The sequence below is a fragment of the Polyodon spathula genome, chromosome 4 (assembly GCF_017654505.1).
Source record: "Polyodon spathula isolate WHYD16114869_AA chromosome 4, ASM1765450v1, whole genome shotgun sequence".
Lineage (NCBI taxonomy): Eukaryota > Metazoa > Chordata > Actinopteri > Acipenseriformes > Polyodontidae > Polyodon > Polyodon spathula.
This window is the reverse complement of record NC_054537.1, coordinates 23,644,452-23,919,567: the sequence shown is the minus strand read 5'-3', so window position 1 is coordinate 23,919,567 and position 275,116 is coordinate 23,644,452. Positions and strand designations below refer to the sequence as shown.

Below are 275,116 nucleotides of genomic sequence, written 5' to 3'. Positions count from 1 at the left end.
CTGTAAGGGGAAAGCTGAGTCAGCTGAAAGGCAAATTACAAATGGCCTTTTGTGTTTTTCAATTTACTGCTTTATTTTAGCATTCATTAAGATGCATGATAGCAGTGCAGAAAGCACAGGAGAACTGAATTATGTTAAGGTCAGGTATAGCAAAAGCATTGTAGCTACATTACCATTCTCAAAGGGCACCCACTTAGTCGTACTCTTCCTATGTTTCTCTTTTTAGCTTAACATCTTAATTGTGTTCAACAATTGTGATCATTTTAGAGTGAGATAATTAAGGTTATGTAGTTTTTATTTTGAAATAAATGTTTTTTTAAGAATTATTTCAAATTGGGCATTTAAATTGAATTAGTTTTGTTAGCAAGTATATATTTTTGGTTCCTGTTCTTGAACACAGTAACTTACATACATGTCTCTTAAGAAACACAGTAAATCTTTCTAAATCTATAGGATGGGAAATAACTAAGAGTGGATTCAGCACTAGGATAGGTTTTAGTTACCAATACTTCAGCCTCAAAGAGAATCAGTATGATTATTTCCATAATAACTAACATAACATACTGTCTTCTATTCTGCAGGTCTTGTGGATGGTAAGCATTGCACTTTACCCCACATTCCTGGTAAGACCTTTGTATTTAATGCAGCGGAAGACCAGTTAGAATTATGTGTGGATGCTGCAGGACATTTTCCAGTAGGTCCTGATGTTGAAGACCTGGTGAACGAGGCCTTAAATCAGCTCCAATCAGAGGTTGTCTCAAGAAGCAGAGAGGGTAGTCCCTCGCATGGTGTGCTTAAACTTGGGAGTGGAGGCGTGGTGAGGAAGAAATCTGAGCAGCCACACAGTGTGATGGCTTTCCAGGGAAAAGGCCATTCCTTAGGAACTGCATCCGGCAGCTCTCCTCCAGACCAGAAGTCGAGAGAAAAGCAAATCTCTAGAAAGCACAGCAGCGGGGTAGATTTGAGCGCTAGTGTTTCTAAGCAAGGGGCTTCCCTGACTGAAATTTCTGATGACGCCAAAGAGCTTATCCGTATGGCTCCGGGGTTTGTGACTCTGAAAGATGGAAGGAACCTGGACCCAAACGTGATTGAGGCCCAACGGAAAAAGCTGCAAGAAATGGTTTCTTCCATTCAGGCCTCAATGGAAAAACATTTGCGGGATCAAAACATAGGGGATTCCCTACTTGCTGACCCTGCTCCAAGGAAAGCAGATGCTGGAAACTCAGCAAGTAGGACAGAAAATGCCACAGTGAGTGTGACAGAGTCTGTTCCAGAGACCAGTGGTCCAGGCCTTTCAGGCATAGCAGATCTTGTGGAAATGACACCCCCCTCTACTTCTGCGAGTAGAGCTCAGGAGAGAAGTGTCGTCAGTGAGGAACTGGAAGACATGGATAGCCAGGACACAGAGCTGACAAGTGCTACTGAGCCAATGGATCACTCTTGATTAGAAAGGTGGTCTACAAACCTTTATGGTGCAGAAAGAGAAATCGGACAAAGAGAATGATACTTGCATAGGCTAGGCGGCATTAAGGAGGCTTGTTGTAGTAAGTTTATCAGGTTGTATTAAAATATAGGGATTCCTTATTTTATCTCTGTTTAGTGCATGACAGCAAGTATAAGATTGGCAGTGCATATGACAGCTTCTGACTTTCTGCTACCACAGGCTAATTCTAAAATTCCTGTAAATAGGACATACAGCTATGGCCAAAAGTTTTGCATCACCTAGAATTTTAGGATTGAGACAAAATTAAAAAAAAAAAAAAAAAACCCTTGCAAAAGTCTACCAGAAACCGTAATAGTAGTAAAGTATTTGTTAGATTTTGAAATGTCACATTTTTCAATCTGCCAGTTTCTCGCTACGCATATGTAAAACTGCAAAATGATATGTAATTCAATATGTTAACGTACCATTATTCAACAGGTTTCATTCGACATTATGAAGCTAAATTACTTAATTCTATAGGGTGATGCAAAACTGTTGGCCAGAGCTGAACACTGTGAAAAACCTATTCTATGGGTATGGTTCATAATCTGGAACTCGGGTGTCTGAGTCTTAATTCCTTAAAAAAAAAAAAAAAAAGTTGAGGGTACTAGGGCCACATACCAACATTGGTTATAGAATTCAACTAAAAGAGGAAATGCTTGTTAAATACTTTTGGGGGTTTTTAATCCTGGAGCCGACAAACATTCAGGTGTATAGAGATAACCTCTACTTCATTTAATACACATTTAAAATGACAGAAAAAAACACGTAGAATCTGCCTTTTTTTTTTTTTTTTTTAACCTTACTGTGAACAGCACAGAACTTAGCTTTTAAAGAAATCATTTTCTTTTAAACCATATACATGCATGGCTTGTATCTACTTATTAATAGTTGCTGTTTTGTGCTTAGTGTAAAGACCATTGAAGAAAACACATAACCGTGACAAAAGAACATAAATTGTTTTCTACACACTGCATTAGGGAATGACCTTAATGCAGATCAGTTTGCTGGTCAGAAATCTTACTGGGGAGAAAAGCAGACGGTAAACTGTAGAATGTCTTATAGCGCTATCTTGAAAAACTTATAACAAGATTAAGTTTGATTGTTTTACATAGACTTGTTTACATTTCAGTACCAGTGTTGTTCATTGAGAATTGAAGGAAACCCAGACCTACTTATTTGTAGATTACTGTGGATAGAATATTAATTTTGCCAACATCTTCACAAAGCAGTTTATGTTCAGTTTAAAAAAAAACAAAAAAAACTGTTGTTTCAAACAGGGTTAAACACATGATTAAACAATAATCTGTGATAAAACAAAATATTTCCCATTCCTGGTTTTACATGATAAGTTTGCAAGGTGTTTAAATTGTATCGAGGTTATACGCGATCATTGATTATGGTGTCTTATTACTTCAAGAAAATCAGGGAAGGAAATCGGCTGAAATATCACTGTTCCTCATGAAACATCACCACCAGGCACCGACTATAAACTCTATCAAAGTCAGATCATGCCATCTTGCCCATGGAGTTAGAAACTAACTTACAACAGGGAGATACAGCTTTCAAATATTAGTCTAGGTTTGTTTTACATAATAAATTAAATCTGACCTGTGATGAACAGTCTGAACAAAATAGTAGTCAATACATATTGCTCAAAAAAAAAAAAAAATCACTTATTAGTAAACTGTTATGTGCTGGCTGAGCAGAGCATGAACAGGTTAACTGACAAAATATATAGTTTTAATATTCATGATACATACATACATACTCACCCAATCCCATCAAAATGTAAAACAATTTTACAGTGAGCAATTAGTACTTTCTATTTGATTTCCACTGAAATATTGTAAAAAACACCTTTTAGTCATAAACCAGCTCACCACAATCTTCGAGCAAAATTACCACTTTGTTTTAAAAATATATTTTTAATTTGGTACCAAATACCTTAGATTTTGTGCTTTTGCTGCCATTTCACTGTCTGGCTTTAGCTCTGATTTGAATTCAATTCACAGTGCAAATTAACAGTACAACTAGTTATTCAAGGGGATTTTGTCATGCTTGTTATTTTTTTCCCCAAAATTCATTTTTCTCAAAACATGATGTGCACTTAAACACCGGAAAGTTTTACAGTATATGTTTTGTTGTTATTATTATTATTATTATTATTATTATTATTATTTTAGACAGTAGCTCGGGTTTACAAACAGGAAATTAAATTCTGGTGTAATGAAAGTTAAAATACTTCTCTGATAAAGAAACATGTTTTTTCTGAGATTTAAAATGGATGACAAGGTTTATAATTAAAAATAGTACTCTAACACCTCCTTCCTCTCAAAAGAGGAAGGCTATCCTGAAATGTACATTTATTTATATGTATTCTGGCAGAACATTTCATGACATTAAGATCATATGCTACGCGTTGTACTTTTAAATAATTCTTAGTGGATTCATTTTTCTTTTGCCGTCTTAAGATGTTGTCAGTTGGATATAAAGCACTAAATTGATGTACTACATGTGATGCACTTAGTACCGTGTTTCAAAATGTTATGTTCCTTTTACTGTAACTTAAAATTTACTTAAAGAACACATAAGGTAAAGCTGCCAAAAATCACATAAATGTAAAATGGGACCCTCTTAAAATCAGACTTGTTTGTTTTAAAACATGGTGCTTCTAAGTATAACGCATCTAAATCTTCAAGGATAGTATGAATATCATAATGGGCTCAATTAGCATGAAAATGCTGGTTAGCATTGAGCAGGCTTTACATCCTTTTACAGCATGCCTAATATAAGCCACTCCAGTAACTGTGCCATTTCCTTTACATATATAATGTAGAAACTCTTGTTACTGTGTATCTGCAGAGTGCAGTTGCAGTCCAATTTTAAACACTGTAGGAAAGTTGTGCATATGATCTTTACAACTTGGAATTCCCACTGAACATTTAGGGTGGTTGCTGAGCAATAATGGAAAAGCTGCAGATAATTAAAATTATTGATTCATTTCGTTCAGTTTAATTCGAAGTTTATTGTATAGTGGTTTTGTCCAAAAGGTATAGCGATTGAGAGCACTTTCTTTCTGAGAGAGAATGCTGTTAGATTATGTATACATAGACTATGATAGTGTGTATATATATAGTTCAGCTCTAGAATGTAGTATATTGTCAGTTCAAAGAAGAAAAAAAGATGCTAGTATACTTGCATAGTCTGGACAACACTGGTTATTTTCAACAAACTAAAAGTTGGTTTCGCTTTGTGACTGCTGTACTAATTATCTGTAATGTAAAACCAGTGTATTATAATAGTATATATTGTACTATACTTTGATTTGTACAGAAACTGAAGTTGGTGTGATTTTTTTCTTTCTTTGTTTGCTAATAAAATAATTGAAGTTACCAAGGCATTGCTGTCAGCATGTGTGATGAATTTTCAACTTTAGTGAAATAAAGTAAAATGCTTCGCACACAGGTTGCATTGTGTTTTATTACACTGCGTATTTGTTACTGAATATATTAATTATCATAAAGCATGTTGTGTATTGAAGAGCACTTATTAAAACATTAAAGGATGTGGGGAAAAAAGCCTTGCTTTCACATCTTGAAGCCTGCAGTGGTTTTATGTTTTTGGTTGTGTCACTCATTTTTATCTCAGTTTTACACCACGATGAGTCTTTTCACAAATAAAATGCATACTTACTGTGTTTATGAACATCTGATAAAATAATCTAGTGGCACACTTATATTGAAAGTCATTGTTGCAAGCTGACTTGTAAAGGTTGATTGCAACCTGTATTTAAATATAATCTTTTTTTTTTATTAATTTCCCAGACTTTGTTTTTCAGATAAGAAGAGACACATTTTTGTATTTTGCACCATAGCAACGTGCTTTTAGCTGACCCTGATTTATGCTTGATTTTACATTTTAAATGTGTATATCCATATCTGGTGATAGGCAATATATAAAAAAAAAAAATCTAGCAAGATTTAGCTTAAGCTAACACAGACGGAATCAAGTGGGGGGCTAGGTGGTACAGAAAAACAACTGCAATGTCTCAAGTTTACTCCACTCGACAAGCCCAACAAGGGGAATAAGTGAGTGTGATCCACTTGCTCAGACTAACATTGGTGACATTGATGATACCAACTGCAACATTGCAAAAGTTGATTAGCTGATGGGGTTGGTGGTTCCCTCGATCAGATCGGGTAAACTAATTCGCTGGATCTTCTGTTCAGTTAATTGGGATTTCCTAGTCTCAAAGTTATTTTTATTAAATTAATTTTATGAAACAGTTACATAACTTGTATATTTTAGAATCAGACCCAATTTCTTATGTGTAATAATACATTAAAACTAGTGTTTATAATATTTGTTTCACAACATATAGGTACAAAAATTAAATAGTAATGGATGTGTAACAAGGATGATTTTTGTTTTTTTGGGTGATTTTGTGGTGAACAAATTAAAAAAAGTCAATTAAAAAAAAAGTTTTCTCCATGTCTCAGCTAATTCTACATACGGTCAGTAAAAACGTGTTTATTCTTTCATGTTGTGTATAATATCAAATTGCCCACAAGGAGGCAGCACAAGCCCACTACATAACCATGCAACTTCAGCCCAGTAATAACGTAACTCATAACCTTTATGAATCATTGCTCTGTATGTTGAAAGCCTATAAATATTGTTTCTTCTACAGTACATGCATTATTTCAAATAATATGTATGGGAAGAATTGGTTTCCCAGATTTATTGACAACCATAAAACGCACATTTTATCACATATTCCATCACCTTTAGATTTGTGAAAATATTAGAAAATAAACTGAGCAGTCTAGTTTAAAAAATAAAAAAGGTATATCTTATTTGCGCATAGAAACAAGTTTAATGTATACTTTATTATTTGTTTATTTAGAAGTCTCACTTAATTAACCAAGGCGACTTACATTGGATGTGTGAATTATGCACCGGCTACAGCCACTTGCAACGTCTCACCCCGAAGACGGCGCACAAAGAGGTTAAGTGACTTGCTTGCTCAAGGTCACAATGAGTAAGTCGGGATTTGAAGAATACCTCCCGATTACAAAGCCGTTTCCTTAACCACTGGACTACACAGCCTTCTCGCTATACTTTACTGTCTCAACTAACACGCACTTGTTTACTCGTGTATAAAGTGCCCTTGCTCTAGTTGGTACAGTGTAATAAAAACGACTTTAGTTATCTAAAATATAATTTAAAAAAGAAAATAATTAAACGCTAAAGAATGTATGCAAAATCTGGAATCCACACGTGAACGAGAACCCAAATGACAGAATTGGTTGATAAAAAAAATAAAATAAAATAGTCATGTACATAATGGTATATTGTAACATACTTTTCTACCAACGTGATGCAGTATGTCTTTTGGTCAGGGGATGCCATTTTCCTGTTTTGTTGTTTCAAGTAACTTGAGTTGGGCAACTTACACGTACTTAAGAACAATACATTCAACCACTTTTCTTCCAACAGCTATCAGAAAAACGTTCCATGAATGTGCATCTTGTTTCACTGCTTTATCCTCGGGTCGATTGCCTGAGGTTAGGTATTTATTTTAATGAAAACATAATGTTTCTCGTATTTTCTTCAGCTAACAGACCTCATGCCAGTATACACTACAACTCCCAGAGTGTCCTGTCAATCCCTTTCAACCCAACCACTCTTCACCCGGCGTCACGAGCCCTTCCCCCAGACGCCCCACCACTGTCCAATCAGCAGCGAAACCGCGTGCGCAGATTCAAACGCAGTTCTAGAAGGAGGCTGGGCGCGAGAATCGGCGGGATGGACAAAAAAAAAAAAAAAATACGAAATCAAAAGAGGGCAGATGACAGTAGGGGGGATGAATAGTGATCAAGACAGCCTAAAATAGCGGAAAATATGCGTAACATCACTAATCGGGACTCACAGCCACGGCGCGGACACTGACAAAACCTGGAAAAACTCCACAACTTAATTTGATTGATTCTGAGAGAAGGTCGCATTATAGAACCTCATCGGATTACTGTCCCGGTAAAGATGTAATTGACATCTCCCGATCAGAGCGAAGAAGCACAAACTGCAATTATAGGGCTGACAGCTCCTGGATGATACAGTTTACATGTGGATTTGAGCCAGAGTGTTCTGTATATGTATTCATAAAAGTGGAACTAAGATCAAATATCCGATCGTGCAGTTTGTGCGGCTGTTATTATTTTGCCAGAAAGAAAGGTCGTCACCATGGCCAGCATGAGGTCTCGCAGGTGAGTCTGCTGTTTACTGTACGTGCTGCATTTTTTGTGCATTGTGTGATCATCAGAAATATTCTTAAAACCCCTCATGTCTTTCTGATTTATACTTAACCATATAAAGTAACATAGAAAAGGTGATGGATATAATAATAATAATAATAATAATAATAATAATAATAATAATAATAATAATAATAGTAATAATAATAATGTGTATTTTAATTTATATACCTAGATGTTATTTACCAATATTTTTGCCAGTAGCGTACCGACGATGATATTCTATTATAAAGATAGTTTAAGTTACCTTAAACAATTTGTTTTCTACGTAAAATCCTTATTGTGCTTAAATGCATGTGTGGTGTATGTATTGCAATCGCTGTCTATTAAGTCGGGTGATGTAGACGCAGTTGTAGTAATACCAATACTACTACGACTAATACTAATAAAAATATTGCCACATCAGCACCTGCTAGTTTGACAAGACAGCCGATTCATGCCAGGACCTTGTCTGCCACCAGACATCCAATTAAGAGCACAATTGGATACTACTACTGCATTTATAAGCTTGAGATATTTATTTTTCCAGTACAGTAATACAGCTAACTTAGTAGAAGTAAATAGTAGTAGTAATAATAATAATAATATTATTATTATTATTATTATTATTATTATTATTATTATTATTATTATTATAGATTACTGACAGTTCCGTTGTGCTGCTTGTTTCTGGGAGCAAAATCGAGACTAACTACATTCTCAATACACACTACGAGTGAGCTGTGAGAACATAATTCAGTGGGAGTAAAGCAAATACTGTAATAGTGCGTCTTAATCAGAGACACAGCCGTTTTAATAAGTACACTATTCCAAATGTGTAATGGACTGTACAGTATATTTTATTGAATGTTCTTTTTTTTCTGGGAAATCACCTACATTTCCATAACACTAACTATACTTTATGTTTTGGAGGCAAAGCTGCTAATTTACTTTGTATTAATATTTTTTAAAGGGCAATTTTTTTCTCAAAGTTTTTATACATTTTTCTCTTGTAATAACTTTTTTTTTTGTCAGTCTGTAAAGCCTTTGAATAATAATAATAATAATAATAATAATAATAATAATAATAATAATAATAATAATAATTATTATTTTACTTAGCATATCTTCAATTTTCAGTTATTCTAAAAGGATATGCCATATCCCTTTTAAGCAAGTTTTACTTGAAAATGCACAAAAGACCCAAATTAAAATGCAGTCTAAAGTTTTGGTGCTTTTATGCAAATCCACAGAAATGGGAGGGTAAGTTCCATTTATTGAACATTCAGTTTGTGTTGCACTAGGTTCATTTGTGAAGTAACTGGTGAAACAATCTTTTTTGAACAATGAACCTACCAAATCAATCCCCCTTATAATCCGGTTTCTCACTTCAGTGTGAGTTCACCATCTTGTCTGTTCCCTATTGAGAAACTATGGTTGCTCAGCAGGACTATCTGTAAACCTGTTAAGACTTTACAAAATCTGGCATGTCATTATTACTAGTTTGCCATAGTGGCCATCCTCAATCTTTATGGCTTGTTCTACAAGCACAAAGGAGACATTCTAATTGATCCACAAAATAACCCCTTGGATATGATATGCAAGGCATGGAATTTATTGCAAATTACTTTGCAGATTTGATCTTTTTCAGATTTTTGCATTGCTTTGAACAAGCGTTCGTCCTATAAGGGTTAGGCACAGGGTGTCAAAAATGATGTTAAAGCCTCAAGAGAGGAGAGAATGTCCTGACAGAGAAGTCTTACGCATGACGTTTGATTCATCAGCCTGCCTGTAACCATTGATCCTTCTTGTGGCATTTCAGAGTTCACTGCTAAGTGGGATGATGACTATGTAAGAAATGCAGGCCAGATCAATGGAAGACTTTATTTTATTGTGAATCATGTCGTGCATGTGGTACTTTTCATAGTTGTGGTGGGATGCTCTCTTTTGTTATAGGAAAATTGTGCTGTGTGTTTTGGGTATTTAGAGTTTGTCAATTAGGTGTAGTGTTTTGAACCTCATTTTCTATGGTAAAAGAATACAGGAGCAAAGTGTAATAAAGCATAGGTAAGCATTGTAAAGACCAGAGCAGTATTGTAAAGCATAATAAAACATTGGAAACCCAGGTGGTTTTGCAAGCTTTCAGCTGGCCTTGCTGCTTCAAGAATTAAAAGGCTTGGACAAGAGCTTGTTATACATGCTCAGGGTTGTTAAAAAAAAAAAAAACCCAAATAGAAACAGACTGGTAACCAGCAAGAATACAACAAATGTGTGTTTCCACTCTGCTTGGTAAACCAACAACTTCTGGTATTTAGACTTTAGTATGTCCTGATGTTACTTCAGTTATAATGCACAAGAAAATGTTGTTATTACATTCTGTAATTTTAGGAGGGAAAGTTAAGTTGTTAGGGATTTTTTTTTTTTTACTGAAATAATTATTACACATTTCGTCTTGATTATTGTACTGAAAAATGACTTGTCTTGTATTTCTGATAGTCTTCTAAGGCTACAAAGTATAAGCTAATGTGACTGAAATTATTTATTTCTCTCCTCCATCCAGCTTGTCACAAAAAAACAGTAGAAGGAATGTCATGATTAACTACTATTGTGTCTACTTATTCTTATAGTTGTTTACATTGCGGCTTAAAACGTGTCATGAAAATGGTAATATATACTGGTAATATTAATTCGAATGAAACTATGAGTTTAGTTGGTCAGACTGTTAAAAAATACTGCAGAAAAAAACTAAAACTGTTCATTGAAAGGTCTAATTTAAGGTTAAGGCTCGTTTGAGCCCCAAACCCCATTTACATTTTAACAAAATGTAGGTTTGCTATGTCTTTTTCCTGAAGATATCCCTGTTTTTGTCTCGCAGCCTAATTTATGGTTGTAATTGGTTTTTGGTTGGTTTATCCCAGTCACTCATTGCTAACCTGGTTCAAAAAGCAAACAGCATGTCTGATAGTTGTACAGTACAGTAACCCTGCTCAATCTGTTCAATAAGCTGTATCACGGGTCATGGATTGACTGCCTGCACATGCAGGTTTCCTGCTCCAAAAACAAACTCATTTCTATTAAAAGATATTCAAATTGGTGGTAAATGTTTTTGTTAATCACCACCATTAAGACACAGGGATAGAAATAAGACTCTCAGTGCATAGCAGATTGATCCATTCTTTGTTTTACTAGGAGTTTAATAAGACATGCCTGAGCTTGTTGTCTATGCACTGCCTAATCAAACTCAAATTAAAACCAGGAATTGTGAAATTGCTAAGCAATAAGAGTCTTATTTCAATCCTGGTACTTATGTTTTTAAAGTAAGAAGCTGCAAAGACACTTCCAACATCTCACCCGGAAGACAGAGCACAAGGAGGTACTCAGGGTTACACAACATCAGTCAGTGAGTGAGCTGGGATTTGAACCGGTTACAAGCCCTTTTCTTTAACCACTGGACCACACAGCCTCCTGCGTTCTGTGTGTTTGAGAAATATTCCAAACCCTCTTGGAAAGTAGTGGTGCTGTATCTAACCTAATTCTAACCAGCTAACCACAGCTTGAAGCCTAGGAGCATGCACGTTTTGATATTCTGTGCTTCCGTGTTGAAGAGATTTGAATGCCTTAAACCACCTTAGGATCTGCTTTAGCCATTTAATAGTGCTTTTCACACTGATAGCTTTTCCTCTATAAACAGAATTACTTTAGCCTTCAGCAAATGTTCAGGTTCTGTCAAAGTAATCTAATACAAGCAAAACCTTCAGCAAAACTGGAAAGCTGTTTTTATAATGTTTAAACTTTTTACACCCTGTACTGTAGGAAGTGGTCCAAAAAAAAGAATCTAATTTTAGTAACTGCAGTTATCCTGAACAGCTACAGTATAGGAACATGATAGAACTTCAATATCAGAGGAACAGAAAAATAGCAAACAGAAGCATGTAAGGGAAAAATGCTTTTAAAAAGCTAATCCTTCAATGTAAAACCCTTATGGAACAGTACAACATCTGCTTCCCAGGTTCATCCTATCAGTAACAGTGGCAGGTTTCTCTGTTCAATACCATACTGCTTGTGATTATTTAAAAACAAACCGTTGATGCTGCTTAAATTCGGAACCTAAATTCAAACATTCATTTGAAACACATTAGCCTGTAATTCTAACAGCCTGTTACAGTTTTGTGGTTGTCCTTTAATCAGAGGCCAGCTTTGTTATACAACGGAAAGATGCCTTTCTCACTGTTTCCCAACTACTTGGCATATACAGAAGTGGAGAATGCCAGCATTTGTTCAGTTAGGCACCTGTATAATCTGGCTAGGGATTGGCAGCATTTATAGGATATCCAAACACATTTTGATGTTTCTGAATTTTGTCATATATTTAAGCAAAAACCACAGGGAGAGCCCAGGATGTACAGTCTTCCGAGTGGTCATACGAGAAAGGAAGACTGTTGTCTCCAAGGGCACTGTATGTGCCTTGAAGTTATATGAGAAGCAGTTTGGTCTTTCACAGTTTTTAAGGTCCAGGTTTTATTCCTTCAGTTTAGTGCTGCTTTTTCTGAGTTGAACGAAATCAGTCATTCAGTTGGATGCTAGCTGCTGTTGCTGTCAGTTGAATTACTGTATTTGTTTCAACTATAAATTAATGTTTTATCACAAGATTTTGGAATCTTGATTTTTTGGAATCCAAATGAAAGTGAATAGCAGAGATATTCCACTTGGGAGAACAATTATTATTATTATTGGTTTTAAGAGCCTTCAGTAGTCAGTGGATCTGTCCACACTGAACTCTGGTTTGGTCTCTGGTTAAGCAGTGTTTGCGAATGTTGGTACAGCTACAGTATTACAGCTTAACTGCGGTTTAATTCCAGTCCTGGAAATTTACTTTGGTGTCACGTACGTCACTGGTTGTGGTTGGATCTGGCTTGTAATAAGAGAAAATCTGTAATGAGAGTTAAGGGTGTGGCTTGCAAACAGGCCACAATACACTAGCAGCTACAACGTAGAGTGCTATAGCCAAATCTAGCAATTTCAGTACTTTTCAAGGCAATTGTTTAGTGTCATTTTTACCCTTTTAACTCTTTACTCTTTTAGCTTGTGGGTCGTTCGGTCAACCTATCTCACCACAAATAGTGCCCTCTCCCCCAAGGCTGAAGTAGTGGAGGAAAACAGATCCCCTCAACAGATTAAGGACGTACAATTTTAAACAGTCAGTTGTGCTGTATTGGTTCACTGCTGCCACATGTAACAGTACTGGATTTGTACATTTGGTAATTTATCTAGAGGACAATGATTAGATTGGGTTTGAGTGGTAGATCTTTTGGGAATACTGTTGCTGTTTGGGTGCAGTATTACAAAGATGTGAACTAGAAAGAGATTTTAAATAATCTGCAGTAATTGTTGCTCAAGATGGTCAGTGATGACTGTTAGAATCTTGCTGTATGCAGTCAGCTTTCTGGTATGCAGGGTCTGGAATAGAGAGCTTGATAGAAAGGTCTATGTAATTCAGTCACAACTGAGTAAAACAAATGGCTATACATGGTAAAAGATTTAGCATTTAGTACATTGGCATAGCTGTTGTGATCGTGTTATGTTAGTGCTTTATTAGTACCAGTACCGTGTCTTGTGTTTTGTTGTTCTTTATTAGACATAATGATAGTACTGTATGTGTTGCTCTCATAAAGTGAGGCAGACATTAGGACTAACACTCCCAGAGTCCTTGATATCCAACTTGTAGTTACAGTGACTCTTATTATCCACTAGTGATTCATTGAGAGTATCATAATCTGTGGCTGTAAGGAGATGTTTGTCTTTCCAACACTATCCAAAAAAGTTACAGTACTAGTTAGTGTTACAATTATTTTTTTTTGTTTCTGTATCACAAAAACAAAAATTATAATACAGTACTGTATTACATGCAAATTCATGTAATTATGTGACGTGACTAGACCTACAGTATACACTGGATGAGAGTTGGCGATCTCTGACAAGGGAATTGATAGTGTGTGCTTGTTGCTGCAAACATAGTAGAATGTGTTTTTATAAATATTTTATTTGATACTTTTGATGAGCAAAACCTGGTTGTTTTCAAATATTTGGCTCGGCTCTTATACATATGCCTCTCCTGTTGACAGTGAGGATGAAGATGATGAAGGAATCCTTCAGGATCAAGACTGTAAGTCTGCTGAGCTGAGGAATTCTAAGAAATTGTTGAGCAAAGTGAAGTGGTCCAGAGAAGAGGTAAGCGTGTGTTCCCTGGTTTGTAATTTGCAGATAAAGATCACATGATTTGAAAACCTAGTATCAAATATCATTTTGGAGATATGGCTGTTTTTTGATCGACATATAAAGGTCTAAATTCTATTGATTAATAAAATGGCAGGTTGAGTAAGTTTGTTTCTGGCAGAAAGTAAAACCAAACTTTTTCCTCCATTTATGTTGAAAGGACGAGAAGCTAAAAAGGTTGGTAGACCAACATGGACCAGAAGCCTGGGATTTAATTTCAAATTACCTTCCAGTAAGTAACTAGATATTATGTCCTAGGCATTATGTTTGGTTGCCTTTAACTATTACAACTCAAAATCTAGCTGGCTGGCCTATTGGATTTCTGAAATAAGATTGTAGACTCACATGTTCAAGAAATAATTAACAGGCTTAAAAACAACAACAAAAAATGGCTCGAATTGCAGTTGGTCCCAGAATTCAACATTAATCTTGCTTTGTAGTTTATAAATGGAGCATTGATAGCTTTTTAGTATCTGGAATGTGGTGTGCAATATAAAGGTCTTGACATCCAGTTTTCAATACACCTGAAGACGAGGGAATGCAGAGTTGTCCACCCTTTTTGGCTTGAAGGGCCATGCTGAAAACCAGTGTGTTCTTAAAGAGACAGAAAACTCAAATTGAATAATAGGTAAACACTTTGACTGTAATCTTCGAAACTAAAGCTGAATTAATAGTACTGCATGAAAGAAATAGAAAAACTCATGAACTGCCTTAAACGGGATCTTTTACATTTCAATCAGAAGAGTTCAATGAGCTGTGTATTTAAAGTGTACATATTTTGTACTGAATGTTTTGGAACAGACTGGTGCGATTTCATATCTAGAAGAAAGAGAGACTTGTATGGAATTTAATTTGTTTGAGTGCTTGAGACACCTAAGTTTGAAATCTGTTTTAATTATATTACAATAGAAACGGACCGATGCGCAGTGTCAGCATCGGTGGCAGAAGGTACTCAACCCAGAGCTGGTTAAAGGACCCTGGACCAAAGAGGAGGATCAAAGGGTGAGTAAGCTTTCCTTTATATCTGAGGAAACAGGATCAGTGCACACTGGGTTATTCCATTGTTAAAAACATGTTTTCTTTTGGAATACTGTTAGAAAACCAGAATTTTACTATTTATATCAGCTGGGTTACTTAGGTGAAACAGGAACCCACTTTTGGTCCCTGTGCTGTTTTTTGTTTGCTACATGTGTGCTCTTGCACTATTCCTCAGATGTTGTTCTGAAATATAAACCACCCTGTGATCAGCAGAATCTCTGTTGGCAGGGAGAACAATGCATTGTGTCGGTGTGATTGTATTACATGTGTTAATGGTATTCAGAGTTACATCATATACTTGAGTGACAGCACAGTTTGGCCTGAACTATTTTCATATTTTTGTATAAAAAAATGGGGTTGAATTCAGATTATGGTGTCGCTTACCTTACAGTGGTAAATGTTATTTAGTATTTAGTTGTACTTTAGAATTTCAACAGCAGTAGCAGAAATAAAGGATTACCAAATTTGAATGTCATGGAAGTAACAATATCTTGCCTGCTGCATTTTATAATATGAAATGTTTCCTAAACTGAAAAATTAAATACAAATCTTCTTTAAATCAAAGTTTATTTTGCCAAATATGCTCAAAATATAGGAGGCTGTGTGGTCCAGTGGTTAAAGAAACAGGCTTATAAGCAGGAGGTCACCATTTCAAATCCCAGCTCACTCACTGTGTGACCCTGAGCAAGTCACTTAACCTTCTTGTGCTCTGTCTTTGGGGTGAGACGTCGTTGTAAGTGACTCTGCACTTGATGCATGGTTCACACATCCTAGTCTCTGTAAATCATCTTGGATTAAGATGCCTGCTAAATAAACAAATAATAATATTTCAAAATGAAAAAACTCTCAAAAACTGCAAGTGGAGTGCATAAAAAAAAAAGAATTCATATTTGGTGCAAAATTTAGTTTTTATCTGTATTTATACATTTCATTTTAAATTGTGTTCCGCAGTATAGTTTAAAGTAAGCGACACCATAATCTGGTTGTTTTTTTAACGGTATCTTAGAAAGCGTTTAGATTCTGAGTAATACCTTTATAGTTCTTCAGATAAATCAGCAGTATTTGCACTAAGCAGTAATCAGGATTTGAAGTGTAGCCCATTTGGCTCCATCCCAAAAGTCAGATCTGGCTGTGTTGCAATTAAAGTTTGTGTGAGAACCACTTTGTTTCACATGTACAGATCTCAGCAGGTGTAGAACAATTATTTAATAATGATAGTGGTCTGAGTGAGAGTGAATTAAGGTTGGTGGTTTCGGTTTGAGTTCAGTTCCTGCTACACCAAACACTTTCCCAGAAAACCACAATTTGCCACATATGGCAGTCTTTGTTGAGCAGAAGCCCTGGATTAAATAAGCATGGAGAGGTAATTACTGTATACTCTGCTTATTCAGAGGTCACAAAAAAACACCATATTATAATTCATTCTCCAGCGGAGTACATGAATGGATACATTGTTATTGTAATTGCTGCCTGATCAGCTCTTGCAGCCCATACTTTTTTTTATATATATTTTTAATTTCCCCTTTCATTGTTGATTCGGTTTTCAATCTCTACTTGTGCTGGTCAATCAACAGGTCATTGAGCTTGTGCACAAGTACGGCCCGAAGCGCTGGTCTGTGATTGCCAAGCACCTCCATGGCAGAATTGGCAAACAGTGCCGGGAAAGATGGCACAACCACCTGAACCCTGAGGTGAAGAAGTCATTGTGGACTGAGGAAGAGGACCGCGTCATTTATGAAGCCCACAAACGCCTAGGAAACAGATGGGCAGAAATTGCTAAATTGCTCCCTGGAAGGCATGCCACATTTCCTTCTAAAAGTCTTATTGTCTGAAGTACAGTTGTTGAATTTGAAAATGCTTGAAATTGTGGACATTCAATAAGACATAGCATTGACATTTTCATAGATCTATTCTTTTTTGCTTAAGCGGAGAGGGTGTAGATAATCAATTCCCGTACTGCTGGTAAATTAGATTTTTTTCATGGGATATTTCATTTTTTATATGTTTCTTAGACTGGCACATTTTTTTAATCTTTACAGAATATATGTCAATGTGAACATTAACTGTTTTTATTTATAATTTCAAATTTTAGGACAGATAATTCAATCAAGAACCACTGGAACTCCACAATGCGGAGGAAGGTGGAACATGAAGGGTACTTGCAAGCTGAGTCGAACTCCCTTTGTAGATCCAAACATGCATCCAAACGACGCTCCAAAGCATACTCCCACCTGGATGCCTTACAAACACAGAATCAGTTTGTCATGGCATTTCCAACTCAGGTGAATCCTACTTTTTTTTTTAATGGCTATTAAAGGAAGACTATAGTTGTGTTTGTTTTTAGCTTTATATTTGAACGTTGCCTTTTCTTATTTCTCTACCCAAGGACACGCTGTTCATTGTCTCAAAAGGACATGTACAGTAAATAAAGATTTAAAAATCTACTTCAGTTGCTGTTAATCTTTTTGTTTCCAGTCTTTATTTTCATGTTGTTGTGAAGCCTGTTTATACAACTACACTGGTAGTAATCCTCTTACCCTTACTGTTTTAAAGTAACAGGACCCCACCTTTCACCACATAGTTTTCTATGTTCAGCATAAACTTTAATTTATGGCTGAGGTGGGGTTCTTTTACCAGTAACACATTCAATTAACATTTGTTATGAAACATAAATCAAAGTGAAAATAAAGTCTGGAAATTTTCATGAGAGAGAGTTTCTAGCACTTTTTAATGTAGAATGGGGTGAGCAGATGCAATTTCAAGCTTCAGCCTGTTGACGTGGTGTTTTGTTTTGTTTTTTGTTTAAGATTACTGGGTACTCCTTTAGTTCAGCAGATGGAAACTGCATGGAGGGTATTCAAGACACTTCAGTGTGTGTTCCAGTAAGTGTACCACAGTATTTGATATTCCAAATAATGTTGCTTAAGCTTCTGTCGCTGAATTCAGTCTGGGTGTCTATTAATGGCTTTTCATAAGCATAATCCCTACTTTCCACTGATTTTATTATTATTTCTTTCCTTCTTTCTTTTTTTTGTAACTTTTTTTTCACGATTTACAAAACCTCATTAGTTTTTTCTTGTGTGTTTTAACAATCTATATTGTACTTTTTATCTTTAAAGTTCTACTTTGGCCTATATCCGAGTTATCAGTGATGCATCATCATCTGTTCAGTTTACAGTTTCTTCTTTGTTTTGCCAAAGAAATAACCAAGCCATAATAACAGATTTCGGTGAACACTGTGTTCTTTGTGGTTTCTTTGAAGGCAAATTATCGTGCTTGCATCCCATGATTTACAGCCGTTGCTGATTTAGTACTGCTAACACAATAGCTCTTCAAAAATCTTAAAAAAAAAAAAAAAGATAACTAGTAGGGCGAAAAAAGACATACCTCAGTGCCACAGCATGCTAAATCTGTGTTGTGGTTGTGAAGATTATATTAAAGGCTGTTTAAAGCTAGAGGATATAACACAACTCCAAGCATGATATGTACAATACAGGAAAGGCTGTCTTATCAAATGCTTATGAATAGTTTCATAAAAAATGGTTAGTTTCATAAATCAGGTATCAGTAAAGTGAAAAGGAAAGTCACTGATCTGCAATAACAGTATGTGGAATAACCACTTTTGGAACTCTTTGACAAATTTCACATATATACACACAGGTTCACACCACCTGCAACAGTGGTTTCTACTTTGTAGTCTCCCATTGAGGTCCACATCTTTGAAAACTCTGCTATAGCCAACTTGCTACATTATACCCCAAATAACATACCAATAAACCAACTGTTTCCCTGTCTCTCCTTTCCCTGTTCCTTTTCCTTTTCTTTCTTTTCTTACGTATTTATTACAGCATCCGTTTGATGATGATCCTGATAAGGAACAAAGAATTAAGGAACTTGAGCTGCTTCTTATGTCAGCTGAGAACGAAGTTGGAAGAAAGCGAGTCTCATGTGTAAGGACATTGTGTGTGTGTGTGTGCACCCACAACTCTAGATTGCATAGTCTACTCATTTCCATCTCACCTACTCATTCAGCTCTGTTTAGCTTTGCTTCTTAGTCCTGCTAACAGCTTCCTTGTGTCTTGTAGTGAACGGTTTATTAACCCCTAATTTTGCACAGAAAGAGTATGCACGGTTTGTTTGTAGTATAACAGCAGCATTATTAAAGAGGATATTTTAATTCAAGATCATCTGAATATATGCACTTGAATCAAATATGAAAAAAAGAGTGTATATATATTTTTCCAGTTTCCAGAAATGTTTCTAGCTACAAGCAACTACAGCAAGTTGATACCAGATTTGAGGTGGATCCTCCCATCTGAAGAAGTTGGCCATTTGCATGGTTTTCTAAGCGAATATGTGGAAAGTTTTCTGGAGAAGTTGCAGCAGTGTGTGCCAGGCTTAAAAATTAAGTTTTCATCCAAAAATGACAGTTTCAATTGTCTGCCAAATTCACTGGGGGCTCTGGCCCAGTCAGCCAACAAGCCTGCTTCTAAGAGACGTACACCACCTCCTAAGGCAGAGGCTGGTGCTTTTAAGTCTCCTATACGATACAGATTATACCTCAATTCTGACGGAGAGTGCTGAGGATTACTGCGTGTGAAATTTCAACATCATATAATCTGTTACACAGGACTGGGTATTTTGTATGCCTCAGAATGTGATAAGCTTTATAGGTTGGCATGAAATCCTGGTCTCCAGCCAGAATTGTATGCACATTTTACTATCATGCCAATAAAGCAGGCTGTAAAGTATGCAATGGCTGCACTTCTACTCATTCCCCAGTGGTCCCACTGCTCCCCAATTGAAAACTAGTCATATTTTTGACTCTCCCTTCTGGTGTTTCCTGTTTGCAGCAGAGTGAAAGATTTTCTAGCTGGTCCAGTAGTGGCTGCATGACAAATACTACAGTGAGCAGCCTGGAGGACCAAAGCGTGGAATACTGCCGAGCCGAGCAGCCCCCGAGCACAGCTGTCCCCCAGCAGCCGTCTCCCAGCAAGTTCCTGGCAGTGGAAGCGAGTGCCGTGCTGTCATCCTTGCAGACAATCCCAGAGTTTGCAGAAACACTGGAGCTTATAGATTCTGTGAGTATTCACACAGTTTGCCCATGTTTGAGAGAAAATTGTCCAAAAATGGCATGTATTAGTTTTGTATGCAGAAATAGTCCAAATTATACTTTAAATTTTCATTTTATGTTTAACTACTACTTTTTGATAATTCAAAATAAATATAGTGTCTTCAAGTGGAATATATATATATATATATATATATATATATATATATATATATATATATATATATATATATATATATAAAATATATAAAACACATGGAATAAAGGAAAGGGTTTCACACCTACGTTATCTTCTTGTAGAATCAGAACGGAAGTCTTTCACTCTTCCACAGACTTCGAACGTGTTTTTACTTGGTTAAACTTACTGAATGACCTTGATTACAATGAGACTCTGCCTTATCAAAGTTTTTTGAACCTAAAAAGATTTTTTATTCTTACTTAACAACACTCAGTGAGTCACTTGATCCCTAGGGATTGGGGGGGGGGGGTGGGAAAACCAGGGGTCCCCCTGGAGCTCGAATGACTCAGTAGTGGATATTTGTGATTGAACAGGATCCTGTTGCGTGGAGCGATGTCACCAGCTTCAGCCTCTCTGAAGTGGCCTCTCCGATGAAGCAGACTGCAGCTCCCTTTCCACACAACCAGGAGTGTATGATTCTAGGCTACCAGTTTGATGGCAGCGCAATATCAGACATGAGCAGGAACTGTAGCAGGAGCAATGGGCAAATGCAACTGATTCCTTTAACATCGCCTGTTGTGGCCAAGTTCAGCACACCCCCGTCCATCCTGAGGAGGAAGAAAAAGGAGAGGACAAACCATTCCTCATCGAGCGAGGGAAACAGCACTTCCTTCATGGACACCAGTGAGGTGTCACCAAGAAACACTCCTGTCAAGTCACTGCCCTTTTCCCCTTCACAGGTAAACCTCTTTTCAGTTCTGCATTTCCTTGTTTCTTTTCCATGACTTTCCTCAGTGCTTCCACTAGGGTTTAGTATTTTGTATATTTTATCCAAAGCTATTGTAAAACAAATAAAAGTTGTAATTCATATGTTATACGTTGAAAAAGAAAAAAAAAAAAACACTCATCAAAGCCTAATACACTAAAGTTTGTTTTGTTTACTTTTCTTCAATGGTCTTTGTGCTAATTCTGGTTCAGATTCCAAAAGTTTAGTACAGCAGTGATGAAGCAGTGTATCTCGGTAAAAAATTTAAGAGCAAACATCTGAATACATTTTTTTTAACTTGAACTTTTATTTTTCATTGTCTTACTAAATGGAAAAATGTATTTCAGTGGTGTCTTGGATAGAAGGTACAGTGTTATAACAACCACAAAGACAATACATTTATATACATTATTATTATTATTAAAAGTCATGTTATTTTTTTGTGTTATGCAATTACACATGTACAGTGTCTATACATTAAATAATACATTGAATTTTCCCTTGTATATTTTCTTTGGTTTTCTGGTACACATCTTAGTAAAATGTGGTCCTACATAATGGTCCTATCAAACTTAACAACTGAACGACTTAACATAGTTGAAAAAAAATAATGATACCTAAAAAAAAATAAGTTTCTTGGAAGTAATTCCTAAAACCTGCTGTATTTAGTGTGATTTTTAAAATGTGTTTTAACCTAGTTTGCTGTAACCAGTTATGCTTTTGGTTATCGATAGTTTTAAACTGTACTTTGTTTAAGGTGTTTTTGTACTTTTTCCTGTGGCATGCTGTTCTTTTCAAGTTCTTCAACATTTCGGGGAATGAAAATTTCAATCTGGACAACCCAGCCCTTACCTCGACTCCAGTTTGTGGTCAGAAATATCTTGTCACAACTCCCCTGCAGAAAGAAATGACGCCCAAAGGCCAGAAGGAAAATGCTGGGTAAGACAAAATACCTCTTTTCTTTTAACTCTTTTCTTTTGCAAGTTTCCTTAAACAGTTACAAAATTAAATAAGCTGAAAATGTAGGTGTTACAAAGTTTCCCTTTAATATGGCTTGAAATGTATCCATAAGTAGTAATGACAATAATACTGCATAGAGCAATACTCATTGCACACAGTGTTTTTAAAATAAAATATTTCTAGGTCTTCCTATTAACAATTTATTTTCCTTACAGGTTCAGAACACCTAAAATCCGAAAGTCTATTTTAGCCCCCACACCTCGGACTCCAACACCTTTTAAGAATGCACTTGCTGCCCAAGAGAAGAAGTATGGACCCTTAAAAATGATGGTAAGTAATTTAATTCAACCACTCTTCTTCAACATCCCTGTTTTGGGCATGCCATTAGTGTCTGTTTTTATTAGTATCTGTACCAGAAATATTCCCATTGTTTGAGTAAGGAGTGTATCAGATTCTAAAATCAGTCTAAAACGTTCTCACGGCATCTTTTGATATTAGCAAATACACAGCTTACTTGTCAATATGACATTAATGTTCAAGACTGGATATAATATATAATTCATGCTGCAGATTTGTTCTAGATTGTCCCTCTTTGACACACCATTGTCACGTGTATATAAAATTAGGCTTTGGTACTGCTTTGTTTTTAAGGTTGTTAAAGGTTTGGCACCTCCTTATCTGACTGTTCTGGTGGAGAGGATTAACACAAACTATAGTTTACGCTGTCAGGATTCGGTTAGTTTGGCAGTGCCAAGGATTTGTTTAGGAGAACTACTTTCACCTATCAGCTCCCAAAAACATGGAACTCTTTGACTTATAGTGTGAGATTGAATTTGACAATCTCTCCTCTGGCTATAAAGATCATATTTGAACTTGCTTGGACCCTCTTGCCGTTGTTTTTCCTTTAGGTGTTTAGTCCGATGTGTCTTATTTAAATTGTTCATTTTTCTAGGCTGCTGACTAAGTTTGCTGATATGTGTTTATTCTGTTTCTTGTATTGTAATTGCTTTATTATCTAACATGACCCCCTTGTAAATGAGACCTTAGTCTCAATGGGAAAAACTTCAGTAAAAATAAATACATTTAAAAAACAATGCTACATTCACATTGAATAATAAGTGCTTTACACAAAATGTTCATTTCATAGATATTATTTAATGGTAACTGTTGATTTTTTGTGCAGATCCAGCACAAAAAATTACATTACATTACATTACAAATAGATTTTACAGTGAAGTGAAGTAAAGTCAAAGGGTAGTCTAGTTACTGTTTTGTGATAAATAATACCTTAGTACTAGAACTTATTTCAGCAAATGTACCATCTGCTTTCAACATGCAAGGAAGGTCTCTTTGAATCATTTAAGTATTGTTTAGAACCAGTAGTGAGTAAAAAAAATAAATAAATAGTGGTGCACAATGCAGTTCCATATTAAATCCCTGGAACAAATATTTTAGTTTCTGTATTATATACCCTGAATGCTGCTTTCTTTGAAATGCACAGGGAAACTGTTAAAATGTGATAACAGTGTGAAAAAATGTATACATTTAGAACCCTCTTTGGTTCTCTCTATTATTATTATTATTATTATTATTATTTGACCAGCATCAGCCACTGGCTTATCTGGAAGAGGACATTCGCGAGGTGTTGAAGGAGGAGACAGGAATGGATATATTTCTCAGAGAGGAACTCGAACCAGCCTTCAGGGCCTGGAAACAAGAGGTATGATAAATTCCAACAAGACACGATGTGCTCTTGATAATAAGACTGTGTTGTTTGAGTCCCTCACTTTTGTTTCTCTATCACAGCATGATGCTCCTGCAAGAAAAGTCAGGAAGTCCCTTGTCTTGGATGCCTGGGAGAAAGAAGGCCTCGATGTCCACTTATTCCCACAAGACCAGCTCTCTAATGAACAGGTGAGGTGATCAAACTGAAGTGACACACTATTAAGTTTGACTAATTACTTTAAATTAATGTTGTACATCCAGTGTTTGGATTGACCAATTCTGATTTTATTATTAACTAGTTAGTTGCAGTTTAACACAGTTAAGATTTATTTAACAGTTGAGAGAAACTGGCCTGAGATTTACTCCAACAACAATTAAACTCTTATAGCATCAAGTCACTTTACAAAAGGACTACTGTGTCCCAGGATTTGAATAGTTTCAGTGTCATATATGTAAACGTTGGATAAATATTGTATGAACATGTTGATAGTTAGGAATAAGGAAGCTTGTTGAATTTTGAGTGGCCAAGACATGAAAAGTAGTTCAATCCAATATTACTTCAACATTTTCTGTGTAGTATGAAATGTGAGACACAGTCGGAAGTATTGCTATGAACATTTAAGGACTATGGTAATCAGTGAAACCTAGTTAGTAAAGGGACTGAGTACATTATGCCAATCAGCCTGGTTAATTAATATCTGGAGCTGTGCTGTGTGCTGCAGCTGTATTGGAGCCTGTGCCAGGAAAGGGAAAGTATTGTGTTTTGTTTCTTAGTCAATGAAATGGACTGGGGAAACAGCCTTTAGTTTTGGATCTCTCAGATAGTATTAGTCTGTTGATTCTCACTTTTCTTTCTACTCCAGCCCCCATCTGGAAACCTGCTCACCTGCTCCTTATTCATGACACCGTTGTTAGATAAAGTGGAAGGCAGGTGTTCACCAGTGCCTGTGAAAGAGGAGCCCAGTATAACCCACCAGCACAGTGCACCTGTAAAAGAGAATCCCTGTATGTTAAGGAGTACAAGATTTGAAACACCCATTCAGGTAATTACCTCAGAACCTATGTTGGATGCTTTTTAAAGCAGTTTGGTTCTGCTACAGTGCAGCATATTCAAGTAACACATAACTGCTGATTGGACACCTGCATGCGTCATTCTTTTTGTTCTAAGCTCAGTTTAGAATGCCATTTATTTAGACGTTCTGTGCATTTACTGGCCAGCTAATGACTTAGCTTAATTTTTAAATGTCTGTTGGGAAAGAATTATATTAACCAGCAGCCTTTTGCTAAACTGGCATTGATTTGAATCCCGTCCTTTTTCTTTACAGATGAACAGTGAATGGGAAACAGTTGTATATGGAAAGACAGAAGACCAGCTGATAATGACAGAACAAGCCCGGAAATATCTGAATGCATTTAATACTGGTAGTACATCAAGAGCACTTGTTCTTTGAATCCTCAATGTGTCACGTGCCAGACTGCTGGCATACATTAGCACTACAGATAGTTAAATAACCTGAACAGTGTACTCGACATATAGGCCCTGGTTTATATGTAAACACATTTACTAGATATTTTTGTTTTTATGTAAGTGGTATAAAAGCTATTATTTCTTAATTTTCTGGTGGCCTCAACACAATGTATGGGGTTTTAATGTTGTGTACCCTTAAGTACACTGTGGTGAAATAGGCCTTTAATTGGTGGCCTGATTGCATTTTTTTTTAGGAGTGAAGTCCATCTCAACTTGGACTTTTTGTTTTTACCAATTTTCTACAAGTTCTCTTACATTCATTCTATAGCATTTGTGTAGGAAGCTTAACATAAAACATCTGCTTGGCCTAACAAAAAAAAAAAAATTGGGCAATTAAGTATTTTACAGTCTAATTCCCCACCCCCATCTCAATTTCTTGTTTTCTTGGGAAATTTCTTACGCAAAAATCCTGTCCCTGATAAGTATACGAACCCCCAGCGCCCACCATAACTGCCAACCATTTACCATAGGCCGAGTTGGTGTTGTTTACTCATGTCGTGGATTGCACAAGACTCTTCAAAGAAGAATTGATTTACTTTATATCAACAAAAATACCAATGTCAACAATTTAAGAAATCCAGTTAAGGGTACATAAAAAGTACAAGTAACTGGTTTTACAGACTTTTAAAATGTAGGCATTTTTCAGCACTATATATTTTACAGCCAAATTTAAGCAGCTTGCAAATTTGGTTATTGAACACATGATTCATATAAAGCTACCAGGAGTTGCTTTTCTAACAATTGTATTTTTCCTGCTTTTAAATATGTATATGAAAATGATAGCTAAAGAAGGCTTGCGGAAAGGAAAAGCACTGTTCACATTGCACTACTGGTCTTGGTATGCTGCAGAACGAAGAGGAGCAACTACAATGTTTAGAAGTAACAGGATAGCACTTGAAATACGAATGCGTTTCAGCTTGACAGAATGAAGTTTAATCAACTTCTTCACAGTATTTCTTTTAGGAGTCTCGTATTTGAGACATTTATTGAATGTATTGTACAGCGTGTAACTGCAGGGAAAAGTTGTAAATTGGGAAGAAAAGGTACTTTTTTATTTATTTTCTGCTCTAAAGCTTAATGTAGATATTTATGTATGTTGGGCATCTAGAAGCATTTTGTTGTTTCCTGTACATGTCCTGTTTTGACAACTTATTTCTGTTTCACTGTCACCACTCTTGTGTGGCGTAGAAGTTGTAATCTTCTATCTAAATTAATCATGTTCTATACTGTAATTATTTATTTTCCTAAATTGGAGACCAATGCCAGTCTCTCTCCTTTTAATATATTAAGAATGTAGGCATAAACATAAGTTGGACTATATTTTTTTGTAATGTTAGGGAATAGGTACCTGTTGAATGTTCTTTAGAATTATTTATTACCGAATAAATTCAGATTTAGCAATTGATAGATTTTTTTTTTTTAATGCTTGATTTTTGTTTTCTTTCTTTTTGTTTTGTTTATAACTGTCTTGCCACAAATTTCCTATAAAATGATTGATATCAGACGTCCACTGCCTGTTCGGTACAGTCTCAAGCCCAATACAGCAATCTTTATTTTTGAAATCAGTTATATAGCCATATTCTGGGGACTATTTATTTCGAAGACATATGTAGGAAATTTAATTTTAAATGTTTTATTCTAATTTACCCATCTAGAAATGTGTTTTATTCTGTACAGGTAGCAACACTTTGCTTCAGTTGCTGTAATGTAGGTAATTTGCACTTTTATTGTTTGAAGAAATGTCTGTTTTTCCTTTTTTTTTTTTTTTTAGTTGGTAATGTTAGCTGAATATAATTGTGTGCATGACAAATTGAACACTGACATTTAAGGGAAAAAAGTAGAACTATAATACTGTTGTGTGTATTTGAGCTATTTAATATTTAGACACTCTTCCTCTCCACTTCTGAGATGTGCTGCTATCAATAATGGCAGGATATGCTTGCTGCTACTGAGAGATGGACAGAGAGAGCTTCTGATGCACTGCATATACAATCTAAGAAAATGGCACCAAGGTTCTCAAGTTAGCCCATGGGGTCAAACAATACATATAATAATTGACAATTAAAAAAAACAACAACAAAAAATAACACTGGGTTCACTTTGTGTGATTGACAGCATTATTTTAGGAAGGAAAAAAAAATAATACAACACCCTGCTGTGGATACAGTTAAGATATCCTAGTGTTTGTTTGGTTTCTTTTGATGCATCACAAAGAATTCTAAAAACAGAAATAATGTACGTTAGGTAATGACAAGGGGGCCTGATGTTTAGTCCATATGAGTATATTTAAAACATTTTTAAAGTACCTATACTCCAAGTGGAGGCTCCTAAGGCCCTAAGGGGTGTGTTTTTTCATGGTGAGATCCACCCTACTTTTCTTGCTTTAATACATTAAAACATGTTGCTTCAAACACTGGAGCCCCAGGACATTCCTCAGCATTGCTCTCCTTACCAACCTACCAAATTTTATACAGCTAAAATTGCATTTAAATAACCTATATGGAAGAAATGAGCTGATATAAAGATATTTCTAGCCCTATTCTGAGACAGTTCACTAGTCTGCAAATGTTTTGAAGATGTACGACCAAGCCAGAGAAAAACCCAAACACTTAATCCTTTAACATCCCAGTTTGTAATACATTTAGTACCCCATGGTTTGGATATTGGTTGACTCTTGGGCAACCGCTATATGTATTATTTTCCTCTTGTGTGAAGATTTTTTTGTAATATTCTTTTATATATATATTATATATATATATATATATATATATATATATATATATATATATATATATATATATATATATATATATATGTGTGTGTGTGTGTGTGTGTGTGTGTATGTATATGTATGTATATATATATATATATATATATATATATATATATATATATGTGTGTGTGTGTGTGTGTGTGTGTGTGTGTGTATGTATATATATATATATATATATATATATATATGTGTGTGTGTGTGTGTTTTGTGTTGGAATGTCTTCTCTCTGCTTGAGGGTTGGAGAGAAAGAAGTAGAACGTACATGTAGCAGTTATAATTTGCATGAATGAGAAATCTGACTTTATTATTATTTACTACATTTTCAGATAGAACATACCTTTTTATTCCAAGTACTACAAAATTGCAATTATTCTGTACTGCCGAACATTTAAGTGGATCATCACCTGCCTTATATACAACTGTGCCATAGAATTTAGGACTGCCATTGTAATGCATGTACTCATTAAATAATAAAATGCTTTATGCAACAAAATGTGGAATTATCTTTTTCTTTTTTAAATTTCTTTTTTAATAAGCATTGGATAAAGTGGCAATTTGTGTAGAACAGTATATTGTTATTTTAATTATATAAGTGTATTTTATTAGATGTATAGATATTGGGTGAACTTTGTGGGTGCTATAGACACACTATCTTTTTTCCCAAAAATACTGCATCAACATACCTAAACCGAAGGCTATATTTTTCAACTGGTTGTCTCCATAGAAAATCTAGACACCTATGTTCTACACATTTTCATCCCTTTCAGTAGCTTTTGTAAGTCATATGCATTTACTGGCCTTGGTGCTAGCTGGAAAGTTAAATGATTCCTGTTAGACTGGCACTTTTAATGTGGGCAACTAATACAAGGAAAACAAATAATAATAAAAAAAAAAAGAAACCATAGTACTATAGTTTCCAGATTATGGGACTGAAGATAGGAGTATTTTTCCTTGTGATGTCTTGCTTATTAAACATTATTTTCAGCAGCACGTTCTGGTAAAGAAAGGGTTAGTTCAATCTGCGGTGGTGTTCCAGTTTCATGTGATGAATGAGCTGCGGCCACATTCAGCCTTCAGCAGGGGAAAGGGATCCTCCTCCTGAATAGGGGACACACTGCAGGTCAGCTGTCGAGTGTAAAGGTGATCAGTGTAGCATGAAATAATGCATTTTCACCCTATTGTTCAACAAGTCTGTTAGTTTTACAGGCAGATCCGGTCAATTGCCTTTGCATAAAAGGGGCACATTGCACAATCAACATGCCTTCTGTTTTGGGAGACGTATTTTTAAATCAACAAATTAGTGTGTACTAAATTATTCCGTCCATATCTACCAAAAATTCTCGTTTGTCTTAATAGGATCTGAGTCTCTCCATATTGTTAACTAGGCTCTAGGCTTGGCTTAATGCAAATTAATTTAATTTATCTCATTGTTTCCATGAGAAGTCTTAGTCAATATTTTGTAAAACAAAAGCCATTGAAAAAGTTACTGTTATTTGTTTATTTAGCAGATGCTTATCCAAGGCTATTTACAGTGACTATGCATCAGCTGCAGTTACTTAGAACATCATCTCACTTGAAAGCTGGAGCACAAGGTAGTTAAGCAACTTGCTCAGCCACAGTGAGTCAGTGAAGGAGCTGGGATTTGATCCAGGGCCCTCCTGGTTACAAGCCATTTTTATTAACCACTGGGCCATGCAGCCTCCTATTATTCCTACTGCTAATGTTAGAATGGTAGCACATTTGTGTGTTTTTATTAGTACGCTACGTATGTCCAACTGACATTTAAATGAAAATATAATGAAAAAAATCAAAACCATAAATAACCTCACAGTTTCACATTTATTTTATTTTATTTACAGCAAAGACATTTTCATAATTGCCCAGGGTGACAGTTTTGTGGGAACACCTGCACAGCATTTGAACAGCTATATGATAAATTGGCTTTGGGAGCTGATGTTTTCCCCCGTCTGTGAAGGGAAGGTTAAGGAGCTGTCAGATGAAACAGTAGATAAGTTACTGTAATTGCACTGTTCAGTTTTGCTTTGCAGAATTGAAGGCCTAGTTATAGTAACGAATGTCAAACAATAAACTGTACTGAAAACTAATATATGCGGCGTTGGGGAGTAACACAGTACATGTAACATTACATTAATCAAATTACATGTTTCAGTAACTTGTAACTAATGGTTCCTTTTTCAGCTAGGTAATGAAAGGTGGTAATGCATTACATTTTATGTGCGAAAATAACATAGTTACAATAAAAAAAAAAAATGATATCTGTTGCGTAATAACAGATATGAGAAGCTGTCAAACCTTAAATTTCACATGAACATGCTTTTCATATCATCTTGCTAGAAAATAGCATCAGAGGAAGTTTCAAATACTATTTAGAGCTGCAGCCTGACCAAAGAGAAAACATATCTTTGTAAAATGCAACTACATTATTTGTAACTGGAACTGAAAATGGAAGGATTTATACATTTTAGGGGTGATTTTTATTTTGATTTACTGTTTGATTGTTTAATCTGTATATGTGAGCAATTCATTATTTGATGAATCAAGTGCTATTATCACATGTATAGTGTTAAAATCACTATGTTTTACATTCAGCCTTAGCTAATATTAGAATCATTTAATTTGCAAGTACAGTACAATCATTTACTTATTCAACAAAATTCTTCCAAGCCCTATTTGTGAAATTGTACATTTTAGGAATGTTTTGTTCAGCTAAAGATCATTTTTTATTAATTAAATCATTCAAGTCTTCTATCAATTATTTGAGAAAGGGTTTGAAGTTCATTTTTGCTTTGCAAAGCACTGTTTAATCTAAGAGAATGTTTATTAACCCTCTTTAGTTAAAAAGCATTGTAAATAAATATGACCCTATACTAGTCGACTGAGTGAATATAGCTACAAGCCTGCAGTGATTGTTGGCCTGGCGCATCAAGCAAAGCCATCTCAGATGATCTCATGCCTCTTCAGCCTTTCAGAAAAAGACGTTCCTGAAAGCTCTTTCCCATCTGTTTTTGTCAAAAATGCTGTCGACAAACCGTGGCCTTAAGGGTTCACAAGGCTAAGATTTACAAATGTATGTAGTGCTGCTCTGCAAGATAAAGACAATACGATGTCAACATGTGGCTGTGGATATTGCTCAGACCTGCCTGTCTGCCCCTCGGCCCTGTCACACTGCCAGCCTTTGTATGGGCCAGACAGCAGATGGGAGTCAATTATGGCTGTGACAGGAGAGTCATCTGGCAGGCACTCTCCAAACCCAGTGCTGTATAATTTCTGGCGGGAAATTGAAAAATCCAGAGAGCTTTTATGAATGCTTTAATAGGTCAGATTTAATCCGCCAGGATTTCTTACAGCTATATGAGTACTGTTTACAAAACTGCTGACACTGATTCTCTGCATGCAATCAGAATCACATGCACTGTATGTGTGGAGTGCCACTCTGACTCTGGGAGAAAAAAAACAAAACAAAAAAACATTGATTGCTATTTTATAACTATTGCTTGCCAAATACAGAGGCCAGTTTCTACAGTATAGTATAATCTGTATCATCCAAAATGTCAAACACTCAATCTTAAAAACTATTAGAAAAATGTTCTCATCTCATATTTGTAAAGGTCTATTTTTACAGTTTTTTGTAGCAGCGGAAAACATGTCATTGACATCTGCCAGATAAAAAATTAAAAACAATACTTGGATAGTTCAGTTTTCAGACTACACACAAAAGACATCTGTGAAGGCAGCAATTCAGGAGTCTTTATGTAAAACAGAACAATGGAATTCTGTAAAGGCCATTATTACCTTGTCAATGGCCAGTGTACAATCACTGTGCTGTCTGTTGCATTGGCTTAGCAGCTGTTCAATAGGTAAAAGCAATGTGTGGCAGCTGCAATGTAGGTGTGTTGAGAACCGGTGGACAGTTACCTTACCTTAATGAGACAGAGCGGTGTATTGATTTGTTCTAGTTCATTTTTGTACACTAACAGTGTTAAAACAACCAATACAAACTGATTCCAACATATATATATATATATATATATATATATATATATATATATATATATATATATATATATATATATATAAAATTCATGAAGTCTTAAAAAATAACATGTTTACTGTTCTTTCTACACAGCTGAAGAAAGGCTTTTATCTGAAACATCATGAAATTATTTTTTTAATCATTTAACCATTTGTGTGCATTAAAAAAATTAAAAAAAATTAAAAAAAACTTCACATTTTTCATATGGCTCACTATCGTTGGGGTGCTATTTTTTCAGGTGTAGCAAAAGACACAGTTATTTGCCAATAACTTTGTAATAAGCAAAACTACATTTTGTCAATTTTTTTTTGACAGAATGTTATAACGGTGCCTCACTGTCCTACCAAGCTGTAAAGATCAGGAAGCAGGACTCCACTGAAAAAGAGAGATGCTACAGAGAGATATATCAGTGGAAATGTACAATATTTATTCCAAATCTATAGATTTAATTTATTTTGGATTTGGGGGTATTATAACTGTAAGCATCGCAATGAATTGACATCAAAATGTTGACAGAATTGACAGAAATGTGTATCTGTAAAATTGCTTGCAGTCTATTTCAAATAGGTAATTTTCCAGTTTTTGTTGCAATTTTCTATTTGTCAATTCAGTAATGTATGTTATTTAAAGGGGATTGCATACAATACATTCTTTTATTTTTCTTGTACAGTATTCTAACACTGAATCAGTCTTGTTTTTTTTATTGCTTTTCTACATTTCCTGGTTTTTCTGTGGAGGTAATATGAGAATGAAAAGAACATTCAGAAGGACAGACCTGGAGGGCGGTATTTCAAACTTTGTGGAACTAATGACGCTTGTTTTTGTGTTGCCAGAGCAACTTTCATAACAATGATGTTATGTTTTGCTGTAAAACATTTAACTCTGTATTGCAAATTTACACTGCACAAATCTTTTCACACAGGGTTCATTCATACAAACAGTATATGTGTTAGAGTAAAAGTCAAAATATTGGCAAACCTTAAGATGTGCTGGTAAATGTCAACATTTAACAAGTAAAGTGGTAAATGTCCAAAATAAACATAACACTTTACTGCTAAGTCTCAAGAATAACCAAGTGCCTTTACCAGTAAGCTTCGGTAAATGTCCGAAAAGCAATACATTTCTTCATAATTCCAGACATTTACCAACTTAATTGATAAATGGCGACAGTTACCGGTAAAATTTAAGATTGACCAGATTCAGACTTTGTGTACCAGTAAATTACTCACTGGTACACACGCAATACACTTTTTGTTTATGAGCAAATATCTTGGTGTATTAACCCACTGTGCCCCAATATATGTACAAACTTATTTATCAGATTATTTTCTGAAAAATAATTTTTCCTTTAGTGTTTATATAAGACTATGAGACAAACCACCTTAACCACACTGTCAACACCTCATTACTAACAGCAAACGTTTACTTGTATCGTGCAATATCCATGTGACAGAGCAGAGGCGCTGCACAGGTGTGTGTGTGTGTGTGTGTGAGTTTGGTGGCTGGTGACCATCTTGGTGAAGGAGGCTGGAACCAAGATGACCAACCTTTGAACAGCCACACGGCATTGTATAATTGTTTTATTGTTGGATTGAATGACTGTGTAATTGATTGTGTGAGTGGAGAAGTGTGGAATGTGGCCAGGTGGTGGTTGGATGATTGATTGAATCAACCCCTGGCCACATGGTATGAAAGGGAATAATGTAGTAGTGTTTTTGTTTAAAACCTGTTGTTTGTTTTGTTTTGTGTTATTATTAAATGTGTGCCAAGGCACTTTAAACTGAAGTTCTGTGTCTGGGTACCATTTCTGCCGCTGACCAGCCTTGACCATCACTAAGCAGCCCTCCATAATACTTGAAGTTATTATAAATGACATGACAAACATTAGATTAGAGTTAATGGACATCAGAACATTTTGTTAAAAATGTTTTTCATTATGAGATTTATTTTATTATTGGAAAATTCTTGCCAATTTTTCACTTGTTATGAATGGTTACACATTACATCACAAAGAAAAGTTCAGACAAATGGGAAAAATAACATTGTAAAAGGCATAGGAACAGTTGGCAATTTCAAAAGAAAAAAATAAATAACTGAGACAACATTACAGTTACTTATACTCAGAAAGGCCTAATCTGGATTATTTCAGCAAAAAACAACAGTATATAAAACTAGTCAGAACTAATTTTGTTGCTATTCAGAGCAATTCAATAGATACTACATATAACTTAAATGAGTAACTCTTATATTAATGTTAGCAGAGCTTAAAAAGGTCCCTTTCTTGTAGCATTAGATCAATCTTCAGAAACTCTCCTGGGCAGTAGGAATGTATAACAGTTAAGTATGAGCAAAACACTGCTTCTGTGCCAGAGAGAAAGTCCATTGCATGGCCTTGCTTTGAGTCATTGCTTAATATAACTACTACTTCACTTCCTTCCTTCCTCACGCTCCCCTATAATTACAGACATGCTTCCAGCACACTTCTCTCAGTCGGATTCGAAAGCGCTGTTTGTGGCTCCCACATACTCTCCACTCCATTTGTTCTTCATCAGGATCTTGCGTAGAATGCTGGGTGAGTTCTGAGACACACTCCCTGTCAGGGGCAGAGTGGCTTCGGGGCCCAAAGCAAGGACAAGATCTCCCTTCACATTCTTCTGGGTCTTCAAGCAATGTCTGCTGTGGATCAAAACAAGGGAACCGTTAATCACAATGACACAAATAGAACAGCTTCAGTGAGAAATAAAAAAAATGGTGCTAGAAAGGGCTCCTGATAACAATGTGTAACAAAACTTTTTTTTTTTTTTTTTTTTTTGTTCCAGGGTAGTAAGTGTTATTTCCTAATTGCTTATGCCTCAAAAGTATAGGAAATGGCTATTATTCCCCACAAACTTTGCTTTTGTGACCAGGACAGTGATATTTCAAAATATCGCTATTTCCAATGGGAAAATGGGCAAATGTGTGTCTTTTCGTTCACACAAAGTCAGAAAAAAATAACATATGAATCCAAATTAACATGTATTTATACTAAAGTAATACAAAAATGGCTACAAAAGATTTAGAAGTGAGTAGTTTTTCGAGATTTACAATTATACTGTAAATAATATCACTGTCCTGGTCACAAAAGCAAAGTTTGTGGGGAATAATAGTCATTTTCTATACTTTTGAGGCATAAGCAATTAGGAAATAACACTTACTACCCAGGAACAAAAATTGTGTTACATAGTGTAACCCAGCTAATAACAACAACCTTAAAGACTCCTGACTAAACTAGTATAAAATGTGAATCAACTGTTTCACTTTTAGACAATTTACAACTCCTAAAATGTGTTTTGCCTCATTCTAAGTAAAAGTTAGGCATGTAGATGATCCTTGATTAAGCCAAATTGATTGTTGTAAAAGTCTGGGCAGCATGACAGTGGCCTGGAATACATTTTCTGTATAAATTACAGTGCAGGCACCAGCAAATTATAAAAATATTTCTTGACTTCAAATAAAATGCACCAGTTTTGGTTTTACAAAATTAGCAAGAAGCTTTGGACCCCTAGACCTTTGTTTGTCATAACCAAGACTGATTGGTAAGGCCTGCTATCAATGGGTGATAAATTAATTTACATTTTATTTTATGCCAGAAGCTTTTGTCAGTTCTATGATAAATATGCATTTAACCTATTATGTATGTAAAATTGACTTTTGCTTTTACAATTGAATTGTAAAAGCAAAAAAACTTCCTCGAAATGGAAGAAAAATACAGATTTCTCTCTGGTAACAAAAAAAAAAAAAAAAAAAAAAAGAACAAAGCATTTGTTTTGGAAATGAATTGTGATTTAAATGTTTAGAATAAAAAATGAATTGCACTCAGTGTGTAATTTGTAGATGACACGACTGTATAGTAAACTAATGAAGTATGAAGGAGGCCACCTGCTAGCTGTTTAATCCCTGTGGAGTGGGAGGCAGACATGCCTCTCTTACAGACAGAGCCTTGTAAGAAAGGGGCAGCTACACCAGAGCAGAGCAGCCCAGGCGAGAGGGACCTACCCTTCAGTGACATCTGTATTTGGCTTGTGGATAAAACTCCTTTTTAATGAGCTGATGATGATAGGTGAAGGCTCAGATTTCTGTAAAGGAAATAGAATTTTAAAATAAATATACTTTTCACACGTACCTTATAACATTTTAGAGTTGACAGGTTATGAGCTAAATAAATAACTTTTACAGTTATGGCCAAAAGTTTTGCATCACCTATAATTTTAGGATTGAGACATAATTAACATAATTTAGATCTTTTATTTATCATGTATCAAACAAACTACAAAATGATGTCGCAAAAGTCTGCCGGAAGCCATAATAGTAGTACAGTATTTCAAGTTAGAATTTGAAATGTCACATTTTAAGTTTTTGACATTTTTTCGTTAAGTATATGTAAAACTACAAAGCGATATGTAATTCAATATGTTAACGTAACATTATTCATCAGGTTTCCATCGACTTTATGAAACAAAATTAGTTAATTATATAGGGTGATGCAAATCTTTTGACCATAGCTGTAAAATATGCCTTTTTTTACCTTTACAAATCAAATATTTAAACTCTCGAAACTTACAATGAATATTTCAGTTCATTTGTTACTATTGTTTTTGAGTGAACACTCTGTGATAAAAATTGACTTTTTAAAAACATATTATTGAATAATGATTAAATGAGCACAACAGTCAATAATCTTTACTACATATCCTCTCAGGGTTTTTTTTTTTTTTGTTTTTTTGTTTTTTTAAGTTATCAGTGTTTAAAGTGTGTAAATTAAAGGAAACTTTTTTTTTGTTTTACAGAGCACATAAACATCTGAGTTAATCATTTCTGGGCAGCAGCACCAGCACAAAAGCTTGCTCGGCTCTTACATCAAAAATAGAAGGTTTTCTTTTGACTGTTCTGAATCCATGTGCGTCAGACACAGACAGTCTCTCTGACTGCCTGCTGGGGGACTGCAAACTTGGACATTTCTCTTCATTAATTTTGTCTGTAAACACAAACATAATTACAATATCTGTCTGCTTGTGCTGTAAAATTCTGGGCAGCGCTACAGTGGCCTGGAATACTTTTCCTCAGGATTAATATATACACATAGACTACTGTGCAAAAGTCTTAGACATGTTGCATTTTCCTACTCTGATGCATTATAAGCATCAACAGTTTACTCAAAGCCTCCACTAGTGTTTTGTACTATTATAACAACCTTGACTTGCTTAAAGAAGGAAAAACATTGAGTGAAATAGCTCACTTCACTTCATTTTCAAGGTGTGGTATCAGAAGCATAACTCAACAAAGTACAAAGAAGCATCATCTGTAATTGAGAAACCCAGGACTGGAAGACCCAAAGAGCTGTCTAACAAGGATGAGCAATACTTCAAGATAATAGCCATAAGGAACAGAAAGAAGACAAGTGTGGAATTAACAACAGAACTGGCAGAAGGTGCAGGTGTCGTTGTCCATCAATCAACAGTCCAAAGCACCTTTGACCTTTGTTCCATAGTCTAATTTCTGTGTTCTTGTGCATATTTTAGCCTTTAAGGTCTTGTTCCTCTTTCTTAACAGAGGTATACTTACTGCAACACATCCTTTAAGTCCTAATTTTGTAATTTTTTTTTTTTTTTTTTTAATGAATTACAGACAATGACAGGCACCATTGTGTCTATTAATCAGCTTTACAGGAGATTCTTTGCTATATTTAGATACCAATATAAAACACCTGCATGTGTGACCATGCTTTTGCTAATATAATAAAATAACCCTTTCAGCGTGGCACATTCCTGTAATAATCAACAGGAACTGGGGATGGGTGGTGCTTTACCCACCAAATATTTGAGCAGGTGAACAGGTTACAACTTTCTTCTTTTACCCACAGAGTTTAAAATCTTAATGACACCCCAGATCATGAAATAATTGTTACACTATTACAGTTATGGAAAGTTTTAATTGACCAAAGTTAATTTACCAGGGCTCAAATTCACCCCAGGGAATGTACTGTATGCATTTTCTAATGGCTCTGCTTGCGCACAAAGCATGTTTTGTGAAAGCTAAACAGCTTGAACTTACTCTGTGTTACGACGTAAGCAGATGGGAAGTATCCCTGCTGCCCATTCTTCAGGCGTCCAAACCACCACACTTCATTATCTTTGTAGAGGACATGGATGACATCACCCTGGCACAGGACTAACTCATCTGACCAGTGGGGCTTGTAGTCAACCACTGCTACCACCTAGTGGACAAACAAGGGAAGTGTCACTCAAAGAAGTGAAACAAACAGAACTGGACAACTACATAAGGGTCCCAATGTTCCACCACGTGCAAATGACCTATTTCATACATTTATTATGGAGGAGCAAAATTTCTCATGGATTTTTCCATAGGGTACAGATAGTAAAAAATGCCATATCACTCTGGGTTCAAGACAATAGGAAACGTTTTTGGAGGTACAGTTTATACGGACTGGGAAAAGGGAATATTGTATTTTTCAAGCACAATGAAAAACTGGTTAATGGGAAATGGTACATATTCTCTTTCTAGATATGCAGTTTACATGGCAAACCTAAACATGTATTAAAAATCTCAATGAGCTAATTAAACCAATTATGTTTGTGGAATTTCTGTCAGTTATTCAAGGAGAGTTTCACGTGTGTGTATTAGCAATGGACAAGACAAAACTAGTATGGTGCAGCAAGAAGGCAATGTGGTACCCATAAAGGCTGAAGACTTCTGCCTCGGACAGGGAAACATGTTTTTACATAACTGAGCTTTAATATATTATACTTTGCACTTTAAAATGTAGGCTCTAAATAATGTTTCGAATTCTCAGCATCAAGTGATAGGCACCTTAAAATAGGATCTCTCAGATTGTGAGTAGCAGGGCAGATTTACTATTCAAAGTGGCCCTGGCAGTGCTATGAATCTACTATTATTAGCATGCAATATGATTAAATGTTTAAATGTGTACAGATTACCAGGATATGCTGCTAAGACGGCCCAGATTTGTGAAGAACATACTGTTCTGAATTTGTGAATAAAACATCAATTAAAATGTGATTCCTTCATATGCATTCATAAAGATCAGGTTGTATTTATCAGGTCTGACCCCTGATCTCTGTGTGTGTGTCATGTATATATATATATATATATATATATATATATATATATATATATATATATATATATATATATATATATATATATATATATAGACATACACACACACACTTTCAGACATTACACACAATACATGCATACAAAACTGTGAATAAGAAAGCAAAACACATGGCATTAAAATCATCAACTTACCCTCTCGCTTTTTACTTGCTGTGGGTCATGTTTCATTCTTGTGTGACTGCATGCTGGAACAGAGCACCGTTTAGGGTTTTTAAGTTGCACTGCCTTTCGCTGTAGCCCTGTATTCAGCTCGCATATTATATTCAACAGCAATCATCAATCAGAAGCACATTAGAAGCATGATCACATTAGCATTCCTAAGAATTAACAACATTTACAAATTGATTAAACTCAAACGATAGGAAAAGTGAGAAGCACGAGTTCCTCCAAGTATAGAGCCACAGTGCATTTACCTTTGGAGGAGAAGACAGTGGTGAAGACCTCCAAGTGCTCATCAGTGCTGCTGTAAATCTGGGCCATTATCCAGTTGCCTGTGGTGATGGGACTGCCAGCCTGATGCTGAGGCTCTGGGTTTGAAATAAATAGGTTTCACTAATCCAACCCTCTCTTTGATCAGTGTCCATGTTCGTTCAGGACACATACACACATACACACAGACCTATGTTGTCACCTCATTTATATTCTTGTTTGCAACTGGTTGGCAGCAGTCCCATCTGGTAGTGACAATTTAATGGCAGTTGGTCATTTAAGTCTACTAAGTGATTCATTTAAAACAATGATATTTAAACCCCTATTCATTATACAAATAAGGTATTCCACAGTAGAACATATATCCAATTGAAATGCATATACAGTACCTGGTTGTTTAACTGCATAATAAAATTGAGATTCTTTCTAATGAGAACTGATTTATTACTTACTACAATGGTACATTTCTTGTAAATAAAATAACATTTTAGGCAAATTAGATAATATAATCATATAATCAGTCATAAATGATGCATAATATACATTGTTATTATGATAAAATACATTACAGTTATGAAAGACAACTTAAAAAGTCATGAAAGAAATATTTTGGGTATTCCTTTTAGTTTTGGCACATTGTTCTTTGGTTTGCTAAAAGGAATATATCTACATTTTGAGCAGAGCTTTTCTGTTATACTCTTTTAGATACAAGCAATACCAAAACAAATGTACCAGGAAAACATGAAACAGGTGGAAATACAGATAGTCTGAGTCTATCACTTGTGAATCTTCCTAAAATCATTTGTTTGGAAGGGTATCTAACAAAAGTCACAACTGGATGATTTTAGAACTTGGCACTGCACAATAAGACCCAGACTAACTTGGTCAAAAAAAATCATAAAGGGGCATCAGGACTCATTGTCACAAGCGTGATTCATTTCAGTCCGCCCAGTCAGTCCTCAGGTTAATGTTTTCCACTCAAAGGAGCAAATTGCTTCTTGATATATTTTGTCACACATTTCAACCTGACGTCTTTTGTCTTGAAGATCAGGCTTGGGCTGATGATACATCTGTGTAAACCAGACCCTCCCCTAGTATTGGAAGAATCAACAGATGGGGATTTTCATTATTGGAAAAGGACATTTCCATCCCTCTATTGTGCTCATGTCAAGCAGTCAAACAGCATCCGTCAAAAAAACAGAAGGAAGATTAGGGACAGCCATTTGTGTTGCATGTGGACATTAACATGAAATGCAAAATCATTATAAAAAAAATGTGAAAATTAAAAATGCAAATCATAGTAGCAAACTAAAAAAATATATAAGGCAAAAAATATGGCAACATAAAACTAAATGTATTTCTGATTTAATTCCAATGACAAATTGCAACATTTTTTGTATTTTGTATTTTTTTTTTTTTTTTTTTTAATGAATTTACCCATTTTTTTCTATACAATTTGAAATGCTCAATTCAATTGCTGTCTCCCTGCTAAAATCCACTTTCCTATCAGAAAGACTGAAGCTTAGTGGGCAACCTCCCATGGTAAAGCCAATCGCCTCTTTACTCAAAAAAACCTACGCAATGGATTCTACTGCTACAGTAGTGGCTGCTGAAGCCTGTTGACGCAAACACACGTTAACTTTTATCACTAACACAGAGGATCCCAAGTCCGCATCAGCAAACTGGCACAAGAATGCATGACTCACCCCGAGCTCAAAGCTGATATCACACATTGGTCCCTATTTGTTACTGGACAACGACAGTATGTCAAAGCCTATACAGTCTCTTTTGTTTATATGACCAGACATGAAAACAAATATCCAGCAACATTAGGTCAGAGGTGTTTATTACATTTTGAATAAGGCACAAACCAAAAAGTCTGAATCTTACACAAGCTGTTGAAAAGAAGCACCTGTTGATAACAAAGAATGTAAAACATTGCTTCAAATGTTTATGCCAATCAGTCTTAATCTGAAATTAAATTATTGTCTCAGCAACTCAGGAACATGAATTGCAGGGAAACAGTTTTGGACACTGCTGCATTTAAATTTCCCTTAATCCATCACAGATACAGCACTAATTCCACATGAAAGTACTACTGCTGTGTCAGCAATCGCAGTTCACTGCAAAGTATCAGTGATAAAAGGCAGTACTTTCTATAAGGCATAACATATTGTAATCTACTACATTCACATTTATGAAGGGGTCTACAGAACTGATCTAAACCAATCTAAATACCTTCATGAAAACTCTCTTTAGGGAATTTAGAGACTATTTGGTTTGCTTTGACTTTAAGCAAAGAGGATATACCGGTGGAGATATTTAGACAGGCCTCCATTTAGACTCAGAATCCACAGAGTATCACCACTACATGCTTAGAATCCTTGTATTCTTTTTACAGTACCCTCATCTGTCTATTGATAGGCCAAGATACATTTGATCCTGTGTAGTAAAACTGTATAATGCAGCTTATTCTGGGCTGTATAAAAGAAAGCCACAGCAGACTTTGCAACATTACTGCAATGTTCAATATAATTAAAGTACTCTGCTGACACCCTTTATGCTGGCATCTTTAGTTCTAATATTGTGCAATCCATGAGTCTGCAGGTACATCATCATCTAGTGCCTATCTTAAGACAATTAGTTTGTACATCAATGTAAACAACCCAACCAGACAGGATTCAAAAGATGGCAGCAGCAGATAATACCCTCCAAACAAATGAATCTGCTGTCAAACAAAAACCTGCAACCATGTCAACGCAAAACACTGGAAAGCTTATCAGATACACTACACAGAAGTTATGAGTCCTCGAAACAGAATTCATGACGATACAGCCTATACTGTGACGCTGTTGTCGGTAGTCAAGATCGCCCTTCCTGGATTCACTATAATGTAGATTCACTCTAGAGCCTTTTCTTTCTAGACTCTTCTGATAGAGTTACATGAACTTCAATGTAAAACGATTTAAAAGGAGTGCAAGTTCTTGGAAGTCGAAAGAACCAAAGATGCCTCTTGCATAACAGACTTAACTAAATCCTAGCCAAGCAGCTAAATACAACGTTTAAATCATCAGTATTCTTGGAGTAGTCTCTAAGGACACATTTAAATCTATTAACTACTTAATAATCAACAAAACCAACTTGAAAAATAACCCAACATGGATATGATAGCAAGCTTTTTGTTGCTGAAGCTATAGCCTGTTTAATTAACCTAGTTAAGATAGTTTATATTATATAATGCAATACAGTTTAAGTAAATGATACCAGGTGAAGTAACTGTTGAAAAAAAAGAATCTACATAATTCATTTAAAATACTCAGAAACACTGCGGTTGCTGGAACAATCATAAAACTACTGAATGGTGGGAATGGCAGTCAGGAGGTCGCAATTCCAAGTGCTTGCTGCATTAATAGCAAAGCAAACAATACAGCTGAACAAAAATACAAACATAAATCAACACCCAAGCAAAGGCTATCTCTGTGCACATACAGGGAGCACAGGTTTTTAGCAGAGAGGGGATTCCAACCCCAGCTATGCCACATTTAGCACACTTAAAAATACAACAACAACAATAATAATAATAATAATAATAATAATAATAATAATAATAATAATAATAATATCAGTGTCGTGTGAGTTTAAACATGTTCTCCATTGTAATTCCACCTCTAAAAATCGTCCTGCATAAAACAAATCCACATGTGTATAAAGCAGTATAAAATACGGCACTGACATTTTTTCACAGGATGCATTTGCAATAAAAAACCCATGACACACTGCTTTTTGCACATGACAACACATAATGAATGGATACTCCCTGAATGTTCACTCCATTCCGTGAATGAGGATGGTGGAATAACAACACCAACAAAAGAGGTAGAGAGTTGTTTACAACTGTCCTGATTGGAAGCTGCATCTACTTGGCAACTAGCCGTAACTATGAACAACGTGATGTATAGAATATATCTTAATGACTCATGGTGGCAGTTTAATCTATATCCATATATGTTAATTCATTTTTTGAGTTAGAAATATATTTATACCCATCATAATTGCAGAAACAGGTTAATTGTATCACTCTTTATTTCTTCACAACTGTGTTCTCATATAGTATGGTAATATTCTTGGGATGGTGGATATTTTTTTATAACATACATATTTATTACATTTACTTTATTAGAATTGAAATTAAAATAATAAAATGGTATAACTGTGCACAGTACTTTGCACATACAGCATAATTCATATCAAAGCCTGAATTTCCGACATACAGATTTTTGACATTCTACTGCATTTCTTTTTAAATATAACATAATCTATAATCTAACAGATTAAAGGGCAACACATCTTAAAATAATTATTCACACAGTATCCTTGTTTGTGATTCACTGTGATGTCAGCCTGTATTTCACTGTGTTAGTAAAGTTTCATGGAAGCTTCAAACAGGCTCGACAGGTCCTCTTCTGTTTGAGGTCTTGGTGCCAGTTTGGTTACTCTTTCCTGTAAAATGTGCAATATAAAATATAAGGAATTCTGATTTTGCAGTCTTTATGCAAAAGCTGGATAAGCCTCTGAAATCAGCGAGGTGATTTAATCAGTTTTCTGAAATGATTAAATACTGCACAGCTGACAATGAGCTTTAGCCTCACTACGCCTGGAAACAAGACTCAGATTGCATAGCAGTCTGAGCCATTCCTGGTTTTACTATGAGTTTACTAAGACCCACACTGTGGCTAAATCAGGCTCATTTTAAAACCTGGAATGTGAAACTGCTATGCACTAGGAGTCTTATTTCCATCTCTGTAATCAAAGTAATGTTTTAAACTAGTGAACTACTTGCATACTTTTATTTCACCTTTCTAAATTATATAAATAAATATTCGCTTCATGAAAAATACACTTTTCACTGACAGTAGATTCATTACAATGTTCTCCTATGATATGTACTGTATTGTATTTACAATGGCAGGATTTACTATACTATACTGTGAACATGAGAGTATACTACTGTCCATTACATTCCCAGAGCAGTCTATACGTTATTTTCTGTACAGTGCACAGCGATTGTTCCTAGATAAAGCTCATTTGAATAAAGAACCCCTCTATTTTACCTGAGGTATGGTGCCTTTGACTAAGTCAGGAATATCTTCTTTAGTATAACCAATGGCGCTCAGGCCATCATCAACATTCAAATCAAACAAGAATTTCCGGAGAGTGTCTGCCAAAATCAGCCCAGCATCCTCCCGCTTTGCGTTGCGGACGTTGGTCCCTGCAAATGAAACAGAGGCCTGTCTGTGTAACATGGCAAGAAGGAAGTCAGCCCTGGACTTAATAACCACTGCCCCTCACACACTGCAGAAAAACAACTCTCCTCTCAAACACAGACTTAGCAAACAGCACTGCACATAGAAGCTGTAGAAAAAAGCAGCAATTAAAAATAAAGAACACACCTGCATTTACATTTAGTCATTGTTGTTCCTGTTAGAACAGAGCACTGCTTGATAAAGAACACCAGAAGTGCATGCGTGCGTGCATTAGATGACCTGCCAGGGGAAAAGAAGGCTACTTCATTTTAAACTGTGTAAACATAGACAGTCTACTTTCAAATAATATCACTCTCCTCTTTTTTTCCCTAGTATTTCACATAATTAATCTTTTAACATAAGATTCAATTAGCCTTGCTATCCTTATATGCGACCTAAAAAGTACTAAATGCCACCTGCGGTAAAGATAACCGATTAATTGTTGCATTTTATGCTGTGTTATCATTAAATAACCGCACATGGTTACAATAGTATTTGTTATTTGGTACTTTTTCAAATCTGCTATATGGACAATAACACTATACTAAACATTTTTTCACAGGGTTCAAACTTTTTTTTATTGTATTCATTTTTTAAATTGAAAAATAATGATTGTGTGTGCCATTGTGAATAATCTAATTATTGCTAGTACATCTGCCAACATTCTCAAACTTATGTTATCCTTAAAAGTCCTTCAAAAGAACTTGCCTAGTATTTCAGCTGCTTCAAGGTGACGTTCAGGACACATGGATCCTGTGAAAGTGAACACTGCCGGAGCAGTGAGAACTACTGATAGGCCATGAGGCTGCAGGGGAAACACAGGGGGGAAAGGTTCAAGTGATTGTACTGTATTTAACAAAATAGTTCCAGAAAATGTGTCCGCCACGTACATCTATTCATTATATAGGTCTCAAATGTGCAGTTTTAAAAGAAACACATGCTATACAGTAGCAGTACTGTATTTCTATTTCGAAACATAATATGTGGTACTACACTTAAAGTTAAAGAAAACTCTGTTTGGAAGCCAGGATTTTAGACTGTCCTGTACATCCTGTCTTGTACTTACTGTACTTCATTCCAACTGGAGAGTTTTCCCCACCCCCTCACTGGCTTCTTGCCTGTCAGTAACCAATCAGCTGCTTCTAACTGAGAGCATGCAGTCAGTAACATGCTTTGACCCAGAAGACACTGCCGAGGTGAAATGACCCAGGAAGTACAAGTGCAAACAGATAACTCAAGAAAAAAGGTAACAGATCAAAATGTATGTAGCTAACGAAAGTGGAAAATGGCCAACATTTTTGGAAATTATTTTGTTGGCAACAATACTTTACCAACTACAAACTGTAAGAAATGATATATTTACAGAAGAATTAAAAAACTGTAACACCAGCCCATATATACTACATTATATAAAAAATGCAAAAAAAACAAACAGAACACACATACATACCACCAAAGGATGATTCACATTATAGTCCTGAGCTCTGTAGGTCTTAACAAGTCCAGCTATAGGGTATGACATTCCATGGCTAAATAAAATAAAAATAAAAAAGTTTTAACTCTATTTCTTATTATAGCAACAAAACATAGAAAAGGTATATTTTTGGATAGAAATGTCCCTTGGGAGTTATTATGGCTTTAAGATGAACTGAAACTATTCTCTTAGTTACCCAGAAGCACAGTGTTATAACAGGGTTACATTAATAAAAATAAAATAAAAAAAATAAGTGGAAAAAACACTTAATTCGGTACCTTCCTCGGTGTGGTATATTTAGGGTGTGCTCGAGAGAACAGTCTACCAAGGGGATAAAATCTAAAGCATGGTCAAGACTTTTAAACTAGTGACTGTCTCCAAGCAGAGTTGATGCCTCCTGTAATTACAGTAATTGTATGAGTGCTTTTATATTTACTTTAAGGTCCTGATGGCCACGTGCCACTTCAGCACTTTAACTGAATCAGTCACATGGTGACAGTCGTTACGCTGTAAATGGGAGCCTTTTATGACTTCCCTCTATATCAAATGTAATGAAAGTAAATCAGCAAAGACATCCCACTTGTCATATAATATATATATATATATATATATATATATATATATATATATATATATAAAACACACACACACAGTGCCTATAGAAAGTCTACACCCCCTTTCAAAATGTTCACCTTTTGTTGCCTTATAGCCTGGAATTAAAAAGCATACATTTTTTTTTTTCATTTATCTACACATCCTACCCCACAACTTCCAAGTGAAAAAAATATTCTAGAAATTTGTAGAAAATTAATTAAAAATAAAAACTGAAATAGATTGGTTGGATAAGTGTCCACACCCCTTGTAATAGCAATCCTAAATTAGCTCAGGTGTAACCAAGCACCTTCAAAATCACATGCCAAGTCAAGTGGCCTCCAACTGTGTTAAATTGTAGTGATTCACATGATTTCAGTATACATTCAGCAGTTCCTGTAGGTTCCCTCTTCTGAGCAGTACATTTCAAAGCAAAGCAAAGACTCAACAGTGAGCACCAATGTGGTTTCAAAAGAACTCCGGGACAAAGTTGTTGAAAGGCACAGATCAGGGGATGGGTATAAAAAAAATATCAAAGGCGCTGAATAGCCCTTGAAGCACGGTCAAGACGATTATTAAGAAGTGGAAGGTGTATGGCACCACCAAGACCATGCGTAGATCAGACTGTCCCGCCAAACAAAATGACCGAGCAAGGAGACTGATCAGAGAGGTTACCAAGAGGCCAATGGCAACTTTGCAAGAGCTACAGGCTTTTATGGCCAAGACTGGTCAAAGTGTGCATGTGACAACAATATCCCAAGCACTCTACAAAAACTGCATGTATGGTAGGGTGGCAAGAAGGAAGCCATTACTCAAGAAAGCCCACCATACTTCCCATTTGAAGTATGTTAAAAAACACTTTTTCTGTAGCCATGTGGCAAAAAGTTTTGTGGTCTGACGAAACTAAAAGGGAACTTTTTGGCCTAAATGCAAAGCGTTATGTTTGCCGCAAACCCAACACAGCGCATCACCCAAGGAACACCATCCCTGATGTGAAGCATGGTGGAAGCAGCATCATGTTATGAGGATGTTTCTCATCACTTGTCAGGATAGAAGGGAAAATGAATGGAGCAAAGTACAGAGAAGTCCTTTAGGAAAACCTGCTGTCCTCTGCAAGAAAGCTGAAACTGGGACGGAAGTTCACCTTCCAGCATGACAATGACCCAAAGCACACAGCCAAAGTTACACAGGATTGGTTAACGAACAAAAAAGGTAAAATGTCCTTGAGTGACCCAGTCAGAGTCCCGACCTAAATCCAAATAAAAAAATGAGTGACTTGAAGATTTCTGTCCATCAACGCTCCCCAAGGAACTTGACACAGCTTGAACAGTTTTGTAAAGAATGGTCAAATATTGCCAAATCTAGGTGTGCAAAGTTAGTAGAGACCTATCCCAACAGACTCACAGCTGTAATTGATGCCAAAGGTGCTTCCACCAAGTATTAACTCAGGGGCGTGCAGACTTATCCAATTATGAGCTTTCAGTTTTGTATTTTTAATATATAATTTTTTTTCACAATAAAAACTTTTTTCCCCCCTTACCAGTGTGAAGTACGGTGTGTAGATAAGTAGAAAAAATCCTCATTTAAATGCATGAAACTCTGAAGCACTGACACAACAAATTGTGAAAAAGTTAAAGGGGGTGTAAACTTTCTATAGGCATTATATATATTATATATATCCTTAAAAATAAGTTAAAGATGATTTACCAGAGGTGAACTCCAGCGTTTCCAAATCCGATTCCTGCAAACACACTTGCCAAGTGCATGCTAGACCTGGCCTCCAGATCATCAGCATTCCTCACAGCTCTGCAAATAATTTAGCAACCGGAAACGAGAGGTTCAGTGGCAACTTTAAAGACTGTAGGCAGCTTTTACACATCGAAGATGGTAGCTATCTTCAGAACAAAGTGTTTACATTAACAGCATAACAAACACACTATACGTTGCTTTCTATGCTGCAACACAGCAAGGGGATGTCACTTATAACCCCCCAGTGTATTAGCAGGAGTATGCCTACCTGTAGTGCGGGTAGCAGCTTTCAAGAGGGGGCTTGACTCACTCAGTAATATTAGAGGTGGGTGGCAGGCACACGAAAGGTCAAATATAGAACACGTTGTTGAACACATACCGTTTCATATATCTTGCCACAATATTGAGTGCATGCTTGGACCAGACATCGCTAATAGGATTGCTTCCCTGATACGCAGGCCGGTAGATTGGGTTTGAAGGACAAGGACTGCGCATGTTGTATGGAAGAGCAGTGTAGGATTCCAAAGCATGGCTGAGGGGGGGGGGAGAGAAAGGAGAATTCTGAGACATAGCAATCTGGAAAGTTACAAACTAACTTCATTCAGGCACCTTAAAAACCTCCCTGTCACCCGCAGGAAATCGTTTTCTAAATTGTGTTTACAAAACTTCCAACAGAAAGCTTAACTGAAGAAACATAAACAATTCTGGCAGGCACAATTGCAGTAACTCATTCTGTGAGGTAATATGAAGAACAAATGTCCCACCCATTCTGCATTGGTACTAAATGGGTAGCATTTGGGATACTACTAAATTTTTGGATTAATCATTCACATTTTTTGCATGTTTCTGAAGATGGGATTGTTATCTATTCAGGGATAGTAATATGGTTAGGAACACATTTATTGTATTTACACCAAAGTGCAATTTGAACCAATATTTATTTATATATATATTTTTAAAGGAAAATAAAACTGTTAATGTCAAAAAAAAAAAAAAAAAAAAAAAAAAAAAAAAAAAAAAAAAAAAAAAAACAGCAACACCCGCTTGAGTTCTAAAATGACCATTCTGGGTTTAGTTTTATTTTCAGTTCCCAATAATTGGCGCAAATTTTACATTTAAAGATTGTGATACATTGAACCCTGAGCAGAGGGGGGGTCTGAGTGGGGTTACTGGGCAATAAAGTACTCTACCCGGTCAGTTTACATTCCTAGAAAACCGATTTTGGGGAAACGGCTTGCTCATTCAAAGGAGATGATATCTATTCATGGAATACAAATTTTGCTAAAAAGTAATGCATTTTTCATCTGATTGAGTACCTATTGGAGGGCAGTGTACTCTATGTTCTAGTTTATTCATAAGTATAAAAAAAAAGTTATGTTTAATTCCAACCAAGACATTATATATTTTCTGTATTTGCATTAACACTGGGACAAGAACAAATTCTTGTCCTAGTGATGATCCCACCTCCTGGATACAGGTTTGAGTCAGTTCCTTGTGCACATGCTCAACATAATAAAAAGTGGTTTCGCATTTTATGCTTGGTCTCTTTTTCCATCTGGCATAATTTGCATCAGGTCAAATGGCAACTTAATGCATATTAAAAGATCCACAATTGCACAATGTGACCTTAACAAGCAGGCAAACTGAACAAAAGCACATTACCAGGCACCTGTGAACCTCTTTATTGATTGGTTCATTAAAAACAAACCAAAAACATATTCATACAGGTCAAAAAGGTGGATTTAATTTCAACTGGCTTGCATGCTGCAAAATAATAATATTCTAACACGAATAAATGAATGCCCAACAAAAGTCTATGCAGACGGACTTAACAAATCACTACATATAGAAACAAAAGAATTAAGACAAATACTATAGAACATTTCCCATAAAAAATGCAAAGCTTTAGTTTAATCAAAATATGAATATGGTACATACCACAAGACATCAAATCCACTGTTAGCAGCGACTCTCTGTGGCATGTGCAGGGAATGCAAAGGATCTACCATGCCTAGTGTTGGCTTGATAGCTCTGCTGGCAATTCCTATATATTAGAAAAGTTGTCAATTATCACAGAGGCATTAGTTTAGTTTCAGCTGGGGGTGGGGGGGTCATGGCAGGAGTGGTGGCTTTTTACTTTTTTTTTTTTTTTATTTCGGGGGGAGGTTGAGGTGGGGTCGGGGCGCAAGGGTGGGGAGGGGGGGGTATGGCAGGAGTGGTGGCTGAATTTGTGGCACTGGGTTTTATGTGTAATGCTTTTGGTACCCTACATGTTTTTTTGAAAGTATAAAATGTGATGTTAATGTTACAGAAATCTAGAAACAATCAACTTGAGAGTGCCTGAGTAGTTAGTTCAAATTACCAAGTGTAGAATCATATCTGCACATTATTATTAATAACCTAAAGTGTTCCAGGAGAATAAGACAGCACCTCCAACCAACAGAGTGCTGCATGCTTTTGTACAGGTCCACATTGTGTTTTCTAACACGAATAGCAACCAAGTGGCAGGGGGGCCTACAGTACTGCAATACCTTGGGATAGGATTAATACAAAAACATTCTGAGGGCTCCGTTTCAGGGTTACTAGATTGTTTTTAGGAATGGTGGCAACTGACATACATACCTGTTTTTGCTTTCAGACTTTCAAAATCAAATATTGCCACCCCTGTTGTTTCACTTCCAGTACCAGCTGTAGTAGGCACTAGATAAAAAATACACAGAAAATCAATGTCTGGTTTCATAGTTTGGAAGGTTAAATTAAAGAAGAATCAAATACAGTAAACAGATAACTTGTGTAATGTAAAGAAGAGAGAGAGAGCGATAGAGAGCGAGAGCAAGAGAGAGAGAGAGAATGCTTTCATGTACCTGCAATGAAAGGTTTGAGCACACCAGTAACTGGCTTTCCTTTCCCAATGGGAGCGTTAACATAATCAAGGAAATCTGCTTTAGGATTGCAAGCATAGAGGTTGGCTGCTTTACAAGTGTCAATCACAGAGCCCCCTCCTACAGCCACGTAGGCATCAAACTGCCCCCTCTTAGCAAAATCTATAGCTTCCTTAAAACTGGAAACGGAAATAAACAGAACAATGGGTTAGGGGAATTGACAACAAATACAACCCAATAGCATATACAACGGCATAAAGGTAGTGTAACTATCAAATCGAATTCTGTATTCAGCCATGGTAGAACAGACTGAATAATAGCTTATCAATTAAAATAAGAACAGGGGACCTGCTGACTTGAATGCGAGTTGGGGGAATTTAGCCAGGCTAGTGTTTCATTGACCTGTATTGAGATTTAGCTGAGACCTAAGATTTTCACACATTTTCAGGCAACTGCTGAAGCAACTAATAGATTGTGACATTTTCACCATTTTGCTTGTATCAAGAACGTTGGGACGTTGTTGCTTTAACTCTTCACATGGTGAAAATTGTGTGAACATGTTCCCTAAAATCAGGCTGGGGGAGCGGCCTGATAACGCTGCCTGATGTTTCATGTGCTCTTCTTCAAAGAATGTCTGCATTGAAGCTCATTTTATTTTCTCATGCTTCTAAAATCTTACAGCTGTTACTGATGATAAAACACAAAGGACATTCTGCGGTTCTACAAATTGAAATTTAAACATAAAATTACCTGGCGTCAGTAGGTTCTACCCGCACTTTATCATAGAACTTAAAGTTAACGCCATGTTTTGCTAAAGAGTTGAAAACTGCTTTCACAGGAGGAAGTCGAGCAAGGTTCTTATCAGTCATCAGACAGACATTTCTGGCACCCAGATTCTGAAGATCCTTTAGGGGGAAAAAAAAACTGAACAGTCTACTATCAATGCAACTGGTTAAATCTGTTTTTAAATAAAGCTAGGCAAGGGTAGGTGCAATCTTCTGGCCTTACAGTACCTTTGAACTACACCTGCACAATAAATACATACAGTAACATACAGCTATGGCCAAAAGTTTTGCATCACATTAGAATGAACTAATTTTGCTTCATAAAGGTGAATGAAACCTGATGAATAATGTTACATTAACATGTTGAATTACATACAGCTTTGCAGTTTTCCCATATACTTTATGACAAACTAAAAAATAAAAAATGTGACATTTCAAAATCTAACCTGAAACACTATACCACTTTTACGGCTTCTGGTAGACTTCTGCGACATAATATGTCAGCAACATACATCCCCTGCCATGACTGTATTTAAAATTCTAGCTATCTGTATCAACAGTACAGAATAGTAGAGAATAAGCATTAGCAATGACATGTTTAATCACAATTGGATTATTTCCAAATTAATGCAAAATTGATTTTTTTAATAACATAAGATAAATAATTGTACTACTATACTATGTCTCCTGACAATTGGATAAGCGGATCGCCAAACATATGCAAAAACGTGACGTGTGAAATACGGACAGACAGACAGATATACCACCGCGTCCACCATACCCTCTTGTGTATGTATGTTACTGATATACAAAAAAGGAGTGTGAGGATAATAAAGGGAAAAGCATTAGAAACGGAAACACCCCATTGCATTTAAAATGGAAAAATTACCATGCCCACTTCCTTTGTAACTCCTTCTCCATATCTAATATTTGAACAGGCCATCTGAAAATACAAAAATGCCATGTAAATAACATTTTGTGACTGACAGCGAAACTTGAAATGTTTACATATCCATGATTTTTTGTAGTTACAATTTTCTTGTGGCCTGACTCTACAGGTGGTCTTAGTACTTAAACATAAAGACTTCAAGTATATCTTAAACTGTGTTGAGCAAATGAGTTCAGCTGAACTATGGAACTTTCAACTGCTTTTATATCTGACATATCAGGAAAATCATGGATCTGAATTTGAACACGTACACTGAAAGAAAAAACTAACTCTTAATGTTACTTATAATAAATAAGCAGAAAGTTTTAGGAAAATACGTTTTCTTTTTTACAAAACTTAATTTCAGTCAACCCCCGGTTCTTATTTTGATTTATCAGTTGGAACTTGGAATGAAACTCTATACCTCAAATGCGTAGTCAGTTGTTTTGCCACAGGAAATACCCTCTGGAGCTAAAACAGAAATCAGTCCATCATTATCAACTGCTACTTTTAATGCAGGTGGAATGTAAACTACACAAAACTACACAATGTTATGAATCATTTACTCAGAAGGACCAACTGAGTGTAACGAAGGCTCAAATCAAGTATTTCCTTTTCTTTTCTAGCATTAGTTATTACTAGTGCCCCTTATCGTTGCACTGAAAATATTCTGGTTCTGTGCTTGTTATTGTATCCTTAAATATCAAGCACAACACTATGTACATTTGTGGTACCTAACTACGTCACTTCCATGGCGTGGCAGCAATCAGGCTTGCTGGCACAGGTAAAACATACTGCTAAAGACCTGTTGTAGATAACAAGTTCTTTACGAACATTGCATTCATTTTAAACTTGCTTTAGAATGGCAATTCTTTCACCCTCTATCCACGAGCAGCTGTCTTGGACAGGTTTTTAAATGTAACTGCTTAACTTCTCTCTCACACACACACACACTTATTTTATATTTCTCTACTTTTTTTTTTTTTATATATTTCTGGATATTTTATACAAACAGCAATAATCTCACCTTTTCGACATCAAAAACATACAAAGGAAAAAAAAAAAAAAAACTACCTCGAGAAATGCCATGAGAATGTGCAGGGCATCTGCATCTGAAATGTATTAGGAAATTAACAAATATTCAACGTGTTTTGCCTTTTTTCGGTAGAGTCGATCACACATTCATACTGAGTGTCATTGACATCTAGCGTATATGGCATATGAATATGTAAAAATTTAAAACGTTATATATATATATATATATATATATATATATATATATATATATATATATATATATATATATATATATAGCGAATACATTGACACTGCTGTTTAATGTTGCAATGTTATTCATAAGCATAATTGTATTTATTTATATAGGTAGTAACCAAAAAACGAACTTGCATCAAATGGAAGGTAAATACAGTAATCTGGGTACTAAAATTAACACAGTATGTATGAGTAACAAAAACGTCTTTATGTTATAGTTTAACACTTTTTTATGTTTTTGTTGCTAAAACCATGTTAAATTTAATATAATTTATTCTAAACAGGTCAGCTTTTCAATATTACTCGGGACCGTACTGTATCTTGACATGTTTTTGAACAGTAACGTCTATGCTGACACCTGCTGGTTTGTGCTTGCATCGCGTTTATTTTTCCTGAATTCCAAAAACAAATGAAGGACTTTCGACTTTCAAAGCAAGGTGGGAACTTATTTTTGTTTTTGAATACCTACCATTGCCGATTGCTATATTAAACAAACCCTTCCCCAGTAAACATTCATGTTACCACTATTATATTCTTCACAAAACACTAACTAGGCTATTGTGTCTACATACAATATGTGCTGCAGACGTGGCATTATTTGCACAATACGTTTTATTTTTCAAGTTTTTATTACATTATTTACCTCGGGTGCAACAGTTTTAAGTGTAAACTTACGATGCTCTTTGCAGTTGCCTGAGTAAATGTACTGCTCTCTCCTGTCCAGCCATAGCTAATCAAACACAGTACTCACTAAACTTTGTATTTATGCTGATGCCAATCCGGGCATTGTGGGATACTGGAGGAGCAACATGATACAGAGCCCACGGCGCAGTTTATGAAACACGTAAAACATTGTATACCAACGCCAAATTGCTCAAAATCCTGATAGAATACACGTGACTTAGTTTCACTAGTATCTTGTTATTTTTTAATACTGCGCTGACCTAAGTACGCATTGTTTGTCCATTTTGGAGTTTACCATGCTTTACTTGTTAGAAATGTGTGCCTGTACCTTTAACACATCTTGTGACATGCTGCTTTACTGAACCTGGGCTAGGTGAATGAGGCAGTTTAAACACAACTACTAAATCAATGCGAAATTTGAATGCAAATTACAATGATTTATTCATGAACATTTCATTTTAAAAAACGACTTGTAATGGTTAACATGGCTGTGTACAAAACGATCAACATACACTTTGCTCTGACATGACACAGCACAGCATATTGTGAAACATCAAATCCTGCAGTACACTCAGAAGCACACTGACTGAAAGTCTTACATTTATACCATAAACACAATGTGATTGCATCTTTTACTTCTATAACAAGTACAGCTAGCAACATGGAAAGATTATGTACTGTTAAATTATTCAGCATGACCGAGAAAGGTACAAGGATTGACCAAGACTATGTATTTCATAATATTACAATGTCTGACAAGCTTATTACTGTCTCGCGTCAGTATGCATACACTCTGTAACAAGTCCAAAGTGACAATATTTTTTGGAAAACCGCTAAATAATGCAACTAGTTATCACATGTAGTGATACAGTCCTTGGCACATGTAAACGGCTGGTATCGGGGATTTTTTTACTCGTTATCGTTTTCCTTGCTTCATGCGTGGTTTTCTATTCTTGCCTCCCCCTGGTCCGCCTTTACTGTTGCCGCCGCCACTGCCTCCCCCTGGTCCTCCTTTTTTACCCTTCCCCTTGGCCTTCCCTTTCCCAGAGAAGTTACCCTTACGACCCTTTTTACCGGGCGACTTTCTCTTCTGAAACCCGGACTGACGATCCTCTTCTCTCATCTGCTTGTTCACTGCTTTGGTGATGTCAATTCTGGGCTTCTTGCTGTCCATAATGTTTAACAGATCCAGCTGCTTCTGTTTCTCGGCAGAGAAATCGCCTATAAGCGGCTCAAACTTTCTCTTTTTGCCCATGTTCTTGGGCGTTTTCTCCTTGGGAAGGTTGCCTTGAAATTTACCCACGGAGGCCGTGGAGTGTTTAGCAACATGAATAGCTTTGCCCAGCTCTGTTTTTGACTGCTGTTCAGTAGGTGCAAGTCCCACACCGGGAACTTTAATCTTTTGTCCCCTGGCGATGTTCCGTAGTCGGTTCAGTTCGTTCTTTGCCACCCTTTCCTTCTTGGCTTTGATGCGTTTGCTGAACTGGTCCTCATTCGGGTCGGCAGTCTCCGGCACCTCGATCAGCCACTCTTTGGTATCATCATTGGCTCGCTTGTAGCCCCATCGCCTTTTCCACTCCTTGTGCACGTCGTCCCACACCAAGTTGGTTTTCTTTTTCTTCTGAATCCCTTTTAGTTTGGCGAATTCCTCCCACTTAGTAGAAGGCCTGGGTTTAGGGACAGGTTTCTCTCTCGGCAGGCGGGTAGTGGGCTCGGGTAGTTTAGCCACAATCACCTCCTCGACCCTCTCCGTCGGCAGTTTCCAGAGCTCGTTGATGAGCAGCTGCGTGTTGTCCCGGGCCAGAGAGCGCAGGAACTCATCTTTATTCAGTTTTCTGAACTCTCGGATGTTCGGAGGGTTTTTATCGAAAGCGAACAAGTTCCCTGGATCAAATTCGAGCTCCTGTTCTTTGTGGACAGAAATACTTTTGAGTTTTTCAACCTCCTCTCTCTCCGCTTTGGCGAGCACGTCTTCAATACTGCATGCTGCCATCTTGGACTCTCAGTGAAAGGAAGCACGTTGAAAAGTGAAGGGGGTTAAGATAATTATTTCCGGGGCGATTGATCACCCACCCATCCACGCCATTCTTGAGGTCGCCGCCAGGTGGTGACATGTAGTTAGATTTAAAAGTTTGAAAGCTCTCCGTAATAATAAAAACGTAATATTTTACAATAGACCATGCTTGACATCATGGTATTAAGGTTTCCGGTCAGTATAATTGTTCCATGTTAAGTTGCCATACTTTTATAATGCTTGCTTTTTTTCTTCTTCAGAGTCTTACATAAACAGTTTTATCGTTATACAAATTAAAAGGGGATAAACCTTTTTTTTTTGATGGATTCAGTAATTTATGATTTGTGGATTAGCATTTTATCTGTGAGAATTAAAAGTAATTATGCACAAACCCATACTTAGGAAGGAACATTATGTGTTGTGTAGATAGTGAGAAGTGGAAACAGTGCAATATGACCTCCTGTGATATCTGAGTTTATGTATGTTATAATAGCTGAGTTATAGAATTGACTTTTTCTGTTCTCTGCACTTAGCAACATAATGCAGCAGACGCTTCACTAACTTATCCCAACCAGACTCCCCAAATGTATTATTTAAATAAAACATTCTAATTAAATAAAAAATGTAATTTGAAAATAATCTAATGCAATTAATGAATTCATGAGTGTACTGTAGGCTTTGCTATAAAGGTATCACACTGTAACACGAATGCTGGTGATTTATGGCTGTCTTCACAGCAGTCTGTGTGAACTGGGGTACACATAACAACATCTATACCTGCAACTGGCAGTGATCCTGAGGTACTCTGGCAGATTGACAAGGAAGGTGAAGCTGCCCTTGAGTCAAGTAACCTATGTACTTTTCAGATCTCCAGGATACAGCATTACCTGTGCCACATTAATCATTACAATTGCTAATGATTACATGACAAGACACCTATACTTCCCCCCAAAACCACTGAATTTACCATCTGCAGTTTTTAATTTTCTTTAAACATAATATTATAGTTTAGAAAAGGAGATTTTACTTTATTGTTTTTCTTCTACTTAGTTTCTTTTTTTTGCCGTTTTGTTCATAAATAATAATAATAAATAATAATAATAAATAATAATAATAATAATAAAATAAATATAATTTAAGTACGGGTAATTTAACATAAGGAAGCTCAGCTTAACATATAGATTTACTTTGGCATCACGAATCAGTCGTATTAGTGGGGATTTCTGAGAAAACAGTGTTATGAAATCTATAGACTAGAGAACACCTTTTATTCAGATAGCCAGGAATTAAACTTTTTTTTTTTTACATTTAAACAAACAAAAAAATATTCTCTGTACTGCTGTGCAGGTAATTGCTCGTAAACTAAAAATTTGCAGTATTTAGCTAATAGTCATATTTGCCAAGGCAAGCCCTGTACATGCCAACGTTGCTTTTTCATGTGGCACCTACAATAATTCATATTTGTAATGTATTGGACAGAAAACCATGTGTGACGGGGTAACCCTGCCCCGTGGTGTATTTGGTTTATTTGTATAGTGTGGGTTATGTAGCACAGGTGATTTAAAATGTATGATTGGTATGTGGGCACAGGGAAGTCACAATTGCTTCATGTGCAGACTGTGCCGAGGCCAGACTGAATGATTAGCAATCAAGTCCCGGCACAACTGTCAGCATTGCTGCTGCCAGCATTGCCAGTGGCAGCATTTCAGGTGCTGGGATAAACCATTTGTTTTATTTTATAAATCTGTGCAGCAGAGGCTTTCAATAACCACACTGTCCGGCGTTTTCCTGGTCTGACGTCACCGCACAAACTATCTGTGACACCATGTTACAAACCTGGCCAATGACAGTTATGTAAAGTGATAAAATAAACACCTGTGGCATATAGTGTAGAAGCCAGTCAGACTGATTAATGATTGTAATCATTGAGGAATGGCCACATAACCCTCCCTCCCACAAACTCCTGACACCCTTCCCATGTTGAATCAATGTGATGTATGCCTGTTAAACTTACATACACTTCTCCATAAAACGACTTGACACAATGTATCTAAATCAAGCAGTACTGGTACTGTACATATAGATTCAACTTTTATATTCTTCATACACAGTCACAGACAAAAGCAATAGTGCCCTACACAGTATAAGACCATTCAAGAAAGCATATTAAATACGAGTATTTAGTGAAAATTAGCTACTCATTAATATGACAAAGACCAAAATACACAATTTCTGGTAGTTTAACAAGTAATCTTTTTGATGAAGATTATTTGTAAAATTATTAGAACTTGTTCATCTTGCTTTTTGGTTTTATTAAAAGGTGGTTAAAATTTATTAAATGCTTGTCCGTGATCTGTTACCTTGAATTATGGTATAATAAGTGTAGGGTGCCAGTCCTTTCTTTTTTATTGCATTTTTCTTGTCAATTACATTTCTAATTGGTTTTCAGTAAATACAAAATGAACCCTTTATAAATAAAATGTTAATAAAAAGAAACAGTAAAGTTAACAAATTGCCTTCAGTTTCTTCAAAACAATATGAGTTCATTATATAGACAGTAAACACATTGATACAATACTAATATATTTATAAAAGCATTTGGGAAAATGAAGAATAGGTTAATAATAGAAATTATGTTTTTTTTTTTTTTTTTTTTTTTCCTTCTTGAAACTAGGAGACCAACCAGTTTACAAGGCATTCACAGCACTAATGTCAGGGAGAAAAAATTGCTTTCATTACATTCCAAGTGTTATATTGGAAATGACGTCAGGACTCCCTTCGCAGCGCCTCGCTAGTTTGAGCTCTGTTGGTTGAGCGAGTATTAGACGTGCTTTGCAGAGGGGTTTCTAATGCCTCTCACAGCAAGCAGAAATTCAGAAAATAGAATAACAGCCCAAACAATTTCAACCACAGCTATCAGTGCTGTGTGCAGGCAAGATTCACTCACTCCCCTTGTTTTATACACTGAAAGCCATTCCTTTCTTCAACAGAACATCTGGGTCTGAAATACCTATTTACAATTGGTGCAATTTTATAGTTTTACAGAGAGAGAAAGAGAAAAGATGAAACTCAATGATGACTCAAAAGCATGTGAAAAAAAAGCCCCATTGAAAATATACTTGCCCATCTTTTCTCTTATATCATTGTAAAGTTATTTTCATACAGTGCTGTATGTCGCAGTAGCACTTTTAAGGTAATGCCACATGGAATGCAAGTTGAGTCATACATACAAATGTTTGCTGATTTAAATCCTGGTCAGGGCTCACACAGCGCTGCTCCTCAGCGTTGGGGAAGTTAATAAGGGGGCTCAGTAAGTCTACCGTGGAAAAAATATTAAGTTAAAAAGTACCAGTATTTTTTTCTTGTAAAAAGTTAAAATATCTGTTCTTAACAAAATGCTGTTTTCTTGTGTTACTGTAATTACAGGACCCCACTTGAACCTTATACTTGTGCTCCAAATAGCACATAGAAAACGGTCTAATCATGTGTAACCCAAAAACTAAATGGGGAGCATGCTTGAAGCATTGTTGCAGGCTAACAACTGGGCTTTACCCACTGGGAGTCAGAGAACAAAGGGGCTTGTGAGAATGTTATTATGTTACTGATGGCTGACATGTAAAATAATTTACCACGGAAATAACAACTTTATTTAACCCTGTAGGACAAACTAACATGTTTAACAGGCAGCCATGGGCTCAAGCCTGTCATTCACTATCACTTCGAAAATAACTAAATGGAATAAAGCCCCAAGCCACCAGAAAACGCACTCAATGTCTGATGATCTTTTGTGACAGGTTTCATTTGGGTTCAAGGATTTTATGATGAGAAATGTTCACGAAACTTTGAGTATCAAGAATACTGGATATGCTCACTGAAGTAAGCGATAATCAAAAAACTTGATCTACTCCGCGAAGATTCTTATAGTTTTGTGATTGAATTTAGAAATGAGGCTTGATATTTGTACTAAGATGTGCAATTAGGCCAGGGATATCAGTGAATTTATGGCACTAAGGGTTTTAGTTGAAAAACAAGATGTATGCATATATTATTTCTGTGATGTGAGTGCTGTTATTGCTCATTTTATTTTGATACATTGGGCTCAATTTTGATAAATGCGAAATCAAGAGAGCTTGCATTGCAATTCAGCAAGCGCTGGATTAGCACCAGCCAATCCATGGAAAGTAGGAGGCAGAAAGGGTTAGAAAATAAGGAGCAAATGACTTTCTCTATTACTGTGCATGCATTTGATGTGATTTTCTTATAGACACTGCTGTGCAAAAGTCTTAGACATCTTGCTTTTTTCTACTCTGATGCATTATGAGCATCAACAAGTTACTCAAAGCCTCCACTAGTGTTTTCTACTATTATAACAACCTTGACTTGCATAAAGAAGGAAACACATTGAGTAGAATAGCTCGCATCACTTGATTTTCAAGGTGTGGTATCTGACACATAATTAACAAGCACAGAGAAACATCACCTGAAACATCACCTTGTTATATATCTTTTTGGGTCTTCCAGTCCTGGATTTGTCAATTACAGATGATGTAAGTTGGGTTTGCTTGTTTTGGGCTTGTTTTGAAAGGCAGTGTCGCTTTCTTTTTCCGTCAGACTTGGCAACACTGGTAACCTGCCCCGTCTGTCTCACAGGAAGCCACTGATTCCTGAACACCTAATTTTGCTGTTGACAGGAGTTTGTGAAGGATACAGACCCTCACAATTCTCTTTGTTAAAAAAATGCCTCCTCTGAATGCCCATTTGTCTAATCTCCATTTGTGACCCCCTGGTCCTTGTTTCTTTTTTCAGGTCGAAAAAAGTCCCTAGGTTGACATTGTCAACACCTTTTAGAATTTTGAATGCTTGAATCAGGTCGCCGCGTAGTCTTCTTTGTTCAAGACTGAACACATTCAATTATTTTAACCTGTCTGCATATGACATGCCTTTTAAACCCAGAATAATTCTGCATATGACATGCCTTTTAAACCCGGAATAATTCTGGTCACTCTTTTTGCACTCTTTCTAGAACAGCAATATCATTTTTGTAGTGAGGTGACCAGAACTGAACACAATATTCTAGATGAGGTCTTACTAATGCACTGTACAATTTTAATAATTACTTCCCTTGATTTAAATTCAACACTTTTCACACTATAGCCAAACATGTTCTTCACAATGCTTTACCTATCTGCTATACTATACTGTTACTTGTACTTGTATTCTACAACACTTCAGAACATGAAAAGCACAAAAGTATGATGCAAAAGTAAAGTTTTATGTGAGAGTAGGTTCTCAAAAGGGATTTTCTCCATATTGTGATTTACACAACTATTTCTGAAAGGTAAAAACACCAGTAACAATTCTAAAACAAATAATATACAACTCCTTAAAAGCCCCTAATTAAATCTATATTCTCTCTATACATTTGTCCATTCATGTTTCTACTGTATCTAGGTACTTGTGTGTCCATGGCTCTGTTCCATTGTTACAAGCACACAATTTTCCATCTGTATCAATCCAAAAAAAGAGACACTTTGTATTTTCTGGAAGCACAGTATATATGTGCATTGATCTGACATAGCCTATTAGTAGGTTTTACGAACCATTATTCAGCGTTGACCATTCCAGTCGTCGATAACCATTACATTTAATCCATTGAACAGAATAGAACATCTGGTGTTCAGTAAGGCGCTGACTCTGTGAACAATGTCATTGCATTTTGAAAGTATAATACATACAATGCAAAACAAAAGCAGAATTAAAATAAACAGCCCACATAATTTGAGTGGTCATTTCATGCCATCAATACTGAACAGTGGCCCCACAAATCAGAATAAAATAACTCATCTGCTACATGTTGTTTGGGCTCTCCAAGTGCACAGACATGTAGGTGACTAATGTCTTGGTGGTTGGAACAACCACTTTTTATCAACATGTTTTGTTTGTTGCTTACATCACTCAACCACTGTTTAATGTTAACATATTCACCAAAATGTTCTGCTTATTGCATGCTGAACCACTGAAAATGTTCTTATATTAAGTGATATAATGTAATTAAAAAAAAAAAAAATGTTTGGAGCGTGATAGGATAGGAAGTCAACCATGCAACAGAAACAAACGGGAATCAGATGTAAAGGGTGTATGAAGGAATCCAAAGGATAACTCAACTCTTCTGCACCTCATTGAGTTCATGTCTGAGAGGATTGAGGAAGTCTTAAAACACAATGGAATGTACTGCAAATACTACATACTATTATTATGGCTTCTTGTAGACAATTGAAATATAATTTCATCGTTTCTTTCATTACATGATGTTAAATAAAAGGGCTAAATTATGTTCACATAATTTTTTATTTTATTTTATAATTGTCTCAACTATAAAATTCTATGGTAATGCAAAACTTTTGGCCATAGAAAAAGAAAAACATATAATTATAGTTGAATTAAACAATCAGAAACAAAATTAATACTGAAGAGTTATTGTATCTGTTATTGGATTTATAATTGTTTTATATAACACGGTGCCACCTGCAAACATAATAATACTGGTATTTTCTGAAAAACAAATAGTTGCCAAATCATTAATATACAAAATATCGTAAATAGTAAAGGGACCAAGATAATTTATTGTATTCAGCTGCTGAATTACAGCCCTACTAGAGTAATTAACTTTGGCATTCATTAACATTAAAAGGATATTAGACTTGCAGATTGACAAGACATTCTGCTCATGTTATTAACTTTAAATCATCTGATCATCTTTTGTCTTTGTCACACTGTCTGGGTTCTCTATATACCTGCAGCAAGGGAGTTCCAACTGCAGAACCTTTATGACATTGAGAAACATATGCAAGACTATGAGTCCTGAATATTGTATGATTGGGATCCCTGTCCTTCACGCAGGAGAGAGATGGTCCTGTTAGATATGTAGAACGAATATGCTGCAGAACTCGGATCTTCAGTACAAAAAATGCAAACTACCTGTATGATGAAGCTGCTTGCGAATAACTAGACAGCTGTGCAGATCTATGGCATTGTAACAGAGCACCTCACTCTAAGGTTTTTGTCTATCTTGTTTGACTATGTTGTATAACAATTCTTCCTAGTTCTCATTTCCCAAAGACCACACAGTAACTTAAACAGCAGCAGTAAATCACACAGGTTACACTTAAAGCAGGGATGGCCATAAATCATTACCATCCAACAATTATTGAGACTGATGAGTAAATGTTGAACAACTGCCAGTTGTTTACCATTTTATGTCCCCTGAATAGATAAGCATAAAATGTCTTACCTGTCTTGGCAGTCATCATTGCAGAACCCCACTTGGTGGTAAAACAAAAAAGAAATGCCCCATCCAGTCCCTATAGTTCCAAATAACAATATTCAAATTTCTAGATACCTGTAACCTGTTACAAGTTAATTGGTAAGCCATGTGGAGCATAATGGTTAACCATGATATATTAGGGTTGACCATGGTAAGTTCAATAGTACATTTAATGAAAATACATTTGAGGATATGTGGGATTTATATACAATACATTGTACATGAAAGGAACTTTTTAAACACAGATAGGCATACTCCCCTTCAGCACTTCTGATAAGCTGATTATTGTGTGTTCTATGCATTGAAAAAATATAAATTATGTGTAAAGAATATGCATCGCATTTTGCTGCATAGCTTGAGTTCGCATGTTTAAATCAAGCTTCTTGTACTACCTTGGTTGACCAATAAGACCAATATGACCAATAAGACCAATAAGTATGAGTTTTCAGTTAAAAAAAAAAGAAACAAAAAACCTACAGTTGAATCCACAGACTTGCAATGCTTGTTTGTGACTGGTGGATAAACCACTCAACTGATTTCTCGGTGCCATCTAACCTATTAAAGTTTTGGAAGGTTATCTATGTAATACTGTAAATACAATATTCTGTTTTTGGAGACTCAGGGTGCTTTACATTGCTATGACAAGAAGATCAATAAGGAGTAAATATTATCATTTCATTTTTCATTAATGAAGTATTGGTACAGTTAAAAGTGTTACAGTGTTTTTAAATTTGTAGGGAGCATGTTGATCTGGAAAGGATGAGCACAAGAAACTAAGAAAGGAAGATTTACAGGAGACTCGGTGAACACAGTAGTTAACTATATTGAGAGTAGCAACTTCTCTGACTATAATATTGTAACAATTTCGGTTAACGCAGGCAGGCACATCACACAGGGCGAGGCAATCCACACGCATATGGAGGGCGGGCGCAAACCTGGGACCTCTCGCACTAAAGCATAGTGCCTTTGCAAGGAGCGTATATCAGTCTTATGTCTTCGTCTGTGATTACGTCACCTACCAGCCCTGCTGCTGCCTTCCTCCGTGAACACAACACACTCCCCTGCCAGCGTGAAGTCCGCCCCAGACTTGCTCACCAGACTACAGTCCGATGGGTGAGTGCCAGACTACCTGCATCCCACCCCTCACACCAATGTAGTGACCTCGGTTAACGCAGGCAGGTGCATCACACCGGGCGAGGAACACAGGCGGAGGGCGGGCGTGAACCAGGGACCTGCTCCTTTGCACCGAACCGGCTCCTTTGCAAGGAGCATATATCAGGCTTATGCCTTTGTATGTGATTACATCACCTACCAGCCCTGCTGCTGCCTTCCCCCGTGCACGCTACAATATATTTAAGGCACGACTAAATGGCTGCAAAAAAGACTTTTTTCAGGTGGAAAAGAAGGAAAGCCATATGTATAGGGTTTATTGAAAGTACTCATAACTTCATGGTAATGTTGCATTTTACTCACCCAAAATACATCTTACTCACATAGTGTATAGATTGGAGAGTAAATTACTTAATGACTCAAAACCTTATCTGGAGCACTGCTCCCCTTATTTAGTGAAGTTTGTACTGTTGTACCATTTGTTTAAAGCATGATAGCAGATATAGACACCTGTTAAATAATTTAACCCTATTCATACTGTAAAGACTTTGTAAAAGTCAAACTATCATATGTGTCTACTGGGCAGAAATGTCTCCCAGACACCTTTTCTTTAACACCTTTTGACTTGTGATGCCTCCAATGAGCAAGTAAAACTGTGATCTATGAATCATTTAATGGTAGATGTCAGATAAATAGATGGTACTATATTTGGCAGTCAGCTGCCCTGTACTCTGGCGAACATGTTTTTGATGACCTATCATAACCTGGAGAAAATAATATTTACTGCTACAAAGCACAGTTATAATACAACACTGTGCTGTCAGTAGAAAACACTGACAGCTGTTTATCACGTTGATGTTAGTTGTTTTCTTCTTGAACAAATACAAATAAAACTGCCCACATTGCTATGAAATAAAAGTTGTATCAGTCCCATTTAAGATGCGATCATGATTACATTATTTTAGCACACTGTTCATGAATCCTTTGCAAGGAAGTAACACACACACACACAATGTAAAAGTCTAGAAAATCAAGAGATGACATAGCAAATGACATCACTGTGAGGAACGTTTTTTTTTTTTTTTCCATATTATGGCATTTTTAGACCAGCCGCTGTTTAAATCAGTTGAGCAGCCTCTTTGTGAAGCAGGTCTGACCTTTTTGTACAGTGGTAACTATCAATAACTGTCAATAAGCATGTGTTCACAGTTCAAACCTTTGTGGTAACAAGACTGACGGTCAAGGCAGACCACGGCAGGACACGGCAGCTACTGTAAAAAGTTTATGAATTAAGGTAACCATGGAATTGACTATGAGACAAGACCATGTTTCAAATTTCAACACTGCTTACCATTTATTAGTTCCAAATCCCCACATTACATTCTACATTGAACGATATTGTTTAGGTACAATAAGTGCCACTAGTATTAACAATTGAGTATTTTCTTTCTACTTGCAGTTGTATTTCTTATTTTCAATGGTAAGTTCATTGTCACTACATAGAACACAGACAAAAGACAAAACAAAACAGATTTTTTTTTTACCACCTTTATATCTTTGTGTTGACATGCAACTAGACATTGCGTAAACAGTGTCATTTTGGGTAATCTATTTGCATATTTTGCTTCAAAATACAATAGTTATTTTTAAATGTGGGTCATGGATGACAAAGTAGAGCTAATTTGGAGACACAAAATCAAAGTGTGCAACATCCCACATTTAACTGAGAACACGTCAGAAAAGGTTACAACACTGCATAAATTGTATAAATTGCTGGAATAAATTAAATACCTATTTTTCATGCGCAATTTAGCTGTGAAAGCAGCCCTGTCAACCTAATGTCAGAAACCCCAAAATGTATAAGCAATTTAGTTAATTTAGCATTTTACTTTTATACAGTAAGTACATTTACAGAAAGAAAGGCATCACTTTGCAAAAATGACTATATGATTTAAATTAATAATTTATCTTAGAAACTAGGAATGCATTCACCAAGAGAGCTGGCTTGGTCCTAGTATTTTAGAGCTTGAATTGTGTTGTCGAAGTTCATATAAAATGAATGTTTTAATGTAGCTGATGATTACCCGCTTTGACAATTAATGATGCACAGTCATGATGTGCTGAACATTTTATTGACTGAATTGAATGGCAATCACATGGTTTAAATGTATGTTGATTGATATTTGGGTAGTTCTAATATATTATTACTGGACTTAATTAGTTAATTAACCAATGCTTTTCCACATGCTGTTATTTACCAATTAAAAAAGTCAAGATTAAACCCACCAAAATAAACTGCATGGGTAGGAAATGGAAGCAAATGAATTAAAAAAAATCCCCATTTGCTGTTTATACAGTTCTGTATATGGCTGTAACGGGATGATTACCATGTTATTTGAACATTATTTCTAGGACATGGTGAATCCATTAAAATGAGGTAAGCTAAGAAATGTTGTACTATTGGTAATTTGAATCATTGAACATGGGGTGTTATCTACAGAAGACCAGGATTAAAAGTAGGATACCAGATCTAAATAGAGATAACCCATTCTGAAGGCCAGGGAACGAAAAAAAAATGCCATCTCAGACAATTCAAACAATGCTCATAGCTTTGACGTCTCAGTTGGTAATAACAATATTAAATCTACCCCACTCCAGCAAAGGAAGTGGCAGATGGTTATTCTGGATGTAACTGTTTCAAAGCTTTTATCCTTCTATATCATTAACACTGAAGAGTTCAGAAGTAGTTTTTTTTCAGGCTGTCATTTTGCATAGAGAGTTTCTTTAATAATCCAAATGATTAGGCTGTTTTTTTTGGTTCTGTTTTTTTTTTTTTTTTGTTTAATTTAAATTTAGTTATCGCCGATAGTTTTTCACCCTGGTTTTCTCCCCAATTTGGAATGCCCAATTATTCTTTTTATCCCAGTTCACTGCTGCAACCCCCTGGTTACTCGGGAAATGGAGGCTGAGACATGCCTCCTCCAAAATGTGTTCCTGCCAGTCCATCATTTTTCGCATTGCGGATCTACAGTGAAGCCAGAGGACAATACAGATCTGAATGGCTCCATTGCAGACCTGCAGATGCCCTGTCAGCCATAGGTGTTGCTGGTGTGTGGTGAACCATGGATTGCCCTGCTGACCTAAGCCCTCCCTAACGGGTGGTGCGCTGCCAATTGTGCGCCGCCCCCTAGGAACCCCCGATCACGGTCAGCAATAACAGCATGGATTCAAACCTGTGCTCTCCAGGCTATAGGGCTCTTCCTGCACCCCATGTGGAACGCTTTTACTGTATGCATCACCTGGAGGCTGTTCAGGCTGTTAAGTTTTAGTGAAACTGACAACCACATTTAATTTGTCACAGCTATGAATTTCTACCAATTGGCACTGCAACACCTGTCACTGTTGGTAAATCATTGCATGACATTCATATACATGGGTCAGTGGAGTAAAATGTGGCATTCTGTGCATGTTATTCTCTTACCTTTATCAGATTTTTTAGCCTTGTCATTACAATTTAAACATAATTTTCTGCAACTTGTCTGCTGGCACATATTGTTGCATATTACAAAGTAAAGTATGATCTTCACATCAGTTCAGGGAAGGGATGCAATTCTCTCTCTTTCCCGATCTACCTATCCCACTGTACTTTAAAGTTTATATCAAGAGTGGGCAAAATTGGACCTGCCATTCCTGTTCTATGTTTAAAATTGGGCACCACTGGTTTATACAGTATTAGGAAACTCGAAGCTTGAACCTGCCAGAACAAGGTAATACCTGTTTCTCGTAAAAGTGTTCTTAGTAAGTTGGAGACTCTACATTCTTAAAGACATCTCTCAGGGGTGTATTATTCTCTGTATATTCTCTACCTATGTAAATGGTGTTTGCACCACCAAAGGGACCAAAAGTCTGCTATGCATATGTTCATGACAATATACATACAGTAATGTTAACACACCTACTGTTCAGTGGCAGACATATGGGTGACAGAAATGGTAGTCAATTGAATTGATAAAGTAGGACTTCTTTGGCTGGAGGGTTTTAGGGAAAAAAAATGATGCATTCTTATATATTTTGACACAGAAATAAGGCAGCCAGCCTTCAGTCACTGTGCTACAGTCATTGTATAAAGATTATTAACTCCACGTGAGATACAAGGACTTGAAGGATACAGATCTGAGGTATGGATACACTTTTTATTAACATTTGTTTACAAGCCTAGTTTATTTTGGTACTGCTTATTTTTAGAATCCCACCACCAAACCAAGAAAACCACAAAGAGAAATAAAAGTACAAAGAAAAGTTGTACACTAGTTTCCTCATCAGATCAACATATGATGTTGTCCCATCACCACAGAACCTTAATCTATGGGTAGGAAAGGATCTGTGGTGTCTTCTGTGTTCATTGCCAGCTACATTAAGACACATTTTGCCAGGATGTAAGGTGGGTCTTAGCCAAGGATGGTTTACTTGGCGTCGTGAGCAGGAGCTACGATGGTTGGCATAAGCACTGGAAGACAAGCGCAGCATGATCAACAGGTTGCCACCAATTCCAGCAATATTTGACACACGAAGAACAACATTCCTCCTTCCAGGGAAGCAACCACCAAGAAAAGGTATTAAAACCAAAACTAATCTAGGGCAACTGGAAGCTACTAGAAACTGGAAAATGCTGGCAGATGCTGGACAATGACTTACTTTCCCACCTGAGATTGCATTAACTAACCTTCGACATGATACTGTTTTGTGGTCTGGATCAGCACACCTTGTTCACCTGGTAGAGTTAACAGTTACATGGGAGGATGCTGTGGATGAGGTGTAAGAAAGGAAGAAACTTAGATACGCTCAACTAGCTGCTGAAGCAGAACAGCAAGGATGGAGAGTCCAGGTTTACCCAGTGGAGATGAGCTGTTGAGGATTTGTGACATACTCTGCAACCCGGTTTCTCAGAGACATTGGATTCATTGGTCAAGAGTTGCAACGCATAGTGAAGAACTTATCTGAAGCAGCAGAGAGGAGCAGCAACTGTCTCTGGTTGAGATGAAAAGATTCTGGTTGGTGACCTCGAGCATTGTAGAAAGAAAGCAACGTTGATGTAAAGGAAGGTAAGTATGTTGGGCTTAGCTGAGTAGGGGATGGTGTGGGTTGATGCTGGGACGCCAGAATCACCTTCGAGCCCTCTTAAGGTGTCGAGGGCTAGTCGACCAAACTCCAAGGATGGAAAGTGCCCACTTGAAGACCCCAGAGAAGTACCCTACTCAGCTCAGTCCAGATGGTTGTCATGCTGATGCGCTGGGGAGGCCGCAATGTGGTTTATCCCTGGAGCCAGCATTGTAGCCATTGTGTGTGCTGATGTCTCAGGGAGGCAAAATAAGCTGATCCCTGGAGCCAGCATTGCACTTCAGCCATCAACACCAGGCACAAGAAAATATACATCATCAGATGGAAGGGAATGCAGATGGATCACATTAGTTTACAGTAAAATAAGTTATGTCTTAGTTGGTGCTTATCTTGGCGAGAGCCGTATCCAATATCAGCGTGAAGTTTTAACACCTACTGTCATGTAATGGAAATCACTAATGTGGTCAACTGCAAGATGATAATACTCTCCAATTAGAGTTAATTTACTTACAAAAATTAGAATGAAAAAAGCTTTTGTACTTCTACCAACCTGTACTTCTGAATGGTTGTGTAGAATCAATTGACATATGTATTAAATCTTAGCAGTTTCAGAGTTTCAGATGTTTTCTGCCAAAGGCAAACAAACAAATTAAAGGGCAAATGCTTGCAGGACTAGTGACAGCTACAGCTGTTTTCTGTGACCATCATCATATGACCTATCACACCATTGCAAGATTTTATCATCAAATTGCTCCTTAACATATTTTTATGACATGACCAGAATGTGACCCGGAGGGTCTTTAGGAACAACAAAACAAATAGTTTCTTGCCGTGACAAGTAACTAAATGGCCTTTTGAGGAAATTACATGCATAGTTCAGACAATATCAGCATGAAGCAATTAGATTCAAACTGCTTTATAGAGGTGTGTGTGAGCTATTCCTCCCCACCTGTGTACAGTATGAAAGTGCTGCTCAATGCAGGGTGCCTAGCAACCAGCAATGACAACTATTCCCAGAAATGTAATTATTCAAATTTTAGCCAAGGACTTAGCCATTTAAAAAAATAATAATTTTGATCACTGTGACAGGATAGCTGAAGGGTGACGTCAGACCAGGAAATGAATGGACTCTCACACAATACTACAGGTATGATGAGTTGGTGCGCACATTTTAATAACAAATACAAGTTTTAAACAAAACAAACAAAACAACACAGTGGCCAAAATAAACAGAAAAAAACCAGACACAGAACAAACAATTATCATGCTTGTGTAAAACCAGCACGAGTACCACTTGTTTTATGCATTATTTTCTTTATCTCACATCTCACATCTCTTTTTCTGCCTCTGAACACACTAACCCTGAGTGAGAAAACCGTGCCTCTTTATATACAGCTGTGCTGGGACTCAAATGCTAATCATTCAATCTGGCCCTGGAACAGTCTGCACGTGAACTAATTGTAACATCCCTGTGCCCACATACAAGCATACATTTTAACTCACCCATGCTACATAACCCACACTATACAAAATAACCCAAAATACTCTCAGGGGCAGGGGTTACCCTGTTACAATCACACACTGCTTTTTGGCTACCAAGGCTGCACTTTTCTCTCCGTCAGCTTCAAGAACACTTTTCTTTTTCACTCTGATGTTGGCTTTAACTTCTTCGAGTGAATGTTACCTTAATGAACTACTGTGGCAAAGTGGTGAGTGGGCACAGGTGAGCGTGGTGCAGTGCAGGTAAGAATCGCACAGACAAGTACTAATAGGTGCAAGGGTGTTTACTGAAATTAAATGCAATGTCCAGAGCCTTAAGGCAAACACCTGTGAATACAGCGGCGTGTATCACTTTGTTTGTAAAATCCCATGGGTTTGACCTGCAGCCAAAAAGTCCAGTTTAATACACCAACACTAAACACAAACACAGTTCTTAGTGACAGTGAATAAGTGCACATGGTGTATTACAGTTCTCCGTGAAAATGCAGGGGTGAAAGTGATATTCGGGTTTATGCTGGCTTTTGCTACAGCTGCGAATCGTGCTACTGGTAGTCTGTTAAAAAATAGACAATAGTTAACTAACACTTAAAAGACACAAGACAAAACTCACGGTTCACAATACGGCAGCACAGACTCCTTGTAGGTTAAAACACTAACCATTTACCAAGGAACAGATCACTTACACTACGCCACCTATTTATACCCTCGCTCATGACCCCTAGGTTAATAAGCACATCCGCTCCTCCAATCCTCGGATGTCACGCCGTCTCCCGTCTGAGTCATTGAGTTTGGGTGCTGTAGCTCAGCCCCCTTCCTAAATGACCGACTTCCACCTACACTAAGGAATAAACTGTCATGCCATTTGATTAAGGGTACTCTGTTCCTTTTATGTAGTGCCCTCACTGGTCGGGAGGGATGGCTGTAGGGGTGATGTCAGACCAGGGAAATTAAACTAAAACAAAGAATGGCAGGGCAGACTGAGACGCTACTGCGCTCAGCGTTTTAGTAAATAATGTTTAAACAAAAACACAAAACAAAAGGGCACGCTGGCAAAACAAACAAATAATAATACTAACAAATATAGTTTTCTTTTACTTTTTATTTGACCTCTCCCATACTTCAGTTCACTACTCCCTGAACACTCTCAACTTTGTGCAGCCCAGCTGCAGGTCTTTTATATTCTGGCCGAGGGGTTAACTAGCTAGTAATGATCTTATTACCCCTCGGCCATAGTCTGCACGAGTTTAATAAGGATGCGTGACTGTCAGCTAGTTAAATACTCAGTAGCTGGTCAGTCACGCATCTTCACAAGGTATCTAAAACAACAGAAAACAAAAACAATACAGGCTTTTTCGTTGTAATAATAATAATAATAATAATAATAATAATAATAATAATAATAATACACAGAGGGCAGACACCCTGACACAGGTATGCATTAATTTGCTATTACAAACAGCCAAAAATGTTTCTATAGTAACTATCTTCACAGACTCATTGTAATGAGGCCTTTTTTTAAATGGAGAAAATAACCGGTTAAAGTTACAACAGTCAATATAAGGAGAGCAGGCTATTTTTTTTTTATAGAAAACGGTTTAACCTATTTTTCATTTTGTAACTTGACAGGTTTTGAAAAATTGACTCATTGGAATAAAAGACATATCCCCAATATGATATAGCAAAAGTCCAAAATTAGACAAATCTGCCTATTAGCTAGATAAAGGCCTTTGCAAATGTACCTTTTAAGCCAATTTAATTGCAATTAACTCAAGAGTAGAGCATGTAGTCTACAAAAGGTTTGTATGTTTTTTTTTTTTTTTTTTTTTGTATTCAGTGTTTTACAGTAGTTAAAATAGTCTGGTTTAATATCTTGCAGAAATATGTTTTGTGGGCTGTCCTGCTGATTGAGTTGTGCATCTTTCATACAGGAGCAAGAGAGAATTATGTAATAAGTGGTGATTAACTGAATTAATTTATTGTTTTGAAAGATGTCCAAATGGATGCAATCAGATTTTAGAATAATTTAATTAATTAACAGGAATGTAACACAACACTTATGGAGAAAATAAATGATCTATTGAATTTAAACAACTGTTTGGAACTATGTAAAAGAGATTTATAATACAGATCTACACTGCTGAAGCCAATCTAAATGTAATGTATGGGTAGGATTGTATTTACACCAAGAATAGACAGTAATGCAATTTAATGCACAGGTGATTGCTTATTGATAGCTTTTTATCTTATGGTAATATAGGTAATGCAGCTCTGAGAATATGAGAAATGACAAACTCACATCTTAAAGTGATACTAAACAGTGGGCCACATTTTCAAAGCATGTAATCAAGTCCGGTCTTTAAGCCTAGTACACACTGCCTGATGCGATCAATAGTGACGTGATTTTTCAGGTTGCATCGGGCAGTGTGTTATGCTTTGCGATGAGTCTTTGCAGGATTGGCCAATCGATCGATCAGCTCGCAAAGTTTAAGCATGTCTAAGCAAAGTTTAAGCATGTCTAAGCAAAGTTTAAGCATCAGGCAGACAGACAGAGTTGATTCCACAGAGTTGATTGACTTCCTCACACCTACTACTGCCAGTCACTAAGAGAGATGTCATGCAAATAAATAATGAGCATGTGCTGTGAGTTTAAGTTAGAGTGGATAGAGGTGCAACGGTAGAAAATTGCAGACATAGAAACACCTGTCTAAATAAATTAAAGATCATTTTAAAAAACGCTTTGTGGAAATAGCTTCAAAAAAGAGAAAGATCAAAGATGAACATCAAGGTTTTAAAGATGAATGGACTGAATATCCAGTTATAGGGAGTTCGGCCGGCCTCCTGCAATGCCTAACTTGCAATGGAAAACAGCAAGAAATCAAATGTTGAAAGATGTTGTTCAACAAAACACGCCGAAAAGTATCCAGCTGGGAAAACAAGGAAAAAGGCTGACGAGGAGTTCCAGCACAAAGCAGAGCACACAAAGTGTACATTTGCTCAATAGGTATCATCAAGCAACACGACTACTGATAGCTTTCTCGTAGCTCAGGAAAGCGTAAAATGGGGAGAGCCATTCACATATGGGCAATATATAAAAATGTTTTATCTCTTCAGTAATTTTAAAAAGAAAAACAAAATCATAAAAAAATCAGATATGCCACTACCTATGAAGACTATAAGAGACAGAACTGTAAAGATGGCCACAGAGATTACAAGTCAACAAATTAGAGACATTAACTCAGCACCGTTTTTTTCTATTGCTTGCGATGAGTCATGCGATGCGGATGATATCACACAGATTGCCCTTCTCTGTAGATATGTGAACTCACAAGGATCACAAGAAGAACTCATCGGATTATTGCCACTCAACAGACAACATTGCGGAGAAGATATCGCATCTGCTCTACCGAATGCTTGAAAGAAAAAGAAATCAACATCAGCAACATTGTTTCTATAAGTACAGATGGGGCTGCGAGCATGAGGGGGCCACACAAAGGTTTCATTTATCCATATCAAAAACGTATGGAGCATGATGGAATAATAGTTCACTGCATAATCCATCAAGAGGCACTGTGCACAAAGTTTTCCAGATGAGAAGACTGAAGTAGTGGATTTAGTTGTACATATTGTCAACAAAATAATGGCAAGGTCTTAATCCTTGGCAGTTTTGAAAGCTTCTTCAGGAAGTCAGTAGCCAATATTCAGATCTTTTGATGCATAACAAAGTGTGATTGCTTTCAAGAGGTAAAGTGCTTTTCAGTTTTGCTTTATAATACAACAACTAATTATTACATAACATGCATAAAATGAAAATAGCATGCAAAAAACTAATTTCATACTTTGACAAAAGTATTTGGGCAATCAACATATTTCTTATGAAACCCATTCATTGCTAATTATTGACAATTGTCATGATTGAAACCAATTATATAATAAATAAATAATAACCATCAAGTGCTGAAAAATAAATGGGAAATTTGTGATTCAAAAAAGCAACAAAAATGGTTACAACTAAAGAGTACATGTGACCAGGATGACTCTAGTGGTGATGTCAGACCCGGAAGGACGCAGAAACCAAAACAGGTAATGGAGGTGAACCTGAGACGCTACGGCGTCCAGTGTTTTATTAAATAATAAACATACAAAAGATTTAAACAAAACAGCACACGGCACTTGATGCAAAATAAAATAGACAAATAAAACGACAAAACAGTAAACAAACAGTGGACGAACAGACAAACACGGTGAGTGAAATCAATTAATTACTTTTCCTTCTCTTTGTTTTTACTTTCTCCTCTCCACACTCGTTCTCCACTCACCAAACACACAACCCCGAGTGAGTGAAAACATGCTGCTTTTATGCAGCTGTACAGAGACTTGATTGCTAATCAATCATTCAATTGGAGTCTCGGTACAACTGCACGTGAATTAATTAAGTGTAATTCCCCGTGCTCACATATTACATTTCAAGTGCACGTGAAGTGCTGTGCAATCCTCGTGCCTAAATACAAATATACATTTTAAACACTTGTGCTCATAACCCATATTTATATCCCGTGTATTTTATACATAAACACACTACATACAACATAAAACACTAATAGACATAAAGGGGCGGGACACTCCGCCACAGTACAGCAACAATCTCAAAATGGCAGTGCTACAACTAAACGAAAAAGGAGAAACTACCAGAAAAATAGCAGTATGTGGATGATTATTGACATAGCAAAAGAGGAACTACTGCAACTATCTCCAGGTATGGAAGACCAAGAAAGCTGCAAAATCTGGAAGAAATATCTTTCAAGCAGTCCAGCAAAATCCTTGGATTACTGCAAAAGATTTGGCACAAGAATTGAGAGAAGATGGTCAAGAAATTCATGAACTGACAATTCAACGATACCTTAACAAGATGAATGTCCATGGGCAAAAACCAAGATGCAAATCTTTGTTAAAAACAATACACACAAAAAAAAAAACATTTTGAGTTTTCCTCTGAATACTTGAAGAAGCCTGATGATTACTTCAACCAAATTTTATGGTCAGACAAATCCAAAATACAGCTTTTTTCACAAAGAAAACAACAATATGTTTGGAGGAAGAGAGAAAGAATTTTTGTTGTTTCTCCTTTTTTTATTTAGTTGTATTGCAGTCATTGATGGTATGGGTTTGTTTTTCTTCCTTATTGTAGAAGGATCAAAGAATGCTGCAAAATATAAATACATTTTGCACCTTCATTTGTTACCCAGTGGTAGAAGGCTTATTGGACAGAAGTTTGTATTCGAGCAGCATAGTATACAAAGGAATTTCTGAAAAAAAAGGAAGATTACAGTTATGGATTAGGCATCTCAGTCCCCATCAATGGATTGACTTGAAGTCTGCTTTTGCAAAAAGGAAACCAATGTCGATTGCAGAACTCAGAGCTGTATCTGTTGAAGAATGGGCTAAAATATCTCCAGAAAGATGCCGGGGAATGATTTCAAAATACAAACAGACTACAAGCTACAAGAGAAGCAAAGGGTGGGAAAACAAAACACTAATGAAAGGATGTCCAAATATTTTTGTCAAAGTATGAAATCAGTTTTTGCATGCTATTTTTCATTGTATGCATGTTATGTTATAATTTGTTGTTTTATTATAAAGCTGAACATCTACTTTAATTTATATCTTTCAATAGAACAATTAGAAATGATAGAAATCACTTTGTGTTTTTTCTCTCTCTCTTTTTTTTTTAAACTGAACAAATACTTTTGTCTGCGAATGTAATTAATTGGAAGAAATGCAGGAATCAGAATGTATCATATACGCTGTATATCTGGTCTTCTATTTCTTTATTAACCAAATGTGGACGAGCTGCTGAAATGTATGCTATTGTGGATATATTGTACATTTTTTTGTATGCATTTTTGTTTGAACTTATTTACTTTGGTTCCAATTTGTAATACCAGCTCGATTTAACCAACTTTATTATCTTAGAGTTAATGTTTTCGTCCCGTTCAGTAGAATAATACGAAATGTGTTGATTTCTAGATAATTTTTTCTCTTTTTTTCCCCTAGGAATCGAGTCTGTGATTGGACTTCACTTGCAATCCTCCTGATTCAGTTGTGGTATTTCCCTCTTGCTGACAGAAGAGAAGTTATTGGGATCTTGGTTGAGTAATGTCAGTGGTACTGTGACAGGGTAGATGGAATCCCTGCACTGAAATGTTCATCTCCCACCAGCAGGCGGAGCAGGGGGAACCTGTCCATCCAACGGGCTCTCGCAACTATGGTCTTAACATTCCGTAGGAGTTGGCCTGCTAGGAGGTTGGTGGAGGGGAACAAGGTACACTTGGTTCCAAGCCCAGGTAACTGGATAATGGGCAGAGGCAGGGTGTACAAAAGGGGCAGCCTCTCCACTGGGCAGTGTTCCTGGGACTGGGGAAGCGCAGCTACATATGTCTTTGATGGTACAGTAAACTCTATTGTTTTTATCTCCTGCAGAGTAACAAGGTAACGATTTCTTCAGAAGATAGCAGAGCATTAACTTTGGTGCAGCAGGGATCCCGCACCCTGCAAACCAACAGAAATCTATTCAAGTGCACTTTTCTGCTTATGTACGCTTCCTCCTGGGACCTGTGTAAATAGTCTTTTTAAAGACACAGTACGCATTTATTTTGTGACCAGTTTTTTTTTTTTTTTTTTGTAAATAAACGTTTATGCACCATTTCACAACCTGTGCTCTCTGTGTGTCATTTCAAGGCCTTCCTGTTACTTTTAGTGAAACGTACACAGTGGTTTGTAGTGTTAATATTGCTAATTGTTTCAGTTGCTGTGTGTAATATTACCTTTGCTAATTTAAAATAGTCTATATATTGTGATGCCTGTATTGATTATTTGAATTGCACAATATATTTCCCTTTTGACCAGTAACTGTATCCCTTACTGTTTTCCCCAGGTTTGTTTTGCCTTTATCACCTTGTAGAAATGCACTGCAGTCTCTGTATTGGCATTTTCTGCTGATTGTTGTAACCATGGCTTGTATTTTACTTGTCCTTGTATCTTTGAATAAAGTTTAATTATTGCATTTGTTTAGTTATGTGTTGGAGTAGTCATCCAAACCAAACAAATGGGACTTGGTCTTCAGTTCTGGTTGCCATGGCATCTCGTTTGGTGTCATGGCAACAAGAGTTGGGTGCTCAAGTCCCATTTGTTTTGTTTGGCTGGGTCCTTTACAGTTGAAATTAACAATTAAGTAGAACGCATACAAGAGAACAAGTCAAGTTTAGAAACTACGTTGCTGCTATTAAAAAAAAAAAAGAAACAAAAAAAAACCGTAGAATCTAACTTAGCACTTAGAAATTAACTGGCTAATAACAAAACTTATTAACAAAAAAATTGGCAAGCCGTGGCCATGCAAGCCGTAGGCCTGATCTTGCCTCGGGCAGGCCGTGGCATAGCTGTGTCACAATATAAACACTTGTGCTTGTTGACACAGTCACTGTATAATCACCTGTACTTGTTTACACAGAGGCTGAGTTGAGTTGAGCTAAAACACACCGGGCTTTGACTTAAGAATGAACTTAAGAATTTTATTGATTTGTTATGAAAATGCTTATATGGTGCCTGACCACTCTAATTTCGATACCTGGGCACTGATTAATTGATCTCTTTTCTGTGGGGAACCAAATTAGTCCTTCTGTGCCTTGCCACTGAATAGGCACAAGAACAAAAAATCAGTGTCAGATTCCCTACGTGCCACTTTTGATGGTACACTCTGAATCTGCACACATTTTAATTGTTTCCAGAGTCAAGAGTCACAGTCCTCTCCCGCACAGTTGTCTGATTCGGTTAGCCGTCCTTGTGATGCAATGAAGAGAAGGAGATGGAGAAGGAGAAGGCACTTCCTCTATTACAAAATATAGTACTACTTTAAGAAGCTGCTTTGTACATCGATCAGTGCAGAGACCCTGTGTGGCAGAGCAAAGCTCTGCCCTTTTTAAATTGGCAGGGATGGGGTTAATTTCCCCTACCTGCCTGGGTTTATTAAGGTCAGGTGGCTGGGGTTGATTAGTTGATTAGGTTAATTAACGATCAATCAGCGCCCAGCCACCTGACATAAAAGGAGGCCTCTGCGTCTCATTTGGGAGGAGGGAGTTAAGGAAGCAGATTGGTAGTTTTTGGTTTGTGTGTATTTTTGAGATTTGTGAATCCAGTGAAGGCATTGCCCAGCCTGGAAACCTTTATTTTGTACATTTTGCTTTTTGTGTTTAAATCCCTTTATTTTGCCCTTGTGCACTTTTATTTTGTGTTATTTATAATAAAATTAGTATTGAACAACTTGCAACTGGCTTAGTATGGCACTTTGTTACCTGGAGGTAACATTGTACATTTATAGGAAAAAAGTGTATTTTTAGCTATGATTTGTTGGGGGAGAATTGAGGTACTGGTCGCCTGGGATAGGAAGAATGTGGGAGGCTAATCATGGGCAGTGTTGCCATATTTTGTTTGCAATGCCCCACCACGTTTTGGAAGTAACCAGACAAAAAGTAGCCAAAGTGGGGCTGTAAACAGATATTATTTTAAATGCAACAAATAACAAGGAAATATAGTAAGCAAGTAAGAATGGTGTTGACGCGTATTTGTTTTAAAGAAAACTCTTGGGCATTGTAACAGGGCAAAGTTACGTATGTGGGTCGTCGCTGAATAATACTGAGGGGCAGACACAGAGCAGTGGGTGTTGACATGCCGTGCAGGTGCTGCCACTAGGGTACCAGCAATGGTAGCCCTAGTGTTAGATTTAATAAAGAAATCAAAACACACAAGGCGAGCGCTAGTCCTGTTCAATTAGTTGCTTAGCAACATGAATCCTGTTACGCATCCCAGCTGCTTCCATAAAGTCACACATGCACTCAAGAGCCAGTAACAAGGCTCTCCCTGTCACAGGTATTTTTTACAAACACACGTGTTGCAACAAGACAGTACAAAGGTTTCGTATGCTTTGATTGAATTGTTTACGATTACTTTGCTGTTGTGCAGTCACTGTGTGTGTGTATATCCTTATAAGTTTTCCACAGATTTTGCAGTTTCTCCCCATGCTTATATTATGCATTTACCATAGTTTTTTTTTTTTGTTGTTGTTATTTTTTTTTTTTAATGCTTTACCATACCTCTCCGTGGAATTCAAACTAGGCCACATATTGAAATCCAAGACATTTCCATTGATGAGCCCTATTTATAAATCTTTAAAGAATGTTACCTTAGGTACTCTTACTATAAAGCCCATTTTGATTAATTTAATCAAGTTTGCTGACTATGCAACCTTTGTCATTTATTTTCAGAGAAGGCTTCAAGTTAATTCTAAGGAATTCTCATTCAAGAGTTAAAAAAAATATTGGTTTCTTTTATTTTTATATATTTATATATATATATATATATATATATATATATATATATATATATACTTATATATATATATATATATTATAGTATGATATATCATATCAATATATTTTGATCTTGAATCAGACTTGTAGTTGAGTCCTCAAACCGAGTCATCAGGGTCCGAATCCGAGTCACTATCATTCGAGTCTGAGTCTCGAGTCCTTGACTTTGAGTCTCGAGTCCGAGTCCAAGCCTATGAAACAAACTCTAAATTTCACTCAACTAGTGGTAGATGTTCAGAGAACAGTTTCCCTAACAGCTGTTGCCTGATATCCCTCAGGAAAAATGCACAAATAATACAAAATAAAAAAGCCGAATGAAGACAGGTGAAGTGGGAGGGTTCAGGCGCTGAGCAGAGCCTAGCCGCACAGCCCTGGGGAAAGACAGCCTGTGAGATTTAGCCTGCGTGAGAGAGTGTGAGAGAACAGAGCCCAGGGAGAGATTTAGAGCGATATAGAGGGTGGGGATTCAAATGTGGAACGGAGTCTAGCCGTGGAGTCCTGGGGAAAGACGACCTGTGAGATGGGGCCTGTGGGAGTCTGGAAGAGGAACGGGCGAGAGAGTAAAGGAAGGAGTTATGGTTTTATTGTTTTTGTGGTGTGGTCTTGGCCCGAACAAGGAACGTGTCAATTTCACCAATAAATTGGTTATTCTTTGCACCGCTTCTGTCTTCTGCTTTCTCCTCTGAAGGCACTGGTCATTACATTGCTGTTTCAGAAGTGGGATTATGGAATCTATGCCCTAGAGGGGAAAGCGGACGGGGCGCGATGGAGCTGGAGGGAGCATCTCCAGAGAGTGGTAGTGGAATCGAGTCGCCTCACTGGATGGAGAAGGGGAGCGGTGGTGGAGGGAGCGCGGTGCCCCAAGGCAGAACAGTAGGGCTCACCCAGGCAGGGCAGAGGAACCGGAGGGAGAGCAGCACATGGTGCAGAATGACAGGGCTCGTCCAGCCAGCGTGAGACAACAAAGATGCACCGCACACCTCACCCTGAAAGGCGGTACCAGCACGAGGGTCATTTAGAGTAAAATGGCGGCCACCATGTGGAACAAAGTGTGGAAGGAACATCTTCGGGAAGAAGAAGGTGATATCACCGCTTACCATGCCAGCGAGAGCGCCAGAGCACAAACCGGAGGAAGCGACGTCACTCCAAGATGGCCGGCGGGACAACAACAAAGCAACTCTGCCGCTGAAAAATGCAGTTGCACGTCATCGTCAACTCCTGCAGAGACAGCATGGCCTCCCGGGTTGCTTTCGGAATGTAATCTTTCCCTCAAGGATGAAGGACAAAGAGGGGGGCTGTGTAGCGACCCAGGCACCGCTCTGTGTCTACTGGACTTTTATGTTGTCCCGTTAGTTTGTATGGTCTGTCTTGTCCTGTGTATGTGTTACACAACTGGATGAAGTGGGCAGGAGCATCAGGGTATAAGTACCGCCTGCGCGGCCGAGTGAGGGGAGAGAATGTGAACCTGATGAAGACACATTAGTGTCGAACAGCGTTGTTTGTTTGTTTTTGTATGTTTTTAAAGAAGTAGAGATTTTTGTTGAAGAATACAAATGAGCAGAAGTACTTGAAGCAAAATAACAAGAGTGCAACCATAAATGTCCCTACGGACAACTTTTTCGGTATTAATTTCATTTTCCTTCTCGGTGTATGAATACTTTTAAATTAGCATTTTTGGAATTTTGCAAAAAAATTGCTGAAATAAATAATCTATTTCTTGTAACTTTTTTCCTCATCCACAAAAGCAAAACTTTTGCTACAAAAATGTTTTTCTATAATTTAGTTTTTGAGAGGTTTCTAGAAATTATAGATTTCCATTGGGGCATGTAAACTTTTGACTACAACTGATGAAGACACAAGAGTGTCGAAATGTGTTGTGGTGCACAGCTATCTGTTTATAAGCTGCTTTTGTTTTTAACAATACAATGCAATACATCTTAATAAGTAATTTGCAGTGGTCATGTTCTTACAAATAGAAGTTATATAATGTGTGTGCAACCAAGACATCTCTTGAAGATCTACCATCAAGCCACTAGCCTTTGCCAACAGGATAAAAGTATTTATATCTTTATTGAGACTTTGTTCAATATATATATACACACAAAAAAGATGTTGTAGTCACCCAGGTTCATTTGCCCTTTTAAAAAACGGGACCCAGGCACAAGATTTGAATATTTAGCACATTTGCGCACAGGATACCACAGGAGTGCTAACTTTCGGGGTACAGCATTTTGTCATTTGTTAAAAAGAAGTGCCAATTCAAGGAAAGCATGCAACTGCAAACATTAGAATTGTCACACCTAGTCGATCGCGCCGACTACGCACCAAGTTGTAACACCTAGTCAGTTACAGAAATGGGAGATTAATTTCTAGAACATTGTAGACTGACTACGCCACTGGGGAATTGCACCCCAGAAAAAAAAAAAAAAATTATATATATATATATATATATATATATATATATATATATATATATATATATATATATATTATATGATTGATGTTAGTTCCAGGTTCTTTTATTTGGGCCAGAGGAGACTACAATGCCAGGGATGCAAAATAATCACCCATTTATTTAAAACACAATTTTTTTCACTTCTCATATATTGTACATTTCCAGGCAGCAGTTTACTTTAAAACTAGAACATGTGTGATCAAGGTTCTCTAAAACTAGTGCTGTTCATGTTGTCCTTAGTTACAGTTCTTTTTCAGTCAAATACTGTTACATTGTTTCAAGTGTTCCATTATTCTTTCTCAGGTATCAAAATGGTTTCATAGTTTCAGTAACAGCAACTTGTTTAAAATAAAGATTACAAAGTATTCAAACAGATATAGCCACTGTCATAAAGACAGCTGGAGTGGGGGACATCAGACCAGAAACAGGAACCAGGAAATAAACAAAGAGAGGTGGAGCTGAGCGAATGGTCTCGCTCAGCATTTAATAGTGCACAGACTGACAGAAAATAAAAGGTTGCAAGACAAACAAAACACAGGACACGGCACTGGTAGCCAAAACAAAGAGATGAAACAAAATGGACTAACACTAAACAAACACGGTGAGCTTCTATTTGAACCATTACTATTATTACAATTATTATTACCTCCGTCTCCAATCTCCGTTCTCCACTCACCGAACACACAACCCCGAGTGAGTGAAAACATGCAGCTTTTATGCAGCTGTACCGAGACTCGATTGCTAATCAATCATTCAATTGGAGTTGCGGTACAACTGCATGTGAATTAATAAAGTGCAATTCCCCGTGCTCACATGTTATTACGTTTTACTTGCACGTGAAGTGCTGTGCAATCCTCGTGCCTAAATACAAATATACATTTTAAACACTTGTGTTACACAGACCCGTTTATATCCCGTGTACCAATGACTATACACCAACATTAACACACAACATACAACACAAAATATACACAGGGGCGGGCACTGAGCCATACCACACACACAGCATTAACACAGACCGGAGGTTTCCAAATTAAACACGGACAAAAACAAACAAAACAAACAGAGCTCAACATGAAAATGAAGACAAAAAGACAGGCTTGCCCTTGGAGTCAGTGATGGTAGCGGAGCTTTCTTCCAAAACCGAGTTTCTCAGAAAAAGGGGCTGTCTGCTACAGACATCTCACCGCTATGGATACCCAAAATGCACAACATCTCCCAAAAAGGTGCTTTCTAACTCAATGCGTACATTGCCTCTTAATCGCTCGGTTGCTTCTCTGCAGCCACCCGCTCCAACCATGACTCCCAGGGTGAGTCTAAAACACAAAGGGCCAGCTTTTTAAAAGAAAGAATAAAGGAAGTTACGACACACATTGCTAAAATCACCCAATCACTGAGGACTACCACACAGTCTGGAGAACAGGCTTTTTCCCACAACACACCCACTGCTGATTCGTCTTAAAAGGATATATATAATTTCAACAAATATGCAGAGGGAGGAAGGACATACATACACAGAAATAAGGTGCTAAATTATAAATCATAAAATGTGAATAATGCAAATAATAAACTAAAGTTTAAACTGCAAAGTAGTTAAATATTTATAACTGAAAATTCAAATCAAACGTGCTTACAATCCACCCTATTACATAATAACCCTGTATATATATATATATTATATATTATATATATATATATATATATAAAGATACAATCAGATACAATCTTTATATAATATATGATTTCTTTCTATTTAAAAATTATAATATTGGGAATGGCGATTTAAAAGTAAATATACAAGGGAAATTGTTCTGAATTGGCTACCGCAAGTTTTTGCATTCTTTAAAATATCAGAATTGATCCAGTTGATCTAGATTGATACAGATTGATACATTCTGATACTGTGACCCTGATTTAAATGAAAGCTGACTTTTCCACTCAACCCCCCCCCCCCCCATGTAGGGCTGTCAACCATACTAGATTTTAAGGGAGATTTCAGTTTAAAATTGACATGACATTTACACTTCCCATTATGAAATATGATACATACAAAAAATAAATTGAGTGGCTTATACAAACCTGCAGAGCTCTAGTTGACTTTACAATGAACAAATATTGCTCTATTTGTATGAACTAAACCTCTGGGTTAGTTTTTTTTTTTTTAAATTGAAAATGTATCAGGTATTGTATTCCTCCAATGCTTCCGTAGACAATCTGCAGGAAAAGAATGGAATAGCTCACTGCCAAAAAAGAACGTGTTCCTCCGTCTCCAGCCTAGCATGTATTGTTTCTCATTAGTTTAGCTGAGGAATCGATAACTTAATGGTGTGTATAGACTTGTAGGAATTTAACATTGTAATACTGTCAACTTAATATTGCATGAAGGCTAGACTGAAAAAATATTCAGTTCCCGAATACAGCAATTATTTCAGGTTTTTTTAAAATGAACTAATTTTTTTTTTTTAAGTGTCTATTAAGCAGAAGAAGCAGTGAAGGTTTGTACAATGAGTGTTAATTTTTGCATTAAAACAAAAATGTGGTTTAACAGACAGAACTTTCCTGATCAATTCCTTTAAGCTCATCTGTCTTCCTGTTACATTTACTAATTGCACGCACCAGTCACCAAAATGTCAGTTCATTAAAACATGGCAAATACTGAACTGAATAAGAATCAGGCCCACTTAACACTGCTATAAATAACTGAACTGACATAAATAACTACTATTCAAAAAGTTAGGCACAAGATCCATTCTGTGCTTGTAGTCCTGTGGATTAGACCGATTTATGAGTGTTGAACTGACTAATGATAGACTAATTAGAACAGGTTTATGTGGTGGCTGTGGGTGATGTCTCTATAGTCATATCAAGTTAGCTGTGAGTTTCTGGATAATGGTCAAACTGAGGGGGATATTATCTTGTGATAGGAATTTTAATACTAGAAATACAAGCTGGAAAAGAAAACTAAAAATGATTATTAAACTGTTCCTGTGAAATTAAATTAAAATAAGGCAATGCCAGTAGGGAAATTCATTTTGAAACTGGGGTTTCAATTTCTGTGCTGAATTACATAGCTACAGAAATATTCCCTTTTGATCAGGAGGGTTCTGGTGTAGCTTGTACACTTCCAGGGGAGACTCATTCATGAGATTATTTAGTATTGATTTTTGAAAAATCTTTGCATAATGACGCGAAAAAAATTGGTTTGGCTGTGTAAATTTTGATACAAAGCGTTTCTAGTCATGATGCTTTCTATTTTTTTTCATGTTGTATGTCAGTACAACGCGTTTGAATGACATGTTAATGTAAAATCATTAAACATAACATTGTGTCGGACTAAAAAAAAAAAGGTATTTAATTTTCACTCCTACTGCTGTATTGGATCCACATTTATCTATCTATCTTATCTTTACGATTATATTTTGGTGTTTTAGTTTTTTCTTTGAGTCTCTCAACTTCAGCTGAATTTGGCAGCAATTTAATAATCCATATAGTTTTATAGGATTGAAAATAGGCGAGATAGTAAAAGGGAAGATGGTCTTATTTATACTCAATGGAGCACTGCATGCTTTCTTTATAAGGGGGAAAAGGTCAGCTTTGAAAATGATCTAATTCTCCAAGGTACACTAATTGATGTCTTATGAAATGGGAGCAATTTTAACAAGTTATAAATTCCTCAGGGTAATGAAGTATCACAATACGCTGGTTTAATTAAGTTAATGTAACTAGGTGGATCGAAGAACAATGTTTCTGTACTTTAATTACCTATCAAATAGCCTATAAAAACTACAGCTTGATTACCAAAATATTCTCTATCACTGCTAAGGAATGAAAGTGACATTAAAAGCTAGTTTTGTAGACAATGCTGCCAATGAGCAAATATATAAAAATAAATTGTGCTATTTTACTGACCAGTAAAAACAAAGGGGTAGATTACATTTAAATTCTGTGGGCTGCCTTCACTAAGTTGGGATAGAACAAAAATTCACAATGCCACCCAGTCGCTTGGTATAAAAACAAAAATTCAAGGCGTTGCCCAACGGGGATTTTGCTGCTTCTGTAACACAGCAGGGATTTAAAAATATAATTCATTCAAGCATTGCAGAGCCCTTTTTTAATAGACATATTTGAAGTTGCTGTTATACAACATATTGCACAACATATAAAATAAATATAACATGGGTATTATATCAGACCAAAGGGCACCAAATACAACTTTAGACTTTACAAGTGTAATGTTTTCATTATTTAAAGAGGCAGTAACCAAATGCACAGTGAATCCTAATCCTGTATACTCCTGCCTCTACATACCAGCTTTCTCTATCTCTAAATACTGTTGACCTCCAGTAGGTCACAGTTACACATGTAAGTAAATTAAATAAAAGTAAGTTTATTTTACTACAATGGGGATTTAGGGGAACTGTGGGATACATACTGACATGTCGCCATTATATAAAGACTGTCATCCCAATTGATTTTTTGTATTTGTAAGAATGAACACTTAAAGTTGAATGATTTATACAGGTGTGTGCATTTACAATGCTTAATGCTGGAATTTTCAACATTAAATGATTGTTTTAAGGCACCCCAAATCCTTTATTCCACCACTTATTTCTCTATGAACAGGTAAGGAAATGTCATCTGCCATAATCTTTACTTTTTGCAGACCTTGAAAAGTAACATTGAACATCTAACCTCACACATGACATACTGTTTTACTATTAGTTCAAACCACTGAAAGCTGCGGGGCAGGAGGGGGGTGCTATGTTTGTTTTGGTGTGTTACCCAAGTGTGGAAAGTTTAAAATAAAAAAGCACAGCAAATAAATCTAGTTCTATTATTTATGGTCTCGAAATATGTTGGTCAAATTACATATACCGATATACATATGAAATTAAGAATCTATGGAGTCAACTAAAGGTTTTTTTTTGGAAATGAGAAGAACAAATTAAAGTGCTGTGGATGCCATAAACAACACAACCACAGAAAATGACTTTTTTAACTTCAAGAAGCCATGGAAAGTGCAGAATTACCTTGGAAGAAACTAACTGGGATTACAGCAGAGGGTGCCCCATATGTGACTGGACAAAAGAGTGGACTGGCTAGCAGAGTGACAAAAAATTAAAGAAAGAAATGCAGAAGTACCAATTTTCTTGGGCATTATGTGGAAAAGTTGCAGAATTAGAACACATAATGAGCACTGTTATCAAGTGTGCAAGAAAAGAAGAGCCAAGTGTCTGGACAGAAGGTTCATTTCATTGTGGTACTCTTTACTAATTAGCACTTTCACAGCTTGTCAGTATCTTTTTTTTTCAGTTCTGTTAAAAACATTACATTTTGGAATTAAGTTCAATATTGAGACTTAGCATTATATACTGTGACACCTTTTTGTTTGTTTGTTTTACTGTTTGAGATTTATATTGAAAGTAAAATACTCTTCTATTTCCCATTATATTACATTTGTGATATTGAGTTTTTTTGTCAGTGTTCTACGAAAACTGCTTCTAGTTATATCTGCCTATTTTTATACTATACAATACATTAAATAATATGTTGATTTATTAATTGAAGCCATGCCTGCATACTTATTATGACTAGGAATCGTGCAGTGGGGGTAATGGGTAATGTGTTTTCTGTAAAGTAATATATTTGAGTATGTTATATCTCTTGCTCGGTGGATAAAATCTGATCTGTTCATATTGTCTGTGAAACAGCTGTTGTGTCCTGGAAATTCAACTTGGTTGTTGTGAACTGAATTTAACTTAGATTGACCCAAATTATTTTTGACCAAATTGATTTTCCATAGTGTTATTGGTTGGGTATATATCATTATGTCTGTGGGCAATGTGAAGAGGGGGGCTTTTAACTATTTGGAATAGTAGTGGCTAAAAAATCTTAGAAAACTATGGTATTGGTCATTGATTAGATATTGATTTACACTGTGCTAATTTTGTAGCATGCTTGCTTTTGGTGAAGCAGCCAATTTATCAAAGCTTTTGCTCATTTACACCCATTTCCAATTATCAACACCTATTTTGTTAAATCAATTTGATTGTGCCACCAATCCCGAGACCCTGCTTTTACCCAGAAGCCCGGACAAGGACATCAGATAGGTCTTGCCTGTATAACAGGGGTGGAGTGATGCCTCTGCCATTGCTGATTCTAATGAAGATTTTGCAAGAGTTACAAATGAGAAATGAGGGAATGGATCTGGTGTCCAACAGCCTACATTCAGAATAAAACAGTAGATTCTTTTTTCAAAGGGGATCCTTAACAGCACAGCTGTAATGGTCCTTTCACAATGTTTTTCCTGAAATTCCATTCTCAAGCCAACCTTCAGTACAAAAAATCAATTTCTTCTACCTTTCCTCCCTAGTATGCAGTAAAGCAGATCTCGCAGTTATTCACTCCTCACTCTCTACGCACAGTGACAACAACATCGGCAACTTAAGCCCACATCAACCCACATCTCAGCAAGAAAATGGGTCACTGGTCTTCTACAGCTGTTTCCTTACGATTATTGCTGGCTTACCCAGTGTAGGGTTTACCTCCCAGCCCACCCTGGACCATCCGAGGTTTTATCCCAGGAGTGGTTGTTCCATATCTTATTCCATACAATAATAACAACAACAACAACAACAACAACAATAATAATAATAGGTGGTATGCTCTTTTTGGGGGCAGATGAAGGCTTGGCAACCACTCTCCTCAGTCATTGCTTCTGTACAGCGAGGCATTACTAAGAACAGCAATGTCATTTCTTATACTAACAAGGGGTGTTAATAGTTTAGCATTTGAAAAGTTAGCCAAATGTACACGTTTTAAAATGTTGCCAAATCGTTTCACCGTATAGTTGTTTGTGTATATTGGAGGTCATTTTATTTCATATCCAATAGCCCTTCACAGTCTTTTCGATATAAAATTAAAAGCTGGCTTATAAACAAATGCAGGTTGCAGTAATTTTTAAAAAGTAATGAAAGACTTATTATGATGGCTTTTCTGATTTGTTACAAAACCTCCCAATTTGTTTACTCTTAAAGTGTAAACGTCTATGAAATTAAACGAAAGCTAATCCCCCTAATTCCAACACCTATGTGGCTTCTTCAAAGTTTTACATAGTTACAGTCATTCCTCTCGGAGGTAGACCATTCATAAGACTTACATTAAACCTGGCAATGGAAAAGTAAAAATCAAACACTATAAAGCACGGTCATTTGAAATAAAAAAAAAATAAAATGATAATATAGCCAAAATATTAATATTTCATTCATAATTCAAGTAAATTTTTTTTTTTTTAAACATTTGTATACATTATGCCCTATTCACAAAGCTTTGACTCAAACTATCCAAATAATGTTGTTTTATTTGTTTTTGTTTTTTTAAATACTGTTTTTATTAAATACAGCTTGATATTGATTCAACTGTTTCAGACTAGTGATGAACAACCTTAGCCTTGGGGACAGTTGTATTGTCTAAAATTGCAAATTTATTAGCAAATTCCAAGAATTTAACTTCTCATAATCGAGCCATGTTACCTCATGTTGCTCACCCTAGTTATTAGTGAGATTAGTCTCGGACAGTTTATGTACACAAATATTTATGGGTTATAGATTTGAGAATAGGGCCTAATATTAGTTGGAAATATGGATCTAGTTTTTCAAGATTAGTAATCTTTCAAAGTATTCTTTGCTTTAAAGGTTTTTAATCACCAAGCTTACTGATGTCAGCTTAATAAAGCTGATCAATCGATTAGATGCTGTCAACTTTATAAAGGTTGGGCTTTAGCTAATGACATACTTGAATAATAGATTTCTTTTTAAATGCCAAGTAGTCATAACAAGATGCTCTAATATGGACTTGAGAGAATACACAGAAAACAAACTTAGACCATCTCTATGTGCTTCCACAATAAACAAAGAAACATCAGCATTAAACTGTGCATGCATTATAAATGGCTTCCGGCTAACTTTAACCCTCATAAAAAAGGACACCTAATTGTTAAGCTCAGCATTGTAAAAAGGCCAGACACTTCAACATGGCTTGACCTTTCTAATTATTTAAAATACTGTGGCAAAGAAGAAGTTACGTGGATTCAAGTAAAATTTGAGGCAACTTGGCAATATCTGGACACTCATTCGGTTAATTCTTTCTTTGGTAACCAACCACAAATAAACAATGTGACAAGAGCACCCACATTAGCCTTAAAAGCATCCATTTTCCAAAATCCATCCAAAATGTACTTTTATTTTCCTGGTTTCAGAAATTCCACCTGGAGAAAACTGGAGACAATCTTTAAAGAACAAGTAGGCGGGGGATCAAAATTATAGTGTTACATTTTGGGTTTCAATAGGTTTATTCTGACAACCTTTTGATTGAAAGAGATAGACCCATGTAACCACCCATATTTAAACAGGGATGCTTATTCTGATCAGATTTTACACCGGTGAGAAATAATGAACACACTTTGAATTAAGAGGCCAGGTATTAGACTACTGTAGAAATCGATGTAACAGCCATCATAAAATAGATACAGGCATGTGTTTTTCAGGTTGAGAATTCATTAACTGGGGAGCAAGCCACTTTTCAGTGATCCCAGGAATGAGCATTATAGCAAAACCACTGTATTTAAAGTATAAAAGTAGACAGTAGATGTGCAGCTTGTATTGATCCCACCTGAAACTTTAAATTCACTTTTCTGCACACTGTAGAAGACCCTAATGCCTTCTGGAGAGAGTAAATGGATGTCAATGTGATAGAAAAAGCCCAGAAAACTAAAGTTACTTTAAAAAGTTGTGTTTGAATTTCTAAAAATCACAGCCAAGGTTTAAATTAAATTGCTCTAACGACTGAGATTCTGATCTGGATTCAATAAAATGATGTCAGGTTTATTCTAATTAAGATATTCTGATTTAGAGGGCAGAGATAGGCATCAATCAAACCAATAGACATTAGGAAGGTAATCAATCAAAAAACCCCAATATCCCTATAAAGTTGAAAAACGCTACAATGCACAAAATGCTTTTTTATTTTTCGATTACATTAGCTCAGTCACTACAGCAATTCAAACAAGGGAAAGGACGAGTCTTTAATCAAATTAAGTGTTTATTTTTCATTCATTTCATGAAGTTTGTGTAAGTGATTGCAATTGGGAACACAGCGTCCCGAGCAGGATGTCATCGTTCCCGATGCTAAGTATACATTTTGGTTTTTGCCATTGACAAAGACACAAAATAAAAGGTATTTTTTCTTTTGCATAAAAAAAAAATGACAATTTTCTTTTCAGGATTTTATTTTGTTTAGAGGTTGTATAAATAATTATAATAATATACAAAACCAGGTAATAAAGCATTTTCCCAAAACCAAAAAATGAATGTCATACTGATAATGCAATCTAGCCAACAACAAATAAACAGTGGACAGTACAGTGGTCACCTTGACAGAGTTCTTTTTTTTTTTTTTTTAATTACCAATGCACAATTCCTAATTTTCTCAAGGTATTTTCTTGTTTCTGATTTGGAATTCCATTACTTCCTTCCCTTTTATAGTATATGCTGCAGTTTGTTTTAAATTAGTTGTTCTTTTCTATATTGATTTGTTCAAAATACGGTCTGCTCAGTTTACCTCCTCTAACATCCATCCTGTCCAGGGCTGTATATATTAATGCATTATACTTGTCGTTTCACCTGCAGAGTTACATTCTCTTTACCCTTTAAGTGCCTTCTGTCATTAACCAATTAGCTGCATCCCCTGTTGACTATCAGCTTTTCAGCCAGGGACATGCTTTTGACCCCTGAGACACTGCAAGGACATACAACTGTAACAGACTAAAATATAAAATATGCAAACTTTCAATTAGGTGGAAGGGGCCATATAAATATATGTTTAATGAAGCACATGTTGGGTTTCTTAAAAAGTATACATGAGACTAACATGCCAAGAGACATGCACAACCATCAAGTTTATTATAATTATTTAATTATCTATAACCATTTTAACTGTCTCTATTTATGCTAATGATCAAATGACAAATTATCAGTAATAATACCAGAACAGTGGCTGTACCATGACTAAAGATAAGCTAAAGGCCATCAGGGGGACTTAAATGATCCAAGGACCCATGAATGGAGAAATCATGTCTGTTGTGTCCACAAGCCTGTTAAGGGGAAATGAAGGCACTAACAACCACAAAGACATTTAATGTTATATGTTTCATATCAACATGCCCTGTCTACAGCACAATCAACCATACAAAGCAGAACAGTGAATACAGATATTACACAGATTGTCTTTGGCCAGCCTTATACTGTATCTTGTGCTTGTAAAAAAAAAAAAAAAAAAAAAAAAAAAGAGACTTTTACAGTATGTGCTATCTGTTTATATGTTGGGGTATTTATACATGTATGCAGTAATTCAATGTAACTGTACCTGAAAATGTAACTGAAAATACTTTAGAGAAGGGGATGCTTTTTTCCAAATAATCTTGGTATGCTTTAAGTAGCAACTAACAAATAAAATAAAGAAATTAAACACCCATTGTATGTTCAGCACCAGTACCAAAATCTAGAACACTGCATTGCCTAGGTAAGCTCCAATATGTGTGGATATACCCCAAGCATGCAAGTTTATGTACGTTAGAAACAAACTCTAAACCCTCTTTAAAAAATAGTTCAGAGAAGTGTATGATACCATTTTTTTTTCTTATTTTTTAAGAAGCGGACAAATTAGAGGGTTACATAAATTGTGTATTAAATTAGGACCCATTGATGCAAATTCACATGGGATACATACAAGAGCACAATGATTTAATAGGATCCAAATCCATTTACCATCTTTTTAAACTCAGTTAACTGGTTAATAATTCATGCCCTCATCTGTTAAATCAATCTGTCTGAAATAGGTCTAGTAGAAGTGAGCACATTGCTCTTCTTGCAGAGTTCAGATAAATGTCTCGTCAGCAATTGTCATTTTATTAGCATCAATCTTAGATAATAGTTCTAAATGATGTCATGGTGTACGACACAAGTGATGCTGAAGCATGGAACAGATCAATTAAATTTAAGTGTTGTAAGATCGATATCAGGATATACTTCATCAAAATTATCCAGGGATTAGAATTATACACAAGTTATATTATAAGTTATATTAGAAGGTTCTTCCCTGCTTGTGAAGATGTTTATTATACATTGCTGTGATGAGTCAAAGGGATTTCGGTCTGTGATTCAGCCTCCCGACAGTAGATGGCATCAAACCAACTCGGGACTTCCCAAGATCTCGTGACCATGGCAAAAGTCACCTTTTGAGGGGTGGCACCTTGGTGAGGGGCAGAAGTACGAGTATGTAAATTCCAGCCACTGGAGTCAAGTGAAGGATAAGGACACTTGTCAGTTGGGGATTGGTGTTCAACTGACTACAGAGGCGGGACATTACATACTAAAGAGAACGTACTACTGTGTTCGGGGTTGGTCCGAAAGTAAAATAGGAGGAGTAACGGGTGGAGGGAGAGACTGGTTTGGTGCAGCGGAATTTTTAAAACAAACAAAAAAAAAACACTAACATTTCTTTTGTCTTTTTTTGTTTATGTATGGTTCGCCACGAAGACGATTAAAGACGAGTCATCACGGTTTGTTTTGGATTTCACCCCTGCACTCCTTCCCTCACACCATTTTGTTTTCTTTTGTTATTTAATTATTTTGTTGTGTATAGATAATAAAAATAAATTATTTTATTTCTGTACACATAAATTACTGTCTGGACATTCCATTTAATACACTCTCGCCTCACACGTGGTGTCAGAAGTGAAAATGGATCCAGCTACAGTTTTGGCAATGTTTAGGGAGCAGGAGGAGAAGCGAGAGGAGAGAGAGACACGGCACCAGGAACAGCTCGCCCAGTTCTTTGGACAGCTGGTGGAAAAACTATCAATATCAACATCAGAGAGAGCGGTTGCCCGGATGTTTGCAGCTCAGCCTAAACTTCAGAAGATGACCTCGGAAGATGATCCCGAGGCTTTCTTGATTACTTTTGAGAGAGTGGCAGAGGCTGCAGAGTGGCCTAGGGAACACTGGGCCATGAAATTGGCACCCTGCCTGACAGGGGAAGCTCAGGCAGCGTATCGAGCCCTGACGGCCACGAATGCAGGGGACTATATTAAAGTAAAAGAAGCCATTCTCTCACGCCTCGGGATCACGGAGGAAACATACCGGCGCCGTTTTCGGGAATACCAGCTGTCCAAGGGGATGCGGCCCCGGGTTGCGGGACAATATCTTTTAGATCAGTGCACCCGGTGGCTGCGGCCAGAAGAACATACACCCCAAGAACTGGTGCAGAAAATAGTTATAGAACAGTTCACGTCTATACTACCGCCAGGGAATCGAGAGTGGATTAAGAGGAATCGACCTACCACTCTCGAGGATGCCATCCTCCTGGCAGAGGCCTACGAAGACGCAAACGAAGGCGCCAGGTCAGACCCCACTCCTGCCCCTAAACTAACTCGGACCAACCAAGAGGGGGTAACCAGACCTTGAGACCATGGAGGTCGAGGTTAGCCCCATCCTGGGCGAGAGAGAATCCCTCTAACCTGCCGGTCGCGGACTCGCAGGACAGATTAACTCTGTTGATGCTTCCTAACCAAGTGTGCTACCAATGTAATGAGCCTGGACACATTGCCAGGAATTGTCCAGTAATAAAGGTGGACCTGGCGACAAGATCCTGGTCAGCAGTAACAGGTAAGAACACTGGGGAATGTCGGGAGGGCCCTTATCAGTTAAGAGTACAGGTCGGGGGAAAGAGTACTTACGCAATTCAAACATTGATTCGGCAAGCTCTCTTGGATGGGGTAGCCTGGGAGCCACAGGGTAAAGTGGCTATCTCCTGTATTCATGGAGAAACTCGGGTTTATCCCACCACTAAAGTTAGACTTATTGTAGGTGATTATTCAGCTTACATTAAAGTGGCTGTAGCGCAATGTTTACCATACCTTGTTCTCCTGGGAAGAGACTGGCCGTTTTTTGATCGTATTTTAGGTCGGGAAATGGTCTTAGTTTCTACCAGGGGACAATTAAAGCAACAGGAGAAAACAATTGGCGAGATTTTTCCGTTGCAATCCGACCTGTTTAACCCTAAAATCCGCCCAAGAAAAACAAAAAGAGAGCGTCGGGTGGAAAAATATGAGGGAACTCTGAGACGACAAGGGGAGCGGTCTGACACAAAAGTAAACCAATCGCTTAAACGGCAAGGAAAGGGAGTAGGTATTCAGTGTAACCGGGGCTGCGAGGTTACTGAGGTGGAAGGTCATGTAATAAAAGACACTCCTCTCCGTGTACCTAACCATTGGGACCGAGATATTGACATGGGATATGAACAACAAAATGATCCCACGTTACGGTATGCTTGGAAACGGGTTAGATATATCGAGGGGAAGGATATGCAGGAAGGACAACCGGTGGTATTTCCGCATTTTTCTGTATCTGGGCACTTATTATATAGAATAACCCGGGCTCCTGGGATGGGACAGCTCGTAAAACAGTTATTGGTTCCTAGGCCTTTTCAGTCAGAAGTCATGAGATTGGCGCATGACATTCCATTTTCAGGTCATTTGGGAACTGAAAAGACTCAGGAACGAATTCTGGCCCGGTTTTTTTGGCCTGGGGTTTATGGTCTTGTGCGGAAGTATGTATCGGAGTGTCCTGAATGTCAATTAGCTGCCCCTAAGTCAGTTCGCCCCGCACCTCTGGTTCCACTTCCAATTATTGGGGTACCGTTTGAAAGGATTGGTGTAGATTTAGTAGGCCCTCTGGAGGGAACAGAGTCAGGATATCGGTATATTTTAGTAGTAGTGGACTACGCAACGAGATATCCAGAAGCTGTTCCCTTACGCTCTATGAATGCAGTAGCTGTAGCGAATGAATTGGTAAAAATATTCTCTAGGGTGGGAATCCCGAAAGAAATTCTCACTGATCAGGGCACTAATTTTATGTCAGACTGTATTCAGCAACTATATAAATTATTGAAAATCCGTTCAATTAGAACCTCAGTTTTTCATCCTCAAACGGATGGGCTTGTTGAACGATTTAATCAGACTTTGAAAAATATGTTGCGCCGCTTTGTAGATCAAGAAAAACGCAATTGGGCTAAACTGCTTCCCTACTTGCTCTTTGCAGTTCGCGAGGTACCACAATCCTCAACGGGGTTTTCCCCGTTTGAGCTCTTGTACGGTCGGCAGCCACGGGGTATCTTGGATCTCATAAGAGAAGGCTGGGAAGAACAGTCAAAGGAGTCTAAAAATGTAGTAAAATATGTGTTGCAGTTACGCGATCGCTTAGAATTAGTCGGTCGATTGGCACATGACAATCTCAAAGCGGCACAGCAGAAGCAGCAGCAAAGCTACAATAAAAATGCAAGAATTCGGAACTTTCGACCTGGAGATAAAGTGTTGTTATTGTTGCCCTCATCGGAATCTAAGTTGTTTGCTAAATGGCAGGGTCCCTTTCAGGTTATTCGAGCAATTGGTAAAGTCAATTATGAGATCCGACAGCCTGGGCGTCGGAAAGAAAGTCAAATTTATCATGTTAATCTCCTGAAACCGTGGAAAGAACGGGAAGTCCATTTTATATCTCCTGTACAGGAGGGAGAGGATTTTGGACCCTCAATTGAGCCAGAGTCAGCAATTGAGGTCCCGATGGGGGAACAATTAACTCCTGATCAGCGTGAAGAGGTAAGCAATCTAATTAAAATGTTCAGTGATGTGTTTTCTAACGTGCCTGGAAGAACGCATTTGATCGAACATGCTATTATCACTCCGCCAGGTCTAAGAGTTAGACAGAGACCGTATCGCATTCCAGAGAGTCGGAGAGATTCTGTTCGAAGGGAGGTGGAGTGTATGTTGAAACTTGGGGTAATTGAACCTTCCCGAAGTGAGTGGTGTAGCCCAATAGTACCAATAGACAAGCCAGATGGGTCACTACGATTATGTATCGATTTTAGGAGGGTGAATGCTATCTCCAAGTTTGATGCATATCCCATGCCTCGAGTAGATGAACTCTTAGACAAACTGGGGCAAGCTCGGTTTATTTCAACTCTGGATCTGACGAAAGGATATTGGCAAATTCCATTAACGAAAGCCTCTCGTGAGAAAACGGCATTTTCAACCCCAGAGGGTCTTTTTCAATTTTGTACTATGCCGTTCGGACTTCATGGAGCGCCTGCTACTTTTCAGAGACTAATGGACAGGGTTTTACAACCTCATCGAGAGTATGCAGCTGCGTATATCGATGATGTAGTCATTTATAGTTCTTCCTGGAGAGAACATTTGACTAGATTAGAAGCCGTCTTACAGTCTCTGAGGAGGGCGGGGCTCACAGCGAACATGGCAAAGTGCGCTATTGGAAAAGAAGAAACTAAATATTTAGGTTTCATAATGGGTAAGGGTAGAGTGAAACCGTTGGTTTCAAAAGTCCAGGCTTTGTTGGATTCACCGGTACCTACCACGAAAACCCAGGTGAGATCACTGTTAGGGTTGGCTGGTTATTACCGCCGCTTTATTCCACACTTTTCCACTATAGCCGCCCCTCTCACTGATCTCACTAAAAAGAACGCTCCAAATAAAATTAAGTGGAGTGCAGAGTGTCAGACAGCCTTTGAATCTATTAAAACTAATTTGAGTCAGACCCCAGCATTAATAAGCCCGGATTTCAGCCGAGAGTTCGTCCTGCAGACAGATGCATCGCAGACTGGTCTGGGGGCGGTTCTGTCCCAGGAGAGAGATGGTATAGAACACCCGATACTATACATCAGTCGGAAGTTACTGCCCAGAGAACAGAGGTATTCGGTAGTGGAGAAAGAATGCCTGGCAGTGAAATGGGCAGTGGAATCTTTAAAATACTATCTTCTGGGACGACCTTTTGTACTCATCACAGATCACGCTTCTTTAAAGTGGTTAGACACGATGAAGGATTCAAACGCTAGGATTACGCGGTGGTACCTGGCGCTCCAACCCTTCGCCTTTCAAATAAGGTATCGTGCGGGTAAGTTACATCAAAATGCTGATTTTTTTTCCCGGGAGGGAGGAAAAAGGGAAGGGTTAGAGGTTTCCGAGTGTTCCTTCGGCTCCACTCTGAGGGGTGGGATATGTGATGAGTCAAAGGGATTTTGGTCTGTGATTCAGCCTCCCGACAGTAGATGGCATCAAACCAACTCGGGACTTCCCTTATCAAGATCTCGTGACCATGGCAAAAGTCACCTTTTGAGGGGTGGTACCTTGGTGAGGGGCAGAAGTACGAGTATGTAAATTCCAGCCACTGGAGTCAAGTGAAGGATAAGGAAACTTGTCAGTTGGGGATTGGTGTTCCACTGACTACAGAGGCGGGACATTACATACTAAAGGGAACGTACTACTGTGTTCGGGGTTGGTCCGAAAGTAAAATAGGAGGAGTAACGGGTGGAGGGAGAGACTGGTTTGGTGCAGCGGGATTTTTAAAACAAAAAAAAAAAAAAACACTAACATTTCTTTTGTCTTTTTTTGTTTATGTATGGTTCGCCACGAAGACGATTAAAGACGAGTCATCACGGTTTGTTTTGGATTTCACCCCTGCACTCCTTCCCTCACACCATTTTGTTTTCTTTTGTTATTTAATTATTTTGTTGTGTATAGATAATAAAAATAAATTATTTTATTTCTGTACACATAAATTACTGTCTGGACATTCCATTTAATACACTCTCGCCTCACAATTGCATTATTAGAAATGATTATTATAAATCAAAACACTATTTATTAAATTGTTTTGTATACTTATTTCACTGACCTGCAAGCTATGCTGATGAATATATACACTGCACATTTTTATATTACTGTATGTCAATAACAAAATGTAAGATATTTATTTCCCAAAACTTTCAGGGGAAAGCATTTTTATTGACAAAAATAAATAAAGAAATAAATAAATAACCTTTATTATATCCCTGAATGAAAAGCATAATATCCATGAAAGAAACGAAATGCAAGGGAGCAATAGTTTCTATGATAGAAAGGTTTAATGTTTAACAATCTTTGCAGTCAGGTTGTCACAAATTCCCATATATAGAAATAGCCGCATTTATTCCAAAGAAAGCTATTGTCATTACCTGAGTAGTAGAACCTCCCTGGAGGTTTCATTTGAGACCCAATTATTTGCTATTGTATTAATGTAAGCCAAATATTCCATTAAGCACTGTTGGGGTAATGCAGTACAATTGTGATTGACGTGTTTCAGTGGTGTGTGCAGTGTGCACCGACAAGAAATGATTAACCGTGGAAATGAGCTGCTAACAACAACATCAGTGGCACCCCTATATTCCGGAAATATCCATGGTCTGAAACTTTATACAAGTTCTCTTAAGGCCTGGTCACACAAGAAACTTCTGTTGACGGCAGCAAGAGGTAGACTGAATGTTGCCTTGTGTGACCAGGCTGATCAACATGCTGCTGACAAACTGGTAATGTGCTGCCTGGTTTAGGACACTGCTTTATTTTGCTGGTGATACGATGTCACATGGTAAAAAAACTCCACAAATCTTACACTTTTATATGAAAAATAACATCTCAATAACTCAGTCACAGTATACTGAATACAAAGGCATAATCTTATGTGATGTGGAGGCCATCTTTTTAAATGATGTTGCATGTGCACTCCCAAGGTACCTGCGGTTGACCATGTGCTTGTGTATCCTTCTAACTCTGGAACGGATTCATATTTTTGCACCAAACCAGTGAAAAGCAACTGGACGAGTCCTTCTTGTACCATGAAAACTTCAGATAAAAATTACAAGCCATTTGGGTACTGGAGAGTGACAAAAAAAACCAGCAAGAAATCAACAGTGGCAGATGCATTTTTTTGTTTTGACATGGTAAGTTTAATTCATGTAATACATAAAACAAATAATTATTGGTTGACAGTATTTTGTTTCCAGCATGTTGGCACCTTGTTGACAGCACACTTGTCTCTCGTGTGACCACAATATTTACTGTACAAGACAATATGTAAGCATCTTGTGGCAGTCAACAAAAGTTTCTTGTGTGACCACGCCTTCATGATACTTTTACAGTAGCCCTGACAACCGAAAGGAACTTGCTTACAGTTCAAAGACAGTTTATCAAGAAATTATTTAGATGACACTGAAGTGAACATGATATGTTGGCCAAAGTTATTTAATTTGTTCCCTGGTCAGAAATCATCCAGGTAATGAAAATCTCTGTAAATGCTTGCACAAGCGGACCAGAAACTTTTGTGTAATAGTTTAGATGCTGGGCTGAGAGGTGAAAGGTATTAAGTTCACACCCTGCATCCACCTGTACATCTTTGGGCTCTTTGGACTGAACACCCTTTAAAACGATTCAGTATTCAAGCATTTTCAGTCTAATGGCATTGGTTGAATGTGTGCACGGATAACATCCAAAGTGGTTTAACAATGTAGCATGAATTGGTATTGTGTGTTTTATCAACAGGATGCTACAATATTACCCAAATTTCAGGGGGGTTATAATAGCGTGGGGGTAGGCCAAAGATACCCCACTGCTAATTAGACCACTGTTTCAATCCACTGTCACTTTAGGAAGGCAAATATCCAGCGTTTTGTAAACTAATTAGCAGAGGTAGAGATTATGCAAATGTTTTCCAGCGGAGATTGCTGGGTGCATGCTGATTATGCACAGGGCCCTGGGAGAATAGAGATTTATTCTAGGGCTTGCCTTTCCGATGTCACACAAGATAAATGGTGAACAGTATCTTTTAAAAATTTTAAATAATGTTATTTTAAAACTTCTATAAATGCACCTACATTTATATCACTGTTTCGATAATTGATAATATAATGGCGTCATAATTAAAAGGTAAGCCCAGACTTGGTAGCTGCCCTTTCTGCTCCTGGCAGCATAATGTAAATATAGCTGTTGAAAGATATCCCAACTCTGACAAAGAACATGCATGATAATAACAATAACAATCTATCTTGTAGTGCAATATCTCAGCTCATTACCACGAAGGTAGCAAAAATCACCTCCAATGACACTTAATGACACCTACGCTGTTCTCGTCAACTTTCTGGGATGTTCCTGATTCTATTATAAAGAAAGGAAACAGGTAAATTTAAATAATATGTCAACTGTGTGCATGTGGCTATCACTGGTTATGACTGAGCACATCCCCACCTACTATAATATATCCAATCCCAGGCATAGATAAGATTGTGCCCCATACATTTTCAGTCCTTGTACATTGTTCACGGTGCATGAAGACATACTGTGCCCTTGCAGCAGGGCATATATTGCACATACATTTTTTTTTTGTAAATGTTTATTTTCTCTCTTTATTTATTTATTACGATTAAACAGATCAAATCCAATATGTTCTCCATCTGTAGGATAGCGAATTAGGGGCATCTGTTTTAATTTCTTTCAACAGAGCAACGGAAAAAAAAAAAAAAAAATAAATTCCACCAACACAATGATTTGAACAATCATTTTTAAAATCTTTTTTTTTTTTTTTTTTTGTGGTCAGTGTGTCTACATGTAGTTTCCCGTAAATTGTTACAAAACAATGACTGTTGGGTGGTGGTGTACGGTATGCACATACACACCCATGTAGTTTTAGTGCTGAACCTAAAAAACATGAAGAAGCAAGGGTTTGACTGTTAGCAATAATTAGCATCTGTCCTCTCAACTTTAATTATCTAAATATGACTGGTTTAAAACACTATTGGTTCTTCTGTTGCTTACACATTGCATACCTGTCAACACTAAGCTTTCAAAATAAGGGAGAGAGCACAGTGGGTAATAAACATGATCTATATGGCACCATAAATTGCATCATTATCTTTTATAATGCACATATGTGGAAGCTCAACATAATACCACCGTTGATACCATTTCATTCTGTAAGATCTCTTCTATTTTAAATGAACACCGCACTACTTAAACACATTATCAATCAATTAGAAACTTTAATTTGTGTGTGACTTTAGTTTTTCCCTACAGTATATTTCTTAGGGAATTTGAGAACTCATCATAAAATGTAAAATTCATTTTAAAACTCCCTGTGTGCCTCGCTTCCTGTGTTCCTGTTTTGGCTGGAGAAGCCACCTTGGATTTCAAGGAATGTTACTTGAAAATTCCATCATCCATACACAAAAAAAAGTCTTTCTACAAAGGACTCTGCTTTTGGAACTGGTTACTAACATTTACTGTGTTTTTGCAGGTCTGAGGTCAAAAGTCTTGGTATTTGTAAGACCTCGCTATAGACATTAATGAAAACCGCTGCATTTAAGAAAAAACTAACTTAATGCCAATGCCAACAAATTCTTGCAAACTGAAAAAAACTTTTTAGTTATCACCTAAAAGTTGAAGACTGTGCTGCAGGGGCATCGAATATTTTATTTCTGTAGAATCCAAGAAACCACAACTATAAGGCAAAGGGCGGTGTATGCGAACTTCGACATCAGAGCAAACAATAGGCAAATCAGTCACCTGGAAATAACAATATGCTAACCTTAAAGGTCATTGCACTGAAAGCGTTGCAGTCAATTTTGCACGTCTCAGAATTAATTACAAATTACAGTGGCAACAAGTTTCAACTGTGTAGGCACATGCAGAGAGTAGAAAATGCAGGAAAAAAGCTTTTTTTTCATAATGAAATCATAAATGGAAACGCTATCCATATGTCAGCCTTATTAGAAACTAAATGTTAAGAAGGGCAGTGGGAGTGCAGTTAATTTAAGCTCTTTCAAAGAATAGATGATAATGCCATATTGTTAAAAAGTTCTGGCACATCATTACTACAGGTTCTGGGATTAATACTTCAGCAACAAGAGAAATATGAAAAAGCTTCCTGAAAAGTCCAGCTCCAGATCATTTGAGTGAGGCAACCTTTTTTCTCTTTGTAGCATAAAAGTTAATATGTAGCTGTGACGGAGAGCGAATGAATCCGAATCAAAAATCTCCCTCTCGACCAGTGAGGGCACTGTACAACAGGAGCTGCGGGCTTCCTACTGAATGGTTGGGCAGTTCATCCCAGGGACAGTCGGGAGCCGGCCATTCAGGAAGAGGGCGGCGTTACGGTACCTGGAGTCATCGCCCTAGTACGATGAGCAAAGTTTCAGTCATGAATTGGAGGAGACGTGATTGAACTAGCTATCGGAGGGGGCGGGGCTTAGGGTACTTTAGGGGGACGTGACGCCGTAATCGGCTCCTTTGTTGTGGTTAATGGGAGGAGACAAGGACGGAATCTTGAATGAAGTGTGGGTTCATTGAGGAGTATTGTGTTTGTTTTACCAGACGGCTGATACGAAGCTGGAGCTGCAGCAAGAAGCCCGGACTTGAACGCGCACGAGCACCAGCACTCAGAGCACCGCACCTGCACCAGAGCACCCAGTTTGGAGACGTGTTTTTGTGTTTATTATTTCGGGACTGCAACCCCTTTGTTTTGTAGCTGGTAATACCCATTGCTGGGTAGAACCAGCTTTATTATTTTGGGTCCAGTTTTCACTGGCAATACCCATTGCTGGGTAGAGCCAGCTTTATTATTTGAAACCCGGTTTAAAAAGGGCATTAAAAGAAACCTGACCGGTAGACTTCGTGTTTGTCCTTTGTTGGAGCACCTCAACTCACCTATACACCGGAGCACTACAAACTGATAAAATACCCAAGCTTGCACATTTAATGCTAGAAGTATGCAATATGGAAAAGATTGAATATTCCCTAAATGATTTAGAAAATTAACATAGATTTTGGGATGACATGATAAAGTGCCTACTTAATAATCAACCCCCGTAGAGCAGGAGCATGGGCATTGCAATCTCAAGACACTATCCTTTAGTGTTTTCAGATGGACACACACAGATCTCATTTTCATTTATATTCTAAATACAATGGACTTGAAAATAGAAAAGAATAGAATAAAATTTTAAGTAGTACAGGAAAAAAACCCTCAGAATTAGAATATAATATGTATATGCTGTGGTTTGTTAAAGATGTGTGATGTGGGTATAAATATATTATATGTGGGTATATAATATATCTACAGCAAGTGGGTGCTCCTCATGGAATAAACCTGCACAACTGACTACACCCTAGCTCTGTATGCTGCTGTAGAAATGTGTTGGGATTTTTACAGTGACTCTTCAATAAAGATATTCTTCAGCTAATTCTTCAATATTGAGTGTGCGGTTGTTTTGTTCCTGCAGTTACGCACCTCAGCTGTGATGGATTTGCCCTGGTATTTTAGGGTTTGGCAGCACAGTGTTTTGATTGATAGTGTAGAACTCCGATGATGAATAAATCAAAATAAATAAGGAGTGGAGACAGATTTAAAGAAAAAAAAATTGGAGTAGGAGACTTAAAAAAAAAAAAAAAAAAAAAAACTATGTAGAAGTACTATAGTTAGATTTTGTATTAATGTGTTCCGACATACATTTTACAGGTCACGTGACAAACTACCCTGTTAGATATACAAAAGCCTGCAGGCACGTTCCCACATCTAAAAGCTGAGCATCAGAATGTAAAGGCTGCAGAGAAGCGCACTGAACATATTATTCGAAGCACATTGAACATCTTTGTCAAGCATGAAATAGGTATATATCCTGAGGCATTCTTTTATAGGAGTGTGGCATCCTAAGTATAAAAAATGCTGGATGTGACTGGTTAGGTGTGTGTGTCAATACATCTCTAGGAGAAGTTGTTTTTATATTGAGCATGGCTCCATATGATGGTGAGCCATCACTGTCATTATGCATAATTATCTTATCTCTAGGAACGAGATAATATTATACACCAAAGCTGAACCGATGTAGGGCCAGAAAGTGGTACATTGTCAGAATGTGGTATACATAACAAAATATGACTGTGTAAGGTCAGAAAATTCTATGCTGTCAAAAAGTGATACATTTGTATTTCAATTCTTGCATGTGTCAGTTTATGTACCAGTTTTTTTTTTGTTTGCATTTTTCAATATACACAGTACAATATGAAGCAAGAAAGTATTGAATAGGCTGCAAATGTATGCTTGCTTTAAATATATACACTACAGACCTTAACATTGCATTAAAACAATATGAAGGTTTAAGCTGTGGAATCTACATTATCTTCATTTTTTTACATGTGATTGTGTTCTCTCATTTAAACAGATGGATAGCATATATAATAATTGTATTAAACGAGGTGTATATGCATGTTGCCTGTGTGTACTGTATACCAAGGTCTCAACATGGGATATGTTAGGTTGGCTATAACTAGATAGTAAAATATAAAGGTTACCTTGTAAATGTAAGCAATGTTAATATGTACAGTTGCCCCAGGCTCGAATGGTATAAAAATGTCATTTAGTATGATAAAGTGCCATTTATTTTTCATCAGGGAAGTCTAGTGGGTATATTTTCTGATTCCCCTCACATAAATAAATGTTACTGAGGTGAGTCATTGAAATTTGACACCAAATCAAATTACCCTCCTTGTTGACCTTTTCAGGATCCTTCACTTTATGAAGTCTAATCAACATGCTGACTGACCGTTGAAATTCACTGCAGTTCAAAATACCAAAACACTATGAAAACACTGATTCAATACTTCCCATATTTGACTTTTGTTTAAACAATGTTGGGTTCAATACACTCAGAGCACATTGCATTTGTGAAATGCAGTCATTTTTTAGTATAATAACTAAAATAAAAAAAAAAAACAATAAAAATAAAACACCTTTGTGCAGGGGAGATGGTAGAACAGTCAAGAAAAATGGCATGCAAGGCATACATTAACAGCTAACACAGGAGCAATCGGTAAAAACAAACAAACAAAAATACTTCTTAGAGTTATCATTGTGATCTTAATGTGATGGAACGCTTGGTTTCAGGAGACTAGGTTTCAGGCCACTGCATGACACACCAGGGGAGACTAGTGGCGCCAAATCAGTGAATAAAAATAAAATAACACTTTAAAAGAGAGAAAATCATTTTGATTATTTAATTGGCAGGCTATAACTGTCAGCTGTCAAGATGGATCCTGAAACAGCAATAATGACTTTTTGCATTGATTTCTAGGCTGGTGCACTACTTCAGGGTAAGAAGAAGAAACAAACAGAAAAAAATGGGCAAGAGGGTGGCTGCTCAGCAGAAAACAAAAGGGTTTTTACTTGAATTTGTTAAGGAAGTTTTCAAATGCAGATGATAGTGGATATAAAAACTGGCTTTGAATGGAGGCCTTATAAAAAGACAAGATACTGTAATCCACGAAGCCATCTCACTTGGTGAACGATTTGCCATTACATTGAGGTTTCTGGCAACTGGGGACAATTTCCAGTCTCTGGAATTTACATTTCCGGTCAGCCGCAAAACAATTTCACAAGTTGTAGTAGAAACTTGCCAGGCACTATATAATTCTCTTCGTGTCAGATACGTGAGTGTGCATATGCCTAATAACAAAGAAGACTGGAAGGCCATTAGCACAAAATTTGCTGAATTGTGGCAGTTTCCAGTGCACTGATGCAGTGGATGGAAAGCACATCATTAATGAACACCACCAAACTCTGGGTCATTATTTATACACTGAACAAAAATATAAACGCAACATGCAACAATTTTACTGAGTTACAGTTCATATAAGGAAATCAATCAATTGAAATAAATTAGGCCCTAGTCTATGGATTTCGCATGACTGGGAATACAGACATCTATTGGTCACAGATACCTTAAAAAAAAAAAAAGGTATGGGCGTGAATCAGAAAACCAGTCAGTATCTGGTGTGACCACCATTTGCATCATGCAGCGCGACACATCTCCTTCGCATAGAGTTGATCAGGCTGTTGATTGTGGCGTGTGGAATGTTGTCCCACTCCTCTTCAATGGCTGTGCAAAGTTGCTGGATATTGGCGGGAACTGGAACACACTGTCGTACACGTCGATCCAGAGCATCCCAAACATGCTCAATGTGTGACATGTCTGGTGAGTATGCAGGCCATGGAAGAACTGGGTCATTTTCAGCTTCCAGGAATTGTGCACAGATCCTTGCGACGTGCATTATCATGCTGAAACATGAGGTGATGTCGGTGGATGAATGGCACGACAATGGGCCTCAGGATCTCGTCACGGTATCTCTGTGCATTCAAATTGCCATTGATAAAATGCAATTGTGTTCATTGTCTGTAGCTTATGCCTGCCCATACTATAACCCCACCCCACCATGGGGCACTCTGTTCATAACGTTGACATCAGCAAACCGCTCGCCCACACAACGCCATACACGTTGTCTGCCATCTGCCCGGTACAGTTGAAACCAGGATTCATCCGCGAAGAGCACACTTCTCCAGCATGCCAGTGGCCATCGAAGGTGAGCATTTGCCCACTGATGTTGGTTACGATGCCGAACTGCAGTCAGGTCAACACCCTGGTGAGGACGACAAGCATGCAAATGAGCTTCCCTGAGACAGTTTCTGACAGTTTGTGCAGAAATTCTTCGGTTGTGCAAACCCAGTTTCATCAGCTGCCAAGTGGCTGGTCTCAGACAATCGCGCAGGAGAAGAAGCCAGATGTGGAGGTCCTGGGCTGGCATGGTTACATGTGGTCTGCAGTTGTGAGGCCAGTTGGACGTACTGCCAAATTCTCTAAAATGTCGTTGGAGGCGGCTTATGGTAGAGAAATGAACATTCAGTTCTCTGGCAACAGCTTTGGTGGACATTGTTGCAGTCAGCATGCCAATTGCCTCTCCCTCAAAACTTAAGACATCTGTGGCATTGTGTTGTGTGACAAACCTGCACATTTTAGAGTGGCCTTTTACTGTCCCCAGCACAAGGTGCACCTGTGTAATGATCATGCTGTTTAATCAGCTTCTTGATATGCCACACCTGTCAGGTGGATGGATTATCTTGGCAAAGGAGAAATGCTCACTAACAGGGATGTAAACAAATTTGTGCACAAAATTTGAGAGAAATAAGGTTTTTGTGCATATGGAAAATTTCTGGGATCTTTTATCTTTTAAACATGAGACAAACACTTTACATGTTGCGTTTATATTTTTGTTCAGTGTAATTACAAGGGTAGCCATTCAGTGTTTTTAATGGCTGTTGTTGATGCGGACCTTCATTTTATATGTGGATGTGAGCGATGATGGTGTGTGGGGTAAATGTGGTTTTAGCTAAGCATTAGCAGGCAATACATTGCATATCCCTGATGGGAAAGCTCTTCCTGGAAGAGAGACCGAGGTTCCAAATTAGCTGCTGATGAGGTATTTGGATTGAAGCCCTGTCTTATGGAACCTTTCCCACGTGGGCAGCTTAAATCCCAGATCTTCAATTTCCAACTCTCCAGGGCACAAAGATGTGTAGAAAATGCATTTGGGGTCTTGGCAGCAGGCTGTTTTTTTTTTTTTTTTTTTAGGAAGCCCATTGCACTCGCCCCCAAAAAGTTGAAATCATTATGTTGGCAGCATGTGCACTGCATAACTTCCTTAGAAGTGTACACCTGGTGCAAGGAATGTGTGCACTGCGCCTGGCAGCATTGACACTGATGACCTGGAGACAGGTGTCACACCTGGTGCAAGGAATGTGTGCACTGCGCCTGGCAGCATTGACACTGATGACCTGGAGACAGGACATGTCATTGCTGGTGCAAGGAATGTGTGCACTGCGCCTGGCAGCATTGACACTGATGACCTGGAGACAGGACAGGTCATTGCTGCTGCAAGGAATGTGTGCACTGCGCCTGGCAGCATTGACACTGATGACCTGGAGACAGGACAGGTCATTGCTGCTGCAAGGAATGTGTGCACTGCGCCTGGCAGCATTGACACTGATGACCTGGAGACAGGACAGGTCATTGCTGCTGCAAGAAATGTGTGCACTGCGCCTGGCAGCATTGACACTGATGACCTGGAGACAGGACAGGTCATTGCTGCTGCAAGGAATGTGTGCACTGCGCCTGGCAGCATTGACACTGATGACCTGGAGACAGGACAGATCATTGCTGCTGCAAGAAATGTGTGCACTGCTCCTGGCAGCATTGACACTGATGACCTGGAGACAGGACAGGTCATTGCTGCTGCAAGGAATGTGTGCACTGCGCCTGGCAGCATTGACACTGATGACCTGGAGACAGGACAGGCCATTGCTGCTGCAAGAAATGTGTGCACTGCGCCTGGCAGCATTGACACTGATGACCTGGAGACAGGACAGGCCATTGCTGCTGCAAGAAATGTGTGCACTGCTATCAATAACTAGACTACTTCCTGGTACCAAATGTTTTGTAATTTAAATGCACTCTAGTGGTCTAGCTGCTTGTGTTCAACAGCAAAAGTTCCAAGATCCAGCACTTTGTCAACATCTTTGTACAGTACTGTGTACTACATATAGAATGAGCATAAGAAACAAGCACTACAAGTAATAAAATGTAGACAATGGTTTGAAGCAAACACTGTTTACTTTAAAACACTGGAGAATGGATCATATTTTCAAAGCATTGAGCAAATGTTTAGTTAACTATTTTTCATACTAGTTTTGTAAAGTGAATGGATGTTTTAAAAATTTATCTTTTGAATTAAATTAAAGAATGGAGGAAATGCTTTGAGAATTGGCTCACAAATACTCAAGAGGTTAACAAAACAATAGGAACAATAGGAATAATGTTTACACAGTACTGCAATTTAATTGGATAACAATAACAATTTAATTACAATAACAAACACAATAATAAAATAACAAAACAATATCGTGCACATCCGAAATTACACAAAATAACTGCAGTCGGGTGATGTTTAGTTCACTAGTTCCAGTGATTCCTGGTACTCACTCTCATCTGGTGGATGAAGAAGAACAAAGGACTGGCTTTCCAGCTCCATTTTAAAGGTCTGTGGTCAGGGTTGATTGGCAATCAATTAATCAATCAACACCGGGCCATGGTATACATCACAGGAAAGAAAAACATAGGAAACATACTTTTTGTTTCTCCTTTAGTTAACTTGATACATGCCTCAACTATTTGGAGTATCATTGTAGTCTTTTTGGAAAGCATAAGTTCAGTCTGTATAACTAAAGCTCCTTAAAATATTAGTACTGATCTGATAACAGTACATCAGTCAACAGTCACAGTTTTACATTTTCTAAAGAAATACTAATTAAACTTAAAAAACAATTCAAACATGTTAAGTAACAGCATATTAACAAAGTTATCCCCAAAAATGAGATCAAGACAGCTTTCACACAAGTTTAACAGAATTCTGAGATGTTGGTGACATTCATACATTTTTAATCACCATATCAAATTATGGTATCACATTATGAACAGGCAACATTTTGGTGGAGCCTTTAGTGGCTGTAAAATAGCAGACAGAGGCAAAGGAAGGTGGGTTAAGCACTCTTGTGCATGTTTACTTACAGAAAAAACAACAAAAAATGTTCATTAGATAAACAGGATACTGGGCTGGCAGGTAATCATCTCTGAGTGTTCTGGAGATAGTTACCTGCTTTCAGTCCAGGAAGATATAAAAGAGAATTGTAGTCCTTCCCTTTGGCTTGGCTTGGCTTTTATACACCTGTGGCTGGGCTTAATTGACTGTTAATTAATCAATTAAGTCCCAGCCACAGTATTAACTCTACCCCTGTCAAGAGCAACAATATAACAGGCTTGTACTCTATCACACACATTATTTCCCAGGGGACTTTTAAAGGTTTCATCAGGAATCCCATAGGTCTTTCCATACATTAAAACTCTGTATTTAGTGGTGGTCAATGGATTTTTTTATGGACTTTCAAATATATTAACCTTCCAGGTAAACACACAAACAATCCCACCTGACATTTTTAGTACAGGACATAGCAAAACAACAACCTGAGCAAATGTTTGATTCCCTACCTTTCCCCAGCAGGCCACAAGGCAGTCCTAAATCATCTCACTCCAAGATGTTGCTCGCTCGCTTGCTTCTACTAAACTCCTCTAACCATGCTTCGATCCAGTTCAAATCATAGCTCTCCAAGGCTGATGTCATAAATCTAGCAATCTTTAAAAAAAAAAAAAAAAAAACGTATGAGAACAATCAAAGCAGCCCACATTGATTTAATTTAGCAGGGTTACTGTACCTCCCATAATCACGAATGAGTGATTCACCATGAAGAATTCCATTTCTAAAGTGTTGTATAGTCTTGGTTGGTCTCCAGACTCCTATGCCTGGTTTGTTAACTTGCCAGCCAGTTAATATGTGGCAGAGGAGGGTAAAAGAAGAGTGGACTGTCACTCACTGTATAGCTACTATGTTTTATTTGCTTGATTACCCATTCACAGGCATGATAATGGATACATGACACAGGATTGAAATTTCAAATTTAGCTAAGACATTGTTTTCCCTACAGTAATTAAAGATTGGCCTGATACACAATTGTGATGTTCTGTTTGTAAAATGTATTGATCAGTAAGAGGCACTCTTTAACCTGGGAACATTTAGCTTGTGAATACATAATGGTCGTTATTCAGTAGATTTAAATTGTGACTTTTAATAATGTAAACATGTGAGAAACCTAGTTTTTTACTTGTACGTTTGCTGTACAATGCTTTGCACATTCTTTTTATTTTTAGCCATGTGTTTTAAATGTCTGTTCTGAACTCTCCCCTTTGCTTCCACTGGGACCGCCAAAAAGAAGCCTGTTAATTACAAACAATGCAGTATGCCCAAGGAGAGCTGGCCTTTGATGCAATTTTGAAATTAAGGAAAATTAGCTTAGTATATTCAATAGTCATCACTTGAAAATTGTTGTTACATGATGAGCCAACTCCAATCTTTTAAATAAATAGTGGAGATAATTCCATTATTGTATTGATCTGGCTTTGATCACTCAGTTTTACTTGCCTTTTAGTCTCACTTCTGGCATAAACATGTTCTCTTTCAGAACATAACAATGAAACAAAAGTAGGAAATAGTTTGCTTTCTCATTTTCTGTGCTGAGCCCATTTGTAAGATTACCTTGCATATTATTGTTGACTATAAAATGCTCCCCTAACTCAGATTAAGTAATCTCCAGTAGGCACAATATTATCTTGAAATGGTTTATAACCTGGAGATGTTGGGGAGCATATTAGTATCACACGGCCAGTTCTGATGATATAATTAAATTTGTTCTATTATAAATGAGGATTTTGTCTTTCAGAATAATTTATACGCGCTGGAGAGTGAATTAAGGTGAATGAATTGAACTGGAAATTGAAAGATAAACAGTTACAGGAAATGAGAAGGATGGATGATTTACAGCTGGAAAATATAAGCAGAGCATTACTGAGATAGTTCTGGGCAACAATTAACTACAATCCAGAGTCCTAGTGAGAAAATTTGAAATATTATATACTGTACTATATATATATATATATATATATACACATACACACACACACACACACACACACACACACACACACACACACACACACACATATATATAATATATATATATATATATATATATAATATTATATATATATATATATATATACATATATGTATACATATACACCCACGTGTGTGTAGTGTGTGTATATAATATATATAACTTACATATATATACATATATATATAATATATATATATATATAACATCTTACTGTCAAAGGTTAATACATATAATAATGCGTTTACTGTTTCCAAATCTGTCAAAGGTTAAATCCCACAGCAACTATGTTTATCTGTACCCAAATGCAATCCAAAATGTCTATAGGAGAGTAGGAGTGTATGATAAAAGCAGCAGAATGCTATCTCTCACAAATTCATCGCGAGACACAGGATTTTTATATTAAATTAAGACCTGCTCGTGATCTTGCGACAGTAATGTGGGATCTCGGGATTTTTCGCTTTTTGAAAGATGGCAGAAACCTGTAAGGATTTGTGCCTGTGTATTTCCAATGTGTGATTTTCCTGTGTTTAATGTAAGCTCTGAATGAACGTGAGGTGTTATAATTGGTTGGTCAAAAGTAATTATCTATCATATATATAATTTTAATACGAGTAAAGCAGTAAAGCAGCAGGGAGGTTTACAATAACAGTGTAGACGCAGTATAAGCTGTTGTTAACAAGGTTTACAAACCAACTCAGAAGACTGGTTGTCTCGTAGCACCGAAATATTGGTTTGTGTTTTAAAAAATAAAATCTCGCGAATCGGATGTCAAATCTCTTGATTTCTAAGTTTGCCTCATGATTTCTGCAGCGGTGGGGTAGGCAATACTGTAAACTACTGGTGTGAATTCAAGGCAGTTACTGTGTTGACCAAGTTGACAGGAACACACAGAGAGACAGGAGTGTTGTTAGCCCATAAAATGTGGGTATGGGCCCCCGTAAGTTTAGGAGAGCCCTAGCGCAACTCTGCAGAGCAGCAATTCTTAACTGCAGGCTCTGGACCCTCTGGCAAAGTCTTAACTTTCTAGGGGGCGTGTTGAGCATTCTAATAATATAGTAGTTAGTAATAATAAAAATAAAGCCAGATAAAATTTTACACAAATCTAAATGTGAAATGTACTAACTCACATATGTTTTTTTTTATTTTTTATTATTATTATTTTACCTGTGATATCGGTACATATTTAGTCTGGAAAACCACGCTTTTTAAAGCAGAGATCCAATCACGGGTGATTTTGTGTTTCAGAATAAGTGCCATTTCAGTTCCCTGCAGTATTGTACCCTTGTTCAGTTCATAAAAAAGATCGCATTGTGGTGCCTGAAAAAATACAAAGAGATTGTGCATGAGCGTCATAGTCTAAAAATATGAAGGAAATTTTCATGGAAACTGGATATACCTATCGCATTTTTTATAGTAGACACCACCTGGTTTTAGAAACAATTATAGTTGGGTGTCATCAGCATAGCAGTGAAAATGGACCTTATGGACAATGTCACCCACGGTAAACAAGTGAACACGAGGTAGTTTGTAGTTTATTGTCCATTAGAAGGAGAACTTTGCTTTTATTTTCTAGACTTCAAGTTTCTATCCATTTAAATCGGTGTTTGAGATATATCTATATCACAGAATATAGGGAACAATTATTCTGATTAATCCCACAAAAGTTTATTTAAATGTGTGTCAGGGGGAAGATTCCTGGAGCGGGACCTTCTTTTTAGTGGCGGTAATGCTTGGCTGCCTGTAGGCAAGCTTTTGTTTTATTAGTTGTGCTTGGAAGTATTTTATTTTTGCCTTTTTCTATGCCTGAACGATGTCTTCTGTGAGCTACAATTGCTGGAAGCATTACGTGATCTGCGTTTTTAAATTGTCAATAAAACCTGGACGCATGAGCGGCATTTTAACATCTCAAGCTGTGCGTTTCTCCTGTCAATCAGTGGATATCCACATATGTAACACACCCCTGTTACATTGGTAAATAAACTTCTCTTTCTCACTCTTTCCCTCTCTTAAACTGTTTCTCAATCATTCTATGAACAATTAGTTCACCTTTCTGTTTGACAGGTTTTTCTGTTTCATGTACATGCATATTCTGTTCCTTCGTCTATTTAGTCTGCTACGCAGTGAAGGTTAATAACAGAAACCTGCAATTACGTGCAGTCGTGACTCTCACGGGTAGAAAATACATCTTTCAATAACGATTGATTGTCCAGATCAATTGTCCAGTTAAACTACATGTAGCTAACAAAGTAATTCCAGTACTTAATATCTAATATTGTATGTATTACCATCACTTTATACTGAAGATCTCAATTTTTTTTCTATATATGTAAGGAGCTGCACACATGTTAAACGTATGTTTGATAAACGCGTGTGTAAAAATGATTCATACGTTTCAAGACCTGGAAGCTAGAAAATCATTTGACCTTATTCTATTCAAACTTAGTTGGGAATTCTGATATCTTCTGTAATGGAACTAGACTAAACTTTGTCTACCTGTGTCGGCGCTTTTCTTAAATCTAGGCAATAAACTGGAATACAATGGATACTCTTTGAAAATCTTTCTTTGATTTTAATATCATGCAGCAGGAGGGACCATTACAATGGAAAGCTGGGTGTGGCAGGATATCAGGCAGGCTGGCTATGGACTATAATGTTAGTTTAGCTGAGGAATAACATTAGCAGGAGGCAAAATTGCCTTCTCAAGCACTGCTTCATTTCACATTATGAGTCTCTGAGATATGCTGTAGGTAAACCTGAGTAGAACAGTTTCTCAGTTCCTCTCAGACTGGAACAAACATCAAGTATATCTTGATAGATAAAGCTTATTTTAGGTTGAATATGCAGAAGGTTACCATCTCCAGCTGCTGTCTTCAACAGAGAAAACTACTTGTGGTCAATGTGATCACACAGGTTTCAGGGACAAACTAGCTTATCGTGCAGCCAGTCCTGGCACATTAAGGGTTCTCATAAATGCAAAGGTAAGAATGTGAAAGTGTGACCATACAGATTACATATTTTTTTGTACAAATTAAAGAGCTCATCATAATGCAATCCAAAAAGCCCATATGAGGCCAGTATATGATAAAAGTTGAAGTTCAATATGTTTATTGAGTGAAAAAGTACAAGAATGACAACTATCAAAAACCTCCAGTTTCACCTGTGAATCAGCAACTGTTCAATACATATCTATGCACTTCTAGGTCTTTAGTAATCCGTTTTGGAGAAGATCCTTAAATGTGACAAATTTACTATTACCTGGGACCAGGCTTAAAGGATAAACCATCTGGGATAAGTTACGTCTGGAGGTGGATTCCCTGGTAATGTAAAATACTGTAAAAAAATGAAAATAAAACAAAGCCAGCTGTGGCTTATCAGGAGGCTTTATGATGTGCAATCAACTCCTTGAAGTCACTTAATTCTGTTTATTACAATCATATTTGATGGTCTCTCCATTATCCTTTTTAATTTATCCTTAGTACAGTGCTCATTTACATCATCTATCTATTCAATGTAGAATCTCATGCATACTGTATCAGTAATTGCATTTCCTTGAAGGATGGATGTCCATAAGGACTTTTTTGCCTATGTTGTTTGAAAGACTATATACAGTACTGATGCAAAATGACAGTTGACAATGTTTGCTTCTCCTGTCTAAAGACTTTTTAAAATAATACAATGCAGTCTGATATTCACAAATCCAATGCAAACCATTTTTCTTAGCTTTATTAGCATTATTAGAGAGTGCATTTTGATGCCTATTGGGGGGGTGGGGGGGGATCAGACAAATTTGGGCCGTATGATCTTTCTTTGTATCACTGGCAATATTATCACTGCCAACCCACATGCATTCATACATGTAAGGCCAACAGATTCAAGGTACTGTGCAAAGCTTAAATTATTTTTTGTCTAAGTACACCACAAGGGACATAAACAGTTTATAGCCCTAAAAAGCATACCATCACAGAATATATGGAAAGGGATGGTTTTGAAAAAAAAAAAAAAATCATGTCAATAACGTATTATTCTCACCAAAAAGGAAGTGTCAGGAGTTAGTCATCAACCTCAAGTTGCCAGACAAAGTCACTGTGAGCACAAACAGACTTGGAAGGTTACACCAGTATATTTAACAGGGAAGGTCAGCCCAGTGGTGAGCCGAGTCCAAACTGATAGTCTTTGATTAGCTTGGTTCCTCTTACAATGCGCTGGAATAATAATCTGAGTGTGGAAGATATGTTCCGAATTCACAGAGCCCACAACTGTTTGTTAGGACAGAGCTGCCTGGATTTGGAATGCCCAGATGATGGAACATTTTGCATTTTTCCGTTATCTCCCAGAGGGGATGAAGTCCCTGGTGATGCCATACGTCACATTAAAAAGAAAAAAAAAAAAAATCACAATGATGATACATGGTCTTAACGATACTTAACAGCAGTTGAGAATACTTGATTCTGGGGAAAGTATCATACTGTGATCCAAAGCATGTTATTGTGATTCTTCATCAAGGTTTTTTTCTAATTGTATTTTGCAACCATCTGTATTTAAATCAATTTTAGACTTATGGTTTTTTTCATGCATACATTGTTTTTTTTCCAGATTTTCCTCAAGGTTAATTTTAATTTAGATCATCCTGCAGTTCCATTCATAAGCGGTATAACAGTGGGAGAAACATGCTGCAGTACCTTCATTATTAAAAATGCATGCAGTATAATTGTAGTTAACATATTTCTTACATTTAATTGACTGCTCTGTGAAGTAAGAGTCTATAAAATAGACAAATTAATTCTACCTGCAATTTATTACAGACCTTGACTGTGCTTATCGTGACACGTACCTGTATAACTGGAAAAAGCGTTTTATTGATCCAAAGCATATCATCTGTACCCATAAATTTGTTTATTGATTATTGAATGGTTTATCCTGTCAAATCTTCTCGTTTGAGGCTACCTTCTATGCAGTCCATTATGGTCTGTTTAAGCAATTAGAAAATACAGGGGGATGATTTATTTTTTATTTTTTTTACTTTCTTTGTATGAATATGCTGTAGTAAATAATATCAATATATTGGTAAAATCTTCTGACAGATCAGTGCTGATACTGTTTTTTCATTGTTGCTGAATTTTTGAGAATTAGAAAAAAAATTGCCTTCCTCCTTATAGATCAGAATCATTTAAAATCTTAATAGCGTTTTGATTGTCTTCATGAACTACACATGGCATGCGTTGTATTAGCTTAGAGGGGTCATGTGACACCTAAAAATAGTAAGGCTGTAAACACACAAAATCTACACAGATGTCAAAGGTTACTACTAATAATATGGTAGTTTAAATGAAAAAAGATGCATTTCCTTTCAACTTTGAATTCTGGTCTGATTGTTGATTGGAAGTCATCTCCAGTCCTTACGAAGCTTAAACCGCAATGGTTAATTAATGCAATGCATAAGAAGAAAAAAGCTTCAGCAGAGTCAATGAACAAGAAACACAAAGCAGGGATTGGATGATTCCTTAAGTCATAGAGGCAAAATGAATAGAACTCTTCTGAAAGGGATTTTTGTATGAAGTCATAGAAAAGGTATCATATTACAATAAATGATCACTCATTTGAGTTTTAATTGCTAGTGAAAAAAAACAAACAAAAAAAAAATCTCTCTTTTTTTTTTTTAATAGAACTCCAAATCCAAAGAAAGAAATAACTTCTCCAGACTCCATAGAACTAATTGGTATTTTGCAGAACAAGGTGGAAAGTTGCACATCTTCACAGACCACACTTTTTAGCCAGATGGTGTGATCCAGATTGACAGCAACAATGACGGATTTTCTAATGAACGGTCTGCGATGAGTCATTTAAAGAAGCTCTGCAGCCTTGTTCACCGAACTCAGGGGCTTTGGTTCAAACTATATCAGCACTGAATACATAAACCAGTTCTGACAAGAGTTTAGAGTAAAAATGTTAATGCAAATAAGAGATATTAGGAATAAATGAGATGATTATAAAGCAAGGAGGGAAATGAAACACAAAAAGGTCTAGTTTGTATTTTCTCCTGGGTGTGGAGGCATAACTGAGCTTATTTTATTATTGAAATCAAAAACAAATTAAAGATTTGTTATATGACACTGATTAGACAAATGTGAGTCATGCAATAAAAGTCTGCCATAGCTGAAATCAGAAGTGAGAATGTAGCATATATTGAAACTCATAAATGTTTTTTCTTTTTTTTTTTTCTCTCCAGATTATACAACAAGATCTATAACATACATACAGTTTGATACAAACTTACATTTAGTTGAGGGATATCACTAAAGGCCTGGTCACATGGGTGAATTTTGTTGACGACAACAAGGGGATGACAACAAGGGGATGATGTGACCACCCTGGGCAACACACTAGTGACTTGTGTCTCCATCTTTAGGACGATGTTGTATTTTTCAGGTGACACGAGTTCAACATTTTCAATATCAGCCAATCATATTTGAGAGTATGATAATAAAATGGCAATATGGACGCATGATTTGGAAGCAAAGCTAATAGATTACTTTGCTTTTTTTATTGGTTTGAGAAATAATTACATATAGGAAAATAAAAGGTTCCCGTGGAGGCCATCTGTTACATTGTGTTTCCTTTGCTTCAATTTATTTGACAATAAATTTGAAAATCTAGGTCAGCCAGGGTATCCTTGGCTCACCGCACACCAGTGACCCCTATAGTCTGGCCGGGCACCTGCAGGCTTGCCTGTTAGCTGCCCAGGAGCTCTGTTGTCCTCCAACACTGTAGTTCCTGGGTGGATGCATGGTGAATCTGCAGTGTGTAAAGAAGCAGTCGGCTGACAGCACATGCTTTGGAGGTCAACGTGTGTTCATCTTCGCAATTCCCAAGTCAGCACAGGGGTGGTAGAAGGGAGCTGAGCCTAAATAATAATTGGGCATTTCAAATAGGGAAAAAATAACTAAAATAATTGGAAACGACTAAATTTATAAAAAAAAAAAAAAAAAAGCAAAACTGAAAACACACAGGCAGGTAATTGAATGCAAAGCACACTGCAGCACTATTTTTATTTACACAAAAATAAATCAAATAATTTAACACAAACAACTGGTCACAGAATGGTTAAAAAAAATGTGCACTATAATTGGGTTGCATTATGTTGTTGCCTGTGTGTTGCCAGCTTGTGGACCGCATGCTTGTCTTTTGTGTGACCACCACAAAATGCAAGGCAACACGCAGGTAACAAATGTGTTGCTGTTGTTGCTGACAACAAAAGCTGCCCATGTGACCTGGCCTTTAAAATAAAAGGACAACATCAAAGCAGCAAACTGTCAAGGACTAATGGAGATAATTATGCTTTAAATATGTTTGACGTTTTAGACTTTTACCTTGACAGTAGTGATGCACCTAACAGGGGCAATTATATTTAAAAGGCTTGCTATTTGTTTAATGGAAAATAAATTGACCTAATGGAGTACATTATTTGCACATTTTCTCAGAAAATAAATTATCTTACCAAACAAATTATCTTTAAGTTTAGAACATTAAAATAAATCGTAAAAATTATTACAGAGTAGATGGACAGTTCAGTATAACAACTTTTTTTTTCTCCCACGTAGTCCCATCATGTAATTTTCTGTTTTTAAGGAAATATGGCAGTAAAGCCTAAAAAACAATGCCAAGATGAAGTGTATCTTCTGTACTTCGAGTCAAATGTTGGAGTTGTATTCTAGAAAAAACAAAACAACATTATCATGTAGCTGACCCGCTATGTCACTGCATGCAGGCTGAGGTTCTCTGACTGGCTTGCTTGTTATACCCAAGCAAAAGTGCACCACACTCGGCTTGTGTGGCAAACTTTTATTTTTAGCACTGTTTTGTTTTGGTTTCTTTATTAAATGTGACACTAGGGCTGACATTGCTGGTACCCTAGTGTCAGCCACTTGTGTCGTTAATTAAATCTGTGCGTCTGTGTGGCGTGTCAACACCCAATGCTCTGTGTCTGCCTCAGTATTATTCATTTCACCCTGTTACAGTGTTATATGCTGTAAACTGCTGAAATCACAAACAAGAGGGAACAATAGGGGTAAATGGAACCAGGCTACCCTGACAATCGGAAATGCCCAGACCTCCCTCCGCTGGTCCTAACTCCCAGGTCGCAACATTGCCAGGCACAGTTGCTTGCCTGGTCCCCTACTCCGCTCCGCCTGGACTTACACAGGTTTCGACGTGCGGGTCAGACGTCACGTGTGCTCCCCTTTCCCTCACTTTGTTCCCCCTTAAGCTCCAGATGTCACTGCGCAGTTCTGCAGTCACACACCTCTGTCTGTCATTGCTTGCTCCCGGTTGCCGGCCTGCAAGCCAGTTGCCCTGGTCCAGCCGTCCAGGTTCCTCCTCGCTGGTTCGAGGTCTTTTCCAGAAAACACCAGAGGGACCGACCCACCCTCAAATTAAAATTTGTGGACTTGAGGGTGGGTGGTTGTATTTTAGGGGGGAGGTGGCCTTGGAATAGCCAGTGTGTGTTGCACAAGGGGGAGGATATGTAACGCATGTAGCAGGACAGGGGGGCCTGCAAAATAAAAATGTTTTGTTGTATGGCAGGGATATAGTTAAAGTCTCCCTGCCAAAAAGGTAATTGGTTTTGTTTAATTAAATTGTTTAATTGTTTTGTTTAATTATTAATTATCATCTGCACCTGTCAATTGGCTGCTGCTGTTGAATGAAAAGCCCGATGGAAAGTCGTAAAGGTCTGTTTAAAACCTACGTTCGGTTGTATAAAAATGTGTATTAAAGTGTTTTGTTTTTGTGTTATATGTCAGGTAAACAGTTTAGGTGTCCTGCATTTGTGCAGTGAGTGCTCAATGAGAGCTAGGATCTGCATGTGTGCAGTGAGTGCTCAGTGAGAGCTAGGTTTTTTGTTTGTTTGGTGTTTTGAAGAAAAGTGCGTAGAAGTGATAAAAATCTAAGTTTTATCTCTGGGTCACGTTTTTAAAGGGGCACAAACCCAAAGCTATGGCCAGCTTGGTCACAATACACACACACACACACACACACAAGCCAGTTGTTATCTCTACTGGACCAGGCAGTCATCAATTCCTTCGTTTTGTACAAGGTAGGAGAGATTTAATCTTGAAGCTAGTCACAGCTCTTAAGCAGAAACATTTCGATCAGAGAAATGCAAAGCTTAACCAGGATTCACACGCAAGATATATCATATTTTACTTTTGTTTTAGATTAAAAAATACTTTTGTTTTTACAGTTTTGCATGTGCATATACCTGTTTACAGACTAGTTTTCTTTTGAAATGTTTATTTTATTATAGTTTGTAATGTTTTTAAGTAGTGCTTTATACATGGCAAGTTAGAAAATAAACCTTTTTATGTTTAATTGTTCATTTAAATACGTTTTGGCTGTGCAGATAAGAACATAAGAACATAAGAAAGTTTACAAACGAGAGGAGGCCATTCGGCCCATCTTGCTCGTTTGGTTGTTAGTAGCTTATTGATCCCAAAATCTCATCAAGCAGCTTCTTGAAGGATCCCAGGGTGTCAGCTTCAACAACATTACTGGGGAGTTGATTCCAGACCCTCACAATTCTCTGTGTAAAAAAGTGTCTCCTATTTTCTGTTCTGAATGCCCCTTTTTCTAAACTCCATTTGTGACCCCTGGTCCTTGTTTCTTTTTTCAGGCTGAAAAAGTCCCTTGCGTCGACACTGTCAATACCTTTTAGAATTTTGAATGCTTGAATTAGGTCGCCACGTAGTCTTCTTTGTTCAAGACTGAACAGATTCAATTTTTTTAGCCTGTCTGCATATGACATGCCTTTTAAGCCCGGAATAATTCTGGTCGCTCTTCTTTGCACTCTTTCTAGAGCAGCAATATCTTTTTTATAGCGAGGTGACCAGAACTGCACACAATATTCAAGATGAGGTCTTACAAGTGCATTGTACAGTTTTAACATTACTTCCCTTGATTTAAATTCAACACTTTTCACAATGTATCCGAGTATCTTGTTAGCCTTTTTTATAGCTTCCCCACATTGCCTAGATGAAGACATTTCTGAGTCAACAAAAACTCCTAGGTCTTTTTCATAGATTCCTTCTCCAATTTCAATATCTCCCATATGATATTTATAATGTACATTTTTATTTCCTGCGTGCAGTACCTTACACTTTTCTCTATTAAATGTCATTTGCCATGTGTCTGCCCAGTTCTGAATCTTGTCTAGATCATTTTGAATGACCTTTGCTGCTGCAACAGTGTTTGCCACTCCTCCTACTTTTGTGTCGTCTGCAAATTTAACAAGTTTGCTTACTATACCAGAATCTAAATCATTAATGTAGATTAGGAATAGCAGAGGACCTAATACTGATCCCTGTGGTACACCACTGGTTACCACACTCCATTCTGAGGTTTTTCCTCTAATCAGTACTTTCTGTTTTCTACATGTTAACCACTCCCTAATCCATGTACATGTGTTTCCTTGAATCCCAACTGCGTTCAGTTTGAGAATTAATCTTTTGTGCGGGACTTTGTCAAAAGCTTTCTGGAAATCTAAATAAACCATGTCATATGCTTTGCAATTATCCATTATCGATGTTGCATCCTCAAAAAAATCAAGCAAGTTAGTTAGGCACGATCTCCCTTTCCTAAAACCATGTTGACTGTCTCCCAGTACCCTGTTACCATATAGGTAATTTTCCATTTTGGATCTTATTATAGTTTCCATAAGTTTGCATATAATAGAAGTCAGGCTTACTGGTCTGTAGTTACCTGGTTCAGTTTTGTTTCCCTTTTTGTGGATCGGTATTACGTTTGCAATTTTCCAGTCTGTCGGTACCACCCCTGTGTCAAGAGACTGCTGCATGATCTTGGTTAGCGGTTTGTAAATTACTTCTTTCATTTCTTTGAGTACTACTGGGAGGATCTCATCCGGCCCAGGGGATTTGTTTATTTTAAGAGCTCCTAGTCCCTTTAACACTTCTGCCTCAGTTATGCTAAAGTTATTTAAAACTGGATAGGAACTGGATGACATGTGGGGCATGTTGTCAGTATCTTCCTTTGTAAAAACTTGTGAAAAGTAATCATTTAACATATTTGCTATTTTTTTTTCTTCCTCTACGATTTTGCCATTTGTATCTCTTAAACATTTAATCTCCTCTTTGAATGTTCTCTTGCTGTTGTAATATTGGAAAAACATTTTGGAATTGGTTTTAGCTCCCTTAGCAATGTTCATTTCTATTTCTCTCTTGGCCTTTCTAACTTCCTTTTTGACTTGCATTTGCAGTTCTGTGTACTCTTTCTGTGTACTTTCTTTTTGGTCCTTTTTTAATGCTCTGTAAAGTGCCTTTTTTCGCTGAATATTTTTTTTAATTGATCTATTAAACCATTTTGGCAATTTAGTTTTACATTTAGATTTGTCTACTTTAGGGATATAATTGTTTTGCGCCTCTAGTACTACATTTTTGAAGAACAACCATCCTTCTTCTGTGGGTGTTTTCTCTATTTTACTCCAATCTACTTCTGTTAGTCTCTGTTTCATACCTTCATAGTTTGCTTTTCTAAAATTGTAAACCTTAGCTTTAGTCTTTACTTTTGAGGATTTAAAAAACACTTCAAATGAGACCATGTTGTGGTCTGAGTTTGCCAGTGGTTCTCTGACCTCTGTTTTAGTTATTCTATCTTCGTTATTTGAAAAGACTAAATCAAGGCATGCCTCCCCTCTAGTGGGTGCCTTCACAAATTGTGTTAGGAAGCAGTCATTTGTCATTTCCACCATTTCTATTTCATCCTTCGCGCTACCCACCGGGTTTTCCCATTTTATTTGGGGGAAGTTGAAATCCCCCATTAGTATGGCTTCTCCTTTGCTACACACATTTCTAATGTCATTGTATAACAGATTATTGTGCTCACCGTCTGAATCTGGCGGTCTATAGCATGCTCCTATTATTATGCCTTTTGAATTTTTGTCTGTTATTCTGACCCATATTGATTCGGTTTTATTTTCTTTGTCCAGGTTTAACACCTGGGCTTCAAGACTGTTTCTTATGTATAGCGCTACCCCTCCTCCTCGTCTGTCCTGCCTGTCTTTCCTATACAGTGTATACCCACAAATATTATATTCGTCCCCATCACTCTCAGATAACCACGTTTCTGTAACACCTATCACATCATAGTTACCTGTTAGTGCAGTAGCTTCAAGTTCTAGAATTTTGTTTCTGATACTTCTAGCATTTAGATAAATACATTTAATGGTTGTCTTACCTGAGTTGTTGTTCTTGTTTGATGTTTGATGTTTGATGTTTGATATGATGTGATTGAATAAAACTTTTAAGTTGTATCCTATAGTTTGTCTTTCATTTTACTATTGATGGGTTTAAAATGTACCAGCGGTTGTAGGTATGAGTAACTGCAGAGGTTTTAGTGTTGAAGTAGTCCATAAATGTACAGTTTGTGTGTACCAGGGGGGTGTCTATGTTTTGTACAGCCTTTCTGCTGGAGATTAAGTGATATGAAGTCAGAAAAACGGGATCTTGACTGCTGAAATCTTGTGAGCTACAAGACCGATTCCTGCGCTGGTTTACACAGGTTTTACAACTATTTTTATCGTGAGAAAGCGATTGACCCTATGCTTAAAGTCGCATTGCCAAAAAGACGTCCTTTTGTGGCTTCACGATGTACTCGCGCGACAGCGTCACACATTCATGACTGTAGAATCGATTTTCAAGTGCATGTAAACCAAGCCTATGTCTTGATTTCACAGCGCCTGACAAACAGAGATAACCAATCCCTCCTCTTCTTTACTTTCCAATCCTGACCTTTTTCATGCAAACTGTTATGGGTGCCATTTGGTGTTGCTTAAACCTTTTTTTACTTTTCCTACTGCTGTGATCTGTCACTGATTATCTGCTGAACCCAAAAATAGTAAATTATACATGACTATGCAGGATGATTAAAAGGTCAGCTGTGTCTTATCAGTACTAAACTGTCAAGGGTTTTCAGTCGTGCCACATGACAGGCTACCATGGGATCCTACAGTGTTTCTTTTTAACTTGCTCTACTTCTTACTCGCTAAACAGATTATGGCACATTTTTCAATGTTAATAATAATCCCTAACTAGAAACACTCAAGTTATGCAATAGTAAGAAATTTACTTAGTAATGAAATAAGACAAATGTTTCAACAATAAATCATTGACAAAGACTTCTGTCATAACACTTGTTGAATTTTTAAAAATGTTAATATGCACCTTAGCTTGAAAAACAAACAAACAAAAAAAATTGGCACACTTTTTATTTATTGCATTTATATAGCGCCTTTTATACAAAAGTATCGCAAAGCATTGTATAGTACATAGCAGAAAAAACAAACAAACCACAATACATTTGTATAGCATGTCATACAACTGCCACAATCAGACCATTTAAATAACATATTTAAAAAGGAGCAATTTTCAAGTTACTTTAAAACCCACTAAGATAAGAATGCGTTTTTAGTCTTGACTTGAGAACTGTAACAGTCCCAGCCTCCTTGACAAACAAAGGCAGAGCATTCCATAACTTAGGAGCTCTACAAGAAAAAGCCCTACCTCCTGTGTAAGAATAACCAGCAGCCCCGTATCCTGTGATCTCACAGTGCGGTTTTGAAGATACAGGGTGAGTAACTCCTGCAAATAACTAGGTGCTGGTCCATTCACGGCCTTGTAAGTTAACAGCAAAATCAATTCTATGTTGCACAGGGAGCGAATGTAAAGAGGCCAAAACAGGGGTAATATGTTCACTTTTCCTGGTTTTAGTTAGAATTCTAACGGCAGTATTCTGAACAAGCTGCAAGCAGGATACCACACGTTCCGGGACACCAGAAAAAAAGTGCATTACAATAATCAATTCTAGATGAAACACAGACATGCATTAGTCTCTCTGCATCAGATACAGAAATAATTGTTCTAAGTTTGGCTATGTTTCTCAAATAGTAAAAATATATTTTAGTAGCAGGCTTCTGGTAAAGGCACTCCAAGTGGAAGTGTAGGATGCGTCCTTTAGCCTGGAGGTGGCTGGTTTGAATCCAGGCTGTTCTATCATAGAGGTGTCGATGGTCCCCCGCCGGGGCGGCCCCCCCTCTGGGGGGGGGGGGGGGGGTTGGGGGGGGGGGGGGGGGGGGGGGGGGGGGGGGGGGGTTGGGTTGGGGTGGTGTCCTCAGCTCACCGCGCACCAGAGACCACTGTAAGCTGCCCAGAGCTGCGTTGTCCTCCGACGTTGTAGCTCTGTGGTGGCTGCACGGTGAGTCTGCTGTGTGAAAAAAAACGGTCTGCTGACGGCACACGCTTCGGAAGTCAGTGTGTGTTCGTATTCGCAGCTCCCGAGCCAGCGCAGGGTGGTAGCGATGAACTGAGCCTAAAAATAATTGAATATACCAAATTGGGAGAACCATTAAATAATTGGCGAATATTTAAATAAATAAATAAAATCTGAAATAAATAAAAATTGAAATACATTTATTTATTTAGTTTTTTCTTTAGTTCTTTATTTATTTATTTAGGATTTTATTTATTTAGTTCGCTTTTTTTTTCTTTTTTTTTTTTTTTAATTTTGGCACACTCTTTTCACTCTAGTATTTCTCATTCAATGTCAATCACACTGGAAGGGCGGGACAATCCGGTAAGTGAATTGATGATCTAGTAACTTTGCCTTGAGGGCTGTGTTGGGGTGTTGACTGCAGTTGTATAAGGCTTGCAAGTTGCAACCTTGGGCTGTGTACATTCGGTCCAATCGTTTTTCCTTTTATAAAAGGAAATTGGAAAACAGGAAAACAACTCACTTTTTGTTTTAGTCCTGTGAGCAGAGAAGAAAAAAAAAAAGTTTTCAGATTTTATAGAATTAAATATTAAATACAGGGTATTAAGAATGTTACATACATGTCATTCTTTATGTATTTATTGCTTGTTGCTAAACCATGTGCCCTGCATCCCACAGTGACCCACTAAAATATAAAGTGATTTGTTTTTATATACAGTAGTAGTATAGTAGTAATAATTTGTTCACCCAAAAGACCTGGGGCTTGTTTGCATATCATACAATGTCGTGCTATATAGCTTTTCTATGTAGCGTTGCTCACACAGATTGTAGGTGATAACTGATCTAAATACCTATGAGCTCCCACATAAAAGATTATCAAACTGAATGCAGTAGGGATTCAAGGAAATGCATGTACATGGATTAGGAAGTAGTTAACATGTAGAAAAGTACTGATTAGAGGAGAAACCTCAAAATGGAGCAAGGTAACCAGTGGAGTACCACAGGGATCAGTATTTTAGATTCTGGTATAGTAAGCAAACTTACATTTGCAGATGACACAAAAATAGGAAGAGTGGCAAACACTGTTGCAGCAGCAAAGGTCATTCAAAATGATCTAGACATGATTCAGAACTGGGCAGACACATGGCAAATGACATTTAATAGAGAAAAGTGTAAGGTACTGCACGTAGGCAATAAAAATGTGCATTATCAATATCATATGGGAGATACTGAAATTGAAGAAGGAAGCTATGAAAAAGACTTAGGAGTTTATGTTGACTCAGACTAGACAATGTGGGGAAGCTATAAAAAAGGCCAACAAGATGCTTGGCTATATTGCAAAAAGTATTGAATTTAAATCAAAGTAATGTTAAAACTTTACAATGCATTAGTAAGACCTCATCTTGACTATTGTGTTCAGTTCTGGTCACCTCACTACAAAAAGGATGTTGCTGCTCTAGAAAGAGTGCAAGGAAGATCGACCAGAATTATTCCAGGTTTAAAAGGCATGTCATATACAGACAGGTTAAAACAAAGAAGACTACCTGGCGACCTGATTCAAGCATTCAAAATTCTAAAAAGTATTGACAATGTCGACCCAAAGGACTTTTTTGACCTGAAAATAGAAACAAGGACCAGGGCTCACAAATGGAGATTAGACAAAGGGGCATTCATAACAGAAAATAGAAACCCCCCCACCCCCCCCCTGTGATCACCCCACCCCCCCATTCCCCAGTATACATGGTTCCCGTTCCAAGAAGTCCGTTGCTTCGCTATGCAGTTTTCAGTCCTTTTAACTGTTTTTTAAATTATTTTTTATTATCATTTAAAATGAGTTAAATGTGCATCTATTTAGCAACCTCTTTTTGAGGATGTTAATTTGAATGATTTTTTCAGGCGTCAGTTCTCGATTCAATGCTGACTAACCCAGCAGATAGATAATCGAACTCACCAGAGGCCCGCCCTTCATCCAGTATGATTGACACGCAATGAGAAAAGCTACAGTGAAAAGATTGTGCTAAAATGAAACAATGAAATAAATAAATAAATGTAATGTATTTCGATACTTATTTATTTCGTTATTTATTTTTGGCACGAGTTATCTTCCATACTTCTTTCTGAATGTCAGGGAAGTAATTTAAAACACACAACTTTCCATTTATCCATACACAGGCAAGTTTGGATTACCTTGGACCACCCAGGCCCTACAGGATGGACAAGAACCACCAGGCAACAAAATTTAAAAGATAGCATTTGCCTTTATTACAATTATTAAAACAATTGACAGTTTATATACTTTAAAACCGGGGATAATTTTCCATATTAATTAGGCACCACTCAATAATGGCAATATATCAACCTTCACACCAATCACAATGATCCTAATTAATGACCATAATTAGGTACTATAATTGTGCATACTGTAATAAAGATCTAGACTAATCTAATCTCAGCAATGGAAACAATAATTCACCTTGTAGCAGCAGTGATTTAGATAGGAAGTAAAGGATTAAAACAGCATGTATTAAAAAGTCACAGTCACGTCCAAAAGGGGTCCAGTAGAGCTGTGTTCCTCTTTACCTGTCCACCTTTACCATGGCCCAGGATCTGTCTTAGGAGGACAATTTATCCACCCTCAGAAATCCTTCTTCCAACTGACCTCCTGACTTCTGACAACCCCAAAAGGCCACTCCAGAAAAGCTCCTCCCACAATGCTTCACTCCGCTCACACTCTCTGTCATAAAGAATGTGGACAACAAGAGAATGTACCCGACTGTCCGATGGTACTGTCACTTAAATGTCCAGGCTCCCGGCTCCTGGCTCCCCTTTCTGTTTGCTCACTGCACTATTTATGCTAGATTTTCAATGAGACCAATTAGCATCAATCAAATAACATTTTGTGCAATTAAATAAATAAACTTAACCCTTTAAATGACCAATTTTGTCACGTTTGCACCCACAAAATGAATTAAAAATTAGCATAGCTGGAAATTAACATCAGCTTGCTGTAAGACATAACGCAGTTCCAGAAAGTCCCAGGTGGAATAGCATCTGCTGAATCCCCAATAACACCAACATATTGCCTGGAAATGAAGGCAGATTCACACAAGGTTTGCAGGTTCTTGAATGCAGTGGTTTATTAATCTGGGACTCTACACCTGAGGCAAAGCATGCTGCTTTATCAGCAAGTGGTACAGCTACAGCTGAACAGCGTAGTGCTGCTCAGACTGTGACAAATAATAAAGGAAAAGTCCAAAACACACCGTGCAGTCTCCAATTTCTTCCTTGGTTCTCTTAGTCCCGCTTCTGTCTGGCTCTTTTGCTGTTTATTCTCCAATTCAGCTCTCTTTCATCTCACACTACCCCCTTCGTCTCAGCAGCCCACTACAGCAGTCCACGTCCAGGCCATGCCCCAATCCCAAGCATGCAGGGCTTTGTGACAACAATTTTGCAACTGAGTCCCGCTGGCAAGCCGAGCGTCTGATTGGGGGCTACTCTTCCATCTGTGACGTCCCTGAACACCTGCTGCAGTTGAACCTTTGACCGTTACAACATATATGGGGCCCCTGCAAGTGTCAATTTGTGTGTCTTGTAACCCTGCCAGCCTAAAATTGTTTGTGTTCATTGTTTAATTATTAATTTGTTAATTGGTTTATTGTTTTGGCAGTTGGCTTCTTTATTGTAAATTAAGCCCAACTGCCAAGTATAAAAGGAAAGCAGTCAGTCATCTGCTCAGGGCTGCTGCTGTGTGAGGAGCCTGACTGTGTGTAGTATTCTGTGTAACAAGGTACTGTGTGAACCTTTTGTTTGTAAAATTTAGTGTTTTGTTTGTATGTCAGGTAAACGGTTTAGCCGTCTGCGAGTTCGTCAAGGACCTGTACATGTGTAATAAATGCTCGGAAGCACTAGGTGTTTATATCAATAGTCCTGTAGGCCAGATTGGAACTCAGATACATTTTTAAGTATGCCCTCCTGTATTTTATTATTAATTAGGTTATTTGCAATTGGAAAGATAATTTATCTGGCTAAAGAATGACATGGAAACACACACAACCCGAAAGCACTACCACAACAGAGTGAGAAAAAGGTGTCCTATTTTTCTTTTTTCATGGCAACTGCCCCATTGGAGACAAGGACAGGGCCCTTTGCTGGTGATACTCCAGCAAATGAATACAACCTACAGCAAGTGAGTCCAATCACGGTGATGGAAGGCTATTCCACTCCAGGTTTAACCGGTAAAATTAAATAATTTACTGTTTCGGCATCTGAGTGCAGTTTTAATTAGTTGCATTAAACGATTAAGAACAGTATTGAAACAAAGACCAGGCGAGTGTTTCTATGTCGTGAGTGCGTGCAAATACGAAAGCTCAGGTGCGGATCTAGACTGTCATGGAGGGGCGATACCTGATACGCAACATGCCGTTAATGTAAACAATCCGTGCCCTTTCAAGGTAAAGCAGAAGACTGAGACACTTTTTCAGATGCCTCAAATAAACCGATTTATTGGTTCATTTACAAGGGTCCCTGTTAGGGCCGAGACCACGCCACAAAAACAATAACTCTCCCCTGGGCCCCGCGGTCACATCACGGCAGGATTCCGTGTTTACCCCCTCTCCACGCCTGAACCCACCCTCTTATCCATCTCCGGTCCCATGGCTAGACTCCTCTCCGCGCTGGACCCACCTCCGTCTAACAATCCCATGCCTGCAGCTCTCCCTCTGCACCGCCCGACTCCCTCTCAAACTCTCCCGCTGCCGTTACGTATATCTCCCCCTGCTGCTCCCGCCTACTCTACAGACTAACCAACAAGATCTATGCCTTCTTTCTCTTCTGAGTGACGTGGTGGCACCATGAACAATCCACGTAACATGTACACGGCACAAGACAGACGAGACAAACAAACGGGACGACATACAAGTCCAGCAGACACAGAACGGTGCCCGGGTCGCTACAGTATTTATGCCATGAAAAATGTGGTGACGATAAAATCCGAAAGGCTTTACGAACGAGTAGTGCGAGTGTCGTTATATGGAAACCCAACTGCATTCGTATTTGCACCTTTCGGCATCTTATCTGCCAGACGCACATTCGTATGTGTATATAGAACCCGGCCCCTGGAGTAGAATGGCAGTCTTTGGACAGCCCTCGTCTACAGTGTACCATTGTGATGCAGTGCGCTGTGTTTCTATTAATGCTTTTCATTGGAGTACTGCTTTGTTTCATTAATGTGTTGTGGTGAGGCTTTGTATAGTAACAGTAATCTTACAGGGAAGGTCACCACGGTTTCTAAGAAGAACTACAGAAGATGTTTTAAGTTTATAACCCATTGTACAGAAGAGGGAATGGATAACAGAAGGACACTTGGTATCAACTTTTATTCACTCTTTTAAAAGCCTGAAATGCCCAGCTAGATGGTACTGCTAAAGACAATAACATATGTTACAACTTGCATTGAATATAAAGATGTACAGATTAACAAGAATGCCATTTCAGTATGAGTCCATTGTAATCTAATAAACTTTTTTTTTTTTTTTTTTCTTGGTGAATGCCTGCCACTTATTGTAAAGTACCCAGCAGGTGAATTACACTGTACATGAAGCTTTAACTCGTGAGTTATTCAAATTCTTGTTTTGTTCAAATTGCAAATGCTGTTAAAAACAAGAGCGACAACAACACAAACTAAAAGAGTGAGAGAAGAGGCTCCCTTTTTATCTGTTAAATGTTTCAATGCAGAACCATTTCTGGTCAGAGGTCTCCAACCCTGGTCCTGGAGAGCCACTGGGTCTTCTGGTTTTCATTTCAACCAAGCTCTGTTACTTAATTTAACCAATTATTGGCTTAATTAGTCAAGATTAACATGTGTTCCAGATCTTAGCCATTGGTGATGTAAAGACACCTATACAGCCTGCTGGATAGGGGCTCTCCAGGACCAGTATTGGAGTTCCTAAATGGAAGGCTGCACCAGTTTGGTGATTGAATGAACCTTGCTGCATGTTTTGAATGATTTTTTGTAAAAATATTTGTAGAAAGTTGCAGTTTTTTAAATATGACGCTCCAAAAAAAGGCAACCATTGTAAATTGTAACGTGACCCAGTTGTACAAGAGCATCCACTATATCCTCATTGCAGTAAGGCACAACCCGAGTGGGGGATAATATAATCAAATAATGCTGCAAAACTTTGAAGAATGGGAAGATTGGACAGAATAAATTGTGAGGAAACACAAAAAGAAATATGACTATCGGTGATGGAATAACACATGGGGAATAATGATGTCGTTATAATTCTGGCATTGTGGTTGAGCCATCACTGTTTGCAGAACAACAAGCCAGCCCTCTCTAATTGTGCAGCTATTTTTAATGATGCAGCTCATTCATATTTACAGAATTCCAGTATCCTGAAGCAAATTGAGTTTTTGTCAGATATTTGTGATTAATGATGCATAGATCGCCCCCACGCGTCTGTATGTGCTGACACAAGAACAGATAGATCTAAATTAAAGTTTCACAAAATAAACGACATTCTATAAAATCGACCAGCGGAGCTCTGGTATCGGAACTTTTAATTGTACATATTTTATATAGTCATATGTAGGCTAAAACAGAATTATCTACTTTAAACTAATCTGACCTGTCAGATTGTTTTACCATTTAACTAACCCAACCTGTTGCTCACAGCTGTTAACCTTGCGCCAGACGTATATGGACAGGTTCCAGTCCCGGCATACCCTAATGATACTATGCGCTATGAGTTTCTTCCACACTCAGTCGAGGCGATAGCAGAACTGAAATAATGTTCAGCTAGTCTAAAGCTAAAGGTTAAGCTCCGCTGAAGACTAAAGTAATCGCTGCATTAGAGTTCATGCATACGCGTGTATGACTGGTAATCATGTTTGCCACAGGAGATAGATATTATATACATACAGGAGACGACGTGGATTAAGATGTGTATTTTAAATTCAACCCTTTCACAACCAAGGCTACTTTGTTCTGAGCAATGTGCCTCTTAATCAGCGTGTGAGTAAGCAACTTGGACAACTATCATAAATTATGGTAAAAGCCTACATTCACAAATAAGGCAAGCCTCCTTCTGTAGAATTCATTAACACATGTAGTAGATGCGCAGTTAGGTGAAACAGAATACAAAGGTGACAAGTGGAGAGTTTATTTTAAGAACCAAGGACAGTGGCACGCACACCGTGCACCTTTTCTGTTAAAAATCACCGGTCCCTGGCAAGCCTTATTACGTCACTTTGATAGGAAAGATACATTTTGAAATAATTAGATACCAGTTTCTGTTATTTTATAACAACTCGTCGGCTTTTTAAATCCATTGTTCGTTCAGGCGTCTAACCATTCCAATCACTGCGCAGACGCAAGGTCTGAGCTCAGAGCGTGACTATATTGTCGCATGTCTTGGGCTATAAAAATCCAACAGCCAGGCTGCCTTTGAAGACATCACTTTACAGGGTTCTTGACAGACTGGTAGCAATCCTGAAAGGAGGAAGCTTCGTATCAACTATTCGCCTACTCACACTAATACACTAGCGAACTCATCTATTTAAGGTATGGGCATATTGTGTTCTAAACTTCATATTTTTATCAGTACTCATTTCAATATGTTATCTAGTGTGAAAGTGAACTAGAACTAAAACTTTTTTTTTTTTGCATCGTTTTTCATATATATTTTTAATACATAAAGGTTTACAATTGTGGATGGTAAAACTACAATATTTTGCATACAATATTAAAATAAGTCTTCGTTTATAAAAGACGGATGCAGTGTTTTGTTTAAATATACGGTATGTGAATTGTAGCATGCAGTAGAAAAAACACACTTTGCTTACATTTTCAAAAGTACTTTTGTATTTTAAATATTGCAAGGATTTTTTTTCTTAAAATGCTGGGTAGGTATATTGAAAATATAATGTAATTAACACCATCGTTAATAAAGTATGGCGCTCGTAATGCAGACTGTTTTGTTTAGAATCTAACGGCATTTTAAAGAAAAGTTAAACTGAACAGCAATATATTCAGCTCAAAAGTAAAGCAGAGCAGTTTAAAAACCAGGTGTGTGCGTGTTTATTTCCTCAGGTTCCTGTAGGCCGGTCTCTGACATGAAGCTGTATTTGCTGGTTTCTGCGTCCGTCCTGCTTGTTGCCTTCTTTCCGCGTCATGAATGTAGAGCAATTGAAAGCCCGGGAGCTGTCCACTCCGGACCTGACGACCAGTCTGATCTTTACCAGCAGTCTCTACCCATTTTGCTGCGACTGGGAGAGGAATATTTCATTCGACTGGGCAGTGCCAATCAGAATCCACCACCGTCCACTGCAATCTCGTCCGCCGGCGCATCATCTTCTACCATCAACAGAGCAATGCAAGTTCAACTTACCCAGCGTCTTTTGCAAGGCAATTTTGGGAGCATCAACCGGTTCCTGAGCAGCTATGGTGACCACAAGGAAGGTACAGCGGAAAAGGGAAAGCGTTCAGAGGAGCCTCCCATTTCACTGGATCTGACGTTCCATCTCCTTCGTGAAGTGTTAGAAATGGCACGAGCTGAGCAGTTAGCCCAGCAAGCGCACAGCAATAGGAAAATGATGGAAATCATCGGGAAGTAAATGGGGGAAAATAAAACAAGTTGCCAAATACATTTGCCATTTAGCGCAAAAAAAAAAAAACCCAAACAACAAAAAAAACATATTAAGTAGCATAGTGCTGTTTTCCATTGTTTTTAGGTTTTTTTTTTTTTTTTACAGATGTAAGTTTCAAAGTGAAAGTGCAGAGGAATTTTATTCCGTTTGATTGTGTTCAGACTGTATCACAAATGCAAAGAAAATTAATCATGTAATTTGTTTATTTGTATAACTTGTAACAATACGAAAACAAAACATTTTACACATTCTCTTTTCACTTTGTTTTTTTCATAAGAATACCAATTGATATCTTTTGAAGTAGATGATTGGAAGATATTTCAACGATTCCGTTTGCGGTATTTCATAAATTGATATATTCAATTTCACTGTACTTTACCATGTTTTAAGTTTGATAATAAACATAATATGAGCAACCACTCATTTTGTTTCTGTTGTGCAAGATAATGTCGAATATTTATATTTTTTTGAATAAAAGCGTCAATATATGTTTACATTTTATTGTGTAGATTCTTGCCTGCTAGCATTTTTTTTTCAACACGTGTGTAGTGTGCCAATAAGAATGAGAAATGTAAACAAGGTATCAACATGGCTGGTTTCACGGATCACGATGAGCACTCATTGTAAAATATTTTCAATAAAGATGATCATAGGACTAATCTGGGTTTATGAAACCAAACGCAAATGAAATCAGACACCTACCCTTATTAGACACAACACATTTCATTGAACTTGTTGATTATGTATTTAAAAAAAAAAAAAAAAAATCTATCCCTTGCAGATGTGTGCCATTTAGTTTAAACATCGGGGGAATAGTTCATAGCAGATCTGCCAGTGTTTTTCTTTTTCTATTCAATCCTTTTGCAGTGGCTTCTAATCGACATTTTTTAGAAGACAGAAAGAGTGCGTTTATTCGTTGAGTGAGTTTAACCAGGAAAATGAGAAAACATGACGAGGTCCCTGGCCGCCTTTATCGTCAGTGTTTTGTTGATTTTCATTGTGTCCACTTGCCATGCTATCAGAACCGACCTGTAAAAGGTGAGAACTTATGTTAATACATACACTCTACAGTCCTGGTGTCCTTTTCAGTATGTATATTATCAGGTGGGTGTATCCTACTGTATACGATCAGTTTAAATATGGGAACCCTTATAAAAATACGATTATAAATTATATTTTGAGCAAGTAAGAGATACATATTATCTCAGTCCAAGTTATGGTAAGAACATGGACTTAAAAAAAAAGCTCAAAAACAAGATATTTACATTCTGAGTATTTTTGCTTTACTAAAACAAAAATGAGTATAAATAATAACCCATTGCATAACTGGAGTCCCCACAGTCTTCATTATCCTTCAGTTTTGGAGGAGAAGGGATGCTGTCAATGAGAGAGTCAGATCATCGGACTATTCTCCCGCTACGTGCACAAGTCCAATAAAGAAATAATTTACTTAAGGACTTGTGTTTATGTTACTAACTCCGCATCGACCTAATGTTAATTTGATAGAGGTTGGAGATAATATATCAATTATGCTCTCTATCATACGTGCCATACCAATGCAACATTTTCACAAATGATCACATACACAATCATATACAGCTATGGCCAAAGGTTTTGCATCACCAAGAATTTTAGGATTGAGACATAAAAAAGCCTACTTGAACATAACTTTGATATTTTAAATAACAGCATGTAATCAAATAAACTGCAAAATGATGTCACAAAAGTCCACCGGAAGCCATAATAGTAGTAACAGTATTTAATGTTAGATTTTGGAATGTCACATTTTTCAATTTTTGTCATTCTTTCTATATTTGTATGGAAAACTACAAAGCAGTATGCAATTTATGTAATTCACTATGTTAACGTAACCTTATTTAACAGGTTTCATTCGACTTTATGAAGCTTCATTAATTAATTTTATGGTGATGCAAAACTTTGGCCATAGCTGTAAATGAAGATGGACGATTCAATGTAATGTAAAGAAAGTATTGTTACACAAAATCCATAAAGTTATTGAAAATGCAAAAGCTGCATGCTAATAATTGCATTCCAGGTTAAACTAATAAAACATACAGTGCTACATTTATGCAAAGCGCCTTTAGCCAACTTTGCCTGTACATTAACTCTTGTTCAGGTAAAAAGCTTTTGTCCTAGTAATGTCAAGAATTTGTTTCAGTAAATCGACTACTGTGAATCATACATTTACTTGGACGACAGTTACATCGATTTGTAAAACAGCTTTAATACATTTGTCCTTCATATAGAACAGAAATAAACATTTACAAAACCAGATTCTTTAAACGAACCTTTTGTTTTGGGCAAAGACCAATAGCAAAGTAAATGTAAAAGTAAATCCAGTGCCACAGTATCCCGTGGAACAAGTACGTAAAAGAAAAAACCCTGGATAAAACGGTACCGAATCTAATGCATAGGGTTACACCTGCTACTAAGGCCATTGCACACTGGATCCAATACGTCATTTACCGTCAGTCATCTGAAAACTGTAATAATTAAATAGTTCAGGTCCACAGGTTAAGTATCAGAATCGGGAGATATAAATTGTCTTTGTTTCTTTAGGTGCCTATGTATGATACATTTACATGTTTATATAAATCTAGAGAAACGCTTATCAAATGCATATTCTGACGCATGTGTCAGTTATAAAGTTTTCTACCTATAGAATCTCGGTCCTGTTAATACTTGTCACTGCACTGGCCATACAGCACTAGTCACGTGACACAACTGCTAGTGAAACTTAGAAGAAACTGAAACGTGTACCAAAATAAAATAATGTTGTTACATTAAGGAACCTTAGGAAATGTATAATATGTATTTGTAACGTTATAACAGGTTGTTTCTTGACAGCGTGTACTTTGTTGTATTCCTCTAGTGATGTGCCTTAACGTTTTATTTTACTTTTTTAAAAAAATGTGCAAAATCGATTGCAGACATCCAGCCCAACCTCTGATTTTCTTACACAATCAATGCAAATATTCACAAAAATGCAAAGGGTCATATTACTGTAACTCTTTCAGCACCAAGTACATTTACAGAAAGACTGGCAGTGGCATTTTAATTATTCATTTTGTTCTATGCACGGTGTGTATATAACATTTAAAGGAAACACTGCACCCTCAAAGGTAATTTGCACAAGTCATGATTTATGCATAACAATGTCTCATGTATTCATGAAGACAGTGTTTATTCATCTACCAGAGGAATGGGATATAAACTTTCAGTCTCGGGGCATCTCTCCATAGTAACACATGAAATTCTGCATATCACATGTGCAACCTCTATCAAGATGCTCTTTTTCCATAGCATCTTGTAAGGTGAATATTTATGCTTCACATGACTGTTCATATAACCCAAGATTGACCTAGAATCTGCAGTAGATTATACAACTTTCAGAAACCGTGTCAACCCTGTTGCTGCTCATTTGAATTCCCCTGGAGCACACTTACAGACCTACACCAGCCACAGAGTTTTATTTTCATTTTAATTTTATATAATAACAGTATATTATTATACTAACAGATACATTAAGGACACAACCTCAGTTTATTTCCTGTTACACTCGTCTTGCTTTATAAAAACTTGTGCTTTGTTGCCATTGCCCATGCCAGCGGTGTAGTATCCTGGATGTTTCTGTCTGTATGAAAAACATGGAATAATACTGGAATATTTCATTCCACATGCATTTCCCACAATACTTATTTGAATATTCAGATAGTTGAAATTTCCAATGTAAACCTTATAAACTAAACACAAAAACGAGACTGACTTCCGTTTTCCAGACTAAACCGACCTAAAGTTTCATGGAGAGCACAGAGCTGCTGGTTGTAATTTGCATATTAGAAATGGGAACCAACCTTGTCAGAACTCCTGTATGTGGGATGTGGTCATGTATACTGAATCAGCACAGTCACTGTTTTTCTTTTAGTTGTACGTAGTGATGTTAGTTAACATGTCAATACATCACATCTGATAACGAGCAATTTCCTTTTTGTTTTCGTTTTCTGCAAACCGCAGTAGCGATATCATCGATATACGTTTGTGTTTTGTGGTGTGTTCTGCGTGAAACATTTTAATTTCTTTGTTTTGGTTCATTCTTTTAAAAGTGTTATTGAACCAAACAATATTATTTATTTATTTATTTATTTGTAATTCAAATCAAAATTCAACCTTCTGCTGTACCTGGTAGATAGACGGGCTCTATTGTAAAGTTCTATTAAGGAGACAGTGTTTAGAACTGCCCCCGTTTAGTTCTCCTTTCATTTATGGCTTTAAACAAGCAGTGTAATTGTATTGAGCACACACACTCAAGCAAGAGAAAGAAAAAAAGAGAGATATTGCAAAACAATATGAGTAACCTTTGGGAACAAACTGCAGCAAATCAACCTTAGTGAGAGTAAGGAACGTCAACTGACATTTTTTATTTTTTTTTTACTGTCCTTTTTACAATGTTTGTCATCCTGGGCAGTTCTTATTGCAATTACTCAGATACTGTTTTTTTTTTCTTTTAAGTCTGTGTTAAGGCTCTTTAACTATATGTTCAACAGCTGCTCTTCAGTTCTAGTTGTTTGCCATGACATATGAAATATGTATGCTAGATCAAAGTGTGTTTATATTAGCAAGTGCCTTCACCTAGTGCACAGCTGTGTATGGCCAGCAAAACAAAAGAAAACTTGAGCCAAAGTAGCAGCCCACTAGATGGCGCCGGCTCTGGCTTCTATGAAGATACTTTGGCCGAAGCATTCCATGCATATATGGCAGGCTACTGGAACGAAAAAGCAGCTCTTAAACACCTGGAAGCACAAGAAAAAATACAGTGCCTACATAATGGAAATAAGAACCACAAGGAATGACTGCAAACACCACTGAAAGGTAAAAATTAAAGAAGAAAATATCATTTGAAGCTACTTACTCTGAAAAGAACAGGACCAACGCCTGAAAATGATTGATTTCTGGGATAAATTGAAATGTATGACAATGATAAGGATCATAACAGAAGTCTGTGGATCAGCAGTGAGCATGTTGCATTCAATTTTACTAACAGATAACAATGTTTTAATAAGCCAATTTATAATAGATGTGCCAGCATGCTTATAGCTCTGGCTACTTTTATAAGGTCAAAAACACTTTTAACCCTATTACAGCAGCTACACCATTCTGTGCTTGCTTTACAATTTACAGTACGTACTATAATTTCCCAATTATTTTAAAATGGTAGATCCAAAACTGCAAAAACAATTTTGTTCCAATAAATTTTCCATTACAGTCCAATTTTCATTTAAAAAAAAAAAAAAAAAAAAAAAAAAAACTGCAGTTAAACTACATCTAAGTGGGATTAGTCAGCATGTAAAACAGAAATAAATCTCCTACCCATAAGTGTTTCAATCACGTACTGAATCTGATTCCATAGCTGATGTAGTATGAGATACAAGCTCAGCAATGTGAGACAGAATGCAAGCTCCTGTGAGAAAATAAGATACTGATGCTTCATGGATGTGCAATATTATGAATCAGAAGTGTTGCAACATTTAAAGAATGTGTAAAGAGGCCATCCATTCTGCATTTAGTGGCAGGTTTTTCACTGGATCTTAAAAGCCAGTTCATAATACTTTCACTGCCTGCCTGCAAGCAATGCATTGCCAGCTGTCACAAAGAAGGCATGAAATAAAATAGCATTCAGGGTAGTTATACACTCCGAAGACCAGGTCTGGAATCAAGTGTAAAGGCAAGGAGGTCTGTAAAACCAACGAAAAACAACAAGCAGTTCAAAATCTGCCCAGAGCACTTTCTTTCTTGTTCTACCATTACAATTGTACTGCCTTTGCATTTTCCAGATAGGGCACTAAGAGTTATATATGTTTCTGCAACATGTGGGTTTAACAGTATTTTGTGCATTAAAATTAGGACTTTGTATACAGATTTATGAAATCTTAAGGCAAATACAAGTCACTTGTAAAACTAGCAGGGGAACTGTATATAGACTAGAATGGAATAGAAGATAAAAAGTAATCCACATTAATAAGTGAAGGAATGCTCCAAGAGTTACACCAATGAAATGTGCATACCAAAAATTCCAAATACTTTTAGACACTGGGGTCTATTTTAACGACCTTACCAGCAATGGTTCTTTAACATAGCCCCACCTATTAACAATAAAAATACAGTGAAATTAGGTTCTAGGGTGACAGTATTCAGATCCACTGGTATTTAGATCATTACACTATGGTTAGTCCCTACAACAAACCTTCTTTATGGCAGGACTGTTTAAGGCCAAGAATGGGGTATAGCAATTGAATGCATTCTTTGTAAAGCTTTTGCCAGTGCTCTTGTTTTTTTTTGCTGACCTGAGATGTAGCTGCAGCCGAGCTAGATTCTTACTGTCCACATTTGAGCTCTCTATTACTGCTGCTGTCTTCTGCCTATCCCATAAATTTGATATTTATATTCTCTGTATCTTGTTCTTGATTTTACTCTTATAGGTATCTGTACTCACTTTGTTTTGTAATTGCTCTTATTTGAAATCATTCTTATCCATTTATCGTACTTACTATGTGCTCTTAATGGGCTTTACTCTTATAACCAACTATTCTCAAACGTAATTATTTACTGTATTTTTTATTTTCTTTCATTTGAATTTGCGCTTACTACTGATTTTATTGTATTTTATCACTGCTATTATCTGTAATGTAATATTTTGTAATGTAACAACTGTAAGTCGCCGTGGATAAGGATGCCTGCTAAGATATAAAATAATAAAAATTATTATATTACATGCATGCAATGTTTAGTTGCATTCCATATGCATTTCGAAGTTATGTGGTATTAATCCACTTTAGAGTAGTTGAGAATTACACGGGTGAAAGTGGCCAATGATCATTTAGACTGAAACTACTGGGGCAAAACCAAGAACCAGGTGCAGAGTATTTAAAGAGTGCAGCCAGATTGTTCAGGAGTGTGGCTGTAGAGTGAAGAGCTCGATTGTTGGTGTGTAAATATAGAGGTAAAACCTACATTTGGTTTAAAACTTTTTGTTAAAAGTGTGTGATGTTTGGTTTGGCAGGTAAAAAGTTTAGCTGCCGTGCGCGTTAGTCAGGGACCTGCCAGTTTGTAGTGAGTGCTCAATGGGAGCTAGGTTTTTGTTTGATTTATTTGTATTGAGTAAAAGTGTGCATAAGCACTACAAATTTTATTTCTGGGTCACGTTTTTAAAGGGGCACCAACACAAATTACGGTCAGCCTGTTCACAATATATATATATATATATATATATATATATATATATATATATATATATATATATATATATATATATGCGTATAAAACCCGCACCTTCTGCCATTCTCTCACTGTAAGACAAAATACCCCCTTGTATGGTGGCCTTTACAGTTCACCCCCCTCCAGGAATGGCCTTTTTGACGGAATTCCATCTACAGATGGAGAACTTTAAGTTCTTTAACTTTAACTTAAAATTAAGTTTACACAGATGCAAGCACATAGGTACCAGGTTTATCTGAAACAAGCAGGCAGGTTAACTGTGAAAAAACACTTGCTGGCATAAGAGCTGACTCCACTACACCTAAGAAAGCACAAGCCAGAAATTACATTTATTTGATTTAAGTTTCTCATAGCTTTTATCTTTCTAATTGTGTTTTTGGGGTTATGGAGGATTATATTTTTTGTAAGCACTGGTTAGTGAACAATATCAAATCTAGACGGGAGAGTGCAAATCTCCTGCATAATATCTGAATCATGAGGTTTTATAACTATTTTGTTTATGTAACAATAGGTGACAGGCTCAGTAGTTGGCACAATCCTCTATGGTCCCAAATGTCACAGATTCAAATCGTTTTCGAGGGTAAGCTGGATACATTATCTCCACCAACACCCCAGCATGGAGTGTGTAGTCACAATATTTGTCAAATAAACCCCCCCCCCCCCCGTTCCTGCATGGGAAGAGAGCAGCTATGGAAGAAAGCATGCCCTGGAATATAAAATATCATTGATCAATCAATATAGATCATTTGACATGCAAAGCTATGATGTCATTACCTGCACAGGCATATCGGCTTGCTGAGGTGGAGTTTCCCCAATGGGAGGGCAAGCAGCTTCGGCAGCAGGCTCACTCTTCACTGCCGTCTGCTCCGGCTTTGTCACCTGCATCTCTGTGGCTCCCTCTTCTCCGTCAGACTGTTCAGGCTCCGTGTGGACCTCCTCATCTCCCTCTCCTTCCTCCTCTTCTCCTTCCTCTGCCTCCTCCTCATCATCCTCCTCTTCCTCTGTAGTTAAACCAGATGTATACATTAAGCACAACATTGAACAAACACTACCTGTGTAGTGTAAACAATTCCCAGTTCACAGACCCAGGAACGCAGGCATTTGGGGTAAAAACTTTGACCCTGTTCAAGCAATGCAGGTTTTTGAAAGCATGATTTCTTCTGTGAGTTGAACACAAAAAATGTTTTGGCCAATGCCCGGTTTGTGATTAGTGTCTGATTAAGGACAACAAAGAATTCCCAAATCACAAAAACCTGGAAAAGACAAACCCGTGTTCACCTGAAGAATGCTCCAGTAGCTACACTTTGTGGTCTATGAAGTCTATTCTTGTTTTTGTTTTCTTTACCTTTGATAAAATCTATATTCCGCAGTGCCCTGCCTTCTCTCTCAAAATTGGCTTCGAAGTGATCCATATTTTCATAGCCATGTTCCACCTTTTCGAAATTTGATATGTTAGAGGCTTCAGTAATTCTGAAATGGTAAGAAACAGAGTATTGAGTACTTCTGCGTCTCAGGATGTTATGTGAGTAAAATGTTATAGGAAATGACAAAACTTACTTTTTTAAAAGTGGTTTTGCATTCTGTAAAATAAAAAAAACATATAACAGAGTAGATCAGAAAAACATTACAGTCATGGCATGCTCATTTTAGCACTAATTAAAGAAAACAACTCGAATATCCAAAGCCGTCCTAAATAGTAAATCAACCCATGTTATATTAATGGTATATAAGGGTTCTCCACCAACTTCCTTTATGCCAAACACATTACATTTGAATTCCATAATAAGAATATTGCTATTTCTTTTGTTGTATGTGGGTCATTTCTGACCAGGAGATGAGGAGCTGCTTATCCTTGACTATGCGTTTCTAGGAAAAGTCCACTATTCATTTAGAAAAGGAATATGGTAATAATATAATAAACATGGTAATAAGTTTCATTGTGCCATTAGAATTACTGTACATTGTCCTGTGGAGACAATGGAGGCTATGTTAATGAGCTAATGTATGTTTATATGTGTTTTGTCTCTAATCAAGTTCAGAGTGTATTTCTCACACTTTGCTGTGTTAGGTCGAGTCTGTCATCCAAATACAAGATAAAGTACAATGTCAAATGCATTAGAGGTAGCCACCAGACACTTATCAATGAAAACCTGATATTAACGCACTTCATTTAGAACCTGTTGTGGTTTAAACGTTTTGAATGCTTTGTCATGGACAGTGTGAGATCTACACTTTCAGAGAAATTACAAGTATAATTGCTGCTAGCAGGTTCCAATGGGGGTGAGATTTATAATTTATAATCAGGTTTTAAATACACATGCTCTTTACTTCAATATTAATTGGACCAAACTGTCATCTGATAGTTTATAGATTCAAGATGGAAGAGGTCTATGATATTTCTTTTTTCTCCTCTGGTAAATTTTAGTCATTTATTAATAAGTATTTTATGATAATAAACTTAGGATGATTTTGCATCTGAGGTAGGCTTTCTTTCTTTCTCACCTGCAGAAAAAGAGCCATTTCTGACTCATCCATCGATTGTATTCCAGACTCCACTATCTTGGACACTGCCTCCAGATGATCACCATATTTCTTTTTCAGAGTCCGGACATACTGGAGCTTCTCCTCCTGTTCACTTGTGATTTTCTGAGTCATCTCTCCTTTCCTTTCTTCCAGGATTGCATACAAGAAATCAAATTTTTCACACACCTGGGACTTCTGTCTCCTGCAGTTATCCTATTGAACAGATTTTTAGGTATATATATATATATATATATATATATATATATATATAGATATATACTCTGTTCTTAGTTATATATATATATATAAATAATAAAATTTTTGTTTGAAGGTTGCTAATACTATATTTAGAAAACAAAACCTACAAGAGAATGGTCCAGACACATATAATGACACCAGAACAAACAGCTGAAGAACAGAATGTTTTTTTGTAATGGTAGTGCAGCATGAACTTAAGGTTGAAAATATTATTTTCATAAGTAGGCCTACTGTACCACAGGTTCAATTCTACTTTGTTTTTCTTTGTGCTTTATCCAATTTCTTCTGCAGCATATACCCTTACCAACACAATGTTAGCAAGAAAATAATTAAATACAATTTTATTTTCAATAATGTCAGTATAATAGTGTAATCTAGGTAGGGTCATTTCATTTTCAACTTTTGAAGAAAAACTTCTTATGCCTATGTATTATGTGTTTTATTTTGTTATTTACCTATGATGAAAGACGTGTGTTTCTATCGTATCGTAGGCAAAAACCCACACCAGTCTGTTGCTGGCATAACTTGTCCCATTTCTCATTAATCAAAAGTTTTTTGTTTATTTTCCTAACACATACATATATGTTTTTCTTTTTTACAGTTAATATTTGATTTATTAATAATGAAATCAATATACTGTACATGTATAGTGTTTTATCACTGATTAAATTCTTAAAAACGTGTCCAAAAATTTCAGTGGGTAGCACTGGTGATGAACAGTGGGGGAGGAAGATGAAGATGGGCCCCACTGTAGGACCTTATTGTGGGCCCCCCTCCCCAAACGTTAATTTAACCCTTATTTATAAAAATCAAGCACACCAAATCAAGTGTTCAATATTGAACTGTATTTAATTGTCAGAATGTTAGCATTTATGAAACAGTACATAATAAGAATGTTTCACTTTATTTTATTTTGCGTACATCTTTACATCCAATACTACACTATTTTATAATCAAACGAACAGGTTTAATCACTAACCCTACCAGGATTCCCCAATTCTGCGATCACAGAAATGATTACAGAATTCACATTTCTGCACAGACATTTGCAGAAATTGTCTCACATAGGAAACCGTTTTTTTATTATTATTATTATTATTATTTATAATGCAGGCATGTTGATTTGCTGTAGTTTATTTTGGTGCCCGCAGCAGCACCCAACAGCTTCTGCCTAAACTACAGGATGAATCGTGCACAGAGAATATAACTGCATATGTCTGTGCTGAATAGCACCCCAAAACTTTCAATGAAGACATGCCTCGTACCAGCCTCCGGGGGAAAAAAGTTAGGATAATTAAGACAATAGCGATACCTGTTGAAATGAGGGAGGGTACAATCTGAATTACTGGCACCGCACACCGGCAGCTACAGTGATACAAATGTGTAACATCTGCAAATATAAATGTGAAGGATATTATCATTGTTAAAAAATAAATAAATAAATAAAAACTTTTGAACCACTCCGGGGCCCACTGAGTGTGTGGGCCCAAGTACAGTTGCACTGGCTATTGCTCTGCCACTGGTGATGAATATTATTTTACTGTATGGGGATATTTTTTCAGAGAATTAATTTTTGCATAATCACTGAAGTTTTTTATTTTTTATTTTTGAATTCATGACATAAGTATTTAAAAAAAAAAAAAAAAAGATTCTCACTGCTGTTTACCTTCAGCTGGATTCAAATCCTACTATCAAGAGAGTTTGGATGTACAATCGTCACATGCCTGTCACCGAGCTGAGTGACTGATTCGACCAGAACCCTTGTCATATAATAACCATCAGAAAACTGTTATCACACCCTGTAGATATTGCTTAATTATTCATAATTAAAACAATGGTGAATCAGGTTTCTGAAGCCACACACCGACAGGAAATGCAACAGACTCACCATAGCAATTTCATAGCAATGAAATTGAAAACTATATAAATAATTCCTGTTATATTTTACATGTAAGGGTATATTTCACCTCAATGGTTCTGCAAGACTCTTCCAGCTGATTGATTATTCCCTGGATTCTGTCATTGTTGCCAACCAGCATTGCTATCCCATCACTGATTTCAGACTGGCGAGAGAAAAACAACACGATTACAGATTAATGGAGAATTTCACCAGTGTACATTCATACAAATCGGTTATGGTTCATGTTTTAATGATAAAGGGTGGTAGTATTAATCAGTAAATGTGATAACACCTACTTTATAGAAATATAGGAGTCAGCTACAGCACGCTTTATGGCCCATGATGGTAGCCTTGGAATGTCAAGATCCATTCTTTGGAGCCTCCATTAGCCAATTTTCATTCCCTATTTCAGTTACTTAATCACTCTGTACATAAAATATATTCCATACATATTCATTATAAATTCAATTTAATTCATTTTAAGTATGGACACTTGACATGTCAACCACCTACTGTATATCAAACATTTTCAGGTAAATATAAATTTGCTGAGCAAAAAATAATTAAATAAAAAAAAGTTACTGTTAGCATATTATTCAATTAGCCTCATTTCAAATCTGATGTATCTTGGTAAAGAATTTCCTTTCTCCAGGTTTTGATTGCTTAAGCACTGAGAATCACAACATGGGTTTATAACACAAGCCAACCTTTTGCCTTTGGAAAACCTTATCCAGGGGAGCCACCTCGCAGTCTTTATGCGCTCCGAAGACTTTACATAAGGAGCAGGTGGGTGTTTCACACGTCACACAGTAGATGTTGATTTTCTCATCTTCGTGCTCTTCACACATGGGCTGGTCACGTTTCCTCTCAGGGCCCGACTTACTACTACTGAACAAAATGTTGTTTTGTTAGAACCGAACTCATTAGTGTCACAAACCAAAAAATATTTTATTGCGTTACAAGGCAATATTCACTATTTCACATTAATATTGCATTATTTCGCAATAATTATTGTGTTATTACGAGAGTTTTCATCAGCGATAAAGATGTGTACGTATTTTAAAGCAAAATAAAGAAACTGAATGGGAATAGAATTAAAATGAGTGGTGTGAATTAACAAAACTAACTATTTATTGCAAAATAATGCAATAATTATTGCGAAATAACGTAATATTATCTTGTAATAACACAATAAAGATGTTTTTTCTTTGTGGCGCTAATAGATTCTGTAGAATATTTAACATAAAAAAAAAAAAAAAGATTCATTTAGCTGGATTTTATTTTTTTAATTTCCTTCGTCCAGTATGCAAGCTTCTCACAACATTAAAATGTTTTATTTTTTTATCAACTTGAGATCAGGTACTGTATTTATCACAATCAGGTACAGCAGAACCTCAGAGTTATGAGCACCAAACTTACAAACAGCCCACTTTTAGCTGGAAGTCATTTAACATGCCTACAATGCAAACAGAATCACATTTAAAAAAAAAAAAACTGCATTCAAAGACAACCTGACAGCCTCATCATACTCAACAACGAGAATATGGTATCAGGAAATTGTCAGCAATATTTAAAAAAAAAAAAAAAAAAAAAAAAAAAAAAAGGCCAAAAACTAAAAAAAAAAAAAAATCCAACAATTTGCAAGGGTGAAAGACAGCAAAGCAGGAAAAACAGATGGATAGTATGCAAAGCTGATGATGAGATTTTGACAAAGCGCTCCATAAATGGTGTGCTGGTCTTTGGAGAAGGCAAAGACACTGCAGCACCACACGTATCCAGACAGGGGGAGATTTCTAAGGAAGTAAGGGCAATTTTACTAGGAACATTTTAATTTTAAACATAGCCAAGTATTTTTTTCAAGCCAAAGGACTCTGAATGACTGAGCAAGCTGCACAAATTTATTTTGTTTAAAATAAAATAAAAACAAGCACCATGTTAACCCAGCTTTTCCTGAACAAATTGCTCCAGTTGCAATTTGACTAGTAAGTTCAATTTAGCATTTTCCTATGTATAGTACAATTTTAAAGCCTTTCAGACCAGAAGTATGAGTAATGCATTACTGTGCTGTATCCTTGTATTATTCTCCAGATTAAGGCTGGAGATAGTAGGTGTACATATTTATTAAAACCAATGAAAACTCATTTTCAGAGTTCCAGACATAATGAACAACCCCCATTCCCAAACTCTGAGGTTCTACTTTATTAATCGAGTTAACAGAACTGGCTAAGGATTAATTAAGTCATTTAGGATTTGGCTGAAACAAACCTTGAGGGCAAGAGTTGTGAACCACTGTTCTACACAGTCAAGAATATCAAGTTAAAACCTTTTCACATGGGGAAAGTTTCCAACAACTAGAGCTTAAAAAGTTGCCTTGACTATTGTAGCTTGGATTTTTGATGAAAAGGAATGACGTATTTTAATACCTCGCAGTATCAGCTTAATCCGGGTCAAACAAAGAATGGGCTCATGAATCCTGAATGAGAAGATGCTGGGATGCAGTTCCTCTGAGACTGCAATGAATATGTTCTTTTTTCTTTTCATTCATGATTTATAATGCCCCCAAATCAGCTTCCTTTGAGCCTTACAGTACAATCTGCAGGGTGGAATCTTTTAACCTCTTGAAGTTCTGAAATTCTGATAATTGTACTTTTTATTCTGGTTTTAGTTTATGTTACAAAGTATATGCATACTTTGAGCACCTCTTATATAAAGACCAGCAAGCTATCACCGGCTGCCTGTGCCTTGCAAGCTGTAGACAATCTGTAGGACTTCCATTAGGACCAGTGGTCTATGTACAGTTATGGACAAACGTTTTGCTTCACCCTAGAATTATCTAATTTTGCTTCATAAGGTCTAATGAAACCTGCTGAATAATGTTATGTTAACATATTAAATTGCACACCACTTTGTAGTTTTCCATATACTTAACGAAAAACTGAAAAATGTGACATTTTGAAAACCAACTTGAAAACACACGATTTTCGAAAAGACGTCACAAATCTTGACGTGTTACTCAATTAGAAATAATCAAAAAGTGACAATTAGAAGTGGTAACTTCTATATAAGCATGATTTTTAAGATTTGGTAACCAGAGCAAGCCATATGGAAGAGCCATACCTCCTCGGAAACATGCTCAGCCATCATTACACTTCATAAGCAAGGTTTTAGCAGTCGTCAGATAGCCAACAGAGGCTATGCTGGCCAAAGCACAGTATCTCTACCTATGCTATTCAAGTTTGGGAGATAGCTGGCCAGTTGTGCCCACTTACTGCGGCAATGGAAAGAAGTTGGAGTGAAGGCGTCTCTTGGAGAATGGTCTGGTGTCGGGGAGACCTGCTAAGAAGCCCCTTCTGAGCAAGAAAAACATTAGCGATTGTCTGAACTTTTTTGCACTTACAAAGACTGGATCAAAGATGACTGGGCCAAAGTAATTTTCTCTGAGGAGTCCCCCTTCAGCTGTTTTGGAAACCAAGGTGGATTAAGAGTTCGAAGGCGCAAAGGAGAAAGAGACAAGCCAGAATATACCATACAAACGATGAAGCATCCGGAAACTGTCCATATCTGGAGATGCTTTTCTGCCAAAGGCACAGGATCCATACACGTTTTACCAAGGGGACAGCAAAGAACAAGGACTGGCACCCGAAAACACTCCAAGACCACCTCCTTCCTACGGCTCAGAACCATTTTCTTCCAAGATGATGGAGACCCTTGACATTGAGCCAAGCAAGTAAAGAAATTGTTGATGATGTTAAATAAAAGATCTAAATAATATAGTTAATTTTTTATTATGTCTCAATCCTGAAATTCTAGGTGATGCAAAACTTTTGGCTCTAGTTGTACTTGACGCTCAACTTGCAAATAGTTAATACTACAATAGATGGGCCAGCAGTTAAAAGAAGATAAACTGCCTTACTTAGAGCAAGCTGACAAGTGTTTGTTATGTATAAAAATGTCAATAGAGCAAAATTCTAAATCTTGTCTAAAGAAGCTGCAAAATGTGCACAGTTTTAATGACACTACTTACGTGCCTTTCATGTTTAACAAATCAGTCATTCTTTCAGCAGTGCCTGCTGTTTTGATACTGTATATGATATATATATATATATATATATATATATATATATATTATATATATATATATCTATATATATATATATACTATATATATATTATATATTTTTTATAGAAGTTGTATGTTTTAAATTGGAGTCAAAAAATTATCATTCTTCCATTGAATAGGAAGTACTGTGGTCTAAAGGTTAGGGCCAAGGAATAGGTTCTAATCCTTTCCGTCACTAACACGCAGTGACTCTGTACAACTGCTGCCTAATCACACCCAGCTCTAAAACTTAAAATCAGGACTGTACTGGAAATGGAGCGTTACACTGTATTAGATGTATTATGAGAATGAAAACAAACTCTTGGGATTTCTCTGACCAGATCAAGCCCAGTAAAGGCACATTGTTGAATAATAAACAATTAGCTGAGCAACAGCAAATATCTCTGCCAGTACCAGTTGGGGACAATCCTCCCAACGGTCTCCTCACATTCCTTTTTGATGGGATGCAGCAAACAATAGCTAAGAAGTTGCAGGGGTCTGATATATGTAGTTGTGTAATATAGAACATATGTCCTACCTGGTAGACTCCTGTTTATACAAATCAATGATATTCTCCACCAGAAGGTTTCTCTGCAGCCCATAAACCCCATGTCTGTCCAAGACCACTTCATGTCTGCAAGAAGGGCATCGGAATCGACCGCCTGCAGCCACTGTGTTGCCTCCTCTAGTTGGTAGGTAAGGATTAGAGGCCTGTGCTCATCAGTGGGAAACCAGCAACAGAACAGATCAGTATAACAAGCTGGGGATCAACACATACTGTGCTTTCTTCATGCTGCCCTAAGAAAACAACCTTGATATTTACAACTGCTAGTCACACATAATGTTGCTAATCTGTATTTTTAGTTTCCTATTAAGGAAATCTAAACCAGATGATGTAATGATATTCTTGGTAACATTAAAAACAAAAGGAGAAAAAAAAACACAATCACTTGATTCGCATTTAGAGAACTAAGGTAAATATATGGATAATGTAAGCACAGAATGCTACGGCTAGTATTTACTGAAGGAATTCATTTGGAACAACGCCTACCTGAAAAATATCATTGGCACACTTTCGACAAAGGTTGTGCTGACAAGGAAGAATGACCACCGGTTTGCTGAACATTTCCAAACAGATAGGGCAAATCAGTTGCTTCTCTAGGTTGTCCATGGTTTGCTGCTCTTTGGAATACAAGTACTCCAGAGAGGTACTCATTGCGCAGTTTAAAACCACGCAGAGTTTGGGAAAAAATACGTTTTAACAAACTGGGTTTCTTTCCTGACAATAATTTGGAGTCCAAATTGAGATGCAGTGTCCTCAAGAGTTTCTCTGCAAAGATCACATTGTTTAATGGACGGGGGTCTGCTGGGTGTTAGGGCTGTTTTTAGCAACAGTGACGTCACAGGTTGCCATGCTGACTTGTCCATATATGAAAATGACAAGAGGACAGATTCTTCTGGCAGCTGTTAGACTGGGAGCACTGGAGAGATCAACATTCCTGTTTCAAAGAAAAACGCAGCCACTCCAGATATTTCAGGGGGGGCAACAGCTGAAGTCAGTTTTCAGGGCTAATATAAAATGCATTGTCGTTCAACAGGGATATGCTGTAGCGATACTGCTGCATACATTTCTGCGTGTATAACATTTCCATTCATGGTGACCTAATTAAAAGGTATATTTTCTTCAGTTTGTCTTTCTGTTGACTTGGATAATTTAGTTATACTGTAGAGTAAATGAAGATATCCTTGCTAGTAAAAAACACATCTCTAAACTCTCTTTAAAAAACAAAAATAATCATTTACTCTATGATTTGCTATTCCTGCCTATTTTTTAAATTGATTACAGAAAATCCAGACTACAATACATACATGAAGTGCAATGTTGTCTAAATATTAAAAGGGTGGTAATTTCAGTTTGTGTTTGCTTTTGAAAAGTACCAAAGTGAGAATGGAAACAACAAGTGAGAATGGAAACAGTTATCACAGTTTAATACATAACTTAAGGGCATTTATGTATTATTACATTTCTTTGCATTATGTATTTATTTTATTAATTTTGAAACATGAGAAACATGTTTTTCTCGCTTTGTGAGCACAAATTGCACTTTGACGTAAAAGAGGATAGCATTTTAGTTTTATTCAAACTTTAACTGCGGCTGTATAAAGTTTATGTTTAGACCTAACACCTTTTACAAAATGATGTATTTTTAATATTTGCTATTCACAACTTTCATACAGATGTGTTGGTGATTAGTAACCTCACATATGGTCCTGAGATAAATCTAAATATGACTAGGCTCTGCTGGGTTATTTTTAAAATTATTGTCAGATTTGGTCTGCCACATGCTCTCTGGCTGTGAAAACTAGACGACGTTGAACTTTTTTTAAAGCACCCCGTCCAAGTACAGTATGAATCAAGCACTATCTTAAAATAGAAAAGCACGGAAATCCTACATTTAATTCTAAAATAAGAAACTATCTCTTTCTTTGACACATATTTCTACCAAAATGCAGGTTTCATAATTTGGGTAAAGTTAATACTGCCCATTCAAATTTCTCCATAAGCTGTCAGTCAGATCCGAAAGGGGGGGGGGGGGGGGGGTCAGCCTGGTCCTTGTTTGAGAAATTAAATTTCTGGAAAACGAATACACAGAGCACATCATTTCACTTCAATTGATACTTGGCAATGTGTCTTTTATAGAAAACATTCACTTGATGGTAGTCTACAGCTCTATTCTGTAGTACTGTACTTGAATTGAAGGTTGATAATACTATGTAACACAATTTTTGTTTTTTTATTTCTTAATTGCTTATGCCTCAAAAGTATAGAAAATGGCTATTATTCCCCACAAACTTTGCTTTTGTGACAAGGACAGTGATATTTCCAAAATATCACTATTTCCAATGGGAAAACGGGCAAATGTGTGTCTTTTCGTTCACATAAAGTCAGAAAAAAACAACATATGAATCCAAATTAACATGTATTTATACTAAAGTAATACAAAAATGACTACAAAAGATTTAGAAGTGAGTAGTTTTTCGAGATTTACGATTATACTGTATTTACCCGTTTTCCCATTGGAAATAGTGATATTTTGAACATTTTTTAATTAACACAGTCATTTTATATCCTTTGTCTAAAACTGAGCTAAGAAAAAAAAAATGTTCCATAGAACATTTTACAAAAATAAAACCAAAAATGCATAAATTACAAAAAAAAAAAAAGATTTATAGATGTTGAACTGAACATTTCCATTGAAAGTGCAGTTTTTTCTTTATTTGATTCACTATCTTCTTGTAATTCTTGGATTGTTCATTACATTTTAAAGTAAAATGTTACTGGCCATTTTCATCATGGCACAAGCAATAATGAGGCTGTCGTTAATTGACGCGACCCTTCCTCAAGACCCGTATCATGTGACAGTGCTGTTTTTTTGTTATCTGGGGTAGTGACAGGAAGCATCCATTCAAGATTATCTATCGCTTCACAGTAGCGAGAAAGACATTATTTGCATTATGGAATACCCTGTTACTTATCAAACTAACTTTGCAGTTTATGGCTGCCTAGCATGGAGAACTACTGGGCCCGCGTTAAGAAACATTTAAAAAAAAAAAAAAAAAAAAAAAAAAAAAAATTTTAAATGAGATAGGAAAGTTCAGGGAGAAGGAGCAGAGATAACAGAATGGGACGCTGTGTGGCCAGGTGGTTTAAAGAGAAGGGCTTATAACCAGGAGGTCCCTGGTTCAAATCTCAACTCACTCCCTGACTTGCTGTGTGATCTTGAGCAAATCACTTAATCTACTTGTGCTCTGTCTTTCAAGTGAGATATTGTTGTAAGTGACTCTGCAGCTGATGCATAGTTTACACACCATAGTCTCTGTAAATTGCCTTGGATAAAGATGTGTGCTAAATAAACTAATAATAAAAATGGTGTGATCTGAATACTTGTTTCTTCACTACTTTAATTAATCACTGGTGTTACATTCAGACTCATTCAATATCTCATGTACACTTCTGTTTCCCAAAAGGTCAACATTTACTTAAATCTCATCTTTCATGTTTATTGCTATAAATTCCAATATGGCTGCCTTTTTTTTTTTTTTAAAGGCTAGTGGCGTATGGATATCTACCAGTGATTTGCTCTTTTTAAAAAGAAATGCCAACCCATGTTGATATGCTGTAATAATAACACCCCCACGCAACCTGCTGAAAAAGGTTTTATGAACTTTCAGCAATAAAAACTGTCCTTAACAAATCAGTTCTTGACAATTTGTAAATAGGGAATTCAATGATTCATTTTGATAAAGATCAGATTACCAAAACAAAATTTAGATCACAGTAATCCCAATTGCATTTTAATGTTTTGAAAAAGCCAATTGCAAAATATAGTCCAGATCAAACACAGAAATCCGATCACCAAAGTTTTGAAAAACAAAACCCTGATGATTGTGATAATCCACAGACTTTGTCTGTGACACTGTTGTTCATTTAAAAATAAAATAAACTGCTCGAAATGTCAGAAGAACATAATCAGTGTTGCTCCAAATACTTGGGTCTTGTATATACTTCTGCTAATGGTTTTTTACAACAACTGTACAGTGCAAGGGAAAAAGCACATATGAGAGAGGACTATCATAAGAAGAGTGAAAACTTACAAATGGGCTTTCTTGAGTAATGGCTTCCTTCCTGCCACCCTACCATACAGGCCAGATTTGTGAAGTATTTGGGATATTGTTATCACATGCACACTTTGACCAGTCTTGGCCATAAAAGACTGTAGCTCTTGTAAAGTTGCCATTGGCATCTTGGTAGCCTCTCTGATCAGTCTCCTTCTTGCTCGGTCATCCTGATTGGAGAGATGGCCTGATCTAGGCAGGGTCTTTCACTTCTTAATATCATCTTGACCTTGCTCCAAGAGATATTCAAGGCCCTTGATATTTTTTTAAACCCATCCCCTAATCTGTGCCTTTCAACAACTTTGTCCCGGAGTTCTTTTGAAAGCGTCTTGGTGCTCATGGTTGAGTCTTTGCTTTGAAATGCACTACCCAGCAGAGGGAACCTACAGGAACTGCTGAATTTATCCTGAAATCACGTGAATCACTCAAATTTAACACAGGCGGAGGCCACTTAACGTGGTGTGTGATTTTGAAGGCGATTGGTTACACCTGAGCTAATTTAGGATTGCTATTCCAAGGGGGGGAACAGTAATTCCCTCTTACTAGGTGTTAATTGTGATAATACAAATGACAGACAAGGCTTTATTGTTATGTTATATTCAACATTGAAAAAGACTAGTTTAAATGTTTGTCATTAAACTTGTGTTTATTACAGTATTTCTAGATTTTCATTGTTGTTTTGCTTTTTTTTTTTTAAAGCTAAACATTTGATCTGCATATTCTGTTTGTTTATTTATTTTTTATTTGATTTACATTGAAATTATGAAGCTCCATGGTGCACAATAAGATTTGTTTTCTACTGTATTGTTCTGTAGGATCTGGTTCCTAAAACAAAACAAAAAAGTATTTCCAAACACTGGAGAATCGTTTTTAGAAAAGCTTTTTAGTTGTTGTGTTGTGCCTACCTTCAGTGGCAGTGCAGCTGGCAGCTGCACAGGGGCTCAAGCACTCAGAGGCCCCTAGAGGGGTCTGAAAGTGATAATAACCTTCACGTTCATATTTGCAGATGTTACCTACCATATTCATATAATTGTAGCTACCAGTTCCAGTAATTATGTTTTCTCCCAGTGTGAAAGGCGCTTCATTTTAACACTAAATGATTAAAATGTATTTTCAGGGGGTAAAATGTAACACTACCTTGAACACATGAGTAATCTTGATAAATGCACAATTGTTAATGGCAATGGGGCAGGCATTAAAAAAGAGCCTTCCATTTTAACTGCTGTGCTACTTTCAACTACTGTACAACCACGCGTGCGTTCTACAAGGTTCTTAATCAGCAAAGCACTTTTTTTTCGAGGTATCACACTGACTTTGCAAATTAATTACTTTACTTATATTTTAACCTTACATTCTTAAACTCAGTGAACATGTTACAACTTAAATATAAAGCCACACAGATAAATACAACTAGTAAATACATTAATACCGCGTTATAAAAACAGTTCGTTTAATATTATAGGCATCTTTTTTTAAATCTCTGTGATGATGGATCTGGGGTGTTTACGCTTTGAACCTGTGTAACTTCGAGTTTTTCTCATTCTGGCTGTGATTGGCTTTAAGACAACAGGGCACAGATTGGATAATGTTGTTGGGTTGTTTTTTTCCTGTGAACAGTTTCCTAGTAACTGAAGACATTGTATTCTGGGAGATGTAGTTCTTAGTGCAAGTTTTAAAGGAGGTAAACAAGTTGCGCAGCAAAATTGCTATGCGTATTTTTACGCATTGCATTTAAAGGTGGTTCATTTTAGATGTTTTTAATGTTTAAAAACGGCAGGCTTTTAGTGTTCCTCTTTTTAAAGGTGGGAAAAAAAAAACATTGGAGAATGCGGGCATCGATCCCGCTACCTCTCGCATGCTAAGTACGATTCGCTCGCAGATGGTAAACTCACATTAAGGGGACGTATCCGCCTTCGTGTTCTAAGTAGTTGTACCGGATGTCAGATTCATCAACATGGCCAAGTTAGGTGCGTTTAGCCGAAATACGGTTATCCTTTATATTTATTTATTTAATAAATAATTATTATATATATATATATATATATATATATATATATATATATACACACACACACACATATATATATATATATATATATATATATATATATATATATATATATATATATATATATATATATATATATATAAAATTTATTTGGCATCAAATATCATATATGCCGGCTGTGTATTTATGATGGTATCCCAATATTTTTTTGGCAATGATCTAAAATCTAGGCACCCGAATGTATTTTTGGGCGAAACACTGAAGCGGAGCAGGATAGGCTGGACGATTTATTCTTACATGCAATTCAAAAATGTAGGTATTTGGTTTTGAGACGGTAGAAAGTGCAGTTGTAAAGAATATGTATTAAAAATTTAAAAAATGTATCTCCTTCGAGCCGGATTTGAACCAGCGACCTAAGGATGTCAGTGATACCGCTACAGTCCTCCGCTCTACCAACTGAGCTATCGAAGGGACGCAGCAACTATGTTAGAAAATAGTCTGACAGCTTATATAATGACTACAAAAAATGATTTTTAGACGTACGTAATTGTTCTTTACTTTAGGCCTTAGTTATAACGGTGTAAGCGCTACTCAATCGAAGTATTTGTTCTAGTAAATATAGATTTGAACTTGTCTTAAATCCTGATTTCGTTGTTTAATTTCACAACACTTACGTCTCAGACAGTTGTTTACAGCAGAGACCACAAGAAAGCGCCTGTAATGTAACCCTACCAGTCGGTGGAGATAAATGTGTGTAAGGTGAGCTACCTGCTTCTGTTGCAGATTTTATTTGCAGTAGTTATTTATTCAAGAAACAGTCCTTTTGTTAAACGTTATTATAAATTATTTTAAAACTACGTTCTAGTTTTCTTATTTTCAAAAAGCTGTTTTAATTGCCATTGAAATAATGTTAATAGGATCTGCATCTTCATGTCTACCTGCAGATCTATACCGAAGTGATGATGGCATGGTTTTATAGTCTGGCAATGATTTAAAAACTGTAGGTCCCATCCCAGCACGTTATTTTTTAGTCAAAGGCCTAAAAAGGGTTTATCAAGTTTTTTTTTTTTTTTTTGTGTGTGTGTGTGTTTTTTTTTTTTTTTAATTGTTCCTATTAACAAAACATCCTTACTGTTATCTGAGAATGGGGGGCAGCCACAATTAGAAAAACCCGTAATATAAAATACTGTTTAGTGCAGAAACCCACTGTTTCACAAAAGTTGTCAGTTTGACAGTGTCACTTTAGGTCTGTCATGGCCACATTCATGAAGAGAACGTGCTTTTATTAAAATCACAAACCCACCTATATATGTAACATTGTAAAACATTTCTGAACCAAGTGCAGCAGGTGCAACAGTCTTCTGGCATTTACCTGGTTTTCATCGCTTTTCAACTAGAAATGTAGTCTAGTCAAAATTAGGTTTTTGCATGCAAGAAGTAAGTTTGCCACTTGCATTAATAGCATTCGGCCTTTGCATTGGAATGCATCTTTTTGCTTGTACATGACAGTTTTTTGTTTAATTGCTCAAATAATTTGCTAGGCCCGAAGACAAAATAAAAAGGTTTTGTGAATTATTTACTGTAGAATGAGAAGTGTTAAATAATAAACAACATATGCAGTGAGATGTTACATTTTTACAAAGGTTATTGATTTTGTATAGATATTTGTTCCATGCTGAATATTTGTAAAATCATTTCAGTGTAACATATTATATATGGGCTATATATTTTCCTATTTCTCTGGAAAGGTCCTGAAATAAAGAAATGTAATATATGAGAACTTAACAACTAAGTGAGTGCATGGTGATTTGATTCAGGGGTGTGGGGCGTTGCTTGTATGCCACACAATGTTTAGCTGCGGTTATAGTGTTCATCCTACATAAAAGCAAGGTGCTAATGATATCATATAATAACCTACCTTACCATCCGGATGTCTAATGATACTGCTGAGAACAGCTGTTCATGCCTTCGATTGGTGAAAACATACCTACTATCATTCGTAAGGCAGGACAGTGTATGGTAACTGCTTGAGTGGTCCGAAGCACATTATTATTAGGGATAAAAACTGGCCTTTATTACCGTGAGTTAAATATTACCAATAAATAAATAAATAATGATAAACCTGTAAAATCAGAATATAACAGCAGCAGTCTAAGTGGTCCAGACCATCTCGCAGTACATAATACACTGTACCATAGTTTTGCTATAGATACTGTAACTTTAATCTTGCATTTGATTGATACTGTGAGTATGTTGTTGTGAGTATGTTGTTGTCTGCATCACTTTTTCAACATCAGTAAAACCATTTGTGTAACCATAGAGATGCGTTGTAAGGGTCATTTTTATTAGCGATTTATTTACACTTTCCGTAAAACTTCAAATAATTGCCATCTCTCAAATAATCATGTGTCTCCAATATGCACTGGGTCTGCTGGCAAATATTTTAAACAAACGCCGCGTCTCTATTAAATGCTGGGTCTCTGTCATTGCCATTGAAGCTGTGGAAGATGAAAGTGACTCTCAGGATTAATAAATAATAATAATAATAGAAAACATAATTTAAGGTAGGCCTATATGTAACGCATATTTGTTTAATGCAGTTCTTACATTATTAAAAGTTTTTAAGCTTGCTGAAAGTAGGCCAAATACAAGCCTCTTGGTATATTTTAACATGTTTTCTTGTATTAACAATGTACAAGTTTGAGATTAAACAATACATTATTTTTGATAGTGATGCTTATTGCTTTTATTGTTCATTTTTAAAAACATTTTATAAGTTTGTACTATTATTATTAGTATTATTATTAACAATGGTAGATCTAATTCTGTTTTTGAATACAAATTCCTACTTCTGCTTGTTCATTTTCCAACGTTTTGCATACCGTATCCTTGTTAACCTGTACATATAAAAAGACTGTATACCTTCGCTTTATACTTGAGGGTGTACAATATATTTTGTTACTTAGTTCCCACTGACACACAACCTTTTAACAAAGTTGATAGAGTGTTTAAATTGAGTTATGATGTTGCTATAAGGTTGTGTGTTAGCAGCTATTCAATGACCACATGAAGCATGTGAAGCTAGTGATCTAATATAAATGCCAGTCTCCAAAACGCGTCAGGTCTGCTGGCAAATATTGTAAATAAACGCCGGAGGGTAGGATAGTTTTATGTTAAAATTGGCATACAACTAGGACTGAGGAAGTATGAAGAAACTTTTAATGAAGAAACCTTCTCTTATGGTTGTTTCTCTGTTCAAGGTAACCTTTGTAAGCTCTAAGGTAAGGCACCTGGCTGTAGTTTTCGGATGTTTTTACACCAATATATTATAATTTGATCTTTTAAAGTCACATCACACACGCTTCTAAGAATTTCTTTGTCAAATGTTTGCTTGGAGGGGAACGACTGATATTGTGTAAACTGAGAGCCCTCCAAAATAACTTAAAAATGTAGTTCTTGTTCAAATCCCTCTAGCACTACCAAACACACTTTCAGTTTTGTATTAATTATTTTTATACAGATAATAGCATCTAGAGTTAAAAACAATTATCAAACATCTTGGTCATTTGAATGACACTGAATAAATAATCCCAGTGATAAACATACAAGTAAACTCTGATTGAGTTCTGGGTTATTGCTTGAAGACTCTATGCTGCAGTCTCCACAGTCAGTTGTAGGAGTCTGTATTATAGTTGCGGCGGCCATCTCCAATAAGCTGCGTCTTCTCACTAGCGTTTGTTGGCTGAAGCACAATGGGAGTGTCACCATCTGAAAATATAAATACAACATGTTGAAGTCACTGTTCACTATCCAGGCCTGACATGATTGTTATTCGTCAGTGACTCGTTACTACACAGAATGTTATGATCTGAGTGAGATCAGTTAGTAAGACATTTAGTAGTATTGCCAGGAAAAATACAATGTTGCAAGATTTTATTCCAAGGAGTTTAAATTATTATTTCTTGATGTCCATATATCTAGAAACCAAACTAGAAAAGAACATTTGTAAATAAATAAATAAATAAATAATTGTACACAGGAATAAAGTAAGAACTTTACATCATTTGGGAAAACTTTTTTTGTGTGATAGACCAACACTGATGTTTATCAAGCTGGTTTCCCCACACAGCAGTTTACAGTATTGCAATGCATGGCCATATCAATGGTACTGAGCTTAATCACATTTCCATATTAAATGTTGTTTCTGCTTAGATCAATAATGTCCATGCTATATCATAGTTTACCATGGTTTTTACCATGCTTTATCATGCATATCTGATTTACCAGGTTGACATGTGCTTTACCATGATTTCTCTGTATTCACAAAGCTTTGCTTTAACCACAATATCACACAGTAAAGGATATAAACAGCTCAACGTTAGGGCATCCAAACCTGCAGTAGTAAAACTCCTCCAATCCAGCAGTTACTGTATACCCTGTTCCCTGTGTCATCATGCCAAACCCTCCACCCTCACCATGCGTTAGGCAAAGTCAATCCAAAGAACTTCTTTCAAACCATTTTAGAACAACCATGCTTGTTGTTCTCAAAGAAAACCGCTAGAATAATTTAAATAATGTTATCAAACTGACACAAACTGTTAGGGGCACAAAGCACTTCAAAACAGTTTAAAATGGCTGTAAGGCAGGGCTGTTCTAATTTGACCTTCCTGTACAGTGAAGGCCAAATATTATTCTTCATTAATAAATATCCCAAAAATTAGTCCAAGGTAAAACTTGTTACCAAAACAATATGAGCACTATCTGTTCAAACAGAGGGGAGGAGGCCAGCTCAGGAGCAGGATTTCTACTGACACCACAAAAAGGAGATGATATATCTCTGCCAAGGAAGTGGCCAACATTTCATTCATCACTAGCCACCATGGACATTTCATTCATCACTAGCCACCATGGTGTGGCAGAGCACAGCTCTGCTCTTTAGAAATTGACAGGGATGGGGTTAAATTCCCCAGCTGCCTTGGTTCATTGTGTTCAGGTGGCTGGGGTTGATTAGATGATTAGTTTAATTAACGATCAATCAGCGCCCAGCCACCTGACATAAAAGGAGGCCTCTGCTTTTCATTTAGGGGGAGGGAGCTTAGGAAGCAGGTTGGTGTTTTGGTGTTTTGGTGTTTTGGTGTTTTGGTGTTTTGGTGTTTTGGTGTTTTGGTGTTTTGGTGTTTTGGTGTTTTGGTGTTTTGGATCCAGTGAAGGCATTGCCCAGCCTGGAAACCTTTATTTTTGTGAGTGTATTTTTGCTTTATTTTGTTTATTGTATGTTTAAATTGCTTTGTTTTGGCCCTTGTGCCCTTTCATTTTTGTGTTTATAATAAAATAGTTATTTTTTTGAACTCCAGACTGTCTCTGGGCCTCTATCCACTCACCAGCCTGTCACACATGGACACAAGTAGCATTTGCTCAAACTACCACAAACTGGGGCACCAGCCATTTTGTATCAGCATCGTCTCTCTAGCACACATTACTTTACGTGGCTTTTCAAAGTAGTTCACAGCAAAAGCAAGGCTGAACCACCCTTTTTTTTTTACCTTTACAGCGTGTGAGTAAAAGCTCTAAAGTTGTTGCAAATAGTTGGAATTGGAAAATAATTAAAAGTAGGTAATGCCTTAATTACACCATGTCCATTTTCTGAATATTTCATTTCTTACTGGTTTACTATCATATTATGTGAGTTCGCTAACATTCTCTTTTGTTGTTTCTGCTAATAGATAAATATTTTTCGTGCTTAATTTCTGAAGTGTTGTTTTAGCAATGGCTATACTGTATGTGTACAACAATAATTCATGCTCCCTCTGCAAATGGAAATTGGTAAATAGAAAATCTTTATACAAAATCACATTTTGAAAAGGGTCAGAAATCACAACTGCACATGGTTTTTTTTTTTTGCTGGAATAGCTTAGTAAATAAGTGTCAATAATGGTCTAAGCAGAAACAACATTTTACAGTGACGGAAAACCCACATAACAGGATGTTTTTTAAAATATACTGTCTTTTCATTTTGGCACTGGGCACAGTTGAAATCTAATCTAAATTACACCCAGAAGGCACAGAGGGTGTTCTGTTAACAAGCAAAACCACCATTGTCAACTCAGAGAGTCAGAGACCAGATCAAGAGCAGGATTTCCACTGACACCACAGAAAAGGACTGCTACAGCTCTTCCAAACAAATGGACATCAGTTCACTCATAATCAGGGCCTTTCCCACCACTGCAACAAGCAGCATCTCCTCAGACTACTATGAAATATAAGTATTCATTAAATTGTACACTTTAAAAATATATACATTTGATTTTCAGTTATGTTAAATAAAGCTAAAAAAATGTTTAAAAGGCTACAGAATACTTAGCTAACACTTTATACAGTGTGGGCAATTCACATTCAATTGCATATGAACAGGCATATGATTTACTATTTTAATTCAAAATTAATGTGGCATAAATAACCTGTTAATTGGTGGAATCCTTTTCCCCCACAAAAATATCCACTAAATATCTTGGCACTTTCCTAATGGAAGAGACAAGAACCAAATTGATCGCTTCATGATAAACGATAAGTGGAGATGTTCCTTGCGAGATGTAAGAGTGAAACGAGGAGCAGATATTGGTGGTGACCATCACCCAGTGACAGCATATATTAAGCTGAAACTCAAACAGACCAGACCTCCGACTAGAACACAAGGATGTCTCGACATTACCATATTAAAGGACCCAGAGGCAGGAAAAAAGTGTCCTGAAGCTACAAAACAGGTTTCAGGCCCTCAAACACAGAGAAATGAAGGTGAAAGACAGATTCCAGTATTAATGAAGAATGGGTAAAGGTTGCTGCAGCATACACCAAAACAGGCAGGTTAATTTCAGGCTACAGGAAGAAACACCATAAAGAATGGCTGAGTCCTGAGACCTGGAAGATCATTGACGAGAAAAATAAAGCTAAAAAGAAAAGTGTTGTGATGCAAGTCTCAGCACTTGAAAGACAGATATCAAAAACAGTATAGTGAAATAAACCAACAAGTGAAACGATCAACAAGAGTTGATCGAAGGAGGTTTATTGAAGAGTTGGCCTCTGAAGCTGAGGATGCAGCACAACGCAAAGAACAGGGAGCAGTGTTCCGCATTACTCATCAAATGTGTGGGAAACGCCAAAACACTATACCTGTGCTTGACAAACAGGACAAACTCCATACCAATAAAAAGTAACAAGAGAAAAGATTCTTACAAGAAACTCTCAATAGACCAGAACCAGTGTTTTCAGCTCCTGTTCAAGAACCAATTGAAGATTGGATCCCCCGGTAAAGGAGGAGATAATCAAAGCTATTAAATCCCTAAAAAACGGAAGAGCTCCTGGATAGTTTCAGGTTAATGTTGAACTACTTAAGATCAACCCTGATGTAGCAGTCAACGCCCTCATCCCCCTGTTTAAAACAATATGGAAGTCCCAAGTGAGCAGTGTAAAGGGACAATAATTAAACTCCCTAAAAGGGTTGTTGCGGGATTGCAATAACTGGCGAGGAATTACTCTTCTCTTAGTTCCTAGCAAGATCTTTTTAAGATCATACTGCAACGTATATCATCTGCAATCAACAATGCCCCCAGGAAGGAGCAGGCAGGGTTTAGAAGCAAATACAGATGTATTGATCATATCTTCAACCTTCGTAATATCATAGAACAGTATACTGAACTTCGAAGACTTTGAGAAGGCTTTTGACAGCGTGCACAGAGAGAGTCTATGGAAAATCTTAAGATTATATGGTATCCCTATCCTTATAATAAATATCATAAAGCAGTTCTATCAGAATGTTAGTTGTACTGTGGGAACAATTGAGCTCAGTTTCCATGTCAAGTCCGGTGTGCGAAAAGGCTGTGTAATATCGGCTATCCTTTTCAACACTGTAATTGATTGGGTAATCCGACATACCACAGAAGACCAATGAAGAGGGATTAGGTGGACACCATTTTTTGAAGATCTCAATTATGCAGATTATGCATTAGCCCTTTTATCACATACAATAGCTCACCTGCAATAAAAATCTGAAAGGCTCAGTACCTTTGGACAGCAAGTTAGACTAAAGGTCAGTATCAAGAAGACAAATGTAATGTCAGTAAACCTTGCAAAGCTAGTGCCTATAACTCTCGGGCAACATGTGTTAACCTCTACAGAGGAATTCACATACCTTGGGAACATCATTTGAAGAGTTGGTGGAGCTGGCAAGGACATGAGAAATAGACTAGGGAAAACACGAACAGCGTTCATCCAATTGAAACAGATCTGGAAGTCACATTTGTACAGTAGGAAAAATAAACTCAAAATGTACCAAAGCTGCATGTTATCTACACATCTAATTGGTTCATAATGCTGGTGGCTGATCATGCAAGAGCTTAGGAAATTGTCCAGCTTTCACACCACCTGTCTCAGAAAAATGATGCAGATCTTCTGGCCTCAAATGATCTCAAACAAGGACCTTCTTCAAAAACTCAAAGAGGAAGACATGAAAACCATAAGGAGGTGGAACTGGGTTAGCCATATACATCGGAAGGAAAGCAGCAGCAGCACCAGAATTGCATTACGATGGACACCAGAACGTCAAAGGAAACGTGGGCAACCAAAAACAACTTGGCGCAGAACTGTGGAGGCAGAGCTGAAGCTCAATCCAGGGGCTCTGTGGAGAGAATTGTCAAGGACTGCCAACAAAGCAGAACCTTTGTTGCTGCCCTATGTGCCAGCAGGTTAATTAACTGATGCTCAATTAATAAGAATTATGTTACTTCATACAAAAATATATTTGAACTAGTGAGTGTTTATGTAAATAATATGAATATAACCATATAAGTATTGCTGTCCTGGAAATTAAATATGTTACTAAACTGCATATTTTAGAACTCATCTTAGCACCAAGATAGAGGTATCATTTTGAAATGTCATTCTTTTGGTCAGTATTTAGATAATTGAAAGTGTTTTGCTACTGGACACTAAATAAACAAATTAATCAATGCCTGTTTTTAGCTGCTGGGCAGACTTAAAGCAGCAGTGTCCAACAATCAAGTTAAAATCTACACTAAAATAAAACTCCCCAGTAACTCTTTACTATAGTACTGAGTAGTTTAGCCCAAAGCTGACTAACCTTTTTTTGCTAAAAGTGACATGCCAATGACCACAGCCAATACAACAAACAGCACCATTGTAATTGAAAAATTTATTAGAAATTGAAAAAAAACTGAATAGTAGCAAATAAATGTCAAAAAGAGAAATAAGAGAGCTAGTTGAACATTTCCCCTGCCTGATACCTACGTACACTCTTATAATACTGACACTGTGGCTCTACAACACAGGGTATTTTTACATTACTGACGTGCTTGTTAAATACGAAAAAGCTATTTTTAAAACTGTAGACTTCAACACAGAGGCGAGTTTTCATTTTATTTTTTACCATTGAGTCATTCCATATCAAAGCACCAGATGCCTTAGAAACACCTTGCCAATAAACTCTTTAATAACTTTATTAAAGTCAGAAGGCAGGTGCGTTTTTCTTCTTTGGTCACTATATTTAAGCTTTGACATTAAGATCATCTGTGTGCTTGTCTGATTCAGAACACGTAATATAGATCATAGTCAAACAGACTATGGACCTAATCAGCACATTTTAAAGACTTTTTTAAAAGCCTGTATTATTGATTAAATCAAGGTTGCAGTTCACTTAACCCTTTTAAGAGGTTTAGAAGTTTATTCTCATTTTCTTTTTGTAAAGATTTCTTGGAAGACTGAGAAACAAAACTCAATTAATTTACATGATCTCCAGGAAAGATTGTATCAACTGCAGCATTAGTGATTGTTGAGATATTAGCCCTGACTAGATAAAGAATCCCTATGAGGCCATGAATTGGATCACATCACATTAGTGCAGTGGTTCTTAACCTTTACTGCAGCCTGCACCCCTTTGGTTCTGAAAATATGTTCTCGCACCCCATATCAAAAATCGTTGAAGGAGGTAAGTTCTTTAAACCTAAGATACTGTATATCATAAATATAGAATGAAAGATAATTTCACTACAGTAAGCTTAAAAACTTGAAAATGTTTTTTTTGTTTGTATATTACAGTAATTGTATAATGTTAATAAATATATACAGTGCCTATAGGAAATCTACACCCCCTAGGAACTTTTTTCACATTTTGTTGTGTTAGTGCCTCAGAGTTTCATACATTTAAATGTTGATTTTCTTCCCACTTATCTACACACATACTCCACACTGTTAAGGGGACAAACATTGTTATTGTGAAAAAAATGATATATTAAAAATATAAAACTGAAAGATCAAAATTGGATAAGTCTCCACCCCCCTGAGTTAATACTTGGTGAAAGCACCTTTGACAGCAATTAAAGCTGTGAGTCTGTTGGGATAGGTCTCTACTAACTTTGCACACCTAGATTTGGCAAAATTTGACAATTCTTCTTTAAAAAACTTTACAAAACTGTTCAAGTTCCTTGGGGAGCGCTGATGGACAGCAATCTTCAAGTCATGCCACAAATTTTCGATTGGATTTGGGTCGGGGTTCTGACTGGGCCACTCAAGGACATTTACCTTTTTATTCCTAAAAGGTAGCTTTGGCTGTGTGCTTTGGGTCATTGTCAGGTTGAAAAGTGAACAACCGTCCCAGTTTCAGCTTTCTTGCAGAGGGCAGCAGGTTTTCCTCAAGGACTTCTCTGTACTTTGCTCCATTCATTTTCCCTTCTATCCTGACAAGTGCCCCAGTGCCTGCCGATGAGAAACATCCCCATAACATGATGCTGCCACCACCATGCTTCACAGTAGGGATGGTGCTCTTTGGGTGATGCTTTGCTGGGTTTGCGCCAAACATAACGCTTTGTATTTAGGCCAAAAAGTTCCATTTTAGTTTCGTCAGACCACAAAATGTTTTGCCACATGGCTACAGAATCTCCTGAGTGTTTTTTTTTTCATACTTCAAAACGGGATTCAAGGTGGGCTTTCTTGAGTAATGGCTTCTTTCTTGCCACCCTACCATATAGGCCAGATTTGTGGAGTGCTTGGGTTATTGTTGTCACATGCACACTTTGACTAATCTTGTCCATAAAAGCCTGTAGCTCTTGCAAAGTTGCCATTACCCTCTTGGTAGCCTTTCTGATCAGTCTCCTTCTTGCTCGGTTATCCAGTTTGAATGGACAGTTTGATCTAGGCAGGGTCTTGGTGGTGCCATACACCTTCCACTTCTTAATAATCGTCTTGACCGTGCTTCAAGGGATATTCAAGGCCTTTGATATTTTTTTAATCCTCCAGATCTCCTGATCTGTGCCTTTCAACAACTTTGTCCCGGAGTTCTTTTGACAGTGCCTTGGTGCTCATGGTTGAGTCTTTGCTTTGAAATGCACTACCCAGCAGAGGGAACCTACAGGAACTGCTGAATTTATCCTGAAATCATGTGAATCATTAATATTTAACATAAGTGGAGACCACTTAACTTGGTGTGTGCGTTTGAAGGCCATTGGTTACACCTGAGCTAATTTAGGGTAGCTATTACAAGGGGGGTGGACACTTATCCAACCAAGCTATTTCAGTTTTTATTTTTAATTAATTTTCTACAAATTTCTAGAATATTTTTTTCACTTGAAACTTGGGAGGTAGGATGTGTAAATAAATGAAAAAAAAAACTGTTATAATGCATTTTAGTTCCAGGCTATAAGGCAACAAAAGGAGAACATTTTGAAAAGGGGAGTAGACTTTCTATAGGCACTGTAGGTGTGATGAAACAAAGTATTTGTACTTACATGCCTGTGCTTAATTTGTGTTTTCGATGATTTACCTTCTAAATAAATCTGGCATGTCTCGCACCCCCAGAAAGGGCATCTCGCACCCCCAGGGGGTGCGTGCACCCCAGGTTAAGAACCACTGCATTAGTGCAATACCAGTACCCCTGCAATCATTAAGCATATCCTGATATCTCTTGAAAAAAGTATTTTTGGTTTAAAAGAAGTTCAAGAGATGCATCCTAAAACTATGTTGTATAACGTATTCTCAGACCTATTGTCAAACATTTATGTTTACGTGAATACAATGCAAATAAGGGGATCATTTTCAGGCTTCACTAATGTGAAGCAATTGGATTTAGATCCTTTAATATAATATATGCTGTCTCATTCTTGTTAATTTTGTTAAAATGTATTCGGTTGTCAAATCTCTAAATAACCCTTATGCATACACATTACCAGCAATGACTCACATAAGGTAATTATCACTTTTTGTTGAAGCACGCTGCAGACATGAAAATTCATGCTGGTAACTGGCACAGAATTATAAATTTGGTTCTAAATATCTAGCGGAAATACACAGCTGATATTTATTTTAAATAAAATGGATGATTGGCTGATTTCTAAAACCATACATTTCAAAGTTTTTAGCAAGTTTATCTTCCTCTGACCAAGTTCCTGTTTCTAGAATGTTTCTAAAGAACCTTCTTTCAAAACTGAAGCATGATGTAGTTTTGTGTAGAAAGTTTAAATTTAGAAGCAACATCAGGCTTTTTAAAAATGATAGATTCATCTATTGTTGCTGTCTTTCACTTCCAGGGTACCTTTGCAGTTGTTTGACATGCATTTCCTTATGAACCATTGCTTCGTCATATAATAGATTAGTAGACTGACATATTTGTTATCACTAATTTATCAAGATCAGTCATGATGCAGAGATGTAGTGTGACTTGTGTTATCTGTTCTTTTAATTTATGCTGCAATTAAAGAAACAGAATACATGTTACAGACCGATATCATTAATAAATGCTGATGTTGTACAGTTGCTCACATTTCTTCAGTTCATATCTTTGCTCTCCTAACAAACACACATATTTGTAGTTAAAATACACACATATCCTAACTGGTTATAACTGGATAGCATTTGGAGTCTAACTGCACTTATATGAAATCTTGTTTATTAAGATATTTTTAAATCATACTGTATTCAGTAAGAAGTCACATCCCAAGTTAATCCTAGAAACTGATTAACATTGTGGGTGAGGAGGGTGTCGGTACCACTTCCCAGGTGAGAAGGCTTGATCAATAAAATAGTTGACTTCTATTTAGAGATATCTATTGAGTGATCCAAGATATTTGGTAAGCAGGTGGTTTAAGTGGGGTAAAATATATAGAAAGTCAAGAGGAGAAAAAGAACAGGTCTGCATAATTCAGTCAAATGGACCTAAGAGTCAGTGTTTGTCAAGTCTCTTGAAAATGTGCAGGGATATGGGCTACATCTCAAGCTAACCACTACTAAGTAAATAGACAATTTATCTTAATCTATTTGGAACATGCCTATTGTAGTTTGAGTTAACTCAGCATTATGCCTTCAAGACCTTAAAACACCATTAATATGAGTAACAGGGTGGAGGCTGGTTGCGAACCAGCTGCCCTGCACATTGCAAACGAGCGTCTTAACCCCTATACAGAAGAGCCGGGCTCATCTGCGTTGGTGATTTTAGACCTTTTAACCTCATCTCACCGACAGGGCAGAATATGGCAAGATTACTTGCGAAGGAATGACGACATTGAAATGTTGTTTGTTTTTATGTTTCCCTAGTGATATTTTTTCTTCTGTGCAACCTCACCTCTTTCCATGTCTGTTCGAATTTGCTCCTCCAGGTCTTCTGGTGAGACGTGACACTCGTATTCCTCCCCTCCAGGCGGTTTGGGTTTGCACTTCCCACAGCAGCAGTTACAGCAGCAACACAGGCAGCAGCAGAAATAGCAGCCTGTTAGCAGACCGCAGATTGCAAAGAGACCCTGGGCAGTGTGAAATAACAGGAATGCAGTGTAACAAAAAACTAAAAAACACAAAAACTGAAGCATTTTTGTATTATTAAGAAAGTAAGTATATATTTTTTATTAGTAAAGTAAGCATACATTTGTATAAAAATACTGATCAATTTAAATATTCTCATTGATATGTATATCAAAAACTCTCCATAAGTAATGCTTTGTAATTAATTTCCCACAAAGAATAATTGTTCTGGAGTATATTTGAACTGATTCTGTACCTCAATATACTATACCATAGTTCGGGAATTGGTCAGTAGCATTTCTTTGATCAAATTTGATGAAGCTGTATGTGAGTGACCTAAAGCCTCTATGCATTAATGAATTCCAGGGTTATCTCTCTAGCTACAGATACTGTAGGATCTTTTTATAACATGTTTCTGTACATGTCTGGTTGTGTGTATATATGCATGCACAGTAAGACAGTGTGTATGTCCATGCAGTTTGCATGTTGTATGTTTAATTTTTAATCTTTATTTGTAAATCTGAAATATAAAACTGCAAAACAACTTTATTATCAATAGGAATCAATGGAAGAACTTGGAAGCATGTGGAAGGGAATCTCACCTTCGCCCACCAGGTGGAGAGCATGAAATATGTGTTCACATTCTCTTCACCAAACTGTTCTGCCACGTAGAGACCAAGGGAGCCATACTTGTCATAAATGTTCCTCTTTGTCACATCTGTCAAGATGGCGTTAGCATTGTTGATCTCCTTGAACTTGTCTGTGGCATCAGGGTTGTCTGGATTCTTGTCTGGATGATATTTCAGAGCTAGTTTTCTTTAAAAAAAAAAAAAAAAAAAAAAAGAAAAAAGTTAGCTTAGACATGTACGGAAATGTACAAATTCATTTATACACATTAGGTATACACAGCTATGGACCAAAAGGTTTGTATCACACTGTAGAATTAACATATTTTGCTTCATAAAGTCGAATGAAACCTGCTGAATAATGTTACATTAACATATTTAATTACATAACGCTTTCCATATAATAATGAAAATCTGACAAAAATTACAAAAACTGACATTTCAAAATCTTAACATACAATCCTGTACTACTATTATGGCTTCTGGAAGACTTTTGCAATACCATTTCATAATTGGTTACATGATTTTAAATAAAAGATCAACATTATGTTCATATCGTTTATTTTTTATTTTTTATTATGTCTCAATCCTAATGTATGGCAAAATTTTTGACCATAGCTGCACCCATCACGCTTCCTTTTTTCTTTGGCCATAGGCTGTCGGTAACACCAAATAAATCATGCTGCTGCATAACATGTCATGATACAGTGCCTTACAAATACTGCACACACTTTACAGAAATACATTTTTTTTACACTTTACATATAAAATGGCAGCGTACGGGTGGCTACAAGTAATACATAGCATACCTATACATGTTTTCTTTTGGCATGAGTCAAACTTTCTTTTCTTTGCAAAAAGCAATTCTTCAAATTCAGAATACTGTAGCGTTTTCTGGTTCTCCTGGGACAGAAATGAGACTGTAACCATGAGAAGATGAAGGCTCAAGCCGTTTATTATTTACAATAATTAAAATGAGCACAAAATAAAATCATCAAGTGAGGGCAAAGGGACTGGGAGTCGAAAATGAAAATAAATTATTTTATATTGCTAGTATTTGTTTCCTTTGATCCCTTTTCTCTTCCCTATCTCCTTCCCCCACATATCGGGGTGTGTGGTTAAGCCATCTTCCAATACGATCTTGAGGTGAGGACCAGAAAAAGGACTCCCTTTATATGCCCCTCGCTCCCTCCCCCCCCCCCCCCCCCCCCCCCCCGGCTTTTCATGCCAAACCTGCACCCCAAATTCTCCTACACCCACACACTCACAATCAATGCACTCACAAACACCCAATGTAGACCCTGCACGCACACACCCACATGCAACCCATACACACATACACACAACATGCAACCCCTGCACACACACACACACACACAACATGCAACCCCTGCACACATACACCCACACACACCCACGCGCTCTACACTATCCTGATCCCCCCCCCCCCCCCCCCCCCCCCCCCCTCCCCGCCCCAGGATTGCTACAATATTGTAGTCCACATCTTGCATTTCGAACCGGTGGAGTCCATCGGTATTTCTGAAAGCTTCTTGCCCTTTTCCAACCGATAGATCTCAGTTTGTTTAAACTCTGTAGAGCATGCTTATATGCCCTCTTTTAATGATGTTCTTCATTTTAACGATTTAGTAGGCTACATGTATTTGTTGTTGGATATATTTTCATCCAGTCATTATAACAGTTGTTTATTTTTTCAGTGAGTCTCTTTGGATAATGAAATTCCTGGCGTCACACTCAATTCGTTCTGATCAGGAACGTATTATCAGGCATATCAGAATGTATAGCATAACGGTACTAAAAGGTGCTGGATGCGAGTGAGAGTTTAAGAAAATATTAAAATTTTACCACTGTGGTGCCATTGTAGCTGCCATGCATTGTCAAGAACAACCATGCAGAGATGAGGAGTTACTCGTGTTGTTGTCACGGAAGGCCATTTTCTAAAGTCATGCTTCATTAAGATCTAAGCATGTGCCCAGGAAAAGCTATGCCAACCAATATTGTTTTGTTATAATTCATTACATTATTTATCTTGGTCAATTGTCTGTGATGATTTGTCACTAAAACACTTTCTGAGTTATTTGAATAATTTTTATTCACTCAGTGAGGAGATGGCTTGTGAGATCCCCCAGGACCGACTTAACATGTTAATTTTTTTATTACATTTTTTACTGTACCATTGCTGCTTGACTTGAGATGGCATTGCAACCCAAGTGTACAGTTCTTGTTCCACACCTGCTGAAGGCAGTTATAATCATACACTTCAGCCCACTCAGCTTCTAATTGTAAGGGAACTGAAAAGTCTGTTGACATTCTGCTGGACATTAACCCTTAGATGATGCAGTGCCTGTTTGATATTTTATATACTGCACACCACTGAACTCCAAAATACTCCAAAATAATAAAGATGTCTCTCTTCGTCTTTTTGAAAAATTTCTGAATACACAACACTGCAAAGCAGCCTTCTTTCATGTAGGTCTGTGCCTATTGGTCTGTACCTTATTATTTATGAATAGGTTTAAATTCTGAACAACTGGTAAAGTTACTATAATCTTCCCCCACGCAAAAAAATTAAATAAAAAACACTGCTTCTACTCCTATAAATATCTTCTTAAACCATGTAATGAACCTACTGTAGTTGCTGAAAAATCACGGATGTACCCAATCGAGGATTAACAAGATCCTGTTTATTGGACTAGTCTTGTTAATTTGTGAATGCTGCAGATGGTACTGGTTTGAAGTACAGCTGATCGTGAATATCCCTCCAGACTGCTAATGGTTTTAATAGAGCCTTGTCGCTTACTGGGATTAAGATTTACACATGTACTTAATTTACAGTTGACTAAACATATCTGATTTAGCATAATTTGTTTTCTTCTGGGGTACCTTAAAATCATCAACTGTAATACACTGTGTGTATGCTTGCATTTTAATCTTTAATTACGGCAATTGTTTTCAAAAAGATGTAATCACTACTTTATTTATTTATTCACTAACAATGGCACTGTGTACTGCTATGTTATTTACAAATAGGCTGGTAGGTAACTTTCAAGACTTTTCATTGGTTTTTTATGTTTCAGTTGGCAGTCCCAGATTAAGCCTTTTGACAAGTACAAGCGAAGCAGTGACTCTGTTGCTGAAGCTTATCTCTGTCATCTGAAGAAATTCAGTTCCAGATTTTGTTGGCCAGGAAAAAAAAAAGTGATGAATGTCCATCCATTCTTCCAGCAATACTTCTTAATTGTGAGGAAAACCTTGAGAAAACCTGAGCTTGTATGAATAAGGATTATTTTAAAACAAGTAGCAATACACAATACACACTCTCTCTCTCTCTCTCTCTCTCTCTCTCTCTCTCTCTCTCTCTCTCTCTCTCTCTCTCTCTCTCTCTCTCCAAAGCAATTACAAAATGCAATAACAATAAAAACATAATGCCAAATGATTACAAGTTGAAAAGATACAAAAATATTTAAATAAAACAGACACATATAAAGATATTTATTTGTATATACATGTATGATGGAATAAGGTTTTACTGGTCATGTCTCAGTTCATGACACTGTGATATATTCAGCAGCTGTGTGTGCAGTGTTGCTGTTCTCACCCAGAATAAGTGCCATCTTATCCTCTACCTTCAGTGTCCTAAAGTTAGAGATCTTTTGGGAGATTTTTGTAAAGAACTGGTCTCTTATCTTGGTATATTTTGAGCAGTGAAGAAGGAAATGTTCCTCATCTATGATTTAATTCATGTCACACTGGCCACAGTCTTCTCTCTGTGGGTTTCTAGCTCTGTTGGTGTCAGCCTGTTTCTATTTCCAGGTTGTGGCCATTGACTCGATATTGGTCATTGTTTGCCTGTGGTCTGCCATTATATAATACATGGCTGAAATTGTGGTGCACATAGGAAGGCTTCACCTATCTTGAACATTGGACCACATTCTACAACAAGGACTATCTATATAGACGGGACAGGCTGCACTTAAACAGAAAGGGAACCAATCTACTCGGAGAAAGGATCCTCAAGGAGGTTCAGAAGCATTTAAACTGGAAAGGAAGGGGAGAGAAATCAACAAAAACACAGAAGGGAGACTATATCAAAACAAGGGAGACAACTCGGGTAAGATAGCCATTAAATGTATTTATCTAAATGCTAGAAGTCTCAAAAACAAAATGTTAGAACTTGAAGCTACTGCACTAACAAGTAAGTTTCTGTAACACCTATCACATTGTAGGTTAACTATGATGTGATAGTTGTTACAGAAACTTGGTAATCCGAGAGTGATGGAGACAAATATAATATTAATAGGTATACACTGTATAAGAAATACAGGCAGGACAGAAGAGGCAGAGGGGTAGCGCTATATATCAAAAATGGTCTTGAAGTCCAGGTGTTAAATCTGGAAGAAAACATGTAACAATATGGGTGAGAATAATAGGCAAAAATTCAAAGGGCATAATAATAGGGGTATGCTATAGACCACCAAATTCAGATACCAACCAAAACAATCTGTTATACAATGACATTAGAAATGTATGTAGCAAAGAAGCCATACTTATGGGGGATTTCAACTTCGGTTGGGGAGCATGACAGATGAAATTGAAATGGTAGAAATGACAAATGACTGCTTCCTAACGCAATTTGTCAAGGCACCAACTGGAGGGGGGCATGCCTTGATTTAGTCTTTTCAAATAACGAAGACAGAATAACTAAAACAGAGGTCAGAAAATCATTGGCAAACTCAGATCACAACATAGTCTCATTTCTGCTTTTAAAAACCCAAAAAGTAATGACTAAAGCTAAGGTTTACAATTATAAAAAGGCAAACTGTGAAGGAATGAAACAGAGTAACAGTAGATTGAAGTAAGATACAGAAAACATCCACAGAGAAAGGATGGCTATTTTTTTAAAATGTTGTACTAGGGGTGCAAAACAAATACATCCCAAAGCAGACAAATCAAAATCTAAAACAATATGGCTAAAATGGTTTATTAGATCAATTAAAAAAATATTCAGAGAAAAAAGGCACTTTACAGAGCAATTAAAAGGGACCAACAATAAAGTACACAGTAAAACTCAAGGATTCAAGGAAATGCATGCACATGGATTAGGGAGTGGTTAACATGTAGAAACAGAAAGTATTGATTAGAGGAGAAACCTCAAACTGGAATGAGGTAACCAGTGGAGTACCACAGCGACCAAAATTATTCCTGGTTTAAAACGCATGTCATATGCAGACAGCATTAAAGAATTGACTCTATTCAGCCTGGAACGAAGAAGACTACACAGTGATCTGATTCAAGCATTCAAAATTCTAAAAGGTATTGACAATGTCAACCCAGGGGACTTTTTTGATCTGAAAAAAGAAACAAGGACAATGGGTCACAAATGAAGATTAGATAAAGAGGCTTTTAGAATAGAAAATAGGAGGCACTTTTTTACACAGAGAATTGTGGGAATCTGGAACCAACTCCCAAGTAATGTTGTTGAAACTGACACCCTGGGATCCTTCAAGAAGCTGCTTGATGAGATTCTGGGTTCAATAAGCTACTAACAACCAAACGAGCAATATGGGCCGAATGGCCTCCTCTCGTTTGTAACCTTTCTTATGTTCTTACAGTGCCTATAGGAAGTACTCACACCCCCTTGGACATTTTCACAGTTTTTTTGTGTTACAACCTGAAATCTTGATGCATTTAGATGGGATTTTTTCCCCTTTGATTTACACAACCTACTCAACACTTTCAATATGTGAAGAAATGGGGAGGTGAAAAAACAAATCAATTAAAAATAAAAACTTGAAAAGTCTTCATTAGATAAGTATTCACCTCCTTTGCTATGACACTCCTAAATAAGCTCAGATGCAACCAATTGCCTTCAGAATTCATACAATAAGTTAAATGGAGTCCATCTCTGTGCAATAAAAATGGTTCACATGGTTTCAGATTAAATACACCTGTCTCTGTAAGGTCCCACAGTTGGGTAGTGCATTCAAAGCAAAGATACTACCATGAGGACCAAGAAGCTTTCAAAGCAACTCTGGGATAAAGTTGTTGAAAGACACAGATCAGGGGAGGGGTATAAAAAGATTTTCAAGGCATTGAATATCCCTTGGAGCACAGTCAAGTCAATCATTAAGAAGTGGAAGGTATATGGCACAACCCAGAATCTGCTTAGAGCAGGCTGTCCTCCCAAACTGAGCAGCCAGGTAAGAAGGGCATTGGTCAGAGTAGCCACCAAGAGGCCAATGACAACTCAGAAAGACCTACAACGTTCTATGGCTGAGATGGGAGAAACTCTCCATGTGTCAACAATAGCTGAGGTACTCCATAAATCTGGCCGTATGGAAGAGTGGCAAGAAGGAAGCCATTTCTGAAAAAAGCCCATGTAAAATCACTCTTTGAATTTGCAAAAAGGCATGTGGAAGACTTTGAAAAGATGTGGCAAAAGATTCTGTGGTCCAATGAAACAAAAATTGAATTATTTGGCCTAAATGCAAAGCGTTATGTCTGGCGCAAACCCAACACAGCACATCACCCAGGTAACACCATCCCTACTGTGAAGCATGGTGGTGGCAGCATCATGACATGGGGATGCTTTTCATTGGCAGGGACTGGGAAGCTTGTCAGGGTAGTGGGCAAAATGGATGGAGCTAAATACAGGCAAATCCTTGAGGAAAACCTGCTTCAGTCTGAAAAAGACCTAAGACTGGGATGGAGATTCAATTTCAGCAGGACAATGACCCCAAGCACACAGCCAAAGCGACACTGGAGTGGCTTAAAAACAAGAAAGTGAATGTCCTAGAGTGGCCCAGTCAAAGCCCGGACATGAATCCGATTGAGAATCTGTGGCAAGAGTTGAAAATTGTTGTCCACCAACAATCCCCATCCAACTTGACAGAGCTTGAACAATTTTGCCAAGAAGAATGGATGAATATTGCACGATCCAGATGTAGTTGCCGCCAAAGGTGGTTCTACCAAGTATTGACTCAGGAGGATGAATACTTATCTAACTGAGACATTTCAGGTTTTTTTTTTCATCAACTGTTGTTTCACAGTAAAAATTATCTTGCCTCTTCAAAGTGTTGAGTAGGTTGTGTAAATCAATGGAAAAAAAATCCCATTTAAATATATCAAGATTTCAGGTTGTAACACAACAAACTGTGAAAACGTCCAAGGGGGTGAATACTTTGTATAGGTACTGTATGTTCTTATGTAATGTGTATGTAGTGCCCTATAGCATTTTCATTTTTTGTGGTTGTTGATCTTTGTAGTCCATTGTGCCATGGATCGATTTTTAGCTTCCTTGCTGATAGCATTGATCAGCCTCTTTTGGGAGTTTCTGGTTTTGCTGTTCCAGTATGTTGCTGTCCATCCTGCTCTGCTCCAAAATCTTTTTCACAGCGTGACTCACTGTGTCGGATTGTCCCTGGCTATACACATCTATAGACTGGAATGATTTTGGATCGCTCTGTTTCAGGTGTAACCAGAACCAGAACTTCATGACTAGTCTCTCAATGTCGAGCAGTAATGGATATTGCCTGAGCCCAGATCTACAGTCATTGTTACTAGTAACACATAGTAATCTGTTGACCATTGTCGATAACTTGCTTTTTTATGTTTTTAAAAAAATGCACAGGTGGCTAAATGCCAGGCAGAAGTATGTTCTTTATAGAATATTAGGTTGGTTTTTGATCTAGAACAGTAATTTAGAGCAAAATCAGCAACCAGTACTGGATTGTTTTTATGGAAGTTGTTCTTAAACACTTTTTTTGCTTGGTTGCTTTTAATATCTTCCGGATGTTCTATTTTATAGCTCAGATGTAATTTACTTTAAAAATTCTCTTCACTGTGAATGGTTTCCATTCTATTGAGTCTCAGACATACACAGGAATAAATCACAGCTTCTAATTACAAATGAAAGTAACTAAATATGTTTATGGAATATATATATATATATATATATATATATATATATATATATATATATATATATATATATATATATATATATATATATATATACATACATACAGTATATATTAAAGATGTTTCTTGGTGTAAAGACAGTTGTGCTAAAGAAGTACATCTTTTAACTTATTGAAAAGGAAATGAATGCCAATGCCTCCTGTGAGAAGATACGAAATGAATGAATTACTAGCCTGAATGCATACATTTTATTGTAAATACAGGCATGTGTCCTTCCTTAAATGTCCACAGCGAGGTGCTATTTTCCTTTGTGTCAGCTGAGTGCTGGACAACACCAGCTTCCAAAAACAGTATTAAATATTACCTCTAAATGTAGATAAAGCTAAACAGGTACACCATAACTTCATTTTGCAATAAATGTTCCTTAATATGATTATGATGGGAATATGAACACTATAATGTGCAGTCAATAAATGCATATATAAGAGATGAATCACACTTGACAGTTTCATGCTTCAGCCACTTACCTATAGGACTTCTTTATCTCCTCATGAGAAGAACCTTTCTGCAGGCCAAGAACTTGGTACAGTGCTTCCCCTGAAGTTGACAGGGCTCGTTGCCTTTGTTCAGTCATGCTGTCTGACCATTAACTTAAAAAAACAAGAAGCAACAAGTAATATTGTGTGTCAGCAAGGACTTCAATGTACCATGCATCCTTTTCAATGATAAACAACTGCTTTAATGGAAAGGGAGGGAATATTGTTAAATGCTGGTATGTTTCAGTTTTTAAAATGATACAGCTTTTTGGTTGTCATGTTAACACCAGCATAAAACATATAATTGATTTTATAATTAACTATACCCATCACAATTAAGCTTGAATGGATCTGGCTTCCAGATTATATGTGGAAAATGAGTTCTGAATATTCTGCATGTGGAACATGATTAATTGAAATAATATGTGCAGTTTCACTGGAGACCAGATAACTGGTTTAGTACAAGATGTCAGCTTTCCCACATTGCACTGCAAGAATGATTGAAACCAACAAACTCACTTCACATGTAACCTAATCTATATTCAAACCCAGGCTTCCGGAGGTAAATGGCAAATTGATGATCTTTAAAAAAAACAAAATGACATGCAGCCACAGAAAGAATGTTAAACATAATTGTTAATTCAATTCAAATAGACGCAAGAGGTGCTATTTGTTAAGTTAAAATAGGGAGTACAGCACCGTGAGACACAATGCAGACAGTTGCTATGCAAGGTACATCATTTGCTCCTCAAACAATTCTGCCTCCAGGCAATTACTGTAGTAGCTCACATTCTTTGTGCTTAATGACCTCTGTTAAATAGGGTCAAAGTCCAGTGACTGTTCCTAAATGTACATTTGATACCTTCATTGATGGTCACTAACAGACTTTAAAGCTAATGAAAAGACTCCACAAATATTATTGGTGTGCACTGCCATGGTCTTTATTTTAATTATGTTGTAATTACACTGTAGTGGTTACTACAGTATGTACATGCAGTTGTATAATAATGTCAAATGAAATTGTCCATAGCTGTGCTTGTTTTTATAACCCCTGCACAGAACTAGCATAATCATCAAGTGCAATGCTGCTTCTATTTGTTAACAGGTCAACTAATCCTAACAGAAACTTTTATTTATTTTTACTGGTCACATCAAGTCATTATTTAGGGTCAATCCCACAGCCACAGTGAAACCTGGAAGGGTCCGGACATTGGTGGCTGTATGAGACAGGTGGCTGCTTATCTAAGGTGCCCCTCTCTCTCATTCTCTTGAATTGAAAAATATGTTCTGGGGTTTATTAGCTGGTAAGGGTAGGTTTAGTTGAAATCAGGTTTGTTTGGCTCCCTGAGCAGCTTACCTAGTATGTTCACGGTTCTGTGGTACAGAGCTAAAATAATCTGTTACTGTAAAAAACAGGCTCTGGTGGAAATTAATATGAAGCCTAGTAAAGAGTAAGTGGCAGGGTTGTGAAAAAAAAATAGCGTTACATGTCCCCACGTGTTGTTACAGCTGGCCGCTCTAGTGCACTGATAGTGTAAAGATTATTGAAAACACAGCAATTACAATCCATGACGCGGTAAGGCTTTTCTAAACAAAAACATATTTTCAAAATAGAAAATGAAAAGAAACAAACTTGGATTGATAATCCCATAACAATTAAAAGTCTCTTGATGGTTACACAGTTTACTATGATTGATCCAGCTATAAACAGGCCCAGTATACAATTTTTTTTTTTTAATTTTATCCCAAATATATGCAACAATACTGAATGGTATAGCCACTTTTAGTCCTTCGGTTATTCATTGCTCGTTCAGTGGGAAACGCTATCTCCTCAGCTTTTTCATTTATTATTCATATGGTTATTTTGGTTCCAAAAGCAATGACAGTGAAGCGCTTTTTTATTTTATTTAAAGCAGACAGATTTAAAAAAATAAATGTGAAATCAAATACTGACATTAAAATAGACTAATTATTTGTTCAAATGCGTTCTTCAATTTATTTACAATGATGTTTTAAAAAAAAAAAAACTTTCAGGGAGAATGCAGTAGTGGTAACCTTGCCAACATTTGCTTCTGCTCTAGTCTGCACTATTGATGGCCATATTGTCATCACTCGCTGCTATATTTACAAAGGCTGCAATATGTACAAAATAGTGCTGCATGAGTGTTAACCAAAAAAAAAAGCACAACCATATGTCACCAATCTTAGCATCTCTTCACTGATTACCGGTTAAATACAGAACTGATTACAAGATTTTGCTGCTTACTTTCAAGGGTCTACATGGCTTGGGTCCAGCTTACCTGAAGGCTTTGACACTGTGGGCCCAGCACAATTTGTAATCTGCCAGTAGTGCCAAACTAACTGTGCCTAGGACATGGCATGATGGGCATTCAGGCCTTTTGTTCTGTGGCGTCTCACCTCTGGAATGAGGCTTTGAGGTTATTGATGTTTTTAAATCTGGTCTAAAGACTTATTTTTATCGATTGGCTTTTTTTGTAGTCTGTTGTTTTGATTTGAGTTCATTGTTTTTATTTTACCTGTAAAGTGCTTTGAGATAACTAATGAAAGGTGCTGTACAAAATAAATGTATTATTATTGTTATTATTTTTGGAGACACAAGCCATTAAAAAAAAAAAAAAATTAATTAAATAAAAAACATGTCAAACATTAAACTACAGCCATTGGGGAATGATTATACATGACAGGGGCCATTTCATAAAAGATTGCTAAAGAAGGTGGTTTAAAAATCATCTTTTCGAAATGAAATTGCAGCCATCAGTACAAGGATCAGTTATTATTTTAAAGAAAAAAATATCAATTCAAGTTTTGCTAAACTAAAAACTAAACTACATTTTTTAAGGCATTTTAAGTCTTTCTACATTCAATTGTGCATTTCCCATTACAGATTTAAAGACATCTTTAAAACTGTGCTCAATATCTACAATAAACTTTTAACGTTCAAAGATATTATTAGATAAATATTTTTCTCATTACTTCTCTGTTCACTATCCCAAAAGACACCTTCCTTTAAATAATTGTCCATACCTGTTGAGATCAAATTGTATCATTTAAATGATTGTGTCTTTCAATGAAGCTAATTGGTAACATGTCATATTTTTAATGTCCAGCTAGTCCTTAAACTAGCTTACATAATTTAATTATTGCATCCAGCATCACACTACAATAGAGCAATATTGAAATCTCCAAGTTGCTTTTATAAGTATTTCAAGTTTTCATACATCGAACAGCAACCAAACAATATGGAAACACTCTTGCCTGTTGATTAATGAACCACTGTGATGGGAAATACAATTAACAAACTTGTAAATTTACATACCTGGCTGGTGTTTTCACAGATACGTTCATGCAAATGTATACATTTGACCCTAAGGTCAATGGCATATGAACAGAAAAATGATTTTTAAAATGGTTTCTACCTGTTCCACTGTAAAAGCACCTGCTGTTATTCCTCTCTGATCAAAGGTAGACAGGTCAGTGGAATCTGGTTGCTGCTCTTTGTGTAAGCAGGTTTGTGGTTGGAATGAATAAAACATTCATCAAGTCATGGCTTCATATTTCTGTGGCAACCAATGATACAGAATTGCACAGCACATGCAGACTTGATCATGTTTCACCTCAGAGTTCTGGGAAGCATAATGTTCCAATTAGAACTGTGCTGAAAGTGACTTGCTTCACTCCACCAGGCGGGTTGCTGACATCAAGCAGCAGAGTGTCAGGAAACCGGACCTCCTCTGTTGTGGTGATGGCAATCATGAGACTTGTCAGTTTTAACAATTTACATCTGCAACTGTGCTGCCTGCTGCGGTAGAGATGTGGCATGGCTATGGTAGATGTTCAACCATAGCACACTCTGTAGTGCATATCTGACATCTGTTAAAATGTATGAATAACTAAACACAGCAGAACCCTTTTTGTCCAAACTGCTCTGGAGACATGGTAAAGCTTTGCTAAACAGGCATTTTGGATAAAGCACAGTTTCACATGTGTTGTGCAATTCTCAATTGTGAGAAAAACCTTGAGAATAACTGAGTTTGTATGAATAGGAATTGTTTTAAAACAAGTAGAAATACACCTCTCTCTCTCTCTCTCTCCCTCTGTCTCTCTCTCTCTTTCTTTCTCATTCAATGCAGTGGTGCTTTATTGGCATGTCTTGCAATAGCAGGTGTCGCCAAAGATGATACAATATACATATACATCATATTATATATATATATATATATATATATATATATATATATATATATATATATATATATATATATATATATATATATATATATATATATATATATATATATATATAATACACTGGCTACAAGTAATACATTTACTCTCCTCCAAAGTTGTGCTCCTTATGCAGAGTGTCACTGTGTGCCCCCTTGGTTGTGGCAGACAGCTACGTACTGGCCAGCCTAGGAGTACGGTCTGTTTTTCTGGGTGTGCCATGTTTGGAAAAAGTGGATGGGCATTTACTATTTTACTAAAGAATACTTCCCTCGTTTGGTTGTATTTATTGCAGTGTAGGAGAAAGTGCATCTCTATCATGACCTCAACTGTCTCAGTGACCACAGATCCAGTGACACTGGAACAATTATTTAAGTGGGGGTGCTGAAAGCCATTTAACAAAACTGTAACCCCTAAATATGATGGAAGCCATGCAATGCCAGGGGGTGCTACCCCTAGTTCCAGCGCCCTTGCACAGAGCTGTTTTCTCTGGGCAGCCAGGTCTGCCTGTGTCTGTCTTTTTCTATGGCCAGGTTGTGGTCACTGAGCCTGTAATTGGTCAGGATCTGTCTCTGCTTTGTATCTCTGACAGTGAATACACTGCTAGGGTATAGTTTCTTTTTAGGGCCAGATAACAATCAAGTTTATTTTGGGATTTTGTTTCTATGTCCCACTGTTTCAGATCAGAGTTTTTGGTTTGTTTTATAATTTGGTTTACTCTGATTGAGGGCCAGTAAGCAGTGTTGACCTGAAGCTGGTTTGTGTTAGTATTAGTGAGGGTCAGTGCAGTGAGCTTCAGGGCCAGCAGACTTGGGGGACTCTTTTCAGGGCTGAGCTCTTGGGTTTGGAGGGCCTTATATTGGAGTGAGTCTGACTCACTTTTCTTTAGGTGCATCCAAAATTTGAGTGCTCTTTTGTTAATATTTATAAGTGTTAGGTAGCGGCCTAATTCTGCCCTGCATGCATGATTTGGTGTTTTCTTAGCACCTGTAGTATGTTTTTGTAGAGTTCAGCATGCAGAGTTTCAATTGGGTGTTTGTCCCATTTAGTGTAATCCTGTTGACTGAGTGGACCCCATACCTTACTACCATACAGCGCAATGGGCTGGATGACGCTTTCAATTAATTTTAGCCATATTTTGACAGGTATATTAATTTTATAGAATCTTCTTTTGATGGCATAAAAAGCTCTTCTGGCTTTTTCCTTTAGTGCATTTACTGCATTTACTGCCAGGTTAAAGATCCCTGACGCACTGATTGTCAGGCCAAGGTAAGTGTAGTTTGTGGTGTGTTCTAGGGTGATGTTGCCTAGAGTGAAGGCAATCTGTTTCCCTGAGATCTGGCTTTTCTAGGGTTTACTGCCAAGTCCAGATCTGACTACTGCTACAGCAGAGCCAAGTTCTGCTGCAGCCTGTGCTCTGTGGGCGACAGCAGGACAAGGTCATCTGCATAGAGCAGGAACTTGACTTCTGTGTCATGTAAAGTGAGGCCTGGGGCTGCATACTGCTCCAACATCATACGTACCACTTTTCTGTCTTCAAAATTAAGTTTTACCAAATTCACCTCTGTTTCTTTAATTGGACAATTGCAGATAATCCATTGTCTTCATGCTATAGAGTGAACGTGCCAGGCCAGCACAGTCTCACGGAAGAGACGTTCAAAATGAGGGTTACATTTCTAGCAGATCTACCATAACTCCTGTACAATAGCGGCACAGAGGCACCTCTACCAGACCTGTACTGTCTGCTGCTGGGTTTACAGGCTCATATATTCATACTGTTGCTACTGTAACATTTGTTTTCATGGACTGACTGACAGGTTGTTGTGTAGTGCTAGATCTGTGGAGTTGTTACCTAACCACGCACACTCATTTAGTTGTTTGTTCCCTGTGAATTTCTCCACCTCCCTACACTCTAATGCTTTGTGTTAATTTGGGGGATATATTGAGCCATTCATTAATATTTACCACAAGATGGCACCAAAAATACGTCTATTCATTTGAATAATAAAAAGACTTTCTAACTAACAAAGAATATTATGTAGTCTCTAAAAAAACATTCCTTAATCGTGCAAATCTTTATGGAAAAAAAAACAAAAAAACATAATTGTCAGCTAACATATATTTCCTGTACAGTCCATTTATTTTATAGCTCATGTAGGTCTGTGGGGGTTAGAAAAATACTGGTAAAAATAATGAGTCCCATCAGTATTTACTCTGGAGAAGCAAAAGGAGGTTGACAAGAAAACCCTTTCCTAAAATTTTAATGTGCAAACTAACTAAATAAAAAATAAGCTTGTGATATAGTACATAGTACATTCATTTTCTGTGTACTGAGAAATGCGTGTTTTGTGGCTGGCAGCCACCTTGGTTCAGACTAGGGCCAAGGTGGTCACTTTACACAGCCACATGTTAACTAATTGTTTAATTGTTTTGTTTAATTAATGAGAAAAGCATGGAAGGTGACCAGGTGGGAAATGAATTATTGATGTCAATTAACCCCTGGCCACACCCTATAAAAAAGACAATTGAAGTGTTTGTTGAGAGATGGTTCAGTGAAGGCACATGCCCAGCCTGAACAGTGGGGAAACAGTGCAAGAGAGAGAAAAAGGTACCGTGACAGCCACAGCTTGGGTGCTGTTTTGTCAAAACAGTGGTGTCAAACTCAGTTCCTAGAGAGCCGCAGTGTTCCCTCCACCCGAGGGCTCAATTACTTAATTGATGTAATTATTTGATTAATTGGCATTTAACGCCTCTCCCCTGATCTTTTTATATGCCGTGCACCTTGAATCAAGTGCATTTTTTAAATCATCAACTGTAAAAGACCTAATAAAAAAAATATTAAACATGTCCAATTGAACAAATAATGAGATCAGTGAAGTTAAATCGAGAGCTTCGTTTGGAATGAAGCAGCCCTTGAGGACTGGAGTTTGAAATGCCCTGCTTTAAAATATCTGTTTTGTGTTTTGTTTATCTGTGGAATAATGAAAGTGTGCAGGAAGTGCTGAACTGCAGTTCTGAGTTTGGGTACTATTTCAAGAGTGCAGAACAGGCTTGACCTGGCTGGGGGCTTTGCCACATAAAGCCTAACAATTTGTCCCCTAGATTGAGAAAAGTGAAAACAGGATGGACCTATTTTTAATAACTGTTATAGTCTACTTCAGCTTCATGGATTTACATAAAAGGAACCAAGTTTGTATTTCACTCTTTAAGTGCGTGTGCAAATGTTATTACTACTCTGTGAGAATGTTGAAAATAGAGGACTGGCTATTGCTTTCCACCACCTTGACCTGGAAGTCATAATGTTTCGCACAATCGTTGTATTGTATGTCATCTCTATAACTTTGAGACACAGAACATGATACAGAAACAAATAATTGCAGATGCAAAGTAAAAATTCAGCTATTAGGTCTAGGATGACCTATGTAGTGAGACCATAACACTTTAGCACCGCATCCTCCAGCATTACAAACAAAGTGACCCTGGGATTGAATATTCAAGGTCTTTTTTGTCTTGCCCTGCTCCTCTGAACATGTTCCTGCCTCTCCTCAACAAAAGTCAAGTGTCACAGCATCAGGAAGTGTCTCACAGCAGCCATCCTGAATCCAATGACAGGTCTCTGCTGGTGTGTGCTTTTATACAGATCTTAGATACTTGTTTCTACAATGGTTTGCACCTTGTAAGAAGAGGTGTAAAGTTTTCGGAGGGTCAGCAATTGCCTAAGTGCAAGACGAAATCCTTACATCTCATTATAATGTTTGTGCCGGCTTAGTATCCAGACCCGCCCAATTCCCTGCTCTTCTTCATTTCAATGCATTTCAATATAATTTTAATGGATTCATGATGGCAAAGTGCAAATTTGATAGCAGGCGTTAAACAACAGGTGAGCACAATTCTTTACTTATGCCGCAAAAACAGACTTTACAGCTGCTAGACATGATTTACGATCGCATTATGGGGGTTTTGCACCCGCAAATCACTTTGCACGTATCCTTACATCTACCCCAAAGTGTGACTGTAAACAGAAATGGTTTCAGCTCAGGTTTTCTGTTATGGTCAAAAAAATTTAATAAAGTATGGTAGGTGATTAAATGTATGAGAAGTCACTAGTAAATAATTAGTATAACTAAAGACAACACCCAGCAATCCCCAGTATAACCCTCCCTGTCTCTCCCGTGAGACCAGGGCAAGCCTTTCAATTAGTATTAAATATTCCTCTGTTGGGAAAGGTAGCAGAGGTAAGCATACGAGGATGTAAATAACAAATCCCCAGAGCAACGTGGAGGTGTGTTGCAAAGCCGCTGCCTTGAAAACCAGCTTCCAAAAACTGCACACAGTGGGATTGTCCATGTAGCTGATTCTAGCCCAGGGGAGTTAATTAGTGCACATAGTTTAAGTGCTCATTTGGTTGATACCCCTAGATTGGTATTCTCCTTGGAGACTGTTAGAAATGTATCAGCACAAAAAATAAAAAATAAATTACATAACCACCATTGAAAGACTGTTTTGTAGTTTTCATTAAAATAGAGTGATATAGAGAGGCATTTTCAAAATAGTAAACAGCAATACACAATCAAACAAAGTCTAACATCCACAATACTATTTACAGACAAGACAGCTGCTGAGCTTTTTTTTTTCCAAACATTTACTCCAGTCTTTAATTAACTCTTATTTTTTTAAACACCTAATTTTACAAAGGTAGAACCTGTTTCAAAACTCTTTTCAAAATCTCCGCTCCAGTGCACTGACAGTGTTAGGATTATTGTCCACATCGTCAAACGATCCATGACGTGGTACAGAACAGAAAAGCCAGAGCACTCGTTCTGTTTTTTTTTAGATTATTTTTATTAAAACAAAATTAAACAATAATAATAATAATAAAATAATAATAATAATAATAATAATAATAATAATAATAATAATAATAAATCGCTCTTCTTTACAGTGATTTAGAGGACAGATCTCAAACCCCGGTGCACTAGAGATGCCATTTTGGAAAGAGCTTTGAAACAGACTTTAAACTTCTAAGTGTAAAAAGTTGTCATGATCTTAACAATGAAAAGAACAGGTATGTTATTTAAACAGCTGTAGCAACATGTGATGATGTATAAAGCTGTATTTTTCGGAACACTGCTACTTATTCTTTAAATCATTACAATGTTTTTCATATTTTTAATAAGTTATAAGGTTGCGTTTTCTTTTTTTATATTGAAATGTAATGAGTACTGAAAGTATTATTACTAGCTCTATGAAAGCTAAAGCTCTAGATTTCCCCAAGTCTAAGCACTTAAATCCTTCTATAACTGGTATTTCAGAAAATTAATACTAACTTACTTAACCTCTCTTTGTTTTCGAAGGGCCTCAGGTTAACCTGAGGGACAATTTAAAGAGCAATTTAGCACATAAAATTGCAAACCTTATGGGCACAAAACAACCACATAAAAAGGGCATTAACTTTTGACCCGACTCTTACTTGTTTTTTCATTATTATTATTTATTTATATCTATATATTGTAATTGTTTTCTATTTATTTCCTTCTGTTATGTGTACAGCTCGATCTGTTTTGTTTGATTTTAACCTTCACTTTTTTTCCTTTCCTTCTGTGCTCTGTTACCATGTGAACAGTCTTTTGCACTGCAATTACAGAATGCTGCCCCTTTGCATCAAAACTCTATTTCTCCAGCTGTGCTCCATTTTGTAAAGTTCTAATTCCTTTCAGAAATATAACCATCTGCCTTATTTCTTCTCAGATCTACTTTTACCTGATGAAGGGACCTGGGAGGGTCTTGAAAGCTTGTATGTTTTAATCTTAGAAATTGGTTCAATAAAAGCTATCAACTTCAAAATTGTTTCTTGTGTTTTGATTTTATTATGGCTAAAACATTTCTAGTATGAACATGTAAAACTGATGAAAATCGTTAACAGTATGTGCCCTTTTTAATTCTTTAAACAGCACCAATGTTTTCCACACCTGATACACTGACTCTCTATAACCTCCAGTTTTCTGTTTCATCCAAACGCAACTAATCCACTGTTTGACTTGAACACATAACTTTTTTTTATTTTTAAATTAGGTATGCTTTTAAAACAAAGTCATGCAGGCAAACACAGAGAATCTGCTTTAATTATTGTTTGTATTACAATCACACCAGATTGGTGGGCTTGCCTTTCAGACAAGTAATAAAGAGCAAACCCTTTGTTTTAGCTTTTTAGAGAATCCCTTGCTTGTTTTTGTTTTTGTTGGATCACAGCCAGAGAATTTACTAGACTACCTAGACTACGTAATTTGCAGCACTATAAACATTTACTTTTGGCTCAGCAGACAAATGACCCTGCTAGTTAGAGTCAATAACCCAGGTGAGGACTGAGATTTCCCAAGGTTCTGGAAACAAGCACAATCTTTGTTTTTGTCCATGTGATGATTAAAGAAGCTTAAATGATTTTAAATACTGATAAAGTTTTGTTATGCTTTCAGGGCGATTTGATTTCACACCAAACCAATAACTTGTGCAAATGCACTTCAGTTTAACCTCAGACTAACCTATAAAATAACCACACCCTCCTTCCATCTCTAAAAGGGAACTATGCCAAACAGCTGCAGGTCTGGTCTTGCAGTCTTTGGAAGCCTCATCTAACACTGACTCCCACAGTATGTAAGATAACCATAGTACCAACAACGAATTAAAATAAAAATGTACTGCATGAATGTATTTATAATATTTGCTTTGATTCAATTTAGATTTTTGTCCAAAAAATAAAAAAAAAACATGGTAGGCCATGTAGCTGAACTTTGCTATAATTTTCTGGTTTGGAATTTATGATGCTTGTAACAAACCCCCATCCCCCCCACCCCCCGTCGAAGACTTTTCAAAAAACTGAATTGGTTTTTTGGGGGGGGGGGGGGGGGGCAGCTTCTGAAAAGACTCCAAAAAACTGAATTGGTTTTAGAAAGGACCATATATATATGCATTATATATATATATATATATATATATATATATATATATATATATATATATATTTATACACACAGGGCAGCCAATCTGTTACATTGACCTTCCATAACTTCCAGTTTTCTTTTCATTGCAAACCTAAATGTGTTTAATAATCCAATATTTGACTTAATTGCAGCAGGGATAGCATGCATCTATACTTCCTGAGTTGTGTGGCGTAGTTGTGCAGACCTTTCTGCCTGCTCACGCTGCAGACAGAACTTTGGACTGGGAAAGCATTTAGATATGACTCTCCTGTTGTCTTTGTGTCAAACTGTTTACTTGGATAAAAGGGGATTAAAAAAACCTACATTCCTTACATAATAATAATAATAATAATAATAATAATAATAATAATAATAATAATAATAATGTCTATTATTATTATTAATGTGTTAATGTTTGTCTTTTGGAAACAAAAGTTTTGAAAACTAGACTGCTAACTATTGAATAGTAAGACAAAAATACATTATTATAAATACTATTGTCTTTAAACAGATTTAATTAACCTATTTAGCTGATATGATTGACTCAGAGTTTAATCATTGACAAATGATTAAACACAGATCTGAACATGTTGGCAAGTGGGGGAACCAGCCATGCCGACCTCTGTAGCTGCTGCATGTGCTGCTGAGGGGAATGTGGTGAAGCCAGAGGCTCAACCACTGCTACCATTGCCGCCTCCTCCTTAGCCAGAGGCTCCAGAGTTGCCGTCGCCTCCCGGGGGTCAGCTCCTGCCATTGCCTCCAGAGGGACCGCTCCTGCCCTGTCCTGCACTGCAACACCCAGGGTTGCCTGTAACGCACCACCCGGGGTTGCCTGTAACACACCACCCGGGGTTGCCTGTAACGCACCTCCCAGCGTTGCCTGTAAATCACCACCCAGGGTTATTATTATTATTATTGTTATTGTTGTTATTATTATTATTATTATTATTATTATTATTATTATTATTATTATTATTATTATTAATAATAATAATAATAATAATAATAATAATAATAATAATAATAATTAAATATATTGTATTGTGTTTGTATATTGTATTATCTATTTTTAAATGCTTGGTCCAGTAGGCCTACTTAACAGTAATGACATGTGTCCTTCCAACATGCCCGCTTCATGAAAAAACATCACAATCCTTGTGCTCTGCCTGCTACTTCTGACCTTCAATGCAGAACTTTGCAATAAATGGAAATGTGCGGTTTATTTTTAACAAGTGAAACTTAAAATGAATTATTGAATCCAAATGAAAGGTTATGTCCTTTGGGACAATATAACACACTAGATGTAATGCAACAAAAGTTATTTTTCTACAATTAACTTTTAAATAGCTATTTTATGAGCAGGGTTAAACACTGATGGACTGTGTAGTTCTCATGCTTGAGTGATTAAATGTCCTTGGCTTCGCTTCAGGTCTAATCATCACCCAGACATGCATATATTTCATGGAAACTGCATGCCAGGATCATACTTTATACCTATATATATATATATATATATATATATATATATATATATATATATATATATATATATATATATATAAAATGTACATGTACTTTAGAATCGATACAAGTTCAAACAAAACTATGGAATATCAATATCTTATCTGTTTCTGGTTTGTGAGGCATGTTTTGGCTTTTGGAGTCCTTTTGTTAATAGGGGTAAGGTGCATAATATTTTGAACTGTTTTATACCTTTTTTGGGCTCTCAGCCTAGTCCATTATATTTAAAATATATTTCTTATTATTTATTTATTACAGGTCCCTGTTTAATTGTGCAGATAATCTTTTGTTTTTAATTCAGGATATACTACGGCACCCGGGTACCTTTGCTGCCAGCCTGATCGTGACACCTGAAGTGATTGGGTACCAGGATGCAGGAGTAACTTTTCATCTGTGGTGTTCTTTGAAATATAAAAGTATAAAATACAAACAAAGAGCCAAAACATCCTCAACAGATGAAAAGGAGAACCATTGGTACTATTGATAGTGCTAATAAGATGTAAGAGCATTGCAAATTCAGTAGACAACGTAGTCTTAACCAGTCAGTCTACTTTTTAATAACATAGATATAATCTTTTACAATCTTGAATCAACCCTGTAAATGTCAATGTGTATGGGGGGGGTGGGGGGGGGGGGGGCGTGCAGTGCTAATAAAAATAAAAACAAACAGAGAGGCACATTGGTGTAAAGGTTAAGCTAATTATGACTTCCATATTAAAGAAAGTCAAAGATGAAAACAGTCTCTCATGTTAGAGTACAGTTTACCATACTGGTGCAGTTTGTTTCTCTAAAGGCATAAGAGCAAGAATAAAGTGAAATATTTGCATATGTGCATTACTCAAGGAATCTCAACTACAGATCTCAGGGTCAAAAAGGCATTTTTATGAATTGTAGTGGTTCAGTCACCCCTGGGCAATAAAGTCATAGTTAAATCCTGCTTAGGAATGGAACCCTGATGTATGGGTTAATTAACAGGACACTGTGCTGCTGTTAGGTTAGAGGGGCCATCCATTGTGTGAGACATAAACCTGATATATCATCTGCTCAGTGCAGTTGCCACAGACAGCCCTGCTGTTGAACACTGGGCACTGCCAGAGTTCTTATACAGCTCCATTCATTAATCAACCTGTCTTCCCACCCTCTTTCTGTATTTTCTTGCAAGTAGAAACGAAACTAACATAAATCCAACCCAAAAAGGATTATTCTACCCTTAACTAAGCGCAGTGGTACACTCAAATAATGTAATAGCTCCAGTAGATATTACATTATTTGTAATGGGTATGTTTGCTCCATTTTCTTGGTAATGATGTTGAACATTTAAAGAATTGTTCACAATATGATTAGTTGTCTTTTTTTTTTTTTAACACATTCATGAGAGGAGGATTTCTTTCTGCCTATTATGTTTTTCATAGAAACATTCACTCTAAGTTTTATTGTGACACTGAACTATAACCTTAGCTCAGCACTGTGAACAGTGTAACAGAAAATCACTATTCAAGTACAGCATGACTCATGCAGGCAAGGTAATCACCAGAAATGATGCAGATCAACAGAAAGGCAAACCCCGCTGTGGTGGAATACCCTACTTGGAATCCATGCACTCCTGGAAACTCCACAGCTCAGTCTTGGAATCGCCCCTGCATTTACCCAATCAGAGTCCTTGTGACAAATTTACGCTGCCAGATCACCCAATCAGGGCAAACGTAATACTTAAAAGGACGCACCAATTGGGCTAAGTTGATAAGAGCGCTTTATAGCTGCTCGAACAGCTCCATCTCTGGCAGGTGGGTGTCAGCTTTCAAGAAGAGAAAGAGCAATGTTTAGGAAGAGGTAGTAACAGGAAAGCAACGTGTCGTGTACCCATTTTTTGGTGCCAATAATACATGTGTAGTGTTTGCTAGAGGAGCTACGTGTGTTTTTTTTTTTAGCGGCTTAAATTTCTGTTTAATTTTTTTTTTCTAGTGCTGCATTAAGCCATACTAATAATATATTACAGTGTAATCGATGCCTGTAATGTAATGAAGAAAAAAAAAAAAAGGGGACTGAAATATAAAATGATGTGTTGATACTTCATAGTACAGAATGAAAAACATCGAATCATTTTAAAGCCAAGCTCTTAAAAGTTCAGTGTGTGTGTGTGTGTATTCTATATAATAATATATATATATATATATATATATATATATATATATATATAATAATATTCACTGTGACACTCACTGTGCCTTTGTTTTGTTTTTGTTTCGTACCGAGGAACCGTCAAGATGAAGCACGTTTGACAGAAGACTGTTTTTTGGGTTAACAAAAAAAAAATAAGGAAGCAACTTTTAAACAGATACAAAACAGAGGCCTCTTCCTTAGGCCTGAATCAGGGTTAAAAAGGGGGCAAGTGGGGAAAGAAGTAAATGAACCAAATGACAATAACCCCGAATAAAATGGGACAAACTAAGACTCGCAAGGAGAAACGAAGAAGAGATATTTTATTAATAACCGCCGTTTGCGCATGTTTGAAGTCTTGCAGAACAAAAATAAGTACTTTGTGTCTTTAACAGAAAACTGGCTGTTTAAAAAAGGACTGCCTGTTTCTCAAGGCGTAATCTGATTTTTTTTTTTTTTTTTTTTTTTTTTTTGTGCCATTCTCTCGTTATTTCTGTTTTTATCTGGAAGATTATTACTTATTGTTGTTATTAATAATAATTTAAAGACTTATTTTTCCAATCGGATTTTGATTTGGATTAAGCTTTGAATTTAATTCAATGGAAGTATGTTATCAGCTACCGGTTTTGCCTCTGGACAGGCCGGTTCCCAAACATGTTCTCACCCGGAGGGGAGCCATCAGCTTCAGTTCCAGCTCATCTCTGTTTGGTTGTCCAGATCCCAGACAGCTGTCGCAGGTAAAAATAAATAAATAAACAAATAAATAAAATTTAAAAAGCCCTTTATATCGCTTTATCTATCTTTATATATATATATATTGTCGATTGCTTTTTAAACAAGGTACAATTGAAGATATCGCTCAAGGTATTGAACCGGATACTTATGTAGGTTTGTTTTTGGTCAACCACTTATAACCCCTTTATTTGTGTTGTTTACTTTCATAAATTGTACACCATGCAGGGTAAAGGGGAATAAAAGGATGCACCTTCCTGTCAATCGAACAGCTGATGCCGATTTCCCTGCCTGGTTGCTCACTTTGTTAGAAAGTCATACAGTAGTGTGTCCGATTAAGTACATTGTTCTGATGCGTTTTGGCATTGCAAAATTACAGAATGTTGGGGATTAGGATGCATCAACTGTACTTTATTCTAAAGGATTTAGAATAAAAATAAATAAATAATAATCGATTAATCCGAGCATCAGTTTGTCATGTATGTAATGGAATTGTATCGCTTGACGAAAATACCAGGACGAGAATAGCTGTTTCAGCAATGCATTTTAAACAGATGGAGAGTTCAATATTGTGGTTAGTTGTTTTTTAAATGTTGGCTAGTGTTTACTTTGTTCATATAATATTGAATTTTACTGAAGCAGGTGTCAGTAGTTGATACACGTGAACGTGTTAATCAATTAAAGCTGATTTGTGCAATGAATCTTTAACCTTTTATGTGAAAAAGTCTGCTTTGCTTTTTTACAATATCGAATTTGTTCTTTAAAAGTACATTTGAAGGGGAATTTATAAAGTCCATGTACTGTATAACGCTGTATTGTTAACGTAACAAATTACACTGGGTGCTCTATTATATGGCTTTCAATGAAAATTCGGGTTAAACTGAAGTACAGCATTTCCATTGTGTACGCGTAGGTACTGGCACACACAATGTTATGGGCCTCCATAATGCCACCTGCCCTTGTCTTTTTTTTTTACTTTTTTTTTTTAAATTAACTGTAAATCCATTCTGGGACAGTGAGAGATTTGCCAGAACCCTGTAATCTGAAAGGACTGTAACTCAGTTAAAACAATGTACAGCAAGTTTAATTGCGTGCATATGCTACTTCTCGGTTAAAAGGCAGAAATGCTTTATTGATTTGACCCCTAAAGTGCAAATAATTTTCAGGCGTGCTATTTCATAAGCAGGGTTCTTTTTTGCATTTCAGGTTAAATCTATTTAATGGTTGTGGTTCAGAGAATGAAGTACATAATGACTTAGCCTGAAAGGATGTTGGGTGAACATGGTGTCCATTTGCATTACATTTATCACAGGTAGCTTGACAGTACAGATACTCAAGGTGAAAGAAAAGGTGGTGTCTGCTGTGTCTACTAGATATTTTGTTTCTAAAAAAGATCATCTTTCTCTCTTTTGTCCTACATTTTAATGAACAATCTGTCTCCCATGTACAGTAGTTCCCCCAAAATGTATCAGTTTTCAAGGAATGAAAACGACTTTGCTTCTCCAGTGGAGATTGCCAGCAGCTGGAATGGCATTCATTGCGATGCCAGTCTTGGCAATCATCATTACAGAACAGTAGGCTTTGCTTTTCCTTTTTTGTAAACCTTGTTCAATTTGTGTTTGCTTATTTAAGGTGCATTTTATTTGTTGAAAACAAAAGATGTTTGGTTTTACTGGCTCATAGGAGCAAGGGTAGCTTAGCTCAGGATCTGACAATGCAGATATTCCTATACTTAAAAAAATTTGAACACGCTGCTAAAATGCAGCAATTTTGAGGTGAATTTCTTGTTCCGGAAAATGGGCAGGGTTGAATGGCTTTGTAGATAGAAAGTACTTTGTACTTTGCTGGTACAGCTATGGTGTGATGCCTCCTTTACTGTTTTCATAACATTACTTGTATTTGTTTTATTATGACTTCAAGGCATCCTGTAGTCAGGGCAAAATAACAGTAAGCAAGCTTCAGAAAGCCTGCATCCTAGGAGTGCTGAGGGTGGATTGTAGTACAGAAACAGTAGCTCAGAAAAATGAGCAAGACCCCCCCCCCCCCCCCCCACCAAAAAAAAATTAAAAAAAATAAAATACTGGATGCCAGTGTAATTAAATAAATAAATCGCTGTGGAAGGTTTATGACATGGCAGACTATGAGACTGGTGGTTGTCAGAACATTCAGGGAATACAGAATTCTACCACTGAGAGGGGGTGCATGTCAATCAATAAATTGATTTATTGAAATGCCTTATTCATATTCACCCAGTTGTATTTTATGTTTAAGTGGAGTGGGTTACAAATAAAATATAGCTTACTTTTTATCCAATGCAGAGAACCCAGCAATTTGTTTTCTGTCTTAGCCAAGTCATCTTTTTAAATATTGTATATATTGCATCAGCTGTTTCATGGAGATGCTGAGGCAGAGTGTCTGAATACCTTTTGTAAAAACACTGTCTTTTTTTAAATATCACCAGAGCTTTGTTTTCAGATCATCCCAGCAGCTCATCCCAAGGAAGGTGATCACCAGTTTGGCTGCCTGTCCTACCTGCTGGAACCTATTTTGTTTGTTTTAATTTAAATGTTTACTGTCAATGTGATTGGTGTTCTACAGGCTTGATAATGTTGTGTGCTGTTAAAATAAAATTAGGTCTATCTGCTGGGGTGTTCAATTTCTAAAAATCAGAAAGATGGTCAGGCAGCTACATGACTATTGTAAAACTACTAATGCCTATTTATGATCTGATATTGGCTTGTTCTCCAAACCACACTCATTAAGGGTCTGCTCAAAGATCCTATGGAATGACTTTGAAGAACATGTGACTAGACATTGGAATCCTTATCCAAAAATAAACAATCACTGTTTTCTTAATGTTTAAAAACAACCCAGATATTAAGTTCTCTTATAAAGCAGAACATTTTTAGATTAAGTACTAAGTACTGCCGCACTAATAACATCAGCACCTTTCATCAACAAACCATACCCAGAGCTGTCACAATCAATTAGCTAGGTCTTTTATTTTTGTTACGATGTTAAAATTATTAAGGGATATTAATATGAACCGTCTACCTGCAGCAATGTATGCCATGAGTTCCCAAAAAATGCCAGCTGGCATAGTGCTGAAACTGCCAACTCTTTTTCATTTTACAGTTTGGGAAAATCATAAGTAGGGGTCTACTTAAATCACTGTAAATTTACGTATTTTTCACGGGTAGGTTGCGGAATAAAATTAGGATTTCGTGGACATTTCACAGACCTGTTTAAATATTGAATAAACCTAAGTAGAGAGTATTTCAGAACACTATAAAGCCTAAAAATAGTGGTGCTTGCTTCCTTACTAAAACTGAGTGCTGTCATTTGTTAAAGGGAAGCATGCAGCACCCCCCCTGCAGTTGACTTGCAAATATTGAGACTGCATGTTCTGCATCCACTGAACTGGTTGGAAGTGTAAGGCATAGCTTTGCCAAGTTATACAGATGTGGAAATAGATTAGAAACAGCCCCAAAACTTGTTTACCCAAGGGCATCTGGCATATTTAATAAAGGCAATGTATGCAGCATGTTTGTTGTCATGCTATTTGTCCCATCCAATAATTTATTTTATTAGTACTGAATCAAAACAAAGAAAGCGTGGCTATTCGGGTCTAAAATTCCAACTGCGAAAAAGTAAGCAGCAGATTGAAGCGAGGTGGCTGTGCTAGATCGTTGTAGTACTGATTTAACTTGCAGACAGGAATACTTTTTCTCTGTGCTGACTTTCCAGTTTGGTTTCTGAAAGATGTTTAGTTTACATTCTACTCAGCAGCCTGTATAGTAGCCTTTTGTTTTAATGTGTAATTCTGAAGCTAAATAGCAATCAATCGTATTTTCTCCAAAGACATATTAAGATATACAAAACCTCATATACCTCAATCTGCATGTACAGTTTCTTTGGGAAATATCTTTTCATGATTAATTACCAAAATATACTTTGCTTTTTTGATTTTTAGCAACCTAAATCAAAACAATGCAGCACTGACTTTGCCCCACCCCCTACTACACAGTACAGGTCACAGAAAAGCAGTATAGACACACTGATAGGCTAATTAAAACTTTGTCATTTGAATCACAATGATGGTTTAGCATATGCGGTTATTGTAATTCTCCGAAAGACAAGTGTACACTTACTGGGGTACAGAGTTTGACAGCACCGACAAATAAATACTTAGAACTTGGGTCATTCCATGACAGATCATCCAAAAAATTTTGGGTTTAACACCCTACCAAACTCGGTGCTCAGGATTGTTTTAGGCAAAAAACACCAAACCTTAACTTTTTTCAGTCTGATTGGGTCAAGAGGTCAAAATCTGGTCAATTTTACCCCCTCAACCTTTATTCGATATTATACAAACTATTTGAGCTAGAGACTTGTGTTAGATGTCTTTTTATTGGAAATGTCATGACAAATACAACAGTTATATTAAAGACATTTAAGAAACATTTCTGAAGTAAGGATTTCTTTGGGGCTGTTGGTGGAGGAGTTTGGATTGGGGAAGAGTGCATAGATGATGTAAAATAAGCGATCGTTGTCAATGCTAAAAACCCCGAACAAAATTTGTCAGGATTGACCATTTAAGTGATTGTACAGTAGCTAACAGAATAACTCCAGCTCTCTTCATTATATACTGTAGGGCTCAAATGTGCACTTTTGAGAGAAATGCATGTTATTTTAAAAGCATGATATCTGGTACTAAGCTTGGTTAAAGAAGTCTCTGTTTGTAGCCGTGCTTTCAGATAGTGTTGCACTTCCTCGGTCATTTCACCTCGAATATGAAGCACTGCTTCTTACAAGAGCGGGTCTTTTGATTCCTGTATATATGCAGATACATATTGGATTGGAGTGATTGAAAACCTCTCTAAAGAATTGAGGTTTTATGTCAAACTTATGCACCCAGTGGGGAAATTACAGCAGTATCTACTGGCTAGAGAAGGATCTCAAATGCTGGATACCTCTGGAGAGCATACTATGCAGTGTTCAATGCCCCAAACTCACTTCACCTTCCACAACAGGCTATAACTTGTAGGTTTTAAATCCAACATTTGAAAAAGGCTGAGAGAAATGCGTCATTGACGAGTGTGACTTCTGTTCCAGCTATTTTTTTAAAAATTTTTTTCAGATGTCTCTGGAAACAAAAAAATCTATCTTTCTGTAACTTTGCGCATGCAAAACAGAGGATTTGACATTTCCATGCAAACCCCCCCCCCTTCCCCTTACCTTCCCTCCCGTCCCAGTTTCACTGCATACAGTAGAATTACTCTGAACTTCATTCTGCCGATGACAGCTGAATGACCCAGAGGGGGGTGTGAAGCGAAATTTTGCAAATTCATAATCCCTTACTGACGTCATTGCAGTGTGATCCATCTGAATACAGAAGCTGCTCATTGTTCAGTGATATGTATGGTGAAAGGTCTGGTGCTTGATAAATGAGGCTCCTCTGGCCTGTACTGAAAGATTCCCTGAAGGTTTGTACTCGGCTTGTAGACTTCATTTTTAGAGTTTACACTAGAGAGTTAAAGAGGAGGCATTTCTGTGATGCGAATATGTTTGTCTGTTTGCAGTCTTAGGTTTCATGCATAGTTTAAGTATTTTTACTGTAAAAACCATTGAATGTCGATTTTCTAGCCATTTTTGCAGGGCCCTTAAAAGGGTGGATCGACTAATACGGCGGCCTGTCTAATATTAAACTACTGTACCAGTACCACAATAGATTACTACAGCCATGGTTATGTCTCGCACAAATAACTGTCAACAACCCAATTTATTTGTTCAGGATCTACATCATTCAGGTCATGTTTATATTACAAAGTAGTTCTTATGCAACATGTAAAAAATGGTTCCACTGCAACCTGCATCATATTTTTTTTAAATAAATAAATAAAAAATACATTTAAAAAAAAAAAGCAGCGAAGATCTTAGTATCCCATGTAGCACTGCGCACGTCCCTGGTAGAGCGACTCAGTAATCTGTATCGGAGTATCGTGCCTGTTGACAAGTAAAACATGGATGAGGCCTGCAGGGTTTTTATTGAGAACTATTCTGACATCTTTCCTGCTTTTGCAAAACTTGCAGCAATTGCAATTACGATACATGTATCTTGTGTACCAGCAGGACAGAGTGCAGACCAGCAAACCCTCTCGTTTACGTCAGGATCATCTAAAACATGATAATTTCAATGGAAGCTCCTGAGAATTACACTGTGTAACACAATTTTTGTTCCTGGGTAGTAAGTGTTATTTCCTAATTGCTTATGCCTCAAAAGTATAGAAAATGGCTATTATTCCCCACAGACTTTGTTTTTGTGACCAGGACAGTGATATTTAAAAATATCACTATTTCCAATGGGAAAACGGGCAAATGTGTGTCTTTTCGTTCACATAAAGTCAGAAAAAAACAACATGAATCCAAATTAACATGTATTTATACTAAAGTAATACAAAAATGACTACAAAAGATTTAGAAGTGAGTAGTTTTTTGAGATTTACGATTATACTGTAAACGAATAGTTTCCAGCAGTTTTAACTAAAAACAAAAAACGACACTGTAAAATTATTAATGGAATAAAGTGTTGCAAACAAGGGTTATTTCTAAACTAAAGCTGTGTGTCTTTATTTATCGGTGTTGAGCACTCAGGGAAAAAAAAAATAATTGTGTAAAAAAAAAAAAAAAGTATTTTTTTAGGTGTTTTCCTAAAATTGAAGTCTCAAGAGGGGGAGCGACTTTTACCTCAGTGCGACCTATAAAACGTATTTTACGGTACCAGTAAGTATTGTGTGTGGTGTTTTTTTTTTTTTTTTTTTTTAAGAATTGGGGCTACTTACTGTTGTCTGATGATGTTTTTTTATTTGAATGTATTTAATTACAGGTCATACATATCTAAACACCCACTGGGGTGAGCATCCTATTATAAGTAGCTACAGTACCTGTTTGTTATTCAAATACTATACAGCCAGTTAACTCATACAGTGTATGATCCACACAGCAAAGAATAAAAAAATAAATAAAAAAAAAAAAACCTGCTGCCTGCAGACCTCATTCAGGATTCGTACACACTGGGTAAAGCTCCTACTGAAATCAGTTACAGCTTTCTCGCCACTGTCTTCTGTTACAGATACTGCCTCTGTTGGGATTTCAGCTAATGGAAGTAGAACGCGCAGTACACAATGGGCATTGAGTGCAGCAGTGCACATCAGCACTCTGCCATCCAGTAAACCATTGCTGCTTGAACTGTGGTAGATGGTGATTATTCTACACAGTTTTTAATCTACTGTGTACGACAACCCTCCTGCTACTGTTCAATCACCCTAGCTGCATTCAAGAAATACATGAGTTTCTGACAGAACACAGAATGAAATGGTAAAAGCCCACCTACTATATAGTGTAAGTCAAAGCAAAGAATAAATATAGCTTAATTGTATTGTTGTCCTTTCCCTTAATTATTTGTGTGCCACAAAAGTGTTGCTCAACTTTTTATCTGATCTTGTCTGATGATCAGACTATCGTATCTTTAGTTTACAAATATTTCTAAGCTTCTACAGTAACTGCACAGTAAACTAAACAGCATAGTTTACACTTGGACAATTTATGGGTCTGATTTGTGTTCTGCTTACACCAGTGCAAGGTTTGCCTCCATTTATTTGGCAAAAAAAGTGTTGTACAGTAAAACCATTAACCACTTGCAGCATTAATGTAACTGTAGATTATACGAAGTGCATTATATAGCGCCTTTCATAGTGGACCACCATCACAGAGTGCTTAATGGCAATTGAATCTTATTCAAGTTAGTTACAGTAAGGGTGAAAGAGAACCATGTATAAGTATCTTAAACATTTCTGACCTGAACAAAATGATAGTTTTGCTTTTTTTTTAAAATGTACCGATTTAATCAATTAATGCCCATAAATAAACCGATCAAAATGTTTTGAGTGACAGCCCTAGTTTAAATGTAATATTACTGTACAGTAGCCAAGAATGATAAAAAAAAAAAAAAAAAACACTTGTGTTAAGACAAGGGTCTCTTTTATAATTGCAAGTTAAACATAACAAAGTATGGTACATCTTCCAGTACAAACTGGTCTCATTACGTCAGTAAACTTCCTCTGGTGACAAGCTGTGCTCGGCAGGAATATCTTGGCTTTTTGCGAAGGTCCACAATAACCCTTGTATCAGCTTTTCCCCTGTTATTGTAAGCTGTTGTATTACATGGCGCTTTTGAAATCTGTCTAGCCATCCCAGACTAGCAGCAAAACATTCTTCCCTTCCCAACTGGGGACATGAAAGGAAGCAGGTGACATTTAGTCTGCATTTTTACAGTTGCTGGCAAATTTCAGCTTGTTAATTTGTTTTTAAAACAGTTGATTAAATACAGTAGCCTTTATTTGTTCATTGGCACTGGAAACACAGCAGGGTCTTGTTTCTGTACAGATCCATATACGTTATAACAATACCTGTAAGATGTATTGGACCTTGCTGTGCTGTTTCCTATCATCCCGATCACTTGAAATAACTTTCAGTACTTTGTCATTACAAACTAATTCTGGCAACTCCGATCTCTCAAAACTTGGTGGAATGTTTATGTTTTTTCGCCGCAGTACTGGAATTAGTGTGTTTATTCTTTCAGGTCAAGCAGAACCCAAACTTTTACGTGTCCTAAATTTACTATATGTTAATATAAATGTAATACTTTAACCAGTAGGGTGTGTAAGGCAAATTAAATGTTATGTTTCAAGCTTTTCTCTATAGTTGTCATCAAACAAGTGATTGTTTATTCCGTTTTCTTGTTTCATTTATTGTATACTTGTAACAGAAGCAACTGGAGCCAGACTGTCTGTATTCAGATAACTATCAATTTATAGCTTGAGGAACTAAGCCCCAAAAAAATGGAAACAAGAATGTGTCATGGAAATAAAATCTGATGACACCTTCACATTGACCTGTGACCGAATATTGGGAGTCGCATTACTTTTTTCAGTTTGTTTGGTATGCACTTATTGTCTTTAAATGATGCGCAGCTATATTCAATTTCTCAATTTTGAGAAATTATTGTTTCCACATAGTGGTGTCATGTGGGACCCTAATTCCTGCTGCGCTGGGAGCATATGATGATAAGCAAGACTTTACCCATTTGAAAGTGAAAACAAAGTTTAGAAAACTAAACATGGGACTTGAAAGAAAGTTGTTCTTGGTAATTACAAAAGGAAAGCCTGTAAAGTCTTCATTCCTGTTCGTTAGGCCCTTTTTTGAAATAGGCATTGCATTTGAAATGGAACCTTATGAACCTGTAAAAATCTCATGCATGGAGTGGCTCTCAATAAATAGTTTTTTGGTATACCAAAATAGTGTGAGGTTTTATTTTTCTGCTTTCTCTAAGCTACTGCATAGACTGCAAATGACATTCATAACATTAGAACAGTAACACAACCCAGCCCCTTGCTGTTTACTGGTGGGTCCATTCTTTTCTGTCCTCCAATCCCTGAAGCTGCTTGTGTCTTTGACTTGCTCCTAGATGTTTCTTTGATGTGTTAGTCACAAGTGCTGTTAAATTAGTGGTATATTGGATTCTGAGTCTAATTACAGAGGCGGTCGTTGGATATGTGCCTTGGCTCAGCTGGCAGTGGTTTGGCGTTTGTCCAGCAGCACAGATGGCCAGACCTTCAAAGTGTGCATATGCATTTGATTGTACAAACTGTCTGCGTTTGTAGAAGGTTGATTCAATAGCACAAGTTTTCAAGAGTTAATTGAATGTTTTACTGTAGTACATCCACTTAGAACAGTCTTCCTCAAAGGATGTGGGTTGGGTGGGGGGGGGGGGGGCGGGGGGCGAAATAGTATCAGTATTTCGTTTTTGTCTCATTTTACAGCAACACTTACAGGAGAGAATATTTGACTGTTTGTTTTTTTTTTTCTTAAAGATGTGGTTTTGATCTGTCATGTACTGTATAAATGTAAAAATAGTACTTGTTTGTTATGAATTAGATAAGGTGGAGATATCGTACATAAAAATGCCCCCCAATAAAAAGTGAAAAAAATACATAAGAATAAAAACTGCCTTTTACTGTACATGTTTGGTTGTGGGTGGAATAATGCAGATAGGCAGATATGCCCTTATCAGTGCTTTGCACCCATATGCTGTACGGTGTGATGTCTGGAAAGGGACATTTCAGCAGTTTGTGTATACTGTTGTACAACATACTGCTGAAACAAATCTGTTGCTGTTTTTGAGTGATCTTCCCATAAATATGACATAATTCACTTTTTTTGTTCTTCCTAGATACAATTCTACTGCTGTGGTCCAGTAGTCGCTGTATATGCGTTAGGGTTAGGGTACTCCTTCTGTAATTCCATGTTCCACACTAACACAGGATGAGGCCGGTTGCACCTTGCTCACACTTTTATATTGCAAGCAGATCTTGATTGACATTGAGGCGTAAGGGTTCAAAGTTTAACCCCATTGCCCCACCATCAATGACTATATGCTGCTTTTACTGAAAAGTTGACAATCTGTGAATCCAAATGATTACAGCTTCTCACAGCTCTACGATGTAAACTTCTGATGTCTCTTCCTGTTTTGCAAGCCCCAGCAGATGTTATTTCTGTAAGGGGAGGTGGAGCAGTCTGAGGAATAACTATTCAACGCAAGATATTGAGAGCGAAGCAGAGCATGTTTGTGCACTATGAAAGCACACAACACTTTTTTACTTTCTACAGTATCTTAACAGTGTGCTTTTATAAGGAGCATCAAATTAATAGTGGTAGAGTTTGTGTTTACTCAGTTTTAAAACCCTTTTCTGGAATTCTTGAATCTGCAGGATATTGTAGCCTGACCACTTTGCCAAAATAACAGGGTTGCATTACAACATTACGAACCCTCTGTCCTAATTTAACAGCAAAGTGGTACAATTAACAAGGATTCTTTAGAATTTATGAAGCAGGCTTGAACAGTATTATTTTAATCTGTGTGAGTTTAGAAATGCTTTGTGTATAACTGGTAAACAGCAGTTTCTGAGCATTTTGTGAGTGAATCTGAGCATCTGCTGCCCCTCTCCTTTGTTGCAAGTTACTGGTTTCTGTTTGGCCTCCAGCTTCTCCCTTAAGTCTTCTAGTAAATGGGAATGGCTGGACAAAACACTTGCTCTGCTCCCAGTCCTGAGGCCTGCTGAATGACTTCCCTGCTCCTTGTGATGGATGAACAGTAAGTTTGAAGATCGTTTAAAGTACTGTGAACAGGATGGCTTGCAGTGGTGACGTCAGACCAGAAATACGGACTCGTGCTCAGTGTTTTATTAAATAATAATAATAGAAAATAAAAGATTTAAACAAAGAAAGAGGCGCGTTGGCCAAACAGACAAAACAGACGTGGCCGAACAGAAAACAAGTACCGTGCTGGAGCTTCCAGCACAAAATAGCAATTGTTATTTAGGTATCTCCTTCTCACTCCCCCGTTCTCCACTCACGAACACACAACCCTGAGTGAGTGAAAACATGCTGCTTTTATGCAGCTGTACCAAGATTTGATTCAGTCATTCAATTGGAGTCTCGGTACAACTGCACGTGAATTCATGAAGTGCAATTCCCCGTGCTCACATATTATTACATTTTACTTGCACGTGAAGTGCTGTGCAATCCTCGTGCCTAAATACAAATATACATTTTAAACACTTGTGATCGTAACCCATATTTATATCCCATGTACAGTATTTTATACATAAACACCAACAGTAACACACTACATACAATATAAAACATTAATAAACATAGGGGGCGGCAGACTCCGCCACAAGTACATATAACTAACAAAAAAAAAAGAAAACCTGATAAATGTCTGCCAAGGATGGAGGAAAACTACCGTGACTACTTATATAAGACTGAACTGCGAGTTGTTTCAGCACCATTCAAGTGGGTTTTTTTTGCTGGACAGCTCTAGACACTCAAGCATTAGATATAAAGTAACATTAATACAGTAGCTGTGGATATATTGGGAGAGAGAAAGGAAGTGAAAGTGGAAGAATTGTATGATATTATTATTATTATTATTATTATTATTATTATTATTATTATTATTATTATTATTGGTTATTTATTTTTATTTTTTTAATTGACATATCATGTCACATGGCTTCTAGGCTGTAGAGGGACAAAATGCTAATTTCATGACTCAAGCTAAGGTTGGATATTTAAAGTAAAAAGGAAATCTGAGAAGGTTTAAGCGTTGTGGTGAAGTCTTTGACCCATCTGTATATATGACTACAAAAGATTTAGAAGTGAGTAGTTTTTCGAGATTTACGATTATACTGTTTTACTGTAAATAATCTACTCGCTCATAAAACTACTCACTTCTAAATCTTTTGTAGTCATTTTTGTATTACTTTAGTATAAATACATGTTAATTTGGATTCATATGTTGTTTTTTTCTGACTTTATGTGAACGAAAAGACACACATTTGCCTGTTTTCCCATTGGAAATAGTGATATTTTGAAATATCACTGTCCTGGTCACAAAAGCAAAGTTTGTGGGGAGTAATATCCATTTTCTATACTTTTGAGGCATAAGCAATTAGGAAATAACACTTACTACCCAGGAACAAAAATTGTGTTACATAGTGTTATAAATGGGTCTGTGTAACACAAGTGATTTAAAATATATGTATTTAGGCACAGGGATTGCATTTATTAGTATGTGAGCACAGGGTTGCACAAATTAGTTCACGTGCTGGGATTCACGTGAATAATTAATTAGTAATTGAATCCCGGAACAACAGTGTATACAGTGCCTTGCAAAAGTGTTCAGACCCCTGACCAATTCTCTCATTACTGAATTACAAATGGTACATTGAAATTTTGTTCTGTTTGATATTTTATTTTTAAACACTGAAACTCAGAATCAATTATTGTAAGGTGACATTGGTTTTATGTTGGGAAATATTTTTAAGAAAAATAAAATACTGAAATATCTTGCTTGCATAAGTATTCAACCCCTGTGCTGTGGAAGCTCCCAGTTTGCACCGATGAAAGAAATTGCCCTAACGAGGACACAATTACCTTACCATTGGCCTCCACCTGTGAACCATTAAAGTTGCTGTCACATTTTCTGGATAAAAACCCCACTGTTGAAGGATCATTGGTAAGGCTGTGAATCTGAAGGAAAATGAAGACCAAAGAGCATTCTACAGAAGTTAGAGATAAAGTAATACAAATGCATAGATTAGGGAAAGGGTACAAAATAATATCCAAGTGTTTGGATATCCCAGTGAGCACAGTTGGATCAATAATCAGGAAGTGGAAGCTGCATTACACTACCCAGGCACTGCTAAGAAAAGGCTGTCCCTCAAAACTCAGCACTCAAACAAGAAGGAGACTTGTGAGAGAAGCCACAGAGAGGCCAATAATCACTTTGAAGGAGCTACATAGTTCAGTTGCTGGGAGTGGAGTAATGGTGCACCAGTAAACCATATCAAGAGCTCTGCATAACACTGGGCTGTATGGGAGGGTGGCAAGAAAGAAGCCGTTACTCAAAAAGTACCATCTGAAAGCACGTCTGGAGTTTGCCAGAAAGCATGAGAGTGACCCAGCTGCGATGTAGGAAAAGGTTTTGTGGTCAGATGAGACCAAGATAGAGCTTTTTGGCCAAAACTTTTGGCGCAAACCTAACACTGCCCATGCCTCAAGACACACCATCCCTACAGTGAAGTATGGTGGTGGCAGCATCATGCTGTGGGGATGCTTCTCATCAGCAGGGACTGGGCATCTTGTTACAATTGAAGGAAGAATGGATGGAACAAAATGCAGGAAAATACTGCAAGAGAATCTGCTTCAGTCTTCTAAAAAACTGAAGCTTGGGAGGAAATTTACCTTTCAGCAGGACAAATATCCCAAACACAAGGCCAAAGCAACATTGGAGTGGCTCAAGAACAAAAAGGTGAATGGCTCCAGTAGCCCAGTCAAAGTCCTGATCTCAATCCCATTGAGAATCTGTGGCAGTATTTGAAAATTGCGGTCCACAAGCGTCGTCCAACCAACTTGAACAACCTGGAGCAAATCTGCGAAGAAGAATGGGCCAAAATCACTCCGACACTGTGTGCAAAGCTGGTACATATTTACCCCAAAAGACTTAAAGCTGTTATTGCAGTGAAAGGTGGCTCTACCAAATGTTAATGTGTGGGGGTTGAATACTTATGCAAGCAAGATATTTCAGTTTTTTATTTTTCTTAAAAATATTTCCCAACATAAAACCAATGTCACCTTACAATAATTGATTTTGAGTTTAAGTGTTTTAAAATAAAATATCAAACAGAACGAAATTTCAATGTGCCATTTGTAATTCAATAATATGAGAGAATTGCTCAGGGGTCTGAATACTTTTGCAAGGCACTGTATATATATATATATATATATATGCACATTTTACTCACCGGGGCTGTGTGTTCGGTGAGTGGAGAACGGGTGTGGAGAGGAGAGAATTAAAAACAAAAAGTAAATATAACCGTTGCTTTGACAAACAGTGTTTGTCTGTTCGTCCGCTGTCTGTTTTGTTTGTCTATTTATTTTGGCCTCAAATGCCGTGTGCTGTTTTTTTGTTTTAATCTTTTATTTGTTTGTTTAATAATCGTATTAAGCACCGTAGCGTCTCGGTTTCACCAGCCAGTACTGCCTGCCTCTGTGTTCTCCTTTCTGGCTTGATGTCACCCTACAGCCAGCCTGTTCACAGTGCCCTTGTCAGTGTCCATTATGGTGCCCTTTCAGCTTCAGCAACTAGAGAGAGGCCTGTATTAGAAATCGTTTGTATCCAAACATGATTGCGTGCTTAAGTCGCACCAGTTCCATAATGTCAATATTCATGAATGCACTGTGACTTTGGTCTGTGAAGGAAAAAAAAAAGAAGGCAGATCACATGTTTTAAACGGAAGTGCGAGAGAGACGATAACAATCTGACCGAACACAAATCCCTGGAAGTCCAGAGGTGCTGTATTAACACCAGCAAAATATGGTAACCCCAGGTACATGCAAGAGTTGTGATGGTGACCAAACGTGTGTCAAAAGGTCAATTTATTAAAACTTCACTTTCAGACTGTGATAATGAAAAGGAATGGTTTAGGAATATCTAATATATATGTTACTATGTTTACTGTGGTGTATTTAATATCATAAGTAACAGAACAAACTCACTGAAACTTGCTTTTTACTGAAACAATAAATGGTTGCATGTACAGTAAAAGACATAGAGCATGTAACACAGCCAGCTCTTCAGACCAGGACTCTGCTACCTCGAGCACAGGAGCTGCAGCATGCTATTTCCCTATACAACTGGACACAATTAAAGGTGCGGTCACCAATTCTCTATACATAAAATGAGGAATTCATTGCAGTCACACTTAGCAATTGCTTTTCTTTTACTTTCGTTTTTAATTTTGTAAACAGACAGAGCACATTGGGATATATTGTATTAAGTCCCACAGTCCATGGCGCTGCTAGGAACTGTAAACAAACAATTTTAATAGTGTTTGTACACATTACACCAGACTAAACAGAAAATGATAATTTAATGTGGATGCTTTGAGCGGTATTAATTGAAACAATTATGAGTACGGTTCTCAAGATCGGTTAGTAATGCGGACAGGGCCTTACATGGCACATTTAAGTAGACTCCCTCCCAGCACACGTGTGTGTAGCTTTTTGGGTACTAATGCGAAGTAAGATTTATTAAAAATAATAATAATAATAATAATAATAATAATAATAATAATAATAATAATAATCACTTCTATAAATTAGTAAAAATATTTAATGAAACAAAAAAAAAAACATCTCTCAAAACGAGAGGCATATTTTACATTTTTCAAATAAAAAAAGAAGTTTATTTTAAAATAGTGCTGTGTCTACAACCCACAGGCTCACACAGGCTTTCTTTTTTATTTTTGAATTGGACGATTGTTTGGAAACAGCAGTTATTTTACTCCTGATCTTTCTCCCAATTTGGAAAGCCCAATTATTCAACCCGGCTCACTGCTGCAACCCCAGCACTAACTTGGGAGAGACGGAGACAATCGCTTGCGTCCCCCGAAACATGTGCCATCAGGCATCTGCTTTTATTTTTGCACTGGAAGCCTGCTGTGAAGCCCTGCAGAACTACAACGTAGGAGGACCACGCAGTTCTGAATTGAACAGAGGCAAGCCTGCAGGTGTCTGGCCAGCCACAGCGGGTACTGGTACGCGGTAAGCCAAGGATTCTCCAGCCGACCTAACCCTCCCCACCTGGGCAGTGCTTGGCCTGTTGTGCGCCTTCCCCTGGGAACTCCCGTCCACGGTTGACAGTGGCACCGCTTGGATTTGATTTCCAAGCTATAGGGCGCATCCTGCACTCCGGGCAGAGTGCCTTTACTGGATGCGCCACTTGGGAGCCCCAAATGTATTATTTTTAGATCAGGCTCTGTGTGTATGTGGATTGCTATCTTGGTTAGGAAGGATGCAGCTTCATTTAAGTACAATCCTTTTATTTATTTATTTATTTATTTATTTTTTTAACATTATTAAATGATTTACATAATTTGAATCTACTAAACAAAGTCAATCTACATGTATAGTAGTGCTTGAGAGACTGAGCTTCTGTTTAAATAAACGCTGTCCTGATGCTTCAGCTGTCATTCATCTGGTTGAGATTTAGCTGGGTTGCATTTGATACCAAAATAGGATAGTTAAAGTACAGTACTTAATGCAATTTTGTATTCAGTGTGATGTATACCCAACATTTGAGTGGCATCATCTTAACCACGGGAAAAGGAAATGATGCCAAACAGCTTTTTTGGTCTGTCAGTAAATGTCATTAATATCGTTAGGGTGGAGCCTGCCTGTTTTAATGAGAGTTATCTGGAGAACCGCTTCTTCAGTTGTGATGAAACTTCGCTAACATCTTAATCAAAGTGGCAGAATCAGGGGGTATAAGGAGCCAATTGTCTGTCTGTCTCATGTACAATATGTATGCACATCTGGCTCTTGCATGTTTTACTGGTTCGTAGAGAACCGCTATATACATTAATTTCTGCAAGTTATTGAGAGTATTAGAATCTGATGTGTTTACAGTATTCTATGTTATCTCTACGCTGAAAGGATAGTGGGTATCCCCAGGTTTACGTTATATTTTTTTAAACATTCTGCAAAGCAAGCCCATGCTCTTCCTTGCGTATTTCGGAATTGGTTTCCAGTTAGGGATTAATCCAGCGCTTTTCCTTCATAAAACCATCATTTTGCATTTTGCAAAGCTTCAGTTACCAAATGTCCTAACCCTGAATTAACAGCAATACTCAGTAAAGAAAAGAAGAAAAATAACACACAATTGATGAGCAGAGGGATAACCCAAGGTTACTGCAAAACATCCATGCAGTCAGGTATTCTCACTGCTTTCTGGCACAGAAATATAGTGCTACTACTTGGTTTTGCCTACTTTGATTAATCTCAAATGATGTATGTGAATTACACTTTAAAAAAAAAAAGACGAGGCTGCAAACTTAGGAAGGCTCTTTGTTCTCTTAGTTTGTCGGTCACGTGGCATGTGGAACAGAGTGCCCTTGATGGATGTTACCACTCTGAAATCACCAGAAATGTGTAGCTTGATTAGCTTGCTATCTGTTTCTATAGAAACAATAGTGATACATAATTTGAAAGGGTGGGGGTTATTGTTATGTAGATGACAGTGATTTATTGATAAGTATTTTTAAAAAGATTTAATGGTTTTTCATAATGATGTTTTGAACAGAAGATCTTTGCAACAAAGTTTTCCCTGAGCATTTAGAGATTCACTGAAAGCTCATTCTTCAATGGACTTTTAGCAAGGCTTGGTTGGATTCTTTGTATTGTCTGTTCAGCTAAATATTTCCACAGTTTAGTTACTGTGTGTGTGTGTCTGTTACCTTTTTTTTATTTTTTTTTTTTATTTTTTAATTCCCCAGCCAAAATGTATTCAGTTAATTTTGCTGCCTGCCTATAGTATGAGATGAGATTTGTTGAAGGTTTGTTATTTAATATTTGGTAGCTGGCATGGCAGGAATTCAGTTAGTTTTGAAGAACTCAAATGTGTATTTTCCATGATCAGTGCTTTTATTGTCTGTGCTGCAAGACCAGTGCCCTATTGCATGTGCAGCATTCGAGTAATGGACCTTGTAGTAAGGTTATTTCTGGTCATGGATCTCCAAAGTTACACGTCCCGATGTTGAAGGCAGGACGTCCCAAGTTGCTTACAGTACATTGCGTCCTGTTTCCCTGTGAAGAAACACATCTGAAATAATTAATGAGTTACTGACCTTCTGGCTGTCTGAAATACAAAACACTATCTACTGTACAAAACCAGTTTGCAGTGATTTGGATGATTTAGGTACATTGCCCCAGCCTTGCAACATTCATGTCCAACATTAGCCAATTAATATTTAAGCCTATAAAGTAATTGTTTACTATCCATATGTGTGTATATACATCAGAGGTTTTAATTGATTTTTTAATGATTAATCAATTACAGTTATCACACCTGTGGGCTTTGATCGATTTAAAAAAAAAAATTGATAATTTTTAATCTTGTTTTACATGAGTGCACTGTGTGTGTGTGTGTGTGTGTATATCTATATATATTTCATCATAGTCATCATCATCTTTAGCCTTTTTCAATCCACTGCTGGCTGAAGGCTTCCCCAAGATTCTTCCACAAAAGCCTGTCTGCTGCATGCCTCATCCACATTGCTCCAGCGTGTTTCCTAATTTCATCTTGCCATGTGAGTTGTCTTCAGGTTCCTTTTCAAACGCACTTTGACGCTAGCCTTGTGTAGTTCTTGTATTCTTGTTTGTAATTCTTCTGGGCATGTTGTAAATATAAGGATGCTGTGAACACATCGTAATTGATTCAAGTGTTTTGAACATGGGTGGCCATGAAGAGCTTTGGGGAAGTTGTATCTCCTTGATGAATTCCTTTTTTTTAATCTTGATTTTGTTGCTGTTTTTTTATGGAGTCTTACTGTGGATGTTGCATTTTTGTATATGGTGCTGATCAAGTCGCTGTACGTTTTCTCAATTCCTTGTTTTTTCAGAGAGCTTAATACAAATCTTGTGTAAACAGAGTCAAAGGCTTTTTCATAGTCAATGACTCCCAAGCAAAGTGGTAGTTCGTACTTGTTGCTGGTTTGAATCACTTTCCGTACAACTTGAAGATGATCCATTGTGCTAAAGACACTCCTGAATTAAAACTCCAGACTACAGTTGATTGACCTTATATTCTCAATAATGCACTTTCTTACTGTCTTGCAGAGTTCAATGTATTCAATATTTGACTTCAGAGCTGCTGTTTGTTTCATTTCCCTTTTTTTCTTCATGAGATCTTTTGTCTCTTGCACGATCTTCTACTCGCATTTTGTACTCTGTGTTCCAGCGATGTTTTTTGCTGTTTTGGCAATTACTTGCGTCACTTCCTCATAGATTTTGTTTACGTCCGTTGCTTCATCTTTTTGCAGATCTTGAAGAGCACTGAATCTATTCTTCAGTTCTAGTTGAAAGACCAGGCTTTGCTTCTGGAGCATTTGTACATTGATTGTGTTGGATTTCGTCATCAAGAGTTTCGCTCTCTCCAGTGCTGTGTTTAGGTGTATTTTCCATCTTATAAGTCTGCGGTGACTTCCTGTGTTAAAATTGTTCAGTACTGAGACATCTTGTACAGTATGCTTACAGTAGGCTGACAGTACTTTTTTGTATCTTTCATTATTCAGAATTTTTGTTGTTGACTACACAGTAATCTTTCTCTGTTTTAAATCGCCTCTCATTGGCTTTGGTAATGTTTTTATTTTTGTGGATTTTTCCTTGTGGTAAATGCAATGCAGCATGAATCCTGTTCTTCCATAAGACCCTTGCAACAGCCAGTGGCTGTAAAGACTCTCATACTGTAGTTCTGACTGCTTAGTTTTTATTAAAGTGGAACTACAGCAGCAAAGTGGAATTAATCGTATATGTGGAAAAACTACAAATCATGTTTGCTGCAAAAGAAGTTGTGACACAGACTCTGCAAGTGTATCCAGGATAAAAGGAGTTCAGACTCATGAAAAATAAAACAAATTGACCGGATATGCAGGGTGATTGTAGATTCAGTTGGCATTCTTCTTTATGTTATCCTAAAAGTAATGTTGGCCACGAAGCAGTTACTGTAATGCAACACCTGGGTATCCATTTTCCACAACACCAGCACAAATGAACTGACTTTATAATCACCCTTGTAAACTTGAAATAGCTGTATAAGGAATATGGATTTGAATGTTTTTTGCATAAACAGCACAAGGTCTATCAAATTCATCCAAATGTGGCTGGAACTAAACAACAGCATAAACTCACTTTTTTTTTTTTTTTTTTTTAAATAAGCTTTGTATTTCTGTTGACATTTCTCATAGTTCTCAAATGTTTTTCAGTAGTCCATATTATGGCTAAAGAAACCAGACAGGGCATGCAGTCAGTCCCCAGAGCAACTGGTCAGGTGGTAGCCTGGGGGAAGACATCAGTACAAGGCTCTCTGCTCGCTCAGTGCCTGTGCCTTGAGCTGGCGCATGCCTGCCTGTGATTTATCAGGCCCTGAAATACTGCAGATTTCAGTAAATGGTAATGAGAACGAGAGAGAGACTATGATCCTCAATGTTGGGTTGATCCAATGGGAATAGCACTGTTTTGGTCCTTGATTGTGGTGTTTCCAAAGTATTTAACAAAAGAATAATACATTACATACAATATATGAACCAAATAGGAAAGCTACCTGTTTTAATTTTGAATTTGTTCAAATTACTGTTGGTTTACATGGAGCTAGAAATTCTGCAGTATTATATTTGTAGAAGTACTGTACCTTTTAAAATTTAATTTAAGGGAAAAGAAATAAACCCATACACACTTACCTGTAAAAGCAATTTAATCAATGGTAATAAATGAAGAAGTACTAAATAAATGTACTAAAATCTTTGACAAACCTTCTCAATATGAAGTATTTTTTTACCATTTTAGACTACTAGTAGAACATTTTCAATTCATTAAAAGATTTATTAGGAAATAAAGCCCACTGAGACGAGGGTCTCAATTTTCTATTGGTGTCCTAGTCACAAAACAAAAGAAAGCATTACAAATACAAAATAATCGGACAGAAACTAATGTAATATGCAACACCATCAAGCTAGCACTAAACTACACTTAAACAAAAAATAAGTTCTGTTGGTAGGTCAAATTATTTGCATAAAATCCATTTGAATTTAAAACTTGAGCAGCCCCCTTATTGTTAATGTGGGAGAGTATTCCAAAAAAAACCTGGGAATCAACCAAAAATTGATTGATACCATTTTAAAGTCCATACTATACTTAGAATTACAGAAAGGAAAGTTGTACTCTTATTTTTCTTGAGAAATATGATGTATTAAAGTAAGATTTCATCCATTCTACTAGATTTACTGTAATACACATTTTATGAGAGGATTTGGTTAGATTGATTCAGAACAGTTTCATATACAGATGCTTATCTGAATATAGTGTTTTTTTTTTTTTTTTTTTTTATACTGTTTTAAAAATAAACCATCAAAAAACAACAATCTCTGACTGCAGTACAACCAATGCACCTCCCCGTTCCAATTTGTATATAAGATCTACATGTTCTAATCAATTGTTATGCTATTTTTTACCTTTCATTTGACCATTGTGCATACTTTTAGTAGAGCAAACTGTATTTAAAAATATTGTTCAGGAATCATCAATATGATTTGCTGATTGTTTAAATAACTAAGGCAAGGATTGCTGTCTGTCTCTGTAGCGAACCGGGACATAAGGGCAGGGGCAAAAACGTTGGGATACTCGAACATTTAATGGAAAAAGGGGATGGCATCAGTCACACCCGGACATCTGGTGGTCACCCTACGCAAACATTACTTTGTGCTTATTAGCCTGTATGTTAACCACTAAGGAGCCTGGCTTGTCACGGCTCAGCTGATACTGTGGAGTTGTGACAGGGTGCTCGTGTCGTGTGTGGGTAGCCGCTGGTTAAGCAATACAGAGAGACAACTGGAGGAGGAGTTGAAACGCAGGGCACAGGTGTGCAGGATTTATTAACACAAACAGAAAGAAAGTAAATAAAGTTGGTCATGTGATGTTACCAGCCATGGTAATGCACATAGGACAAATACAGCAAGCTGTACAAAAATGCAAAATAAAACAGCACAAAAAAACTACAAATAAAAGGTGCCGTAAAAATGGCTAGCGCTACTCCCCTAATCAGGAGGTCCTGCTGGAATACACTTCTCTCAATACTGTAGACTGCTGTTACCTGAAACTAAGCTCCTTTCCTACCCCGCCCCGGTATACCCACGACCACCGGCAGCTGCAGTTTCTTCTTGCATGAATACTGGAACCCTGACCTTGGTTAACCCATGCAGTAGTCAGCAGTCTCCAGACCTCCATAGCGCCAAGTCTCATGACCTTGCAGCAACCCCGAGCCTTCTCCCGCAGATGTTCTTGATTTGACGGACACTCTGTCGAGACCCGCCCACCAGCTGATTGAAGACCAGCACAGCCAATCACTTGCTGCCCTTCCCCTCAACCAAGCCTAGTAGGTCTCAATAGAGCACCCATCTGTAAACAATAATTTAATTACACAAATCAACTCCAAAAAGACACAATAAATCAATTCCCACATACAAATTACACCAACACTAATTACCAATTGTGCAGGGCAATTACCCTGCCACAGGAGTGCACAGTGGTGCCTTTTTTAAAAAAAAATCTTAAACATCTTAATGTTGCTTATTTACTTATGTTCCTTATGTACATGTACAGTGTCTATAGAAAGTCTATACCCCCTTTCAAAATAGTCACCTTTTGTTGCCTTATAGCCTGGAATTAAAATGCATTAAAATTGATTTATTTTTTTTTATTTATCTACACATCCTACCCCATAACTTCCAAGGGAAAAAATATTCTAGAAATTTGTAGAAAATTAATTAAAAATAAAAACTGAAATAGCTTGGTTGGATAAGTGTCCACCCCCCTTGTAATAGCAATCCTAAATTAGCTCAGGTGTAACCAATCACCTTCAAAATCACACACCAAGTTAAGTGGCCTCCACCTGTGTTTTGAATTGTAGTGATTCACGTGATTTCAGGATAAATCCAGCAGTTCCTGTAGGTTCCCTCTGCTGGGTGGTGCATTTCAAAGCAAAGACTCAACCATGAGCACCAAAATGCTTTCAAAAGAACTCCGGGACAAAGTTGTTGAAAAGCACAGATCAAATATCAAAGGCCTTGAATATCCCTTGAAGCACAGTCAAGACGATTATTAAGAAGTGGAAGGTGTATGGCACCACCAAGACCCTGCCTAGATCAGGCCGTCCCTCCAAACTGGATGAGCGAGCAAGAAGGAGACTGATCAGAGAGGCTACCAAGAGGCCAATGGCAACTTTGCAAGAGCTACAGGCTTTTATGGCCAAGACTGGTCAAAGTGTGCATGTGACAACACAAGCACTCCATAAATCTTGCCTGTATGGTAGGGTGGCAAGAAGGAAGCCATTACTGAAGAAAAGCCCACCTTGAATCCCATTTGAAGTATGCAAAAAATCACTGGAGATTCTGTAGCCATGTTGCAAAAAGTTTTTTGGTCTGACAAACTAAAATGGAATTTTTTGGCCTAAATGCAAAGCGTTATGTTTGGCTCAAACCCAACACAGTGCATCACCCAAAGAACACCATCCCTATGGTTAAGCATGGTGGTGGCAGCATCGTGTTATGGGGATGTTTCTCATCGGCAGGCACTGGGGCACTTGTCAGGATAGAAGGGAAAATGAATGGAGCAAAGAACAGAGAAGTCCTTGAGGAAAACCTGCTGCCATCTGCAAGACAGCTGAAACTGGGACGGAAGTTCACCTTTCAGCATGACAACGACCCAAAGCACACAGCCAAAGCTACACTGGAGTGGCTAAGGAACAAAAAGGTAAATGTCCTCGAGTGGCCCAGTCAGAGCCCCGACCTAAATCCAATTGAAAATTTGTGGCATGACTTGAAGACTGCTGTCCATCAACACTCCCCAAGGAACTTGACAGAGCTTGAACAGTTTTGTAAAGAAGAATGGTCAAATATTGCCAAATCTAGATGTGCAAAGTTGGTAGAGACCTATCGCAACAGACTCACAGCTGTAATTGCTGCCAAATGTGCTTCCACCTAGTATTAACTCAGGGTGGAGACTTATCCAATTATGATCTTTCAGTTTTGTATTTTTAATGTATAATTTTTTTCTCAATAAAAAACTTTTTTCTCCTTAACAGTGTGGAATATAGTGTGTAGATAAGTGGGGAAAAAAAAAAGTTCAAGGGGGGTGTAAACTTTCTATAGGCACTGTACATTAACATTATTTGAAAATGATGTATACATTGAAGATGTGTGTACAGCTGTAGTGGAGGATACTGCATTTTAGTCATACCATTTTTGTAACACAATTGGCTTAGTCGCGCAGATTCTAAGCCCAGCCTACCCAGTTAGACTTTCTAGATGTACATATTAGCTGAAGCCACTGTGAAGAGGTTATTTAGAATATCCTTTTTTACAAACTGCATTTTATTGACGCAGTTGAATGATTGCCTTGCACATGGAAATACCGTGTCCTTTGTTTCTATTATGTGTGTGTAAAAATTGATCAAGCACAGCTCAATAATATCTTTATTCTCTGGACATCTTTCAATTACAGTACTGTACATTAGTTTAGATCACCTGTCTAGAATAGTCTATGAAATAAAGTAGTCGGTATGAGAGTAACGTGTATCCCTGACAAGACTGAAAACAACATTTAGAGTATCAGTAACATGAAACAGTAGTACACCAAAACTTAATGTACAAACGTGTTCATACAGTATGGTCAGATGCCTCCTCATATATATAGTCAATGAATTGTACTAAAAATGGCTTCATGGTTTTAAGTACATTTAGATAAGCTGTTGTTTTGCACACCAAGTTCAAGAGCTTGAAGGGGGAGGGGAGAGGAAGGGTTAGGATTGGTAATGGCCACGAACCAAGTATGCAAATTGGTTTAGCCAATTGACGTCATAGAATGAAATTGATGCCATCTTGCAGTTTGTGGTTAGCTGAGAATGTACAAGTGCTTTGCCCTGAGAGCTGTGAAAATCTCTGCAGGGAAGCGGGAGTGAAGGGGAGGGGTGCAAGATCCCATGGAAGGGCTCTTTGCAGTGATCTTTATGTCTTTGACAATGAGCTGAAGAAAAATACCGGCTCAGCTGAGAAAAGCTGACATTTACTGTACTGTGAAAGGGAATATGGAGCGGATCTGTAGAATGAAAGGAGTGCTAACCAAATTCAAATGTTATGAGCACAGGGAACATTACCACTGGTCCCCCATTTTCAAATAGTTTGGTTCTTTGGTTGTGGAATGAGAGTTAGATGAAAGTTGCACTGCCTCCTGGCAATGCCATTATTAATTTGTTGGTATTTTGTTATCACTCTAGTGATCTAGTCTAGCTGCATCCAGATCTGGGGACCTACAATGTGACCTACACTACACCCAATGTACCAATATTTATGACTCCAAGCCAATGAAAGTCAATGGAGTTAATTAATAAATATTGGTACCCTTTGCCTTAACTGAGTTAATTCACCAGCTTTTTTGTCTTACCACTTGGTAAGATGAATGAGTGTTCAACACACTCAAGATTTATTATTGCTGTGCAAGTATAGTGTATCAAACAGTATTTATAACACTTAATACATTGCTAAATTGACTTGACTTGGTTTACATGCACTTAAATCGACTCTACAGTCATGACTGTGTGACACTGTTTGCGCGAATACATCGTGAAACAGCAAAAGGATGCTGTTTTGGAAGCGCGACTTTAAGGGCAGGGTCAATCTCTTTCTCATGATAAGTAGCTGGAAAAATCCAATGTAAACCGGAACAGGAATTGTGCTTGTGGCTCACGAGGTTTCTACAGTCAAGATCCCGTTTTTCTGATGTCATATCACGTAATCTCCAGCAGGAAGGCCGAACACAAATATAGACCCCCCCCCCCCCCCCCCCCCCCCCCACACACACACACACACACACACACACACACACTCACTCACTGTACATTTATGGACCACTTCAACACTAGAACCGCCGCGGTTATACTCATACCTACAACCGCTGGTACATTTTAAACACCATCAGTATTAAAATGAAAAACAAACTATCAGACACGTCAAAAGTTTTATTCAAGCACATTGTATCAAACATCTGCACAGCTGAAACACTATATTTAAATTAACAATTAAACATAAAAGGGTTTATTTTCTAACTTACCATGTATAAAGCAGTACTACAAAGTTACAAACTATAAACATTTAAAAAGAAACTAGTGTGTAAACAGGTCTATGCACATACAAAACTGTAAAAATAAAAGCAGTTTTTAATCTAAAAATGAAAGTAACATATAATTTATCTTGCATGTGCCTGCAGCTTTGTAGTTTTGTGATCGAAATGTTTCTGCTGAAGCACGGTGGCTAGCATCAAGATGAAATCTCTCCTTCCTTGTACAAAATGAAGGAATTGATGGCTGCCATGTCCAGTAGAGATAACAACAGGATTGTGTAAAAAAATTAACATTGTAGGTTATATTCAAAATAAAAACATGTATTGTAAAAGGTGGTTCTAGTGTTAATGAAATGTACTTTCTAGATGTTCCACAAAAGAACACACACACAAACAGTAAAAATTGTAGAATTATATTTTGTGTGTGTGTGTGTGTGTGTGTGTGTGTGTGTGTGTGTTGGAAAGGTAACCAGACAAACAAGTAGCTAATGTGTGGCATAATTCAGAATGTGCGCGACAAGAGGTGAATTAATTTCTCTTGTTAAATGTTTTTTTGTCTTCATGGCAACACATGAAGCTCTCCTCATGATATTCAGAGTTGTTGTTTTCCTACTTTTAGTAAGCAGACATGGACATTTAAATATCCCCTCCCCTAAATGATTTTTTTTTCTTTCTGTCAGACTATCATGTCTTTTGCATGTAAACGTCGCCATTGTTGCAAATAGAGGGTATGTAAACTTTTGACAACAACGGTGTGTGTGTATATATATGTATGTATGTATCTATGTGTGTGTGTGTGTGTGTGTGTGTATATATATATATATATATATATATATATATATATATACACACACACACACACACATATATTATAGGTGTGTTTTTATAATAAAATGAATTATATTGTACAAAGTCAATGGCACTGTAACCTGGATTTGATCCATATTTGTACTTTATCAAGGTACAGTACTTGTAGCTCTGTGTCCCCTGCTGACAATGCATTCCCAGGAACCGGGATATAATGGAGACACCCATGTAGACGTACAGTATTTCCAGATAACTGCTTTTCAAGTGAACATTCTGTGTCTTGAATGTGTACTGCACATATAATGCACCACAGTTGAATCTTTCCATGTGCCTAGTACAGCCTATAATCAGCTTTTTTTTTTTTCATACATATGGTTCTGAATTTCTATTTACATCCACGGTGGGGGAATATGCTATCATACTTTTCTATTATACTGTAATTAATACATGCCAAAAAAAGGCATGTTGAGATCAGCAATATGTAATTGTCTTTTGCCACAGAGGGTATGCATATGATTTAAAAACTATTTCAGTAATCCACCTTTTTGAGCTCCAATGGTAATAACAGTTGGTGCATGAAGGATAGAACCACACAAAATGAAGCTTTCCATTGAAAGTACTGGTGTAATCTGATTTGTTAACATTTGAATCAACAGGATATTTTATGAGTAAGTGGAACGTCAAGTTTCCTATGAATGTACATTACCGTTAAAAAGCTTCTATTATAATATTTTCTTCTTTTCATTGTTGTATGTACCTTAAATCCTTCCTTCCACCCCCCCCCCCCCCCCCACACACACACACACACACATCCCTGTCTATACTGCTGTGTAATGTGCTTTTTGTTGTGTGCACATGTCTTCTGACGCTAGAACATGAGTACTGTCTGACAAACTGAAAAACCTACTACAGTGTGCTCCGTTTATAAGACTCACATCCGTCCCAGATGATTTGATTCTTAAAAGCGGATCGATATGATACAATTAGCAAAATTGCCTCCTTGCATCAGCAGTTTAAATATACTACACATATGTCAATGGTGCTCAATCACTGTGGATAATACATCAAAACAAATCCTCGTGGGTAAGCAGCTTGTTACATGATCACGATTGTGTTTACTCAAGGCTGAAGAATCCTATTTTACTACAGTATACCTGAAGCGATCATCTCGTGAGGGTGCCAAGTTCAACTGCCCTGCGGTGTTACATGTAATGGCCTTTGAATTAAAATGACATTACAGTACAGTATTTTACTGTCAGAACTACCACTGCATTTAAACATCTGTGGCTTGTTGTTTTTTTTTTTCAGTTGCGATGCAAATCTCTGCAACACCCTCTCCCCCCTTCCTCTACATGCATTTCACACAACAACAGCGCTGTGCTCAGTGTGTATTAAATGAATGGTATTCACTTTATTAAAACAAATTTTCACTAACAGAACACCAATACCTGTATATTGCAGTCGCGTGCCTTTCTTTTTCCTGCCATGTTGACACATACAAGCGTCACAACTTGTTTTTTTCTACTGGGAGTCGCTGTGGAGCAGGGATTATACTGCACACGCTGTGTATGTGCTGAAGCACGCGAGATGTGATCAAATTCATATACAAAAGCAGCTTTATTGGTTGTATGCGTCATTGCACTTGATGCAGTATTGTATTACATGCAGTCAGTTTGCCCTGAAATTATTCTTATAAGCGAATTGCTTGATTCTTACAACTGGAGTAGTTCTGTAGGAATTGATTAGTATAGGAATGATTTTGTCCCAGTGGTTTTGATCACTCTACACAATTGATTCTTAGTTCAGTAATTCTTAGAAACGGAGTGCACTGTTCTACTAGCAGGGTGGTCAAACGTATTTTTTTTATTTTAAAGAAAAAAATCTAACACCATCCCTCACTGTAAACCTCTAAAAACACCACCCCCCAGTGTAACTGCCTGTCCAAAGTGGAAGGCACTGATTACAGTCATTTTAAAAGGGTAATGTTTTAGTTACAACAAATATAAATATGATTATATGTACGAGTACCCCAATGATCCAGACTGCCCCATGAAGTCACTGGAGGAATATATAACGAAATGGCTGAAGAATCTGGCAGCTTTCTCTCTCTATCCACAAACCAGGACTAGGTACAATCCCAAAAATATCTGGTACACTTGCAGGCCATTAGGAAAACATTTAATCAGTAACATAATGGTAAAAATGTGTTTTTAAAAATGCTGTTTTGTACACTCATCTTATAGAGAAGCTCATACGCAACGTTGTTATAATGGAAGACTGTTTTGTAGAATGTTAATTTTAGCGTGCTTATGTGAAAGGATACATTAAAAAAAAAAAAAAAAAAAAAAACTGAAACTAAATAAGTACTGCTAAAGTAAATAATAAAGATAATGAATTGTGCTGTAACATTGAAGTATACAAGCAGTAAGATCCTCCACATCAGCCATTTCCAGGCATTATGGACCGTTTGGTCCTGTGGAAGGTCTTGCTGACATTGTATTTGTGCCCATTTCTTATGTTTTTAGTTTTTATTTAAGAAACAGGATAGCATTCACATTAGTTGCTTGCTTTAATGAATTAATTTTTATTTGTTGTTATTTTTTATTTAGTCGTTGACAATTTTTTACCCCGGTTTTCTCCCAGTTTGAAATGCCGAATTATTATTATTATTATTATTATTATTATTTGATCCCCCCACGACTTGGGAAATGGAGTCTGGAACACGCGTCATCTGAAACGTGCTCCTGCCTGTTCACACTGTGGATCCTTTTTTTTTTTTTTTTTGAAGGAGACACAGTAAAATCCCAAAACAATGCGCATGCTTGACCATCGATGGCGATCAGCCGAATTGATATTTCTTTTAAAAATATAATATATTGGATTGTTTTGCATAATCCTTTTTCTTTTCATTATTGAACTGTAGTATATCGGTGCTCAAGACAGAAACCTAGAACATAACATTTGAATCTCTTATGCATGTAAGGCTTTTGAGAGTCACTGTACAGCAGTTTTCTGTAGCCTTTTTAAAATTAAGTGTGTTATGTATAAGGCAGTTGATTGTATTTGTATGTTCTACAGTAAGTAAAAGACAAGATCGATTGTACCGGGTAGTCCAGGCATGAGGAAACTTGTATTCTAATGTATTGTACCCTCTACACATTAAAAGAAAAGGTAAACAATAAAAAACTGATAGAAAAATAGAAAAAAAAATGTTTGTGGACTGGCAAAGAATTGGGCCTTGAAAGTGAACAATGCTGAATCAAAAAGAACAATACTGTTATAGCAGTTTACTTAGTATTCAGCCTGTGTGGAATTTGTAATACTGGTAAATTTCAGTGGATGTACTGTAACATTCAGTGTAGGAAACAACTTTTCATTTGGTTACTGAAAAGCACTAATGGGGTAGGCACAATCAAATTGCATCTGTTTTAACCTTAATTCCCAGTGATTTGAAATATATTAAAAACAGTATTAACAAAAAAAAAAAAAAAAGAAACCTGAGTTCTTGTTAAATTTACAAAACACATTTATCATTTGTGCAGCTAGACCCTTAATTATGTTATAAACATCAACAAAACAACATCTCCTCAATTTCCTGAGGCATTTCATAAATAGATTGCCTTACAGCACCCTTAACTACAGCACGTCCCCACCTTGGCACCGAATGTTCTGTCCAAGATGCAGCACCAGTACCATGAAACATTTCTAGATGTTGGATTCATTACTGGAACACAGAGTAAAAAGGTCGATCAGTTGTAATTTGAAAAGTATACTTTTGTTTTTTGGGGATAAAGTAATCTTCAGCCAACGATACAGTGCCATAAGTATGTTTCTTAATGTTTGGTATGGTACTCTGTACTATGTTTGATGGATAACATATTCTGACTTGATCTTATGTTGTCAGTAGCATGGCTGCTGCATCCAAAAAAACATTTCTTGTGCAGATATTTGAATGCACAGACAGCATGTTGTGATTGTTGCATTAAATTTTATGAGAAAAGAGTTATCTGTCTGACACAATTTAACAGATGGATCTCTGCTCTCCGTGTTCTTACTCGAGAGCAAATACGTTCCATGAAATTTGAAGTTAATGACCTCTCTGCAGTATGTGCTGTAAAATACGTGCATAGTAGCATTTTATTTGGATTAAAATGAATCGTACAAAAGTGAAACTTGAATTCTACTTTTTTTCTTTTTTCAGAGACGTGGGGCAATCTCCTATGACAGTTCAGATCAAACTGCTTTGTATATTCGTATGTTAGGTAAGTACAGTACCATGACTGCTGCGCTATCCTAAAATCAGCTTTTTGACAACTTGCACTAAAATTGCATCGGTTGCATACAGGACATTCTTGCTAATCTGAACCCTGCTAGTCCAAATTGAAGTGTAATCCAAACCATAATGAAATGCATGCTGTTAGAAGCTGTAAAAAGCAACCTGCAATGTTATACAAGCACTCGCTGATTTTGGAATCTGTACAAAAAATTACAAATCTGAACCGGGCCCACTCCCAACTGGTTTTGGATTTAGTGAGAGTTTGCTGTACTGTACCGAAACACTATCAAAACAAAATGCTAAGAGCATATCCAAGAATCATCACTGTTTTTTGTTTATTCATTTTATTTGTTTTGGATAGGTCTCTAGAGATAAAATTAGGGTACATGATTGGGAATCTAAGGCAGTATTTCGGTTGAAAACATGTACTTTGAAGTAAATCCCCTTACACAAGTCAGCTGCTAATCGTAAAAATTATTTAGGTAACAGGAGTTTCATATTCTAAACAGGTTAGTCTGTTCTTTCCGTAAAATAGCTTGATAGGTAAATCTAAAGTAAATTATTTAAGGACTGTATACAGTACGTCATTTGGAAATCAACCTGTTTAATAAAACGGATTGTCAGAATGCTGCATGAGGAGTGGTCCATCAGTGTTCCAAGCCATTACAATATCCAGCACAATGTCACAATTAGGAACTACTTGGGAACAAAGGCAAATCACTGCACCTGTGCTAACCACGAATCACTGTGCCACCAAAATCAAAGAAAACACCTGTCAAAATACCTGCTGTCATCAAGGGATCTTGTCATATCTTCCTGTTTATATTAATTTGCACTACGAGCCAGTTTGCTATTTTCTATAACTTCATTTGTCAAATATTCAGTTTTATTTCTCTCATTTTAGTTGCTATCAGCCATCGTTTTGTGAAACTGACTCTTCATTTTTCACTGTGGATATTTTTATATTTTTCAACATTTTTTACATTACTGCACACAGTGTCTTAACCACCGACTCTCGCTTTTGAAATTAATACCACGAAACAACATAATCAGGTTGTTACCTCTTAATTGACTGGCTGTCTGAAAAATATATACAGTTTGACTTTAAATTAATTACTTAATTGTCTTCATCCCAACAAAGCATCTTAAACTCTTGCTCTAGCATATACCAAACAGTGAATTACCTAGCAACAATGTTACCAAAATGTGCAGGAAGACAGGGACCTCAAAGATGCAGGACCTCAAACTGACTTATCAAGGTTTTTTGTTATTTAAAGTCAGAAAAATGAACTGAAACACACCTAAGCAAGGTTTTCATAGTAATTTTAAAAGTCTTTATTAAAAAAAAAAAGAAAAAAATGTATTTACTGAATCAAAAAAAAAAAATGTTCATAGGGACTTTTTTCTGTCGTAGAAGGTTATACATCGAAATGTTAAGTCTTTAAAAACTGTATAGATTTCTCCTTTTCTTTTTTATAAACCGTTTATAAATCCATTTTTATAAAAGCAACAAGGCACTTGTGGGCATTGGTGTGCTGGATATTGTCACTTCTTGGTGTGTTGTTAGGCACAGGACTCCTTGTAGGAGTATGGCAGGTTAGCATCACGGCTCAGTTGTTAAAGGCAAGAAGAGAGACTCGGAGACAAGAAAGCTGCAGTGAAGTGCTGTCACGCATGTTTAGTCCACAATACAGTAACAAATAACAAAACACATTAACAAATAAAAAAGCACAAAGGCCAAAACAGACAGTTATACAAAAACAACAACACCGTGGTTTTAGACTGAGCCACCACAGCTTCACAGCTGCTCTAAACACCCATGATAATTCTCAATATGTCAGAAGAGCACCGCAAAACACACAAACCCAAACACCAACGTTTAATTCAAACATTAACACCCGTTCTCACCCTTTTTATACACCTGTGACTGGAGCCTCATCATCATCATCATTTATTCAGTTTACAGCTCCAGCCACATTCCCGCATGTTTTCTGATAAGAAGAAATTTACCTTCTTACCCCCCCCCCCCCCTCACACACACACACACACACACACACACACACACACACACACACACTGCACCTGTGCACCTCATGTGCACCACACACACACATAGCCGCAATTGGCCACCTCTCCCCTTAAAACAACAACCCCCCTCCCCTCATGTCCATCTCTCCCCGTAGGGATTCTTGTGGGTGGGTTGGAGGGCGGGCTGGTCCCAACCCTGGTGCCTCCCCCCAGAGACCAAGAACCTGCGACAGGCAACCCAGGCGATATGGACGGGGCGCTGGGAGCACAGGCTGGCAACCAGGCAGGTGCAGCAGCCGGCAGAGGTGCAAGCCCCGGCGACCACGGAGTGATGTCTGGGCCACCAGGGGGAGCGAAGCAGGGGACCAGACGACTGACTATGCCTAGTGATGCAGCGACCCGGGAGCTAGGCCCAGCGACCAAAGGTCCGGATACCAATACTGAGTGTCTGGGAGCCTGGATCGAGGGCTCTGACCCATCAGCACCAGGTCAGGACATAGGGGTGGTGGTCAATGCTATGGTGGAGGTGGTCCTCTTCATCCCCCTCCCCTCTTTCTATAGCTGCTGGCTCCTTTCCTCCCGTTTCTGACAGCAGTGGGTAACACTCCAGTCCTGGCAGTAACGGCAATGTGACAATGCTGGCAGCGGTGCGGGGTACTCTAGTAGTGGCAACGCTGGCAGAGACGTGGGGCACTCCGGTAGCGGTAATGCTGTCAGCAGCAATGCTGGCCTCTCTGGACGTGCAGCTGGCAGGGCTGTGGGTTACTCTGGCAGCACCATTGCTGCCAGCGGTGCAGGGCACTCTGGCAGCTGCTCCTCTTCCTCCTCCTTTTGGAGGGGGCAGTTGACCATGAGGTGCCCCCACTCCTTGCAGGCAAGGCACCAACTTGAGGCCTTGAGAGTGGCGAGGTAGGTGCCCCAGCAGCCCTCCTGATGTATAGATGATAGGGATGAGAGGTACTCTGGTGGCAGCAACGCTGGCCCCTCTGGACGTGCAGCTGGAGACTGCTCCCCCTCGGGCCAGCAGCTGTTCCTCTTACACATGCCTCTGAGACCGGCCACTCCTCCCCTTCTTCCTCTTTTAGGCAGTGGTAGCTCCTCTTCCCCCTGAAAGGGGCAGCACCTTGTGTAGTGCCTGGGCTCTGCACAGACGAGGCACCATGGAAGCACTTCCTCTTTCAGACTTCCTTTCTGCTCAGTGTTCTTTTCTTTTTTTTTAAACTGTGAAGTGCTATCTCGCATGTTTAGTCCACGATACAGTAACAAATAACAAAACAGATTAACAAATAAAAAAGCACAAGGGCCAAAACAGACAGTTATACAAAAACAATACTTTAACTACACCATGGTTTTACACTGAGCCGCCACGGCTTCACAGCTCCCCTAAACACCCACTATAATTCTCAATATGTCAGCAGAGCACCGCAAAACACACAAGCCCAAACACTAACGTTCACCAACATTAATTCTAACATTAATACCCGCGATCACCCTTTTTATATACCTGTGACTGGAGCATCATCATCATCATCATTTATTCAATTTACAGCTTCAGCCACATTCCCAAATTTTCTGGCAGGAAGAAATTTACCCCCCCCCCCCCCCCCCCAAAATGTTGTACCTGTTTTTCTTATTATTTTTCTTAAACCATTGATATATATCATGTATTTTAACCTACAGCGTTGGATTAAAAATACGTTTATTATCATTAGCAGTACAGAACAATTGGTATGTTGAGTGTAGTGTGTTTTATTGTACCCATTTACCATTACAAATTGATGCAATTCTTTCAAAGGCTTCAGTGAGCTCTAGGCTCCCTCTTGTGGTTATGTATAAGTATTTTTGTCAGTGTTTTTTGACAGATTTGAAATAAAACCATACATTGAAAACTAACAAGAACTTTTCTTAGGAGAAACTAAACTTTTGGAGCAGACTAGTTGATTATTTAAATTGTACAGTGAATAAAAGGGAGTAAAATTCTCCATGTAATGATAACCTGGTCGGAATACAAATGACTGCAAAACTTTTTTTTTGCCCAGTAGTGTGAGAACATTGGACTTGACAGGTTGACGCTAGTAATGCACAATTGTTGAACGTACCTTTTACATATTAGCAAGTTAATATTTTGATTTTCTGTTCTGTATTTTCATATAAATAAGATAGAGTTAAAAAATAACCCTGAACTGTTGGTTTAGGTTCGCTGTATATGTAGTTTCAGTAGATGGTCTGCTTCTATTATATTTTAATACTTGGTTTTGGTGTTTTGATAGGGGCTTGTGTAATATTCAAACTGCTGTTTTCAAGTAAGTAAATTATAGTGGGGGAGTTTGTACTTCTGATATACAAGCATCAGTAACTGAGTTGCTAAAAGGTGCCATTTTGAAGAGATTGAATGTTCATTTTTGTCTGAATGCGTCGCACAAGCTTTTTTTCTGTTTGCTTTGTCTGCTGCAGTGCATTTGGATAAACAAAAAAAAAATTAAAAGTGCTGCCTTGTAGCATGTGGCTGCATGTGCATCAAGTGTTTTGATGTTTGAAAAGTTGTGTAAAATTGCACTGAACAACGGCACCACCAGTTAATTTCAGGGAGAACTGTTTTTAAATGCCTTTTGTGTTTGTGACTACTTTCTTCTAGGTGATGTAAGAGTAAGGAGTCGGGTAGGATTTGAAACCGAAAGAGCAGGCTGTCATCCATACCTATACGTTGATTTCCGCATTTTGCACTGTGAGTATTCATTAAACCTGAAGCAGATTTTTTTTTAAAGTGCCATTTGATTTTGTATTTATTTGTTTAAACATATATGTGTTAATTGTTTATTGCTGTAAGCGAGAGGATTTTATATTATTGAATAGTAAAATACAAATAAACAGAGAATTACCAATGTGGATAGCTTCACATGCTTTATAATATATAGTCCGGCCGACCGACTCTACTTGATATAGTTTAGTACTTACCCTTACAAAAGTTTATATTTTGCAGCAAGCTTGTAGCTAATGTGCTGCAAGTTTGCAGCAAACTAAACAGTTAACCACAAAATTTTGCCAGAGGTTTGCAGTCATTTGCCAGTAGTGGCCAACTTTAAAGCAAACCTCTGGCAACCAACAGATTGATTGCCGCTAATGGCAAACACTTTGCCTGAAGTTCGCCAGAAAAATTGATTGCCACCCAGAAAGAGTGCCATTTACTTTATATATAGGGATGATAATGGATAGAAAACCAGGTTTCGGACTCGTGTTCAATAAGCCTTGGTGATAGAAAGCTGGTCTGGGTGACCCCTGATTCCTGGAAAACATAAATACTACCCCATTCTCTGAGTGAGAGACTTGGATGCAGATAAATTTGAGCTAAGGATTCAATATTTCATATAATATACCATTTCATCTATCTATGAATATTTCATAGGAATAGCAAATCCTATACAATCTGGTTTCCTCATTAGGATAGTTTTTCATCAGATTATGACTAAAATATAAGTAACTTATATTATTATAACTGCTTTTTTGCATTCTTAATGTTATATATTATTATTACTAGTCAGATCCACTAGTTTGCAGGTTACTCAAGAAATAATGGCGTGTGAAGTTCAAAAATATTGATAAAAACTTGCTTCTAAATAAGGTTTAATACACTAGTCACTAAGACTAAGCTAAGTAGGTGTAAAGTGTTTTGTGTAAAATAACATCAAAATAATGAAGTCAATCAATCAATTTATTTAAGAAAAGCCATCCCAAAGTCAGGGCAGAGGAATTGTGTAATGAATTTGAATGAAATTGTTGTTTATTAAGTATTACTAGAAGTTTTATTTTTTTTTCTTTCTAGTCAGAATGTTTGTCATTGATTTAGTATTTCTAAATTGAGCACTGAGTGGTTCTATAATGGAATATGTGGTTTTCAAAAGCTGCACATTCTAGAATCCAAGGTACCTTTCTAACTGTAGTCCTCTTTGGAGCCACAATAATAAACTTCAATTATAAGGAGGAGCTGCTACTCTTGCCTACTGGACTCTTACCACAGTATGGGATCTACTGAAAAGGGTAGCGGTTCTGATTTAGTGTGTGGCATTATTTAAAAATGAGAAGCAAAAAGGATTACAACCTAATATGAATTTAAAAATAAACACTAAATTGAACAGGCTTTGAATTTGATGTCAACATTAATTGAAATTGGACTAAAATGTCATGTACATTTTAAAACTGCACCAAATGTTATTAAATTGTAACTAAGACTAATTAGACAAGGATATTTGTCGTATGTAAAGTATCTCTTATTGTACCTGTATAAGACATGTCTCATGTAGTTTGGGTGAGGACTGTGGAACGCAACTCAAACTCTGTGAAATAATGAGACATATTACACAAGACAAAAACTGCCTTTGTATGAAGGAACTAAGCAAAAAAAATGCTTCCTTTATTAGGAGTATGAGAGGTTTTCTGTACATTTCTTAAGGATTCCATGTTGTCATTTTAGCACGTCCTGAGTCTGTGGGGCCTGTGTCGGCGAGGAAAATTCGGAGACTGTTAAGTTTCCAGAGATCCCTGCACTCCTCTCGCTTCTTCTGTGACGTTCCTCCACTGAATCCTTTATACATCTTGGATGATGACTATACTGGTCAAGCAAAGGTTTGTTTGGAGATTAGAGGGGACAGCTTATTAATGAACAACAAAAACAATAATGAATTGTAACCTTTTTTGGCTGAAAGTCAAACTGTCTTCTGGCAGTCATCCTTTTGGTGTGTTCCCCTTTAAGAGTGGCGGGCTGTGTGCGTGTGTCAGTCAGCTACAAGTAGCAGTGGCGTTTCAATACACCAGTCGCAATGTGAGCAGTGTGTTTATATGATGCAGCGCGTGCTTGCAGATACTGGCAATGTGTTGTTGTAGCTTTTAAATGTATTTGAATCAAACAAAGCAAGCTTCATAAACTCAATGCTTACCGGCTGTTTGTTTCAAATAGCCGAAGCAATATTCAAACTGAGCTGCTTATCGGCTGTTGGCAGTATCAAGACGAAGCAAACTTATAACAGCGGCTTATAGCAAACCGCATAGCAACATTGTGCATTTGTAAATGCTTTTCACAAATCCGACTTTTTCACATATCCGCCTATACCCCAGTCCGCAGGGGGTCGGATATGCAATGTTGTACTGTATAGTAGATTTGACTATTGTATGTAAGTTTTGTACACATTTCCATAGTTTTGCTTGGTTATTTATAGTATGCATGTATTTATGTTAAGAACCTAAACATTCTTTTTTTTTTTTTTTTTTTCCTTTTTAGTGTATGCTGGAAAAAGTTGGAAGTTGGAATTTTGATATATTTCTTTTTGACAGATTAACAAATGGTAAGACTCTTTTATTTACGTTGAAATGGTCAGCAACAGTTAAAGATGAGAATTGACCAGTGGCGGCTTGTGTATACGGGCGCAAAGGGTGCTGCCCCACCAGTTTAAATTAATAAGTAATAATAATAATGATCTAAATTAAATTGTAGCTACTGTTAACACTACAATAATTTTAACTGCACTACAGCGCATATTTCTGTCACCCCTGCCGCACGCAGTAATGAGGTGGGCGGAACAGACCGCAAGCCAGCGTTTCCAGTTGGTTCTGGGGCGCTGAAGCCTTTCACCCCTGGAGCACATGTGCAGTAATGATTTCTGTGCTCTTAGTGGGTAGAAGCATTGCAAGTTTTCAATGATCTCTGGGGAGCTGAACCCAGCGCCCGTGACAGTTACTGAAGTGTATAGCTGTACAGTATGATTAGAGCCTCATGTTTTTGCAAATACGAAATGCAACCTATGAAACGAAATGCAAAAATAAAACGAAATTACATTATAAAGCAAACATAGTGTAGCTTTTCAACGGGAGGCAGAAAACAAAAGAAACGCTTGTTTCTTTCCAACAGGCTTTTATTCAGCACGCCTTTCTCTCGCACACAGAGACTACAGCTCTGTCAGATACTCGGGTTACAAGCCCAAACGATTTTTATGTTCCACCTACATGTGGGACAGGTGAAATATTGGGGGGTTATAGTTGGGGGATAAAATAAGAGTTGGTTCTTCGTCACCCCACTCATCTCAAAGTTCACCAGCCGCTACTGGAATTGACAAGTAGCTTGGATGTTAACTTTAGTTATTGAACCAGTTAATACAAGATATAGGGCCATCGTTCATTAAATCCTATTTTTTGAAAGAGGTAAAACACACACTTTTACAAAACTAGCACCAAGTTGTATATTTCAAATTATTTTAAACACCTTTTAAAGTTGTTTCTTATTTTGTAACATTAATGTGATTTTTTTTTTTTTTTTTTTTTTTACTCTACTTTCAAAAATAGGAGTTTATTAAAGAATAGAGGAAACGCTTTGAAAATATGGCTCAGAGTACTCTGTCTTTCCTGTCTAGTGATATGCCATTTACTTTGTGATTCACTAAAGCAGATTTACCGGTTTCTGTAAATGTAAGTTGCTATCCCAGATTTTAAAACAAGAAATCCTACAGCATACATACATAGCATACAAATGAACCGTGTCAGCCTGACACAGCCGTGTTGTACGTGCCCTGTATATTGCAGTACAGGTATATTAAGTGGTCATGGTAATCCTTTTTTTTTATTATTTTTTTTTCATTTCATGCAGGCAGCTTTAAAAGCCTTTCTTATACTACAAATTAATTTTGAAAACTGATTTTTGTTATAATCGTATGTTAACATTGATTTTATTTCTATTTTTTTCTTAAAGGAAACAGCTTGGTCAGCTTGACGTTTCATTTGTTTAAACTTTATGGACTTACTGAAATCTTCCATTTAGACATGGTAAAACTGCGTAGTTTTTTAGGTAAATAACTTTCTATATAATAAAAACCGAAAGGGTGTGTGTGTGTGTGTGTGAGAGAAAGCTATAAACAATACAATTAATTGTAATTAGAATGGACTTTTCAGGTTTAAACTCAGCAACGTCAAATATATTTTATCTGGTCCTGACTTGATTGCCTTGTATGCATAAAAAAAGAATAATTAATCGTTCTAGGAATAGTAGTAATCACCTGTATTAATGCAAACACGCAGAAAGACAGAACTGTCAATTGGTTGCGTCTGTCGATATATTTGAAATATTTACTCAATAAAGTTTGATTAGATGCTATGAATTTCATTCCCTGAAAGATTCCTAATAGGTTTGACACAGTTTTAGTTATCAATACAATGTAATGTTGACCATTGTTTTATGTGCAGTTAAATATGAATTGTACTGCTGCTAAAACTGCACTTGAGACTTCACTGCAAATGTTCTTTTTATAGTTATGGTTCAAGAAGACTACCGCAGTCGAAACCCTTACCACAATGCAGTCCATGCTGCAGACGTGACTCAGGCCATGCACTGTTACTTAAAAGAGCCCAAGGTGAGTGAGGAATGATCCTAATGAATGTATTACTTTTTCCATTATTAAGCATCCCTGTGACTGGATCTTGTATATTTTTGTACAACTGCTAATATAGACCATTTGAGATGCCAACTTCACGTTTTTACTGTTCTGGAAACTCCTTGGCCAACATCTAACGGTACCTTTCACATTGCAGTATGCCCTTAGATGGGTGCTGTATTAGAATCCTGTGGGGTTGTGTGTGGTGTTTTTCTTGTTTGTTTTTTTTTTCCTCCAGATGATAAAGACCTAGCACTTTTATAAATGTTGGCTAAATACTCAGTGCACAATTGAAATAATTTAAGTATTACTTGTTTTGTAGTTCTATGCGCTGTGCAGTTTTGAAATAAGCACTTCTATTTTATTTAAAAAATATGAGACCATATTACGAGAGCTCCGTTTGCATGCCCCACTTTCTGGTAGTTTGTGATCCTGTCATTTCACCACAGAACTCCTCCAAGGCAACAGTCTCCACAAGACCAAAATGTTCCAGTCATACAACACTCGAGGGTCATTCTTCTTCAAAATGTGCTGGTCTATTTAAGTAGTCTAAACAAGTGGTGGGATTAAATACCATCTGGCTTGTTGGGTACCACTTCCTATGTCCTTTCACCACAGCAGTTTTCTTCAGGGGCAAAGTATCTTACTGGCTGCAAAGCATGTCAGTCATTAGGGGAAGCAGTTGGTTGGTGACCTGACAGGAAGGAAGGCTCTGAAAGGATGGGGACAATTTCCCTTTCCAGGTGGAATGTCCAAGAAAGTGCAAGACGGTCTGAAGGCAAGGAGTGCAAACGGAGATCTCGTTAAACGGAGATCTCGTTAAACCTGACATCATGTTTTAAAAAAAAAAAGAAAAAAGTTTTCCTTTTCAAAACTGACCTATACAGTGAATGCATGTACATGGTGGGAAAATATATATGATTATTTTGTTAGATTACTTTTAAAATACTACAAAGGCATTGTACAAAGGATGTTGTGTGTTACTATTTTTAAAACATGTCCTTGTTCTTGAAGCTTGCCAAATCTCTCACCCCATGGGATATCCTGCTAGCTCTGTTGGCAGCTACAACACACGACTTGGATCATCCAGGTGTTAATCAGCCTTTCCTCATAAAAACAAACCATTACTTAGCAACTTTGTATAAGGTGAGGCTCCTTTTCACAGCCTAGAAACTCCACTTGAATACAGATTTTTCAATTCTATTTTTACTATTCATTGCATGCGGTCTTCTGCACACTTGGTATAAAAGAAAACATGTGCTAATTTAGGGAAAAAGCAAGCAGTACCGAGCTGACTGTTGAAGGGAACTTCCTATTTTTAATTAATTCCAATTTTATTAAATATTTTTATTAGACTTTTTTCATTGTTCCATTTTTACAAAGAAGATTTTTATCTTCGTTTTTTCAAATTTAAAACCACGTGTCACTTTTTAAATTACTGTTATAACATTTTAGACTGTTTTTAATTGAATGGTTTACTTGTTTTTGTGTGTATGTGAAGCACTTTGGGATCCTTGATGTAAGGCGCTATAGAAATGTGAATTATATATTTACTATTTATTATCTTGCATCTGGAGAGGCCTTAATGTATGTGAAACATACTTACAGTGATACTGCTACATAATGTTACAGTGTTAAATGAGTACTGTGAATATGGGTTTCTTTTCTAGAATACCTCAGTTTTAGAAAATCACCACTGGAGATCAGCTGTGGGCCTGCTTCGAGAGTCAGGGTTATTTGCACACCTTCCCTTGGAAGACAGGTATGGATACTGACCTTCTACAGGTTTTATATATAGGTTGGATTGCTGATGAAACAGAAGTATCCTCTGGCCTTGGCCTAGATATGACTCTCTAAACTTCTGGCATCAATTTTTAATGTGCATTTTAGGCTGCCGTTTTGTATAATTGGCAAATGCATAATCAAGTTCTTGAATATCCGGGAGACACAAGAATAAATGTTACCCTGATTTTTTTCACAAACATCTGTCTGGAAATGGTTTTCTTTCACAGATTTGGCTGGCTACAATAGCATTATGTTAATAATTTATATTACTTATAATTGCTTTTCAGTACAATTTCATATCAATAGCAAACAGGTGTGATTTAATATATTTTTTTAATATATATATATATATATATATATATATATATATATATATATATATATATATATATATATATACACACAGTGCCTTGCAAAAGTATTCAGACCCCTGAGCAATTCTCTCATATTACTGAATTACAAATGGTACATTGAAATTTCGTTCTGTTCAATATTTTATTTTAAAACACTTAAACTCAAAATCAATTATTGTAAGGTAGAGCCACCTTTCGCTGCAATAACAGCTTTAAGTCTTTTGGGGTAAGTATGTACCAGCTTTGCACACAGTGTTGGAGTTATTTTGGCCCATTCTTCTTCGCAGATTTGCTCCAGGTTGTTCAGGTTGGTTGGACAACACTTGTGGACCGCAATTTTCAAATAGTGCCACAGATTCTCAATGGGATTGAGACAAGGACTTTGACTGAGCCACTGTAGGACATTCATCCTTTTTGTTCTTGAGCCACTCCAATGTTGCTTTGGCCTTGTGCTTGGGATCATTGTCCTGCTGAAAGGTGAATTTCCTCCCGAGCTTCAGTTTTTTAGCAGACTGAAGCAGATTCTCTTGCAGTATTTTCCTGTATTTTGCTCCATCCATTCTTCCTTCAGTTGTAACAAGATGCCCAGTCCCTGCTGATGAGAAGCATCCCCACAGCATGATGCTGCCACCACCATACTTCACTGTAGGGATGGTGTGTCTTGAGGCATGGGCAGTGTTAGGTTTGCGCCACACATAGCGCTTTGAGTTTTGGCCAAAAAGCTCTATCTTGGTCTCATCTGACCACAAAACCTTTTCCCACATCGCAGCTGGGTCACTCTCATGCTTTCTAGCAAACTCCAGACGTGCTTTCAGATGGTACTTTTTGAGTAACGGCTTCTTTCTTGCCACCCTCCCATACAGCCCAGTGTTATGCAGAGCTCTTGATATGGTTGACTGGTGCATCATTACTCCACTCCCAGCCACTGAACTCAGTAGCTCCTTCAAAGTGATTGTTGGCCTCTCTGTGGCTTCTCTCACAAGTCTCCTTCTTGTTTGAGCACTGAGTTTTGAGGGACGGCCTTTTCTTGGCAGTGCCTGGGTGGTGTGATGCAGCTTCCACTTCCTGATTATTGATCCAACTGTGCTCACTGGGATATCCAAACACTTGGATATTATTTTGTACCCTTTCCCTAATCTATGCATTTGTATTACTTTATCTCTAACTTCTGTAGAATGCTCTTTGGTCTTCATTTTCCTTCAGATTCACAGCCTTACCAATAATCCTTCAACAGTGGGGTTTTTATCTAGAAAATGTGACAGCAACTTTAATGGTTCACAGGTGGAGGCCAATGGTAAGGTAATTGTGTCCTCGTTAGGGCAATTTCTTTCATTGGTGCAAACTGGGAGCTTCCACAGCACAGGGGTTGAATACTTATGCAAGCAAGATATTTCATTTTTTTTATTTTTCTTAAAAATATTTCCCAACATAAAACCAGTGTCACCTTACAATAATTGATTCTGAGTTTCAGTGTTTAAAAATAAAATATCAAACAGAACGAAATTTCAATGTACCATTTGTAATTCAGTAATATGAGAGAATTGGTCAGGGGTCTGAATACTTTTGCAAGGCACTGTAATATATATATATATATATATATATATATATATATATAGATATATATATATATATGAGGAAAAAAGTCCAAAAATGCTAATTCAAAATATTCATACCCTTTGATGCTATGATAGTATTGTCTAAAGGTGCTAGAAATTTCAGTATGATAATGCAGAATTGTATTGAAAATGCTGGATTGTAGGTGAACATTCTTAGAGAGGGTTAGGCATAGGATGTTTGCTGTCAATACCAAAATGTCAATGTGGGACAAAGTAAAGATCTATCTGAAGACCTTAGGCAGAAAATAATAAAGTTGGAGGAGTTTACAAGAAGATTTCCAAGCATCCGAGTATCCCAATTTCAACTATTGTTTCTATTATCAAGAAGTACAACGCTCCCTCTGTCTGGAAGAAAAAAGGTTCTTTCACCAAGAAACAAGTTTATTATTGCTAAAGATGCCTGAAATAGCTATTAATTTAATTTTCTTTGTCAGGGTATGAATACTTTTAGAATTACCATTTTTGGATAATTGCAAAAAAATAACTTAAATAAATAATTGTAATCTATTTCTTAATGACACCTGTGCCTTCTGCCAGTTCTGTTGTCAATTCAACACTTGTCTTCGTTCTATTCCTTAAGGATATTATCTTCAAGTATTGCTCATCCTTGTAGTAGCCTTTTGTTTAATGTATGATTCTGAAGCTAAATAGCGATCAATCATATTTTCTCCAAAGACACATTAAGATATACAAAACAATTAAATCCATCTGCATTTATAGTTTCATTGGGAAATATCTTGACACAATCAATCACCGAAATATATTTTGCTTTTTTTGCTTTGTCATCCATTTCTATTAAATTACCTCCAATGCTGAAAACTAGACTCTAGGTTCTGGTTGTTCCTTAATGTTGTGGGACACATTTTCCTGGCATGGTTTGGGTGCACTCATTCCTTTAGAAGGCAAGGTCAATGCTAATCGCTACTTATTGGTTCTAAGTGATCATCTTCACCCCATGTTGCAGCATTTCTTTCCTGCCTGGGGGGGGGGTTGTCTTCCAGGATCACAATGCCACCATCCACAGAGCATGTGTGGTCCCCCAGTGGTTTGAGCATGACACTGATGTTATCCATATGTCATGGCCTTCTCAGTCACCATATCGGAACCCAATCGAGCATTTATGGGATATTCTGGAACAATGCCCAAGAGAGCGATTCCACCTGAGTCAACCAGGTGTGAGTTGATTGACTTTCTCATGGAAGAATGGTGCCGCATCCCTCCTGCAGAATTCCAAAGGCTGGAAGACTCTGCCAACGCGTATACAGGACGTACTGGCCACACGTGGTGGCCCAACACCCTATTAAGTGACTTTACATTGGTGTTTCCATTTTTCTGTCCACTACCTGTATATAGTATGTTATACAGTAAAACATTGTACATGCTTAAATAGCAAAGTATTTCTTAACTTTGAAATGACAATTGATAAATATGTTTTATAGTTATTGGGAATAAAAAATACACTGAATGCTCTTTTTAATATATAATGTCTTCAGGCATTTGCTTTATTTTGTGTTTTGAAAAGGTTGTATTTTTAAAAAGCTTACCAGTATTTCAGTAGCCTATACTGTAGTAAAGTTTTAAAACCTTTAATAAAAGTGAAGGACTAAAGTGGATGGACATTTCTGACCACTTGGGGTCACTGTTGCGCTACAGAAATACAATATATATGAGGATATATTTTTATTTTTTTTTTTTTTTTTTAATTATTCTGTGTTTTCAAAATGTGCTTTTCAAATGCTTGCAGCAGTGTAAATAAACATTTCAGTAATTTTTTTTTATTTTATTTAGGCTGAGAATCGAGAGAGAGTTGGGTTCCCTCATTCTAGCCACTGACATCAGCAGACAGAATGAATACTTGTTGCAGTTCAGAACACATTTGGATCGGAAAGACCTATGCTTAGACGATGCTGGTCATCGACATTTTATTCTTCAGGTAAACCTGTCATACTCCTGGTATCATTACATTGTATGAAAAGCAAATATGTAAGTGAAACCCCATTGAAGCAAAATTACAGTGTAAAAAAGAAAATCACATTCATCTGGTTTTGATATGTGTGACAAGGTTGAAATGATTCAGTTCTCTTAAGAGCTATTACAAATGTACAATACATTTTATTTAGTTGCTGCCCCTTTAGTAGCAAATCAAATCAGTCTTACTCTTGTAAATCGTTATTCCTTGTTTTAATTAAAGAACATAGTATAAGGCACCACCAGTTCTCTTCTCTTTTTTGCAGATGGCACTCAAGTGTGCTGATATTTGTAACCCATGCAGGACCTGGGAACTGAGTAAGCACTGGAGTGAGAAAGTGACTGAGGAATTCTTCCATCAAGGCAAGTTCACAAAATGGTAGAGTAATCTGGGCCAGCCCATGTTCACCCCCTCCTGTACGCTGACACTGGTTTAGGATTAGTAACTGGTTTAGGATTCGTTTCGGGCATTGCCTCAGTAAGACACTGGTCCATCATATTTATAGAATAGCTTTTCTGTGTAATGTATTACTGTGAAAAAATATTAACTTGCATTCTGGTGTATACAGAACCATATTACCTTTACTACCATGTAAAAAAAAAATGTTTTTATAGTATTTCTCTTTTTAAATGCTTTTTTTTTTCTTTTTTTTTGTAAGGTGACATTGAAAAGAAACATAAACTAGATGTAAGCCCACTATGTGACAGCCAAACACAAACTATTGAAAATATTCAAATGGGTAAGCTAAAGTTCCTCGGAATGTACTGTCTCAAGTCTTTTGTTCTATCAGTTTAATGGCATGAATGATTAAGAATGGCCAGATAATTAATGGGAAGTGCATGAAAGACATATAACAGGTAGAACATAAGCAGTGGTCACCGAGACTGACCTGCACTCAAAGAGGCTTGTTTGAGGGGGTCAATGTGAAGAACCTCAGATTGACTATTAATGGCTGTAAATATTCCTGAAGCATTCTTAAGGGTGTCTTCTTGTGTCCTAGGTTTCATGACCTATGTGGTGAAGCCCCTGTTTGTGGAGTGGGCTCGGTTCTCGGACACCAGGCTCTCTCAGACGATGCTCGGCTACCTTGCACTGAACAAAGCTGGCTGGAAGGGAATGGTACAGGAGCATGCGAGCAGCGGGGACGACACAGATCCTACCTTAGAGGAGGCTGACTCAGATATATTACCTCAGGAAAGCAGAGAATTATGACCCCTTCTCCCAGATCCCACATACAGTACGGTAGGCTTTACCTGGTGTAAGTGAAATGGTAAAAAAAAAAAAAAAAAAAACTGTGGGAAAAGGGGAACTAAACCTGACCTGACTTAACTCCAACTGCCATGACTGCCTAGAAACCCATGCCAGAAAGGAATTAACCCCCCTCTCCCCACACCACCTCCTAAAACAACTGGTTTTTGTTTTTGTTTTGTAGCTTCACCACCTTCTTAACATAAAGTAATACGTAGATACCTCATTTGGCTTTTTTAAATTTCTTTTTTTGCCTAATTATCTTAAACACATAATTCTTGAAAGGGAACAGTAAAGGAAGCTTACTTTTGTTCTGGTAAAGTGCCGGTTGACAACTTTTTAATATTTGTTATTGCTGTTAATGTTTTTTTTTAAATGATTGTTATTTCTTAAAAAAAAAGGGGGTTTCTTCAGCTGTACAGAGAACCCAAATGTAATGCATTTTAAGCGTATCTTCCTTATTATAAAATCTAGATAAAATGTGAAAAGGCCACTGCTTTTGCTGCCTCCATGAAGACTGTTTACAAATGTGTATTTATTATTATTTTTTATTATTATTTGTAAAGTTGGATTTATAACTTGCCTTGAAGCACAGGTGTGAAGAACCACTTAAATAGGAATGTTGTCCTATTGCTAAAACAAAATTCAGACTGCATCTCTAAAACACACTGAGTGCCACAAAAGCCTCCAGTTCTCAGTGGTCTTGCACTGTGACTTGGTCCTACCATATTAGATATAGTAATCAGCCCCAGGTAGTCCAGTAGAGGTTGGAAAATGTGACTCATTTGAACTAAACCTTTTTCATCTGGACTTTTGAATTGTTTGGGAAGCTGTCATCGTAACAATCTGTGGATCTTTCAATGATGGCAAAGCACATGGTTATTACCCTCCTTACACTGGAAGAGCTCTTTCACGTGAGAAAAAAAAAAAAACTAAATTAATTGATATAAAATTAGCTCAGGGTGTTTGCCAATTTCTCTAAAAGAAACTAGGGAGGCAGGTGACCTTAAAGCCTGTCCTCTTTCAACTCAAGAAAAAAAAAAAAATATATTATTGAAACTATTACCTGAAAATGTGACAATTTCAATGGACAGCCACACTGAAAAGGAAAACTGTAAGACATTGCTACAGATGCCTTAAAACTATGCATAAAGCAAAGTGACCAAACCAATTTTTCTTTTCGTAAAAAGGTGCATTGTTTTTTTATCTTCACTTTTATTGCATTGTCAAACTGTTGGCCTTGGTGTGATAAAATGTTTTTTTTTTTTTTTTTTAGTTAGAAATTGAATACCAATATATTTTAAACTTCAAGCATTCCATTTTTTTAAAGTTGTTTTGATTCTGTACAGTAAGCACAATTGTAATGGTTTTCTTATTTCACTTCATTTGTATTTTTTCTTGTTATTACTGTAAAAGACTGTTTGATAATCCTGTTTACAATTTGTTATGACCGCCATTTTGGGGAGAAGACTTCAGTTTGAAGCCATTTGGAAAGGCTTTGCTGTATCTTTTTTATACATGTCTGTTGCAGTGACATTTTTGAATAAACAAGTTGGCATATGTTTGCAGGTTCTGTGTTTTCTTTTTCTCTTTTACTGTAAGATCTGTTATGTACTTGGGTAACACATTTTATTTTTTATTTTTCTTAAACTCCAGCCTTGGGATTTTTTTTTTTTTTTTTTTGCATTAATCTTTCTAAACTTCACTGCATCCCTTGTTGCAATTTTTAATTTTTTTTAATTTTTATTAATAATAATAATGTATGTATTCTGGTTTTATTTCTAACTTTTATCCCCCATGTCTTTAGCTTTATGTAAAAAATAAAATGCACTCTGATTTTTATTTAAAATCAAAATATACCACAGGGCAAACATTAGGTATGGTAACAGTGACCTCTCTTCAGCAAAACTTTACTAACTGTGATTGAGTATTAAATTGAACTCATTTAGTAAAAAGCATAACCTAAGTGCACACAGGTTTCACATTTCAGTGAGAATCATACGTAATGTGCTACATCATTTTGCCGTCAAAACATTATTTTGTATTGTGAATTGTTGCCAGACAGTGATCATGGATGTAAATAAAAGAGATCATTTACTACTAGGTTATTTTATGCATTGACCACTGAGCTGGTAAATCTACACATTTATGGGTTAATCTACACATCAACCATAACATAATATTGTTGCACAAGATAAACCCAACACTCAGGTCTAATGGATTTAATCAACAATAAATATCAACGCACAAAAGTTTTATTTTAAAACAAGTACAGTATGTCAGTAACATCCCATCACAGGGATAATGAAAAAAAAAAAAGCTATCATTACCATTAAAAAATGGTATGACAAACAGCCAGCCTGCCCCCATATACAGTCTGCTTATCTCACACTCTAAAAGGTATGTCAGATTCTCAGGTTGAATGGTTCGTAAAAAGATTAATTTCTACTGGACACCACCTGTAATGGGGCCTTATTGAGATAATGACAGAATACAACTGTGTACCAACTATAGAGACTGACAAAGCATGTGGTCTGCATCACTGACATGGCCAGAGTTTAAAACAATATAGTGGTGAAAGGGAAAAGTTTTACTAGACAGCACTGGCAATGAAACAAAGACAATAGCTGTGTACCAAACATTTTAAATGAACTGTCCCTATAAATAATAGGCTTGGCACAAGTGTTATTTTTTCTTTTACATCACCTGTACTCAAACTGTGGACTGAGAATCACAGAATACAGCTGTACAACAAGTATGAAGCCCACATCTAATAGCGTCAACGTTAAGGTGACCATATGGCTCTGTGTTCACCAGGATAGTTTGGGACTGTCTTGGGTTGAAAAGCCTGAACTGTCCTAAACTGCCCCTTTAATCAAAATTAACCTGACTATAGTAGCCATCTTAGGTCACAGGTCAAATTGAAGGGTGCTGTTAGATTTTGCTTGAGGAGTTTCCATCACGCTAATGATACAGTTTCCAGCTGAAATGGGTTATAAGATATTAGCCATAGTGCATGTTATAGCAGATTTACAAATTCATACAAGCTCCTCTCACATGGATGCTTAAAAAGAGACTAAGGATTATTGTGACTTTCATTCTTTTTACATTTGTTTTCATTACCAGTTTTGGAAACACTTAATGGCTTTCACACATTGTGCTCACTGAATTAAATGGTTATTGAGAACACCTGGGAGTTACTTCAATGAACCAACACCAAACAGAGTAAAATGTTTTTTATAAAGACTGATTCCATGAGGCCCAGATAAGCAGAAGTATAGTGTGGCTGTTGAAGTGCACGACTCATGACTAACTGAACTTGAACTTGTTGAACTTGTTTGCTATTTCACATGTACACTACATTCAATTTAAAGGCAATTAGTTACATCTACCTACAGTGTATGTTAAAAGGAAAATTAATTTTAATTTGTAGATGACAGTTTACTATAAATAAATTGTTACGCCTTTTTAATAAACATTTTAAATCTATACTGTACTACAAACTTCAATTTAAAAGGAGATAAAACTACACATCTCAAGTAGACAATATACGATTAGTAGAAACTTTGTTTTGTAATTTAGGGCAACTAAAGCAACAGTCAGTTTTTGACAATGGTACAGTGTATTGACACGTCATCACCACATTTTATAAGAAGGCAACAATATAAAATTTGGATGAGGTGTTAATCAAAACTTCCTTACTACAGTAGTTCATGATGCAACCATGATGATTTGCAGTCTTTTGCAATTTTATGCTGAAGAAATCCCTGCACAACTTTTTCAGACAATATTTTTCAGGATGCTAAATTTAGAGGTGGGACCACATGTCCCTAATTGTGTGTCCAAGGAATGCATCCATATTTCTTTTCAAGTATTATAGGTAATTACCTCTTAAAGACTCGAAACCTATGACACAGTCATGTCCGCCCCCGAGGGTATAAAGGACTGCATGCACAGATCTCAGTGCCATTTTTCCTTTCAAGAACTGACCTGACAGGAGAGCCTATTCAGATAAGTACTTATTACTTTTTCTGCCCTAGATTTTCACATTTATTGTGTTTATATACAAATGATACGTGATATAAAAATAATCACTGTATTAACAGTCAGTGAACCGGTACTAAACTGACCCAGTTCTGACCGGTACCGTAAGATACTGACCCGGTTCCGACCGGTGCTTACATCCCCAATCCGGTACCAAGCCAGTCTTGTTCAGATCTGGAACAGCCCCGTTGTTGTCTTTAAGCAGACTGAGGCAGCACCTGTACAGTGTTACTGCACACTGCATTGCTACATGCATAATGCCTGGGTTTTATCGCTGTAACATATTCAAAGCCAACCTGTCTGTTAAAGACAAACATGGCAGATGCTCTTCGTGTCTGGGGCCAGAGCACATAAGAGGCGGCAATGGAGAACTGCAATTTCTGCTAGTTTTATGCACATTTCTCGAAGCACACACTGGAGAAACGTCTCTCCCGCAGATCTACAAAGCGCTCTGTGTCCCTCACTCAAGCACAGCACTATTTCCCATCACCCTCTGGTAGAGATGGCTGTGTCCTGTATGCCAAGGTAGATCGGGCGATGTAGGCGGGAAGGTAGCAGGAAGCCGTCTTCACAGGCTTCCTCATTCTCCTCCCCCAATGAAGAAGAGTCGCTGTTCCAAGTGATCGGTGGACTAGGAGCAGATGGAGAAGCTTTGGGCAGCTGTTTCCCACCGAGGAACGGTGCTTGCAGAGTTACTGGGTAATCGTTAGGTACCACCTGTCCCCTTGGTGTCCCAGAGTGCAGATTAGCAGCAGGATGACGTACTCTCCCTTGCCACCTCTGAGGAGGTGGGCAAACAGGAGCTGGTTTTCCCATCTGAGGTCGTGGAGTCAGAAAACACATCCCCTGCGTTTAAGCTCTACCTGTCAGTAGAGCTTCCACTACTGATCAAGAGTTGAATAGTAAACAAGAACATTAACCGCTTTGGATATTTTTTTTTGTAAATGCTATTTGTGGACGTTTTGGTTTGTTTTTTGCTTCAGCGCAATGCACACAGGACAGCGAAGGAATAAAGGGCTATCTACAGAAGGAAGATGCGTAGTTTGCGTCGCTTACGTTGTGCAATCGTTCATTTAAACAAGGTTTCTTTTTTTTTTTTCTCTCCATACTTGTTCGGTATGCACTGGCCCCTAAAAGAGGTGAATTTCGCAATTACCCCGCTATATTGAGTGCATGAAGTGGAGAAGCTGGGCCTGGCCCAATTTTCGCCCGTTCAGGCTTCGTTGGTACAGGCACCTAATTTAGCGCTCTTGTCCAAGGATGTTATCTGCCCCAACAAACAGTGCCGGATCTCTGAGGTGAAAGCTTCAACTTTCCCAGGCAGGTGCCCAACGGGGACAAAACATTGCTGTTGGATGCCCCTATTACACCAGGGCATACCTTTGGTCCCACGGTGAATGAGATGCTGCAGCACTCTCACCAAGCGGCCACGGCTAGTGGGCAAATCAGTGGCAAACTGGCCACCAGAGATGGTGTTCAGTACACCTACCCGGGGTGATAAACCAGGCGATGGACCTCTCAAGGGGAGCCCCCAGCGCCTCAGAATGGAGGCTTCACCCTGAAGTGGCGAGCCTCATTTGGGAGAGGTTCAGGACAGCAGAGATAAATCTTTTTGCCTTCCAGGAATTGACCCACTGTCCGCTTTAGTTCTCTATAATAGGAGGTGGGGACCTGTTGGCAGTAGATGTCTTGGCACACAGTGGTTGAGGCAACTGTTATATACCTACTCCTGCTGTGTCTGGAGAAAGTCAGCCCTTTATTGGTCTAGGATGCAGCTCCTGAGTGGCTAGCTGTGGGGACTTTATGGCATCTTGACCCATCGAGCCTGCAGCTCTGGGTCTGGGTCTGGCCCCTGAACAGCTGTAATTGAGCAGTCTGGGTCTGTACAATAGTTATTGACACCCTACAAAATGCCAGAGTAGCGTCCACGCGTTCCCAGTACGGGTACAAGTGGGGCGTCTTTCAGATGTGGTGCCTGCCTCGTGGGATTGACCTCACTACCTGTCCAATGGCAGTTACACTGCAGTTTTTGCAGGACCTTTTTGATGAGGGGTATCCCCCAACACAAAGGTCTATTTGGCATAATTTTGGCTTGCCATGTCAAAATTGACGGTCTCCCCAGGATCTCACTTCCTGATGGGGCAATTTTTGAAAAGGGGTCGCCAGCTTATGAAGGACATTGTTCCTCAAGGAACCCTTCACCTGAGTCCATGTATTCAGCTGAGCTGAAATATTTATCGCTCAAAGCAGCTTTCTTGCTCGCTATCACCTCTGCAAAGCAGGCGAGTGAGATGCAGGCATTCTCGATAGTAAAAGCCTGCTTAATTTTCACAGAGGCCAGGACAAAGCTCACTCTCCATACCAATCCTGCCTTTTTGCCGAAGACCATCTCAGAATTCCATGTCAACCAGTCTGTGGAATTGAAGGCTTTCCATCCACTTCCTTTCCAATGACAGCTCCATATGCTCTACCCAATGCAGAACCTGACATACTACGCTGACAATGAAAAGTTGTATGCAGCCCAAACAATTTTTTGTCTGCTACGGGGCTATCCCATGGTCAAGGCCTGTCTAAGCAGCGGCTGTCCAAGTGGATAGCAAACAAAGTAATGACAGCCTATGAGATGGCCAATTTGCCCCTTCCAGAAAAGTTCACTGCCCATTCCACCAGGGGCATGGCAACTTTGTGGGCTTTATTCCAGAGTGCATCTGTCAAAAAGACATTTGCAATGTGGGCTACTCCCCATACCTTTACTAGGATATACAGACTTAATGACGTGGATCCTCAAACCCCTGGTTTTGGAACTAGTGTTAAGGGTGGTTTCCCAGTCGACCCTTACAACACAGGCATGGAGGGGAGTTACTCCCTCAATGTTTTAGCCCTAGCTACTGGTTGCTTGGGTTCTGTATGGTAACACACAAGGCAGCCTCCTGGCTTGGCCTTGTAGCATTCTGCAATCTTGCCCTTGCGACTGCTTTGGTACACTCACCCATTCGGTAATGGTTACATTTTGTACTTGAAATGGAACGTTAGGTTATTATCATAAGCCTGAATCCCTGAAATAGAAATGTAACCATTAACCTTCCAGGTTGCTACATCCATGATTGCAGCAGGCTTGAAGGAAAAATGACGCAGAGATCTGCGAGCGCAGACCCTTTTATGCCCTCGAAGGCGGGCCATGACTGCGTCACCGGCTCTGCAAGCAGCTTTTCTATATCTTATTCAGGTTTTGGGGTATTTAGGAGGTAAATACCCATCTGCTAAAGGTTGCATTTCTATTTTCCCTTTTTATCCAAACATACTGTGGAACATTATCAGGGAAAAGTTATATTTTAGTCTCATAAGACCAGAGAATCTTAAATTTTGTTGGAAATAAATACCTCTTTTCTGGCTATTGACTATAACATAGCTTTGGCACTGTACAATGGTTCCCAGTGAATTAATATTTATTTAATTAGTTATTAAAATAGATTACACACTTAATATAAAAGGTGCTAATACGTTTGTTATGAACAAATATTTGAAATTGCCTCACTGCATTTAAAGTTTTCTTGAATTCTCATAGGGGGCCCAATACTTTTGTCTACAACGGTGTATAGTCTAAAATTAGGATAACAAAGATAAATTAGATGAAATGTAGTGGATTTTGTGAATTTTATGACATGGATCAACACTATAAAATTGGCCCTTTATCAGATATTGATATTTTAGAAGAAATTATCTCTCTCTCTCTAAGGTAATTTGTGTACTTTTTTGAAGAAAATAAAACAGGCAGGAGTTATACAATTGATCCTTGTGAAGCAAATTAATGAGAGTGTGACTGTGAATGTCTCTACGGAAACTCTTTGTAAGCCATCTAAACTGAAAGAATTTTTAACTTTTGCATTGCCGTAGAGACTTTACTTTCACTTTATATATATATTATTATATATATATATATATATATATATATATATATATATATATATATATATATATATATATATATAGACATATAATATTATAATTACACACACACTGTTTTAAAAAGAACAAATCAACGACAGTTCATTCAGATTTACTTTATTACAGTGAAAATATTTAATAAAAATCAGGCACAAGAGGGTCTAATCTGTTGATTGGAATATTAAATCACTGCATTACAGTATGCATCAAGTGTAAATCTTGAGTTTACGTAGCCAATACAAAATACCTCAAACCTAAACATAACTTGGTCAAATGTAAATAAAAATGATCTCAAGTAGTATAAAAATCACACGCCAGGGTACTCCACCCAAAATTAACATATTTACTATAAAAAGTAAAACTAAACAAGATTGACTACACCGTGCAACGTTTTTTTTTTTTTTTTTGTTCCTGGGTAGTAAGTGTTATTTCCTAATTGCTTATGCCTCAAAAGTATAGAAAATGGCCATTATTCCCCACAGACTCTGCTTTTGTGACCAGGACAGTGATATTTTGAAACATCACTATTTCCAATGAGAAAACGGGAGCTTTTGTGTATTTTCGTTCACATAAAGTCAGAAAAAAACATATGAATCCAAATTAACATGTATTTATACTAAAGTAATACAAAAATGACTACAAAAGATTTAGAAGAGTAGTTTTTCTAGATTTACGATTATACTGTAAATTTACAGTATAATCGTAAATCTCGCAAAACTACTCACTTCTAAATCTTTTGTAGTAAATTTCAAAATATCACTGTCCTGGTCACAAAAGCAAAGTTTGTGGGGAGTAATAGCCATTTTCTATACTTTTGAGGCATAAGCAATTAGGAAATAACACTTACTACCCAGGAACAAAAACTGTGTTACATAGTGCTATTTGCTTCACAAAAAAACTTGATATTTAAACAATGTTATAAAAACACAAAAGTAGTGACTTTCACTTTACAGTTGCTTTGGCATACACAGTCAAGAGGTTGAATAATTTTCATCCACTCGTAAGTGCACTAGGGTAGTAATGTGAATTGGTTGTCAAATGAAGAAAGAAGCAACATAAAAAAGGAAAATAGATGGAATACATGAAAAATGCATTTGGCCTGAAGCCTAACATGAGTTGTGTTTTAGCTGTTGTTGACAAGGTTAAAAGAATGGTGTTAAATAAAAATAAAGCAAGGCATATACATACAGAGCTACAGTATACAGTTAAAATTTTAACTTTCACCCCCTTATGAATGTGGCCAAATTAACTATATTACTGTTTCATTGCTGGACAGGAAATTTAGAAATGCTCCTTACAAAAGCCACTTGTTAATATAAAATACTTGTAGTGTTACAGGCAGTGTTTGAATCCATAAAATCCCACACAACTGAGAAGTAGCTTATTCCAGAATTTCTTGACATTTATTTTTAATTTATCCTTTTCTTACTGTCAATGTCTAGATAATAACCTTATCCAGAAGAAATAACAGAATAGGTAAAGGCAATGCCAGGATACATCTTGAGGCACACAAGTGTCTCCAGATTCGGCAGTGGTTTAGTAAATACTGTACCTTATCTGGAATGTGATTTGGAACACTCTCCTGTGTTAAAATGCAACAGCGAAGGATTTTTAGACCGCCTTCATTTTAATTGTATTTTTCTATACTTGAATATGCAACACAAATTTATTTTGTGCCATGCATAACTACTTTAATACAGAAATGTATAGAAACAGTGGAAAACAAAATGTGTTTAATTTAAAATACAAGGTTCTTATTGATGGAAATAATACAATCATAAAAGCAAAAAAGCATGCGAAATGCAATGCTCCAACTTATTTCAATTTGCATTCCAAGAAAAGTACTCATTCACTACAATGCCATGTACCTAAATAAAGTGCAACGCTAAAATTAAAATATTTTCATTATATGTTTCAATTGCTCCAGTAAAATGTGTACAACGCTTGTTTTTTTAATTTGGGTTACAGAAAGGCATTTCATTTTATGGAGGAAGTATGCTTAAAAAAAAAAAAAAAAATAAATAAATAAATAAAAAAACAACCCTTACTAAATGTTAACTTTTGTAGTAATGTTACCACTACCCTATTTACCTGTGATCGTTTCAAACACTATAGCCTACCTTAATGATCCTCTCTCTCCCAATCCTTGTCCTACTTACACATACAAACTGATCAGTTACTATTGATTAATGTATTTGCTTATTATTGTAATACCATTCCTCAACTATTCTTTATTTCCTATAAAAAATGGTAACAGTTAATAATAGCCACAAAATGTGTAAGAAATAGTTTTTTTTTTTTCCTTCTGGTATCAATTCTCATTATTATAGGTCTTTGTTCTTGAAGTCGCCAAATCAAATAACTTAGTGTAAAGCCTGGGACAGACGGCAAAATGCCTTGCCTGTGTCGCTGCCATTGCTTTCATATGGTGTCGAACAGTCAGCGTGCGATGATACTGCTAGTCTCGTGGTGACGCTGCCACTCAAATGGAATCCAGAACGATTTTTTCTGGCTACTACGTGGTACTGGTCGGTGGATTAACCAATCACAACCAAGTGCTGACAACACGTGATCCCTCCCATATTTCATACAACGACAGGCAGATCAGTATTTTATACAACGCCCCTGATAAGCTTCCGTCCTGTTATCACGTTTTGCCTTTTTTATTATTTCTGTAGTTCACTATTTTTACTAAATAACTGGCTGTAAAATTATATATTTTCTAACAGTTTAGTAGTAGGCTACTTGCTGTCAGCGTATTGCATGTTTTCTTTGCTAAGCTAAATCTCTCATTTCATACACCTGCATACAGATGACAGAAAAACAACTTTAAATAAAAACACTGGTTTCTTTATCAGATTATACTTTGGGGCATTACAGATATGGCCAAAAGTTTTGCATCATCCCCTACAGAATTAAGAATGTTACGTTAACATATTGAATTACATATCACTTTGTAGTTTTCCAAAAATTAAAAAGTGACATTTCAAAATCTAACATGAAATACTGTACTACTATTGTAGTTTCCGGTAGACACTTGTGATATGTTGTAGTTTCTTTGATTGTATGATGTTAAATAAAATATCGAAATTATGTTCACGAATTTTGTCTGCAGCCTATTATTCTACTTGGTGATGCAAAACTTTTGGCTATATGTAAATTATATGTACTGACAGCTACAAGCCTAGCAGTGTCGCGCTGCTTCTGTCTGTCCCAGGCTTAACTCCCTTACTTTAGACCAAATGGACACACTTTGATGGGGCAATCAACACACAAAACTAACAATTTTAAAAAGCAACCCACAGACTGAAAGTATTACTTAACATAAGCCTCCAATGTCCCAAGGCCTTTGTTGGGAAGTTGGCGTAAAAAAGCACTGCAAGTTGGCACATAAATTAGGGTCTCCGATATGAATACAAACTGCACAATTCTAAGGTTAAAAAAAAAAACAATACCATATATTTTTTTGTTCAGAAGAAGTTTCCCCAAGTGTGATCTTTGTTTTTGTAAAAGGGTTGTGTGTAGGTTGTCACTATAAGAAACATCATTATATAAGAGACATCATTTCACAAAGTCTGCTCAGATTTGCTTCATTAGATCTCTCACCCAAATGCACAAGATGGCACCTATACACAAAAGAGACACTATACACACAGCATATTATTATTAACGTATTAGGTTGTTCAGCATTAATACTGATTAGATCTCCCAAAATACGTATTTTCCCTCTGTGGGATTTTAAATTGGTCTTTGATGGATTCTTCTAATTACAAGTTTTGTTACTGATGTTACTCCTATGAGTTTACATGAAGGTGTTGCCCTTATATATTGGTATATAAAGTCTCTGGTATATATAATCTCTGGTCAAACATGCAGAAGTGATTTTATTCCAAAAAATACATTTTTATATTTATCAAAAATAAAAAAATAAATAAACTGAACTGTGTTGTACTGTACTCGCTTGGCACACTATGAAACAAAAAAAAAAGGCAGTCTTTTAAAACAATAAATTGGTAGGGCTTTTAAAAAAAAAAAAAAGGATTAATAACTTATTCAACTAAAAAGAGTGCTTCTCACGTGTACTGAAAGGCATTTTCCAAAAAAAAATAAAAATAGTTCTTGAAAAATTAATTTTCGTATTCTATAAACTTAAAACTTTAAAAAGAGTAAGCCGCTTCAATCTATATTTGTAGTTGTGTTTCTGCTGCCCCCGTAACTTTTTATGAATGTGAAATGATTCTGAGTGGGTATCCTAGAATAACTCATATGTATACATATATTTTGTGTGTATTTTTGTTAGTAAGCAGCAGCACCATCTAGTGTAGACCTGCAGTACGATAGGAAACTCAATCCACAAAGAGGATTCTGGTGCTTACCAATATAAATGTCACAAATCTAGCCTGTGTTTGTCCAAGGCTAGAAATTTGAACTGAAGAACAGTACCTTAAAACACAGTGACCTGTAAGACAACTAAAAAGACTATCTTTTGGAATTACAAAAGAATCACACAGAATCATCGCAAACTTCATAAAAAAAGGTAATTTGAAGCTACTTACTCTTGATCTTCCCTTTTATGAACTAAAAGCTGAGAGGAGAGCCATTCCTTCAAATAGAGGCCTTATTTTACTAGTGCTTTTAAGGTTTAGAGGGGCTGCTTACTAACGCCTTTCTTTTGCCAGTGGATTTCAGCATGTGTTGTCCAAACTAAAAAAAGGGAAGGAATAATAAAAGTACATTAGAATTAGTTTCTCTTTCTTCCATGTACAGCAAGTGTTTAATTTGTGACTAACATACATGTAAAGAATCTTGTTGCAAATACACTAAGTTATACCCATAACAAAACACATGGAAAACATGGACATCTTACAACTAAAAACATATAACATAGATGTGTGGTGATTTAGGAATTAAAGGCCTTGGTTGTCATGTGAAATCAGGTCAGAAAGTTCCATATGGTGACATATGTGCACAGCCAATGAGACTTCTCCCTCTATACTTTCCATTTTATAAACAATGGTATTATGTATTCCAAGGGCAATAACCTCATTGGTGTATAAACTGAACATCCTCCATTCTTGTTGCCCTGCATAGGTGGCCAACAATCCACATTACTGTTTAATTCAAAGTCTACTAAAATTACTGCAACATGCAGTAAAGGCAATAAGCAATAACTAATAATACTGTCTTCTACTAATGTAAAATTAAATAGTTTGGCCATTTATTTAGGTGCTGCTACACTGCGATTTTTATTTACAAGCTGCACGATACACAGCACTGCTAAGATTATACTCTGAAGCCCCTTTCACAGGGATGCTAAATTACTTACAAATGGATTCTCTGTCTCCGTAGCAGTGTTCCCTTCAGAAGTTGGAATTTTCATTTGCTTTTCACCGTCATTCTTATAGCGATGAGAAAATTTTCGTTTTAGAGCCTCTGCTATTAGAGCTGCTGCATCTGTTGGGTCACCTGGTTTTGTTTTTGATGTGCTTTCCATTGATCTGTGTAGGGGAGGAGGTTAAAGCATTTGCTTCTACTAGTTGCCAACAAAGTTTATGGTAAAAAGTAAAGAGAAAACACAAGCACACATACCAACCCCCCACCCCTCCAAAAAACTATTTTACTGACAATACAGACTATAATAAAGTGAATAATAATTTGTCTCAAAGGGTCAGGCAGTGGTTAAGACATGACAGTGAAAACAGTAAACTTCCTTTATGTAACACCATGGTGAACTTCAGTGTCTTTAGGAACAGCAACACAGGCTCACATACTCACTTCACAGCCCGTAGCTTCACTTTGGTCATGTCTTTCAGAATATCTAACATGTTTGGTATTGCTGGCTGTTTGGGCCCAGAGTCCAGGAGTGTGTTATCAGAGCTGTTTTTTTTTCCTCGTCGCTCTTTGATCAGATCTATGGCTGAGAAGCTACGCTGAAGACCTGGTGGAGGCGGCGGTGGAGGTGGAGGAGGAGGAGGAGGAGGAAGGGGGGTCTCGTTCAACGGGGTTAAGGATCCAGCTGTGTGAAAAGAAACAAAATATATAGTACACATTATTGGTGCAATTTTAAAACAAAGGAATGGAATATATTTTGTAAAGTAATAACATGTCATTTATACCCTGTTCACACTTGAATTGATAATGGTAAAATTTGTTTTAGTTTATAATCTACCGATATGATACCACTTTCTGTCCTAACTCACTTTAACACCAGTACAAGACCGACACTGTTGAGATATACCTGTCCACATTGAAGCTGGTACATATCGATACACGGAATATTCTATTACACTTCTACTCAACTCCACTGATTCTCTATGGGGACTTCAGTCATGCTGCACACAAGAGTTGTAGGACAGAGAGCTCGGGAGAAGATTTTCTATTGAGTCAATGGAGCGCTGTCAGATTGAGTCTATTTTACTTTTGCCCAGGGTGTCTTGACAAAAAGCATGGTAATGATGACATACTCAATAGCATTTCTTAATGGTGGAAAAACATTAAAAACAATGTAAGACTGGAAAATATGATAAATTCAATTTAAAAAAAAATGTAACAGAAAAAAAAAACAGCATAAAGTACCAGACTTGAATGGGCACTTCCCTGCTTTTTAGCAGAAGTTTAGGCATGTGCAAGCAAGCGCCGTGTGCTGCGTACCACTTTTTAACACATACCTGAAAATAACACTACAGCGGTACCACGCAGGTAACAACTCCAGTGTGAACAGACATTGTGACACCTGTTCTGCGACAATACCGGTATAAAATCGGAAGTGTCAACAGGGCTGTACTGGTACTATACTATGAAAAAACAAGACTTTATAAACAACCTACATTTACTGGTACCTTATATACAATTCAAACAAGATATGGGAGTTTTTGTGAACAAATATAAAATCACACCCAGTAGCATTATATAAGTGTTATGTTTTAACAGACAGAATGGTTCGTAAACCTAAAAGTTGGATTAAAAGTAATCCTAATAAAATGATTACTTGATAACTTAAGTAAATATATTACCTACCAGCAGTCAACGCATTCTGTTCTTGCACCATTACAATTCTAGCTATTTGTTGTCGAAGCTGGGCAAGTTCATTTTCAAGTGCACCGATTTTCTGTATCGCCTCATCATTAGCAAACACTGAGTTCTTAGGTTCCAGCTTTTTTCTGGTTATGTCTGGTAAAGACACTTGTCTGGCGAGAGGTTTTCCAAGCCCGTGTAGTTGCTGAGAAGGAAGTATAAATCCAGGACGAACATCAGACCTATTAGAAAAAATATATTTACAGTATACATAACAAAAAAAACTGAAGCACTATGTTAGTACAGTAGTCTAATCCAAATGAGATGGCACTGGACACTGCTCAGATTAGTTACAATTTTAACCATACTAAAATGCTTTGTCTAGACATTGTTTTGTTTTTGAATTATGTAATTGAAATGTGGTTTCTACAACAGCCATCAACATGCAATAAATGATGGCACAGAATTTAATTCATTACTACCAGTGTTTGGATTACAGAGTCTACTGTATGAATAAAATAAATGTATACTTGTGTACACCTATCATTTACATCTGATGAAACCATTGTCTCGTTCCAATGCCTTTTCCCAGGTTTAGCCGAACTGAACAAGCTGGGGGTCAGTGCAGCAGTAAAAGATCAAGCTGGATTGTGGGATTGATTGAATATATGCAAACAAGCGAAGACTGACGAAGTTGAACACATTTTTCGGATGTTTTTACTTTCGGTCTTTACACAGCTGTCAAATCGTATTATTTGCAAGGTTTCGTCACGCAATAAGAGTGGGCATTGTTCACAACAGTTTGTCTCCTTACACCTTTTGATGAGGTACTTCCATTCAGCACAGGTTTGGTTCGGTTGCTTGTGAAATACGAAACTGTGTTGTCCGAGGTGTAGCTAAAGTATAGTTGAGTCAGTGGAACACCCTCCAGCTACACCTCGCCCAGACCGGCCAGCTCAGCTAGATGCATTTGCCAGCTTTCTTGTTTACTAATGTTATGAACAAAATACCAAAATTCCAATACATGTTTGACAGAATGTGTACATCCTTCATAAAGGCAAATGTGAGATCTACAAAGTGATGGCAATACAGATCAGATAAAATATTGGGTAAGATTTACTGGCTATATGTACTTTAACCAGGATCATGAGCCTTACACAAGAACACTAAGAATCAAAGAATGCAAATGTGTACAAAACATGAATACTCAAAGTGTATAGTCTCTCTACACAGGAAACTTAAAGTCATACGATCTATATATGACAGCCATCTTTAGATGAGAGGTCAATGTCATAGGTCACCAACATATTTGGCATGCAGGGTTATTATTAGGGCTTCCGATTTTTGGTTTTAAGTCGCAAGACTTAAAGCTATATTGTAGTTAGATAGGGTTGGTTTACACACTTGTGGAATTTAAAATAGAATTGCAAATTGTGGCAAAATGTAAAGAAATGCCTAAAAACACACAAAAACCCCAGAAGAATATGCCCGTGATCATGATTTTGTTGTGGAAGACAAAGGAAAGAAAGTACAAGTGTGCATGTACTGTCAAGTCACTATACATACTGGTAATAGAAAAATACGCCCAAGAATTTTGGAAAGTAACTGAAAACAATAATTTCACACAGTATATAAAAAGCAAAAGCCCCGAAAAAAAATTACATAACTCAAACAGGAAATAATAAGCACCAAAAATTGAAACTCATAACTGAAAAACAGAAGCCCTAGTTATAATCCTGCAAATATGAAATTGCAACCTCAAATGGCTCCTGAGATGAGCTTTGCTAAAAAAACAATATGCAAGCGTTAATTTTCATGAATTAAAAGGTACACATTTTTGGTGGGCAAATGAGTGTGCGGTTCTCTTTCCATATTGACATATGGCTTCAGCCTCGTCGTGTGTGGACCCTTTTTATACCAATAATCGAACCTGACAGAGAATCACAGAAGACTGCTATGTATCGTGTATGATGCCAATATCTCAAAGCATCAAGTCTATCAACTGGAATGAAAAAGTCACGAGCCCATGGCAGTCATTTTAAATCAAATGTCGACGTAAAAGGGTGCCTATTTCACCCAAATAGTTTCCATAACACTAAAAATATGAGATATCAGAAGTTGTAGTAGTAGATTTACAAATTCATACAAGATGCCTTTATGGAGATGTTTAAATGTAAATGTTGACCTTAAATAAATTATATATATACACACACACACACGACACACACACACACACACACACACAGTATTAAGTTGCTTAATCCTTGCTATTTTTTTTTGTAGCAACACTTGGGGCAATTTTTGAAAAGCCAAAATTAGCATTTAGATGGGAGTGTTGTATATGCAGCAGCTATATATTTTTATATGAACTATTTTGAAGGAGACCACAGTGCACTTTAATAAAGAACATATTATAATGTATCCTCCCGTCTACTGGTTCGGTGGATAGAACAGGAATGGGTTTCTTGGTTCGAACAGAAGTGTGATCAATGAGCATACCTGAGTCTTGTAAAAGATTCTCCTTCACACTCAGCAATCCAGGCAACATCTGCAAAGGAAGCTACTATTCCATTTTCATCAGATGTTTGGTTAGGACTGTCTGCTTCTTGAGGGTATGGGTGAAGCTAAAAAATATCAAAATAAATTAAGCATGGTTAAACACTAATAATAATATAATAATAATAATAATAATAATAATAATAATAATAATAATGTGCTAAAAGCCAATGTTTTTAACTTTTCATGCAAACCTGTCAACCCTTTTAGATCTCATCGTGAATACCAGGGCTTTCAAACCCTTAATGAATGCTTCCAAACCCTATGAAATTCAGCTCTGTCTCAAATAACAGTTTAAAAAAATATGAAAAAGAGAACTTCTCCCAGTTTAACTGAAATCTGCAGAAAAAACATTTCACATTCTTCTTACGTGGAATACAAAATGCGTAATACCCACCATCAGGAGAGGCCCTTATCAAGCCAATAAAATCTGGTTCTTCCTCCCATTCCTTAAGGTACCGTCCACTGTACAACTTTCCAGTTTTGTGTTTTTTTTTGTTGGCGTGGCATTTTTACGAACTGCTTCAGCCTTTTTTGATGGAAGCAATCAGTGGCGCGTGTGCCCTGCATGTTTTTCCCTGACCTTGAGGTTCTGATTTGCCCATCAGATTTTTTTTTCATATTGCACATTCCTTAAACTGGGCTATTTAAAGAGCGAGTATCACCTCCATGAGTTAACAATATCTGCAAGATGTATTGGACTTTGCTGTGCTGTTTTCTCATCTTCCCGGACCACTATAAATAATTTCCACTAATTTAGAATTATAAACTGCTTCAGGTAACTCCCAAAGCTTGGTGGAATGTTCCAATTTTTGGCTGCAGTCCTGAAATTAGCATCCATCTTCACTACATACAGTAAATGAAATACTAAGACTACTCTGGGCGTGAGCGAAGGTCAATTCGGTTGTAATCTCCTTCCCTGTTCCTTACCAGAAGCCTAGTTATTACAAACTGTTATTCCAGCATTTTGTATAGGCTCGTTATTTCATTCTTTGTGTTACGGTAAAGTTACTGATAAATAATAGACTAACATGTTTGAATCATTAGAATATCAACCAACTCTGAAAAACCCCAAAAATGTTTGTATATTGTGGCAGCAAGAAATAAAACAGAACGTGCTTTCATTTTGGTCTCGTCGTTTTTTGTATTTAAATAATGATTATATTATTGTTGGGGCTACAATTTTATGGAACCAGTTACCTTGGTTTCAAAATCAAAGATATATATACTATTATATAATTATATATATCGATAAATATTATATATATATATATATATATATATATATATATATATATATATATATATAATTATATATAATATATAGTGTTACGTTTCCTATATTTATTAATTTGTTCTCAACTGTGGTCAGGACCATGGGTCTTGTAAACACATTTCTTTATACACAATTAGCAAAACTTTATAACAAACATGATTGTAAGAACTTTTATTCTTACTAGTCATTTTAGAAATTAGAAAAGAGAACAGCGAAACTTTTGAAAGCAAGGTAAAATTGTCCAATAAAAAAAAAAAAAAAAAAAAAAAAAAAAAAAAAAAAAGACTGCAAGCATAATGCGATAAAGGTTAAACTATGTACTGGATCTTTAACTTAAATGAAAGGGGCATCTTCAACGCAACTTGATAAGGGAAAGCGACTGACAAATACTGTTTACTTCATTAACTTGGGCTGTGTCTGAAGATCATTCACATGCAAAATTCTGATTTGTATAATGCAGATTACGTAAACAAAAGTTGATATAAAAATCTGCTACCAAATCGTATACGTAGCAACACTACATGGCATCGCTGCCGTGTAAGGAGCAGGGTATAGTATCCAAAGGAATGGGCTTGTACCACTAGTGATTATATTGCTTCAGTAAAATACGTACTGAATACCTAGTGACCAAGACAGTATGAGAGAAGTGCTATGGTAGAATATGTTTGAAGCATACAAAATATACACCGACACTAACAATTTCGAAAAACCGAGCACAGTCTGCCCCTCCCCACTCCAGCTTGTGTTATCCAGATGCAAACCTTTAATTTCTTCATTCGCCGTCTCAACAGCAAAGCGTTGTAGTTTAAGACGTACGCTGTATTGAAAGAAAGGTCTCAAAACCCCTTGCTGTTTGGGATTTCTTTGTTAAATGCTTAGGATGACAAAAAAAAAAAAAAAAAATGAAACAAAAAACACACAACACTGAATGCAAACTGTGTAAGCGACTCATTTCATGACGGCATAACCAATATCTGGGGTCACTTGACAAGCGCAAGTTCATAATCAAATATAAACAAGTAACTATGGTGACTTCATCAGCAAGTTATGCAAATGAGTACCATTGACGGTTCGAACCTTCCTTCGGCAATGTGTTCAGAACAAAAGTCAAAATGTACCCTCCGTTGCAGCTCTTAAACTACATGTTAGGTTTATATTTACTTCTGCATTTATATTGCTTTATATAAAAAGGGTAAAAATGAGCAGATGTAGACAGTTTTACAAAATATACATCATCTAAAGTTTTAGAATATAGCCATGTCAAATAAAATGTGTTCATTAGCTCCGTTTACCACTTTATATTACCATGCACAATAGTATGTATTCTCAAAATATGTTTTGCAAGAGCAATTACATTACTGGACTGTGTAAATGTTTACACAACGATTATCAAATGTTGGAGAGATCAGTTAGATCATTAAAAAAAAAAAAAGCAAATTTAGTTTGTGTGTGTGTGTTTGTGAGGGTGGTGGTCAAACAAAAGGTTAGTGCTTGCTACAATTTGACATGCCTCCCACACAACATGTAAACAAAGAACTGACCTACAGCAGGTTTACTGTATTCTCCAAGCACAGCTACAGAAAGAGGAGAAGAAATAGAACGAATCAAAAGTAGGCTTTTATAAAAAGAAACAATGTATTAATAAAGTGCAAAAGGCTCTTCAGTCATCCATAAAATTTAGTTTCTGTACTAGTCAATTTCAATTGCCAGGTTAAATAATAACAGTACTTTTTCGATTTTTGGGACAGCTGTAAACATCTGTCAGTTAGAGATCAAATCAGAATGGTCTGAAGTGAACTGTACCACCAAAATACAAGTGTTCTTTTCAGAGAAGCAGAGAGAGAAAAAAAAAAAAAACACCCCTCTAATGAGGTTATTACAAGAAAAAAGAAACAAAGAAAAAAATAGTATGTAAAGCAAAGAAACTTGACACACAGATTTGTTCATGTTTAAATAACACTGGGAAATGGCAACATAATGCTTTGATCAACTGTATCCGAGAGATGGAATGACAAGACTGGACATCTCCACATACAACTGCTCTGTATAATTTGCACTAAAGCTGCTCTTAAATATACTGTTCTACTGTGTAGGTGCTTATGGATTTTAATTATATATTACAATCTACTACTTCAATTTTGACAGGCGGGTATTACATCCCGCTATATTTGTTAGATTCTTGTTAGCCAAGCATTATTATTCAAATCAGGGAAAATGTCACAGAGCACATTGTTTCCTCCTACACCTTCACTGCTGTTAGAGGCATGTACATCATGTGCAAAACAGAAATAAAATGCTGCTTCTGTCTTCATGCAATTAAAATGACCTTTTCATCCTTCCTGCATACAGAATTCATTAGAACATCCATTTCCATCATAAATATGTCTATGGCAAGGGCATGCACATACACATTAACTACTGTTGGAAAGTTCAAATAACAAACCATGAATACAGATTACAGTGCAAGCCAAGTTACAGTGAAACAAACTGATTTTTTTGAAAGGCAAAACTGATGTATTTTTTTTTTAAACCCATCACACACACACACAAAATCAGTAACACTGTCTTAACCACTTCTAAAAAGACATGACTATACACAATGGAAACAATGTGCCACTCATCATACCTGAAACTGAACTCTAGGGCATGGTTTCAGTGGAAGGCTGGTAGCTATTCTTCTTACGATGCTCCGAGAGGACCCATAGGGCTTGTCTGTCCAAAATGTCTTGAGTAAAAATTAAACAAGACAGACAGTGACTTGAAATACAGTATAAACCATACTATTCTTAATTAAATTTACATTGTCAAAGTGGGTATGTTGCAAACAAACTATGCAAAACATTTACCAATTGAGACAGTAGTAACATTCAATATTCACAGTCCAACAGGCTGTCAATATGTCCCAATTTACTTATTTATTTTATTTAATTCCTTAAGCCCTGATGTTAATGAGCAAAACCCTAGCTAAAGAAACAAATAAATCCTTATCTGACATTCCCTTTAAAAGATTGTAGATGTTCCTTGAGCCTTTTTTAATGGGGGGGGGGGGGGGGGGGGGGACAAAACAAAAACTACTGTGCATTGCTCAGGAATTATGCACTCTACTGCATTCTTAAAAATAAAACAAATAAAATAAATACGAAAAAACAAACACAGTTTATGCAATACTTACAGAGTCCATGTCTAAACTTGCCTGTTCCAGGATCATCCTTACATTAAGAAAATGAATCATCTATGACCGCTGCACAGCATGGGCTTCATGCTTATTTTTCTGAAAAAACAGAACGCTAGTCAGGAATCCTTGACTTATGAATGCCGGTATACAGAACAGTAGAGTAATCACAATTTGTTAAGCGGTTCTCCCGATATACAGAGAAATGTCATTGTGACATGCAGATGGACAGAAATTCCACTCTAGAACCTGATATTATCAATAATCTAAAAGCATTACAAACCCTCCTGGCGTAACAAGACAGACAATATTTTAGCATTCCACTATTCTGTATTGTACACATCTTTAAAAATAAATATTTATGAGTTTAGATTTTATTTATTCCCCCCCCCATGTGGACACAACAATATAACACGCGATACTAAATAATGTTAACAATTGAATAAGCAATTCTCCAGATAAATCTTAGTGCGCAGAGGTCGCGCTACCTTTCCTGTTCATGTGTTCCTGAAACGCACATGCCCCAGATGTTACGTCCCATCCATCAAAAGGTAGGTGGCTTTTATGGTGTCCGAGTAATGTCCGAGTAATGTCCGAGTAATATCCGAGTAAACCCCCCCCCCCCCCCAAAAAAAACAGGTTTATTTACTGCATTGTATTGAGTTTTTATAATACTTAAAAGATAACGGCCTAGAATCACGTACGAAAGAATAAAGTCTTGCGGCACTTAAAATATCCAGCACTACTTTTAACCAGAACTAGTCAGAATGGGGCTCATAGTGCTTTCTTCACAGACACCCACTTCGAGACTGTTGCAGCGTTTCATGCATTCTAAATTAGGTGAAAAATAAAAGTAGCTTGGTGTCTTAAAATATCTCTGCGATTTTAACAGCAAGTAAAAGTTACTTGTGTCTATGAAAATTAATTGCAAAACAATTTATATTAGAATTTTAAAACCAGAAACTTGTCTTAGCACACGTAATTTTCAAAGTAAGTAAAGTCCATATATTTAAGTAAACCGTTTGGCTTTGCAATAATTTATTACACAGAAAAAAAAGTGGTGAAAGACAGAACCAGATACCAACGAAACAGACAAATTATATTTCAGGCACAAAAGCAGTAACATCATAGATACCATAATACCAAGTGAGACAGGAGAGAAAAATGAACCAATTTGTAAGCTAGAAGCAATATTAATTGGTAGTAAATTTGAATACAGAAAAGGTAAGCCATAAGTTGTATTTTGTTTTCTACCATCCCCCAAAAAATATTCATGGAACCAACCAGTCTTATACTTATTTGTAGTCCAAGAGTCAGAATACATACTTTCCCATGTCTGCATTTCTTATTAACTACAGAGTCCGTGAATGCACAAGTGCATTAAAAAAAAAAACACATTTTTAAAAATGCACTTGCGAGAACTGCGATTTCTACCACTCTAAATTTTACAGAAATTAGTTTCCGTAAAATTCTGTAAACGTCGATAAATCGATTTCTGCAGTAAGTTATTTGTTTAATATATTACATACATACACACGTGTGTGTGTATATAATTATATATATATATAAATCTATACATACACACACACACACACACAGTACTGTTCAAAAGTTTTAGGCAGGAGTGAAAAAATGCTGTAAAGTAAGAATGCTTTCAAAAATAGACATGTTAATAGATAATTTCTCAATTATAAACTAAATGCAAAGTGAGTGAACAGAAGAAAAATCTACATCAAATCCATATTTGATGTGACCACCCTTTGCCTTCAAAACAGCATCAATTCTTCTAGGTACACTTGCACAAAGTCAGGGATTTTGTAGGTGTATAGTCAGGTTTATGATTAAACAATTATGTCAAACAGGTGCTAATGATCATCAATTCAATATGTAGGTTGAAACACAATCATTAACTGAAACAGCTGTGTAGGAGGAATAAAACTGGGTGAGGAACAGCCAAACTCAGCTAACAAGGTGAGGCTGCTGAAGACAGTTTACTGTCAACAGTCATACACCATGGCAAGACTGAGCACAGCAACAAGACACAAGGTAGTTATACTGCATCAGCAAGGTCTCTCCCAGGCAGAAATTTCAAGGCAGACAGGGGTTTCCAAATGTGCTGTTCAAGCTCTTTTGAAGAAGCACAAAGAAACTGGTAACGTTGAGGACCGTAGACGCAGTGGTTGGCCAAGGAAACTTACTGCAGCAGATGAAAGACACATCTTGCTTACTTCCCTTCGCAATCGGAAGATGTCCAGCAGTGCCATCAGTTCAGAATTGGCAGAAAACAGTGGGACCCTGGTACACCCATCTACTGGGGTGCAGAAAAACGGCAGCAGGTGCTCTGGACTGATGAGTCAAAACTTGAAATATTTGGCTGTAGCAGAAGGCAGTTTGTTTGCCAAAAGGCTAGAGAGCGGTACACGAATGAGTGTCTGCAGGCAACAGTGAAGCATGGTGGAGGTCCCTTGCAAGTTTGGGGCTGCATTTCTGCAAATGGAGTTGGGGATTTGGTCAGAATGAATGGTCTCCTCAATGCTGAGAAGTACAGGCAGATATTTATCCATCATGCAATACCATCAGGGAGGCATCTGATTGGTCCCAAATTTATTCTGCAGCATGACCCCAAACATACAGCGAAAGTCATTAAGAACTATCTTCAGCGTAAAGAACAAGGAGTCCTGGAAGTGATGGTATGGCCCCCACAGAGCCCTGATCTCAACATCATCGAGTCTGTCTGGGATTACATGAAGAGCGAGAAGCAACTGAGGCTGCCTAAATCCACAGAAGAACTGTGGTTAGTTCTCCAAGGTGTTTGGGCCAACCTACCTGCCAAGTTCCTTCAAAAACTGTGCAAGTGTACCTAGAAGAACTGATGCTGTTTTGAAGGCAAAGGGTGGTCACACCAAATATTGAGTTGATGTAGATTTTTCTTCTGTTCACTCACTTTGCATTTTGTTAATTGATAAATATAAACTATTAACATGTCTATTTTTGAAAGCATTCTTATTTTACAGCATTTTTTCACACCTGCCTAAAACTTTTGCACAGTACTGTGTGTATGTATATATATATATATATATATATATATATATATATATATATATATATATATATCTATATATATATATATATATATATATACATACATACATACACACACACACACACACACAACTGTTGCTTGATTAAAGTAAATACAAAGAACAACAAATAATCTATTGGCATTTAGTTGAACAACATAGCTTGAAAGTAAAAGTCCAGTACATAAATATCAAGTTAAAAGGAATATGAAATGGAAAAACATGCAAACAACATTTCAAATGGAAGAGAGTAATGTTGAAACGGAAAATAACTTTAGTGCACAAATTACATACACAAATATTTCTTATTCATTTTATTAATACAGATTAGCACAAACCAGCATACCACTTCTTTATGATATTAGTATGAGCTACTATAGGAAATCTGGAGCAGTTTCCTTTTTTGGCTGGTGGTTGCAGTTTGCCACAAAAAACTGAAATACATGACTTGATAGCTTTAATTTGTATTAAACTAAAGTATGACTACTTACTGTAGAAATCACATTGTTTATGTAGGACCTTTGTTTTTGACATGCAGTAGCCAGTGTCACACTAGTGAGTCTATACCCAAGCATCAGTTACTTATTGTACATAAGTTAGAACATACATTTCCATACACTTCTTAAAAAGGGAATTTAGATAGTCTTCTAAAAATAACGAACTTAAGTACCGTGCCTATTTAAACCGAGAGAATCGCAGTATGTGTTTATGCGTATTTGTGCGTGCATGTGTACTTTTTATCTGCATTGTGTTTGTAAACTGGCAATAATATTACTTGACCACAGTTTTACAACAACTGCAGAAAAATATATGACCGGTACATCTTGTAGCTCATATAGTGATATTTTTCGTTTAATATAAACCAGCAAAACAAAGCACATGAAAATAAAATAGTCAGTCATATTAATTAATTGTGCAATTTGAATTGTGCATAAGTTTTTACAATGCTATAACATATACTCACTGTATTTCATGCACTTAGAGTACAAAAGACTACCTTACATAGAAAACGTAGGGTTTTTTTTATTATAAAATATCATAACTCTGCTGTACGGTTACTGACTCGGGTATATAATCGTACAGTTCGGCTTTCATCACTAACATTGCTTAAGCTCGAAGCTGATTGGTCCATTCACGGTGTCCATGGAAACATATGTCCAGAAACAAAATGCTCTTAGAGAAGGAATGTTTTACTTGACTTCCATACATAACGAATTTTGGAAATTGCCACTATTTTAGTGGAAAAAAATAAGCATTTTTAACACTATTCACTGGAACATACGAGCATTGTAAACTTTTTTTTTGTTGTTTTTTTTTTTTTTTTTAAATAAAATTTAGTCGTTGCCAATTATTTTTGTTATTGTCTCCCAATTTGACATGCCCAGTTATTATTTAGGCTCAGCTCACCGCTACCACCCCTGCGTTGACTTGGGAGTAGCGAAGACTAACACACGTTGTCCTCCGAAGCGTGTGCCGTCAGCCGCCCGCTTCGTCACACACTGCGGACTCACCACGCAGCCGCCCAGGAGCTACAGCGTAGGAGGGCAACGCAGGTCCCGGGCAGCTAACAGGCAAGCCTGCAGGCGCCCGGCCAGACTAAAGGGGTCACTGGTGTGCGGTGAGCAGAGGACATCCTGGTCGACCTAGACCCCTCTCCCCGCTGGTGACGCTCAACTTATTGGGCACCGCTTCCAGGGAACTCCCATCCACAGTCGGCTGTGGAATAGCCCAGACTCGAACCAGCGACGTCCAGGCTATAGGGCGCATCTTGCACACAAGCAGAGCACCTTTACTGTATGCGCCACTTTGGAGCCCAAAACAATTTTTTAAATAACTATTTTAGGCAGCTCATCTGGCAAAGTAGACTGCAATTTATTTTACAGTAATTTTGCTGCCGTGTAATAGATTACCGCGAATATTCATGTCTGCGTCCCTTTCCCATTCTCTGCGTCCCATGAAGGCAAGACAAAATATTTTTCCATCCAGTTGCATCCAGGATGCAAAATTCTGCGTTAACGCGACCTCTGGTGTGACATATGGAAATACAGTCCCCAACAGAAGATAATACACAGATACATATGTATATACATTTGTATTCCTACAGTTTTCAGCCTAACCTGGTGGAGCACAACGGTCAATGCAGCACTCGTTATGGCAGAGAATAGCACCTTGGGACCCCTCATGTATGCAATGTTTTTCTTGGATCTGAATTTTAATGTTTACTACAATTCTGAATCATTTGAAACTTATATCAAAGTGATTAATATCTATCATACACATGCTAATACTATCAATAAAAACAAATCTATAATACTACCTATAATACAAAGACAACAATACTTGCAATCAATTATTTTTAAAACGAACTTGGATTAGATGAATTTCCTGTTGGTCCTGGGAAAATGTAGTAGTCGCTTACTGTAAATGACTTCTATAATACAAATTCACTTAACTAAAAATCCCTGTTGGTGCAAATTTTGGAGCCCTCCCAGGGAATAAAAATGTGAATACAAGTAAAACGCACTAGTTCGAACCAACGAATGCAAGGTATATTGGGAAACGTATAACTTGCATCCACATTTGAGCTGCTAATACTGTATTTTAGTGCTGTTTGGGGACAAGAGAGCCAATAATGCATTTCAAGTTGCCATAGCGCTCATTCAAAAACATGCACTGTCCTTGCAGATGGAAGTAGAGGTATTAAAAGCAGTGGATAATGCACCACAGTACAAGAAAAAGAAAGCTGTTGCTACAGATTTCACCATTCCCACTAACACTTTGTCAATCAATCTAAAAAAAGGCTTATGAAGAGCAAACTGTGGATGCAAGTCGTAAATGTTTCTCATTTACTCAATACCTGATGTTGAGGACATGTGGTTTAAAAATGCCTGTGATCAGAATGGCACATGCAGGTTCAACTGCAGTTCATTGGTGTATAGAGGTCAATGGGTACAGTGTCACTGCCTCATAGACTAGCGGAGGCTACGAGACCCTATTTAAAGCAGCACTTATTTACAGTGTTTTCCTTTTGATTATGGACTATTAATTCTGCATCTCTGTGTGTCTACACAACTCAGAGGGATAACATTGATGGTAGCAACCTGGAGCGTCTCCATAGTAACCCTGCACCCTTGTAAACACCTGGCGACGTTTCAAAGACATGATCTCACTCCTGTGTTTTCAGTGAATCACCCACACCCTCTTACAGGCTTTGTTT

General features: G+C 37.0%; 10 protein-coding genes and 1 non-coding gene across 19 annotated transcripts in view; 4 read left to right on the top strand and 7 right to left on the bottom strand.

Moving 5' to 3' along the window:
• vcpip1 (valosin containing protein (p97)/p47 complex interacting protein 1) overlaps window positions 1-1,766 on the top strand; it is a 9,106-nt gene extending 7,340 nt beyond the window's left edge. For both annotated transcript variants that reach the window (XM_041247477.1, XM_041247478.1), the window contains exon 4: window positions 582-1,766. In XM_041247477.1, coding sequence (XP_041103411.1) covers window positions 582-1,444 — 863 coding nt within the window. In that variant the 3' untranslated portion in view covers window positions 1,445-1,766. The remainder of the gene's footprint in view (window positions 1-581) is intronic.
• A 5,963-nt stretch (window positions 1,767-7,729) lies between these two features.
• Window positions 7,730-27,080, top strand: LOC121313907 (myb-related protein A-like). Its single transcript, XM_041246688.1, has 16 exons — window positions 7,730-7,752; window positions 13,902-14,007; window positions 14,213-14,284; window positions 14,962-15,054; window positions 16,665-16,885; window positions 17,183-17,372; window positions 17,898-17,972; window positions 18,939-19,040; window positions 19,944-20,171; window positions 20,714-21,079; window positions 21,905-22,044; window positions 22,281-22,395; window positions 23,669-23,785; window positions 23,872-23,979; window positions 24,654-24,833; window positions 25,116-27,080. The coding sequence occupies exons 1-16, from the start codon at window positions 7,730-7,732 to the stop codon at window positions 25,239-25,241; spliced, it is 2,262 nt and encodes a 753-aa protein (XP_041102622.1). The 3' UTR covers window positions 25,242-27,080.
• A 7,104-nt stretch (window positions 27,081-34,184) lies between these two features.
• LOC121313818 (vexin-like) lies at window positions 34,185-40,158 on the bottom strand. Its single transcript, XM_041246611.1, has 6 exons — window positions 39,756-40,158; window positions 39,475-39,527; window positions 38,236-38,398; window positions 37,041-37,159; window positions 36,181-36,260; window positions 34,185-34,821 (listed from the first exon to the last, which is right to left on the bottom strand). The coding sequence occupies exons 1-6, from the start codon at window positions 39,820-39,822 to the stop codon at window positions 34,632-34,634; spliced, it is 672 nt and encodes a 223-aa protein (XP_041102545.1). The 5' UTR covers window positions 39,823-40,158; the 3' UTR covers window positions 34,185-34,631.
• A 3,678-nt stretch (window positions 40,159-43,836) lies between these two features.
• On the bottom strand, window positions 43,837-55,770 carry adhfe1 (alcohol dehydrogenase iron containing 1). Of its 2 annotated transcripts, XM_041247473.1 has the most exons (14): window positions 55,431-55,770; window positions 54,558-54,595; window positions 53,908-53,954; window positions 53,445-53,498; window positions 52,521-52,675; window positions 51,753-51,949; window positions 51,511-51,588; window positions 50,827-50,932; window positions 49,268-49,420; window positions 48,847-48,945; window positions 46,525-46,603; window positions 45,783-45,879; window positions 44,883-45,040; window positions 43,837-44,271 (listed from the first exon to the last, which is right to left on the bottom strand). In XM_041247473.1, the coding sequence occupies exons 1-14, from the start codon at window positions 55,481-55,483 to the stop codon at window positions 44,188-44,190; spliced, it is 1,398 nt and encodes a 465-aa protein (XP_041103407.1). In that variant the 5' UTR covers window positions 55,484-55,770; the 3' UTR covers window positions 43,837-44,187. The 2 variants fall into 2 exon arrangements, with proteins under 2 accessions (XP_041103407.1, XP_041103408.1); XM_041247474.1 differs by lacking the exon at window positions 55,431-55,770 and having other exon boundaries at window positions 54,511-54,587.
• Window positions 55,771-56,172: 402 nt separating this feature from the next.
• Window positions 56,173-57,439, bottom strand: LOC121314336 (ribosome biogenesis regulatory protein homolog). The gene has a single exon (XM_041247476.1). The coding sequence runs from the start codon at window positions 57,430-57,432 to the stop codon at window positions 56,356-56,358; it is 1,077 nt and encodes a 358-aa protein (XP_041103410.1). The 5' UTR covers window positions 57,433-57,439; the 3' UTR covers window positions 56,173-56,355.
• Window positions 57,440-136,467: 79,028 nt separating this feature from the next.
• LOC121314334 (corticoliberin-like) lies at window positions 136,468-138,176 on the top strand. The gene is made up of 2 exons (XM_041247472.1): window positions 136,468-136,597; window positions 137,126-138,176. The coding sequence occupies exon 2, from the start codon at window positions 137,149-137,151 to the stop codon at window positions 137,647-137,649; it is 501 nt and encodes a 166-aa protein (XP_041103406.1). The 5' UTR covers window positions 136,468-136,597; window positions 137,126-137,148; the 3' UTR covers window positions 137,650-138,176.
• A 98-nt stretch (window positions 138,177-138,274) lies between these two features.
• Window positions 138,275-155,111, bottom strand: LOC121314333 (tripartite motif-containing protein 55-like). 3 transcript variants are annotated; one of them, XM_041247470.1, is made up of 10 exons: window positions 154,807-155,111; window positions 154,294-154,466; window positions 150,364-150,544; window positions 149,724-149,819; window positions 147,478-147,711; window positions 146,533-146,555; window positions 146,321-146,445; window positions 145,750-145,976; window positions 143,071-143,161; window positions 138,619-138,711 (listed from the first exon to the last, which is right to left on the bottom strand). In XM_041247470.1, exons 1-10 carry the CDS (start codon window positions 154,969-154,971, stop codon window positions 138,701-138,703), a joined length of 1,326 nt encoding a protein of 441 aa, XP_041103404.1. In that variant the 5' UTR covers window positions 154,972-155,111; the 3' UTR covers window positions 138,619-138,700. The 3 variants fall into 3 exon arrangements, with proteins under 3 accessions (XP_041103402.1, XP_041103403.1, XP_041103404.1); XM_041247468.1 differs by lacking the exon at window positions 143,071-143,161 and having other exon boundaries at window positions 138,275-138,711; window positions 154,807-155,106; XM_041247469.1 differs by lacking the exon at window positions 143,071-143,161 and having other exon boundaries at window positions 138,275-138,711; window positions 150,364-150,541; window positions 154,807-155,106.
• Window positions 155,112-160,825: 5,714 nt separating this feature from the next.
• On the bottom strand, window positions 160,826-160,911 carry trnay-gua. The gene is given in 2 exon segments: window positions 160,826-160,861; window positions 160,875-160,911. It is a non-coding gene; the product is annotated as a tRNA-Tyr (tRNA).
• A 2,554-nt stretch (window positions 160,912-163,465) lies between these two features.
• On the bottom strand, window positions 163,466-186,860 carry LOC121314331 (dnaJ homolog subfamily C member 5-like). 2 transcript variants are annotated; one of them, XM_041247467.1, is made up of 5 exons: window positions 186,772-186,860; window positions 183,326-183,448; window positions 174,837-175,050; window positions 174,062-174,236; window positions 163,466-164,208 (listed from the first exon to the last, which is right to left on the bottom strand). In XM_041247467.1, the coding sequence occupies exons 2-5, from the start codon at window positions 183,430-183,432 to the stop codon at window positions 164,108-164,110; spliced, it is 597 nt and encodes a 198-aa protein (XP_041103401.1). In that variant the 5' UTR covers window positions 183,433-183,448; window positions 186,772-186,860; the 3' UTR covers window positions 163,466-164,107. The 2 variants fall into 2 exon arrangements, with proteins under 2 accessions (XP_041103401.1, XP_041103400.1); XM_041247466.1 differs by lacking the exon at window positions 186,772-186,860 and adding an exon at window positions 186,672-186,765.
• An 11,438-nt stretch (window positions 186,861-198,298) lies between these two features.
• On the top strand, window positions 198,299-248,374 carry LOC121314330 (high affinity cAMP-specific 3',5'-cyclic phosphodiesterase 7A-like). Of its 4 annotated transcripts, none has more exons than XM_041247465.1 (14): window positions 198,299-198,971; window positions 230,327-230,387; window positions 234,700-234,732; window positions 235,065-235,154; window positions 236,898-237,049; window positions 237,702-237,765; window positions 239,163-239,258; window positions 239,720-239,820; window positions 240,856-240,987; window positions 241,512-241,603; window positions 245,384-245,528; window positions 245,830-245,926; window positions 246,223-246,303; window positions 246,565-248,374. In XM_041247465.1, exons 1-14 carry the CDS (start codon window positions 198,834-198,836, stop codon window positions 246,774-246,776), a joined length of 1,494 nt encoding a protein of 497 aa, XP_041103399.1. In that variant the 5' UTR covers window positions 198,299-198,833; the 3' UTR covers window positions 246,777-248,374. The 4 variants fall into 4 exon arrangements, with proteins under 4 accessions (XP_041103399.1, XP_041103396.1, XP_041103398.1 ...); XM_041247462.1 differs by lacking the exon at window positions 234,700-234,732 and adding an exon at window positions 232,585-232,917; XM_041247464.1 differs by lacking the exon at window positions 234,700-234,732.
• Window positions 248,375-258,769: 10,395 nt separating this feature from the next.
• Window positions 258,770-275,116, bottom strand: part of LOC121314329 (mitochondrial fission regulator 1-like) — a 20,300-nt gene continuing 3,953 nt past the window's right edge. The window contains exons 2-8 of the mRNA XM_041247461.1: window positions 268,820-268,918; window positions 268,274-268,372; window positions 264,315-264,439; window positions 261,819-262,057; window positions 260,577-260,817; window positions 260,128-260,299; window positions 258,770-259,505 (exon numbers count right to left, since the gene is read on the bottom strand). Coding sequence (XP_041103395.1) covers window positions 259,437-259,505; window positions 260,128-260,299; window positions 260,577-260,817; window positions 261,819-262,057; window positions 264,315-264,439; window positions 268,274-268,372; window positions 268,820-268,879 — 1,005 coding nt within the window. The 5' untranslated portion in view covers window positions 268,880-268,918 and the 3' untranslated portion in view covers window positions 258,770-259,436. The remainder of the gene's footprint in view (window positions 259,506-260,127; window positions 260,300-260,576; window positions 260,818-261,818; window positions 262,058-264,314; window positions 264,440-268,273; window positions 268,373-268,819; window positions 268,919-275,116) is intronic.

Coding starts and splice junctions, on each gene's coding strand:
- LOC121313907 (XM_041246688.1), top strand. CDS start 7,730: ATGGCCAGCATGAGGTCTCGCAG. Junction 17,373..17,897: donor TCATGGCATTTCCAACTCAG/GTGAATCCTACT, acceptor TTTTTGTTTAAG/ATTACTGGGTACTCCTTTAG. Junction 21,080..21,904: donor TGCCCTTTTCCCCTTCACAG/GTAAACCTCTTT, acceptor GTTCTTTTCAAG/TTCTTCAACATTTCGGGGAA.
- LOC121313818 (XM_041246611.1), bottom strand. CDS start 39,822: ATGGCCCAGATTTACAGCAGCACTGATGAGCACTTGGAGGTCTTCACC. Junction 38,399..39,474: donor AGCAAGTAAAAAGCGAGAGG/GTAAGTTGATGA, acceptor TTTGTCCACTAG/GTGGTAGCAGTGGTTGACTA. Junction 34,822..36,180: donor AATACAGATGTCACTGAAGG/GTAGGTCCCTCT, acceptor TTTGATCCACAG/CAGACATTGCTTGAAGACCC.
- adhfe1 (XM_041247473.1), bottom strand. CDS start 55,483: ATGGCTGGACAGGAGAGAGCAGTACATTTACTCAGGCAACTGCAAAGA. Junction 51,950..52,520: donor GTAGAACCTACTGACGCCAG/GTAATTTTATGT, acceptor TTCCGTTTCCAG/TTTTAAGGAAGCTATAGATT. Junction 45,041..45,782: donor TGAAGCAGCTGAAATACTAG/GCAAGTTCTTTT, acceptor TTTCATTTGCAG/GGACCAACGTCCGCAACGCA.
- LOC121314336 (XM_041247476.1), bottom strand. CDS start 57,432: ATGGCAGCATGCAGTATTGAAGACGTGCTCGCCAAAGCGGAGAGAGAG.
- LOC121314334 (XM_041247472.1), top strand. CDS start 137,149: ATGAAGCTGTATTTGCTGGTTTCTGCGTCCGTCCTGCTTGTTGCCTTC.
- LOC121314333 (XM_041247468.1), bottom strand. CDS start 154,971: ATGAGTACCTCTCTGGAGTACTTGTATTCCAAAGAGCAGCAAACCATG. Junction 154,467..154,806: donor GTGCCAATGATATTTTTCAG/GTAGGCGTTGTT, acceptor TGATGAGCACAG/GCCTCTAATCCTTACCTACC. Junction 138,712..145,749: donor AAGCCGATATGCCTGTGCAG/GTAATGACATCA, acceptor CACCTTTTACAG/GTCGGTTCTGATAGCATGGC.
- LOC121314331 (XM_041247467.1), bottom strand. CDS start 183,432: ATGACTGAACAAAGGCAACGAGCCCTGTCAACTTCAGGGGAAGCACTG. Junction 174,237..174,836: donor TCTCCACCTGGTGGGCGAAG/GTGAGATTCCCT, acceptor CACACTGCCCAG/GGTCTCTTTGCAATCTGCGG. Junction 164,209..174,061: donor TCGAACAGACATGGAAAGAG/GTGAGGTTGCAC, acceptor TTATATTTTCAG/ATGGTGACACTCCCATTGTG.
- LOC121314330 (XM_041247462.1), top strand. CDS start 198,834: ATGGAAGTATGTTATCAGCTACCGGTTTTGCCTCTGGACAGGCCGGTT. Junction 235,155..236,897: donor TGATTTCCGCATTTTGCACT/GTGAGTATTCAT, acceptor TTGTCATTTTAG/CACGTCCTGAGTCTGTGGGG. Junction 237,050..237,701: donor ACTATACTGGTCAAGCAAAG/GTTTGTTTGGAG, acceptor TTTCCTTTTTAG/TGTATGCTGGAAAAAGTTGG.